Consider the following 287231-nt stretch of genomic DNA (forward strand, 5'->3'; position numbering starts at 1 on the left):
CCGTTACCCTCTGCCGCCACCAGATGGCGACATAACAAGCATCACCGTAGAACAGAGTCTGTGGGGCGCCGAAGAGAGAGGGAGGTATCCCTGAACTTGGAGATACAGACGTAGCACAGGAGCGGTTTTTGTTTCTTTGGTTTTGGACCTTTATCCTTTTATATAAGCAAACTGGCAGAATTTGAAGTGGTGTTAAAAAAAAAAAAAGTGAGGGGTGCCTGGGTGCCTCCGTCAGTTAAGCATCGGACTCTTGGTTTCCGCTCGGGTCATGATCGCAGGGTTTGTGAGTTTGAGCCCCGCACTGGGCTCTGCGCTGACCGTGCGAAGCTTGCTTGGGATTCTCTCTCCCTCTCTCTCTGCCTCTCCCCTGCTCGTACGTGCGCATGCACTCTTTCTTTCAAAATAAGTTAATTAATTTAAAAGAGAGAGAGAGAGAGAGAGAAATACATGGCTAATCTCTCTCCTAAAAGGCCAGGCCGCTTGGTTGACATCTGTGTGCTTGGGGCATCTAGGAAAGAGAGGCCAGGGCTGAGCACTCCACTAACTTTCATTGCTCTTTCTGGCTTTTTCCATGTGCAGGCTCCCTCATCATCGACAAGTGAAACAGGACAAAACAAAATCCTCCCGTAAGACTGTGGGCACATCCTCCAGCCTGCCTCAGTTCCCTCGAAGCTAAGGTGCTCAGCTTCAGATGTGGGTCAGGTGTAGAGACACAGGGGGATGAGGAGGGGGTCGAAGCCCCCTCTCTTCTCCCCACCCTGCCCCACCTGCAGTCTGTTACCACTCAGAAGCGGGACGGGAATTGTGAACACAGGGCCCCGGGCAATAGCGCTGCTGTGTGAATGTGGCAATGTCCCCGAGGTCCAGCGGCTGACATTGGAGCTGGCATCAGAGGCTTCCGCAGACTGCTGAGGCCGTTGGCAGTGAGAGCCTCTGTCCTAGGTTGCCGCGGACCTCACCTCCCGCCAAATCATGCCTCTGGTCTCCAAGACCAAGGCCAGAGTGGAAATGTGCCCGGCAAGAAGCCTGTCCTTTCTGAGGGTCAGATGGGGGCAGGAACAGCAGCGGATAAGGCGCTCAAGGGTGAGAGGTAGACACGTTCCAGGCCAAGGTCAGAGTAGGCGGCTGATGGGCATGTGCAGCCTGTAGATGAAATGGGTGACCAGGAAGAACATTAGGGGTCAAACAACAGAGTCCCCATGCTCAGAATCTAGTCTGGGAAATCTTCCAGGCTGGCCTCGGCCACCAAGGCCACACCCCTCCTGCAGGCCTCGTCTGTCCCTGTCTGAGTTGCTGTGGCAGGGCGCTGACTCAAAGGCCTCCTGGATGCCTACTCTTCAATTTTCCTAATCGTTACAACAGAAACAGCATTGTCTGCGCTCATCCCATGCGTCCAGCAGTCGGCTGACTATTCAACAAACATCATGTCACCATTGAATCATCACCAAGTCCGTGAAGTAAGTTTTATTGTCTCCATCTTCCTCACAGAAGACGAAACCAAGACTAGGCAAGGTGAGGTCTTCGGTCGTCCAAGTTCATGCATGTAAACTAGCACGGGAGACAGAGCCAGGACTCGAGCCCCGGGCCTGACTGACCCCATGCCCTCTGGACTCTGCGGCCCAAACGTGTGTGACAAGTAAAACTTCGTTCCAACGCACCCAAGTGAGAAAAGTCACGTGGCTAATGTGGCCAGCCCTCACTTGCCACGGTCAGCAAGATGGCCAGTACGAGCCATCGAGCCCTCTGCCTTCGCCCATTTTCCCTAAAAAGCAAGAGGCAAAGCTTATGTGCCAAGGCTCTACGGGGAGGGGAGGGTAATCCCAGGGCAGAGACACTGAAAGAAAGGGGACGTGAGGTGGAGAGAAAGCAAAAGCGAACACAAAATGGTCTCTTCTGTGGGGTTGCGGCCCCACGAGTAAGGAAGGATCGTGTGGCCATGCTGGATGTTTCTGGGAACACCACATAAACGCCCGCGCCTGGGAACCATCTTGGGGAGGAGACTCAGGGGTCTCTCTGTTGCTTCCTCTCTGTCTCAGGTCTCTCACTGGTCAAAACCCACCCCGTGGGCACTAACTCCTTCACACGTCTGGGCTGTGAACCCGGGCCCTCTGGGCAGCTCTGGGGCCAGCCCCGGCGCGTCCAGGTCAGGTTGGACGTGGGTGCCGGGGCTGTTTTAGCTCCTCCCATCAGAGTGGGGCACAGTAATGGTCACGCCCAAACTCAGTGCTCACCCCCGAGGTGGCCGAGGCAGCCTGCTGTGTTGGGAGATAGGTGACATTGAGCAGGGCCAGGAGAAGTACGAGGGGGAGGCGGGTGGGCTCCAGCAAATCTGGCTTTCTGTTTCTTTCACACTGAAGTCCAAGTTCCTAAGCACGGCATGGGACACCCTCCCTGGCGAGCAGGGGGAGTCGGGGCTCAGTAGATTTTCCCAGCCTAGCGCACTGCACCCAGGGCCCCCATTAGGTCCTGAAGTCCCCAGAGAAGAGAAAAAAGGTGACCTAAGCGGTTCCAGCCCTGTGGCCTCTGGTTTGGCCGGTGGAACAATCCTTTGGCATAAATTTAGAGAAATAAAACGCTCTGTCTTCGCGGTCACCGCTCACGCCAGAGTGCACAGCTGGATTTCAACGTGTCCCTTGGCCACCCATGCACAGAGGCCTGGCCAACCACACGACATCCCGGATGCGGAAACAGGCCCAGGAAGGTAGAGGCCCTTTGCCCAAAGTCACATAGGCCCGCACCCAGGACTCGGTTTCTGACTTGAATTTAGCGGCTGCCTCCTATTTCACCCCCGGGGCCCCCTTGGGCAGCCTGGAAGCTACTCCTCCCCCATCCCATCCAGAAACGGTTTTTGAACTTTTCCAGGTGTGTCTGGCATTGACCCCATGCACGTCCTGGACGGTTCTAGTGCCCAAGGCTACGGGGAAAGGCCTGCACGCCAGGCCAGCGTTCCCTTCCCCAGCCCCACGCCCTGCAGAGAATCTGCCCCTGGGGCCTTCCTGTTTTTATACTCCTTCCTCCCCTGCTTGTTTTTTCTGCTTTGTTGTTCTTCGGTCATTTTTGGTTCTCCTCCCCTCGCCCACCCTGCAAAACCAAACTTCATTTTTGGTGATTATTTTCCACCCATGTTTAGACAGGAAGGGCGTCACCCTTCCTTTTTTCCACTTGAGGAATTGGACTTGAGTGTTATTTCTCCCCCCCCTTTCTCTCCCTCCGCGTTCCCTGCGGTTTACTTCCTAAATGAGAGGCTTCGGGGAGAAGAAACAGACTCAAAAGCTGTGCCTGCAACTACCCTGTGGATTCCCGAGCCTGGCTGTGCTGGAGATTTCTCTTCCACTGGATGCCCGTGGCGGGTGGAAGGGAAGGAGTCGGCCCGCCTCCCCGGCGTGGGATCCCCAGCTCCCTAAAGCAAAAGATGCGGCTCCCACTTAGAAACCGCAGGGACTCTCCGTTTCCGCTGAGATTGGCTCTAAAATCCTTAGCATGCGAGGAAGAACCTCCAAGACCCTAGCTTTTCAAGGGTGCTTATTCTATCTGACTCTCTGCCTCTCCCTCCCTCCAGCCCTACTTCCTCTCTTCCAGCCAAGCTTCCTAGGCTTCCTGGAAACACCCTGCTCCTTTGTGCCTCCCCCCACCCACCCCCTGCTCTTATACTTGCTTTTCCTCTGCCTTCAGATCCCTTTCCCTTTCTCTGCCTTGGGAGTTCTTACTGGGGAAGGACTCCGTGCTACCTCCTTGGGGATGCCTTCACCAGCTTCTTCTCCGAGTAGAATTTGTTAGTCCTTCGTCTGTGTTCCTTTTGCACTTGGGGGCATTTGAAGGAAAAGGAGCCCGGTAGGGAGTATGGAAATGAATGATTAAAAAGTTAGGGGGTACTCCCTTAGAGTAAATATCATGCACTTGACTGTTAAGAACCTCTTTTACAGGCTCTCTTTGGTGGTATTTGACTCAATTGAGCAAATCTGCCTCCTTTTTTTTTTTTTAATATATGAAATTTATTGTCAGATTGGTTTCCATACAACACCCAGTGCTAATCTGCCTCCTTTTGCATTATTCTAGGCTCCTCCTCTGTCTCGATTGGATCAGTCACTTGTATTTATATCTATCTGCTTCTAAGTGTTCATCTCTGGGATAAATGCTTTCTCTCCTATTTTGCATATGCACAGAATGTGCACGTGTGTCTGTGGTACGATGAACGCTTTGCTAACTGTAGTCCTGAGACGTAATCCCACCACTAGGGCCCGGGAAGCAAGGCCTCCGTGGGAAGGCATGAACCGGGAAGGCTGGCCACTCACAGTGTTGATCTCCCGCAGGGAGCCTGTGGATCATTTAACAGGAAACCGGAACCTGGGGCAGGTGGGGAAAGGATGCTTATGTCTTCAGGGCAGTGCTTATCAATCAAAGTATAGTTTTGGAAACAACCGCATCAGAATCACACCAGGGACCGGGGTGGGGGTGGGGGGTTGGTGTTTAAAAATTTAGGCTCCTGGACCCTGACCCAAGCCTTATGAATCCAAATCTCCGGAGCTAGTCCCAGGAATCTGAATTTTAATAAACTGCCACCAGGAATCTGAATTTTAATAAACTGCCAGGAAAGTCTGCACCAGAATCTGAGAACCACTGATCCAGACGTGTTGGGAGATGGTGTGTATGCCTCTAAAACTGTGCTTCTCGACGTCACTAGCTGTCAAACTGCCTGAATGTCTAATTCAGTGGCTGCTTCTCATACACGTTTGTGTGCTCTCTCTCGGGTGGGATTGAAGTCGCTGGAACATTGCCTCCTTTTTGAAACCTTTGGCTCGCCCTGCTGCTTTGACACCTCCTGTTCTGGTGCGTATCCTAACTTTTAAAAAAAAGTTTTGGGGGTGTTGTGGTTTTATTAACACAAATGCAGTGGGTGCATGAGCTGTCTCTCTATTCGTCTCCTTTGCTGTGCAGCCTGGCATTGGGACTGGTGACTCCGGCAGCCGGCTGGGCTGCTCATGGCTCCTTGGAGGAGACATCGTGAACAATCTGTGCACGGTGAGATTTGTAGCACACCTGCAGCACTTCGAGCTCCTTGACGTTGTGGACTAGAAACTTCCAGAAGCCACCGGCCAGCCCGTGCTTGGTTTTCTTACTGCTCCCGTAACCAGTGTTGGACATCAAGATCGGGCTGGGCCCTCTGATTTGTGCCGTTTGCCCTCAACTTGGACATATTGGTCTGACCGGTGCTGGGTGAGCTTCCCCGTTCTGTTTTTACTGATCTTGGGATTCACCAGAGATCTGAGGGCAGACATGATGCCCAGTAAGACATGGCTGCCACCTCCACGGGCAGCACCAAGGTAGAGAGATAGCCTAACTGTTTAATCATTCATTTCCATACTCAAGGCCCCCTAGTGAGGAGCCTTGGGTCTTCTCCTGGGTCCTGACCTTGTCCCTGTCCTCAACCTGCCATACCAGACCTGTGGCTCCTACCACCACGTGTAGGCGCAGATGGTGTCTCAGTTGATGTTTCTAGCACAGATGCTCTCATTGGCCTCCCGCCATTACACTCCCTGCTGGAGCTCTCCATTGGGACGGTCCCAGGCATGCCAAATGACACATTTCTAGAACTGTTCTGTGGATCTTCCTCCTATAGTTCCTCATCTGAAATCTGGACATAATGATGGTAACTACCTTACTTGGTGTTGAGGATTACGTGAATTTGTGCATATAAAGGGCTCAGAAGAGTCCCTGGCATGGTGAAAGTTCTCAATAAATGCCAGCTATTAATGGTCATAATGATGATACTAATGAATACTTAGTGGTTTACAACCATTTTTATTGCTCTGGTCTCTTCCCTCTTTCTCACTGCCTGCCCACTGGGCAATCACTGTTCATTTTCTCTCCGTAACACTGGTATCTGCCCCTTCTTCCCTATCACTGCTGCTCAGTCTTAGTTACAGTATCCTCCTGTCTTTCCTGGGCTTATCTAGGACGAGTCTTCACCTCAACTCCCATCTCCTTTCTCACCTTGGAGGCTCCTCAAAGGCAGGGTCCATGTTTATTCCTCTTTGTGGCCCCCCAGACCAACTGAGTGCATGTGCTTTATAGAATAAGTAGATGAAATGATGCATGGACGGATGGATGGGTAGATGGGACAAAATCCATGCGTTATGTAGAAATCTTGGAAGGGGAAAGATGCCTTATAAATCAAGGTGATAATGGATAGTCAGGAGCTTGGGCAGGCAAACTCTAAAGAAGGTGGGATCTTCAGATGGTGCTGCTGAACCAAAAAAATGGCAATGGCTTAATCAATTATGTTAATGTGTCCGAAGAAGCATATCTTCCAGAAGGAATGGGGTCTGCAGAGACGTCAGAAGATAAGTCAATGTCTACAACTGGTCAGTGTGCTTCCAATTATTCTCAAGGGAGAGAGACACTGGACCTGAGGTTCATGGTTTCCCACTGCTACAGAGAGGGTACTCTCGTCAGACAGAGATATTTTATCCGCCTTTACTGACTCGTGTGAAATATTCCCTCCGAACCTTCCCACTTCCTTTCTTCTCATTCCATCTTCTTTGTGGGACGGAGCTTTTCTGATGACTAACTGAGTCTGGCGAGCCAATAAGGTTGTTGTGTCTTTGGAAAGTCCTTGCATTTTATTTTGCTGACGGAATCGCATGAAGGTGATTCTTGTAGGGCTGTTCCCAAGAGCCCGACCACCTCTGGATGCACCAAAAACACCGAGTTTCTGTACCTATGAAGCTGATGACCAGATCTGTGGGCAGAGTAAAGCCACTTGGACACTGCCCCCTAGCAAACCTGGGAAATCAACCAGAGCTCCAAATTGTGGGTTTCTGCAGTCATGGAATTGTGTTCTCCAGTGACATAAATAACGTCTGCTTGAGTTCACTCAAGGAGTTCTACCTTCATAATCACTGTCCCTGGGAGCTGTGCCCTAACTCAGTGGAAAATCTCCTTACCAAATGGCCCACTCAGCATTTCACTTTGATAATTCTTTCCTTGTTCGCTGGCCCCTGATTGATAAAAGGGAACAAAGATGGCAAAAATAAGGCAGGCATATTGCCACTATTCCCATCCGCGTTCTTTGCACCCATTACTAATGAATCATGGCTTTCTCTTCTAGTAACTGGGACTTCAAGTTCCCCTCCACATGGCCCTCCAGGAAGACAGTACCAATCCATTAAATGTGTTAGATGAGATGTTACATATTTGTCATTTCCAGTCTAAAGGTATCTATCCATGCACTTTTTAAAAAAAAGTGCCGTCTCAATTGTCTTTGTATGACACGCCAACCCAAAATTCACGGGCTTAAAACTACAATATATTTTCTCATGATTTTATGGGTCAGCACTTGAACTGAGCTCAACTGGGCCGTTCTGCTGATTTTGTCTGGTTGCAGTCATCTGGCAGCTTGATGGGGACTGGAGGGTCTAAAACAGCCTTACTCACATGGCTAGCAGTAGTGAAGCTGGCTGTTGACTTGGCCACGTGTCCCCTGCAGGCTGGCCCAGGCTTCTTCACAAGTGTGATGTTCCAATGTGCCGTTCACGTGCCTGTTTGTATTGCATTTACTAAAATCTCTCCAGGCAAGCAAATTAAGCCCAGAGTCAGTGTGGAGAGGGCTCCACATGGATTCAGAGACTTGTGGTTCATTGGAGGCCGTGTCGGTAAGAGTATACTCCAGATCACGCGGTATGTCATTGATCAGAAACTTACTGAGTGCCTACTATGAGCCAGGAACTGTGCTGGGCACTGAGTATAAAATGACAAAGGATTGAGAAGAACTTTGAAGACTGGAAAGGTTCTAACCCGATTGAAAGGGGCAAGAATTAAAACCACACTCTGAATCAATGTGGGTGAAATAATCCATGTGTGTGTGTGTGTGTGTGTGTGTGTGTGTGTGCGCGCGCGCGTGTGTGTGTGCACCTGCATGCTAGACTGAAGATGGGATTGAATTATTTAGCTAATTTCTTCCATTCTCCATTTCACGTGGATTTGTTCCCGCGAAGTTGAATGAGTAACTCTACTGTTGTCCATTGCGATGGGTTCCTTAAAGCTTTTTTTCAGAGTCTGAAATACTTAAAAACAATCACATAAGTGTATTCTTCATGACCACAAAGAGCTACTTGAGATTTTTTTTCCCCTCTAGAAGCCAGGCCAACTCTGAGACTGAGGCCCATGCTGGCTGACTCTGATATTTTCTCCCTCCCTGCATTCCTGCCACCCACAGCTGCTCCAGTCTGAGCAAAGCTCAGAGGTCAAATACTTACGGCCCGAACAGCCTCTCCAGTGGCAATGGCAAAGAGACAACTCCACTTGTGAAAACAAACAGTCACCCCTTCCATTTACACAGCTCTTGAGCCTTCTTTTCAAAGCCCGTTCACATCCTTTCTCTCATCCCCTCTTCCCCCAAACCCTTTGAGGTGGGCAGGGAGGGAAACCGAGGCCCAGAGAGGGGGAAGTGACTTTCCCCGTGAGGGACAAGGCTGGAGGCGGAGCTCCGGTTTCCCATTCCAGATCTCAGCTTGTCCAGAAGGTCACACCGTCATGAATAGAGCTGTATGCTCTCCTCAGCTCTAGGAAGCCTGTTTTAAAAACCCTTCTGGGGTTTTCCACTTGATACCTTACTTACTCATCGCCACTGTAAACTCGCTGTACTTTGCGTCCACGAAGAAAGAATGAGGGGAAAACATCAAACATGTCCTCCAGGTCCTGGCTCCTACATCTTCTGTTGCCGGGAGAAGATGGTGAATTCTTTTTGAAGTTCCAACTCCCAGCCCATAGAGAATCCAGCCAGCGTCCTCCTGCTGGAAAACAGAGGCCCAGAGCCAATTTCACTGTGACTGCCCCCCTCCCCACCTCCTCAAAACAAAATGTGATTCAAGAGAAATTCAAAATGAACGTCGAAGAAGGCTTGGAGGAGGAGCCATTGGAAGCCATTGGAGGAATGGTAGAGGTAGGAGACGACGTGCTGCTAGAAGGCTTGGGATGAGATATTGCTTGGACAACACATGTCACCTCCTCTCCAAGCTCATCTTCCTTGAGAGAGCGGCTTTTCTTTACCACGAACCCTGGAGCATAGGAACCTTTTGGAAAGCTGGGACTGGAGAAGTATCCACATTCTCATGGTGTATGTAGGTCAGGGAGAGTGAGAAATGGTGACGTCACAGCCTGCCCCCATTCCTCTGTGTGGCAGACATGGCGGTCTTTCTGGTTGACGATGGAAGGTTAGAGTCCTGTGTAGTAAAACCCTTGAGGAAGGCACTACCGCTTGATCAGGCTGGCGTGACAGACTCTACCAACTCTGGTGACCCAAAAGCTTTGTAGGAAGGAGGCAGAAAGAAAGCATTGAGGTACATGTGAGGTGGACATTCTAGCTCCCGGAGCCCTTGTGCTAGGCTTCGAATACAAAGGGTGTGGTCAATTATTAAAAAAGATCTTGCTGCTATGGGAAGGATACCTCCAGGGCTTTGACACTGGCGTTAGAACACCACTGGCATTAGACTTTTTTCCACGGCATCAGCATAGGATCAATGACTGGTGATTCATCTATAAGATTCAGAAAACACAAAAAGACTGTCAAAAGTCGCAAAAAGGAATGCTCTGAAGTATGCTGCTGAACCAATGCCCCAAAGGAGTGAGGAAAACGGCAGAGCAGCTAAAGCAGAAAGGAACAGTAAGGCTGAACTGGTCTGGTGCCCTGGTTAACTGATGAATAAACGAGACCAGGGTAGAAAGCAACTTCCTTGAAGCCACACAGCACATGGGAAGCACTGGATCCCAGTAGCCTCACTCAAAGGCCAATGTTCTTTTGACTTCACTGCATAACCTCTCCTTTCCTCTACACCCCCATTTGCAGTCCTCTAGGAAGCTGTTGCCCGCCCCAGGACCTCTTCTCCACCCAGCCATCTTCTTCCTTGGAGGAAGATTGCTACTTTACAGATTCAGCCGCTGGGTGGTTCAGTTTATGTTGTATTACTAATGTGTGGTGGGGGAGCCATGGGTGGCAGGAACTTTGCCCTACTTTCTAATAAACAGGACGATCTGTGTTTCTGTTCTGAGGCCTTAGGATTGTTCTCCAAATACTGTCAGGCCAGAGATGTTAAGTGAGAAGTAGATATCGCATAATAATGGGCCAGGAAATTCCTGTAGAATTGAAAGACACATGTCCCAATTCACCTGTGGCCAGCTGGAAAGAAAGAAGGTAGAGAGTGGAGTGTCAAAGCTGAAGGTAGGTAAATACTGCCAAGGTCTGATGCACACCACACACATGTCAAGAGTAGCCGGACCTGAGGCTCTAGAAAGTGAGTGACTCCCATAAGTGACTTTGAATTAAGAGCCCCTGGTTTTACAAGACATCGTATCACCATTGTGGCCTCCATTCTCCCAGCTGATGTTGCCAACTGTCTGAGGAATCTGGAGAGTTCCTTCCTCATCTTGTATAGCGCAAAGAGTGCTGCATCTGGAACCAGCAGGCCTGGGCTCTGGTTCGTGGGCCGTCCATTCCCCTGTCCTACCGCCTTTTATTATTCTTCTAGTTCCTTAGGCCAATCTCTGGGTTTCATTTTCCTAGCCTATGAAAATCGAGAAGCTGTGAGCAATTTGATGTCTGGGAATGTATTCACCCCCCCACCAAAAAAAGCATTGAGGATTAATGCAAATATTTAGCGGCATGAATGTTCATTACAGCACTGCTATTAATAGAGAAAAAGTTGGAATAACCTAAGTGTCCAGCAGCAGGGGACTGGTTAAATAAGGTTAGTAGTTTAGGTAGTAGGATTATACAAAGGCATTAAAATGATGTTAAGAAACATATCTACAGAGCAGAAAATATTAGGTAAAAGGGGAAAATATCACCAAAAAATGGTTTATATAGGATGAATTCATTTCTATTTAAAAAAGGTACATCTGTATGTGTATATGAAATATATATTACATATAACTTATCATACATAGTATAACATTTGTTATACATCTTATATGAAGCATATATTCTATTCTGCATTATACTATATATAATAACACCAATATATATTTTTACCTAGGAGGGTCTTCTAATGATCTAATATGGTGCTAATAGTGTAAAGTATTATCCAGATTGTAGAATCCAAATTTGACTTCTGGGAATGTTTCCAGAAAAAGCCTTAAGAATTTATGCGCTTTACCTAGAGGGCTATTTTAATGATCTATCATGCTTTTGCCAGTGGTTGTTTAAAGTAAGTGAGATTACGGGTATTTGGCCATACTGTTTTCCTCTTGCTTGTCTGTATTGTCTAATTTTCTATAATGAGCAAAGGTGCTTTTTAGAAAGACAAAGCAATGAAAGAAACTTTTTTTTTTTTTTTGGCAAAGAGAGGGGCTTGACTGTGATTACTGAGGTTCAGCCCCACCCCCAGAATTCTGTAGGACGAGGAACAGCAGTGGGATGGGGAGGGAGCAGAGGCCACGCCCTGGGTCCAGAGCTGGAGAGCATCTCGAAGCCGCTCTGGCCTGTGTGCTCCTCGTAAATATCCTCTCCACCCAGCTCAGGCTCCGGCCTGGAGTTACTCATCCCTAGCTTTCGGCCTTGTTTTGACTCACTCTTCAGACATCATTTCAAAGGAATTTCTGTTTAACCACAGAGCCCACAGGAAGAATCCTACTAAAACTTCATTTTAACTAAGTTTCAGCAGACAGATGACTTAAATTAGCTGCACCGGCCTCGCAGGAAGCCCCCTAATCCCCAACTGCCGGGGCAGTTGCTGCTGGTGGGCCTGATCTGCTGGCGGGCAAGCTCCATTTTACACACGCATGCACACACGCACACACACACACGGGCACGCCAGCCCCTGCATCCACAAAGCCCATCCAGGCATTAAGCCAACTACATGTGCCCTCCTCTGCTTGAATTCCCAGTGTGGCCCAGTCACTGCAGCTGGCTCTTCATGTGGCCCGACCTCTACTTTAGTGGTTGAAAGGGAACCACTACGGTACCACAGACTGTGTGGGTTTGGAGGACATGGAGAGATTCAGTATGACTGAGAGGTCTCAATGAACGGTCCCATCCTGCAGGCCACTCAGACGTTCTTGCCACATTTGGGGGTGGCCTCTCCTCTCTCCTCCTCTCCTCTGAATGCTGCTTTTCCTTTCTGTTTATCTTTCCCCTCAGGCCCCCTCAAGGGAAGCTCTCCCACCCCACTCTACCCTTGGAGAAGTCTGCGTGGGCTTCGGCATCTCTTGGCTGGCCCCTTGGGAACGCCTTGATGTGCTGTTATTTTTCCTTTAATGGTTAAGGTCCCCTGGGGCCCCCTGCATCTTTGTGGGCCAGTTATACTTGGCTTAAGCCTCGACCCCGCAGTGTGTGACCAGAGGCAGTATAGTAGGGTAGGGGTGGTGGGAAACGGGGGTGGGGGGCTTTTCCACATTTTTACGGATAATATAAGAACATCATGGTTGAGACTAAGATGGAGCAATGCTAAAGGAAATCGAGATTGTGAGACCGATGGAGAAAAGCAGTTCCCACCGCCCCACCAACCCAAACCCGCCACCGCGCATGCTCCCTGCCAGTCGAGCTCTTGACCACCTCTCTGCCTGAGCCAACAAAACTCTCCCTGCGAATTCTTGAGTCCTGGGCTTCTTCCCCAGAGATGCCCTCTGCTCCCTGCACCTAAGATCCCTCTCGCGGCATGTCTCTGTTTAATCCTATGACAGCTCCGAGGCCAACCTCAGCCCTGTCTTGATTTACAAGCAACATCTGTGCACCGTGAGCTCCGAAACTCCCATACTGGCCTCCTGGGCAGGTGCTCCAGCCCCTCTTCCCCCTGTCGCACACACTCTCCTGCCCGCATTTAGTGACTCCTGTCTGTCTCTGCCCCTGCGTCTCTTTACTCTGTCCCCAGAGCAGACAGATCCTCCCTTTCTCAGAAGGAGCAGCTCCCCCAGTCCTCTGCAGAGGGACCCCCATTCCTCTCCCTTTAGCTCTCATGCGATCATCAGGCTAGCTGTTACTCCTGTAGCATCAGTGCATAGGTGAAGACTTGCCTCATCCATCCCGACAGCCTCCCCAACCCCAGACCTGGGGCCCCCAGGGAGCCCTGGATTCAGGCTTCCCCTTTACACGTAGCATGTTGAGCCACAGTTAGCTCCCTCGCCCCTGGTTGAACCAGGAGCTTTGGTGAGGATGAGGACTAGGTCTTTTCTATGTTTCCAGCTCCACTTCGTCCCTATTTCTTTAACAAGTGTTTGAACAGATCCTGGATGAAACTGAGCTGGCGACACTGGAGACGAGACTGAGTGATCCCTAACTGTGGACCGGATTGTCAATTTGGGCCTGCCCACCAAGAGGAAAGCCAGAAAAGTGCCTACACGGGCAGAAGGGAATTCACCTGTCATAGGTGGGGTATGGGTGTAGTAAGGCAGGCAACACCATACTATATGTCTCTTTCCAAAGGGGAGAAGCCCCGGGGCCCCTGGGTGGCTCAGTTGGTTGGGCATCCGACTTCAACTCAGGTCATGATCTCTCAGTTCATGAGTTCGAGCCTCATGTCGGGCTCTGTGCTGATGGCTCAGAGGCTGCTTCGGATTCTGTGTCTCCTTCTGTCTCTGTCCCTCCACTGCTCGCTCTCTCTCTCTCTCTCTCTCTCTCTCAGAAATAAAAATTAAAAATACAAACAAAGGGGAGAAGACCCTGTGACCCTTCCCCGGGCCTGCTTGGCGAGGCCGACCCTATCTTACTCCTTGTCATTCAGTCAATACCTTTTACCAAGCATCGACTATATACCAGGTCCTATGCTCAAAGCTAATGGGGAAACTGAGGCACAGATCAAGCAAGCTTGTCCACGGTCCCCCAGCCAGTTGGTGGAAGAGCTGGAAGACAAATGGAGCTCAATCCACAGCCCTCACTCTTCACCTCGATGCCAGATGTTTGAACTGGAGGGAAGAACTCATAGGTGTTCCCCGAGGTATTGTCCAGCCTGGAATCTACTGGAATCTGACCTCCCAGCAGGTAGAGTCAGCCAGCTTTTGGAGCAGCCCAGGGAAGTGTCAGAGACGTTCCTAAGTCTCTAGTGGGGTCACCTGTCCAGTTGTCGCCTTCTCTCGACTGATTTTTGCTGGTGATGCTTGTGGGGACAAGTGAGCCCGCCTGCACACCTCAGGATGAAGTGTGGCAGTGACTGGCTGTGATGTTTGAACGTGGTGTTTCCACTCACCAGCGCAACCCGGATTTAGGTTCCTGAGAATTGCTAACCAGCCACCCCCTTGGATCTTTATCCTTCCTCCTGTGTCCTTCCTGCCACCTGTAGTCTAAATTTAGTGACGAGCAGGGGACAGCACTTTCCACCCCCGGGCTCAGGCCACTGAGCTGCTAATGAGCGTGGGGCCACCGTGGGGGTGGTGAGTTGGTGTGGGAGCCCCACCGTAGTCTTCCTGCTGGGGTCTCCTGCACTGTGGGCTTTCTTAAGTTTCTTTTTTCCTTAGCTTATAGAAGTAATATGTAATTTAGAAAATACAGAAAAATATGAAAAAGAAAATAAATAACATTTCTATTTCCATCACTAAGCGGTTTCCTTGTTAATATTTTGTCCAGTCTTGTTTCTTGATGTTTCAGTCATTTTTTTTATTCTGATAAGCATACAAGTTTTTCAGTATTTTTCAATTCTTTTTTTTTTTTTTTTTTTGGTCTACAGAGTTGAAATCCTATGACGCCATCGGTTTCGTGCCTCATTTCTTCACCTTCCATTCTGCAAAATAAGCAGTCTTCAGGTTTTTGCGTCAAACTTTTAAAGACCATTTGCCAACACAGGATTTTATGGTTTCAAGGAACTATGGCTTACTTCACTATTCCCCTATTCGGAGGTTGCTTCTGATTTTTTGCAATTGTGAATTATACAACTTGATGATGGACATCGCTATGCCTGAATCTTTAATGACATTTAGAACTGCTTCCTTAAGATCAATTTCTAGAAGTGGGATTATAAGATAAAAAGCTCCGAATATTTTTAAGCCTTGTGATCTTTCATGCCAAAATACTTTCCAAAAGAGCTGGGTCATCTTACATGATCTCCCAGCAGTGCGGAGGGGTGAAGAGGCAGCACTTCGAAGTGAGCGAACCAAGTTCAAAGAGAGAAATCAGATTCACTGGCAAATTTTAGCCTAAAGGGAAAGGTCGGGAAGGGAAAGAATGAAGTGTCACCTCTTGCAGAGAAACAACTTTTACAAAACGACTATAGGAAGGAGAACCAATGGGGACTTTTTCCAGATTAACTTGGGAACCCACCATCTGCTTTTCCTCTGCTCATCTCCCTGGGCGACTCCCTTGTCCATCTCTCCTAGAACGGAGGGCTGAGTAGTGGCAGCAGCCAGCTTCCCTGGAGACAGGTGGCTGTGCCCTGCCCACCATAACCTCTATCTAAAAGGCTGAAACATGCCCGAAAGGAAGAGATCTTAAAGATTCTCCGGTCTTTCACTGTATTTCTCCGATTCACTCTACTTCAGCACAATCCTTGTTTACATGATTCCTTGTATACGTATGCTTTCCTCCTAAGTTTTGGGGGTGGCTGATGTTGCACAGTTGTCTACAGTGCTTAGAAGGTGCACTTTAAAAAATTCTAATAATGTAAGTTTCAGGCTTTTCTGACTGGTATTCATTATGAGGGTGAATGGTTTCTCAGGTCTTTGCTAATTTTCTGGATGCTCTTAAAGTAAGTTAACTAATGGGAGGTGTGGATCTACCTGTGTTCCAGTTCATCTGTGCACCTGCTCTTGAAGAATAATGCCCTATCGCGGGGAGAATTAAAGCATGTAGGTATGAGTCTTGTGGCCTTTCCCTTTCCACATACATTGATATCTAAGACTTAACCTTAGATATGATCTTGCTGTTATTAACTTAATCATCATTGGGGCCCCTGGGTGGCTCCGTTGGTTAAGCGTCGAACTTCGGTTCAGGTCATGATCTCTCAGTCTGTTCTGTGAGTTTGAGCCCTGCGACGGGTTCTGTGCTGACAGCTCAGAGCCTGGAACTTGCTTCAGATTCTGTGTCTCCTTCTCTCTCTGCCACCCCTCCCTCATGCTCTGTCTCTCTCAAAAATAAATAAACATTAAAAAATTAAAAAAAAAACACCCTTAATCATTATTCAAGGCTAGATTCAAATCCCATCTCTTTCAGGGAAAAAAAAAAATCTTTTGACACCCCCTCTCCCTGCCTCCAACCACCACGCTAAAGAATTCAGGTTGTCTTCTAAATTTTGGCTGTCTATGCCAGTGGTTTAAACAATCCTATTTGGGTATGACAATCTCTCCTTTTTAATTTCAAAAAATGTTTACACACTCACATGACAATAAGTGTTCTTTGAGCACCTATTTTAAAAATTCATGAAGACCAAAGGACAGACAGCATGAAATTGTTTTTAAGTGGCTATGCATTTGGTAGTCACAATATATATTTATAAAATAAGTATATGTACCTTCTGAGTTGTGTCTGAGTCATCTTACAGATATAAGGATTTGTGATGCTTAATATAACCCATAGATTACAAGGGAACCAAGGTCCACAGTTTGGGAGCCGTTGGCCTATTTCATTTATATACAAAGAATCACACGCCAAGGGACACTGCTTGCCTGGTCACTCAACTCTTCAGGCTGGACTATATCCCACAGTTAGACTGAATCCTTCCCGAGGACAAGAACTTCCCCTTACATGCTTTTGTACATCCACAGTGCTAATAGACCCGTCAATTAAAGATCATCAACTGAGCACTAACCACACGCAGGACACTGAACTTGACTCTGGGAGATACAAAGTATAAGATCCACTTCTTAGTCTTGAGATCTGACAGTACAGTTATAAAGACATGGCAAATGTCTCCACGAATGCATTAATGAATTAGTGAATTAAGGCTGTGAGAGCAAGTGACTCTTTAATGGCTGAACTCCACAGGTTATAGGATTAATCATGCAGTGAGTTTCAGTGCGAACTGAAAGATGATTAGGACCTGGCTGCCTCCTTCAGCCCTGGAAGGTGCTCAGAGAAGAACTGAATGAATTAATGCATACAAAAAGTACTTTGGGTTATTTCTTCCTAGACAGGTACAAAGTGAAACTCATTTTTCAAAAGAATAACTCTTCCTCGGAAACACACAGGAGTCAATTTCTTGCAAGGAGCAGTGGATGAAGAGGAGAGGCATTTTCCTATTTCCTTCCAGGAACCCCTGAATCCTATAATCTCTTAGAATCTCTTAGAATGTTATTGCTGGGATCCAGAAATCATGTAGGTGAGACTTCACTTCCATGGGTGAGACTATTAAGGCTCCAATGGAAAAGTGACTTGCCCAGGTTCATAAAACCAATTCCTAGCATAGCTGGGACTTGACCTCTAGGAGCTGGACTTCAAAGCTAGTGTTCTTTCCACTTTATCTTCCTACCTTGAAAATCCCTTTCCTTTCACTGAACTTATCAGAACTACTTGTCTAAAACAAGTCTGCCTGAGGCTAACCCACCCGCCTTCTTATTCTAATCACAATGCTAGACTGGCCTTTCTTCTCTTGCTATCTAAACATGCCCTAATTAGAAATCAGAAGCAACTCCTGGGCCCAGGCCAATGCTTCAAAGAGTCTGTGTATTGGCACCCACAATGCCAAAACCATCCTTGGAAAAGACAGACTGTTAATTACAGAACCCAAACCATTGCTTTGTGGATTGTGGGGATTTCGTGAGCACGGGTGGGAGATGGGGGAAGTTCTGGAGGGGCTTTCTTCACTGTCATTAGTTTTCACCCACAACAGAGAGCTGTCTTCCCTAGGATACCACAAAGCAATTAGGTTGGGACCCGGCCAGGGAAGCTCCCACCATCTGGTGAATATTTAGGCGTCCTGGGTGATCTGGAAAGTCAGTGGGTGGGCACTGAGATACACAGATAGGCCTTCTGGCCAAGGATGTTTGAGGCTCGGGAATCTGGAGGGGCAAATGCCCTCAAGAAATCACCCCAAATTCCCTGACCATCTGTGGACTGAAGTCAAGCTATTGGTCAAGTTTCCCTAACAAAGCATTGCTCTGGGAGCCTTAATCCATTAATCCATTCACTCAACGCCCATCTATTGTGCCAGGTTAGTCTGGTGAAGTCACGACTTACATTGACCATCATGTGACCTCCACCTCTGATGCTACTGCTCCCTAGCTGTGTGACTTGGGCGAGGCGTTTATTTTTCTGGTCCACCTCCTTGTACTTCTGGCTCAATCTCATCACCTATAAAGTGAAGGGGTTGTACAAAATGATTCCCTTTCCTTCTACCGTGTGATTTGGGATCCAGTTAGGAGACAGAAACCACACAGTACTTGGAACAGGGGAAGTTCAATACATGGAATCATTCACTAATAACAGAGAACTAGTTACTGGGGGGTGAAGTGAACTCTGCAGAGTATTAGAATAGCACCTAGAGGGCGCGGCCTCAGGCTTGCCCTCGGGCTGAGACAGAGTATCCAAGGAAGGAACAAGTTGGAGAGTCCCTATCCCCAAGGCTGATGTGAGGACCGTGTAGCTGTAATCCAGTGAATGGCACAGAAATTCTTTGAGGTGTTACCGGGCTGGGCAGGCAGGCAAGGAGTCACCCACTGAGGCACTAGAGAAATGTGTTGAGAAACTGCCCTTGGGAGTGCTGTGGGTCTTGCTGGGAAGCCCACTAAGGAGCTTGTGGAAGCCCACAGAAGCTGCCATTGAGGGTTGCACGGAAACTTGCTTGAGGTGCATGTGCCCCATCCCCTGGCCCCCTGCCGCAGGAAAGGCACACGAGAAAGAAGCAAGCATGTCAGAACCAGGAAGAGAAGTCCCTTTCTACCGCTCTCCTGCGGTGTCCTTCCAGAACCCTCTACTGACAAAGCGTAACATCATGCCATCATCGGGTAAAGAGAAATATTTTCAGGCTCCCACCCCAGTACCACATGCTGGGCAATGAAGGGTAGATTTGCAGATGAGATGTGACAAATCGATGACTGGCACATTATCATTCTATAATACATGATTCTTTGATTCAGTCCTTTTTTTTAACGTTCAAATGTATGAAAGAAGTAAATCATTTGTATGGTACCTAGCCTAGACATGGTCTTAGCCTATTCTATGATCTCCTCACCTCTATTCCTCAATAATTAATGAATTGCTTCAGAAACAACACAACACAACACAACACAACACAACACAAAACAAAACAGTCCTGGGTAGGAAGACCTTTGACTTTAAAACTCTGAGCATGCCATAATTATGCTTATATATGATTATAAATATCTCTGTTTTAATTACAATTATGTAAGTAGTGACAAGTTATTAGTAACAACTATGCCAAGGATGTAGGTACATCTGAGCTTCCAGGGGAATGAATAAAAGTTGTCAAGGCCTTTGCTAGCCTTCCAAATGACAACAAATAACTCAGAGAAGTAAGATCAAGAATAAAGGGAATCTCAAATCAAATGCTATGAAGAACCAGGTGAATGACAAAATGTGATAGAAGGTTGTAGGAAGGAGAAACATCCACAGACTGAAATGGTCAAGGAAAGATGTGTGTTGGAATCCCAATTTGAGAAAAATGTTGAACAATGGGCAAATATTGAGGGAATAGGCCAAGATGTGGCCACAAGTCCCGTGACCCCAAATTTGCTAGCCTAATGTCCGAACTCAGTCAGTTGCCAACACATGTGCAATGCACACAGACTGTTGATAGGGAGATCAGCACACAGGACCTCTGAGTCACTGGATCCTGGGCAGCCTCATTTGGAGGAAATGTCATTATATAGACCTTCCGCCATCATTTAGGCAAACCCGTGGTTCTCGTATCAATGGGTTGACCATTTGCTAGTGTGGAGGATTCGCTGTTGTAATAATCACTTGTGCTCTGCACGTTAACTGAAACTTTGAAATACCAAAAAAGAAGAACAAATAAATGTCCCAAATAATTGCGATCAACGGTGCAAACACAGCCTTGCTGTGTCGGGTGCGTCGGGTTTATTTGCTCTCTCATGAGTGAAAATTGGGCAGAGGTGTGGCTCAGAAGTGTTCTGAGTGTTTCGACAAGCTGTGCCCTGTGTGGGGATGACAGAAGGCAAGTGGCTATTGACCTTGGTCAATATTGCTTGTATTTAATATTTACTGATATTTGGCCTCTGTGACCCGAGAGTTTGCTGACTTTCCTTCTACCTCTCTTGGTTGGCCTCTGTTTCTCCACGCATCCTCTAAAAGCTGTATTTCCTGGCCCTTCCTATCCATTCCTGTGGCTCAGATTACCATTTATATCTGCTGACAACATCTGTCTGAGTTTTTATCTTCAGCTCCAAGCTGGAATAGGCAATTCTAGCTCAACGTGTCCTGAGCTGAACGAACTTTCTTACCCCACAAAGCTGCTTCCACTCCTGCTTGCCCTCTTAGCATAAGACAACATTCTTTCACCCAGGGGTGCAAGTTAAAAACCAGGAAGTCATTCTTATGCTTCCATTCTCACCAGCGCCCCCCCCCCCAACACTCATATCAGTCCTCAAGGCTACTGAGATCCTCTAAAATCTTTCAATCCACCTCCTAGTTTCCACCCCACTTCCACCCATGTGCCAGAACCTCTAACCTGGACTCCCACAACTCAACTAGTTTTTAACCAGGCAACTACTTTACTCATGAAAAAAAACTGTATTGAGAAGAATCATATCCAACCTAGGTTGAGGTTGTGTCCCTCCGAGTTGGTTTTACTTTGCTTTAGTTTGCTTCTGCCATGAGTGTAGAGTAGATTAAAAATATTTTTTTTAAATATTTTTTAATGTTTGTTTGTGAGAGAGAGACACAGAGGGCAAGCAGGGGAGGCGCAGAGAGAGAGGGAGACGCAGAATCCGCAGCAGGCTGCAGGCTCCGAGCTGTCAGCACAGAGCCCGACGCGGGTGCCAACCCAAGAACCGTGAGATCATGACCCGAGCCGAAGTCAGACGCCCAACCGACTGAACCACGCAGGCACCCTTAAAAACAATTTCAATGCCAGTTTCTTGGCTTCAAGGTGCCTGGTCATGCAATTAAGTTAATATAGTTTGAAAACCCCAGATGGTGTGGGGCCAAGCATGAAGTTAAAGATCCTTTTTGGAGACTACCTGTTTCCCACTTGACGCCTGTGCCCAGGCATCTCTTTGCCAGTGGGTGGATATTTTCCAGTGCATGCTTCCACAGAAGACCTAGGAATAGAATTCGGTGATGCATCACTTCCGTATAACACCCAGTGCTCATCCCGACAAGCGCCCTCCTTAACGCCCATCGCCCATTTAGTCCATCCCCTCCATGCAACGCCTAGCTTTACGATGCTTTTCTAGTTGCGGCTCCCAGACGTTCATTTTCTTCCCCAATGATATTTGCTAGGTGGCATGCTACTTACTAGTCATCACAGGACAGAAAAGGTGAGCAGAATTGGAAAATCTTTAATTTTGTAAAATAAAGTAGAACCTCCTCTTTCGATTGCATTTTAGAGTAATTCCGTGGTCGTGCTTTATCTCAGTACCAAGCATTGTAAAGATTCTGCCGTATAAACATGTTGTTTTTATAAAAGTGGTCACCTGGATGTTATCCTGACTCACGTAAATTGCAATATGCAGGGATACACTGAACTCACACAAGACGCAGGGGTCCTTCCATCAACCCCTTCTTTACTTGGGAGTGTCTGCTATTCCCTCTGCTATGCCCCCAGGACTCATAGGGCAGGACATGGGACGCTGACAAATAGAACATGGGGGAAATCACCAGTATCGGTAACCCAGTAAACATTAAGAAGGCCTATTGCCTTTTAAAAAAATAAATTAAATAGAATTTTAATATTTTCTTCTCTTTCCTCAAAGGATTATCTTGTGCATTCTGAGGGGGTCTCTGTAGACCGTGGTTTTCGAGGAAGATGTTCTAAGTTGAACTGCATCCCCACTGTAGGATGCAGTAGATCCTACTCCTGAACCAGGGGGTTCACATGCTTGTGAACGTGACCGTGTTTGGAAATAAGGTCACTGCAAATATAGTTAGTTTAATTAAGATGCGGTCAAGCTGGAGCAGGTGGGCCCTTTATCTGATATGACTGGTCTCCTGACAAGAGGAGGAGACGCTCAGAAAAAAAGACAAGGTAGAGGCCCACAGGGAGATAGCCGTGTGATAAGGAAAGCAGAGATCCGAGTGACGTAGCCATGAGCCAAGGACTGCCAACAAACACCAGAAGCTGGAAGAGACAAGGAAGGAGTCCCCCTTACAGGTTTCAGAAGGAGCATGGCTCTGCGGACCCCTTGCTTTTGAACTTCTAGCCTCCAGAACCGTGAGACCGTACGTCTCCGTTGTGTTCAGCCACAAAGCTTGTGGTACTTGTTACAGCAATCCTGGGAAACTAATACGAACGTGGATCCAGAGAATGACTGAAGGAAGTTCAGAGAAGTAGCAGGAATACCAGTCGGGCGAGGGGAGCCCGGAAACCTGGGTAGGTGACAGCCCAGGCAGGAGGGTGTGCTCCATGGTTTCCGATGCATCCCGGGAAGCAGGAGGATGTGAGCAGAGGAATGTGCTCGCTCGCCGAGGGGTGGGGGTGCGGAGAGGACCTGCATCTGCTCCAAGGGGTGGAGATACTTAGGGGGCAGAGGAAGATGCACCTGGTTGAGGGTGGCGATGGGTTGTGAAGAGCCCTCAGTGCCCATTCTTTCGGCTCCCTTGGCCTTCCCTCTCCTTGCATCCAGGTTTCTTTGGCTGCCTTCTGGTTGTTGCAGCCTTCTCTATGTTAACATTCTTTAAGATCTGCCTGCGACCCACATCTGGGCTTCTGGCTGCACCCTGTCCCCACCCCCCACTCCGGTTCTTTCTGTGTCCTTTCCACACAGGACGGGTCACATTCTCTCTGCCTCCGATGCCTGAAATCCTACCACATTCGAGTTACCACCTTAGCGCCCTATTTATAAAGGTGTCCTAAGTTCTTGCATTTCTGTTTAATAATGGCATCCTAAGCAGCTGTTGGAAAGATTGCCCTCATCAAAATGAAAAAGCAAGGTGTAGAAAAGTCTGTCTTGGGACACTTCCATCTTATGTAGAGAAGTTGTCTATGCCGAGCTAGACCACGCATAGCCTGTTAGATCAGACGTAAGAGAGGACAAGGAAGGTAAAAACCTGTTCCTAAAGAAGGAGCCCTATTTCTCTTGAAAGGTTCAGACATTATCTGCTAAACTCAGAGAAGAGATTTCCCCTCTAGCAGCTGATGGGAAAGAATAGGTTTGCTCACTTACTCATTCATTCGACAAATATTAATTAAGCACCTATTTCTTGACCTGTGTTAAGTGTTGGGAATACAGTAAAGAACGAAGGTGTAATATATCCACTCTTGGAGGGAGTGCAGTCTTTTAAGGAATTTAGGCCTTTGATGCAGTGTGATAAATGTCAAAAGGAAAACTGTAGAAGCTTTGTATTCCAAATGCCTGCTTATCTATGTGTCAGTCACTTGGTATGATAGGCAGAGTAATGACCTCCAGGGATGGCCCTGTCTTAATCCTCAGAGGCCTGTGAATATGCTATCTTACGAAGCAAAAGGGTCTTTGCAGACGTGATTCAATTCAGAACCTTGAGATGGAGATGTTACCCTGGATAATTGGGGGGTGGAGAAATGTAATTATATGCGGCCTTAAAGTCAGAGAGTGTCTCCTAGTTGATTTCAGAGTGAGAGGGAGATGTGGCTTTGAAGATGGAGGAAGGGGCCACCAACCATGGAATAAGGGCAGCTTCTAGAAGCTGGAAAAAACAGAAATGAACATTCCATGGACACCTTGATTTTAGCCCAGTGAGACCTGTGTCTGGCCTCTAATTTACAGAACTGTGACTTTTTTTTAAGTTTATTTATTTATTTTGGGAGAGAGAGACAGACAGACAGACAGAGACAGAGAGCATGTGATTGGGGTAGGAAGATAGAGATAGAGAGAGGGAGAGAGAGAGAGAACCCCAAGCAGGCCCCGTACTGACAGTGCGGAGCCTGATGAGGGACTCAAACCCACGAACCGTGGGTTGAGAACCCATGACCTGAGCTGAGATCAAGAGTTGGACACTTAATCAACTGAGGTGCCCCAGAGCTGCGTTGTTTTAAGCCACTAAATTTGTGGTCATAAATTTGTGGTCAGCACTAGTAAACTGATACATTGGATTAGGCTAAGGCATACAAAGTTGAATAAGACAAAGTCCCTATCTTCAAGAAACTCACAAAATTGTTTCTTGAACAAGAAACATGTGGAGAGAAACATGTGAACAGCATAATAAATGTGCCAAGTTTGGAGTGTGTGCATGGAGCTGTGTACATCAAAATTTATTTGGAAACTTCCTGTTAGTCTCTCCAGTTTTCAGATTACCCAGTGGTAATTTTCAGTCTCTAATGGTGCAACTGGTTAACGACATTGACACAGCTGATCATGCCCTCCTCCTAGACACACTTCCTTCTTTTGGTTTGCAGGACCCCACACTCTTTTGGTTTTTCTCCTTCTTCACCGGATGTCACTTTTCCATATCTATCTCCTTTGTTCCTTATCTTCTCCCAACCCGTTCATATTGGAATGTCCTAGAGTGTCCTTGGCCCTCTTTTCTGTAGCTGTATTTCTTCCTTTGGTGACCTCATATAGTCTCATGCCAACTATATGCTGACCACAGCCAAGTTTATCTCTCCATCCCAGACCTCTGTCCTGGGCTCCAGATTTATACATCCAGCCTCCCACTTGCCATCTCCACTTGGATATGTAATGGACATCTCATAGGGAACATGTCTAACACCGAACCCCTGGTCTGCCCTATCCCACCCTGCCTCCGACAACCTACTCCGTCCACAGCCTTCCCCATCTCAGTAGACAACTTCCAAGTGCTCAGATTCATAACTGACTGCGTTTCATATCAATCTATCAGGAATTTTAATTGGCTCAACCTTCAAATATATCCAGAATCTGACCACTTCTCTACTGCTACTACCCTGGTCTGCTCACCATTGCCTCTTGCCTGGATTACTGCAAAACCATGATATGGTTTCCCATGTCCCTCCCAGAAAAGCCTTAAGCCCTCACAATATCCTACCAGGCACTACAGGATCTGGATCCCCGCCCCACCTTCCATCCCTCAGACTATCTCTATCTGTTGCCTTTTTTTCCATTCTGTTGCAGCTACCCTAGTGCTTTTCACATCTGGATCTTTGTTCTTTAGGAAGAACGATCAGTCTCAGGGAGTCTGAACTATGCCTGGCACTTAAGAAGCACCCAGTAAATATTCAACGAGTGAACAAATGAATGTTCTTAATCACTAGCTCTCCTGTTGCTTGATTCTCCTTTTTTTTTTTTTTAATTTTTTTTTTAACGTTTATTTATTTTTGAGACAGAGAGAGACAGAACATGAACGGGGGAGGGTCAGAGAGAGGGAGACACAGAATCTGAACCAGGCTCCAGGCTCTGAGCTGTCAGCACAGAGCCCAACGCGGGGCTTGAACTCACGGACTGCGAGATCATGACCTGAGCCGAAGTCGGCCGCTTAACCGACTGAGCCACCCAGGCGCCCCTGATTCTCCTTGTTTTTAATGATGCTGTTTACACCACTAGCTGCTTGAGATATTTATCTAGAATCTCAGTTTTGGACAGCATTGACTGGGCTCTTGAATGTTTTGATTTTTTATTTAGAATGCAGTGCTTTTATGATGTCAGGAGCATTAATATTAAAAACAAAGAGCAAACAATTGAAAAAACAACCCTTAGGGAACATGTCTGAAAGCTTGAGTCTACCTCAGAGTGGTTTTTCAACCTGGCACTCTCCACCAAACTTGTTCCGACTTGACTCAGAGATGAAACTGCAAATACGTAATTCTGAAAGTTCACACGACAATCGCCCATGACTTTATAAACGCACCGATTTTGTGAGTATTCATATTCTTTTTTAAAAAAATCTTTTAACGTTTATTCATTTTTGAGAGGCAGAGAGAGACAGCATGAATGGGGAAGGGGCAGAGAGAGAGGGAGACACAGAATCTGAAGCAGGCTCTGAGCTGTCAGCACAGAGCCCGATGCGGGGCGTGAGCCCATGAACTGTGAGATCGTGACCTGAGCAGAAGTCGGAAGCTCAACCGATTGAGCCACCCAGGTGCCCCATGAGTATTCATATTCTTAAACCTGAAACCAGAAGGTCAACGAATCCTTTGTTTAAAATGGCATTAAGCTAAATCTGTGTCTGAATTGTTTTCATTCAGAAAACTCAGTCACTTACATTATCCAATAAATCAACACTGACTTCCTGGGCACTTGCTGGAAGAAGCCATGACTCCTGCTTGAGGACATAGACCCGGAGTTACCCAGGAAATGACTACTCTGAATCTCTAGATGTGATTATATCTTCTTCACTTCATCTTTTCCATATTTTGGAAAAAAGAGGAAGTACCAGCAAAATGCAAAGACTAAAGCAAGCTGGTCTGTTATACTTTTCCTAACCCTAGTATCAAAAATACATTAGACTCAGCATAATTCGGGGCTGGAGTTCTCTTTTTATTTCATTGACTTGGCTCCTGGGGTGGGGGGGCTATAATCTCGGACAGCTGACAGTCTGAGATCTTGCTAGACCTGCCTGAGGGAACATGAGTTCTGGTGGTTCCAGAAGGATTCATTCTAACTGCCTCCCGTGGTGTGCTGGGGTGACCTCACAAGAGCCGACTGGTAAATTTCAAAGGAGTTGTTTTTTTTGAGCCGGTTGATGTCACATTGCTGTCTCTCCATGGTGAGAGTTGGAAGTTGACAGTTACTACAAACCTCCCCCCACCCCCACCAGCTGACCACCACCAAAAAAGTCAGCTATCAGACATTTTACCAGTATAGCAGGGGTTGAATTTCTTTTTCAACAGCCCTAGTTTTGTCAACAGGGATTTCTAAATTCCCATTTTCCAGTTTTGGTCTTTTTCTCTGAAGTATTTTAATTTTCTATAGCAAATCACTTACAGGTCATTTTATTTAAGTTTTGACTTTATCATTTGTTGTGTGTTTTTTGTCTTGTTGTTTTTGTTTTTTCTCTATGAGCAAATTCTTTACAAGTGGGAATCCCTGATTAGGCTTCGGTTTTACGTTTGTTTACACAACTCCATTTATAACTACATAGCATGATTAATAATTGCTGACTCTCTGTCCCGCCCCTTCTCTAATATTGATGTAATTTAGCCTATGTCAGCTTCCGCATCATCATTCTTAAAACTGGAGTAATGGTACATACTGCTCATTTACTTGCGGGGAGTATTAAAAAAATAACATGTAAAGGACTCGGCACGGTGCTGGGCACATGGCAATATCTCACAAACTTTTACTTATTGTGTAGTAATAGTGGCAGGTTTTGAGCCGTAAGAAGCGCACACACAAAAGGGTGAGATGGAATGCTTTGGTGAACAAATACTTTGACCTTTGTACCTTTATAGCTTAGGAACACGAATAAACCAATGTTTGCCGCCTGGTAGTTGAGATATTGGGTGTCCCTATCTAAGCGGATTGCTTTGCAGGTAGAAAGAGATCAGTGGAGAAATTATCTTTATACACTCAGAGTAACAAGGCGGATTTCGTAGATCAGTCAGATCAGGTTGATATTTCAGAGTTGTAGGACTGAGAAATGTTGGCTACTTCGTACCTTCTTGTTCTCCTGAAACATCCAAACGCCCTGTGTCCTCATTGCCCATCTTCCTTTTAACTGATGGTCATGATTCGCAGGAAAACAGAAGCAATGACAACAGTAAAGACCTTCTTCTTTTCCTTCCACAAATATAGCGACCTTTGTGCGTCTATACCTGTATTTTTTGTCTTCACTCGTGTTATTGCAGATGGCATGTCCAAGCTCCTATCTAAAGGATCACACCCCCCCTTTTCTGTTTTACCTTCTCTAGAGCTTAACTCCCATCTGTGTCCCCCTTCTTCAGTCCTTCTTCAGTCTTTCTCCTTGACTGGTTCATTCTCCCAGCCTACAAAAAAGTTTTAGTAGTTCTTAAAAAAACAAAGCCTTCTGTGGTTCCCTTGCCACTTTCCAGCTACTATCCCCTTCTCTGCTCTCCTTCACACCGCACTGGTCATAGCCTCTACCTCATTACCTTCCATTCTCTCTTGAACCCAGTTTACTCAGGCTTCTCTTTCCCGCCGGGAGCTGTTTTGTCATTAGCGGCATCCATAATGCCAAACCCAATGGTCACTCAACTGTCTTCATGCTCGTCCATCTCTCTGCAGTATTCTGCCTTTGAAAAACCACCCTCCCTTGATTGCTGGAGCACCACACTCTGGTTTTTTGACTGCCCTCTGGCCATCCCTGTCTGTCTCCTATGCGGGACCTTCTCCTCTTGGCCCTTGGCCTTTTTCTCCCATGATAGATCTCATCTGGTCCCATGGCCTTAAGCTCTATGCATTTGCCCAGGTTTCCCAAGGCTGTGTCTCTAGCCCCCTCCCCAAGGAGTTTCACTCTAGCTATTTAAGCCGCCTACTTAATATCTCCACCCTTGGCTCCCCAGTGGGCAGCTCCGACCAGCATGACCAAAATAGAACCCCTGGCTTTCCCTTCAAAACATAGTTCCCAATGTCATCCCCACTCAGTAAGTGGTATCTCCATCCACCTCGTTGCCTCAGGTTTCCCTCTCCAGATCCAGTCTACTAGGAAGTCACTTCTATTTCTAGACTGTATCCCAATCCTGTTCATGCCCTCCTGCTTTCCCTCCTAGTCACTTATGATCAATTCTTTCCCTAGAAGCAGGAAGACTTTTTTCAGGATATAAATAAGACCCCATCATCCCCTGCTTAATTAGCTTCCTATCAGGAAATCTTCATTAGCTTTCCATTAGAAAACCATCCCAAATCCTCACTTTGGCCTACAATCCCTACTTGTGTTGGCCCCAGGCTGCCTCTCCAAACTCATCTGGCTCATATTTTTCTCCCATTGTGCTTCAGCCACACTGGCCTTCCATATGCTCCTGCAACATTGCCAAGCTGGACCGCCCCTTTGTACTTTGGCATTTGCTCTTTCCTCTGCCTGGAGTGTTCTACTTTCACATCTAAACGTGGCAGCCTCCTTTCTGTCATTCAGACCTTAGTTCAGTCACTTCTCCCCAAAGCACTTCCCTGAGCACCCAATCTACGGGAGCTTATTCTCCAGCATGTTACTTTTTGTATTTTCCTCATATCTACCGTCTGCATTTATCTTGTCCACTCATCTGTTTTGTCTCCTTCCCACCAGCCTTGCTAGAATCCAGCTCATGAGACCCAGTGGATCCTTTCACTATTTTGGCCCCTGCTGTTTCCCTAGCGTTGCCTCACACATCACCTGTGACTAACCAACAACTGCTGTGTGAATGAATGAACGTTCTGGACGCCCAACAAAGGTATTTCTAAATGCAATAGTTGGTATCGTTGAGGAGACCGGCTGCTATACTGTTCCCTGCCCCACATAGAAAGCCACACCCACACGAGAAATTTCTTTTGGAAGGCAGCATCAGGAAAACTTTACCTCCATTGAGAACTTGCTTCACCTTTTCCTTTTCCACTATTAAAGCTGTCACTGATTGTTCCCGGTTTTGTTTTGCCCTGGCTCTTAGGAAGCTGAAAACCACATTTCAGACTCAAGGACAGCAGTAATCTTTGTTCCAACAGCGAACACAAATTCTCCCTTCCTCAGGCTCATTTCCTACTTTTGTTATGGGAAGCATGGCAATGACATTTGTGGTAAGTCACTTCAGCTCCTTTCTGGAGAGAAGTGTCCTTTAGACAAAAGCATGCAAACGTGTTGACATTCTGCCATAGGCTGGATAGTGTTGCCTTGGATAGTGTGCTCGCTCGTGAACGGGGGCTTTCTGGCTATATGTGTTCGTGTCGGAGTGGGAGCAACCTTTATTGTTGTTGGGTGATTTGCTGTGATTCATATTTGGGAATTCCCCAAGGTTACTCAGTTAGGGTTTACTTGCTTCGTGGGAGCCCAGCCCTCTGGGTGGTAAGGTTTTCAGGCTTATTGGCATTTGTTGACTTGATGAGTGTCACTTCAGAGTTAGGAGCTAAGACGTTGGATCGTGAGAGTTTATTATTCTTTCAGAGCTCTGCGTCTCAGTAGTGGAAGAAACATGCCTTTTAGCTTAGCTTTAAAATGCTGTGCCTTGATCTTCGGGAGATTCACGGGCCACGCCCCTCGAAGGTTCAAAGGAGCTGTTCTTAATTGTTGTTTGGGTTAGGGACGGTTTTGAAGTTTACAGAGCATAATACATACATGCTTCTACTTAGCATGGCAAAATTAAAACGTAACTCTTTTGAAGTCCAGGATGTATTGGTATTTTAATTTATTAGTTATTTCGAATATTTGCTTGTGGCAACAGTATTCATAAAATAGCCATAGGAAAAGTATACACTGATCAATTATTATTGAATATCTCTTGATGCTTGTACCAAACTGATACAGATGATATAAAGAATATATATGTGGCTTATCTATGAGGGTGGAATAGTGGACAAATGTCTCTGAATAATGTATGCTTTTAAAACAGCCCTAATGGCTTATATGCAAAGTGGAATAAAGTTGCAGTATTTAAGAATCATATTTTAATTAAAAAATTTCTCTCAAATCAGCATTGTAATTAAATATCACCAATTTGGTATAAATTATATTTTAATTTTTATGCTAATTTAAACATTGATGCAAGTCGTTTTGAAGAAGGGGCATGCAGGAAAAATTTTTAATCAACTATTCTTTTCCAAAAAGCAGAAGTCTGAGACTTTTGGTAACCAAATTCATCCATCCATCCATCTATCCATCTATAAATCCTGTATAATATTGTGCAAGGAACTCATTTTTAAAAGTTCTATTTATTTATTTAAGAGAGAGAGAGAGCCAGCAGGAACAGGGGAGGGGCAGAAAGAGAGGGAGAGAGAGAATCCCAAGCAGGCTCTTTGCTGTCAGCCCAGAGCCTGACTAGGGGCTCAATCTCGGCAACTGTGAGATCATGACCTCAGCCTAAACCATGAGTCAGATGCTAAACTGCCTGGGCCACCCAGGTGCCCTAGGAACTCATTTTTAAGATTAAATTTTTAAAAATACATGTTTTATCTACACTTATATCGATATAATTTTTATATAAAAATCAGGACTTACATAAAGATATATGAAATTGTAAAGATATTTTATGAAAATTCCAAATAGTACATTAAAAATATATAAAATAGGGGCACCTGGGTGGCTCAGTTGGTTAAGCCTTCGACTTCAGCTCAGGTCATGATCTCACGGTTTGTGGGTTCGAGCCCCACATCGGGCTTTGTGCTGACCGCTTGCTCAGAGCCTGGAGCCTGCTTCGGATTCTGTGTCTCCTTCTCTCTCTGCCCCTCCCCCGCTCAGGCTTTGTCTCACTCTGTTCCTCAAAAATAAATAAATGTAAAAAAAAAAACAAAAAAAAATAATATGCAATCTTATGTAATATGAAATATAATATATGTAATAAGCTGTGTTTACATACAGCTTTGTTAGAACATCTACCTATCCAGTATGGTGCCTATAGCCTTTCTTTTGGGATAATTTAAATCACTATAGTCCTTTTTTTTTTTCTTTTTTTTTTTTTTGAGAGAGAGAACGAGAGGGCACATAGGACACAAGTGGGGGAGGGGCAGAGGGAGAGATAGCCTCTTAAGCAGGCTCCCCACAACCCTGGGATCATGACCTAAGCCGAAGTCAAGGGTTCAATGCTCAACCAACTAACCACCCAGGTGCCTCAGGTCAATAGTAATTTTAATTTAAGTAATTGTAAGATCATTGTTAAACATGCATCATAAAGCTTGGGCCACTTACCAAGTGCATTTGAATATGAGATTTACCTTGAGTTATTTTATCTGCAATGTTTTTTCATTAGCAAAGATTGGCATGGAGTGTACCAGTCACATAATTTATCAGTAATTTAGTTATTCAATCCAGAGTATTTACTGATACCTTGCCAGAATTTAAAAATTCCCCTGAAGATCCGGAAGGCAAAAATTATAAGGAGAAAAAGTAAAAATTTCATTTAAATTCTATGGAGATAGTCTTTATCGGCCATATTTTCAACTCAAAAGCAAGAAGCTTTCTTTATCTACTTATTCAGGAGTGCTGGAATCTTGGGAGTCTTTGGCTCACTGTTTGTGCATATCCTGGTATCCTAGCCAAGATAAGAAAACCCCAAGGTCCAGGAAAGTTTACTGTGGAGTCAGACAGTTACTGATCCCTGAACCAAATGCTTTATGTTTATCTGGGCTCCAGGACAAGTAAGACTGTTTTTAAGAGAGGCAATCAAGAGCTTCTGCCTTTGAACCATGTGTACCTAGGGCCATTGATCTCATTAAAGCGAAGCATTGGTATTTCTAGAGCTTTGTATAATCAAGACTTGATAACAGAGGTTATTTTTCACCAAATGAAACGTGTTGTTCTTTCTTTCTTTCTTCCTTCCTTCCTTCCTTCCTTTCTCTCTCTCTCTCTCTCTCTCTTTCTTTCTTTCTTTCTTTCTTTCTTTCTTTCTTTCTTTCTTTCTTTCTTTCTTTCTTTCTACATTAAACCTGGATTCAAAGAAATAACTGAGTATCTCAACTGCTTTTTTTAGGTGTAAGCTCAATTATGCCAAGGAAGTTGCTGACCATGCCCCTCCCTGCTCTTTTGCTCCCTTTTTCAATATTGAAACCCATGGCACATTTGGTGTGTTGTAGGTGAAAGGCAGTCTGTAAATGCCATGGAGGACAGAGAGATAGATGGAAAGCAGGCCTCTTTGGGAGATAGCTAGCAGACTTAACGATCGCTATAGCAGAGTGATAATTTCTCCATGGGAGAAATTAGAGAAGGTTCTGTAAGAGGGAACTGACATCCCTACGAGTTTTTGAGCTGAGTAACTAAGAAAACTCACACAAGTGCCTATGGTTCTAGGGAGCAGAAGCCACCCTTTCTTCCCACTTTTCTTCTTCTTACTCTAGATTTTCCAGAATGGGGTCATCGGAGAGCTTACTAGAGATGCAGATGGTTTTTGAATCAGTGCCAAAGATGACCTATTATTTATTTTTTAAAAGCTCTCTCATGCAACGTGTTTTAGTTTTGAATGTGGCAAGAGAAGAGGGTGTGAGAACTGCCTCAGGTCTCACATTCCTGGGGCTGCTGTAGGAGTCGTGGCTGGGGGTGCCCTTCTTCATGACCTCGTGGCCACACGTGGCTCTGGCAGCTATGCCCTGGCATCTGAGCCGGGAGACCATGGTTCCCTCCAAGGAATTTTGACGGGGCTTTGTTGGCTGGGTTCCCTGGGCTACCCGGAGTGGCAGGAAGCTCTAAAAGTGAGGAGGGAAGTCATTGGACACGAAGTTCATAACCAGAGTTTGTCTGGAAGATTTTCCTGTTTCAAAAGGGATCTTTTTATGTGTACACTTGATTTTGTGTGTCAGTTCTTTATGTTCCTAAGGAATGGTCTTCGTCGGCTTGTTGCCACTGTCATCAGATTGTTATCAGTAGGCATCTCCCAACTGTGCTCTCTGTACCTGCTCTGGCTGGTCCCCTCGGCATCCTCTTCCTCCCTGGTGTTCCTTGTCACCTGTGGGCACTCACTGAAGCTCCGTCCACTCTTGGATACCATCCCTTCATCCACACTTATCTCCTGCTTTTTGCCTTCCCTGAATACCACCCACATCCACGATCCTACTCTGCAGTTCAGTGAGTAGTCGTTTGCCAGCTGAGCTATACATGTTAGCTTTGTTCCCCGGTCTAGAACACAAGCTCCTTGACAACAGGGGTCAAGCGATAGAGGTGGTAAGGAGACTAACTTTGCCCGTTGGTATTATTTGAGAGCCTTTACATTAAAATGCTTTTCTAAACATCATTTCCCTTCCTGGCTTCATAAATTGTAACACATAAGCAAAACAAAAGCTTTCATACAGGTTCGGTATGGTAACAAATAAAAATCCATCCACGTTTGATAAGTGCCTTTTGCTCTGAAGGGAAGATAAAAATAAACCATAGTGATGATAGTGAACAAAACCAAACCTGTCTGGCCGAGTGCTAATAATAGTGACTTTACTTCATGTAGGGGGCTTCCAGATCAATATAAAAAGCCTCACTCCATATTCAAGCCACTGCTATTTACTTAGCTGTTCTCAAATGGGAATAAGCAGACATCAGCTATCAAGTTTCTAGCCTGGAAAAATCCATAAAGGCCACTGGACACAGACACCGTGGGGACATCATACAGACAGTTCATAAAAATAACTTGCCCAACATTTTTGGAAACTGATGCAGGCTGGGCTTGTGGCTCTGTCTGTTTCCTTTGGTTTATCCAGTAACAACAGAGAAGAAGCCAGTTACCAGGGCTATGAGAACTTGGATGCTACAGGAGATAGCCACTACTCCTACTCATAAACAGGGGGTTGCCAATCCTGTCCATGAATACTTGGAACAAACAACCGTTATGCACTCTAAAAGAGTGCATCAATCCATTCAGAGATATTTATTGAGCACTTACCACTACGTGCTAAGTATCAAAAGAGACTCAAACATATATCAGTTATCCCCTAGTTTTAAGGAATTTGGAGTCTAGTAGCGAAATGCTTGTTCAGAACATATCTGTTAGTATCCTAGGAGACCCAATTTAACCCGTTGGAGGATGGAGAGATCACTTTCAGTGGAGTGATCAGAGAAGGCTCTAGGATAGAGGAGGGCACTTAGAACAGATGTATGATTTAAAAAACCTTTTTATTAAAGTATAGCACACACACTTAAAAGCGTACATCTCGTAAAGACTACAGCCTAACTGAATTTTCACAAATGGAACACACTAGTTACATAACCAGCGCTCTGCTTAGGTAACCAGATGGAATAGTACAGTACTCCAGAAGACACCTCGTGCCTTTTTCCAATCATTCCTGGAGGAGTATGATTTTGTTAGCTGAATGTAGATAGCAAATGACTGGAGGAGGGAATAGCCTCATAAAGATGTGGAAATGGAAAGGCATGACCCATGTTTGAGGAATGAACTGAAGAGTAATTTGCTTGGAGCGTCAGATGGAGAACAGGGTTGAGCTCATGTTGTAGAGCTTTAAATGCCAAGTAAAGGAGTTAGATTTCCTTCATTAGCTGCTGAAGGTTTTCGAGCAAGGGAGGAATATTTTGTTAAGACTTTTGAGGATGGCTGGTAATTTACTGGTGATGGGAAAGGTGAGACTGGAGGTTGGATGACTGGTTGGGAAACTTCTAGAATATCCCGATATGGGAGAATTTTGGCTTTGTAGTGGCAGGTGAAGACAGAGACACAACTGTCCACAGGCACCCTTATTAAGAGCCACCAGGGGCGCCTGGGTGGCTCAGTTGGTTAAGTGTCTGACTTCAGCTCAGGTCACGATCTCACGGTCTGTGAGTTCGAGCCCCGCATCGGGCTCTGGGCTGATGATGGCCCAGAGCCTGGAGCCTGCTTCCGATTCTGTGTCTCCCTCTCTCTCTGACCCTCCCCCGTTCATGCTCTGTCTCTCTCTGTCTCAAAAATAAATAAACGTTAAAAAAAATTAAAAAAAAAAAAAAGAGCCACCAAAAATTGTATGGTTGTGGATCTGAGGAAAGAGGAAGAGTCAAAGAAATTTCCTTTCATAGAACTAATCAAGACAAAATTCACTGTTAATTACTTTTTTGTTAAGGGCTAACGCAATCTTTGGATGCTGCCTCTCCAAGAGAGCTCTAAAAAAAAATTTTTTTTAACAGTATTTAAATAAAACCTTGAGTTACTTCTAAGGAAATTCTAAAGGAAGCCACTGACCTTTCAGACAAAAAGAATCCATTGTTAGTCAGAAACATGGACTGTTTGTCTTTTCAAATGGGTGCCTGCTAGAATAAATATTTTGCTGGGAAAAATGGACCCTAATGATGATTGAAGATGTCATATTAAAAGCAAATTACTGGGTGTTGCTCACCTGCCTTTCTTCATCTTTCCTTTAAAAAATTTTCTTCCTTTAAAAAAGTGTTTATTTATTTGAGAGAGAGAGAGAGCAAGCGAGCAGGGGAGGGGCAAAGAGAGAGGGAGACACAGAACCCAAAGCAGGCGCCAGGCTTTGAGTGGTCAGCACAGAGCCTCATATGGGGGGCTTCAACTCATGAACCGTGAGATCGTGACCTGAGCCGAAGTCAGATGCTTAACCGACTGAGCCACCCAGGCGCCCCTCTTCGTCCTTCCTTTAAATGATTCTCATTAATCCGAATTTCTGGACAGGATGAATTAATTCATTAGCTTTAGTGTATTTTTGCAGAAAATGAAAAATATTTTGAAGAAAAGGCCATGATATGTTCTCCTTTGGCAACTTCTTGTATCACTTTGGCTATGTGGGTCATTTTTTTTTTTTTTTTTAAATAAGTTAAAGTATCAAATCAGGCTTTGCTTCTTCCATCAGATCTTCCTTGAACTTAGACTGTAGAACTGGGCTATCTATGTTGTCTCCTAGCAGCTGAGGCAAACTCTACATACTTTAGTGAGATTACCTGTTTTATTGTCTTACTCACTAGATTGATTGTAAACTTCCTGGATGCAAAGCAACATACCATGTTTATTATTTTCCCTCTGGTAACTAGCTGTGTATAGTACTCCTTAAACATATGTGTGGGTTGAATGAATAAATGAATGGATTGGATTCAGAGAATTGTGATGTCTTAACAAAATCTGTGCAGACTGATCTAATAGATATTAGTTAAATACTTTTTGTTGCGGGGGGGAGGAGGAAGGAGGACAATTACAGCTGAGAACCAAGAAATATGTTACTATCCATATTAATTTATAAGTTTTTACCTGAAATAGTATTACTGAAAGCCTGGATTCTCATTGGAAGATCCAGGCTTTTTTCGTTTTCTTTTTTGGAGGAGTACAAGCTAATTCAGTAGGCTAAGTAGGGAATACTAGGGCAGAGAGGGAAGATGAAGTGAGAAAGCAAAAAGTGTAGCAAAATGTGACTATATGGAAAGCACTAGACCTTGTTTCCTCTTTTTTCCTTGGCACAGCACAAAGGGTTAGAGGTATACTTATTTCTTTTTCTCAAAAATTTCGTCTCTCCTTTTTTCACCACTGTCTTTACCACTATGTTTTATTGATGCTCTCCCACTCTCTCCCCCGCCATTCCATCTTTCTCTCTAAAGCAGCAGGTTCTTCCCCAACAAATAATCACTGACCATCTAACATTTACTGTAACGTCTTTCAAAGTCTGTTCTTAACTGTATGTTTTTCTGTAGCGCCCGCACCTTATTCCTTAGAGGCTGTGGTATGTTTCCGGAGTTTAGATGCGTGTGGTTGTTTCCAGGCACTGGGATTTGTGTAGTAAAACACCGGCCGACGGCAGGGAAGTTGAAAGCTGTGTGTTCTTCCTGGGACCAGACGAAAGAAAGGGAACTTAACTTGGGAAAAAGCACATGGGTAGGAGATGGGGGGGGGGGGGGGGGATCCGGCCAATACGCGAGCTGGCTTAGGTTGGACCCTCTGCTCTCTTTAGACTTGAGACCACTAAAATAGGCAGGCACCGGTGGCCTGGAGACTGGTTCCCACGTCCTTCCAAGTAGCCACCGCTCACCTACGCCAGTCCCGCGGCTGAAGTTCTAAACTTTTCTTCCAGCAGGGAGAGGAAGGGTGTTAAGAAGTTTGGAAGGGAAGTCCCGCCCCCTTCCCGGATTCCGATTGGCCGGATCCGGCCCCACCCCCGCCAGGGCCGCAGGAGGATTGGCTGCGGAAGGGGAGCCCCACCGCAGGCCCGGAGCCGGGGGCAGCCGGGGGGCCCCCCAGGTGGCAGGTGGGGCCGGGACCGCCGGCGCCGCCTCCGTCGCCTCGCCGCGCGCTCGCAACCCGCACACTTGAAGGTTCGCGCGCGGCTCGGGCGCGCCGCGCCGCCAGGAGCCGGACTGCGAAGACTTGGCCATGAAGAGTCTCAAGTCCCGCCTGAGGAGGCAGGAGGCGTCCGGCCCCGCGTCGTCTGGCGCCGCCGTCGCCACCGCCAGCGCGGTGAGTCCCATGGCCCGTGCGTGTCCTGGGCTGCCAGGGCTGCCGGCGCTGCCCTCCCGCGAGCCGCGGGGTCCTTTGCTCGGAAGCGCGCGCCGCCCTGCTCAGCCTCCTCTCAGCTCGTCCCTCTCCGTCGTCCCGGGGACTCCTCCTCCCTTGGGCCGGGGCTCGGCGTCGGCGCGGAGACCCTGGAGACCCTCCCCGTCGCCGCCACGGCACAGCCCCCGCCGCTCACCCCCAGGTCCCCGAAACTCCTGGATGAAACCCCGGCGCTCCGGGATTCAATTGGCCCCACTCCTCCCTCCATCCCGGGTTTCTGGCCCCCCTCTTCCCCGGCGACCCCGGCCCCTCCCCTCGCCCGGGGCTGGCCCGGTTCCCCACGCGCGTCCTGTCGGGCCGGGCCCGCGGGGGGCCGGGACGGGGGGGACTAGCGCCCCACGATCCGGGTGGGCAGGGCAGCGGCCCGGGTGCCGGCCCGTCGCACTCCGCACCCTCCTCGGGTCCGAGACTCCGAGGCCCAGGGGACGTCGGGTGCTGGCCGCCGTCGCTGTATCACTGGGGAAGCTGGATTTCTGAGTGAGGCGGACGGACTAGGGCGCAGATGCAGACAAAGCATCGTAGGGAGCGGTCCTGGAAGTGGTGGTGACGCTGGGAAGGTGGTGGTCCTGCGGGGCCGAGCTTCACCTGTGGGACAGACGTGCGGGGGGACAGGCGGGCGGCGCTCGGCAGCCCGGCCTCAGCGTGCACGCTCACGAGTACTCAGGGCCTCTCTCTAGTTGGCAGCAGATCAGAAATCTTGAGAAACAGCCTGACTGCAGATGTTGGGATTTGGATAATTTGGCAAGTCCGAAGAATGGCAGTGTCATCAAAATTCTGCGTTATTAAATGAAAGGTTGCTTTAAAAAGTCGCGAAGAGTCAGAAACGTACACGAGATGGGATGCCCAAACTGCCCAGTTTGCCCACTTGGAGTTACTAAAAGGGGCCTTTATAATGTGGCACAAATTGTACTAAATGATTCTATGTGCTTTTTATGAGAATACTATTTAATCTGCTTCTGGTTAGGAGTTAATTCAGAATTGTGGCTTTCTCTTCACCTACTTCTGCGATGTTTTTACTCGGTCTTAACAGGACATTGTGGCAAAACTAGGCTCTTTAATTTCCAGTTAAAAAAAAAAAAAAGGAAAGTTATAGATGGCACGATACTTGATGATTTGAAGTTTAATAAAGCATGGACTTGTTTTATAAGCACATAAGAGATTTCTTTGCTTCACGTTGTTTTTTAAAATAATAATTGACAAATATTTAGTGATATCAGAGGTCACCATAGTTAAAGATTAAACTTTTTTGTAGTGCAGGTTGCCTTTCAGCTTTGTAAAAGATAAGCTTTTCTATATTTATTTGCTATATTTTCCCATTTTGTTTGGCTACAGATCCACATCCCACTGGGAGGTTTCTATACCTTAATTTTATCCTGTTTTCTCCTCTAGAAATGCAGAGTATTTAATTGTTATTGCTGTTAGCCTGCCAGTTTGCATTTTATACATTTGGAACATGAAGTGCATCTCTCCAACCTTAAATCTTTAGTATTTACTAAACTGAGCATTCTTTTTCTTAAAATAGCATAAAGATAAAGAGAAATACATAGTATAAAAAAGACAGAATCTGCCTGCTTAGAAAACATGAACATTTTGGGGCGCCTAGGTGGCTCAGTCGGTTAAGCATGCAGCTCTTGGTTTCAACTCAGGTCCCGATATCATGGTTCGTGAGTTTGAGCCCTGCTTCATGCTCCATGCTGACAGCGCAGAGCCTGCTTGGGATTCTCTCCCTTTCTTTGCCCCTTCCCTGCTTATGCGCACGCGCTCTCTCTCTCTCTCTCTCTCACTCTCTCTTAAAATAAATAAATAATAAAAAAGAAAAAGTGAGCATTTCTGTTTAAGTTAGACATTAGAATAAATTTTGTAAAATATTTAAATGAAAATAAATGAGTGTGATGATGAATAACACCAAACCAAGATAGAATGAAATGAATGTACAGGAGAAATAGATTCCTTTTGCTTTCAATCTATACCATAATCCCAAATGTCAGGCAGATTTGGTCACACGTGTATATATTGTTGGTGTTACCAGTTAATTGCATATTCCTTCAGAGTGTAGCATATACAAACAAATATGAATATAAATATTCACCCTTTATGGGAATGATAGCATACTGTACTTATTCTATATCATTTTTAAATTGTAAATAATTAGGCCCAATCAGAGCTTCTTCATTCAGATCCTTGCTGTGATATGCAATGATGAATAAACCTGTGTATATTTCAAGTTTATGTGTGTATGTATGTGTGTGTGTGTGTGTGCATGTGCGTGTAGGATCAGTTTCTAAAAGAATTGCTGGGTTAAAGGATATGCGCATTTGTAATAGTGAAGAATGTTAAATTTCCTTCCATACATCATGTACCCAATGTGTGAGAAATTATTTCTTCCATGCTTTTAAGAGCCTGCTGCATGTTTTCTTTCTTTCTTTCCTTCTTTCTTTCTCTTTCTTTCTTTCTTTCTTTCTTAAATCACAAAATTTTATTGAAAATCACTAAAGACCTAAATAAGGAGATAAATAACCATGTTTTGGATTGGAACACTCATTATCTTAAAAACATCAACTTTCAATTGGCCCATACATTCAATGCTGTTCCAATCCAACTCCCAATAGATCTTTTCTCTTTTTCATGAACAGTTTATCCTTTGCATTTTTCTATTGGGTTGTTGATTTTTTAAATTCATTTGTACATACTTTATGTCATGGAAATTAGCCATTTTAGTAGGAGTAATATTTTTTCTTAGTTGGTTATTCATCTTAGGACTTTGTTTATGGTGGCTTTTGCTATGCAGAAAGTGGTTATTTTTATGCAATTCAGTTTATCAACCTTTTGTGACTTTTAGGTTTACATTATATTTTCATCTTTTTACTCTGTAATATTAAGCAAAGAAAAAAATCTACCTAATTTCTTTTAGTTTTTTAATTTGCTTCATGTTTAACATATAAGTGTTTGATCCATATAGAATAATCTGGTGTAAGGCATATCTATATCTATATCTATATCTATATCTATATCTATATCTATATACATGTATATATATATGTATATATATGTGTGTGTGTGTATATATATATATGTATATGTGTACATATATATATATATGTATATGTATCTTGCTTCCCCTCCTGCCTTTTACCCCCATGATTACCTAATTTGAATCTTAAAGCAGTCATTTAATTATCATGGTAATCATCATAATGTTCTCTGCACAACTTTGATTTGAGGAAGAAAAATCTTAACATGTGTATTTCATAAATCTTTTTCTTCTTGTATTTATTTAAGGTTATTTATTTGAAAGAGATGCATTAACAATAGACTGAGGTATGTAAATATTTTATAGTATGTGAAATACAGATTATTAGCTTAACATGCTAAGTTATATGTAGAAAAAGTCATTTAAAATATTTTGAATAGTACCATGGTTATAAATATGCCAATGAGTTTAGAGTTCACTCAACAGTGGTTATGTTTATATATATATATAAATGTAGTTCATAATTATAACTTGTGGGTAAAATACATTTGAGAGTTTGTCCTATACTAGATGAATCTGGAGATAGCTGCATCTTTTAATCATAAAATAAAACTATTTTTGTTGTTGACATTTATCTTAATCACTAAATTGGAGCTTCAGATTTCTGAAAGGGATAATTGAATGACTGTAAATGCTATTTCAAATCTAGTCAATTACATATGCAATTATATGTACAATTATGTATACAATTATGTGTACAGTGAGAATAGACTATTCCGTTTTCACCTAGTTCAGACTAGGAAAATTGAGTAATTAAAATTAAGAGACTGTATTTCCAGAACAGTCACAGTAACAAATACTGTTAACAGACATTTTGGAAGGGGGTTCCACTTAAACTGTACTTATACTTATCATTTGTAGTGGAGTAAATGCTGATTGTTAGTTATCTCTGAGATGGGAGGTTCTGCAGTTAGTTTTCTGCTGTTTCTCTAGGCTACTCTGATTTGGGGGCAATGAATTTTATGAATGAGCAACCAAATACGTTCTAAAGCATCTTGTTAATATCTCAGTAACCTGAAAAAATATTGGTGTTTCTAAACACATTTAGAGTTACAGATACAGCAACTGAAAAATATCTTCAAAAAAATTCCTTTGATTCCCACTAAGAACACAAGTATGAGATGTTTAGAAAGTATAAAAGATTAAATTTTGTCTCAGTTATGATTTTGAGAAGCGTTTTCTGTTTTGGAGTACATTTGAAAAGATGTTAACATTATTATTATAACAATGATTTTTGGGTAATGTGAATAGTAAGAATTAAGATCACAAATTGTTACATTTAAACTCATGATACTTAATTGAGCATTGTTTACTCAATTTCATTTAGGATACCAACCTTTATTTTTGTTGTTTTCTTTTAAAGATTTTATTTTATTTTTTTAAGTAATCTCCACACCCAACTGGGGATCAAACTCACGACCCTGAGATCAAGAGTCGCATGCTTCATGACTGAGCCAGTCAGGCGCCCCCAGGATGCCAACCTTTAATTAAAAACGCTTAACTTAATTAAAGTTTTGTTCAGACAATTTCCTAGAGTTATCCCTGCATTGCATTTCTTGTGGTTCTTGAAGGAAGATCACAATAAAGAAGCCCTGTTTTTATACTTTTGATTTTAACTCCAGGTGATCATGCTTATTTGAATTGCTGAATTTTATTATAATACTAAAGCAGACAGTTGAATTGGTACACAGGGAATTCAAGAACTTAAATGATGAGTAGTTAAGGATTTCTTTTTTAAGTTTATTTATTTATTTTGAGACAGAGAGAGGACAAGTGGGGGAGGATAAGAGAGGGAGAGAGAGAATCCCAAGCAGGCTCTGCACTGTCCTTGCTGAGCCCAATGTGGGGCTCGAACTCACAAACTGTGAGCTCATGACCTGAGCCAGAATCAAGAGTCAGATGCCTAACTGATTGAGCCACTCAGGGACCTGAGTAGTTAAGGATTTTAATTACTTCTTTTTTTTAAAGTTTATTTATTTGTTTTGCAAGAGGGTGGGGAGGGGCAGAAAGCAAGGGAGAGAGAGAGAATCCCAAGTAGGCTCTGCACTGTCAGCTCAGAGCCTGATGGGGTGGGGGTCAGGGGGGCAGGGGTTGATCCCATGAACTGTGAGATCATGACCTGAGCGGAAACTAAGAGGCGCTTAACTGAGCCACTCAGGCGCCCCTTAATTGCTTATTAATAAGAGTGAAATAATGATTGTAAATCTTTGTTTATTGTGCACGATCCACATTTTTCAAATTTAAAATTATTAGTTCAGGAATTGGACCCTATTTAGTTTGGAAAACGTTGATGGAACACATAAGTTAGGCTCAAGAGTGAATTATAATTAAGTCCTCTGTGAAGAAATAGGTAATTCCAAGTTGGAAGTAGAAAATGCGTAAGTGGAGCTTGGAATCCTCTGTCACACTAGCAAGCAAGGGGGCTATCAAAGGTTCGGACTCAGGAGCCAACTTGAAGAGGTTCCCACGTGGCCAGTGCTGGGACAGTTCCATCATCAATAAGGATAATGTGGCAGTGTACTAGTCTTTAAATCTGTGCATTCATAATAATGATTACAAAACAAAGAGAAACTTGTCACTTTTGGAGGATGTTAGGGAGCCGATGTAGTCTTTTAAGAACCAGAAAATAAAGACAAAGAATGAAGTATGATACTTTTCCTTAAGCCAACCAAGTATTTGATGAGGGAGGTTTCTTTTTTATACAAGGTGTTTTCATCCCAGCTGATAGATGAAGTTGGGATGATGGAATTGGTATATGTCACAGTTTCCCAGCTCCTATTGAATTGATGGATCTAGAGCACAGACAGTGATTATCAGTGGCTACTAAGGTCTCAAAGGGAAAGACAACCAGATGGGTTGTTGTCTATTTCTCCCGATAGAAATATTCATTACTACCTATGGATAGTCTTGCCCAAAGAGCCTCCATTTAACAGAAAATACAGGTATAGAGCAACATGGGGATGCAGTGAATGTAATTGTGATCATGGGAAACTCTTAGAACAAATGGCTTAGTTTCTTCAAAAGTAAATTATAATAAGAAAAAAAATGGAGAAATCTGGAGATTAAAAGAGATTTAGGAGACATATTAACCAATTGCAATGATAGACTTCACTTGGACCCTGATTAATCATAAAAATAAAATGAGGCAATGTAAACACCACCGGGATAAGTGATGGCATTGTGGAACCATTACCTAAAAAGATTTAAATGTGATCATGGTAGCGATGTGGTTATGTTTGCAAAGAGTTTTTATCTTTCAGAGAAACATTTAGAAGTATATTGTTTACAGATGAAGCGATGTGAAGTCTGGGATTTGTTTCCAAATAATCTGTGAGTGGGCGGATGGGAGAAGTGAGTAGTAGGGGGTAGAGTTGAAACAGGGTTGGTCATGAATTCATTGTTGTAGTTGGCTGGTTCATGATACTGTTGTATTTACTTTTGTGATACTATTGTATTTTGTGTATGTCCTAAAAATTCCGTAATGAGAAAGATCTAGCCACAGCCTTCAAAAGTTTTAAGAGCCAGACATATAATACAGTATGTTAAAAGCCAGGGAGTGATAGAGGTGTATATAAATTGCTGTGGGTGCACAGATGTGTAGGGTGGAGGAGGAGGAGGTGAAAAGGTGAAGCTTGAGCCTGGGCCAGATAGACAGTTTGAAGGTTGTCCAGGCCAAAGAACAGCAAACGCAGTGGTGTAGAGCTTTGAAATTCCATAGTGCGTTGAGGGAGCATCAGATGTGGAAAGGAACCTTGGTGTTACCATAGAGGGTGGCACAGATGAGGTGCGGATGAAAATTTCAGAGTGAGGAGCTGGAGGGTGGCAGCCAGAGGGGAATAAAGGAAAGCTTTTCTTTTTTGTTAACTTGAATTAAGAATTTGAATTCCTGGGCGCCTGGGTGGCTCAATCCGTTGAGAGTCTGACTTCGGCTCCGGCCCTGGTCTCACAGCTTGTGAGTTCGAGCCCTGCGTCGGGCTCTGTGTTGACAGCTCAGAGCCTGGAGCTTGCTTTGGATTCTGTGTTCCTCTCTTGCTCTGCTCCTCCCCTGCTCATGCTGTCTGTCTGTCTCTCTCTCTCTCTCTCTTTCTCTCTCTCTCTCTCTCAAGAATAAAGAATTTGAGTTCCTTGACAAGTTTAAGTCCTTGTCCAGACAGATTTCTCAATTGGTAAAATTTCATGTGAAGAAATTATTGTATGGGTAGGAGTTAACAAGTTTATCCTTCTTTTCTTTCCTGCTTAGAATGAGCTAATAGCCAGCAACATACTTGGTAAAGAAATCTACATCCAAGAATATTAAACTTAAACATTACAACTCCTGTGTTTTGTCTCTATCCTATTAGAAGACTTAAGCGTCCTGTTAGCAATCATGCAAACATTTGCCTTGACACCTAAGGCATATAATAAATTGTCGAACATTTCCACCTGCTTGAGCATAGTTATATAAGAGCGATCAAATTGATTTCTGTAGGAAATTTGCCAAAAAATGATGGTTGAAATGCACTTCCTGAAATTATAAACAGAATGGCAGGATAATATACACTTGATGCCTCCTTATTCTGAATCGTAAAATAATTAAAAGCTTTATATAGCTTTTCTCTTCTAGGCTTAAATATATAACACAAAAAGACAAGAAAAGAATTACCCTTTTGTGGTCACAAAAACGGTTTTGTCTGTTGGATTTTTGTTAGCCTCGGAAGTCTTGACTATTAACGAACATTGATGAATTTATTTCAGAATGGTATAGTCTCCAAAGTGATGTGCAAAAGATGAGCCATGACAGTTACTAAAGCTGTGGTGAAGGATGAGATGGGATGAACTGTATAATTGAATCAGACCTGGCAAGTGCCCTGGAGGGAGAACAAGTGTATGACTGAAGCAGTCAAGATAAGTGACTGCCTATTGTTTTAAAAACCTTCCCCTCCCCGTGCCCTAAGAGTCATACATGTTCAGTATAGAAAACAAAATACAGTTGAAGATAAAGAATAAAATAAGTCACCCGCATGCTTTTTACTATGCCATAAGCCACTGGTCATGCTCTTTTTAAAGATTGCATATTGCCTCTTTATTATTCAATCACAATTTAATTATCTTGATAACAGTGATGATACATGTATCATTTTTTGGATCATCTTTGATTCTGATAAGCTTTGTACTTAAAATTATAAGTAATTTGAAATGATTTGAGCAGATACAAATGTCCCACCAGGAATACTTAGCAAATACTAGTCAATTACGTAAAAAGAAATTATTGGTAAGAAATCCAAGTGCCAATAGGCAATATGTACTGAGCGTGTATGTCCGGCATCATTTAAAGTGTTTTGCATTAGCTTACTTAATCCTGACAGCAACCCTAAGGAGTGGGTACTATTGCTATCATTTTACAGACAAAATTAAGTAATTTGTGTGCCTAAGGTGTCATAGCTAATAAGTGGACATCAGGTAACCTGACTCTGGAACTCACGTTTTTTTTTTTTTTTTTCCCAACGTTTTTTTTTTTTTTATTTATTTTTGGGACAGAGAGAGACAGAGCATGAACGGGGGGAGGGGCAGAGAGAGAGGGAGACACAGAATTGGAAACAGGCTCCAGGCTCCGAGCCATCAGCCCAGAGCCTGACGCGGTGCTCGAACTCACGGACCGCGAGATCGTGACCTGGCTGAAGTCGGACCCTTAACCGACTGCGCCACCCAGGCGCCCCAAGGAACTCACGTTTTTAACCATGTGAACTGATAGAATTTCCAAGTGATGGCATTTGAATCTTAAACCATGTATGTACCGAAGAAAATGAGAGAGAGGAAGGTTTAGAGGGAAGGAAGGCCTTTTATGCTAAGTCTCAAAACCAATTTGTGTTCCTTCCAGCAGTGTAGAAAGTGTTGCATTCACTACACCCTTCCAAAATGGGCACTATCATTTAAACCCATTTGTCGACCTGATCGGAAAAAAATTACAGCTTTAATCTGGGTTTTTGATTGCTAGGGAGTGTGAACATATTTCTAGGCTTATTGCCACTTTTAGTTTTTGTACTTAATTTTGTGATAATTGATACATTAAGAATCTTGGATTTTTTACATTCACTGTAGAATGTAACTAGTGGTATAAAAGTCTTTAATTTGTCCTATTCAACTTTTGTCTTGAATTCTGCTTTGTCATATTTTGTGATATTATCCCTTTTTGCTTTTGTGTGTGTGTGTGTGTGTGTGTGTGTGTCTTTGCCCAACATATTATCCTAGCATTCTTGGTTTTAAATATTTTAGAGAACAAATTGGTGAAGCAAGATCTGAGAATCCAGTAGAACTAAAAATTGTGGGTTTACTAGCTGGAGGTGTGTGCACACAAGTGTGTACCATAGGGTATATAGTTTCTTGGCAGGGGAGGATGATACATTTTTAATACTGACCTTATTGATATGTTGTCAAGGTTTGACAAATTAACATTTTATATTTAAAAAAGCACTTTATGAAATATCGACATTCATGGCAATGGCTAAGTAGATACATGTGGAAAAGGGAGTGTTTTCTTAGCTTCAGAAAAGCCAAATTGTCGGCCAAAGAATGTCCACTCATACCTCTTGAAACCTTGTCTGAGGCAGTATGGAGGCAGGGCAGTGTGTCTGCCCACTTGGGTTTGAATCTTGCTGCCCCTTTGTGACCTTGGACAAGTTACTTAAATATATTTGTTTCCTCATTTGGAAAGTGGGATTATTAATTAAAGTTAAGAACTCAATAAATGTTAGTTCTTATTATTACGAACTGAAAAATCTCACCAAAGTTCTTTCCATTTTTACCCTTATAACCAGCTGAACGGCAGTCTTTCCTGATCTTTTCCTTTCCAATTAATACATGCCCTTGTGGCCTTTTAGATCTGGATCTTCAAAGGACCATCTGCTCCAGTCTCTTGTCCCTAAGGATATAAGTGGTGTCTCTATGTTTTACTTATTAAAAAACCAAACAAACAATGTTTCTGAGGGATGAGAAGATGAGGAAGATAGGAGGCTGGAAGTCGGGTGGGGGAATTCTTTAAACACATGCTACAAAGTACTAACTGCTGTGACAGGGGAATGGGTCTCTGCGGTCTCCGTGTGGATCCCGTCTGGGGCTGAGGAGTCGGTGCAGGTGTTTTCCAGCAGGATGAGCCTGCTGCTGCTGCTTTTTGAAACTTGGAGGTGAGAGTCACACAACACAAAGTTAATCAGTCACAAAGTGAACAACTCGGTGTCATATAGGGTGTTCCCAGTGTTGTGTAACTGCCATCTCTGTCTAGTTCCAGAACGTTTTCGTCACCCCAGAAGGAAACCCTGTACCCATTAAGCAGTTGCTTATGTGATCCAGGAAAGGAAGAAACTGCTGTCCGAGGCAACAGCAAGAGAGCAAAGGCACGGGGCAGAAAAGTGTCAAGAGTGGGGGAAGAGGGCAGTTGGTTTGTCAGTTTAGCTTTGGTGGCTCCTAGAATGAGTAATAAATAGGTGGGGGGATTGAGTAGGAGATAGGCAGGAGGGGAAGTTGGGACTAAATCTTGGAATGGCTTAAAATACGCCATATTTTAAGAGTGTTGGACTTTGTCCCGTGTATTCAGAATTTGGGACTCACACGATCAACTGTGCTTCGGATGGATTACTTGATAGGCCTGTTTAGGAGGGATTGTAGGGGCTCAAGCTTGGCGGGCGGGTGGATGGTTCATGAGGCTACCGCCGTAGTGTAGGCAGGAATCCCCGAGGGCCCAAATCCTTACAGTGCTGTGAGGGAGAGAGAGGAGGGCACTGTTAGAGACATGCTATCTGAGACCCAGAGAAGTTGTGACTTGTTAAAGTCACAGTCAACAGACAAGAGCCCTTGCTTGCTGGCCCTCAGCGAGCCCCAGTGAGTCACCCAGGGCATGATGCAGTGTGTGGGAGGTATAGTCCCTGACCAGAGGTAATTGTGTGCTAGAACACCGCCTGTGTCTTCTTGAAGGCCGGCAAGTTGGCATTGTTTTAAAGTGAGCTTGATTTATAACCAGTTTGGATGAATAGCTCAATATTCTGATGATGCTATTTGCAAAATACTTTTGAAAGTTTAATTTGCTATTCTAATAATCTTTATAAGCACAGATTTTGAGCACATATCTAATTTGTGCTCATAAAAGTTTTCTCCAACTTTTATTGTGAAAATTTGAAATATAAAATAGTACAGTGGATTAGGACCTACTTGCTCACTACTTAGATTCAAGAGTCAAAATTCTGCTGTATTTGCTCTATCTATATGTAATATATACACACATTTTTCATTAAGTCTCTTGAGAGTTGCAGACATTATATTTTACCTTTAAATACTGTAGCATCCATCACTTAAGGATAAGATATCTTCTTATCTATGATATAATACTGATATTTATTTATTTAAAAAATTTTTTTTCAACGTTTTATTTATTTTTTTTGGGACAGAGAGAAACAGAGCATGAACAGGGGAGGGGCAGAGAGAGAGGGAGACACAGAATCGGAAGCAGGCTCCAGGCTCTGAGCCATCAGCCCAGAGCCCGACGTGGGGCTCGAACTCACGGACCGCGAGATCGTGACCTGGCTGAAGTCGGACACTTAACCGACTGCGCCACCCAGGCGCCCCTAATACTGATATTTTAAAGGAGTTTGTGACCACTAAACCAGCCTTGCAAGAAATATTAAGGGGGACTCTCTGAGGGGGCAAAAGATGAAAAATATATATATATATATATAAATAAATACCAAAAGCAACAAAAGATTAGAAAGGACCAGAGAACACCACCAGAAACTCCAACTCTACAAGCATCATAATGGCGATAAGTTCATCTTTCAGTACTCACTCTAAACTTCAATGGACTCAATGCTCCAGTCAAAAGACGTAGGGTAACAGAATGGATAAGAAAACAAGACCCATCTATATGCTGTTTACAAGAGACCCACTTTAGACCTAAAGACACCTACAGATTAAAAATAAGGGGATGGAGAACCACCTATCATGCTAATGTTCAACAAAAGAAAGCCGGAATAGCCATACTTATATCAGACAATCTAGACTTTAAAGACTGTATCAAGAGATGCAGAAGGGCATTATATCTTTTTTTTTTTTTATTTCTTGTATTGTTGCTTTTGGTTTCTTATATTGGTCTATTTCATAAGAATTTTTATCAAAATCAATGCTTTTGTTTGACATAAATTATTCTATGATTTTCCTTTTCCTTGTGTAAATAGAAGGAAAATGTGATGCAGTTTTAGAAGCATCTTTCATTTTAGTGTCATACCATATAAGTAGAGATATTCTATAGGCAAAAGATCAGGATTAAGAAGATGCCCGAAAATCTTGGTTTGAGTCCAGGCGCTGCGATTGAAAAGCTCTGTGACCTTGGGCAAGTTACTTTGGAAGTTCCAATTCTTTCTCTTGTAAGGTGGGGATAATTTTACTTGCCTTTCTACCCTATCAGAGATTATAGGTAACTAAAAAGAATGCCAACATTTTGGAAGCTGTACAACAATGTAAATAGAAATTTCAGCAGTGGTTGTTATCTGTCAGTTAAAACAATTACATTAGTTTTTGTTAGGTGTACCTAAAATTGTATTGATCCTATTCTGAAAATATAGAAAGCATTGCTCACATCTTGATGGGGTGAAGAGTAAAATTTATTGTTTATATGTGGAATGAAAAGACCTTCTGAATTCTAATTTGAATTGCTTTTTTCTAATGTTTGCATGAATAGAGAGTAAGACTAAGAAAAGTACTTTTGTTTTTGTACAAGGGGATTTTGAGTTGGTTAGCTGAATTTAAAAATACACTTGCAAGGGAGAAGTCTTTGGCAGGTTACAAAATGCATATTTTTCCCCACTGAACTTTCCTGGGGTAACACAATGAATGACTACTTTGCAGGCTGTGGAGAAAAGGGCAGAGTTGAAACTATGGCTAGTATTTTGTATTTCTGACCGTCACAGGCTTCTCATTCCAGGGGTATCTCTCACAGCTATCAACATGTTCTTTCTGCTGTTAGTACCAATAGGCAGGATCCTGGCTCTTTTTTTTTTTTTTTTTTTTTCTGGAGACAAGACTTTGGAATTCTATTGAGGGACACGCTACTTATATATTTGCCACTGTATAGGTTATAATTACTTTGAGACTAAAAATTTCAGCACAGTTCAGTTCCTCCACTATTTAACAGATTTGGTCTTCACAGTTTTATTGCCTGCCCTCAATTTTTTTGTGTCACTTCTAGGAGCTGTTATCCAGCTCCCTTGCAGACTGCCCCAGAATTTTTAGCTCAAGAGTAGCTGAGATTTAGAAAGACTTTCTTCTCTGCCTAGGGGGAAGAATTTCCTGAAGGCCACAAACGTATTTATGATCTGTTACATTGTATTTTCATTCAACAAATATTTATTTAGTACTGACTATATGTCAGGTTCTTTTCCTCCCTCCCTTCCTCCCTTCCTTCCTCCCCTCTTCTTTTCTCCTTTCTTTTTCTCCTCTCTTTCCCCTTGCCCGCCTTCTTTTTCCTCCTCTTCCTTCCCTTCCTCCTTTCTCTTTCCTCTTCCTCCTTTTTTCTTTCTTCCTCCTCTTTCTCTTTCCTCCTCCCTCTTCCTCCTTTCTCTTTCCTCCTCCTCCTTTCTCTTTCCTCCTCCCTCTTCCTCCTTTCTCTTTCCTCCTCCTCTTTTCTCTTTCTTCCTCCTCCTCCTCCACCTGATTTGTGTGGTGCTGATGGGAACTATCTTAAACCAAAGTCAGTCAGCTGAATCCTTCCTGAGAGGCCCTGCCAGCCTGATCCCAGGGTCATATCCTTAGTCCTAGTTTTTCTTAATGAACTTTGGATGGAATAATCTATATATGAGCTAGTTTTTTATTTGGCCTATTTACCTCTCCTCCAATCTGCATATTCAGAATCAAACTGGAGTTTTGTGTTATGGAACTTGTCACTGGTTTCAGAGTTCTTTGCTTCTATTTTCCCCAGGCATTATGATTTAGCACTAAAGTGGCACTAACCTTTATTTCCACTTTAATGGTTCATTATTTCCTAAATGTTCAACCTTTTGTTGTGACTAGAACACTGGCCCCCAAAGAGGTGACAATTTTGCAAAAACATGTTTCTTTTTTTGAACTTCAGCTCACTTTTTTATTTAACTAATTTTAGAATTCATGTAATTTTCCCCTGAGTTTTAAAATAACTTTACACTTTATTTCTTTAATACATTTAAATATTTGATTTTTAGAGTTAGAAAGGACCTTTCAGGTTTTCTGATCCAGTGGCAAGATAACCTTCAAGCTTTTCAGCCACAACCCACAGTTAAGTGTACATTTTCTATTGTGACGCAGAGGTGTGGTAGACAGAATTCTAAAAACGATCCTCCATGATCTCCCCCATCCCCAGGACTGAATATGATGAGAAAATATGCCCACCATTATGTTGCTATGTGGCAGATGAGATTTTGCAGATGTAATTTAAGGTTGTAATCACTTGACATTGGGTCGGCCAAAAAGGAGATTATCCAGGTGGACCTGTTCTAATCACTTGAACTTTTGAAAACCAGATTTTTGTCTGGCTCACAGCAGAACTGGAAGTCAGAGAGTTTTGAAGGACAAGAGAGACTGGTCATGTTGTTGCTGGCCTTGAGGGGGTACGGGGTTGTGGGAGAAGGAATGCCAGTGGCCTTCAAGAGCTGTGGGAGAGAGGCTCTGACGGCCAGCAAGGAGACAGGTGCCACAGAACTACAGCTGGAGGGAACTGAGTTCTGCCAACAACCTGAACGAGCCTGGAAGCATTTGTCCCCAGGTAAGAGCCAAGCCTGGCTGGTGACTTTGGCTTTGGGAGACCCTAAGCAAAGAAGCCAGTTGGTCCCACCTGGGCTTCTAACCTACACAACTGTGAAGTAATAAGTAAGTGTGTTTTCAAGCCTCTAAGTTTGTAGGGATTTTTTACACAGCAGTAGAAAACTAATACGCAAGACTATTTTGCAACCATATGAAGAAGTTCTGTGGAAGAGATAGAGTTCTTACAAGTGAAAAAGTCAGAATAAAAAACAGAGGTGCAACCTGATAGTAGTCATATAAAACATTCACTCGGGAAGAGATCAGCAGGGAATATACAAAGATGATCATCATTACGAATTATGAGATTTTTATTTTCTGTTTTTTTTTTGTCATGATGTGACTTGGTGTAACTAAAATAGACTTATATTTTTTTAACGTTTGTTTATTTTTGAGAGAACAGAGCATGAGCGGAGTAGGGGCAGAGACGGACGGAGACACAGAATCCGAAGCAGGTCCAGGCTCTGAGCTGTCAGCACAGACCCACGAACCGTGAGATCATGACCTGAGCCGAAGTCGGACGCTTAGCCAACTGAGCCACCCAGGCGCCCCTAAAATAGACTTATATTAATAGCATTTATAATGAACTGATTTATATAAAACTAGGAACCTAATTTGGGAATTTATTACTGGGAACATACAAATCATTGGCCTTGAAAGATTCTTGCTGGCAAGTGTCACGTGTGAAAAACTTCTGAACATTCCTCCTAATATTGTTTAACTACTGAATATATCATGAAGCTCATGGGTAGCAAGAACCTGTGGGTAATTAGGTAAAAGCCCTGTATTTCCTAACATTTGCCACCTCATTCATTTGCTGGGGAAACAGCTCTTGCTGGCCCATGTTATATTGACAGGGAGAACGCACAGGCCTGCATGTTGTTTTTGAAAAAGAGAGTCCACAGAGAGGTCTGAGAGTGGCTTGGAAAGATAGACTTAAAGTCGCTTGTGTGTGGCCTTTAAAATAAAGATGTGCAAGGACTTCTTATTGCTTGCCTTCAAGCCACTTTGAGTCCTTCATCCCTCTTAGAGTGAAGGCATTATTTACTGTAAGGGCCCTGTACGTTCAGCTTTTATTAGTCAGAGCGTTTTCTGTACACACAACTGAGGAAGTAGAATACCAGTTTTCCTAATTGCTTAGATCTAATTACATTCCTGCTGCTGAACTGATGGTGTGGGAAAGGATGCGTCACAGAGGAGGAAGGCACTACACTTAGGGTCCATTAGAGAGGCTTTTGGGTGTGGTGGGTTGGGCTGTACCCCTAAGACAAAGGAAGTGTCTCATTTAACGCAATGAGCCTGTCTTGTTGGGTTTTTGTTGTTATTGTTGGTTCTGACCTGTAAGATCAACTTTCCTGTGTCTGCTCCTGACTGCACAGCGTGGTAGATACTCCTCAAAGATGGCTGGAGAAGGAATGTTGTTGTCGTGGAGATGAGACCGTATCCTCCGAGTTATCCTGGAGTCGGACTGATTTATTAAAACCAACATTGCCAGCCATCTAGGGTACTATTGCTTGTCATCGTCCCTGGGTGATAACACTGATTCAGTTAAATAGCAGTAATTGGAAATAAATGCCTAAAATGGCAACATTTCCATTTCAAGTGTGAACGCATGTGCTTGAATATTACAAACCACTTTTAAACACTAGGCCAACTTTATAAAGGACAGTTTCGGGAGCTTCCTGGAATGCCTGACTTCTCCTCCTTCACAATTTCAAAACTTTTAAGTGTTCTGAGTGTGTGCTTATAGGTGACTCTCTCTGCTGAGTTCCCCTGTCCCTGTTTGGTACCATCCCTCCTAACAGGCTAAGCAGACCCTGTGGTTCTTTGAGGGGACGCAGATGATGAGTGGGGTGGCAAGTGCCATCATGGCTTAGAACAGGACAGACCTTGGGCATGTGGGAATCAGTGTGCTGTTTTCTGCTTGGTGCAATTCCTGCTGAGTGGGAGGTGAGATTAAAACAACAGGCTCTTGCCTCCTATTTTGGCTCATTTCCTGATCCTGAATGAGTCCCTCCTTAAATTTGGTACCCTAAGCAAATCTCTCCCTTAATCCTGGTCCTGGCTTTGCTCATTGGTGCCTTATTTGATTCGCAAGTTACCCCATCTTCTTTTCTCTGAAGGAGAAACTATTCTTTTTTTGCCCAGAGAATCTACAGCGAGGGTCTTTAAATTGGTTCTTGTGTATATGACTTGACTTGGCCACTGCGATCACAGATTTATACATGAATGTAAGAATATTCAGTTTATAAAGATTCATAAAGTTTCTTAGGCAGTTGAAGTAGTTTGATTTGTGTATAGCATCTTAGTAATGTAAGTATTGTGAAAATAGTTTAGATCAGCAAATATCACATGACTGTGATTGCTACCTTTTCTAAAGTGTTATCTGTTTTTTTTTTTTTTAATTGTCCAGGGAATATTCTGATTCTGATTGGTTGTGCTTACTTTTTTTTTTAACATCACCCTTATCTATTTTTTTAAAATGTTTATTGGTTTATTTTGAGAAAGCGAAAGAGAGTTCATGAAAGGGCGAGGCAGAGGGAGGGAGAGAATCCCTGGGGCTTAGATACACATCTCAAACCGAATTCTAGAGCCAATAGTATCAATTTAGTTGAACTTCTAACACAGTTATCTTTCCTATTGATTTCAAAAATATGGCAGAATTTTTGGTTAAATTATATAAATTAGCAGGACTCTATCATCAGTGGAATTTTGAAGTTTTTTTGTTTTATTGTTTTTTGAATTTTGAGTTTTTTTTTAATTTTTTTTTTCAACGTTTATTTATTTTTGGGACAGAGAGAGACAGAGCATGAACGGGGGAGGGGCAGAGAGAGAGGGAGACACAGAATGCGAAACAGGCTCCAGGCTCCGAGCCATCAGCCCAGAGCCCGACGCGGGGCTCAAACTCCCGGACCGCGAGATCGTGACCTGGCTGAAGTCGGACGCTTAACCGACTGCGCCACCCAGGCGCCCCTGAATTTTGAGTTTTTAATATGTAGCCACTTGAGAATTTGGTATATATCTTACACATCTATAAAGTTTGCATTTTAGAATCATTTGAACAAACTTTTAAAGCAACATTAGTTTATATTGCAAATGATAAGACCAAATTATTTTTGCTTTAATTCATCTCTTTATGGCAGCGATTCTCAGCTTGCAGGCACCTTTGTTCCCGTGGGGACATTTGGCAATGTCTGGAGACATTTTTGGTTGTCACAACTTGGGGGGTACTATGATGTCTAGTGGGAAGACTCCAGGGATGCTGCTAACCCTCTTATAATGCATAGGACAGTCCCTCTGCAACAAAAACTTAACATGGTTCAAAATGTCAATAATGCCAAGGTTGAGAAACCCTGCCTTATATGTCATCATAGCAAAGTATAGTTTCTGTAGTCCTTTGCATTTTCCATTTTTCCACCACTTAGGTGAACCAGAATTTTTAAAAAAGTGCTTTTGTCACAATAGTTAGTAGATTGATTACAAAAATGGCCCTATTCTGTACCTTTCCTTGTATCCACAGGCTGCAATGTGACTATCTGTTTTCCTGCTTCTTGAGTCTAGGTTGTGCTTTGGACAATAGAAGGTGTTGGAAATGATGTTGAGTCTGGGTATCAAAGATTTTTCATGCTTCTGTTCTCTCTTACGAGCGAGCCCATGCCACACTGCTAGTTAGCAGTTGCTGCTTTTGCCCTGTCAGCAAGCCACTCACCAGACATGGGAAAGAGACCATCCTAGACCAGCCAGGCCCCAACCCCCTTGGGCAGGTGGTAGTAGAGGCCTGTGTGGGCCTGAGATTACTCAGTCTGGCCCGGCACAGCAGAACTGCCCAGTTGACCTGCAGACTTGTGAGCAATAGTAAATGGTCGCTGTTTTAAATCACTGTTTGGTTTTGCAGCAATAGAAAACTGATACGTGATGAAATAATAACACTTTTGTGGGAGAATGGACATTTTTGCCTTTTCCTCTGATTATTAATAATGCCAGGCAGAGGGCTTGTTAAAAAAGCCTTGATATGGGATTGCATTTGTTGTCTTCATGTTTTACAGACAGGAAAGCCATAAAGATTTTTTTTTTATATGAGATTTATTGTCAAACTGATTTCCATACAATACCCAGTGCTCATCCCAACAGGTGCCCTCCTCAATGCCCATCACCCACCCTCCCCTCCCTCCCACCTCCCATCAACCCTCAGTGTATTCTCACTTTTTAAGAATCTCTTATGGTTTGGCTCCCTCCCTAACTTTTTTTTTCTTTCCCCTCCCCCACGGTCTTCTGTTAAGTTTCTCAGGATCCACGTAAGAGTGAAAACATATGCTATCTGTCTTTCTCTGTATGACTTATTTCACTTAGCATAACACTCTCCAGTTCCATCCACGTTGCTACCAAAGGCCATATTTCAATCTTTCTCATTGCCAAGTAGTATTCCATTGTGTACATAAACCACAATTTCTTTATCCATTCATCAGTTGATGGACATTTAGGCTCTTTCCGTAATTTGGTTATTGTTGAAATAAAGATTGAAGTCAAGTGAACAAAGGGGAGAAGGTGGAAGGAGATTAAATCCGTGATCTCTTGGGGTCTGGATCATGTTTGGGTAATGGTTTTGGATTGTATTTGGATCCCAGGCTAAAGAGTTTAGCAGATCAGTTTTTTGTTTTGTTTTGTTTTGTTTTGTTTTGTTTTGTTTTGTTTTGTTTTTGTTTATAGAACATCCCATGTATTGGGTTTGTTTGATTGCTTCCTGATTATTACTTCTAGGTTCAATATTTGTGGCAAGAATACAACTACTAGAGGGTTTTAAGGAAAGGAGTGACATAATCTGACTTGTTTTAAAACATATTCTGACTGCTGTGTGGAGAATAACTGTAGGGAGTGGGGGACAAGGGTGGAAGCAAGGAGACCATTAGTAGGTTATCATAATCCAGACGAGGATGCTGAAACCAGAAAAAAATGTAAAATATAATAAATCTTATTGCTATTGAGTAAATTCGTTTATGCTAGGCTATTTTTAAAACTTTCTTTTGTATTTTCCATATGCTCTCACTTGAGAAGTAATGAAACTTTAAAAATTGGCTTATAGAATCCTAGGTCTATTTTTTAAAATTTATTTGGATTTTATTTTATTTATTTTTTATTTTAGAGAGAGAGAGCATGAGTAAGGGTGAGGGGCAGAGGGAGAGAGAGAGAAAATCTTAAGCAGGTTCCATGCTCAGTGTGGAGCTCGATCCCATGACCCTGGGATCATGACCCAAGCCGAAATCAAGAGTTGGACGTTCAACAGACTAAGCCACCCAGGTACACCCAAATTTTATTTTTAAGTAATCTCTGCACCTAGCGTGGGGCTCGAATTCACAACCTCGAGATCAAGAGTTGCATGTTCCACTGACTGAGCCAGCCAGGCACTCTTGTACTCCTAAGCCTATTTAAAAACTCATCTTGGGGCATCTGGGTGGCTCAGTCAGTTAAGTGTCTGACCCTTGATTTTGGCTCAGGTCGTGATCTCATGTTTTGTGAGACTGAGCCCCAGGTGGAGCAGCGTGGAGCCTGCTTGGGCTTCTCTCTCTCTGCCTCTCTCTCTCTCTCTCAAAATAAAGAAATAAACATTAAAAACACAAACAAACTCATCTTTCCCTAACACATTAATGATAAGTTCAGGAAGAGTTGCGAGAAGAGAAAAACACATTACATGTGTGAGGCTGTGGTATATCTGTGTTATTGGAAAAGCCCAAGCAAATTGCATATTTGTAGGAATTGGCCTCTGGGTGTGGCTTGGTTCTGTTTACGGACTGTGGCCAATTTTTTTTTTTTTAAGTACACGGCTGTGATTGAGGTATAAAAGATGTTCCTTTAAAAAACCCAAATATCCTGTATATAACAAAGTATATTTTATAAACACATCTAAGCAAATAGACTAACAAATGTTTTTAAATATGGGAAAAATACTGTGCAAATTAAAAACTGAATTAGACGGAGTCTAATATAAAATTTGATATTTTGACCTCAAGAAAAATGCCATTTTTTTCCTTTAAAGGTAGATGTTTATAAGACTCCATATGAAAACCTCACTCTTCTTAATCTGTTCACAATATAGGCGTGGTTCTCAAGTAGGGTACTGCCACACTCAAAAGAGACAATCTTCAAGACAATCTGCCTCAGACACTTAGCCCTGAGAGCCACCCATTCAAATTCGTCTCCCAGCTCTGACCGGGAATGATTTCAAAGCACCGCAACTCTTCTGGATCTCAGAGCTGCCCACTGTAAAACATTTTCCGCATCCTTGAAAGCCAGAGAAACAGTATAATGTCTATACCCCTCACAATACTTAAGGGGTCACTCATCAGTGACCGGGGGAGAGCCTGGGAGCTGAGACTCATGTGATGCACAGCTCCCAGCCCTGCCTTTAGCAAAGGTCGTGCCTCGTGTCACCGTCAGCCAAAAAGTTACCAGCGTCAGCGTTTATTAAGTAGGATTAGGATAATCACCTCAATATAAATAAAAAGTACAGTCCTTTGTTCAGATGATAATAAAGATACTGGACTTGAAGCTCCATTTCTCAAGTAGAGAAAGTATTATTCAAAAAGCCTGTTGACTATGTCAGCATCCATTAAAATCAGTACAAAATGTTTTAATTCCATTTGCATAATAAAATACAACATTTAGAATAGTTTATGATAAATAAGAATTTGACTGTAAAAGCAAAATACTTAAAGCATCCTAATTAATATGGAAACTACTTATTATTCCATGCCAAATTTAAATTAGTCTTTGTCTGCAGCTATTTGACTGATATAAAATAGAATGTGAAACATTCAAAATTGCTTTTAATAGTTATTAAATATTTCTAAAACATGAAAACATTTAGAAATTTGGCAATTTCTTCCAAACCCCAAACCAGAGGTGTTTCCCATTAAGGTATCTGCCGGTACAAATTTAATGTCATAATCTGGCCAACATTAAATTCTAAAATCAATGTAGGGTACCTGAAATAACAAAAACAGAAAAACTAAAGCATTTGTTTTTTACTCCTTTTAAGAAGTCTTCGTTTTCTCTGATCGTAGACAATTGTAAATCTTTAGAAATTATCATTTAGAATGTGAAAATTCTCCATACTTACGTATATGTGATTGTCAAGATGTTCAAGACGTGTTTATTATGTGAAACAAGCAAGTTGGAGGACAGTCCATTAGTATAATCCTTGTTTGATTAGTGGAGACTTTTTTAATTGGAGAAATACACACCAAATTCTTCACCAAACTCTTAAAAATAGATTCCTGTGTTTAAGGAATTCAGGAATATGACATGAGGTTCTCAACCATTCCTGGATCACACTTTAAGAGATGAACTTGGGGGCGCCTGGGGGGCTCAGTCGGTTAAGCGTCCGACTTCGGCTCAGGTCATGATCTCACAGTTCGTGGGTTCGAGCCCCGCGTCGGGCTCTGTGCTGACAGCTCAGAGCCTGGAGCCTGTTTCGGATTCTGTGTCTCCCTCTCTCTCTGCACCTCTCCTACTTGTGCTCTGTCTCTCTCTCTCTGAAAAATAAATAAATATTAAAAGAAAAAAAAAGAGGTGAATTTGGAAGGTTTAGTTAAGAGTGGTGACTATCGACGTTTTGAATAAACACACACATTTGATGTAGACTGTTTGCCTGCTATACTCGGAGCTGCCCTATGAAGGATCTTAGGTGGTGCAGGGACAAAGGAAGAAATACAGGCTGTAAAGGGACCCTATCTTCAAACAGATCAATTCTGTTTTGTTCATTTCAGAGCTTCCTTGAAGAACATTTCTGAAATGAAAAAGGCTTGAAAACTACATCTGAGATAACTGCCCGTATCGAGTAGAAGTTCTAGGACAATTTGAGGATATTCAATAATTTTAAAATCTTAAAATCTTAAACATCACTACCTAATGTTTATTTGATGTTTTTAGTTTTTGAGGAGACTTTGAACAATTATTTTTATTTTAGCCAATTAAACCTGAGTGGAACAGATGGAAAGTACAATGGGACTTGAAATATTCCTACAGTGATGAAGTATCTCAAATAATTTATAAATAGGTTGTCAATGGAAGTTTATCTGCTCTGTGGACAGTAGAGTTCAGAAAAGTATTTGAAATAGAAGCAATTAGTTTTAGAGTGCTTTATATTATTTCTATGTGATATGTTATAAAATAATATTGAAGTAACCTATTTGTTTTGCTTATGTGCTCTTTCTAGTTGTTCTACCATACCTGTTTCTATAGTAAAATGAGAACACACTTTATACTGTGCTTTGTTAAATAATATTTTTGTGATATTTAGAAACATAAATGTAAAATTTCTTTTATAGATTACAATGCCCCCCACCCCCCCAAAATGCCAGGGACCAGGAAGGAGACTTTAACTGGGTAAAGACTTTACATGGGTAAAGACTGGGTCTAAAAATATACCCAGTTCTATCTCTTCTATTGGATCTTCCTAAAAGCCATGTGTATGTATAATTCTTCCTCTAAAATCCACTTGCTTAATCCTTAAGCAAAAGTTGCCTGTTTCCCTAACCTTCTTGTACGTCAACCACAGCCTACACATACAGTGAAAGAAATTTGGAGTTTCGGAGCTTAAGATGGAAGCAAAGAAAGAATGTCCCTGGCTGAGGGTGAGCTTGTTAAGATCACCCAGATCCGCGCTGGGCCGTGTCAGCCGCAGAGCTTTGGAGGTGGCTCTGGGTACTCTCTTCAGGAGGTTCCTAGGACTCAGGTGACCCCGGGGGCCTCCCTCTAGCTCCAGACCTGGGGACCCGTTCAATTGTTGTTCCCATCATTTGTTTTCTGTGCGATTTTCCCTTGTGGCTCTTTATGTGTGTCTTTATGGTAAATCTTGTTATTGCTTAAGGCAACTGAATGGGTCTTTCTTATATAAAGGCTGAACGGAATAATACTCATTATAGAATTTAGAAAATACAGGAAATATTAAAAAAAATCTTCTCTAATTCCACTTTCCATCGCTGTTAACTCTGGTTATTTCCTTTTTTTTTTTTTTTGAGTGTTTATTTCTTAAAATTGTGATTTTACAAACTTAATTAACGTTTGTATGCCTTTTCAATATTCTGAGCTCTGTGATCTTATTTGTAGTTCACAAGAAAATTAAAGCAAAGCTGAATGAAATGAGAATAGTTGGAAGAAACTATGTAGGGAATATGTATTTTTGAAACCTGGAGTTTAGGGGCACCTGGGAGGCTCAGGCAGTTAGGCATCCGACTTCAGCTCTGGTCACGATCTTGCCGTTTGTGAATTCAAGCCCTGCATCGGGCTGTCTGCTGTCAGGACGGAGCCCGCTTAAGATCCTCTGTCCCCCTTCTCTACCTCTGCCCCCACTCGCAAAAATAGATAAACATTAAAAAAAAACCTAAATTTTAGAGACATTTAGTTTCGTTACCGAAAGAACGGCAAAGAAGCTTCTAAACTATTGAGAAAGTAAATATCGTTTATAGTTTTTACAATTTCCTCTGTGCTGCTAATATATTCCGTGTCTTGTAAAAGTTTGAATTAGAAGTTTTGTTAGGGGAGACTCAGTTTCCCATTGCAAGGTGAAGGCCTTTTGTCACCCTGATAAATTCACCTTAGCCTTGTTTAAGCAGAAACTCAATCTTGATTGGATTAGAAGCTGCAGAGTTAAACCAAAAGTTCACTGTGATGTTAAGTAATGTATAAGGAGAACGAAATAGCTGGCCAGTGGGCTGGTTCCTTCCATCCAGTCTCTCCATCAACGGGAAGCAAGTTTAGCAGAAGCTTGCTTGTTGAAAGTAGAAGAACAATGGAATAAATGAAGGGATGCGAATGTTGAAAGCCATGGTGCTTTGATGACTAGATGTCTTCATCCTTTTGTATCGTTCGTGCACAGTCAGTGCCAGAATTCCTGGAAACCTTCGGTATCAGCGTACCTCTGCTCTCATTCAGGCACGTTCATAGCTACTTCAGCTGTGTCCCTGCTCGCTGTTCCTATTTCTTGGTTAAATGATAACGAAGGAAATATATTGTTGAGTCCATTCACAGTCTGTCCACCTCCATCGGGACTGTGGAGAATTAAGAGCTGTATCTTTTTTTTTTTTTTAATTTTTTTTTCAACGTTTATTTATTTTTGGGACAGAGACAGAGCATGAACGGGGGAGGGGCAGAGAGAGAGGGAGACACAGAATCAGAAACAGGCTCCAGGCTCCAAGCCATCAGCCCAGAGCCCGACGCGGGGCTGGAACTCACGGACCGCGAGATCGTGACCTGGCTGAAGTCGGACGCTTAACCGACTGCGCCACCCAGGCGCCCCTAAGAGCTGTATCTTGAGAGGTCCTCCTTAAGGTGGGGAAGGAAGGACACTGTGAAAGCTGAAAAGATTTCCTTTTCTTTTTTTTTTTCCCCCGTTTATTTATTTTTGGGACAGAGAGAGACAGAGCATGAACGGGAGAGGGGCAGAGAGAGAGGGAGACACAGAATCTGAAACAGGCTCCAGGCTCCGAGCCATCAGCCCAGAGCCCGACGCGGGGCTTGAACTCACGGACCGCGAGATCGTGACCTGGCCAAAGTCGGACGCTTAACCGACTGTGCCACCCAGGCGCCCCAAAGATTTCCTTTTCAAACAGGAAGGAGGGTTTACCTGAAGCAGCGGTCTGCCTCCTCTCACAACCATTAGCAGCAAATGTTCCCCGTGACAATTAAAATGACTGCTTTTCTTACGTTACCGACCACTGCTTTGTCCTCAGGGACCAGGGAGGCCTGTGGACATTCTGGTCAAAAGGAAGGAGCGCTAAGATGGAGTTATCCGTATTCGCCATGGGAGTGAGTGGTCACATATACGCCAGATTTTTACCATTCCTGGACTTGATGATTCTTCGAAGTCTTGATTCTTTTATAAATCTGAGATCTGTTTTAAAATGTAACTTCCTTTAACATAACAAGGAAAGACATTGAGTTTTAGATTTTCCATACATACTGCAGCTTGTGGGAGAGAAAATAACTATTGCTGTCTTGGAGTTACAGGATGTGTGAACAATCTATCATAATGTTAACCTTAAAAATAAAACTGCCGGTTGTTTTACCAGCAAAAATGAGTTTGAGAATAACAGAGAATTGCAATTCAGCCCAAGCAAACTACTGCAAAACCATAGGCAAGTCCTGAGAACAAAGGAGAGGACTGCTCTTTTATAGAGGAAAGGGGTGGGGACAGCTGGAAGGGCTGTTAATAAACAAAAAGTCTGGGGCGCCTGGGTGGCTCAGTCGGTTGAGCGTCCCGACTTCGGCTCAGGTCATGATCTCGCGGTCCGTGAGTTCAAGCCCCGTGTTGGGCTCTGTGCTGACAGCTCAGAGCCTGGAGCCTGTTTCAGATTCTGTGTCTCCCTCTCTCTCTGACCCTCCCCCATTCATGCTCTGTCTCTCTCTGTCTCAGAAATAAATAAATGTTAAAAAAAAATTTAAAAAAAATAAACAAAAAGTCCATCGGAGGTTAAAGTGGAGTTTGAAGTATAGTGGCTTGTCATTGGCTAGGTTGTGACAGTCTCTCATTGGCTGGGCTGTTGCTGGGGCCAGAGGAAAGCCTTTCTTCCTCCTGTTGGGGTAATAAAGTAGTAGCTAATAGTACCAAGTGCACGACGTGTCTTTTCCTGTTGGGTCTGCAACTGAGGACCCCTCGAGCCCGACAGCTCCCCTTCTGGCTGGCTTCCTGACTGCATTTTAGTGAGGTTTCCTTTTACTAATTGTCACTAAATAAATCTATCAAATATTCTATCAAATAGAGATTTTAATCTAAAAGATGTATTGCAAACCTTGCTGCTTTCTTTGGTTGGGCTTTCCAGATCTTATTTTCTGGCTTGGTGTAAATGAATAGAGGAAAAAGCCATTCTGGGCCAAAATTTAGCATATATACTTGGGAATGCTTACCATATAATGAAAGAATTTAATCTATAAAAAGGTCACACTCTCTAAGGCAATTGTAGGGACGCCTTGGCTTAAAATAGCTCAGTATACACACTTCCCAAAGAAACCATGAGGCACCTTTTAGCTGGTTATTATTAGCTTTACTAATTCATTTACCACAGGTTTCCTTCAAAAGTGAAACTCCCTAGTACAGTCAGTTTCAGAAAACTTTTCAGTAGAGTATTTGTTATAAAAGCAAACCAGCCACATTCAAATTTTTAAAAATTTTAAATCAGAAGTGTTGGGGCGCCTGGGTGGCGCAGTCGGTTGAGCCTCCGACTTCAGCCAGGTCACAATCTCGCGGTCCGTGAGTTCGAGCCCCGCGTCGGGCTCTGGGCTGATGGCTCAGAGCCTGGAGCCTGTTTCCGATTCTGTGTCTCCCTCTCTCTCTGCCCCTCCCCTGTTCATGCTCTGTCTCTCTCTGTCCCAAAAATAAATAAACGTTGAAAAAAAAATTAAAAAAAAAAAAAAGAAGTGTTAAAGGATTGTTGGGCGCCTGCACAGAGTCAGTTGTGCATCTGATTTCATCTCGGTCACGAACTCATGGTTCGTTAGTTGGAGTCTCACATCCGGTGAGCTCGAGCACCGCTTTGGGTGAACATGAGCCCTGCTTCGGGTAAAACGTGAGTCCTGCCTTGGGTGAGACCTGCTTCTCTGTCTCTCCCCACCTTTCCCCCCCACTCTCTCTGCCCCACACTCACTTGTGCTTACTCTCTCTCTCTCTCTAAAGAAAAAAAAGTGTCAAAGGATTGTCATGTAGGTTTCTGTGTTCTTAAAGATTCTTCTCTTTGAAGGGCACAACTTTTTCTGAGTATATGTGTTAAAAACATTTCTATGTATTATTTTCTATCAGACTTTATGAATACCAGCTAGCCTGAGATGCAATACAAAGCCAAATATTTGTAAATGTTACTTGTGTGATCACTTTCAATCTGAAGTGATCAGGTGTAGAATGAATTCTTTAATTTCGATATTTGTTAATTTCAGTTTCTTTAGTCCCTGTGCAGATACTTAATTCCCTATTCCATGTAGTCAAGTGGCTAGGTTGGTAAGGATGCAGCTTACTCCTTGCTCTTGAGGAACTTGTAGACAGACGAATGGGGGAGACCTTATTACAGCGCTAACACATTTAAATAGAAAGCTACAGCTCTATGTATAAGCTCTGTGAAGGAGAGGTATTCCAGAATATATGACAGGGAAGGCTTGACTTGGCCTGGGAAGTCAGAGGAAGTTTCTCTGAAAAAGCTGAGCTGCTGCGATAAAAAAACCCAGGTTACGTAGCATAGAGGAAAGGAAGGGTGTTCTCAGGTACCCTGTGAGGGCACTCGGTGCTTCTAAAGAACTTTCCTATGAAAAGAGATTGGAGGGCAGGAGAGAGAATATCCAACTATAGAGACCAGTAGGGGCCAGACCACGAAGAATCTTTGAGATCATGTTAAGGATTTTGATCTTGAGGGCAATAGGAAGTTTTTAAAAAAGTGTAAGTATGCTAAGTTTCTATTGTAAAAATAGATCTATTTGAATAACTTAGTAGCGATGCTCTCTAATCACATTTTAGCACCTTGGCGGTAGCAGTAGTTAGTAGTAGCAGTAATAATACTTAACTGCCATTTATTTTGCACTTACTCTGTGTCAGTCCTTTGGAGCATACCCAAGGTATAAATATATTAACTCTCATTCTTATTACTAGTGAGGCGGTTGATATTTTACAGATAAGCAAACTGACGTGCAGAAGGTGTAAGTAATTTGACCAAGCTCATTAGCAAATGAGTGATTGAGCTGGAAACTCAGCCCAGGGTTTTCTGATGCTAAATCCCTGTGGGATAATAGGACTTCACCCAAAAATTGTCCAGTGTGCACTTTCTGACCAAACTGTACCTTCAGACAGGCTATTAAGGATGTTTTTAATAATGATAAATTAATGCTTTTTTGAGTTTGATTTTTCAAACTTCATTGAATAAAAAAAAGAGCTTCTCTTTGTTGCCAGCAGAGGGAGCCAGAAAGATTGATATTGTAATAAGTTTTGGAATTCTCCAAGTTAGGAGTATTCATGAGCAATTCTATTGAACTCATATTAAGAATAATTGTTTAGATTAAATATGTATATGGTGTGGTCTCATTTTGATTTAAAGGTAAATGTGTATCTAGGTATTGAAAAGAAGTCCGGAAAGACATAAAATATAACATTATTGTTACCTCTCAGCAGTGGTTTTTCTAGGTTTTTTTCTTTTCCACCTTTTTTTTGGGAACATATTAGTCTTATAGAATTTTTCTGCCATGAACATGTATTATGCAGTAAAACGTAACTCTTATTTGTAGTTTATGTGAACAGGGCTATCAATGGTTTATAAAGCATTTAAAATGTTTTTTGAGACTAAAATGCATCACCCATCATTTTAATGCATTATTAGTTTACTTGGGGTATCTTTTTTATATTGACAAGGTAAATTTAGGCCAACACCTATCTGAATCTTCAAAATTCTGAACTACTACAGCCTAAATTTAAGAAAGTGTATCAAGTAGAAATAAAAAAAGGTTTTAGATTCTTGGTTGTCCCATTAATAAGAATATTGTAGAATATAAAAGAAAAAATTCATTATGAATAATATATTTAATAGGATTCAGACTCAGAACTGACTTCATGGTATTCATGGTATCAGCTTTCTCCTCCATCTATCTTATAGAATTGGTAAATAATATAAAATCAAGTTATCACTTCAGTGAAATGATTTTTAATAACCTGTACCTTTAACTGAAGTTTAGAATTAGATAGTCTAGGAATTTGACTTTAATTTTTAATATTTTAAAAGGTTTATTTATTGTGTGTGTGTGAGGGGGGGTCGTTAGTACATGCACACATGTGAGCAGGGGAGGGTGGGGAGAGAGAGAGAATCCCAAGCAGGCTCTATGCTACCATCACGGAACCCAGTGCGGGGCCTGATCCCGTGAACCATGAGATGATGATCTGAGCCAAAACCAAGAGTCGGACACTTAACCGACTGAGCCACCCAGGGTCCCCTGGAATTTGACTTTTAACTCTGCCACTTAGTAGTTATCACATGTTGGCAAGTTACTGAACCTCTCTAAGTTTCTTTTGCTTTATATGGGGAACGAAGATGGTAATAAGTCTTCTTTGGTCATAGTTGAGGACTATCAGAAGCATTTGCAAAGTGTTTATTATTACAGTAAATGTTAATTTATTAGGTTTGCAACCTTAGTTTTGTTTTTGCCACAAGCTCGCTTCCAACAACTGAACTGATTTGTCCTTTATCGAATCCGTATTTGCCCATACCAATAGCCGCTATAGGCACACAGATCCATCATGAACTATACTTACCTACAATCATAGGCATCTCACATTATATTTAGCTACCAAAATATAGCTATGCATCACACAATTCTTTCCCCTTTAACCCTTTGTTTCGTTCATGTTCTGTATTAAGCAACTTTGCGGCAGAAACAACCCACAAGTCTTGGTGGTTTCTAACAACATGACATTACATGTGGCCTTTGAGCTGCCTGTGGAGAGTGGTTCTGCTCCACATGCTTTCATTCTAAGACCCAGACCGAAGGAGCAGCCTCTCTCTGGACCTGCCATTTGCTGCGTGGTAGCCAGAACTCAGAGGGCTGGCTGAAACTTGTGATACCCCTTAAAGCTTCTGCTCTGCTGTGCCGTGTGTCATGACCGCCACAGCGTGCCGCATGGCTGCGCTCCGAGTAGTGAGGCACAGGGACAGATACTCTTCATGCTGTAGGTATAGGCGAGTTATAAACCGGGCAGGGATGTGTAAGCCTCTTCCAAGGATGGGGATGATAAATGGTGAACAGTGATGTAATCTACCACAATTTGTCCTCTTCATCACAAATGCCAACTGTGTTCCCTTCTGCTTACAAAATACATTTATCCCTTCATCAAGGAAAATACCTCAAGAACTTCTTTCAATTGCATTAGGTTTATAGTCTAGAACCTCTTAGAATTTGTACGTCTTTTATGTGTGTAGATTTTCTTGATCCGGAGACCAGTTCTCTTCAACCCTCCACCCCCTCCCCACCCCCCACCCCCCACCATACAGTGATGGAACAGGGATAGGATATCCACAGCGAACATTCCTGTTAAGACGTAGGAATAGTGGAGGCACCCAGCAGTCTCTGGTCCCTGGCAGTTAATTGTATTGTATTGTATCAATTGGATTTTTGGGTGAATGTAACGAGGGCTCCTTTTCTTGGCACTGGAGGATGTTCCTTGATTTGGCCCTGGTTATGTTTCTGTGGGTAGCTCCCTAGTCCATTGTTTTCCATGGCTCTGGGTTGTGCCCTTTGTGAGGTGTTTCTTTTAATATATCATCTGTGCCCATATTTGAACAGAGTATTGGAGGGGATGCCCTTGTTGGCGAGGGAATGAGGTAAGGGTTAAACAGCTTTACTGGTCTGCCTGTAGAAACCTGGGGCCCATTAAATATGATCTAGGAGTCACAGACCCTAAACCCAGGCTGGGGGCTGTTTTGGAAGTTGTTTTTTTGTCTTTTTATCTATTTGAGTCAGATCCAGGTGCCGACAATCGTATCCTCGATCCTTTGGCAGACGCATTTTTCTCTAAACTTCAGTTCAGTTACCTTGAGCTTATTCGGCTTCAATGGGACCACATCCTTAGGCTCTTCCTGTGGGGAGTCCCCCTCCGAGCCATTTTGTTTCATTGAAAGGATTTGCTGGGTGAAAGGAAAACACTTGTTTCCTTTACTCACTGTCCGCTGAATGCTTCTTTTGTACTCCCAAGTGCGTGTGTGTGTGTGTGTGTGTGTGTGTGCGCGCGTGTGTGTTTCCATACCAGGCTGTTCCCTGATTCTCTGTGAGAACCAACCGGGTGTCCTACGGTTTAACTTAATCCTGACGCTGACTACCTAGACTTAGCTCAGACCCCACAGGTTAAGGGCTCAGTCCCACTAGACTGTCCCCCCTCTCACTTTGGACATCAGTAGCAAGTCCAGTCCTTTCAACCAAGTTATCTCATTTTTCACATGTCAACAATTTTATTTACTGCTACATTATGTGGTTGGCTGTCTTTCCGACCTCCACTAACCATTTCCTGGCTCTCCATCACCCAGCTTTAAAGCCTACATCACATACTTTTATTATTGTTTGTGACAGTGGTTGTTAAGGTGTAGCACCTGCCTCTGGTACCAGTTTCTGCAGTGTTCAGCTTTATGGTAGTAATTACCTTCAAATTGCAGTGACTTCTCAAAATAACAAACTTATATTTCCTAACCTATGTTATAGACTATGGGTCAGCTCTGTCGAAACAGCCTGTGGCTCCCCTCCAGACCCAAGGCTAAAGGAAAAGCCCTTATATGAGATGTGATAGTCTCTTGACTGAAGCCAAGACTGGCGCAAACTTGGACGGCTGCTTCAAGGTTTTACTTAGATGTGATGTATATTCCGTCTGTTCATGTTCTGTTGGCCAAATCATATCTCATGGGTGATCCCCAAATCAGTGACCTAGGGATGGCTATTCTTTCCCTATGAGATGATACACAGGTCACACATCTACATACAGAGAGATACCTAAACATACGTGTGTGTGTATAATAATCTTGCAAGGAAGCAGGGGAATGGATAGTCTCAAATAATACAGTCTACCATAACTTTCCCATGTAGTTTTGGATGATGCATGAAAAATCAGAATTGTGTGTGTGTGTGTGTGTGTATTTTAAACTTAATGGTATATTACCTTACTGTACTATACTGTATGGACTCTCCAGAGAACTAGAGCTAATAGGAAATATATAGATATCTATAACTATGAGAGAGATAAATTAATTTACTTTAAGGAATTGGCTTATATAACTGTGGGGGCTAGAAAATCTGAAATTTATAAGGCAGGCTCACAGGCTAGGAGCTCAGGCAGGATTTCTGTGTTATAGTCATGAGACAGAATTGCTTCTTGTCAGGGAATCTTCAGTTTTTGCTGTTAGGGTCTTAAAATGATTAGATGAGGCCTATCCACAATATTAAGGGTAATCTCTTTACCTCAAGTCAACATATTTTAAATGTCAGTCACATCTACAAAGTCCTTCCTGGTAACATCTGGATTCATGTTTGTCAAAACAACTGGGCACCATAGCTGAGCCAAGGTGATAAAGAATTGCCCTTCATATACACATAGTGCTATTTTGCAGATAGGAGAATATGAACACAGAGAGTATTCTCTCATAGGTCTCATGGTAGAGCACCAACAAATTAGCTTGATCATAGCTAATAAACGCCGTATATTTTGGCCGAAGATAACTGAGCACCTAAAACGGGGTTTGGCAAACTGTGGCCTACTGCCTGTTTTTATAAATAAAGTTTTATTGGAACATGGCCATGGTTATTCTTTATATATTGTCTATGGCTATTTTCATTCCATAAGGGCAAAGTTGAATAGTTACAACAGAGAATGCATGGCCTGCAAATCCTAAAGTGTTTACCGTCTGGTTTACACAGAAAATGTTTGCCAACCAACCCTTAAAGAATACGTGGAAAAGAAGCTTGTGATTTTTGCTTTGTCATGGTTCACTCCTACTGCAGTGTCTTCATCTGAGGATGAATGTATGCTCATTAAACACTACAGCAGCAATATTATTAAAGTATTATTTAAATTTTATTAGATTTATAAAAATTAACGGCTTATTAATTTTTATTGCATAGCCATTCAGATTTTCTTTTAGATCGCTTAATAGAGTTCAGGTTTTGCTGATAAAATGCATATGATTGCTGGTTGTTTAAAATGAATACTTGTGCATCTTTGGGAATAGAAAGTACTTCTTCCACAAAATTTTATCATTTTCATACTATTATAATTACAGATTTCAGTGTACCTATTTTCTTTTAAGATGGTAAAAAGGTAGTATTAGTGTGCCTAACTCATCCCCTTTTTTATTTTCAACTAATCATAAAGCTATTGGCACTCTTTACCTTCTATTCGGTGCCTGAGCCGGTATGGTAGGGACTGCCCTCTGTCTCCTAATCCGAGCCGAGCTTGGCCAACCTGGTACATTATTTGGAGATGACCAGATTTATAATGTGGTTGTCACTGCCCATGCCTTTGTAAATAATTCTCTTTATGGTGATACCCATTATGATTGGAGGATACGGAAACTGATTGGTACCATTAATAATTGGGGCACCCGACATGGCATTCCCTCGGATAAATAATATAAATTTCTGACTTCTGCCTCCATCCTTCCTACTTTTACTCACTTCCTCTATGGTAGAAGCTGGGGCGGGGACTGGATGGACCATATACCCCCCTCTAGCTGGTAATTTAGCCCACGCGGGAGCATCCGTAGATCTAACTATCTTTTCCCTACATCTTGTAGGTGTCTCTTCAATCTTGGGCGCCGTTAATTTCATCACCAGTATTATTAATATAAAACCTCCTGCCCTATCTCAATATCAAACACCCCTATTTGTCTGATCAGTTCTAATTACTGTTGTCCTACTGCTCCTATCACTACCAGTTCTAGCAGCAGGGATTACTATGCTACTGACAGATCAAAATCTAAATACTACATTTTTCGATCCTGCCGGAGGAGGAGATCCTCTTTTATATCAACACTTATTCTGATTCTTTGGCCACCCAGAAGTTTATATTCTAATTTTACCGGGATTCGGAATAATCTCACATATCGTCACTTACTATTCGGGTAAAAAGGAGCCCTTTGGCTATATGGGAATAGTCTGGGCAATAATATCTATTGGCTTTCTGGGCTTTATTGTATGAGCCCACCATATGTTTACTGTGGGAAGGGACGTCGACACACGAGCATATTTTACATCAGCCACTATAATTCTCGCCATTCCTACTGGGGTAAAAGTATTTAGTTGACTTGCTACCCTTCATGGAGGAAATATTAAGTGATCCCCTGCCATACTATGAGCCTTGGGCTTTATTTTCTTATTTACCGTAGGGGGTCTAACGGGCATTGTACTAGCAAACTCTTCATTAGACATTGTCCTTCACGATACGTACTACGTGGTAGCCCACTTCCACTATGTCTTGTCAATAGGGGCAGTATTCGCTATTATAGGAGGCTTCGTCCATTGATTCCCCCTATTCTCAGGGCATACTCTCGATAATACTTGGGCAAAAATTCACTTCACAATTATGTTCGTGGGCGTCAACATAACATTTGTCCCTCAGCACGTCCTAGGTTTATCTGGAATGAATGCCTCGACGTTATTCTGATTACCCAGATGCACATACAACTTGAAACACAATTTCCTCAATAGGCTGTTTCATCTCATTAACAGCAGTTATGTTAATGGGCTTCATAGTCTGAGAAGCCTTTGCATCCAAACGAGAAGTAGCTATAGTCGAGTGAACTACAACTAATCTCGAGTGACTACATGAATGCCCTCCTCCATACCATACATTTGAGGAGCCAACTTACGTATCCCTAAAATAAGAGAGGAAGGAATCGAACCCTCTTAAAAACTCGTTTCAAGCCAATACCATAACCACTATGTCTTTCTCAATAAAGAAGTATTAGTAAAAAATTACATAACTTTGTCAAAGTTAAATTATGGGTTTAAACGCTTTATACTTGTATGGCATATCCTTTCCAGCTAGGTTTTCAAGATGCTACGTCTCCTATTATAGAGCAGCTCCTACACTTCCGTGACCGCACACTAATAATTGTATTTCTGATCAGTTCCCTAGTTCTTTACATTATTTCACTAATATTAACAACTAAACTTACACATACAAGCACAATAGATGCCCAAGAGGTAGAGGCCATTTGAACCATTCTGCCAGCTAGTATTTTAATTCTCATTTGATTGCTCTTGTATAATGTCCATAAAATTGAATTCGACTATAAGATGTATTTTTTTTTACAAACCAAAGAACAGATGGCAGCTTTAGTTAGTGAAGAGAGTCTAGACCCTGGGTCCAGACAGTCCTGGGTTTAAATTTAGTGGCTTAAAACAACAGCTATTTTATTTGCTGCTGACTTCATGGGTCAACAGTTTGAGCTGGGCTCTGTTGCATGGTTGTTCCGCTGGTCTTACTCATGTGGCTGCTGTCATCTAGAAGCTCCTCTAGGGGTTGCTTGGTTGAAGATGGCCACACTGATAATGTCTGGCATATTATGCTAGCCAGCACGGCTACCTGGCATGATTGGGCAATCGGGATCTTTCTGTCCCTAGATCTCTGGGGCGCCAGGAGGCCAGCTTGTTCAGTCTGCCCGCAGTATGGCAGGACCAGGTCTCTTGAGACCTAGATTCAGAAGTCTCACAAGCCACATTCTGTTTGTCAAAATAAGTTACAAGTCCAGCTCAGATTCAAGGGATGAAGAAATAAATGCCATCTCTTGATGGGAAGCGTGGCAAAGTCACATGGCAAATGGATGGGCTTATAGGAATGAAAGAAATTAATAGTGACTGCACAATCCACCACGACTATAAATTGCTTAGTTTCTGTATGCCCCATTTGGAAAGTAGAAATAGCAATATTGACCTGAAGAGTTCCTTAAAGTTTAACCTATATAGAGAGCACTTGGAAGATTTTCTGAAACAGTTTTGAAATTGAATCTTTAGGGGCGCCTGGGTGGCTCAGTCGGTTAAGCGGCCGACTTCGGCTCAGGTCATGATCTCGCGGTCTGTGAGTTTGAGCCCCGCGTCGGGCTCTGTGCTGACAACTCAGAGCCTGGGGCCTGTTTCCGATTCTGTGTCTCCCTCTCTCTGACCCTCCCCCGTTCATGCTCTGTCTCTCTCTGTCTTAAAAATAAATAAACGTTAAAAAAATTTTTTTAAATTAAAAAAAAAAAGAAATTGAATCTTTATGTTAAATGTTGTGCTTTTTATTATAGACCTAAATATCATGAGAGTATTTATTCTTTCTCATTATTACTTTGGCTGTGTATTTTTTTTTTTTAATTTGGGAGACATATATTAAGACTCGAAGGATATCCTATGTAAAATACCAGCATAGGAAGAGTTATACTTTTGTGTAGAACTATGGGATTCATTCAATAAATAAAAAGAAAAGCAATTACCTTCTGATGTGTTTACAAAAACATACGTATTCCTGTAACCCTCTGTGTGTTTATATTTCCTATTTAAAATTTAAACAATACTGGCCAGTAGTATAAGGTTTGTATCAGTTTAATTCTAGAAAAGTCTTTTGCGCTCTAGCAAACATATTTTTGTTTGGCTGATGTTTCCTTGCAAAGCCAAGAAAAAATAGAAAGCCAAAGGAACAAAAATATCTTATTTTTCATTGTGGTCAAACCCCATCAGAGGCTTTTCTGTAAGTATATCTGTTTTGCTCTTTACTTTGTTAGGAATAAACATAGAATGCTTCCTAAATCTGTCCCATTTTGAGATATAAATATATATCAGACTGGCAAAAATGTTTGTTAAAACTTATCAGAAGTACTTCTGTGGTCATTGGTGTGTGTAGGGTGGGGTAGGAGGCATATAGACAGACCTTCCTCAGTTTTTAACCTTCATATTTAAACAATTTCACTCGTGGCTTGTAGGCATTCAAAGAACTCATTTGAATACATTTTTCTATAAAATTTTCTAGGGACAAAGTTTATTCTTCCCGAATAACCAGTTGCTTACTATCTTAAATCTTCCTTCTATAGCCTGGGAGCTCTATTCTTGTATTATAAACATTGTAATATCATAATGTAATGTTTATAGTTACATTTAACTATAAATGTGTTAAAGATCCATTTATGTAGTTACTTTGGAATTTAAAGCTTCTTCTAGTGAGGAAAGGTGAAATAAGTGATACTACAAAACAAATAATGCCTATTAAAATTGGAGAGGTGATTTCCTATCTGCATTTTTCATAAACTCTTTTGGGTGCCTAGCCAGTTTTAATAAAGGAACATTTGTTACAGGAACTAGTTATAGGAATTTGTTAAGGAACACCTGTGATAGGGAGGGGTATTTATACAACTGACTACAATAGACTCAAAGCAGGTAGTTAGGAAATCTTATCTGCAAAGCAGTGCTTTCAGAGTCTTTCTGACTCCACTTCTTTCATTCTTTTTCTTTTTCTTTTTCTTTTTCTTTTTCTTTTTCAGATTTCATAGCCACTGTCAGTCCTGAAGATGCTAGATTTCTTATTTAAATAGTAATAATAATAATTATTCTTGTTATCTTTTTTGTCCATGTGTTTTTTATGGAGTGAAATTCCATTAAAGAAGGATTTAGCTTGTTATTGTCTTGGTCAGGCAAATAATCGATGGCATATAACTTTCCCTTTCCTCTATTTGTTTCATTGAGCCATAACTACATACTTTCAGATCGTACAGTGGAAGGGTCGAGAGGTAAAGGGAAGTGGATGGGGCATAATTAAATAAGGGTAAGGCAAAATGAAAAAGGGAAGAGAGTCAGGGGTCAGGGAGAAAGAAACAGGATGTACAGCTCTTGTTTTTCTGGTTTATTTTAGCATTCTTCTTTGCCTTTTCGATTATGTAAGCTCTAATTTGCTGTTATGTAAGAGGGGGGAATAAATAACCTTTGACTACATGGAACGGGGGAAATATTTCTAATTATCATCAATCCAATGAACTGTAGAACAGTTCTTAATTGTGCAGCCTAATCTGCAAGGAATGTTTATGCTCCATGAGCCTTGCTTTCTGCCACTCGCTCAGTTTTCAGTTGTGTTGGAGCTTGTCTTGGATTTAGTTATTGGGGAATGTGGGCAACTGTAGAGTCTTATCAGTACCTGTGCTTCGTTTCAGTCAGACATTCAGGGCGTTTTGCCCAAATGTACATGTTGTTTAGTTTTTATTTAGGATTTTCACCCCCTTGGAGAAGGCTTTATTTAGTTGCCTCTGTGTTCTTTTTATTTGAAGAGTCTTATCTTATGAATATGATTATGAAATCCTATTTTGGGGGGTGCTGTCTTTCTTCTGTGGTGGATTTTTTTTAGTGTAGTTCATTGTAAAGGTTGTTCAGGTTTCTAGGTCTGATGTGGGTGGGGTAGATTATAATATCTATTATATTAATATAATTGGCGAATCTTACATTTCAAGGCAAGTTGAGATTCAGCTGGTTATTTTAAAGATGAATTCTTGAAGTGAAAAAAATAGTACGTTAGGATGATTTATTTAATTTATGTTTTTAGACTTGATCCTAAGGTGGCCAAAAGAACCCTATGAAAAAGAGTTGCTGTAGTCTTTGACGAAATCACTTTCGAAAGATGTTTATGACACAGCTGGGGAATCCCACGTTTGACAACTGGTGGTACCTGCCTTCCCCTGTACTCTCATCTCATTCTGTGATCCTTCTTACTCATCGTATGTCAACTATACTTCTTTCAAACATGCTAAGCTCCTTTCAGTAGTTGCCCCCTCCATCTGAAACAGAAATTCTCACAGGCTGGCTGTTCCTTTTCATCCAGACCCATCATCAGTATCACCTTCCTAGAACTTTGAGGTTACCCAGTCTATCTCCTTGAATCTATCCCCAGCATTCCGTCAACATCTCCTTTCCCATTCTTACCTGACACTTTCTTGTTTTCCTTCATTGTTTATCTTATCCCATTAGAACATTAAATTCCATTAGAAGCACTCTGATAGTTTATGGCCTTGATGGTGGTGATGGTTTAATGGGTGTATACTTTCCTCAAACTCATTGAGTTTATGCATTAAATATATACAGCTTTTTATATGTCAGTCATACTTCAGTAAAGTGGTTTTTTAAAAAAAGAGAGACTTCAAGTAGTTTATTCACTGCTGTGTCCCCGGTGCCATGCATGACCTGTGGTTGGTGCTTTGTAAAAGCTAGGTATCCAAATGTGGAAGCTTTCATCCTTTTTTACTATAAAGGATATCTAAGCTTATATTTAAATTTTAAAAGCACACTTACATATTTTTACATCAAAGATTTATTTTCAGATGATTAGAGAAATGGAAATAGCTTAATTAGTGGAAAGCTCCGGACAAGAAGTCATAATGATAGGATTCTCTGATCATTCTGCAACTAATTATAGTGGACAAAATTCCGTAATCTCCTAGTAACTCAATATCTGCATATATAACATGAGAAACAGTGTTAATGTTTCATGTGATGAAGCTGAGTAGGTTGTAGGGGTAACACCGTTCAGGGATTTGTCGATTCCATTAAGGAATTTTCTCTTTATCCTACGAGAATAGAAAGGTACCGAAGGATTTTAAGTGGGCGGGACAGGGTATACGGAAGGGAGCGATAGTGGTGGTGGTATGACGAAGTTTACATTTTGGGAAAACCACTCTGGCTACAGTGTGGAGAACACAGGGAAGGGTTGGAATGAATATGGCCGGACTGTTCATTGCTCAATGCGGTCATCCTGGTGAGGGATGCTGCTAACTTAAAGTAGGGTAACGTTGATGGACACGGAGATGAGCAGTGGGATTTGAGCAATAATGGGGGGAGAGAAATTCACCAGGACTTGGTGATGGAGGACCAAAGAGAGGAAGGTGTCAAGACTGATTTCTAGGTTTCTCTTTTGTACAGCTAGATAGATCAACTAGACACATCATTTGTTGTGTACGTATAACTTGGAATGGGGTCAGGTTTCAGGAGGAAGAACATGTTTTTAGTTTGGGACATGGAGGTGCTTTTAAGAAACTGAAGAAGAGCTGTTAGGAAGATATTTAAATACGTGGGCCTGGAGCTTAGGGAAACTTGGGTCACAGGTGTGTATGTAAGTCATGGTGGATGGATTCCAATTGACAATCATGACTATGAAGTACCATACTTTGTAAACTATGAGGCTCCAAGTTGTGTTGATATTTTCCTAATTTGTGGTGCTGTTTTAATTTTTATTTTTTTTAATAAACATGTTTTATTATTTTTGAGAGGGAGAGAGAATGAGCATGAGCAGGGGAGGGGCAGAGAGAGAGAGAGACAGACAGAGAGAGAGAGAGAGAATCCCAGCAGGTCTTGCGCTGTTGGTGCAGAGCCTGACAGGGGGCCCGAACCCACAAACTGCGAGATCATGACCTGAGTGGAAGTAAAAGTTGGCCGCTTAGCTGACTGAGCCACCCAGGTGCCCCTATGGTGCTGTTTTCATCCTAGTGACTTTCGACTCATCCTTCAGTAGATGGTTTCGTTATTATTTTCTATAAAACTTTTCTGATTTTTCTCTTTTGAACTACCGCTGTACCTCACACACAACTATTACGGTATTAGCACAGTGTATTATGATTACATGCATGTTTACATACAAATCTGTCTTTTTATAGTGTGAGATCAAGAAGAAAGCGACTACTGGATTTTATTCTCTGAATTGCCTGAGACCAGGCCTCCTGTCTGTTTTTCTCCCCATGGTCTACCTGACACCCAGCGTGTAGCATGATACATAAATGATCATACATATTTGAGAGTTGAGTGAAGTATTTGTATCCCTTTATACCTAGACGCTCAGTAAATTTTTATTGAACAACTACATTATCCAGTCGTCTGGCAGTTTTTCAGTACTTGTTTTATGAACCTTGCATAAAAAACAAAATTCTCCGGCTGCTTCTCTTTATCCATGTTAAGCATTTTTTTTTATTTTGGGGTTCATGGACTCCATATTTGTAGGGAGATCGGTGAAGTCTCTGAAAACAAATGTAAATTTTTCTGAATATGTGCTGGTGTATAATTTTTAAAGCAGGATCCATTGCTTTCACCCGATTCTTAAAGGGGTCCATGGCACCAAAATTATTAAGATCTGTTAGATATTTTTATTAAATAGTTAAATATTTTAACTCCTTTGTTTTAAGCAGTTTCCCATGAACGTTTTGCTGTCATCCTGTATATTTCTCTTTAGAATAATAAACAAAAAATTGCCTGTAGGTTAAAACTTGTCATCAGTCATTTTAGCTGTATTCTGTTGAGTCTACCTCTTAAATGTAAGTATTTTATGTGGATTTGCATATATTTTAAAGTCTCCTTATTTATTTGCATCTATACATTTCTTCTCAGGAGACTTTCTATCCTAAATATTGAGTAAATGAAGCAACCGTTGGACTCATGTAGGTTTGAAAACAATCTTGATTTGGGGTGTCTGGGTGGCTCAGTCGGTTAAGCGTCTGACTTGGGCTCAAGTCACGATCACACGATTGGTGGGTTCGAGCCCCGTGTTGGGCTCTGTGCTGACAGCTCAGAGCCTGGAGCCTGCTTCAGATTCTGTGCCTCCCTCTCTCTCTGCCCCTCCTCTGCTCGCACTCTGTCTCTCTCTGTCTCTCAAAAATAAATTTTAAAAATTAAAAAAAAAAAAAAAAAGAAAACAATCTTGATTAGATCTTTTAACAGAAAAGAGATTAGAGGTTTGTATACAACATTTTTGATAATGGTCTTTCTTCATGGTAGAATTATACCTTTTTTTTTTTTTCCAACTTTTTAAATTTATTTTTGGGACAGAGAGAGACAGAGCATGAACGGGGGAGGGGCAGAGAGAGAGGGAGACACAGAATCGGAAACAGGCTCCAGGCTCTGAGCCATCAGCCCAGAGCCCGACGTGGGGCTCGAACTCACGGACCGCGAGATCGTGACCTGGCCGAAGTCGGACGCTTAACCGACTGCGCCACCCAGGCGCCCCTATTTTAACATACAAACTGAAACGTATTATAACTTTGCTACACTGCATATGCATTACTTTCATAAAATTTTTAAACATTTCATAATTTCCAAAAAAGATATGAATTTGCAATTGATGTTAATATGAGGGAGTCACTGTCAAAAAACTTTCAAGTGACTTCCTTTATGCTGATTTAGAGTTTAACATTATCATCCTGTTAGGTCTAGAAAGCGAAATAACTACTTGTATTAGAATGATCTATTTGTTCTCTAGAAACAGTTGTATTTTAACATTTACCATACAAAGTTGGGCTTGCTGCATTCTGAGTTTGATGAATATCTTTATTTCAAATGAATGCAGTCCCTGACTTTAGAAGGGTGTTTGTTTTGATATACAATAAACATTAGTGCTCCTTAAGAAACTTAAAGGTTTCTTTTGAGAATGCTTTTGTTTGAGCATTGGGACACCTGGGTGGCTCAGTCTGTTAAGCGTCTGACTTTGGCTCAGGTCATGATCTCATGGTTTGTGAGTTTGAGCCCCCCATTGGGTTCTGTGTTGCAGCTCAGAGCCTGGAGCCTCCTTCGGATACTGTGTCCCCCTCTGTCTTTGCCCCTCCCCCACTCATGCTGTCTCTGTCTCTCATAATTAAATAAAATTTGGAAAATTAAAAAATGTTTTAGAATGCTTTTGTTTGATATCACAGGGCTTATCTTGATAGCATAGGACTATGGACTCACCAAAATATGTTGAAATGTTAACAGCTTGATTTTAATCTGGGGAGGATTGAGTAGAAAGGATATGCTTCGTTTCCTGCCATATTAGTGAGCCTGTGAAGGGCCTTGGTGATAAGCATGTAAAATAGTTTACAAATTTATACGCCAACCAGACTTCTTGGACCAAGTATCAAAAGTGTGTGAAATACACAGAAGCTGAGAGGATAGTTTAGTATGGTGAATCCTCATGAACCTGTAACTTGGCTTGAACAATTATTAGCCTATAGTTAATCTTGTCTCATCTGTATCCTCACCGTCTTGTTTTTTTTAAATTATTAATCACAATGAAACTGTGAGAGATTGCATTTATTCCATTTATTTTATTTTTAATTGTGGTAAAAAACACATACAATTTACGGTCTTAACCACTTTTAAGCGTATAGTTCACTCGTTAAGTATAGTCGCGTTGTTGTGCAGCTGGTCACCAGCATGTTTTCATCTTGCAAATCTGAAAAGCTATACCCGTTAAACAATAACTCCCCACTTCCCTCTTCCTCCAGCCCTGGTAACCACCATTTTACTTTCTGTTTCTGTGATCCGACTGTTCCAGATACCTCGTGTAAGTGGAAGCATACAGCGTTTGTTTGGGGACTGGTCTACGTCACGGAGCAGAATGTCCTCCAGATTCATCCATGTTGTAGCATGTGACAGAATTTCCTTCTGTTTTATGGTTGAATAATATTCTGTTGCACGTATACACCACATTTTGTTCATTCATCCATCCACGGACATTTGTGTTACTTCCACATCTTGGCTGTTGTGAATACTTGCTGTGAACAGGGTGTACAGATACCTCTTTGAGACCCTGCTTTCAATTCTTTCTCATAGATGCCCTGAATAGGGACTGTTGAATCATATAGTGGCTGTGTTTTTAATTTTTTGAGGAAACGCTATCCTGTTTTCCATGGCGGCTATACCATTTTTCATTCCCATCAACAGCACATAAAGGTTCCATTTTCTCCACATCCTTGCTAACACTTACTGTTTCCTGTTTTTTTTTTATTCTAGTCATTCTAATGAATGTGAAGTGATACCTTATGATGATTTTGATTTGCATTTCTCTAATGATTAATCATGTTGAGCATCATTTTAATGTGCTTGTTGGTCATGTGTGTATTATCCTTGGAGAAAGGTCTGTTCAAGTCATTTGCCCATTTTAAGTTGGGTTATTTGTTTGTTACTGAGTTGTAGGAGTTCTTCATATATTGTGCATATTAGCCCTGTATCTAATATGTAAATATAAAAATCTAATATGTAATTGGCAAAAATCTTCTCCCATTCCATAGGTTGCCCTTGCACTCTATTGATTGCGTCCTTTGATGTACAGAAGTTTTTAAGTTTAATGTAATCGCATTTGTCTGTTTTTGCTTTTGTTGCCTGTGCTGTTGGTTTCATATCTAAGAAATCATTGTCAAATCCAGTGTCCTGAATCTCCCTCCCTGTAGTTTCTTTTTTTCTTTTCTTTTTTTTTTTTAAGTTTATCTGTTTTGAGAGAGAGAGAGTGCACGTGTGTGTGTGTGGGGGGGGGGGTGCTGGGACAGAGAGAGAGGGAGAAAGAATCCCAAGGAGGCTCTGTGCTGTCAGCGTGGAGCCTGACATGGGGCTTGATCTCACAACCTTGAGATCACGACCTGAGCTGAAATCAAGAGTCAGACACTCAACCGACTGAGCCATTTAGGTGCCTTCTTATAATTTCTTTTAAGAGCTTTGTAGTCAGGGGTCACCTGGGTGGCTCAGTCAGTTGAGCATCCAACTTCGACTCAGGTTATGATCTTGCTGTTCATGGGTTTGAGCCCCATGTCAGGCTCTGTGCTGACAGCTTAGAGCCTGAAGCCAGCTTCAGATTCTGTGGCTCCCTCTCTCTCTCTGCCCCTCCCCTGCTTGTGCTCTGTCTCTGTCTCAAAAATAAGTAAATAAATAAATAAGTAAATAATAAATTTTGTTTTAAAAAAAAAGAGCTTTTTTTTTAAAAAAAATGTTTATTTTTGAGACAGAGCACGAGTGGGGGAGGGGCAGAAAGAGAGGGAGACACAGAATCCAAAGCAGGCTCCAGGCTCTGAGCTGTCAGCTCAGAGCCTGACGCGGGGCTGGAACTCACAAGCGGTAAGATCATGACTTGAGCTGAAGATGGATGCTTAACCGCTTAACTGACTGAGCCACCCAGGTGCCCCTAAAAAAAAGAGCTTTGTGGTCGGGTCTTAAATGTAAGGTCTTAGTCATTTAAAATTCATTTTTGTATATGGTGTGATACAAAGATCCAACTTCAGTCTTTTGCATGTGTATATCCAGTTTCCCTAGCACCATTTGTTGAAGAGACTCTCCTTTCCCCTTTGAGTAGCCTTAGAACCCTTGTTGAAAATCGTTTGACCACGTATGTGAAGGTTCTTATTTCATTGGTCTGTATGTCTGTCTTTATGCCAGTGCCACGCTGTTTTGATTACTGTAGTTTCATAAAATGTTTTCAAATCATTAAGTGTGAGACCTCCAACTCTGGTTTTCTTTTTCAAGATTATTTGGCTGTTTGATCTTTTTTGAGGCTGTTTGGCTGTTGGGGTGCCTTTGAGATCCAATATGAATTTTAGGATGGAGTTTTCTATTTCTGCCAAGAAAAAAAAAATGCCATTGGAATTTTGATAGGGATTGTTTGAATCTGTAGATCACTCTGGGAAGTATTGCTGTCTTAACAGTGTTAAGTCTTCCAAGCCACAAACACTGCCTTTTCCATTTATATGTGTTTCTCCTCTAGTTTCTTTCAACAATGTTTTATAGTTTTCAGGGTACAGGTTTTACACCTCCTTGATTAGGTTTATTCTTAATTATTGTATTCTTTTGGATGCTATTGTAAGTGGAAATATTTTCTTTCTTTTTTAATTTTTTTAATGTTTATTTTTGAGAGAGAATGCACACGCGTGCAAAGTGGGAGAGGGGCAGAGAGAGAGGAGGACAGAAAATCCAAAGCAGGCTCTGGGCTGTCAGCACAGAGCCGATATGGGGCTCAAACTCACTGACCGAGAGATCATGACGTGAGCTGAAGTCGGACACTTAACCGACTGAGCCAGCCAGGCACCCCAGCTGTGTGCTTTTCATATATGACCCTTCTTAGGTAGTTTCCTTCTGTTTCCAGTTTGTTGAAGTTTTTATCATGAAAGATGTTTGAATCTTGCCTGATGTTTTTTCTGTATCTGTTGAGATGCTCATGTGATTTTCATCCTTAATTCTACTGATGTGGTATATTACACTGATCAGTTTTCATATGTTGAACCATCCTTGCATTTCAGCAATAGACACCATATGGTCATGATCCTTATAATGTGCTGTTGAATTCAGCCTGCCCCCGGATTATTTTGATTCTTTTTAAAGCAAAAACAGACGTAGGCAGTAAGCTAACAAATAAACATATGATATAGTGGCAGATACTGATGGGTATTTATTACGAAGAAAAGTAAAACAGGGCAGGTCAAGAATGGTAGGAGTAAGGGCGCATGGCTGGCTCGGTCGGTAGAGCATGCGGCTCTTGATCTCAAGGTCGTGAGTTCAAGCGCCATGTTGGGTGTAGAACTTACTTTAAAAAAAAGTAGTGGCGGGAGTAGAGTGAAGCTGGGGTTGTTTAGATTGGAGATTTGAAAAGCCCTCTGAGGAAGTGCCATTGGAGAAAGTGAGGGAAGAACCTGCAGGCACGGGGGACAAGCAGTGGTGGGACTTAGAGTTTCTGAGAAATAGCTGGGAAAGAGGGTGTGAGAGTGGGAACAGGAGATTGTGACAGAGGGTGGAGAGGCTCAGGATGTCCACAGTGGAGGAGAGCACATAAATCCCATCTCCTGAGCCTTAGTGTGAACAGCTCCTTATATGGCTTTTATTACTCATTACAGATTTCCTCCTTTTTATTTCCTTTCCCTTGGCTGTCTATTTCTAGAAAGAATGTGCTTGCTTTGTTAACCAAAGAACAGGGCCTGAATTTTATCCCAGATTTCCTCTGAAGAAGGGTGAAATAGAGTGGGTGGAGTCTCAGGGTCGAGCCAAGAATGCATTGTGATGTCTGATGCGATTTGGGGAAAAAAATAATTGTTTCAAAAATAATATATTATGGAGTGTGACCTTATGTATTTTATAATTAGAATATGCGCCTAATATTTTAAATTTAGTAGGAAATGGATTGCTTAAGTTCAGAACAATTTTTTTTAATGTTTTTCAATTTATTTTTGAGAGAGAGAGAGCACAAGCAGGGGAAGGGCAGAGAGAGAGAGAGAGAGAGAGAGAGAGAGAGAGAGAGAGACATAGAATCTGAAGCAGGCTCCAGGCTCTGAGCTGTCAGTACAGCCTGACGTGGGGCTCGAACCCACGAACTGCGAGATCATGACCTGCGCCAAAGTCGGATGCTCAACCGACTGAGCCACCCAGGCACCCCAAAGTTTGTAACAGCTTTTAACTGGCAGCATGATCTATAGTGTAGCACTTACCTCCTTCTTATAAACACTTGTGTTGGAATGTTTTACGTTCCCATGAAACAGTTTTCCCAAATTGGTCTTTTTGGAGGAAGCGTAAACTGTCACGCTCTTGTGGGAATACACGGTAAACAACACCCTGGAACTTGTGGATGTTTGTTATTTTCCTTGATAAAGTAAGGAACATTGGTACAAGTATGTTAAACGTCATAAAGAATGTAGAGGAGTAGTCTGCTTTGTCTCCAAATAGAGTGTTATTTACCGTCTAGCCCAGTGTTCAATATCTATTTGCCTCGCTAGGTTTTTAATCTATTTTTTAAAAATTCCTGAATCCAGACAATTTGACTTTCCACTGGTAAAATATTTACTTGTTGTATCAGGCAGGGTGCTAAACTTAGACATGAAGAGTACGGAGTTAAATTTAAAATTTGTCGAAAGTATTCATCATGATGCAGTCTATTTAATGTCTTGGCAACGCCTCTTGCTCTTCTCATTTAACATGTTAGGAGACAGACTGGCAGCAGTTGTAAATTGAAACCTGGTTGTATGCAGAGTAAGCCCGGCAGGGGTATGAAGGAAAATGGAGAAAATTTGAAAGCGTCACTCTGTGTTTGTGTATTAAATTAAAGTGTGACACATTTGCTTAAAATAGAATTTTATATCCTGTTTATCAAGGCTGTTATAACTTCACGGTAGATCCGAAGACTGAAACTGGTTTCAAATGTTGTCTTGTGGAATAACCAAATTCATCTCTTAACAGTGTTGTCATGATGTCACGCGATGTATAATAAGCACGTTTTACAATGTGTTTGAGTCATTTGTCCCCAGTAGACCTGAAATTTATTACTCAGAGGAGAAGCATGCATTTACAGTATATTCTTAGCTGCTCTTTTCTATCACTCAGCTGTCAAGGCCTATGGAATCTAAAATAGAACTTGACCAATGGGAGACCGTCTACCCCTTGTTTACAGGAGGATTCGGAGGTGGACAGTTTTATCATGCACTGCAGCGTCTGGGTTGCAGTGTTGAGGCAGGATGTAGAGTGCTGTGCAGGTTTTCCAGCAGAGTCCCTGAAAGGGACAGCTTTGAAAGACAGCGTCTAAACAATAAGAAACAGGAGGAGTTACGGTACCTGACTCCGGCCGCTCGCAATCAAGTGCTGTTCAGCAAGGAAGATAATTTTCAAGCGGTATGAAGGCGGAGAAGGATCCCGAAGACGAAGAAAATATCGTTAGAGATCCAAGCTAAGTGTAGCACAGCATGAAGATTGTAGAGCAGGAAGATTTGTAAAGCGAGGGACGGATTCACTGCTTAGGAGTTTGTCTGAGGGCGTGCTTTGTGAGCTGCAGAGATTTGTAACCTAAGGCGAAGCCGTTTGCTGCTGGCAACAAGAAACTAAATCCTGTCTATGATGAACTGTTGGTTTTCTTGTGCTCCTAAGAACAGAGTAGGTATCCCTGTAGCGCAGTGTAACAAAAGATTCTTGGTTAGGCTTTCCAAACCGTATTCTTTTAAAGTGGACTACTGTTTTATTAATTTTGGTCTCCTTGTTTACTATCTTTCTGTTTGATTAGTAGGCTGGGGTTAATGATAGAAAACAAAAGTTCTTGTTTCTTTTTCTGGATATAAGAAGCTCATAATAGAATCTTCGTAATTGAGCAGTGTTTCTGTTAACTGACAGTGGACCGAATGGAAACGGCACTTCGTGAAGTGGAACTGAAAAATCACATGAGAATATGAGACTTTGGTCATGTTTAACTATCTCCTAAAAAGCCTTACTTTAGGATTTTACAATTTTTTTCAGTGTTTTCAATAACTCTTTCCCCCAGCAGCAAGTTTAATTGGAAATAAAACAGATTGTTTTAGCTGCAAGCATAAACTAATCAATTTAGAGCCAGTATTTGTGTGTTAAATGTGACTTAATCCCTTAGGCATTTGAAAACACAAAGTCTCTTAAGCCTGCATCTACTACCACTCCCCAGTTGAGAGTCTGTAAACTGTTTTGTTTTAAAGCTAAAGAAGGGGGTGCCTAAAATGTAGTTTAGACCTTGAGCCAATAAACAGCGTGAGTCTCAGAGTTGACAATTTGTGCTTTTGAAGTTAGGAGGAAGTGGGCTCATCTCCAAATTTAACTGATTTAGAGGCAGCAATTCTGAAGTCTGTGTAGGTACTTGAACCGGATTCCATTGAAACATTTCACCTCAGGAGTGGGCTAAAAATTTAATGTATTTATCTTTTTCTCCTATTCAAATTTCATATACAGTTTCACTTTCTTTAAGTATGTAAGGAAGACATTGCTTATTTAGCTAGAAGACTGGTGATTTTGTGTGGCCGTTTGAAGGAGATAGGTGATATTAAGTAATCATAATAATGAAACATTTAGAGGATATGCTTCATATAAGAGATTCATTTTTTCTCCCTCAGGGATTTGTTATGGTATTTGTAGACACAGGAATTGTTTTGTAAGTTTAAGTGAAAAATAGGTACATCTTTCTTTGTTCTGGAAATAATACTGGGCTTAGTACAGAATTTAGCAGTAAGTTTACTGTATAATATTTTAAAAGGCTAAAACCTTACTTGTTTAAATAACGTATGTTTTAGTTCTGGGTTCTACATTTCTGCCTACTAAGAAAAAAATCCAAGTTATTGGCCTTGGAATGTCTTGAATATATTTTCTCCAAAGCTGAAAATAACCTTGATACAATTAAGGTGTATATCATGTGATACATACTCCTATTTAAAAAATTTCCTTTAATCTTCCTCTTAAGTATAGGTACTGAGTTTTGTTAATATAAAAAAATCTTATTTGTATGTTGAATGTAAAAAAGAAGGGAGAAAATGAAAGTCACCTGTAATCCTATTATTTTAGGATTTTAAAGTAGTTAATACTTTAGAGGCTTTTTTTTTAAGTTTGTTCTACGTAGAAGTTTCTTTTTATTCTAATATGTAAGCTTAATGAATTGCTTTCTGTGTTGAGACAGAGACAGTGTACGTGTGTGTGTCTGTGTGTGTGTGTCTAATTTGCATTTATAAATATATTCCCAACAGTATCTTTTAAATAAGGTGGGGGGAGGGAGGTGTTTTAAAATGTGTACAGAATTCCACTGCATCTAAGGTCTTGGGAGATAGGTAACCAGAGCCAAATCTGAAAGTATGAGTTAGAGAGTAGGAGAAGGACACATGATTCTGGAAGTCATGAGAAGTCTTGGTTGGGTTTGGCCCCTTATGTTTTTCAATGTCCCTGGAGCCTTGACTTCTCTCATTTGTGAAATGGGAATGATGATTTTAGTTTATGGGGGTTGTTTGCGTAATTCATGCCTGGCACGGGGTACGTCTTGGGCAATTATTAATTTCCTTTCTTGGCTCTGAAGGCGAAGAAAACAGAACGTGAGAAACATGCCCTTTCTCAAAAGCGTCGTTTGAAATGCTTCTTGAATATCAGGTGTTTGGAGAAGCTCTTCTCGTGAAGTCGGCATAGCAGGGAGAAGGAAATGTGGGATGCGACTCGACATTGAGTGATACATTATGCAGTATTGTCTTCCCTCTTCTTCCTTCCTGCTTTAGAAAGTCTTGCTAATATAGTATATAGAGTAGGCCATGTTTACTTTTTTTTTCTTTTTGTAGCATGCAGCAGATTGGAATAAATATGATGACCGACTGATGAAAGCTGCAGAAAGGGGAGATGTAGAAAAAGTTTCCTCCATCCTTGCTAAAAAGGGCATCAATCCAGGCAAACTAGACGTGGAGGGCAGATCTGCGTAAGTATTACTGATGCTAACTCCCCAAAGGGGATTTGGGTATGCTCTTGGGACACAAGTGAAATTTGTGAATTGTGGCTATCAACTTACTAATTTAAAAAGCCTTGATCAAAAACCATGCTCTACAATCTTTCACACATTGCTTTTCAGACATCATAGACTAATAACTGTCCTCAATTTGAAAGATTTTCAAGCTAGACAGAGAATGCTAAAATACTACCCAGTGGTCTAGTTGTTTCGGCTCTATGGCAAACCGTAGCCTGGGTTGTTTGGTGCATTTCCGTGTATCACCTTTTTCATATTCCTTATCCCGTTTGATCCTTGCAGCGGCCTTCTGAAAGCAGTAGGAGAAAGTCTACAGAGGTTAAATAACTTGGTCTAAACTCGTGAAAAGTCACAGAGCTGGGATGTGAACCCAAGTTTTCTGTGTTGGAAGAGTTTTCTGTAATTACACGGACTTTTCCTCTCAACTCCCGATCTGTTTTTATATTCGGTAATCATTTTAAACAAGAATGTGTAGAACCGAAGAGGCAGAATAACTAGTGTGTCTTAGGGAGGCACAGGGAGTGATCCCACCCTTTGGCTTTGGGGTCCCCGAGAACAACTACTGGCTTGTTGACCTTCTTATCTTTCCTCCCGCCCCTCCCGAATCTTCTTCACTTGCCTTCCTGTTGAGGGTGGGAGCAGTTGGGTTAAAGGTCAGGTGTATGGTCCGGCACCATGCTCTATAATTATAGCAGTTAAAACCTCTGGGAAACCTTCCAAAGTTAGAGGTGAAAAGTCTCATTTCCTAAAATTCCTCCCAGTCTTTCATGAGTTTATTTAGAATATTATAACTGGAAACCAGATACTAAATATAGAAATGAATATTAGGAAGTGGATAGTGAAAGTTTGATATAGATCAATATGTTAGGATGCTTGTATATTTAAGTACAGGAAACATAGCAAAGCACGACTTAAAAATCAAGTTGGTTTTTAATACCAGTAAGGTTTGAAAAGTTCCAAGTTTTTAAATGCTGTCTCAGTTTTATCAAGTAGGCAGTCTGATAGCTATGACAACATTAGTTATTTTGAGTCCTGCTCCTATTTTCGCTAAATTTTAAGCTATTTTTAGGGCTCACAGTATACACAGTAAAAATTTAACATCTAGAAGTGACTTGGTTTTTCGTGTTTCTTTTTTCCCAAATGCCAACATGTTAGAAGATACAGGAAATCTTTGGGATGAAAATCTTCAGTGAAACCTGATTTCTTCAGTTCTGCCTATCCATGCTTTGGATGTTTTGAATGAATGATTGCTTCAGTTTCTGTTAATGTCTTATAAATCTGAGGTTCAGTTTGGAGTGAAATTATTTGTATTGATGGTCAGAGTTATAAAAATCTGGTGTAATTTGATGAACTATGAACTTTAGTTTGTGAAATATGTGAGTAGTTCTAGTCTCTAAGGTTTTCACTGCAGGAAATAGAAGTCTTTTAGGATTCATGGGATAAAATATTTTCCTTTTGCTCCTTGCACACAAACTGTATTCTTCCTAAATTGCATACAAACCGTATGCTTCCAAAAGCATTTTGTGTATAGGACATGTTACAAATATGCTTTCTGTATATTATGTAATTACAAAAGTGAGTTCGTTTTGAATGACTTGGTTTTTTTTGTTTTTAATTTTGAAATTTAAGACCAAAGTAACCCGTGCTTCTTGACCTCAGTCCAGTTTCAGAAATGAAATATTTGAAGCCTAGCCATAGTCACTGCAAGGACTTGTTTTCTTCCTGTTCACCTCTCTCCTAGGGTTCAGCCCATTGCCAAAGCAAAATGGGACAGAGTCACCGGAAATCCCCACTGCCACTTGGAAAGTCAGATACCAATTCCTGTTCCTCTGTCCCCTAAGGCCGTCAGAAGTGACGTTTGTTTGGCTCCCAGCTGTTTTCTCCGGAATCAGTAAATGCTCCTTGGCAAAAAATGGCTTCAGATACCACCCTCGCCTCTCTGGGCCTCTCTCCTTCCCTGCATCCTGGTCTAGATATTTTTCACTATCTTGTTAGCTTACTGATGCCCTCACACAGATGTCGTACGGTTTATGTGGTTTTTCCCATTGTCCCGTATTACCTGGGTTTCCTGTTGTGGAAACACAAATACAGGTCTTGTTTTTAAAAAGACAGCTTCTGGGACACCTGGGTGGCTCAGTTGGTTAAGCCTCCAACTTGGGCTCAGGTCAAGATCTCACGATTTGTGAGTTCGAGCCCCATATCAGGCTCTGTACTGACAGCTCAGAGCCTGGAGCCTACTTTGGATTCTGTGTCTTTGGATTCTGTGTCTTTCTGCCCCTACCCTGCTCTGTCTCTCTGTCTCTCTCAAAAAATAAACACTGAAAAAATAAATAAATAAAAAAAGACAGCTTAAAGTTGATTTTTTAATATTGAAAAAGAGTATTTCTACAAACTAATTTTTCAGATTTCCTTTATGACTCTTTGTATACAAGTTAGTGATCGATATATCTTCTTTCTGAAGTGTGCTGTTTATAGCACATCTGCATTAATAATGCATTGTAGATTTGTTGTGAATTCTGCCCTTTGGTACATCATCAGTGTAACGTTGATCTGTTTTTCCTTTTTTTTTTTTTTTTAAGTTTATTTATTTATTTTGAGAGAGAGAGAGAAAGAGAGAGAGCGAGTAAGCAGGGGAGAGAGAGAGAGGGAGAGAGAGAATCCCAAACAGGCAGAGCCCAACACAGGCCTCGGAAACTCATGAACCATGAGATCATGACCTGAGCCAAGATGAAGTGTTGGACGCTTAACCGACTGAGCCACCCAGGCGCCCCAGTTGATTTATTTTGAAGAAAGAAGTCTTCCAAATTTTTGAGCTAAGAAAGGAAAACAAACAAAAAAAATGTTCCCTCCAAGATTGTTGGGAGACTAAAAATGTTTGCTTGAAGGAAATTACCGTTCCTCAAAAGGTTCTAATGGTGCATTGCACGGTATAATTCCCTACTTTGGTATTGAAAAGAGATTTATAATCTTACAGATTTATAGTGGAATTTAATTCCACTGTAAGGAGAACTTATCTGATTCCTGTGAACACCGTATTCCTTTAATCAGAAATATCTCTGTCTCTCAAATTCAAATTGTACACAAACCTCCTTTATTTTACTTACTAGTGCTTGGTGTCTGGTTTGCATTTACATCCATCATAATAATACTAGTCGAGACACATGATGGAGTGTTGTAATATCTGGAAGTGAATTTGCAACCTATCTCCAGATTTTGTCTCTGAGCATTTATTTATTTTTTTTTAAGTTTGTTTATTTAAGAGAGAGACAGCATGAGTGGGGAAGGGGCAGAGAGCGAGAGTGAGAGCGAGCGAGAGAGAGAGAGACAGAGAGAGAGAGTCCCCAAAGTGCAGAGCCTAATACAGGGCTCAAACTCGTGAACTGTGAGATCATGACCTGAGCTGAAATCAAGAGTTGGTTGCTTAACCAACCGAGCCACCCAAGCGCGACTCCAGGCATTTAATTATTCAAATATTTGAGGGCCTGTCATCTGTCTGGTACTTAAATTGGTCTGGGGAATGTAATAGGAAGCAAAACAGACAAAAATCCCTGCTTTTGTTGAGTTTATACTTGAGTAGGAGGAGAGTGACAGATTATAAAGAAAGACTGTAAAGAAAATAAATCTTGAATTTGTGTATTCGATAATACGTAGTTCTCCATAGAATAAAGGCAGGGATTGGGGAAGTAGGCATACTAAGGCTTCAGGGAATGGGGAATCATAGACATTTTAGATGACGTGGTTATGGAAGACCCCTTTTGAGAGCGTGTTCAGAGTTTGTCTGTATCCAGGCACCTGGCAGAGAGCTTGCACATCCTTATCTCCTGGCATCTTCACAGTGGTTATTGTCCTTATTTAGGGTTCAGTTCTATGTTGACCCGATTTCAACATCCTTTGCTAGCAAGCCCTATTGTGTTTACCTACCAGTTTGGATTTGGTGGAGTATAGTCAATCAGTCGCTGTCTGTTCTTACTGCGGCCCAAAGATTTTTGTACAGGTTGGTTGGTTAATAAAGTGTTAGATGATCAAAGAAACAATGGGATATTTTCCACTGTATCTGGAATACTTGATGATCTAAAGTAAGTTTTTAAAGCAGCCTTTACTTGCCTTATTAGGAAGCTTGTGCCGTTATGCCTGTTTGTGTGAAACTTTGCCCAGTCATACAGGTCTGTGAACAAAAGGAAGAATGGGTGGTAGTTGTTGGTACTTTTGGGGAAGATGACTTTTATGGCTTTCCAAGCGTTGCTTAGTTTGTTGTCCTGAAGGCTTTTCTCTGCAAGGTTTAATTTGATAATTCTAAAGAGAAGGATTAAGTGTTTTGATTGTCTTTGGCCTTAGCATTCTGCGATAACTTGAGTTGTCTTGGCAGTTTCAGTATATTTGAAACTAAGCAAAATAATCTGATAGAAAATTTTCCATGCATCTATCAGACTTCTAGCACCAGTGCCTTCGCTACTGAATAATAAACTGTAGAGTTAGCGGTATTATTGTATACATTTTCTATTATTAAGACTGTTGAACATTGGAATATTCCATTGGTTCCAAGGAGCTATTTCTAGGAGGTTTTGGCTCCTTATGTAAATTTGGGTTAAAATTAGTTTTTCAGTAATAAGTGATAGGTTTCTTTCTCTGACATAAAATATATAGGTGTTTTAATGTAGCCTTTAAAACGTGTGTGTGTGTGTGTGTGTGTGTGTGTGTGTGTGTGTGTTGAATGAAAGGTGACGTTGATGTAACATTTAAGTTGACATTTAGTAGTTTCTGTGCATAACAAATATTTTCTTTTTGTTTAGGTTCCATGTTGTGGCCTCAAAAGGGAATCTTGAATGTTTGAATGCCATCCTTATCCATGGAGTTGATATTACAGCCACTGACACTGCAGGTGGGTTTGCCTCCATAGTCAGTTGTGCAACAAAAAGAGAGGACAAGCCTTGTCCACTGCTGATGCTCTTAATCAGACCCGAACGTGACTTAAAAAGAGAAGTCCTTCATTTTCTCTTTTTAAATAGTTAAGAAAAAGTTTACTTCTGAGGTATCGCCGATGGGAAGAGGTGAAGTACAGGGAAGTGCGGAGACAGGGTTGCTGAACTGAAGTCAAGTGCTGGTCTTGGTAGTGTTCCCGAATCCTAAAATTTCAGGTTTTGAAGGACCTTTAGGGGCCATTTAGATTCTACTCCTGTAGCCTCGAGTATATGAATTCTTGCTGTCATGCGGTTGTTCAGCGTTGGGTTGAACATTTCTCGTGACGGGGAACTAATGGCCTCATGACAACAACAGCGTTACCACTAATGATCATAACAAGGAGAGCTGCCACTCACATCACCTGCTGCTCTGCTGAGCACACGAACACGTGCCAGCTCATTCTGTCCTCACACCATCCCAGGGAGGCTGTGAGGCACTGAGCCATTCACTGACTTGCCCAGGGTCCTTCAATGGATGAGCTGTGACCGGAGTCTGCTTTTCACCATTATGCCGTGCAAGGAAGCCTGTGCTGTATTTGGTTAGCTACATTTAGAAAAAAAATTTTTTTGTAGACAGTTTGAAGTCTGGTTCTTTCTGTGCCTTCTGCTTACATGTAGTCGTACCCATGTCTGTCTTTCAAACTTGTACAGCCTAAGTTTGTCTGCACATCACAGGATAGACCTTTAAGCATGTGAAGATAGCCATTGTCTTTCTTCGATGCGCACGCTGGTTTTCTCAGGATGATCGCTCTCCGTTCTCTCGACAGCTTATTTCTCTGCAGTTCTACTTTGTTATTCAATAAATATAGGAGGTGACCTAGAACAGAGAATTTCCTTAACAACTTTCATATTTTATCCTGTGGTTCCGTAGATAGACAAATAAATACGTTACAGTTAAACCAGCATCGTGTTTAGAAATGGAAGGGAGGCAGAGGGATAGAGAGATCTCAGTGAGTTAGTGAGGAAGATCTTCACCTTAAAGATGTGTCAGCTTCTAGATCGAAGAACAAACTCTATTTATCTGCCACCTCTGAACGAACAGAAGAATATGTTAATTATTTACAAAAGCATTCCATTGGTGTGGAGGAATATTTAGCTTTAGAAATTTCGGACTAACCGTGTGTCTCTTTAGAACTCTTTAGACTTTATTTAGATATTGTGCTGATCTCATTCAAACAAGCATCTTTCTTATGTATTGTCTGTGTTCTTTCCGCTCTGGGTATTTTTGCCTAGTGGCCGATCTAGTGACTTTTGCCCTCCCGCCTTCAGAGAAGATAGGTTCAGATGCTTTCCCAGGCTCAGCAGACATCATCTCATGTGCAGCATTCCAGCCTACTCTGCTTCAACTCTTTGTCTTTTGTTTTTGCTGTTGTCCAGTTATACTTTTATTTACTTTGGTTTAGTATTTTTCTCCATCGAGTTGTCCTGTCCTCAGGGCAAGGACCTTGTCTCATTTGCTGTCACATTGTCAGTTGTAGTCCAGATGTGGATATTGGATAACAATTCAATTAAAAAATGGTATGTATTTTATCTTAACTGCTTGATTTGTTACCAGTACAAACGTAGGTGAAAGATAACCAGATTTCAAGTTAGTGTGGTTTGGGTTTTGAGGTATTTGTGACCCAGGTCTTACCAGGTAGGCATTCATAGTGTCATTCATAGTGTTGGGTGTAATTCATAGTGTTGTGCTTTAGATTTTGATGTTTCCTTAATTTCTTTACTCTGTCCTCTCAAGTGGCTGGATTTGGATTTGGCTAAGGAAATACCTACCTGACATTTTTATCTGGTCAAGTTTCTTTGGCAGTTTGTTGAGTACCAGGGACTGTCACCACTGTGCCTTCCCCCACCGTCCCACTCCATACTCTGTCTTACTTTCCATGTAAATGTGACAGTTTTTCTTGTCAATTTTCACAGTGTAAAAGCTCTAGGAAACTTGTCCATGAACAGTAACAAATTGAAATTTGAAATCATCACATCTGTCTTATTTGTAATTCGAGGATGTTTAGGTATGGATGAGTATGTTGTACCTGTACCCGTTTAAAGACCCGGACTCACTGCTAATTTGTTCTGGATCAGTATTCAGAGTTAATCTTTCAGATGATAATTTCCTTTAAAATTGCACATTTAAAAAAAAAATTTGTGTATCTGAGAGAGAGAAGGAGAGAGAGCAGGAAGGGCAGAGAGAGTGAGAGAGAGAGAATCCCAAGCAGGCTCCACGCTGTTAGCGCAGAGCCCGATGTGGGGTTTGATCTCCCAAACCGCGAGATCATGACCTGAGATCACGAGTCGGACACTTAACCAACTGAGCCACTAGGCACCCCTAAATTTTCACATTTAATACACATTATATTTGAACAAGTTGTCTTATTTTCAGAGACACAGTCCTAATGAACTTTGAATTTTAGTTGAAAATTAGTTTCTTTCATTTAGGTCTCTTAACTTCTTGCACTTTAGTGTCCACACTGCCTGTTTGGAATTATTATGAGAAATCTAGGTATGTTTCTCACTCTCCTGTCCCCATTCTTTTTTTCTCTTTCTCTTCCTCTCCCTCCCTCCCTTCTTTCCTGTGCCGACTGAACTTACTTACTCTGTCTCAGGCACTACTGTGGATATTGGAGATACAGTGATGACTATGGCAAAGTTCTTGCTCTTTATGGATTTATATGTTTAATTTTTCTTACCCCCTTCATTGTGTTGGTGTGTATAGTATCTCTTATTAAAATATCGACCTGAGTGAAAGCGTGCTGATAAGTTAAGTGTCCTGTCAACTAATGTTGGAAAAATGAGTCCCATTTCTTTGGAAAATTCACGCGTGAAGGAAATAACCCTTCGTGGATGTCTTTAATTATTTCTTTTCTAGGAAGAAATGCTCTTCACCTGGCTGCAAAGTATGGGCATGCATTGTGTCTACAAAAACTTCTACAGGTAGTAAAAGTGGTTAATACTTCAGCTTTATTATTTTGACTACAAATAATAGACGTGTTTTCAATGTGTTTTTGGAATTTGAGATCAAAGAAAATAGTGGGCTAATTTTGACTTACGTAATATCTTTCCCATCGTTTGTGAAAGAATGTGAACAATAAAGAGCAGAAACTCTGAGGGAAGTGAATCGCATAACTCGGTGTATTAAAAATAAATAACAAAGGCTTGACCTTCCTGTTGACATTAGCTGGAGACTGGAGTTTTCTGTTGTCTAGGCTGTGACATAAAGTGATACAACGTAGGCCCTATATATTTCTATATAAACATCAGGCACTTGGACTATATGATATGAATGCCATTAGTTAAACTTGTAGTCAAGCAGTCACAGAATTCCTTGAACTAGTGGGAAAGGGTCCCACCATACATTTCCATAAATGTTGTTGCCACGAAGTTTCACAGCAGACCTCCTTTGTTTTTCCTGATTCAGTTCAAATTTTAACTCTTGGTGAGAAAAACACCCAAACAATAACAGTCTCTGCATCCCATGCTATTATAATGCACCATATGTTTTCCTGTTTGGTGAAAAACTCAACTTTACAGTATCATGTTATTTGTTTCATGTCAAAATATTTAGTGGCTTGTCTAGTAGACGTTTAGTTTTTTTTGATAAATGGAATATTTTAAGATTAAATAACAGCTGTTCATTTGAGTCTAGATATTTAACTGTAAAGTAAAACTCTCCCAGATGACTGAGTTTCTGTGTTTTAACAGTACAATTGTCCCACTGAGCATGTAGACCTGCAGGGGAGAACCTCACTTCATGACGCAGGTGAGCGAAGGTTGCGCTTGGACAGAAGCAATTATTTGTTGAAACGGCTAGACATTTAAATTAATTTCAAAGTTTTAACGTATATATTTGTATAATTCGCGGAGAAACGACATTACGAAGTTTTTGTTTATGCAGATTTGAAATTTATTTGATTGTACAGCTTAAAAAGATTCAGCCAGCGTTTCCAGGCTAGTTTGCTAGATATCCAAAGTCCAAAGATAAATAAACCATGATCCTGCTCTCAAGGAGCTCCAGGCACCGTGTGTGTGTGTGTGTGTGTGTGTGTGTGTGTGTGTGTGTGTTATGAGAGGAGCAGGGGAACGGGTAGGAGAAATGGGAAGATGACTTTTCTTTTTCTTAAAAACTGCTTTTACCTAATTAGCATGTCTGAACATCATTTTTCTCATCTGCAAAACGAAGTTAATACTCCTGCAGTAAGTGGTTTTAATTAAATCATAAATAGTGCCTGGCATGTAGTAATTTCTTAATTAATGGTGGTGATATCTGTTGGTTTAGGTCTCAGTGCTGATTTTCATGTTTCTATAATGTGCTGTTTTTTTAAAAAGATTTGTACTAGTAATTTCACAGAGTTTATTATGCATACTTATGGATCTAAGTTTATCTGCATTATTCTTTAGGTGTCTTCAGGGCAAAGGTTAAGTATGAAAGTATTTTTGGAATGTTCAACAGTCTGACCGCTGGCCTGACTCTTAAGTCTGACATTCCTAAATTTTGTTGGAAGGAAGGCCAAAGGAAAGAAAAATAGCTACCTTCTCTCTTCATGTTTATGGAATCTCTGCAGTAGAGGAAAGTGGTCTGAATGAAAAATGCAATAAACTGCAAATTTCCTTCAAACTTTGGTATCTTTATTTTAGTTTTTTAAATAATTTTTTAAACGTTTATTTATTTTGGGAGACAGAGTGTGAGCGGGGGAGGGGAGGGGAGAGAGGGAGACACAGAATCCGAAGCAGGCTCTGGGGCTCCGAGCCTGTCAGTACGGAGCCCTACGTGGGGCCAGAACCCACGAAGCGTGGGATTATGACCTGGGCCCAAGTCAGACGTTCAACCGACTGAGCCACCCAGGTGCCCCTTTTTTACAGTTTTTAACAACATTTTATGTGCTTTAGGATAGTCTAATTTTTTACGCGATGATTTTTTTCTTCTTTTCTTTTTGTATAAGATGGTGGTTACTTGCAAAGCATTTTCACATAGATTGTCAGTTGAGCCTCTCAATGATGCCTATGTGGTTTTTGGTCTTGAGGACAAATGTCTTATCCATTGTTCTCTACAGGCCCTAGCTCCGCCTTCTGGGAGGTTCTTCCTTGTCCATTATTCTCTAGGGTCACAGATAAATTGCACGGCAGAGAGCATGTCCTCTGTAGAGGCAGCTTAAGGGCTAGAATAATCATGAGTGTTAGCAGACTGGGCTTCTGGGACCTTGCGTTGTACGGTTCCTATAAAGCCTTGGTGGACTTTCTGATTTATTCATCACCAGCTACTTCCATACGTCTGTCTTCGAAGTTGTTTTCTGGACACAAAGTTCTTAAGCCTCCTTTATTTCTTGTCCTTATTTGTAGGCTCACGATTCCCTGCCTCATTTAATGGCTGCCACCTTTAAGCCATCTGAAATCATACTCTTGAATGGGATTATAGTATCCTTAAGATGTTGTTTATTCCAAGACTAGATTTTTTTTTTCTTTTCTCCTTATTGGGAAGTCCTTGAGAAAATCTGTGACCAACAATAGTTTCTATCTTGCTGTTTGATATAGAGAAACAGTTGGCTTCCCCACATCTCTGAGGTCCCAGCTATCTAGATGCTCTCTATTCTCTTTTATCTCTGTTCATAAACTGGCTGAGTCTTGCTTGACCTCATCTCTTTCTTGTAATACCTCACCAAAAGTAGTAAGCAGCTGCCAACATGCACCAAAATTTTGGCCCTTTTCTATTGCTTCACTTAGAAGGGCTCCATAGACACACGGTACCCCTTCTGTAGTCACCTGGAAAGGCTCCGTAGCCACATGATACGCTTCTATCATGGATGATAGCTCTTTCAAATGTTTTGCCACAGCATGAGAAAAATCACAAGACCTCTAGCCTGAAATATGTTTATTCGCCACCTGGTATCCAGCCACTAAGCCAGTGCCATGTTGTTTAGGTATTTGTTGTAATAGCACCTAACTCCTGATAGCAGTTTTTGTCTTAGTTAGGGCTAAGACTAGGCTGCTGTGATAAAGGCACCATAACATAACAGTGGCTTAAAAAAACCAACAACCTAGCAATTGCTTTCTCTCGTGTCATAGTCCTGGTGTTCAGATTGGCTTGTGCCTCTGTACCATATGGTCATTCAGGGACCCAGATGTCTTCCACTTTGCAGTTCTGCTGTTGCCTAGGGTGTCGTCCTCATCTATAAGGCTGAAGCTGATAGCAGGCACTTGTGTTTTCCTGCTAACAGGAAGGGGAAAGATCACGGAGGAATGTACAAACCACACTTTTAAGCCCTAGAGCCAGAAAGTAGCACACGTCACTCCTGTCACATTCCGCTGGTGAGATCTAATGCACGTGGCCATGCCCGCATGCAAAGAAGTCTGGGAACTGTGGTCTCCAGGTGAGCTGCCATGCTCCCAGCACAACTTTATCACCATGGAAGAAAGGGTGACCACAGTTTGATGAACAGCTGCCACTCTCCACCATAGCACCTTTAGTACTGACTTCCCTGGTTCACCATATTGTAATTCTGGCCTTTGCTATGCTTTACACTTTTTCATTCTTACTTTTATTTATTTTATTTTATTTTATTTAAAAAAAAATTTTTTTTTTAACGTTTATTTTTGGGACAGAGAGAGACAGAGCATGAACGGGGGAGGGGCAGAGAGAGAGGGAGACACAGAATCGGAAGCAGGCTCCAGGCTCTGAGCCGTCAGCCCAGAGCCTGACGCGGGGCTCGAACTCATGGACCGCGAGATCGTGACCTGAGCTGCAGTCGGACGCTTAACCGACTGAGCCACCCAGGCACCCCTCATTCTTACTTTTAATTGGGCCCGAATGGTTGTTAATTTTATAATTCCTGAATTAATGTATTCAGCTTCAATTTATCTCTTTTTTTTTAAGACTGATTTTGTATTTTATATAAAAGGCTTGCTGGATTAAAGACAGCAGAAATGAAATGTACTTGATTTTCTTATATTTGGTTTTATTCTGTTTAATTTAACACACACACACACACACACACACACACACAAGAATGCTGACTTTGTACTTTTTGTGGGTAATAGTCTAGTCTTGACTCCTAATAAATACTCATGGGGAGTATTTGTTAATAATAATATAAAAACTTTTAATAAAAACTCACGGGGAGTTGAAACACAATCCTATTTTTATGAAGTTAACAATAATTCTTTTTCTAATACAAATAATGAACTCCAGTGTTGGTCAGAGGAGAAGCAGTGTGTGGTTTTGTAATAGAATTTTTAAGAAAGTGACTCTGCTTTGCATCATTAAGGGCAGACATTGCAGTCTCTGCTTTTAAAAGGAAATATGAATTATATGAGTCAAACCTTATTTACTGTGACTCTTCTATAAACAACTGAATATGATTCATTGAAAAAATAATTGAGCTAACCCTTCAAGGATTAAGCCACATTTAAGAATACATTCTAAGTAGAAAATGTATTTTTATTTTCCATGTTTACCTGTAAGGTAGCAGCATGTTGTCTTCTTCAAGGGTGGCAATATTCCTTAGTCCCAATACATTATACAACATTTATGAAATGATCTTGTCTAATCCATTTTCAGAGAGAAAATGGGTACTTGTACTAAACTGAGAGCAGCTGACGTGAAGCTCAGTAGTTTAGAAATGGAAGAACTTACGCCTTTTATGGACGTAGCAAAGCACCATGTGTCTTACCACCAGATGTTCACCATTTATCATTTTCCTCTGTTCCTCAAAGCCATGGCCGACTGTCCCTCTAGCATTCAGCTGCTTTGTGACCACGGGGCCTCAGTGAATGCCAAAGATGTAGTAAGTCAGTTTATATTCTCATTTCAATCCAAGTATTCTGCCTTTTATGCTTTGGGAGATTTGTTGTCTTGATGCTGTTTTATTTTTCTTGTTGCTTAGGATGGGCGGACACCACTGGTTCTGGCCACTCAGATGTGTAGGCCAACAATTTGTCAAATGCTGATAGATAAAGGGGCGGATATTAATTCCAGAGACAAACAAAACAGGTAACCCTTTTATCACAGCTCTGCAGACTCCAGCTGGATTTGCAGCGACTCTGAAACTCTGCTGCTGTGCCTTGGCCTTTCCGTTCCCCTTTAGATCTCCCCTTCCTTGGAATTAGCACCCACTTCTTTTTTTTTCCCCCCCTTTTTTCCCCAGAGTCTAATGAAGGAAGGAGAGGGAAATAGGGGAAGATGACAGGGTAAATGTGGAATACAAGCAGTGATTGGAGCCTGTGTTCAGGTCAGAAAACTGAAGAAAGAGGAATCATGTCCCACTTATTTATTTTATTTTTACTTTATTTTTTTTAAGAATTTTTATTTATTTATTATTTATTTATTTATTTTGAGAGAGAGAGAGAGAGGGCGGGGTGGGGTAGAGAGAGAGAGGGAGAGAAAGAGAATCCCAAGCAGGCTCTGCACTGTCAGCACGGAGCCTGATGAGGGGCTCGATACCACAAACTGCAAGATCGTGACCTGAGCCGAAATCAAGAGTCAGTTGCTTAACTGACTGAGCCACCAAGCACCGCCCCTATTTTAAAGTCTTCTTAAGTTTCTCAAGTTCTATATATGGCTGAAAACAGATCTTTCTCTGACTTATTTCACTTAGCATCATACCCTCCGGTTCCATCCACGTTGCTGCAAATGGCAGGACTTCATTCTTTCTCATTGCCAAGTAGTATTCCACTGTATATATAAACCACATCTTCTGTATCCATCTGTCGGTGGATGGACATTTAGGCTCTTTCCATAATTTGACTATTGTTGAAAGCGCTGCTGTAAACATTGGGGTACATGTGCCCCTATGCATCAGCACTCCTGTATCCTTTGGATAAATTCCCAGTAGTGCTATTGCTGGGTTGTAGGGTAGTTCCGTTTTTAATTTTTTGAGGAACCACCACACTGTTTTCCAGAGGGGCTGCTGTTAGCCAACTTGACAATGAATTATGTTTAAAATAAATAAACAAACAAACATTAAAAAAAATTAATGATGCACCATCAAAAAAAAAAATAAAGGATTAATATGTAAGACCGAACCAAAAAAAAAAAAAGTTTTAAAACAATTTTCAATGAGAAATGTGCTCAAATAAGATATGGGGGACAGGAATAAAAACTTACATCTACAGTCTGCTTCTTCGTTAGTGAATCTTTTGAGAGTAAAGGTTCTTGGGTGTCCTGGAGCTTGCCGTTTTTCTCTATAGACTCCCCCAACGTGCTCCCTCTCCTTACCCCGCCTGGGCATAGTGCTGTCTCCTTCTCTGAAACCGAGTTCCTTTCTGCACCCCGAGGTTCCCTGCATTTATTTTTGCTTCTGTGTCCGATGTCATTTTATTTGGTGTGCACTAGCCCTTTCTGTCCGTAATTCTCCGTTTCCCCTCCTGTAGGTCTAGTGTATTGTGGCGCTGCATTAATTCTCATGTTCATGGTCACGCTTCTGACAACGAAGTATCTGAAATGCATCCCATCCCCTAGTTGAAGCATTACAATAATTTATAACAAATTTTTGGCGTTTTGTAAATGATGACTGGTAAAATTTTTCCTTTCGTTTGACTTAGTTTTATTCCTCTAAACATGTATCCTGTTTTTTGTATTTCACTAGAGGCAGATAAGTATAATAAAATAGTCTTTAGATGTCAGATTTTATAGTTCTACTTGTTTGTATTGTTCAGACCTCTCAAAGGAGGAAATTCTTAAGCAATTAAATCATTAATGTGATTATTAAGGAAGTGGCTTTTTTGCATTACTTTGTTTCTGCAGATACTATAATCTGGTTCTAAGAATGCCTAAGAACATTTGGTTTAAAAATAAAGTTTAGGATCAGAGAGGGATGATCTGGTTGATCCATGTTATTATTATTTTTTAATCTTATATTTTCCCAAGCACTTGAATGTCTCTCTCTCTCTCTCTGTCTCTCTGTCTCTCTCTCTCTCTCTCTCTCTCTCTCTCTCACACACACACACACACACACACACACACACACACACACACACACAGAGTAAGGTAGGGCAATGTGTATTAAATAGGCTAGGTAGCAGATGGCTTTAAAAATAAATTAAAATCTTAGTTTCTGACACTCTCTATTTCTTTATTTTCCTGTCTTATCTATAACATTTTTTCCCTAATTAAAAAAAAAAAACTTTGTTGGTACCTGGTGGATATAAAATTGTATTCCAACAACTACTGGGGAGTGAGAAGAGAAACAGAGTATACACAGAATAAGGCAAGAGTCCATTTCCTTACAAAATCCAACGTTCACAGTCAAAGACAGTGTTAGACATAGGATAAGTCACTCCATTTCGTTATGTTTTAGTTTCCTCAGCAGTAAAACTAGGAATGGGACAAAATAATTTCCAGCGTCCTTCCACATCTCCATGATGATTCAGTTGTGTAATTACATTATTACTATTTGCAAAGGGTTTCAGTGCTAATGATCCTATTACGGTGGTCCATGATAATGGGGATAGTTGAGGAAGGTTTATAGAGGAGGCAGGTTTTGAAATTAAGTGTGAGGATGCGAAGGTCCCCGGTTAGGAGAAGGCAAGCTCTTCCAAGGAGAGAAATCAGAACGGGAATCTGATTCTTGTTTTGGAGTAGAAGGGACGCTGTGAAGAGGTTTGCATGATACAAGGTTCAGTTCATGAAGGGACTCGCATAGTGTGGGTTTATAGCTATGGGTTTTGAATGGATGGGTGACAGTATCCGTTTTGGAAGATTTTGCGGTGAGTTCGGCAGCGGCAGCAACAAATGTATGTAAGGTGATGTGAGGTTTTCAGTTCTGCAAACTAAGACACACAGCAAATGTTTTTGTAAATGTGATGAAGTTAAAATAGAAGCTAAATCTATGAAGTAAAATCAGTATGTATAACAAGTATGACTTTTTAAAGTAATACCTATTCTTTTTTTTTTTTTTAAGTTCCTTTATTTTTTTGAGAGGCGGGGTGGGGGGAGTGGGAGAGAGAGAGAGAGGGAGAGAGAGAATCCCAAGCAGGCTCTGCACTGTCATTGCAGAGCCTGATGCGGGACTCAAACTCATGAACCGTGAGCTATAACCTGAGCCGAAACCAAGAGTCGGACGCTTAACCGACTGAACCACCCAAACGCCCCTAATAAGTAATACTTCTTCTTTAAGAAGGGAGCCCCTGGAAGGTTTCTGAAATATCTTCTTGGATCTTTCTCAAGGTCTTTTGTGCCTCTTGTCTTCTCTTTTAGAACTGCTCTCATGCTAGGTTGTGAGTATGGTTGTAAAGATGCTGTAGAAGTCTTAATCAAAAATGGTGCTGATGTAAGCTTGCTGGATGCCCTGGGCCATGACAGCTCTTACTATGCAAGAATTGGTGACAATCTGGACATCCTAAGTTTACTGAAGACTGCATCGGAAAATACCAACAAAGGTAGGTAGCAAAGTAACTAGAAATGTCTAGCTTAATAAAGAGCAGCCTTGAAAGATTTAGATGGTGGAACCATGGTTTGTAAGAAGCAAAACCTTACTTCATGATGCACGTCATTGGTCTGTCTCCCTCTGTTCCGCAGCTTTGCAAATTTGATTTTAGCAGTCACTTGTTTGGAGCAGTGTGTTTGGTGCATATATTGGCCAGTTGATTGAGTAAACCCCGTTCTGTGGAGTAAGTTCAATGAAGACAAAGAGCCAAATCAAGTGCGTTTTACTAGTATATACGTATTTTTTTGATGAGGAGGGCTGTAGCGCTGACCTTTTCTACTTAAAAAGTTTTAAAGAAAGAATCCTTGTTTAAACATGTATATAAAATATTCAACCAATATTTATCAGATACCTGTACCAAGTATTTCTCTATCTTTATGAAAGAGAAATTGGGAAATACAGAAAAGCACAACAAGTAGAATTAGTTACTCATCCTACCATTGAAGACTCCTTATTACTATTTTGAGGAATAGCCTTTCAGTCTTTTGCCTATGCGTAAAATTAAGGTCACTTACAGTGAGCTGCAGGTTATTTTTTGTGTAATAAATGTTGAAGAGTTTTCCCTCCTAGATAAACATTTTGTCTATATTGTGATTTTTATTAATGCATAAAATTCCACATATGTTCTTTAATATTTATTTTTTTTGAGAGAGACAGACAGAGCATGAGTGAGGAAGGGGCAAAGAGAGAGAGGGAGACACAGAATCCAAAGCAGGCTCCAGGCTCTGAGCTGTCAGCACAGAGCCCGACGCAGGGCTTGAACTCATGAACCATGAGATCATGACCTGAGCCCAAGTCGGATGCCTAACTGACTGAGCCACCCAGGTGCCCCTAAAATTCCATATATTTAAGTTTAATTTAATTAAGCAATTTTCTGTATGTGTCATTTAAGTTTATAGTTTTTACTAATATGCGTAACAATTCAGTGACTGTCATTATGCATAAATGTTTTAGCATATTTTTATAAGTCTTAGGATCAGTTCCTAGAAATTGAATCATGGGTCTCAGGATATACACATTTCTCTAAGCTTTTGATATATATTGACAAATTACCTTCCAATTTAAGAGTGTTTAAAATTTCACATTTTGCAATTGCCTCCACTTCCTAGCATTGAATATTATCTACCTGGACATAGTCCTAGCAAAAAAAAAAAAGAAAAGAAGAAAATGCAGGTAAAAAATAGGTCCCTGTCACTTTACCTGTGAAGTAGCAAGCTTTAGAGGAAACTTAAAACTGATTTCTTTAATGACTCAGTTGTGTGTTAAGGAATCCATAGTCTGTAATCTATCCAAGTTAACCTGCCATTTTACTATTCCTTTCTCCTCTCTCTCTCTTTAAATCTTCAGGAAGAGAACTTTGGAAGAAAGGACCATCTTTACAACAGGTAGGTCTTCATTTTATTTTTTAAAAATTATATATATTGTTCAATTTCAGTAAAGTGTTTACAGGTTAGTGATTATACATAACTGTTTTGAGTTTAAGTGCATGCTATTCTCTGTCCTCAGTTAATCATGCCCCTGTAGAACCCAGATATTTAGATCCTGAGGCTTTGATACAATCACTCAGCTTGAGACAGTGAATCTCAATTACAGTGATACAGTCATACAGTGAATATATCCAGTGGGAAATAAATCACCTCCTGATTGCCAGCCTTGAGCCTCCAGCCCTTTCAAATATGAGATATTGTACCTTGTGGAGATTCTTAAATGATGAGTTTTAGCCTGGTAGGGCATTAGCAGTTTCCTCTACTCTCCCTTAATAAGAGAGCGAAATGTTTACTGTTACGGGAAATTCTTCTAATGCAGTAAGAAATGAAGAAAACAGAATTCAAAACTAATTATATATTGTGATTTCAATACCACTGTTACTATTCTGCTTTTTTGCGCTTTTTGTTTTCGCCTTACCGGTATTTAACGAGGACTTTGAAATACAATGCATGAGATAATTCATACTTTGTACTAACTTGTTATCAAAACACCGTGTCACCCTGGTTTTGTGTCCCCGTCTCAGTAGATGTCTTCCTGTTTTCCCCTGATCTCTTTAGGTTAGAGTAAGGGGGCTGGCGTATTGCGCGGTCACCGACGTGCTCAAAGCTAGCGTAGGCAGCTGTCCTTTTCTGTTGGCTGTTCCCTTCCAGGCTTTCAGCTTTTCTCTAGTGAGAGGAGCCTGAGCACTTGCGAACCCCGGAGAGAGGCCTCAGGTACCCTCTGAGAAGTCCTGATCATCATTCTCTCTGAACATCATTTCTCTTCCTCTTACCAGAATCCGAAAGCTACATTAACGCATGTTCTCCTTTTCCACCCATCAGAATTAAGTCATACTTCATGCATGGGTCACGTCTTACGTCACTTTACCTTTCCATCTGGAGCAGCCATTTCACCCTTCTCTTCCATTCCTCACGCAACCTAAGTGGGAGTGGAGTGAAAAAACAAACTGTACCCTGTTATGTCTGTATCAGCCATCCTACATGGGATCAGACCAAAGTGATTTCTGAATTACAGAGATAGTTAAGATAAAGAATTGTCAAATATTAATGTGGGAATGGTATTCTGTTTAGTGCTCTAGGAGTTATCTAAGTGAATGCATGGAGTTAATATTCTGCTAGGAACAGTAAAACTCACTTATTCCCGTTATTTATTGAATACATTTAAAAATATCTGCTGTAAACAGGATTTGTTCCTGAACTAAGGGACAGCTAATCCCTGTTATCAAGAAGACCACAGTATAGTTTTCAAAATAAGACTTCTTCAGTTGTTTGCTTAACAGACATCTGTGAGGCACCTACTATATGCCAATTACTGTCCTAAGTGCCATGGAATAATAGTGCTGTGCGAAGTCCCTGCCTCGCGTCGCTCCCCGCCTAGGGAGAGAAATGAAAACCAAGCAAATACTAGTAGTTAGCATCCTGGCATACACTTTGAAGGAAAGTGGAACGGGATTAGGGGATGAAGAAGGAGAGGGCAGGAAGCTATTTTAGATGGCGTGGCCAGCAAAGGCCTCTCTCAGGAAGTGACATTTGATCAGAGGTCTGAAGGAAGCGAGAAGGGAGCCACAAGGGCTCTGTAGGAGAAGCCTCACGGGCAGAGGGAAGGGCAGGTGCCAGCCCCCTGATACAGGAACATGTTGAACATGTCCACGGGGCAGTAGCAGGTCAGAGTGGAGGAGCGATAATGCACTTGACCGAAGAGGAGAAGAGGCGGGCGAGGTAAGCAGATGTCAGATGATGAAGGGCCCTCTGAAGGGAAGGCGGGGGTGAAGGTAGAGTGAGGAAGCAGGTCAGATCTCACATGAGGAACAGTCCTTTGCTGGAAGGAATGAGGCTAGAAATGTAGTTTGGACCAAATCGTGGGTATGAAATATCTGTCTAATGGGACCTTGCCCCTCTCATTAGAATGGTAGTTAAAACATCTGGTGAAACAAAACTCGACAAATAATACAAAATATAAAAAAAAAACCTTGGAGAATTAAAGTATTAGTTGTTTTTTTTTAAAGCTCTCAAAAAGGAAGACCATAGCTTTCTAAACTATTATGTAGATTAAAAGGTCAGTTGGGGCCAAAAAAAAAAGGTTTTACGCTGTCTTTTTAATGTTTTTATGAAAGCACCATCTGGAATAAGGTTTCGAAGCGGTAAGTGTACAAAATGACATGTCCTGAACCAAGTCATTTTAGAGATCTTCTGTATAGCTCTGATCAGAGGATTGTCTCTCTCTTTCTTCCCACACCCTTTGTTTTGTAGTTTATCAGTGCTTAGAAAAGTAAATAATTTCCGTATTTCATTTTAACATTAATGTAAGTCCCCCTCCTTCTTCATTTTCAATACTAGATTTTTTCCTTTGGGAATAGTTGATGATGCCTTCTAACGCAATGTTAGTTTTGGGTCTAGCGTGAATCCTACCTTTTAAATCTTGGTGACTTTAGTTAAAATAAACCCTTCACAATTCAGATTTTAAATTTTGTTATGTCTTCGTATTTCAAAATACATCATACTTGATTTATTTAAAACTTAAGAGTTGCCGTCCATTTGGAGTTTTAAGTGGAAACACTGCCACCTTGTGTTTTGTACAGCAAAATTTAGCGTTGGATAAGCTTCAGAGCGCTGATCATTGCCTACTGAGGAAAATGTCCTTCTCTGTATTTTCCTACTTGCTAACCTGTGTTTTCTTATGTTTCACCAAAGCGAAATTTGCCATACATGCTAGATGAAGTAAATATGAAGTCAGGTCAGAGGGAGCATCCAAACATTCAGGTAAAAAGAAAAAAGTGGTGTCTTCCTTTGCAGCGAATGGCAGTGTTGTTTGTAGTGGGGTCGGGTGAGGAGAAGGAACAAGAAACGAGAGAAAATGAGTGGGAGAAAGGAGGGCAGCGTGTTATGTTTTGTGATTCTGTCTTCTTGCCATATCTTCTAAAAGAATTGACGTTTGAAACAAATGGTTGGGTTGTATTATCTTACAGAAAGTATCGTTTTCATATGTATTAGGAGCAAATAATTTAACAACTTTATGTAACTTTTTGTTGATTTAAATATATCTGTTTTGGGCCATAAATTCTAAATTTGTATTTATTTTTAAAAATGAATACAAGTTTAAATATTGTGATTAAAAATGATGGTTATTAATGTAAATAAATATTTACTTTTGTCTAATGCAAGTATTTTTTATTTTGATCAAAAAATCATTTGTTAAGCACACAATATTTTATGTTCATCAGTGTTCAAAAAATAATTATTATGTGGATTAATGTCAGAGGAAGATTCCATAATTAAACGGCTTATTTTATGACTGAAACACCGTTAAAATATACATTGTATAGCTGTTTTCCATATGATAAAACAAAAGCATTTTATTTGGGCTTTTTTAGTTTACTATGTGGTATTAAGAAAGTGAACTATAGCCCTAAATTGGAGCCTTAAACATGTCATCAGAGCACTGAAATAATAATTAGTTTAGCAAAAGCAGTAGAACACTCTCATGAACTTGAGAGATGTTAAACAGAAGTTAAAGTGGCATATTCTTCTATTTTCTATTTCCAGGTGATTCTTTTATTTTGTACTTACTAGAATCATGGTGGTTTGCTGTGTTGTATATGCTTGTATTAACTAGACAGCATGGGACCGTCGTCTGTAGGCATACCTCAGAGAGACTGCAGTTCAGTTCCAGATCATCGCAATAAAGTGAATATTGCAGCAAAGCAAATATTGCAATAAAGCAAGTCAAATGAACTTTTTAGTTTCCCAGTAGATATAAAAGTTATTTTTGCATTTTACTGTAGCCTGTTAAGTGTGACGCAGCGTTGTATCTAAAAAAACCCCCAATGTATATATCATAATTTAAAAATAGTTTATTGCTGGGGCACCCGGCTGGCTTGGTCGGTTAAGTGTCTGGCTCTTGATTTCAGCTCAGGTCATGATCTCACAGTTGGTGAGCTCGAGCCTCTCATCAGGCTCTGTGCTGACAATGTGGAGCCTGCTTGGGATTCTCTGTCTCCTTTTCTCACTGTCTCTCTGTCTCTCAAAAATAAGTATAAATAAACATTAAAAAAATACTTTATTGCTGAACCTGGCTGGCTCAGTCAGAAGGGCGTGCGACTCTTGATCTTGGGGTCATGAGTTCGAGCCCCATGATGGGTGTACAGATTGCTTAAATAAATATTTTTTTTAAAGAAAAAAGAGAAAAAAATAAAAGTACTTTATTGCTGAAAAATGCTAGACATCATTGGAGTTTTCAGTGAGCTGTCATCTTTTTATTGGTGAGAGTCTTGCCTTGGTGTTGATGGCTGCTGACTGATAAGGGTGGTGAGTTGTTGAAGGTGGAAGTGAGTGTGGCAGTTTCTTAAAATAAGATCACAATGAAGTTTGCCACATCGATGAACTCTTCCTTTAGCAAAGGTTTTCTTGGTAGTATGCTGTTTGGTAGCATTTTCCCCACAGTAGAACTCCTTTCAGAATTGAAGCTGATCCAAGACGCCTGGGTGGCTCAGTCATTTAAGCGTCCTACTCTTGATTTCGGCTCAGGTCACAGTCTCAAGGTTCATGGGTTCCAGGCCCATGTCTGGCTCCATGCTGACAGCGTGGAGCCTGCTTGAGATTCTCTTTCTGCTCCTCCCCTGCTTTCTCTCTCTCTTTCTCTCTCTCCCTCTCTCTCAAAAATAAAGAGATAAACATTAAAAAAAAATTGGAGCTGATCCTTTCAAACCCTGCTGCTGCTGTATCAACTAAGTTTATGTCATATTCTAAGTCCTTTGTTGTCATTTCAGTAATCTTTCCAGGATCTTCACCAGAAGTAGATTCCATCTCAAGAAACCACTTTCTTTGCTCATCCATAAAAAGCAACTCCTCAAGTCATCAGTTTTATCACGGAATTCAATCCCGTCTTCGGGCTCCACTTCTAACTCAAATTTTCTTGCTGTTTGCTGCACATCTGCAGGTACTTCCTGCAATGAAGCCTTGAACCCTTCAGAGTCCTCCATGAGGGTTGGAATCCACTTCTTCCAAACTCCTGTTAATGTTGATATGTTCTTAATGGCATCTAGAAAGGTGAATCCTTTCCAGAAGGTTTTCAATTTACTTTGCCCAGATCCATCAGAAGAATCTCTATCTAAGGCAGCCATACAATACATACAAAATGTACTTATTTTTTTTTTATTTAAAATTTTTTAAAATTTATTTTTGAGAGAATGAGAGAAAGCCAGGAAGCAGAGGAGCGGCAGAGAGGGAGAGGGACAGAAGATCTGAAGTGGTCTCTATGTGGACAACAGAGAGCCCCATATAGGGCTCGAACTCACAAACCGTGAGATCACGACCTTAGCCGAAGGCAGATGCTTAACCAACTGAACCACCCAGGCACCCCCAAAATGTATTTTTTTAACTAATGAGCCTTGAAAGTTGAAATTACTCCTTGATCCATGAACTGTAGCATGGATGATATGTTAGCAGCCTTCATAGAATTGAAGAGAGTTAGGGCCTTACTCTGGATTTGGCTTATGGGAATGTTGTGGATGGTTCTGGTTTGATCTTCTATCCAGACCACTAAAACTTTCTCCATATCAGCAGTCAGTCTGTTTTGCTTTCTTATCATTCATTCGTTCACTGGAGTAGCCCTTTTTCCTTCGAGAACTTTTCCTTTGCATTCACAACTTGGCTAACTGGTACAGGAGAGCCAACTTTGGGCCTTTCTCAGCTTCTGACATGCCTTCCTCAAGCATAATCATTTTTCGCTTTTGATTTAAGGTGAGAGACGTGTGATTCTTCCTTTCACTTGAACAGTTAGAGGCTACTGTAGGGTTGTTAATTGGCCTAATTTCAGTATTGTTGTGTCTCAGAGACTAGGGAGGCCCGAGGAGAGGGAGAGGGGTAGAGGAAGGATCAGTGGGTAGAGCAGTCAGAACATACACACTATTCGTTGGTTAAGTTTATAATCTGAGATCGGCACAGGTCATGGTGCCCCGAGACAGTTACAGTAGTATCCTCAAGGATCACTGAGCACAGGTCACCATAACAAATACAATTAAAAAGTTTCAAACATCGAGAGAGTTACCAAAATGTGACACAGAGACAAAGTAAGCAAATGCTGTTAGAAAAATGACACCCATAGACTTGCTCAGTGCAGGGTTGCCACAAACTTCCAATCTGTAAAAAACACCGTGTCTGCAAAGCACAGTAAAGCAAAGCACGATAAAATGAGTATGCCTGTGTGTGATTTCTGATCTACAAATTTTAGGTCATTGAAATGTCATCGAAACTATTGTGTATTTGGGCTTAAAGCCATGTTAGAGATGTATACATCCATACATGATAGCAAACTACTTTTAAAATTTTCTTCCATAAGAATTGCTCTTTTAAGGCCAGTCTAGCACCTGTTATCTTTACTATTTAAGGATCTGGAGATTGAAAATGAAGATTTGAAAGAGAGGTTGAGAAAAATTCAGCAAGAACAGAGGATATTACTGGATAAAGTCAACGGTTTACAACTACAGCTGAATGAGGTAAAGAATCTACCTCATCTAAAAAGTTTTTTAAATGTTTTACTACCGGTAATCGTCCTTGACAACAAATCGTTAATGATCGCCTGTCACATTAAGTCACCGTGCTAGATGCTAAAGGAGGTACAGCCAGGTCCTTGCCCTTGAGGAAAGTTATATCTTACTGGGATCTTTACAGGAAACTTTCAGTGTCACATGTAAGAACAGAGAAATACTGTTGGTCGATGGTGATAGCAAAGCTCTGAACTCTAGTGGGGGCCCCGGGATTGGAGAGGAAGGAGCAGACAAAAGACGTGAGGAAGAGGAGTAAGTAGGAGTTGATAAGTGATGGGTTCTCAGGAGAATCAGTGCATCTGAGCCTGGTTAGTGGGAAAAACAAATGAAAGCTCAGACCACAGAATTGGTCACCTAGAGACGTGTGCTTCTTATGTCCTTGTTCCCAATCCTAAAGACACACGCTAGTCTTTTAAAATGATACTCGCCAAGTTCATGCCTTTTAATAACGAAAGTACATTTCTTCTTTTTAAATTTAGGAAGTAATGGTTGCTGATGATCTGGAAAGTGAGGTAGGATGATAGGTTTTACTTTAAAGATATAAAATCTTACGTAAATGGAAAATGGTACTGCTGGAGAGGTTTGAATCTTGAACTGAGTTGGGGATGAGGATTCTGTTTCTGGGTATTGCTTAAAGGGGAAAACAAAACGTACACGTGACTGTGAAAATGCACGTTAAGTACAGTAGCATGGGTTATCATAAACATTTTGTTGTCACTGCCTCTGAATGCCTGATTTTCTGTGAAACTTCTTATGAAAAGATGTAAAGTTCTAAACGCTACAAACAAAATGTCTGAAAATGGTAAGATCTAAAACAAACAACGGACCTTTGAATTTTTCATAGTATTGTTGGTATGTGTTCTATATTAGTATACTTGTAGAAATTTTCAACTCTACTAATAGTTAAAAATACTAAAAAAAATTAAAGTAATTTTAATTCACATTTTCTGAAACCCATTTTTAACCCAGTTGCAAGCACAGAATGATTTTGCTCTGTATTTATTCCTTTCCATTTCAGAAAGAAAAGCTGAAGTCCCTTTTGGCAGCTAAAGAAAAGCAACATGAAGAAAGCCTGAGAACTATCGAGGCTCTGAAAAATAGATTTAAATATTATGAGGTACAGAAAGCTTAAATAAATTATTTCATATAGCACAAAATGGGCAGTGATAAGGAGCTTGGAGTCAGACTTAAATTTGAATGATCACGTTTTTCTTTATTGTGCAACCTCGGGCAATTCATTTAAAGTCTCTGAGCTTGCTACCGCTTTCGCAAAATCGGGGGGATTGTCCCCCTCTCCACAGAGCTGTTGTAAAGGTTAAACGAGACGCCTGAAATTGACCAACGTGTGCCTGGCGTTCTCTTCCGTCCCAGTATCTCTTCCCTAGCTTGCCTCTTTGTCCGTCTTTACCTTTACAAAACTTCATACTTTTACCTGCAAATCTGCAATGATTAGGATAGTGATAATAACAAAGTGTCATAAATGAATAGTATCTTTCCAGGCTTATCTCAGGAGTCTGTGTATATATGCCTTAAGTAGACCACTTTGGTGAGAGTAGTGTCTTAATAAGTCTTAGATTGTATACTCAACTTTGGTTGGATCAGTTAGTTTTCCAAAGTCATGGTTTTTAAAAATTTTTTTTTGTTGACATACAGTATACATTATAGAGTACACTTGTTAAAGTGTATATATGTTGAAGAACTTTCATAAGTCAAACACACTGAGATCAAGAAGCAGAACATCTCCAATACCTAAAAGCCTCCTCATTCTTACTTCCTGTCACTACCCACACTTCTTGCACCAACAGTGACCACTCTCCTGATTTTTAACTGCACAGGTTTGTTCTGAAAGGCCGTAATATATATTTTATAAATGTTCATCACTGGGGTCACTGAAGAAGGTGGCTGATTCAGTGTGAATCTTTTATCTTCATTGGGGAATAGAACTCCAAAGGACATAACAAAAGTAATTTTTTTCTTTGTAAATGAAAAAAATGCATGTAGCTATGAAAAAAGTAAAGACATGGATGAATCTCACAGACATAATGTTGTGTGAAAGAAATCAGACACAAAGAGTGCATACTTCATGATTCCATTTTTATGAAATTCGGAATCAGACAAAACAAATCTGTAGTGAACGAGGTCAGAGTAGAGGCCACCTTTTGGTGACGGGTTACTGACTAGAGGTATGAAGAAGCTTCTGAGGGTGCAGGGAATGTTCTAGATCCGGGTTGTGATTACACAGGGTGCGCATATGCAGAGAATGTATTGCACTGTGCACTTAATATTCATGTATTTTATGCCTCGATACATTGAAAAAAATAAAAGCATGTTTGCATTTATATGACTGAATCCTGAAGATTATTCAGAGATACAGGTTTATAGGCTAATTTAGAACTAGTATAGTGGCTTCTGTCTTTCACATTTGAACATGTTTGTTTTTAAGGCTAATAGTGAAACTTGTAACAGTTAACAGCTCATAGCACCAACCATGTGCCAGGAACTGCTCTGTGCGCTTTGCATGCATTTCATAAACACATCGACTCTGTGTGGTAGATTTTACTTTAACTCTGCTTTGTAAGTGAGGAGACTGAGGCATGAAGGGGCTCTATAAATAGTAAGTGGCAGGGCCAGAACTTGAACCCAGGCAGTCTGACTAGTTTTATCCTCAGTATGGCTTGAATGAGAAAATACAGTTGTGAATATAGGATTTTTGAAGTATTGATCAAAGTTGGATACCTATAATTGAGTACTATTTTTGTATTTTCTTCTACGAGCGGACACTCACATCTTAAGACTAACATGTTTTTCTGGAGCTGTAGACAAACTTGGAGTCAAGTCTATAATTTTCAGTAAGATTATAATATATTATAGAAAAATAACACATTTTTTCTCATAAAAACAATACATAATTTATTTTAGAAAATTTAGAAAATATTATTAGACTAAAAACAGAAGATAAACACACCTATGATCCCAGCACTCTTCGTACCTGACTGATCTCCTTTCAGAACTTGCTTTGTGCATAACTTGTGTTACATGCACATTCAGCCAGAGGTGGGAATATCGTTTTGTAACTTTTGCACGTATTATAGTGGGGACATTTTCTCTAGTCAATAAATAATTCATTTTGATGAATTTTTACATTAGAAATAAGTTTTTACTTTCAAAAAGAAAATTAGAGGGTCCACTTTACATGTGATCCAGTATTTGTGACAGCAGCCATTAAAAACGAAGAATGCTTTATTTATAAATATTGAATATTTACAACTGTGTCCTCTCACATGCTAAAAGTTCCTCCTAAACTGCCAACAGAAATGCTACATTATTTGTATATACAATATGTAGGCAGTTCCCTTATGTTTGTAGAAAAACGTGGAAAAATACGGGTATTTTAGAATGAGACTAATTTTATGAGACAACTCATCAATCCATTTTTATGTGAGTAGTCAAGTAAAGGTAATAAACCCAAACTAAGTTTTTTGAACTCCTTATATGCGGATAGGCCTCTCCCAACCCATACATGTATAAGCCCATTTAGCAACTATTGCAAACTCTAATATTTATTATTACATCTAACAAAGAGCTTAACTAAGCCTGCAGACATCTTTCCATACCCTGGGGGCACTAAGGATTAGTGGAAGTGGCATTAATTTATAGAACTATGGACCATTTTTATTGTGGTCACCTATATCACCTTGACACATAGCTATTAGTACTAATGCAGATACACAAACACAAACTATGTCTGCACATCCTTTATTAAATTGAAAATAGTTGACCCACAGTTAGTTTCAGGTGTACAACTTAGTGATTCGACAACTCTGTGTGTTATGCTGTGGTCACCACAAGCGTAGTTCCCATCTGTCACCATACAACACTGTTACGATGCTGTTCCCTGTACTGTACCTTTTATCCCCATGACTTACTCCTTCCATAACTAGAAACCTATATCTTCCACTCTTCTTCATCTGTTTTGCCCATTCCCCTAGCTTCTCCCTTCTGGCAACCATAACACTGTTCTCTATATTTATGTGTCTGTTTCTGCTTTTTGTTTGTTCATTTGTTTTGTTTTGGGGATTTCACATATAAGTGCATTTGTCTTTCTCTGTCTCATTTATTTCACTTAGCATAATACCCTCGAAGTCCATCCATGGTTTGCAAGTGCCAAATAGTTCTTGGTGTGTGTGTGTGTGTGTGTGTGTGTGTGTGTGTACATATGCCATATCTTTTTTATCCATTCATCTATGGGTGGACACATGGGTTGCTCCCACACCTTGGCTATTGTACCTAGTGCATATATCTTTTCAAATTAGTGTTTTTGTTTTCTTTGGGTAAATTATCCGGTAGTGGAGTTACTGGATCATATGGTGTATTTCTATTTGTAATTTTTTGAGGAAACTCCATACTGTTTTTCATAGTGGATGCACCAATTTACATTCCTACCAACAGTACACAGGGTTCTTTTTTTCTCCACATCCTTGCCAACACTTCTTATTTCTTGTCTTTCTGATACTAGCCATTATGATAGGTGTGAGGTGATATCTCATTGTGATTTCAATTGCATTTCCATGATGGTTAGTGGTACTGAGCATCTTTTCATGTATCTGTTGGCCATCTGCATATCTTCTTTGGAAAACTGTCTTTTGAGGCCCTCTGCCCATTTTTTAAATTGGATTATTTGGGGGAGGGTTGGCTTGTATAAGTTCTTCCTGTATTTTGGATATTAGTTCCTTATCAGATATATGATATATCATTTACAAATATCTTCTCCCATTCACTAGGTGGCTTTTTTATCTTTTTGATAGTTTCCTTCACTGTGCAAAGGCTTTTTATTTTTATGTGGCCCCAGTAATTTATTTTTGCTTTGTTTCCTTTGCCAGAGGAGGCATCTAGAAAAATGTTGTTGTGGCTGACGTCAGCGAGATTGTCGTCTGTGTTTTCTTCCATGAGCTTTATGATTTCACATCTCACATTTAGGTCTTTAATCCATTCTGAGTTTATTTTTTGTGTATGGTATGAGAAAGTGGTGCAGTTTCATTCTTTTGCGTGTAGCTGTCCAGTCTTCCCAGCACCATTTGTTGAAGACACTGTCTTTTCTCCATTGTATATACTTGCCGCCTTTGTCATAGATTAATTGACTGTATGAGCGTTGGTTTATTTCTGGGCTCTCTGTCCTGTTATGTTGATCTAGGTGTCTGTTTTTGTGCCATTACCAGACTGTTTTTTTATTTTTTTATTTTTTTTTAACGTTTATTTATTTTTGAGACAGAGAGAGACAGAGCATGAACAGGGGAGGGGCAGAGAGAGAGGGAGACACAGAATCTGAAACAGGCTCCAGGCTCTGAGCTGTCAGCACAGAGCCTGACGCGGGGCTCGAACTCACGGACCGTGAGATCATGACCTGAGCTGAAGTCGGACGCTTAACCGACCAAGGCACCCAGGCGCCCCACAGACTGTTTTGATTAGTACAGCTTTGTAATTTATCTTGAAATGTGGGATTGTGATACTTCCAGCTTTGTTCTTCTTTCTCAAGATTGCTTGGGCCATTTGGGGTCTTTGTGGTTCCATTCAAATTTTACTATTATTTGTTCTAGTTCTGTGAAAAATGCTGTTGATATTTTAATAGAGATTGCGTTGAATCTCTAGACTGCGTTGGGTAGTATGGACACTTTTTAAAAATTAGTTTATTCGTTTATTTTGAGAGAGAGTGCATGTGCACACAGGCTGGGGAGGGGACAGAGAGAGAGAGAGGGAGAGAGAGAATCCCAAGCAGGCTCTGCGCTGATAGTAAGGCTCGATCCTATGAACCATGGGATCGTGACTGAGCCGAAATCAAGAGTTGACGCTTAACCGGCTAAGCTGCCGAGGAGCCCCAAGGTAGTATGGACATTTTAACAGTATTAATTCTTCAAGTCTATGAGTGCGGAATATCTTTCCATTTGTTTGTGTCATCTTCAATTTCTTTCACCAAGGTTCTTAGTTTTCAGAGTATAGGCCTTTCACTTCCTTGGTTAAATTTCACCTCTGTGTATCTTTACTCTTGAAGGTATATGTTTCAGTTTGTTTGTTAGATTCTGACTTGAAAAAAAAAAGGAGCAATTGAAACACACTTCAATTCAGAGTACCTAAAATTTCTCTCTTATTCTCCTTTTCCTAACCGACACATTGACGGATTTATTACTAACTGTGTGTAGTGTGCCTCAGTTTCCTTTTCTGCTCTCTGTCTCCCTTTGCCTTCCAAAGTTTTCTGTATTTTAAATTCTGAAAAAAGAGGTTACACTAATATTTCACAGGCAGTGAGGTAGGGTTCCCGCTCCCAACAGGGGTAAAGTCAGTATTGGAGGCACAGGTGGCAGCTTCTTCCTTTTGAGGTAAAACAGCAACAAAGAGCATGCGCTGAAAGTTGTTGTAGTTCATTTGGGGCTCGGTTGTTTTTTTTTTTTCTTTTGAGCAATAAAATTTTTCCTTGGAACACTTGGCTGCCTTTATTAAAATGCCTAGTGAAGTAGTTTATTCCCAACTGATCTCTCTAATTGTTGCTAGTGCTGTGACTTTTTTGTGGTTTTAAAGTAGAGTAATACTCGGGAGAAACAAGGAATGTTGAAAATGTGGTTTTAATGGTTGGATCATTTAGAACTGAAATAGATACAGAATGTAACAAAATGAAGCAATATTCACCCAAATGTTTTAATTTATGCTTCTGATTTCAGAGTGATCATTTAGGATCAGGAAGTCATTTCAGTAACCGTAAGTATGGAAGCATAGATTATCATTACTGTTCACCCAGTTCGGACAAGGGAGAATGTTTACGTCTGTTTGTTTTGTCTAACTGTATATGCCCTTCTTGCTGCTAAATGTCAAATACTTGTGTGTTAAACCTCAACACATCGAAGCAGGAAGAGGTTAAGATGACTGCTGTAGCCTCGAACAGAAAATCTGGCAATCCTGAGGCTCCGATTTTCCCTAGCCACTTGCATTTTTAAGTTGGATATTGTGTGCATGGCCAAACTTACCTTGTTGATTAGTAGATATTTGTCTTGTGATATTTGGAGCTTGTTTTTTATGAAAAGAAACATGACATAGTTTTCTCATTTGGAGAAATCTTTGGATATAGTCTCAATGCAGGGAAGCATTTTAAAATGAGAAGTTACATAAATAATTATTTCTTACTTAAGAGTATATGTAATTAGTATTAACTTCGGTTTTTTGTTTGCTAGTTCTAAAGAATTTCTCTACAAAATCCATTTTTTGCTTCCTAGTAAATATTAAATTATCCCTTAAGTACAATAGTAATGTTTATCCCGTAAGTTGTAAAGAACACCATTTTTATTTTGACTGATTATAAGATATGTATTTTATAATAATCATGTAGCTTATTTAGTCTAACAGTCTTATATATTTCTAAAAACCAACTTAGTTTCTACTCAGAACAACATAGATACTTCCCTTATGTGTCTAGAAAAAATGAAGAAAACCAGGGGTATTTTAGAACAAGGATAACTTTATGTTTTAACTCATGCTTTTCTTTAGTTTGAATAAGAGGAGAGATAATAACACCAAATTAAATCTTAGCCTATTTGGTATGAGTATTTCAGTTAAGATCTCATTTATTTGGATTTATGTAGGAAAAGAAGATATGCTTCTCAAACAGGGTCAAATGTACATGACAGATTCACAGGTAATTGTTTTTTAATTAAAAATATTTGTACCTTTTTAAAAAGAGGAAAACCGTTTTGTGTATTAATTGAATACAAAAATGAAATACAGAAATTCAATATACATTGAATAAGGCCTTCATTTTCAAAGAAAAGTTGTTCTTGGTGTTCTGAGTTTAATAAAAGCCTATAGTACTGTTTCTGGTGCCCTCTAGAGTGTTTTGATGACAGTAGCTTAAATAAGAGATTTGAATTACAAGTTCATTGTCTTTGATAGTAAGCCTATCAAACAAGTCTTTGTTCGGTTAACTCTTCATATTTACCCATATAAAGGGGAAGCCAACTACGAGTAATTCAGAAGTCATTTTTTTGGACTTTGAAATGTATTTTTCCTTGCATTCCAATATATATCCTGTGTGTTGGAAATTCACCTCAGAATAAGGAAAGCTTCCAAGAGGTAGTGTTGTCTGATTTTCTAACCTGTTTATACTGCTTCCGGTAGATACAGGTTTGCATTGCATGGGAAGGTCAGCACTTCCCATGGCCTGAACTGATAAATATTTGGGCTTTGAAAGGCCCTTTTACATACCATCATTTATAGGCAGAGTGAGTTAGCCTTTGTGATGTCTAAGATCACTTGAAGCTGGAAAATTCTAAGATTCTAAGTTGAGAAAATGAGTGTCACCTGAGAAGTATTTAAGATTAGATAAATATTGGATTGTAATAAAGCAAGTATGGAAATTGTAAAGCTGTGTAAGTAATTGCTAAATTATAGTAGTCTTAGTCTAAAGATCATTGGTGAATTGAAAGGTAATTTAAAAGCAGACTAAAGGCTGCGAAATTATTCCATGTTGTTGCTTTTCTTCTTGATCCAGGGCAAGACGGTGTAGATTTAACTGAACAACAGTAAAACCTGCCTGTTAAAATGGTGGAATGTATTCACAGCACATAGCTTTTATCCATGAGTTCGTACTTGTAAGGAGCCCTTGCTGTAATAGGCTGTGTGGGAAAAAGTAAGATAATTGAATTTAGTCTTTCATGGTTACATGTTCTATTTAGGCACTCCTTCACGAGAAGTTTAATTAGACTTCTTTTTGTGTCAACTCTTAGTGGAGGAATAAGATGTCAATAAAATGTTGTACTAAGGTCACATGTTAAGTTTTAGTTTATCCTACTCGAGAGGAGAAAAGTGCTTTCTTTTTTTGTGAGTTAACTAATATCCTCTCAACAACTCATGCTAGCTGTGTTTATTTTGGTGCTGTTTTTATAATTCAAAGAACATTACATTGGGGTTAACAAGGATATTCAGAAATTATATAGCTTCTTAGAAGTTAAATAATATATCCTTCTGTGAAATTATTTGCAGATATAAAATTGCCACACTTGTTTTTATTCAACGGTTTTGACGACTTTCTTCAGAATTGGAAGTCCTAAGCACACTACGTGCCATAAAGCACAGAAGTAATAAATGTGTTTTGATAAAGTTGATGTCACTTGTGGGTAGTTATTGTGAATGGAGAAGGGAAGAGGAAATGGTCCCCAGAGGCCACAACTCTTTTCCTTCTTTGTTCTGCCAGAAATACACTTACAGTGAGCAGACTTTCAAAGTATCCCTGCTTGAGAGCATTTTAAGGGAATCATACCCAGAATTGCTTTTCTTAACCTCAAAAATCAGTACTGTATTTTTCCAATACGCTAGTCGGAAAACCCCTTGACTACTGATGATGTGGGAATCTAGAAGTTTGGCAAATAAGTAAATGTCTTCTTTAGGCTTTTGTGATCAGTATCTCTTTTTTTGTTTGTTTCCCCTTTCAGTGTACGTCCCCAGGGGTGCCGGCCCACATGCAAAGCAGGTCTATGTTAAGACCACTGGAGCTGTCCTTACCCCATCAAACCTCATATTCTGAAAATGACATTTTAAAGAAAGAGTTAGAAGCAATGAGAACGTTCTGCGAGTCAGCAAAACAAGACCGACTCAAGCTCCAGAACGAGCTGGCTCACAAGGTGGCCGAATGTAAAGCTTTAGCATTAGAATGTGAACGGATCAAGGAGGACTCAGATGAGCAGGTAAAGCAGTTAGAAGACGCATTGAAAGATGTGCAGAAGAGAATGTACGAGTCAGAAGGTAAAGTAAAACAAATGCAGACACATTTTCTTGCCCTTAAAGAGCACCTAACGAGTGAAGCAGCTGCGGGGAATCACAGACTAACCGAGGAACTGAAGGACCAGTTGAAAGACATGAAAGCAAAGTACGAGGGCGCGTCAGCAGAAGTGGGGAAGTTACGAAACCAGATCGGACAGAGCGAGATGCTAGTAGAAGAGTTGAAGCGGGATGCAGGCAAGCTGGTGGAAGAGAACAAGCGACTGCAGAGGGACTTCAGTATGTGTGAGACGGAGCGAGACAAGAAAGGCAGGAGGGTCACGGAGGCGGAAGGCCAGGTCAAAGAACTGTTGGCCAAGTTGGCCCTTTCCGTTCCGACGGAAAACTTCGAGAGCATGAAGAGCTTGTTGTCAAGTGAAGTCACTGAGAAGGCCAAGAGAATAGGAGAGATGGAAAGGGAGCATGAAAAGTCACTTAGCGAAATCAGACAGTTGAAGAGAGAAGTTGAGAATTGTAAGGCCAAGCTTGCTCAGCACGTCAGACCGGAGGAGCACGAGCAGCTCAAGAGCAGGCTGGAGCAGAGGGCGGGAGAACTTACGAAGAAGATCACCGAACTCACGTCGAAAAATCAGACGTTACAAAAGGACGTCGACAGGGTGTATCTGGATAACAAGCTCCTCAGCCAGCAAGTCCGTAACTTAACAAGTGAAATGAAGAGTCATTACGTTCCTTTACAAGTGAGCGAAGAAATGAAAAAGTCGCATGACGTCATGGTCGGTGAGCTGAATCAACAGCTTGTAGATGTCACGCGGAAGTACACGGAGCAGAAGATGGCCATGGAGAAGCTGCTGGTGGAGAATGGCCGTTTGAGTGAGAACGTCAGCCACCTCGAGACCGCGTTCGTGCCTCCTGAGAAACACGAGAAGGAGGTCACGGCTTTGAACTCCAGCCTTGCTGACCTCAGGCAACAGCTCTCTGAGCTTCACAAAAAACGTGCCGGAGACCAAGAGAAAATACATGCACTCCTGTCCGAAAACACCGCGTTGAAAAAGAGCCTGAGTACTCAGTACGTGCCAGCTCCAGCCCACGAGGAGATTAAAGCCGCACTGAGTGGCACCCTAGATAAGACGAACAGAGAATTACTAGATGCGAAGAAAAACATCGAGGATCTCAGTCGGGAACTTGTAAAAACAAAAGAGGAGAATGAGCTACTCAAAAGAAACCTGGAGGACACTCAGAACCAAATGAAGGCCGAGTACATCAGCCTCCGAGAGCACGAGGAGAAGATGGGTGCCGTGAGTCAGAGCATGAAGAGGGTACAGGATGACAGTGCGGAAATCCTGGCCAACTACAAGAAGGGCCAAGAGGAGATCGTGACGCTGCACGCAGAGATCGAAGCCCAGAAGAAGGAGCTCGACACGATTCAAGAATGCATCAAGCTCAAATATGCTCCAATCGTCAGCTTCGAAGAGTGTGAAAGAAAATTTAAAGCGACAGAGAAAGAACTAAAAGAACAGTTATCCGAGCAGACACAAAAATATCACGTCAGGGAAGAAGAGGCCAAGAAGTGCAAGCAAGAGAATGACAAGTTGAAGAAGGAGATTTTCACTCTCCAGAAGGATTTGCAAGATAAGAATGTTCTCCTTGAGAGTGCTCATGAAATGGAAAGAGCGCTAAGCAGAAAAGCAGAAGAGCTAAACAAACAGTTCAAAGACCTGCTGCAAAAATACACGGAGGTAAAGACCGAGAAAGAGAAGCTGGTCGACGAAAATGCCAGACAGGCTTCGGAGATTCTCGCAGCCCAGACCCTTCTGCAGAAGCAGCATGTTCCGTTGGAACAGGTTGAGGCCCTCAAAAAGTCTCTGAACGGCACAATCGAGAGTCTCAAGGAAGAACTGAAGAAGAAGCAAAGATGTTACGAGAAAGAGCAGCAGACAGTGGCCACCCTGCATCAGATGTTGGAGAACCAGAAGAACTCGTCGGTGCCCCTGGCAGAGCATTTGCAGGTTAAGGAGGCATTTGAGAAGGAAGTGGGGATCATCAAGGCTAGCTTGAGGGAGAAGGAAGAAGAAAACCAAACCAAAACCCAAGAGGTCTCCAAACTCCAATCCGAGGTGCAGAACACTAAACGAGCATTAAAAAAATTAGAGACGAGAGAGGTGGTTGATTTGTCTAAATATAAAGCAACAAAAAGTGATTTGGAGACCCAGATTTCCAACTTGAATGAAAAATTGGCCAATCTGAATAGAAAGTACGAAGAAGCCTGTGAGGAGGTTTTGCACGCCCAAAGGAAGCAGCTGTCTGCAAAGGATGAGAAGGAATTGCTCCATTTCAGCATTGAGCAAGAAATCAAGGACCAGCAGGAACGGTGTGATAAGTCCTTAACAACCATCACAGAGTTACAGAAAAGAATACAGGAATCTGCCAAACAAATTGAAGCGAAAGATAATAAGGTAGGCACCGAGCAGGCGGCACGGCTTTGCGTCAGGACCCCCGAGCGGAACTGCCCGAGTGGAATAGGGCCCCTTTACCGCAGCATCCCACAAGACAGGTTTCCAGAAGCATTAGCTGCGGGACCACTAAATGCCACCTTTCCGGTTAGTCTACTGGTGTGCAAAAAAATTCAGAATTGAGAAAATAGTTAAAGTCACACAAGCAAAAGCATTTCTCCTCTGGTTTCCTCAACTGGCATAGCCAAGAATTGAGGAAAGATGAGGAGACTCCAGGTTCACTTGCCTCAAAAGTGGTCAGAGTCCAGTGGGTTTTAGGGTTACCTGAAGGGTGATTGAGGGAGAGGAGGAAGAAAGCTGTGTTTCCAGGCTACAAGAAACAAAGGACACTGGGAAGCACCCCAGACTTGATCTTGGCATTCACCCACACCAGTGACCGAGCCCTCCAGTTCCGTGTACATTTTGTCCTCATAACTTCCCACAGACTGGTCTCCGCACCCAGAATGTCCTGCCTCTCCTTTCTACCGAGTTAAGTCCTACGCGTTCCTTAACGCCCACTTCAACACTTACCCTCCTTCCTGAAGCCTTCGCTATGCACTCTAGCCTCCCGAGAACTGTTCCTCTTCTGAAATGTTAGCGTTGCCACTATTCAAAACGTAAATATTACTGTGTCAGAGTTAGGTGCTCGATCTTCTCAACCAGCTATTAAGATCAGACTGTTTGCAACTTAACCTTTTCTTCTCATTCATTCCCATGGTACAGTTTACACAGTAGATGCTTTCAATATTTTCGAAACTGGTGGTTGACATAATAAAGTGTGTACTGTGAGGATGAGAAATCAGGGAGATTGGGTGCATTTTTATCAGTTTAGTGAGTGATGATTAAATGTCTTCTCTATGCCAAGTTCTGGGGATACAGTGGCAAATACACATCCCTGGCCCTCCTCAGTGGAGAAGTACAAGTACTAGCCTTCTGATCCATCTGTTCGTGTGACCCAGAACTTAAATGCTCGCACCTTGTTCAGAAGGTAGTTAGGAATATAACAGTGTATAATTATAATAGCAAGTTATTAATAACTACTTACAATTATTGTCATTTATTGAGGATATACTACGTACCAGCAGATATTTATGATCGTGTTTGAGTTTTTGAAGTGTTTGTTTATTTATTTTGAGAGAGAGAGCATGAGTGTGAGCAGGGGAGGGGCAGAGAGAGCGGGAGAGGATCCAAAGCAGGTTCCACACTGTTGGCACAGAGCCCGACACGGGGCTCGAACTCACGAACTGTGAGATCATGATTCAAGCCGAAATGAAGAGTCAGTCGCTCAACCGACTGGGCCCCCTAGCCACCCTGCATTTGATTTTCTTAACTGTTAAAGAACTTCTTTCTTTCACTGATAAGGGAACTAAAGCTCATAAAAATAAAGGAAAGTAGCCAAGCTCACACAGCTAATAAATACCAGATCAGTCTGACTTGAAATAAAAAGGTTTTGCTCTCTCTGCTAAACGGCCTCCTGATTTTTTTTTCCCTCTTTAAGATAAAGTAGTCTAAAATCCTACCTTCTTGAAATGAACAAGGCACATAAGTTCATGCTAGGCTTGTATGAGCCGCACTTTCTTTTCAAACTTTGTTGGAGGGAATGCCCCACAAGTTCCTGTGTTTCAGAGAGCCTACCTAGAAGGTGATCTGTAGACTTTCATAGGTACTTAAATATTAAGAATAAGAAGACTGAGGTCACACTCAGACCTTAGGATATATATTTATTCTCAACTTGGTAATGCTTTTGCAAGGAATTTACTGAGAGGAATTTAAAGCAATTAAATTATGTATTGTATTTACTGTTGATAACAATCTCGACAGTATTCATTCCTCAATTTTCTGGTGTACGAAGATAAATTTGGTTCCTCGCGGAGTGATTTTGGTGTAAAGATGTTCATTAGAATCGCATAAGTGAATAATATATGTTTCTCCCATACCTTTTCTCTTTGTTTACAAGATAACCGAACTGCTTAATGACGTGGAAAGACTGAAGCAGGCGCTCAGTGGCCTTTCACAGCTCACCTACCCGAGTGGGAGCCCCGGCAGGAGACAGAGCCAGCTGATTGACAGCCTACAGAGCCAAGTAAAGGCCCTGCAGCAGCAGCTGGCTGTGAGTACCCTGGCCTGGGAGGGCTTCGTGCTGTACGCGCGGGGTCGTGCTCGTTTGCTTGTGAAAGTTTATGTAGAGCCGGGATTGATTCGTGGCTGTGCTGAGATCCAGGAACTGAATCATTTTTGCCAGAAGTTACTTACACCAGTGGCAGCGGTATATTTGGTGCCTACTATATGCCAGGCACTACACTAAACATTTTACGTACTTTAGCCTTTATCTTCATCACGGCCCTGTAAGGTTTTATTCCCCCCACGCCCCCCCCCCCCATTTGATTCTTAAGGAAACAAAGAAGAAAATACTTGATGCTTGGGGACATACAGCTAGGATTCGATCCTGAGACTGGCTAACTCCAGCTCTGGTGGTGTCTTCCCAGCTGCAGCACACTCTTTAAAATATCGGTCCGCTAAACTAGGGGAAGTTTTTAAAATATTTTCTACTTATGAATAAAGGTAGGCATCCCTCTGGTTTTATACCTTATATCCTTATATAGTAAAAGAAAACACCTGGAAATATATATATCCACATACGTATCCTATATGCATATATGTATTTCCTTTCTGTATTAAAGAAAGCAACTGGGGTGCCTGGGTGGCTCAGTGGGTTGAGTGTCCTACTTCAGCCCAGCTCATGATCTTGCAGTTTGTGAGTTCAAGCCCCACCTTGGGCTCTCTGCTGTCAGCCTGTCAGAACAGAGCCTGCTTCAGATCCTCTGTCCCCTTCTCTCTGCCCCTCCCCCGCTTGTGCTTTCCCCCAAATAAATAAATATTTAAAAAAAAAAAAAAGGAAAGCAACTGGATTGAGAAACTGAACACGGGAGCTCAGTTCTAAACACTGCTGCTTAAAAACCAGGTGACGTGGAACATTCCCCCTAATCCTTGGCTACCTTATCCATACAGTGCAATAGTAAGAACTGATTACTTATTTGTTTGCTTTTTTAATCAAACGAGGTAATATGACATACACGGAGATGCTAAGTAAAACAGCCCAGTCAAATGTAAATTGTTACTAAAAATTTCCTATTTTATAGGAATTGGTTATGAGTTGTTTTTGAATAGAAGAAAGCTCTTTTTGTAAGTGTTTGTTTATTAATACTACTGGCCTACAGATTAATGATGACAGATTATTGATTTGGATCTTATCAAAAGGATCTGGTAGTCCCTTCAATAATTGGAAATATTTGTTTCTCATTTATTATATTCATGACACTGTGCTAAAACACTGTCAGGGATAAAGAGAGTACACAGGTTTTGTCCCAAGGAGTTTTAGGTAATTAGAGAAGCAAAATTTAGATCCATGAAAAGTGAATTAACAAGACAAAAAATGTCATATACAGAGTTGAGAATAAGGTCCCTGGCTATAAGTGATATGAATTCATAGGAGGGAAAGATCACTGGTGCGATAGGAGCTAGGCCGAGAGGAAGGGAATAGCTGGCTGGAACTTGTAAGATAGTTGGCGTTTTGGTAGGTGAATGGAAAATAGAGAATCTTCCAGGCAAGGGAAGTAGTTTGAAGAAGGGCGTGGGGGTCGAATGTGAACGGTGTACCCCAGGGGCGGTAAAAGCTGATCAGCCTGGCTGGGAGTGGAAACTGTATTTGTGGCTAGATTGTCCAGGCTGTGGAGAAGTTTGAGGAGTTTAGATTCTCTTTTATATGTAATGAGGTTTCTCCCAAGGTCTTTGAACCAGAAGTGATTCCAGAAAAGAGCTGCCTTCATCCTGGAAGCATGATCGGGAATAAAATCTAGAGACAGGGAGACAAGATTGGAAGCTTTTGCAATAATCCCAAGGATAAACTGTTAAGTATCTGGATAATTTCGTGGCATTAGATGTGAACTAAGGCAGTAATTTCATGTTACCTAGGACAAGCGGCATTGTTTTCGCTATGAATGTTTCCACACATTGATTAGGAAAGTTTAAACGATTGTTAATGCTGTGAAGTTTTGCATCCGGTGGGTCCCAGGTGGTTTGTTACAAGACGTGGCAGGAGCACTTTAATAATATTGCCGTTTTGTAGTGTCAGGCCTGAAGATGGCATTGTCACAAGCCTCCGTGTATTTGAAAACGTGAATGCTGATACTCTGATCTGTCCATCTTTCCACATTTCTAGGATGCCGACAGACAGCACCAAGAGGTAATTGCAATTTATCGGACACATCTCCTTAGTGCTGCGCAGGTAAAAAACGATTTCTCCTCTGGCAGAGATACCATTTTATTTTTTAATTTTCTTTATAAAAATGCTTCTATTTTTTTGATTCCAATATCGTCAACATACAGTGTTATGTTAGTTTCAGCTGTACAATACAGCGATTCACCAATTTCATGTATCACCCAGTGCTCAACACAACACGTGCACTCCTTCATCCCCGTTTCAGAGAAGATCATTTTTTTATTTTCAAGTAAATTTATGTGAAAGTCATTGCTGTGTAAAGTAGTTGTGTCCCATATGCTTATTTTAAAATCATTGTGTTTTTTTAAATCATGGCTTGTGTATCTCCCAGAGAAATTTACAAAGCTATATGGTAACACAACATCTTAAATGTAGTGTTCTCTCCATCTGCTTGTCACTCATTTTATAGACAGTTTGGCAACATATGATGGCAGCACATGTTAATGGTATTTCTAGCTGGAGATAATGCCTTGACATCCATACCTGGCTGTCAGCTAAAGAGAGTGCAGAGGACTTCACTGTTTCTTGGTAGCTCAGGAGTATTTCTTTGAAACGTAGAGAATGCTATAAAAGCGCAAAGATGACAAGGTGTGCACAAAATTGTAATAATGTAAGAAAATAAACTGGTTCTGTTTGGAGATTATCAATAGTATTTATTTAATGTGGCTTAAATTCAGTGAAACATCAGATTAAGAATTCCCTTTTTGGGGGGTGTAATGAAAAGGCTCCTCTTTTAGAAGAATATATCACACTGAGAAACTGTTCAGCATGTGAAGAATACCATACTTAATGCCCTGTAGAAACCCTGTGATCAGCGATCTCTAAAATTCTCAGAGTAGATTTTTCAGGAAGATGTCCTAAAAGAGGCAACGTTAGAATGGCAGGTGAGATACATTAGGAATTGTTCAGGATTTGAAGTATCAGGCGACACTGTTTACCAAAAAAGGCGGGGTGGGGGGGGCGGGGAGTTGTTGCGAGAAAGCTTCCAAGAAGATCGTTTTTTAATAAGAAGAACTAGGTAAAATAATAAAAAGAAGAAACATCAAATTCGTAAAACCAAAAAGCCTTCCTTTTCTATAGGAGATGAGGGGAAGCAAATGTAAAAGCATGAATGGTATGATAAGAGGAAGTTTGGCTACTTTCTTTTGAGAAGCTAGAAGATAAGCTGGGATTTGAAAGTACAGCTGACCCTTGAACAGTGGGACGTAGGGGCGCTGACCCTGCAGTCAAAAATCTGTGTGTAACTTTCGATTCCCCCAAAACTTGACTACTCATGTAGGCTATCTATTGTGAGGAAGCCTCACCAGTAATATAAAGAGTCAATTCACATGTATTTGGGATGTTATATTTACTAAATACTGTAGTGTTACAATAAGAAGCTCGAGGAAAGACAGTGTTACTAAGAAAATCAAGGAAAGAGAAAATACATTTATAGTACTGTACGGTATTAATCCAAATAAAAGATCTTTGTGTAAGTGGACCCCCACGGTTCAAACTCGTGTTGTTCAAGGGTAGCTGTATATTGAAATTGTTCGAGAAGACCATTGAGGGACAGCAGAGTGGGAACTTTAGGAGGGAAATGGTAGACAAGTGTGCAAGATGTGGATAAAGAACTCATTCAGATCTGATCTCAGCCAGGAGAGAAAGAGCATGAAAGACACCACAAACTGTCAAGCCTTTCAACTCTGTATAATGTATGCTTCCAAAAGTTGAAATCCTACTGACTCCTAATGAAACATAACAAAAACAACTGACATCAGAAATTGTCTTGCCTTCCGGCATCATAAAGTTAACCAAGAAATTCAGTGTAGTCAGCCATGGCTAATGTTTGAAATTTCAACATCCCATTCTTACAGAAACAGGTTTTGGAAGCACAACTTTTTATATGAATGGGAAGTGTTAAGCTGAATTCTATTCAAATGTCCAAGCAAAGAGAAGGGGGCCGAGGGTGTCATAAGCCCACCATACTGACTCGCATTTAATCTGCCCCTTGCCATCTTTTTAAGTTCAAAATGTTTCTTCCTAAATATAGATGACTAACATTCACGTAAAAGGATCTTCACCTCATTGGTAATGGGGGAAATCCAAATAAACAGGGAGGGACCATTTTTTCACCTATGGGATTGGCAAATATTAAACAAGATGAGCATCTGCAGCATTGGCCAAGGTGTTGTGGGAAATTGGCATTTATACCCTGTTGGTGGGAGTGTAACTTGTTACAATGCCCGTAGAGGGAAGTTTTGTAGTGCTTTGCAAAATTAGCAATGGAGCCTTGCTTTTTGACCCAGCAGTTTCTTCTCTAGGAATCTGCCCATGAAGATGGGAAACACCTTAAACGCCCGTCGTTTGGGGGAACGAGTAAAGAAAGTACGATTCATCTGTACGGTGCGATGGTATCCAGTAACTTAAAACAATTAGGGAAATAGCTTAGGAAAGACATCCGTGACATTAGGTGAAATGGCAAGTTGCAAAATGATGTGATCTTCCCTAGGATAAAAATATAAGTATGGGGGCTTTTCCATTAATTTTTCTAATTACAAAAACGTTTCTCAGCAGGAGCAGAAGGAAAACTTAACGTGTAGCTGACTTCGCTCACTTATGACTTACGCCGCCCCTATTATCTGAGCCATTATTAAAAAAGAGAGAAGGAGAAAAGTTTGTCCATCTGTCTTCTGATAATAAGTGTTAAGAGCAGCTGGTTTGCACTGCTTTTAGATTGACTTTTTAAATTTCCGTCGCAGAGCTCTGCTGTCTTTTCCAATAAATCCTTTAGAATATCTCTGCAATGATGAGGCTTTAGCATTTGGTGAATCACAGCCATTTAGGCCTAATAGAATTCTTGTGTCATTGAAGAGGACGTAAAATATTTCTCCCTTTCTTCTTTCTCTCAAGGGTCACATGGACGAAGATGTGCAGGCGGCCTTACTCCAAATCATACAAATGCGGCAGGGGCTTGTGTGCTAACTAAGCAGCCTGTGCTTCATCTGCTGGTGCCGAGCCTTCCGTGTGCAAACCCACAGCCTTTCTGGGCCCTTTTGTGCTAGTATCATTGAAATAAAATATATTTTGTTTCATCAGCAAGTTTTTTTTTTTTAATTAGATGGGGATGTTACTGAGTTTTTCAATAGCAATTCAGATCTTATAATCTATATATGTTAATTTTATGGTGAGGCAAACAATGTAACACTTTGCCTCGGGTTGGCTACGTATTTTTAAGCCGTTGAGTCCCTAATAATAAAACATAAGCCATCTGTGTAGGTCCATACGAAGAGGCGTTAGGCTGAAATAACTGTTTAAAGGTTTCTTTCAGAGAAATTAATTTGGTTAAGTGGATCAAAAGATCTTTCAGGCCTTCAGCTGAGCCACGAGAGCCTAACGTGATTTTAAGGAATATGCACCATAACTTGGCTGGCCGAGTTGCATTTTTTATTGAAGTAACCTAATGAGTGCCTTTGACTTCTTTTGGAGGCACAGATTTTTTTCTTCTAACTTTTATGCCTCTTTCAATACATTTCTTTCCATAAATGGTGTACTGTACTAAATTACATTTAGATTAAAAGCAGACCAGCATAGAACATATCAGGAATTTCTAATACGATGGCCTCATAATATCCACAACAGTATCTTAATTTTTTACTTGTGGTGATTTTTTTCTTGCCACAGTATTTAGAGAGCTATGATAGCTGGTATCCTAGATTTTTCAAAGTATCAAAATTCTTAGGCTTTTTTTTTTTTTTAGCAATTACTTTGACATTTGCTACTATAGTAACCAAACACTCATTATACATGCATCCTCCAAATGTTTTGCACTTATTTATAGGAAAATTGCACTAATGAAATTAATAATGTGAAATGCAGTTTTCTTGCAAAATTAGAGAACTAATTTTAGAAAACAGATTTTTAAGGTTTCAGATGAAAGTGCAATAATATAGTAAACTGTGAGAATATAGATCACAAGGAAAAAATAAAATTGGCCACGTTTTAGTGAACACTTTATTGTAACCAACCATTTTTATTAACCACATCTCATTAAGGAAAGTTTATATGTTTTGTTGTTTTTATTAGTATTTTGTTTTCCATCCAGATTGAAGATTACTAATTTGACTGTTAGCAAATAAACTGAACAAATGAATCCTTTCAGCCAGATTTTCTTTCAATCGCAAAGTGTGCCTTAGCAGTAATCTTTGAGCATCCTGAAAGATTTGAAAGATTTCTTATTTTTTGGAATTTTTTTTTTTTAAGTAATCTCTGTGCCCAACGTGGGGCTTGAACTCATGACCCCAAGGTCAAGAGTTGTGTACTCCACCGACTGAACCAGTAAGGTGCTCCCTGAGCCAGACTTTTTAGCCCAATTCTGTAAATAATAACAAGGACAAAGAGCCATCCGAATAGCTTCTCCCACCAGAAGCCATCAGATTTCTTCAGTGTAGAAACCACAGTGAAAAGTCAGAATTGGATTTCTTTTTAATTCTTTAGTTATACACAGTTTACACGAGCAGTACTCAAATTCCTTGGTTTTATGCTTAATGTTGTCCTTCTGCATGAAGTCTGTTCCATGAGTTTTATGTAGGTCTCCTTTGAAGCTGTAGAGGAGAGAAAGTCCTTACTGAATACTCACATTTTCGTCTTGTATTTTCCTTATTAGAAGTGGGAGGGGAAACTTGTGTGTACTTTATTTTGCCTTCAATCACAAATAAAATGTTTTCTGTGGACTACTGTTTTTGAACATCCTCGTAAAAGATCTACGAGGCCAATTACTCCATGTGCCGCTTTGGGGAATTTGGTGTAGAGAACGATGGGGTCCAAGTACAGACAGGTGTTACCCATTTTCAGTCCTCCGTGGAGGGCGGAGTAGTAGGTCGCCTCCCTGAATTAATCCCGTTGTCTCCTTCACCCACTTTTTGATATCAAAGGCAGAGACTGCATTTACAACACTGAAGGTTAAAGCTTTTTAGAGAGTAAACAAATGGAATATATATAGTGGGCAATGCCAGCCTCTCTGCCGGTCTGTGTTCAGAAAAACGATAACATCTGAACTTAAGAAGCGAGAGGGAGAAAGATCGGTTGTGTCCAAGATGGGCGTGCTTTCTGGGAGACTCACCAAATCCCTGTCGGGGTATGTTCCTTTGTTGAAAGCTTTATTACTCTTCCCCTGTTCAGTTTTATTCTTATCATTCCTGCTTCCTCAGGAAAGCTCATTCTTTTGGCCAGAAGGTCAGTGTTATAAACAACTACTAAAATTGAATATTCATTCAACGAACCTCTTAAAATTTAATATTGCAGTGACTGTATTCACTAGCCATATCTGCGCTGTTCTAAAACCCGGATGAATGTAGCTTAATCTTTCTGAAGGCTTACTGATTTAGACTGCTCTCGACCCTAACCGAACGTTACATGGTGTAAAAGTCTCCCTTATGCATTGGATCATTGCTGCTTTGAAAATGTTGCAGCTTCGGAACCCACCGGAATGGTTCATGTTCTTGGTTTGCTTGTTTTGGAGTAGAAAAGGGAAGAGTTTCAAGTAAATTTTTGGTGTCTGTGATGACTAGGTGTATCGGTGCCTGCTCGCACGGGCAACCTTAGCATTGGTTACGAGTGTCCCAACACCTGCTTCCCCAGAGGGGAAGAAAACTTCTTACTACCTCTTGACCTGCCTCATCACCGGACTCTGCAACCTCGTGTGATCTTTTCTCGCAAGTTCTGTGCATCAGAGCAATGGCTGTACCTCTGGCACCAAGATAAGGATTGAAAGAGAATTGCCTGTGATGAACATGCAGAAATATGGTCGCACATACCTGCCAGAGAAACAAGAGCCTGGGCCTGCCTCCTGACTGCTCAATGCTGTGTGAGAGAGGTGCGGCAATGACTACGTTTCAGAAGGGGGGAAGAAAAGGCACCATAAAATGTATCACGTACGAAACACGGAACGGAAAATGGGCATCTCAGCGCCCATCGCCTTCAGTGATACCCCCGGCTAAACTGCATCTGAGACTTTGTTGTTGGAAATTCTCTCTCACGTCCGGGGCTTGGCTACTTGAACCAAGACTGCCTGGCCCGGACCTCTCTGGGGAAATCCTAACCTGCTTCTTAGCACGGCCTGATTCTTACCTCCACGTAGGGGCCTTTGCCTCATAAGAGTCTTGACTTAGAGATTAAAAACAAAAAATGCAACAGAGGTGGCGTTCCCGGGAAGATCCCTGGGCACTGAGAGCACTCGTGGTTAGCATAGTTGGCCATGTGGCATCACTTATGCATCAGAGGGCATTTTCATTATTTATGCCTGTGTGAACAAACATCGATGATGAATGAATTCAACCAAAAAGGGAAGGTTACAAAAATGTCATATGTAAATGAAAAAGAGCCAAGGCTTGTGAGGGTCGCTCCCCCAGGTGTGTGTGTGTGTGTGTGTGTGTGTGTGTGTGTACTCTGTGAAATACTAGAAGAGACAGCCATAAAAATAATGCCCATTATAATTGGTATTTGGCATCAAATTGTTACACTGAATGGGCCTGATTTTTATATTTTAAACAGCTTTGCAATTTATTTCTCAAGATAGCAGTCCTGGGAATATTCTGAATTCAGGAAAGAGTTTAGAGAGGTTATTGCCTTCTTAATAATTTAGAGCTTCTATTGCTCTGCCAAGTCAGAAGATTAACATTTAATAGAAAAAAAATTATATATCTATAATTCAGTCACGGCTATTAGATCAGATGGATTTTACATTAAGTGAAAAAGATGTCGAGCATTTAAGGACCATTAAACTACAGGACTCGTCTATTGGGTTTTGAGGCCTCTGAGTCCAGATCCTGCTGCGAAGAGTATTTATTTCGTATATACAGAACGCATCAAGGATGGGAAAAGGGCCTACGTTTTAAAAGAAAAGAAGCCATGAAAAAAGTGTGATTTTCCACCTTGCAAACAGCTACTATACAGATACGGTCTGGTGTTAGAATAATTAGCTCTGTTCATCACTAAGTAGCTTACAGGCTACAAGAATATAGTGAAGGCCACTCTAAAGGTGGTCCCTGCAGGAAATCCAAGTGGCCAGGGACCCTCTGTTGATATGCCACTTCCAGAAACTACATTTCTAATGGTTTCCTGGTCATTCAGTATCATAAAGAATTTAAGTTTGAAGATGCCTTTTCCAGGGGTCCTTATTAAGGACCAGGAAAGAAAAAAAAAAAAAAGACCTAGAGAGGAGAAGTTAGTTCTAATAAGTATTTACTTTTTTTTTTTTTTTAGTGATGCCCAAATTATCAAAGAAGGAATCAATTCTTAAGAAGACTCACTCACCTATGGGGGGAACGTCTGTGCCACCCTTTTTCTCAAAGCTCGTCACACACTTCACATCATTGCAGTTAAAACGTGACAAGCAATATCTTAAATATTAAAAACTTTTCTTACTATTCGCACCATGCCTCCTGTCCCATCCCCACCTCTGAAAACCAGGAAGGGTCTTCTGTCGGGTCACAAAAGCAAACAGGTGGGCGGGGGGATGAAGGAATGGAGTTAATAGAATTTGTAACTTTCTCCCCCTGCAATGTCCAAACAAACTGTGTGATTTTCTTTCTTGCTATTCTAGGCTTTTTTTAATTGCCTCAAGACTAAAGTGGCACCTTCTGGGCTGCTTCAGAAATTGTCTTCAGGATTTAAAAATGAAGCCGATTCATATTCAGCGTCTTCCTGCTCAAATCTGTTAAGCCAAAATAAAAATGACTGCTACTTAAATTTTGTTTTCCTCGTCGCCGCTACAAACATTGTCTCACAGGATTTGCAAGTTCCCGTGGATGCACAATTAAAAACTCTTCTTTAGACAAACGGAGAGAGCTGAACCGACACGGTAGGGGCTGGGCTGCCAACACCAGTCTTAAGGACTGAAGTCTGTGCGCCTCAATTGAATAAAGGGGAAGCTGCTCTCTTGAGCTTGGAGGCTTTTTTTTTTTTTTAAGTGAATTGTTCCAGTTGGCCTTAATCCCCAAACAATATGGCTCCTCGAAAACCATCTTTATTCATTCACACCAACTGACACTTGAAGAAATTCCTCCAGCTACTGTTCATCTAAGTCTAAATATATCTGTTAGAGTTGAATGCGTTTAAGAGGATTTGCAATCTGTGATTATCCAAAATACTATTCATTGTCAATATTTTTGGTGTGCCATAGCCAATCTTGTTATTATAATGTACATAACTACTTAACGGCAGCAAAGCCCAAATACATCCCAGCAATTGCGATAACCTGAAGGAGGGCCTCTCTCCAACTCCACGCTACCCTGCTGGCGCAGCTTGTTGTGTGGTTCTCGACATCAGAATTCCTTAATAAGCTCTTGCTACACCCTTCCAGACCCTTTTGGGTAATTTCGCCCTCATGTTCTAAGTAGAGAGCAGTTACCAGGACGACAGAGAATTTGAGGAAGATTTAATTGTGATCTGATGTCTAACCAGAATAAAGAGCTGGTGCCTTGAATTTACATTCTGGGTTCCCAAGCAAATGTCAGTATGCATATTTATTATTTCTGCCCTGCTGCGTTACAAAAAGGAAATTAAGGTGGCTTGCAATGTTTTCCTTAATGTGGGAGAGGACAAGGGGGATGGTAAATACTGAAAGGGTAGGAAAAAGAAGCAGCAGCTTGGGATCCAGAAAACATTTCATAAACACCATAATCCACGGCTTGCTTTTCTGGAGCTGGCCTCGACAGGACTCAGCTTCCTAGCAGCCGGTGCAAGGACCGAGCATCCCATCCGTGAGGCACGGCACCCGTCACAGACAGCACAGGTATTCCTGGTTCTGAAGCCAGCCAGCCTTCCCCCCATGGGTCCAGCACATCTGGTGGTGCACAACTCAAACCAGGGTGTGCACTCCCCTGGGGGCGTGCACGGTGGAATGAATGGTGCATCTTCTGAAGCGCTTCCGCCGGACTTGACGGTAAGAAACTGAAGCTGGTTTGGGATAACCTTTCTATTTTGCAATGACTTGTAGCCCACGAGATGGCTGGATCGGTAATGACTGCCCACGTGTGGGGGCCATTTGAGCCCATGAGGACGAAGAATTTTTTCACCCCTCTCCTCTTGATCCACAGATGTTTCAAGCCAAATTATTCTCGAGTAGAGGTTTGTCTCTAGGATTTTGCACCTTCCTTTCTGCTCTCCTGCATTCGTTACCTGTGTCCCTTCAGGCGCCTATGCTCTCACCAGACCCTAAACCCCCCTTTGGCACCCCCTAATCCGGGCCAGCCACGTGCTTCTGTTTCCCTTGATCTTCCTCCCCTCCATTCCAAAGTAGGAAACGGGGCCGCGCTTTGGGGCAGGTATCAAAAGCCAGTACGACCAAATTAGCTCACACCCGTTGTACCTTGTTGATAATGTGGTAACTATTATAAATGAATTTTTACTTAAAAAGACATGCTGAACTCCCAATAATGTATTAATCCGAGAACTTTTTTTTGGGGGGGGGATAGTAAACTTAAGGGGAAATCACATTTTAAAGGGAGAGGAAAATAATTTGCAGCAAGCGGAGGAGACATCAGCCTTGCTTGAATTATGTTAGCCCTGTCATCACAACTCCCTCTAAACTATTACTGCTTTTCACAGATTCCTCCCTCCCTCGAGATTTTTGATGAAAATCTCTTCTGTAAAGTGTATTACGCGGTGGACAGCCACTGTCCTCCTGATCACCCATCACATGAACCATCTTTCTGTGTTTAGGTGATTGTCTGTCTTTTGCGCCTTAATGAGATAAAGAGACTAAAAATGTCAGATATTTGCTTTTACCTGACATCTTGGGATGGAGGTACATGACCCGGGCCAGGTCATTTTGCCAACTGTGTCCTCGACTTTGACTGGGGCACTAGGAGACCATTAGAGGCAGAGGTGATACTGATCACTTTCTAGTAGCAGGGACAGATTGGTTTGCACCAAGATCAAGTTCCTGGTGCAGAGATGGAGGTGGCCCAGAGATTAGCATCCATTGGTGAGACAGCTGCTGTTTTCTCCCAGACAGACTTTGGAGCATGATTTGGAAGCTTTTTCTGTCTGCTTGGGCCCAAGCCTGGTCTCCCGCCTTCTCTATAATTCAGTGAGCTACCTAGTACATTCGTAATAAATAATAAATCCCCTATTTGCTGAAAACAGCCAAGATTGGTTTCTGTTTCTTGCCATTAAGAACCTAGGCTGATATAAAAAGTTCCCCCTATTTCCAAAGCAAACTGTATTCAATTTAGAAACTTAGAAAAAGGAAAACATAATTTACCCCAAGCCCAGATAACCCAAATATTGTTAATGCTTTGGTAAAGCATTTTTCCCCTAATACTATTGTATGCATCCATTTCAAGGAAGACTATGCTTTAGAAAAATAATGGTTCAGGATTTGGGGGGCCACTGTCTTCTTTGTCCAGGGAATCCAATAAATAGGCTTCCTACCCCTGTTTTAAGAGCCTGGGGTTAAGAGGGCTTAATTGCACTGGACTGTGTGGGCAGGAGTTACTTCTAACCCCTGGAGCTATTGAAAGCATCACCTACAAAAGGCTGTTGACTTCTTTGCTGTGTAGGTTGCAATTTTTTCCTTCTAATTTTGTCAACGGTGCTTCAAGTTTGTTTTTTGTTTTTTTTTCTCTCATTTAGAAGTTGAAATTTCGTATACAGTCAAATTTGGCTGTCTTTTGTGGTTTGTAGCATTAGTGTCATACCTTAAACATCCTTGTCCAACATGCGGGACTACATTTTATCTAGTACTTTTATGGTATTACGGTTTACATTAAACAAATAATCCACTTGGAGTTTGTTTTCTGGTGTCGCGTGAGGTACAGATTCTGTTTAATTATTGTTTATATTGCTCTCCAGTTTGATTAATTCAATTATCGTTTATCTTCAATTCAGTAATTTGTGTTTTCTCTGGTTGATTTCTAATGGCACCGTGGGAAGGTGCCAAATTCCTATCTGGGGCTGGTTTTTGACTCTTCGTTCTATTTCGTTCGTCTACCTATCTCTTCCCTCCACTTCAATATCTATAGGTTCTGTCAAGTTCCAAATCTCTCTGTAGTTGCTCTTGGGTAAACAAAACCAACCAACCAACCAACCAAACAAACAAACAAACTAAAACCATCCTGGGTAAATAGGCAAGGATTTGGGGGTACCTATCAATTGGGGATTGCCATTATGGAAAACACTGTTCTTTCATGTGGACGGGGAATGGGATGTTCTGGTTAATGCAGGATTCTTGTCAATAAGCAATTGGATTGAAGTCATTTGATTTTGACTTTGAGAACTCACAAGGCTTGTCAAGACCTTATAGTATCTCAGGATCATCACCAACACCACAAACACTAATTATCATTATGCTGTAGATACACTAATGTGCTCATTAACAGAGTCTGAGCAGAATACTGGATAAACTAGAATTGACTATATTTTCTTTTCAGATGCTGGCAGTGAAGTGAGTATAGGTCCTTGGAGACAGATGACAAGTTTACCAATTTGCTATGTGAATTACCACATCCACACTAAGCTGATGAATGGACTCTGTGAGTTAGTGCTATTACAGAATGCTAAGTAAACAATCCCAAACAGTTAGTCAGTAATTTACATAGCCATTTCCCAGGGGAGGGAAAAGTTTCTTTCTATCCTACTAGGTTCTAAATAGCTTCCTTGCAGCTATCAAGAGGACCCACTTGAATTTCTATGGCACACCACGGAATACCACTGCTTATGCTCAGGTCTTTAATCCGTGAATGTTCCCCACATCGGTAGAATTGACTGTATTGGAGGAAAACCAATGAAAACCCACACAGGGGCTGATAAATGAGGGAGTCAGGGCATCTGCACCCTTGGATCCCAGGCAAACTGGGCCAAGGTCATTGCTCTCATAGTCCTAGGCTTGCCTGCCTCCTTGCTCTGTGCATTTTATCCCACCGCTGGAAATAATCTACTCCATTTCTTCCTATTATAGCCCACCTAACTCTTCAAGGAACAACCCAAATCCTACTTCCATGAAGGCTTCCAGGAATTTCCTTTTGGAAGAGTCTTTCCTTTTATTCGGAACTCAAAGACATTCATAAAACATTTCCTGAGTACTTGTCATGTACAGAAAGGCACAAGGCTAGTGGATGAAGACTATATCAGTTAACTATGGCTGCTATAAGAAATTACTATAAACACAGTGGCATAAAACAACAGAAATGTATTCTTTCAAAGCTATGGAAGGCAGAAGTCCCAAATCAGTTTTACTGGTTTTTTTATCTCCTAAACCAAATTATCAACTACTGGGCAACTTAGAAACCTTTGCATCTCTCCAGCAGTGGCTATCCCAGCCCAGAATCTTCCACTTGAATAAGTGAACATATGAACAAAATAGCCAATGAAAATGACTTAGAGAAAAAGAGATGAGTGAACAAATAAATATACTTCAAAAATATATTTACTTTCACACACTGCATGAACCCGTTTATGTAACATTTGCAGAATGACGAAGTTACAGCGATGGAGAGCAGATTAGCGGTTACCAGAGGGGGTTAGTCGTGGGGAGGGTGGCTATAAAGGAATAAATAGCACAAAGGAGGTCTCTGTGGCGATGGAATGTTCTGAGTCTTGACTGCATTGGGAGTTGCATAGTTACACGGATCTACACACACGATAACATGACCAGGAACTATATACACACATTGTACCAACATCAAGTTCCTGGTTTTGATACTTTACTGTATTTCTGTAAAGTGTAACCACCAGAGGAAACTAGGTAAATGGTGAGCAGAACCTCTCTGTAATATCTTTAAAACTTTTGGTGACTCTCAAATGATTTTACAATGTAAAGATTGTAAAAATAATTTTGTTCTTGAGAAAAATAAGCAATGACTTACAGAAACATATATGACAAAGTAGAAGTAATTATGTTAGGAAGCTGAGGGTTAAGATAAAGCTCATAACCCACGAAATCAGCTCTGAGCTCTCTAAAGGCCAAAGAAAAATTAGTCTGTTAGGGTTTTCTGTCCCCTCCCCTACACTCCCCCCCCCCCCCCCGCCCGAGCTACATCTCTAATCCAGAAGACAGTGCCTGTAGGACCCAGGTGAATCAAAGGGACTTTCTGTCATTTTGTGTTACATTGAAAACACTGATCCAAATCAGTCCTTTCTCTTCTGCGTCGGGATCTGGGTGTATTCAAGAGCTTGGCTGGCCCAATTTATGCCGTGGCCATGATGGTCAGCAGGAAAAGCCAGAGCCCGTGTTGGAAAAACTAGCACTGTAAAATCTCCAAAGTGCGAAGCTTGCTGTGATCCTTCCAAAATGGCACTGGGTAGGAGAAGAGGTTCACCTCTCGGGGAGAGAAGTTAACTGTAGATCAAGTGAGGGGTATCTTTTAAAGATGAGTGGGTTCAGTTGGAAGTTGGACTTGCTTTTCTGTAGAAAGGCTCTTCGTCTTACTGGACACTATGTCTATGGTGATATGATCACATTAAATAGTATCTATGGGCCCTCCCGGAACATACTTCATGATGAAAACGTATACTGTTTTGTGAAATGTACAGGTGTAAGCAAGATTTGGTTCTGGCTCCTGGTACACTCCTGATTATTGGTGTGACCTCGGATAAATAACTCCAGTATCTAGACCTGAATGGAAAAAGAGATGCTTTGATGATTACAAAAGTACTTCTCAGCATAAAAGTTTTATGAGGGTCTATTCCTGGAGTGATTGCTGGTTTGTCTTGGCATTTGGGCCAATTATGCTCTTACTGTTTTCTCTGAATTATGGATTTCAGGTTGCTTTTTCTTTTCTTTTTTCTTTTCTTCTCTTCTCTTCTCTCTCTTCTCTTCCCTTCCCTTCCCTTCCCTTCCCTTCCCTTCCCTTCCCTTCTCTTCTCTTCTCTCTTTTTCTCTTAGAGACTTTAAGTAATCTCCATACCCGGCAAGGGGCTTGAACTCACAACCTTGAGATCAAGAGCTTGTGTGCATTAATCAGGAGAGGAAAAATACAGGGCACAATCAAGCTGCTACGAAGAGAAGAGCTTCTCTCCTGCCTCTACAAAAGTGGCTCGAAGACAAGCCACATGAAAGGAGGAGAGATTAAAGCTGGAAAGTTCATAGTACTCACCAAGGAAGTAGCAATTTGATGCTGGAAGCAGACTCATTCAAAGAAGTCTCCATAGTAGCTCAAAGTGGCTCATCATTTTATTTCAACCACTGTGTGCCCAGAACTCTGTTGCAGGGGGGTGGCCCTACAACCTGGGTCACTCGTCCAACAGTTAAAATGAGATTCTGCTACTTCCCCTTAGAAATTATGTATATAGTAACAACCAGGGATTTCAGTTACAGGAACAGTTGTCTGGTTTAAGAATAAACATAATTTACTGAGAAAAAAATATATAAGGAAGCTCATAGAACCACTGGAAAGAAGGAAAGACAAAGTGTGAAGTCTACACAGCCAAGCCATGTTGTAGAATTGGTTCCGTGCGGATGCCAGCACCATTACCACTCAGTGTCTGGTGCCGGGGCGGAGGGGGGGGGCAGGGATGGGTTGCGACCTAGCTGCTCCTGACTGTGCTAAGTGTGCGGGAGACTGGGAGAGTGGGCATGGGGCACCATCAGCACCACCTCCTACTGTAAGACTCTTAGGGCGGGAATGTCCCAATTGTGGAAATGGGCTCCAATTCTGGGAAGCCCAAAATCCAACAAAGAAAACACAAGTATCCACCATTAACTTCCCTTTGGTGTCCAATACCATAGCACCCAGTTGTAATACTATCAGTAAGTTCCAAGAATATCTAAGCCTTGTAAGATGAGAGATGCATGATCGTGAAACAAATCATATGTGGGCATGACGGCAGTTAGCCGGATGGCAGTTCTGAGAGCCCCATCACATGACGCACTTGGGTCCAGGTCCTGGCTGCCCTCTGGTGTCATTTGGGGGCAGGTGTCACCTCCAGCTTCAATATCAAGAGCACGATTCTGGATTCTGCAGCAAGAAGGGATTCTAGAACAGCTGCAGTGATTCTAAAACTCCCCCAGTTGGTTCCCATTTCATTGCCTTGATCTGGAGCGAATACCAATGATGGAAGATACTCTCTCTCTCTCTCCTTTACTGTACAAGGTAGCCTGCTGTTTCTCTGCTCGGCTTCATTCTCCTTCCTCAGTCCTGCTGCAGAAGCAGAAGATAAGTTATGCCTGCCCCCATTAGAGAACAGGGGTTGGGCAGGAGACAGAATGATTACTAATCGTGCTGTGTCCAAGTCTGCATCGTGAGGTTGTGTACGATTGCATGTCAGTATATTCCTTCTTCCCACATTTTTGCTTCAAAAACAAAATATGACCAAGCAAAACTTCCCCAGTGGTAACCCTCATATGATCAAACAAACAAAGAAACAAACAAACAAAAACCCGCATCCATCCATTTGACAAAGGGAGACAAACCAGCGTCTCATAAAGACTGAAAACGGTTCCAAGTCTATGTCCTGGGTCTCTGGGGACATCCTCCTCTTCCAGTCCCATCACATTCTTCCCACAATTCCGTGGCCTGACCTAGACACTAACTTGTAAACTTGACTCCCTGAGTGGGGACAATGGAGCAAAGACGAGGAAAATGAGTTACAACCCAGAAATGCGTACACGGACTGGGAGAAAATATGGGTGGCTGCTCTAGTCAGTTTTTGCAAACGGACCCAAGGCCAGATTCGGTGTTTATGACTTTTTTCCTCCACAAAAACATAAGACTCCCTTTGCCTTCAGCCAGAATCTCAATTGGATTTTTTAACCAGGAAGGGTTTCCTGGAAGGAAGGAACTCTTCCAGAAAGGAAGAGTTTCCTTTCTGAGGGATCTAAGGATCTAAAATGATCCTTTTTCTAGGGACCTGCTTATCAGTGGCGTGCTGGCTTTACCTTCTCCCGCCTTGGGAGAGGAGACTTTTGGCGATGGAGGGAGTCGTTTGTTAAAAACAGCCATCATTAATGATCAAATGATATAAATCCGCAACTAAATAAAGCAAATTAAAAACAATGTAATAAACACCCCCGAACTCGTCACTTCCTAATTGTTTTACTACTATCTGTCCTTTCGAGAGCATTTGTGTCTCTTAACCTACATGGGAGAAATGCCAGAGAATGCGTGCTCTTTCATTTTTTTCCCCCTTCCATGTTCTTAGTGCAGTAATGGCATATCGATAGCTCGAAATTAGCCAGCGGGGGAGACTTGACCCTAAGGAAACTGGCCAACAGTGCAGCACCACCCCTGACCATTGCAGGGTCAAGGGGAGTCCCCTGGGATCTTGCGTGCTCTGTCTTCACTTTTCTCCTCTTGCGTCATGCAGTAGTGCGGTGAGGCCGCCACGGTAGCCTGAGGAGGTGACATGGCCGAGCATTTGAAGCCACCCTTTGGCCTCCTGGTGGACACGTTCTTCTCTCAAGACTGAAAGCTGGAAGCCAAAAGAGCTCCGAGGCAGAGGGATGGGAAGGAAGCAAACGCTAGGTGTGATACTGACAAGCCAGCGCCGGTTCCACGTCCGCTGCTTGGTTCCAGGCCCCAGGGACCGGTTGCTGGTTCAAGACGGGTACTGTGCACTATATATATACTATATAGTATATACTATATATATATACTATATATATCAGCACCCTCACCTCGAAGGTGCCGTTTCTCCAACGGCGCTGTAACCGGAGGTTTCAATAGAAAAACGCTTCTGGAAGGCCCACTGCGTCTGGGTGGTTTGGTACGTGGTAAAAACTCACGAACAAAGACCATCATGCAGTCTTCTAATTTTGCAGAAGAAACAAGGTTTTCCTTGCTTAGTCTTATTTTTTTTAATTTTTTTTAAATGTTTATTTATTTGGAGAGAGAAAGAGCACAAGCAGGGGAGGGGCAGAGAGAGAGGGAGAGAGAGAGAATCTCAAGCAGGCTCCATGCTGTCAGCACAGAGCCTGACGTGGGGCTCGAACTCATGGACCACGAGATCATGACCTGAGCTGAAATCAGGAGCCGGACGATTAATCAACTGAGCCACCCAGGCATCCTAGCCTTTTTTTTTTTTTTTTTGATAGCCACATTCCATTATTGATTCTTACCGGGCTTATTATCAAGTAAAACCTTTAGGACCATTTTCAGATGCAATGAAATCAGGCCTCTCATGGTGTGAATATGCAGATAACTGAGAACAAAGTTAAGTATGGGACTTCACAATTAGACATGTTGGTTTAAAAAAAAATTTTTTTTTAACGTTTATTTGTTATTGAGAGACAAAGAGAGACAGAGCACAAGCATGGGAGGGGCAGAGAGAGGAGGAGACACAAAATCCGAAACAGGCTCCAGGCTCTGAGCCGTCAGCACAGAGCCCATTGTGGGACTCGAACTCACGAACCGCGAGATCATGACCTGAGCTGACGTCGGACACCCAACTGACTGAGCCACGCAGGTGCCCCACACAATTAAACATGTTAAATGTCGTCATGGTGGCTCAGGTCTGTCCTGTCCTAGCTCGTTCCAGCACCAGGAGAGTTAAGCTGGTGCCAGACATGTTGCAACTGGGCAGGAGATGGCAGGAGAGAGCCAGGAACCACCAGCATGGCCTCCAGGACTGTGAAGGTGTGCAGTTCTGGAAACCAGCTGGCGGGGAGAAGACAGGAACCCAGCGAGATGGCCCCTGTGGTGGGGAGCAGGGTGAGGGTGAGGCCTCTCATAGACTCTGGGCAAGGTAACCGGAAGAGGAGAGTTTTCAGGTACTGAGAGCAGGCAGTTAAAGAGGAGAGAACCACGTGGCCAGAGCAGGGCTCCTGAGCCCCACGTGGGGAGCACAGGCTCAGGGACCACCGAAGCCCATCCCCGGACCCAGAAACAACCCACAGGGACAGTGAGACGGGAATGCGCAAGTCAATCACGTAACCTACATGTGACGGAACATGCTGCCCTGATTATAAAGGTATTTCCAAAGAGTTTTACATAAAAATGTTTTTAATTACTTTTTTTTAAACTTTTTATTTATTTTTGAGAGATAGAGACAGAGCATGAATGGGGGAGAAGCAGAGAGAGAGGGAGACACAGAATCCGCAGCAGGCTCCGGGCTCCGAGCCATCAGCACGGAGCCCGCCGCGGGGCTCAAACCCACAAACCGTGAGATCATGACCTGAGCTGAAGTCAGAAGTCTAACCGACTGAGCCACCCTGGTGCCCCAGGAAAACGTTTTTAAGTGGAAACAGAAAATCCTGCTGTTGACCCAATTACGTAGTGAAGATCCGTGGCGTACGTGTGTGGATACGTGTATGAACAGATGACTACTCTCAACATACGTTCTATATTGAGAGAGAAAGAAATTAATCAAAAAGGTAGCATTGCTTATAGTTTCTAAATCTGCCTTGGAGATCACGTGCTACTTCTATAATTAAACATTACAGTAAATGTTACCAGAAGTCCCAGTTTCCAAGAATTAGGGCACGATGAACAGATTCGAGGGATGGGATCCCTGCTTGCTACTTGGAGGTCGGAACTGCCCCCTTTCAAGGCAGGCGTCCTTCACGCAGGGGGCTCGTGCACTCACGTGTCCATCGCCGTCGATCGAACTCTTAGCACGGGCCAGGCACTCCGCTGGCATGGATGGAGACAAAGATGAGGCCGTCACTCTTGTCCTGCTGTTGCTACCATGATGGCCACCTGTTGTGTCCCAGGGCTGGGGACAAATTCCAGCACACCGCTCAGTCAGCGATAAGGAACAGACTTTACTGGGAGAAACACACAGTAAAGATCAGGAAGAAGACGGATGAGGTCTCCGTCTTTCCAACATCCCATGGAGTGGCACGCCAGGCTTGTCAGGTGGAGGGACACTAGAGGAGTGGTCCAGGAAAGCCGTCACCTTACACTCGGGGGCCTTGGGGACCTGTGGGAGTTTCAGGCAGGCGCAGACTATCTTGCTAGAGCAAAGGGGCTCCTGGTCCCCTAGGAAGCTGACAAAAGAAGGTTCCATCAACCCAGAGCAAGCTACTGGGGCCATTTTCCCATGATCCTCCTTGTACCACTGTAGACACTGTCCTTGTTCTCACAAGGACTCACTCACTGCCCTTGTTGTGGGTGCGGCAGCCCAGGAGGACTGACGAGGGTCCCGAAAACCACAGTCCCCTGGCATTTTTAGGTCCTAAGAGCTGCCCAGATTCTGCCATCGCTCATCATCTGAGCCTGCCAAGAATTTTCTTCAATTCTGACATCCCCATTTGCTGTCCCCCACGGCTCTGTGTCATCAGCAGGGTTGACAGACATGTTTTCAGTGTCTTCATCCCAAAGCTAAGGAAGTAGTCTCTCAGCAGGCCCCCAGAGGGTCCTTAGGGCCACATGGACCTGTGGATACCCCACCTCATCAGCCAGCCCCGAATCTGCCTGCCACCCCTTCCTTAGCCCCCAGGCTTCTCCCCTTCCCCACACAGCCCTGTGTAAGTGAACTGCCTCCAGGGCCTGTGTCCCGCCCCCCGCCCCCGCCTCGTCCCTCCCTCTCTCCGGCCCCGCTGCCACTCTGCCCGCTCAGACCTTCTTTGTCTACAGCCTGAACAACCACCGTGGTCTCCTAGTACGTCCCCGGGCTTCCCTCCTCCCGCCCATCTTTCATTCAGTTAGCATCGTCTTTTAAGTAGACATCTGACCCGAGTATCATTCAGCGATAAAAAGGAACAGACTGCTGAGTCATACTCCCACATGATGAACCTCAGAACACAGTGCTGAGTGAACGAAGCTGGAGGTAAAAGACCACATATTGTAAGATGGCCATTATAGGAAATGTCTAGAAGCAGCGAATAAATAGCAACAGAGATCAGATTAGTGGTTACCTGAGGCTGGGGGGTTGGCCACAAATGTTCTAAAACCGGATTACAGTAAGGCTGCCTGGGTGGCTCAGTCAGTTAAGCATCCAGCTTGATTTTGGCTCAGGTCTCGCAGTTTGTGGGTTCGAACCCCGTGTCAGGCTCTGTGCGGACAGTGTGGAGCCTGTTTGGGATTCTCTCTCTCTCCCTCTCTCTCTGCCCCTTCCCCCACTTGCACGCACACACACACACACACTCTCTCTCCCTCTCTCTCTCTCTCAAAAACAAACTTAAAAAAAATCTTACAAAACTGGATTATGGTAATGTTATACAATCCTGTAAATTTACTAAAAATTAGTGAATTGCACACTTAAATCTGGCACATACACAGGGCAAAGGGAGGGGTTGATGGGATGGTTGGGGTAATGTTTTGGTGTGCTCTAGAAGATTCCAATATATTCCCCTGTGTTTTGGTCATCATGCTGGATTTATAAATAAGATTAAGGTTACACTCATTCTTTACAGGAAGGAAGAAGTTTTGTTTTTGGTTTTGTTTTTAACCAAACAGGCAATACATACGTTCTTATTTTAAAGAGATCAATCTGGGGCACCTGGGTGCCTCAGTTGGTTAAGCATCCGACTCTCGATTTCCGCTCAGGTCATGATCTCACGGCTCGTGAGATCGAGCCCTGCGTCGGGCTCTGTGCTGACGGTGCGGAGCCTGCTTGGGCTTCTCTCTCCCTTTCCCTCTGCCCCTCCCCTGCTTGCACTCTCTCTATCTGAAAATAAATAAATACACATTTAAGAAAGAGAGAGCCCAATCTGATCATGACGTCATCTGATTACCACCTTTCCTGAACCCTATGCCTGCATGACTCCGTCCAGGAGCCTGACCATGGCATTTGGAGCCCCCCACCCTGCCTCCAGTTGTTCCTCCTTGAGAGTCCCGCACTCCAGCTCCTGCTGTCCCCAGCACGGAGGTGTGTTTAATGCCTCTGCTCAACCTTTGTCTCTGCCTTGTGTCCTGGACAAGCTTCCACCCATCCTTCATGGCCCAGCTCACATGACGCCTTTGCTTGGCGGGGCTGGCGTTTCTTTTATGTCTGTTCTCACTCCCCCCCATTAGAGCACATTTCACACGGTAAGGCGGCCACCTGCCTCTGTCTCCTGTACTGGAGGATGAGCTCTGGAGGGGAGGGGACAGCCTGTGTTTTATGCATCTGTGCAGTCCCACGGCACATAGTGGGTGCTCAACTGCTCCCTCATTCATTCAACAGTCACCCACTTAGAGCTGGGTTTCTCGGTCTTGGCCCTACTGACCGATGTGTTGGAACAGAGAATTCTCTGTTGTAAGGGACTGTCCTGTGCATTGTGGGGCGGTAAGGCTCCCTGGCCTCTGCCCACTAGATGCCAATGCCCATCCCCCCGCCCAGCTGTGACCACCATACATGGTCTCCAGACCTTGTATGTAAGCAGTCTCTCAATGCTGCTTTAGAGCCTTTGGAGAGGCAAACGCCGTGCTTGGAATCTTCCTGATGCTTCTGGGAAAGCATGCTGGGAGGAAGGACAGAGCCTAGCAGCCCACTCCTAGGGAGTCTCGGCACTGACATTGCCGGTCGGTCGGCCGCGGAACCCAGCCCAGCCTCACCACGGCGTCTACCAGTCTAGGGACCCTGTGAAGCCCCAACGCCTGCCAGGACTTCAGTTGAGTGTTAATTTCTCTTAACTCTGTCTTCACCTTTTATGTTCGAAAACGTTTGCCTTGATAGGAAAGGCAGTTCTGCTTTCTCCCTGTTACTCACGAACACTCCGCCACAAGCACAGGCTTGTCCCTCCATGCTCCTTCAGCTCATTCGGGACATACTTGAACAAAACCCTCTCTATCGTCCTTGGGATATTAGTGAGCTGCAGTGCATTCTGGGCCTTGGCCCTCCAATGCCAGCCTTCGGGGCTGGGGGTGGGCTCTTTTGCTCTCTGCCTGGCTGTGGTTACTCCTGCTCTTTGCTGTTTAAAAAAAAATTTTTTTTTAAGTTTATCTCTGAGAGAGGGAGAGAGAGAGAGCAAGCGGAAGAGGGTCAGAGAGAGGGAGACACAGAATCCAAAGCAGGCTCCAGGCTCTGAGCTCCGAGCTGTCAGCACAGAGCCCGACACGGGGCTCGAACTCACGGACCGTGAGATCATGACCTGAGCTGAAGTCGGATGCTCAAACAACTGAGCCACCCAGGCTCCCCTCTTGGTCATTTTAAACACCTGCCCCTTCCCTCCCCAGAGCATCCTGGGGAGCCACAGTATATCTGGAGCTGCCTCTGAGGAATGGATTATTTGTGTTTTTCTCAGAATCTGTAAAAGCCTCCCATACTTGAGCTACCTTCCCGTTCCCAGGGTTTCCAGCTCTGCCTGTTCTGAAATCTACTTCCTAAAGTCTGTAAATAGCACTCATTTCAATATTAAATGTTTATATACTCGTAGAGGCAAATTCAAACACAGACTGCCTGACTCCAAAGCCTGTAAGATTACCCAGCCTGCTCCCAGGCCTCCAGGTTTCCAGATTTGCTTTCTTGGTTATCACGTTACCTGAGTTGGAGCCCTTCCACACAGAGACCCTGAAGGAAGGATGTGAGTGAAAGTCTTTTTTTTTTTTTTTTTTTTTTGGAGCGTGATCTGGGAGACAAGGGCAGGGGAGTGGGGAGGTGGGGCAAGAGGGAAAGAAGCTCCGGGGTGTCTGAGCTCCCGTGCGAGTGTGCACTGTGAGTGTCCACTTGGGCAACGAAAGCTCAGTCCCCGTGGGGAGCCCTGGGAGGCCCCCGGAGATCACAACCCAAGCTGCCCCACAGAAGGAGAGGGAGCGGGGCCTTTAAGGCACTGCATCCCGGTCCTCCGTGGCTGTGGCTTGCTTTGTTGACCAGAACCAAGTCCGCGGAGGCACCTTCTCGTTCCTGCACTTTCTGAGAGATTACACTGTCAGCCAGGATGGGACCCCACACTTAGCGGGGTGGAGAATGGCGCTCCCTCCCGTGGCGGGAGACTCTCGGTGCCCCTGCACCTGCTTCTGTGCAAATGTGGCGAGGCTCACCATCTCTGTCCTCTGGGCTGCGCCAAGGTGCGGAGGGGGTGTCTAGTAAGCGAGGGGGCCCTGCTGCCCCCTGCTCAGCACGTCAGAGGGAGCACAGAGGCATTTGGGGCTCCCGAGCCCCATGTGGGGGAGGACACTGCAGGGAGCACATCCCTCTGGATGGGCAGCATGGAACCACATGCACTCACCCCTGCCCCCCAGAGGAAGTTCCACCGTGCCCCCCCCCCCCCCCCCCCCCCCCGCTCCCAGAAAGGGCTCCGCCTCTGTGACCAGCACCTGGTGTCCCAGCCTGGGAGTGATTGTGAGTCCCTCCGCGGACCCCTGCTGTTTTTCCTGGCCAACCCCCCCCCCCCCCCCCCGTGCTGTTTTCCTTTCATCTTGGAAGAAGGAAGCATTCTTGTGTCCCCCATTCCTTGTGTCCCCAGGAGGGAGGCAAAGCCCAGCTCCACCCATCCCAAACTGGGAATGCCCACGTTTGCTAAGCGCTAACTGGAGATGCCCACGATGGATGAATCTGGCCGCCAGCCTCTCCCCACTTCTCGTCCCTTTATTTTTTCCTCACTTTTAAAAACAGAGCCATGACCGTGGGCGCTCGCTTGTGGAGCGAGCTGTGATCTGAAAGTCCATCGCTGCAGCGGGGGCCAGGAAACCAGGGAGGAGGCACTGTTAGGAGCACTTAAAAGCAACAGACCAGATGTTCACTGGAGAAGCATGGACGGAACTTAAAACCTCAGCCCTCGGGGCCCATGAAATAAAATTAAATACGAACGGAGGTAGTTCAATAAGATAGTCTGCAAGTTCCCTTTCAGCCCTGTGTTTGTAGAAGGCAGCGTGAATCACGGAAGTCAGAAATAGGAGCTTGGTGTTCTAGTTCCAGAGCCCCCAGCCTCCTTTGGTTTGGGCTGCTTTCCGAGGCATGAGCTCTGACTTTTCCAGGTTGCCCTGCGGGGACTCACGCAAAGTCCCCGGGGGTCCACACGAGTCAGGACCGGATTTCAAATCCCCGATTTGCCATACACCAACACTTTGGACAAGCCGCTTGAGTTCTCTGAGCCTCAGTTAGCTAACCTGGAACACGAGGACAATAATCTTCATGAAGCTGGCCAGAGAGGTGTGGCTCATAGTGAGAGCTCAGGAAATGATGGGCAATTCTCTCGCATTGCGGGGTGGCAGCGTTGTTCTGGGTGGGAGGAAGACAGACAGAAACGCGGAGGACTCTGCCAGTGTGGAAAAGCCCAGGAGGGAGTAGAGATCTGGATGCTGTCCTGAGGCAGGGTGCTTCTGTGGGGTGTCCCCTGGGCTCCCCTCGCCTGGCTCAGCCTTGCATCTGAGGAGGGGCACGCTGTCCACCCACCCCAAACCAGGGCGGTCATCTGACGGGGCTCAGCCTATCAGAATTCCGGGGCCCCAGGGATCAATCGTGTGTGAACACCCAAGCAAGGTCACTCCAAGTTCTCTGAATGGACAGGCAGAAACTAGGAGAGAGAGAAATGCCTTTTCCCCTGGGCTTGCTAAGAGCCAACTAGAGATGCCCGTGACGGATGAATGTGACTGCCAGCCTCTCCCCACTGTGGCTGGACACAGTCTGTAGGCCAGGCCCATTTTCCAGAACAGCTGTCTTTTCTCCCTGGAGGACGTTTGTCTTCTGAGGCTTGTCTAACTCAGGACCTCGGGGCAGCCCTCTTTTCTCTTCCTCTTGCTGCCCCATCCACAGTCCGGAGAACATGTGACTGAGCCGCTGTGCCGTGCTGCGCCTGCCCCGTGGGGTGCAGAGAACACAGGTGTTTCCCCGAGGAGCTCACCGTCTAGAGGGAGAGGACGGACAAGGTCAGCAGGTGCACCTGTACCTGTGTGCAGTGAGCTGGTGCAGGGGAGCGGAGGGGCCACAGGAAGGGGAGGAAGGCCGCCTGTCCACACGAGGTGGGCTTGGGGCTCAGGGAGGCTGCCGGGGTGAGGGGTCAGCTGAAGACTGAACAGAGGGAGATGGGAAAGGTGGGGAAGAAAGGTACACAGGACAGATGGAACAGCTTGTGCAGCAGCCCAGAGGTGAGAGCGTGCACGAAGCTCCCCAGGGCCAGGGAGAAAGTGAAGGGAGGGATGGGAAGCGGGGAAGGGAGAGTCATGGGGGCAAAGCTAGTTGTGAAAGGGGTAGGGCAGAAGGGAGGAAACCCGGTCAGGAAGCTGTCCTGGGGCGGGGCAGGAGGGAAAGCCTGGGCTGGTGGGGAGGGGGGCATTGAGGAGGCAAACCAGGAGAGGGAGGTGTCAGGGCATTTTGCTTTGTCTTGGGGAGGGGTGGTGCAAGGAGATGGGAGCTTGGGAGGAAAATACAATTTGTTTAAAGATTTAAAAATTTTTAAATTTATTATTATTAATTTTGAGAGAGAGAGAGAGAGAGAGAGCGTGTGCAAGCAGGGAAGGGGCAGGGGGAGAGGGGGAGAGAGAGAGAGAATCCCAAGCAGGCTCCACACTGTCAGCACAGAGCCCCATGCAGGGCTCGATCTCACGAACCGTGAGATCATGACCTGGGCCGAGATCAAGGGTTGGACACTTGACCGACTGAGCCGCTCAGGTGCCCCGGAGAAAAATAGATTCTTGGGGCAGGCAAGCATGGCAGAATATTGGCTTGGCTTCCCAGATCCCCCCTCCCCGCAGGGTCTGCTCCCAGCTGCCAGGAACCCCGGGCAGGCAGCCTTCAGGGTCAGCCCCTTCAGGAACTGCCTCGCCCAAGGTCAGGCCCCTCCCTGTGGTGCCCACTACCTGTGACGTGAGCGTATGAAATCTTGGCATCTTGGATCACCTTAGGATAGCTGTGACGGGCCATTCTAGCTTCGCTGCTCCTGTGGCGTAGGCTCAGGCGTCCTGTGGACCTGACTGCAGGGTCTCCCTCTCCCCGCTTTTGCTTCCTTCCCGTCCCTGCCACTGGTGTTCATCCCACGGGCACCCCTGGATCCCTATCCTGCTCACTCATTAAACTGCGTCTCAGAGGCGCCTCCCGGTGGCCCCCAGTGAATCGTGCCCCTGGGTCCCCCCCTCCTTTGCAGCGACTTTGCCGCTCCTCTCATGCCATCTGCTTCCACCCCAGAATCTGAGGTGGCTCCATGTATCGTCTTGCTTTGATCAACTGACCTTCTGGGACTTCGGGGCCCAAGCCTCCGCGGACTTACCGTTTCACTGTTGTTCCTGGAACCCAGCTGCCGCGTAAACGAGTCCGGGCTGCGCTGCCAGAGGGGGGCCGTGTGGAGGGAACCTGAGGCACCCCGCCGACCGCCAGCACCACGCTCCGGGACGCGTGAGCGAGGCCACGGTGGATCCTCCAGCCCCAGTCGGGCCACCCCAGCCAACGCGACGTGGAACAGAAACCTGGCCCGTGGAATGGTAAGGTGCAGAACAACTTGGTGTGAAGCCTCGAGTTTGGGGATGGTTTGTGATCCAGCAATAGGTGAGGAAAGTAGCACGGGCGCACCGTGGCTCGTCACCAGGTAGGGTGGCCACCTCTGCGTGGGAAAACCTTCCGCGGAAGGTGGCTGGCCCGCCTGACAGCCGGCTCAGGGTCAGAGGCGGCCTTCTGTCCCCAGAACGAGCCCACCAGCGCTCATCTCCTCCCCGCTCCTGGAACACAGAGCTGCCAGCACTATTAAATCCGAAGCCTCTCTGCCGTCCGTGGAGAGGAACAATCGGCTGCCAACGGAGCAAACGAGGGCCAGCCTTCTGCGGAAACATCCATCGTCCTGTGCTGCTCGAGGCGGAAATCCCGGCGTAGGATTCCCTTCTGTGGGAGCTGGCTCAGACGGCATCCGTCTTCACAGGCTCATTATTCATCTGATTATTTCCATGCTGTCCCAGCGGGGAAGAAAAGCCGTCAACAAATCACACCGCCGCCGCGGATCACACGAAATGACCTGGGCAGGGAGCTGGCTGTGCCCGTGGCCGGGGCCACCGGGGCATGGCACGCCACCGGGGCCAGAGAACGCGCGGCCTGCTCTCACCCTAGACACACATCCACCTCCCCACTGCCCTCGGTACCTTGAGTGCGATGAAAGGCCTCCAGCACAGGAGCCCTGGACGTAGCAGGAGGCCCAAGCTCAACCTCTGGATTAGCCGTGTGATGTTGAGCTGACTGCTTGGACTATCTGAAGCGCTGGGCTCTTCATGGGTGAAAAGCCCAGAAATCCCTGTCGTGAGAGCTAGGGGAGACGCCCCACGGGAGGTGTGCGTGCTGAAAAGGGCCCTACGTGTGCGCACGCAGGCGACGTCGTTATGGTCATTATTCTAGAATCACCGTGATGCTGAGAAAGCACCGTGGGAGAAATGCACCAGACTGGACACCGAAGGGCCATGAGCGATCGTATCTAATTTCTTACCAGTAGTTTCCTCGTGCTTCACGTGGACCGGGTGGTATTTGCCCCATCAGGTCCCCTAGAGCGAGCGAGTGTGAGGCCCAAATCATATTGCATTTAGGGGAGCCCTTCGGCAAAGCGTGAAGTTGTACAGATAGAAAAAGCTTTACCGAGTCATTCTGTCTCTAAACTCTGTTGTTCTGTTTTGCCTGTTGGTTTTTGTCAATCGCGCCATTTCTCTGGTTTTCGGGATCATCCGGAAGTTCCCCCGAGACTTCCTAAGGCGATCAAGAAAACCCAGGCCAGCTGGTGTTTTCAGAAGAGAAAAGAAACTACCATCGTCGAGGATTCACTACCTTTCAGGCGTTCCGAAGTTACCTCATTGAACAGCCTTCTGGGATGGGCATTTGTCTCTGTTTTCACAGCAGAGGGGACTGGGGACTCAGAGAGGCCAAGTATCTGCTCAAAGTCACAGAGCAGGGATGTGAACTCAGTTCTGGCCTCTCCTGCCACACGAGGACTCAAGACCACTGTTCGTCTTTCATTAGAGACGCTCTCAACTTACTTACCTTTCCACTGCCCCCTTCCTCATGTTTGACCTTTCTTGTAACAAATAAGACTCCTTTCGTCAAAATACTTTTCTGGATTCATATGAAGTTGTTAATAGTCCAAATGATCAATGGTGACCAAAAAAAAAAAAAAATATATGATGAGCTGATTCACGAGGAGGGCATACTTTCTCATGGATGCATTATATCATCGGGCAGCTCTGAGCCAAGGAACAAATTGAGAAGAGCTACAGTCTCTCTGGAATGTTTGAGAACATAAGAATTTTTAAAAAACTTTTTTAATATTTATTTTTGAGAGAAATAGAGAGAAAGAGAAAGAAAGCATGAATGGGGTACGGGTAGAGAGAGAGGGAGACACAGAATCCGAAGCAGGCTCCCAGCTCCGAGCTGTCAGCACGGAGTCCGGCACGGGGCTCGAACTCACGAACTGTGAGACCGTGACTTGAGCCGAAGTCGGATGCTTAACCAACTGAGCCACTCAGGCGCCCCGAGAATGTTTTCCTTTTAAACAAAGGATGGATGGTTCACTTCAGGAAGAGAATTGGTTGGCGTACCTACTGGGTTCGAGAGAACCTCGTAAGTAGCACCCTCTTACCCTACCCTGGTTTCTGAATGTCCTGAGAAAATAGACGAGAGAATAAGGCAGAGAAACACCAAAAATTGCTCCTTTATTAATGGTGAACTTGATATCTGGGCTTTCTAACCCTGAACCTCAGATGGTGATGGATGTACCCACCCAGAACTATTGGCTTGCAAAATTTTGCACACCTAAGAAGGTATGCTTCTTAGAGCAGCCTGTTCCTAAGGGAAAGGACAGAGGGGCCTGGACTGCACATGCCCAGTTTGTTTTCTCCCTCACCAGTCTGGGTGAGGCCAAAGTGTTACATCCTCCATGTGGAATGACACATGAGCCGGGTTAATTAAGCTTTCCCACCTCACAATAACACTTGGGTTTGAAGAAAACTCTAAGACTGGCTAGAGAATTGTAGAATTTTCCAGAAAATATTGTACTTGATGGTTGAAGAGGAAGGCAGTCCAAAACGAGTCTTTCAGGTCGATAAAACAGGGGTCAAGGAATAAAGAGGAAGAAATGGAATCTCTCTTTCCTCAGACATTACTACGTAATAATTGTTGAAGACAATCTTGATAAACTGAGTGGGCAATGAAGCTTGAGACAGAGGACCCCAGTCTGGAGCACCTCTTGGAAGTTCTTGTAGAGAGAATGCCTCGGCTTGATTCTGAAGGTCGTCCTAAGAGAGGGAGAAAATACCTTTGGCCGGACTTCATTTGACTCCTGTTTCAAGACGTGACCCAGGGTATCCCCACGCAGGAAAAATTCCCCCAACAGCATTTATGGCCTAGCTTTTATGCTAAATGATCGATTCTGTCTGAATGATACCTGTTTGTAAAAGCAGCTATAGTGACCTCTGGTAAGAGAGGGCTAGGTCATTTGGATGAACCCTCCCACTTGGCATAGTAAGAAAAACCAGGAAATATGATTTTAAAAAATCTGCTGGAAGCTCATAGTTAGCTGACGAGACTGTAAAGAGTCTTGGGGGAGAACAGGAGCTCAGGAGGATACGTTCAGAATTCGGGACTTCTGGAGTATGTTGTCTGACCAAAACTGAACTAAGTGAGAAATCAATAGCGAGAAGACATGTAGGAAAAACTCATGTATTGGAAATTAAACACTACAGTTCTCTAGAACTCATGGTCAAAAGAACAAAAAAAAACAAAAAAAAAAACCAAAAAAAAAAAAAAAAACCCGAAAACCAAAACCAAAACCAAAACCCAAGGAAATTTAGAACTCTTTCAGACTGCCTGAGAGTGACGTATAACATTCAAACCTGTGGACTTAGCTAAACCAGTGTAATATATACTATATAAATAAACCAGGGAAACATACAGCTCTAAATGCTTATAATAAAAAAAAGGTGAAAGGTTCAAATGACATGCCCAAGGGTATCCTTCTAAAAGCTAGGGGAAAACAGAAAAAGAACAAAGTAAACCCAAAGTAAGTAGAAGGAAACAAGATAAAGATACGAACACAAGTCAGGGTAGAAAAGATCAAGTAATACAAAAAAAATTAACAAGTTCAAAAGTTGTTTCCTTGAAAAAGATGAACAGAATTGCTAAGTTCCTCATGATGAACACATAGAAGACAAATGACCAACACCAAGAAGAAGTGACAGGTTATCACTACAGACACTATAGACAGTTAAAAGCTTAGTAAGGGAGGGGCACCTGGGTGCCTCAGTCAGTTGAGCATCCGACTTTGGCTCAGGTCATGAGCTCACAGTTCCTGAGTTGGAGCCCCACATGGGGTTCTTTACTGTCAGTGCAGAGCCCTCTTCAGATCCTTCACCCCCCGTCTCTACCTTTCCCCTGCTCGCGCTCTCTCAAAAATAAATAAAACAGTTTTAAAAAGCTTAGTAAGGGAATGTTATGAATAGCTTTATACCAACAAAGTCAATACTATAGATTAAATGGATATGTGACTTTAAAAATAATATTTATAAGAACAGTTGCAAAATGAAACAGAAACTCACTATAGCACTCTATTATACTCATCAGATACATTTAGTTTGTTTGTTGTTAAAAAAAACAAAACAAAACAAAACACTTCTCATAAAAAAATCTCCAGCCTGGATATTTCCTAAAAGATATTTCCAGTGTAGTTAATATCAGTTTCAAATATATTTGTTGATAAATTCTATAAAAACTTTAAGAGTGAAATAAAACAGTACAAATCTTACATTAAATCCCTTAGAAAATAAGGTGGGGCCACTATCACACTAATTTCCTGAAGTTGGCATAAACCCTAATATCAAAATCTGTGCAAGGTGTTCCAGAAATAATATAAATTACAGACCAATATCTCTCATGAACCTTTGACACAGAAGTTCTTGACAAGACGTTAGCTAATTGAATCAAGCGATACACACAAAGGATAGCATGCTGTGACCAGGTGGGTTTAGCCTAGATATATGCAAAGTTGGTGCAACATTTCAGCATGAATGTAATTCATCGTATTAATGGAAAAAAGAACAGCGCAGTCATTTCAAAAGATGTAGCAACTGCATTTGAAAAATTTAATATCCATTCCTCGTAAAATCTCTTCGCAACTAGGAAAGAAGGAAACGTCTTCAAACTCCTTTAGGGCGTGTATGAACGAATTGCAACCCATCCCTCCTGGTGAAATTGTGAATGCTTTACTCCTAAGACTGGGAGCATAAGGATGCAGTTCTCACTGCTGCCATTCAACATTATACTGGAAGTCGTAGCCATTGTAATAAGGCAAGGAAAAGAAATAAAAGGTTTACGGGTTGAAAAGTAAGAAAAATAAACTGCCCCTATTTGCGAGTGCCTTGAGTGTTTACACAGGAAATTCCAAGGACTCTGCAAAAAAGCTACTACAACGAGAAAGTGCATTTAGCAGCTGCGGGACATGGTGTAAAACACAAAAATTCTTTGTAATTTATATATTTGCAGTGAACTATTGGAAAATAAAATGAGAAGATTCGTTGAATACCATGTCAAAAGCATGAAATACTGAGGATTAAATATAACGAAAGACTTGTACACTGAAATGGAAGAACGCTGTGGAGAGAAATTAAAGATCTAAATAAATAGACAAATAATACCATATTCACGGACCATAAGACTCAGCATCATTAAGATGTCAATTCTCTCCCAATTGGAATATTGAATCTATTAATCAATACAAATCCAAGCAGGCTTTTTTTTTTTTAGTTTATTTATTTATTTTTGAGAGAGAGAGGGAGAGAGAGAGAGAGAAAGGGAAAGAAAGGGGCAGAGAGAGAGAGAGAGAGAAAGAGAATCCCAACCAGGTTCCATGCTTAGTGTGGTGCCCGACTCAGGGCTCAGTCCCAGGACTGTGAGATCATGACCTGAGAGACCATATCAAGAGTCTGATGCTTAACTGACTGAGCCACCCACGCTCCCCCAAAGCAGCCTTAAAAAAAATGTTTTTTTTTCTTACTGTTTATTTGTGAGAGAGGAATAAGGCATGAGCAGGGAAGGCGCAGAGAGAGAGGGAGACACAGAATCTGAAGCAGGCTCCAGGCTCTGAGCTGTCAGCCCAGAGCCCAACGTGGGGCGTGAACCCATGAACTGTGAGATCGTGACCTGAGCCGAAGTCAGCCGCTCAACCGACTGAGCCATTCAGGCGTCCCCCAAGCAAGTTTTTTAAAACCAGAGATTGATAAACTGATTTTTAAATTTTGAAATTGTAAAGGACCATGAAAAGCAAATACAATTTTGAACGAGAAGGAAAATGTTGGAGGATTTAAACTATGTGACTTTAAGACTTGCTGTAAATAAGACAGTGCATAGAGATATATGTGGAGAGTGGAGCCCAGATATGGACCATCCACAGAGAACAGACTGATTTTTGACAAAGCTGCCCAGATCATTCCACAGAAAGAGCAGTCTTTTCCTTATGTGGTGTATATAAATGTCAACACTCCCCAAACTAAATGGGTTTCTTTTTTTCTAAAGTTTATTTATTTACTTTGAGAGAGACAGAAAGCGAGCAAGTGTGGGTGGAGGGAGGGCAGAGAGAGAGAGAGAGAGAGAGAGAGAGAATCCCAAGTAGGCTCCACGCAGAGCCTGATGTGGGGCTTAAACTCATCAACCATGAGTTCATGACCTGAGCCATCAAGAGTCAGATGCTTAAATGACTGAGCCACCAGGCGTCCCTAAAATGGGTTCTTATATTCAGAATATATACAGCTTTTACGAATCAATGAGAAAAAAATAAACACAGCAAGCAAACACCTAATGCAAAATTGAGCAGAAGACTAGAACAGACGCTTAAAAAAATGGCTAATGAAGATATGCAGATGTGCTCAACGCCATTATCAGGGAAATGCAATTTAAAACCCAAATGAGCTTCCCCTATGAGCTCCCAGAAGGGCTAAAAGGAAGAGACTGATAAAACTAATTGTGATTTTGGTGAGAATGTGCACCGGTAAAATCACTTTGAGAAACAGTTAGATTTTATTGACTAAACTTGAAGTCACACACACTCGGGGACTCAGCCGCTCTGCCCCCAAATATGCATTCAACCAACATACAGACACACGTGTGCAAAGGCTACACGCACGATTGCTTAAAGTAGCATCATATATAATAGTCCAAATAAACAACCCACAGGCTCACCACCAGTAGGATGAGTAAATGAAGTGTAAGCTATTCGTGCAAAGAAATTCTCACAGCAAAGAAAATGAATCGGCGACAGCCTCACACAACAGCGCGGATGAATCTTGCAGACGTATGTTGAGTCGGCGAAGCTGGCCGTCGAGTAAAACATTGAAGGATTGCACTCACAGATTGTTAACCAAGCAAAGAGGCAAGACTCAAGTCCAACGTTTAGGGATGCACGCTGGTTGGTGACACTTTGAAGAAAACCAAGAAGGTGGTTACCGCGGAGGCCTATGTATCAGTTGGCTTTCCAGCCGGGAAGCGGGACACTGTGAAATCTCGTGGCGTGCAGGACGCGCTAGAGGAACCAGACCTCATGCAGTTGTGGGAAAGGCTAGGGGAGTTGAGGCTCAGAAAGGGGAGTCGAAGGAGTGAGAAATCTGCTCACCAACCCCCCCGAAGCGCTGTTTGACATGGGGTGCGCTTTCGGACTTGGCGCAAAAGCCGGCAACCAGGCATGTGCAGCTGCTAGACCGGGGCCGGTGGGGGAAGAAGTCTGTAGAAGTCCGGGGCCTCCGCAGGGCCGCCACGTCTGACAGTCTGCGGCTGGATGTCCAGCTGTGGCGTGGGGCGCTGCGGGTTCAGCAGGTGGGAAAAGCGAGGGCGGGCTCCCCCAGGCATACGAGTGGGAGCTGTTTCCTCCAGCTACGCGTTTGTATGACGTCGTGTCCTTCTCCTGATTTTTCAATCCCCAGATGCCTGTCCCTTTGTTGTCAACTCCCTGTCATTAATCCTCTTGCTGCCTGCTAATGGGTATGGGTTTTCGAAGTTGGGGGGCGGGGGGCGGTGGTGGTAAAAATGTCCCGGGATTAGACTGTGGTGATGATTGCACAACCTTGTGACTATGCTGAAAATCACCGCATTGCATGCTTTAAAAGGATGAATTTTATGATATGTGAATTATACCTCATTAAAAATATAATCCCCTATGGGGAATGCATTACCTGACTGGATCCTAAAGGGGATCGCACTAATCAAGGAGAATGTGGTGGTTAATCTTATGCGTCCGCTTGGCTGGTTCACAGTGCCCAGATAGTTGATCAACCATTATTCTGAGTGTTTATGGAAGGGTGATTTGGATGAGATTAACATTTAAATCAGTGGACTTTGAGTAAAGCAGATTGCCCTCTACAATGTGGGTGGGCCTTGTCCGATCAGTTGAAGACCTGATTAGAATAAAAAGGCCAGTTTCCCTCAAGCAAGAGAGAATTCGCCAACAGACTGTCCTTGAACTTCATCTGTGACATCTCTTTCTGGTTCTACATCAGACTGCCCTCAGATTTGAACCAGAGCATCTGTTGTCCTGAGTCCCCAGGCTGGGAGCCCACCCTGCCGATATTGGATCGGCCAGCCTCCATAATCGTGTGAGCCAATTCCTTACAATAAAGCTCTTTCTCTATCTCTATACATCCTATTGGTTCTGTTTCTTCCAGAGACCGCTGACCAGTCTAGAGAGGTAGCTGTTGGTGATCCCAGGGAGCGGACAATGAATGTTGATGAGATCTACTAATTGGTGGGGGCTGAGACTGCAGGGCACCTGGGCCTGGTTTTCCTGGTGGACCTTGGGGAGGCAGCAGGATCCCAGAGGACTGATGGTTGCAAGGAGCCTCTCGGCAGATGAGGGTCTCCCGGCCTTTGTCAATCCCCTTTATGTAGCTCTGGGATGACGTGCAGGAGCCTAAGGGGGAATAGGAGTAGAGAGAGATCTTTGGGGACCATCAGCTGAACACTGGATGGGGCAAGGGACATCTACTGACGTCTGTCTGTCTCAGGGATATCGAGGGCTTAATAGATCTCCCCTCCCCTTGAAGACTTGGTTCTCTGTAAGTCCTTTGGAACTCAAATACCACCCCAGAGGAAATGGGAAGTGTCCTCAAGAGGAATGAAATTAAGTTTCTGCTGCAGTGGAATAGAAGCTCCAAAAGGCAATTCATTTCCGTCTTGAGAAATCGGAAACAGTGCTTTTTTTTTTTTTCTTGTATTTATGACGTTGCGACACTGGAATTCACACCCGTTCACAGTTGCTTTTATTGGTTTATTGTCAGGCTAAATTTTGGCTTTTTTTTTTTTTTTTTTTTTTTTGTGGTAGGATATGGAAGTAACTCTGCTACTTAGTGTCATGACAGCTCTGTATTAAGGTTATTACTGTGGTCGGCTACCGGCAAGATTGTTTGAGGCACAGAAAAAAATATGGTCAAAAATTGATACAGTAGAATAACTAAGTCTCCAAATAGCTGTCCAGGTTGAAACTTGAGAGCAAAAAGAGAGAACTTGATTTATCAAAAATATCTGAAAACATGTTGAAGGGGTTCAATGCAGCCACAATCCCCACCCCCCACCCCCCCACCCCCCCGCCGAATATGTCCCGTTGGCATATGGATTAGCTTGAGCTAAAGGCACTTGAGACCTTGCAGGCTCAAGAGAAACCTCTGTCCCTCCTTTAGCCACATAGAAGAATCTACACTGGGGGTCTTTCCCAGAAAAAGGGTTATTAATAGAAAAAAATTTTACCTGAGTGACCCATCTGTACGGAGGGGCAAACATCTAATTACCAAGCATCTGCTCTCATCACCTTGTGAAGTGCACCCCTGATCCCCTTCTCCTTAGTTCCGAATGACATACATACCTCACTTCACCTGCCTTTGGAATTTCCACGTCTGTGTGCATTCTCCATACAGACACTATTCAATTGGATTTTCTCCTATTAATCGGTCTCACGTCAATTTGATTCTTAGTCCAGCGAGAGAGACCTTCGAGGTTGCTCACCACCCACGTGGCAAGGAATTTCCACGTCTGTGTGCAGTCTCCATACAAACACTATTCAATTTGATTTTCTCCTATTAATTGGTCTCACGTCCAGCGAGAGGGACCTTCGAGGTTGCTCACGACCCACGTGGCAAAACCACTGGTGGCCCCTGACCAGGAATGAACAAATAGATACATGGAAAGAAGAGAGAGCCTGAGAACAGATCGTTGGCGGGAACAGGATGTAGCACAGACAACCACAAACAACTTGGGAGACAACAGACTGTTTAATAAATAGCATTGGAAAACCCTGCCCACTCTGTGAAAAGAACGTTGACCCCCTACTTCTTACCCTACAAAAAGGTGAACCCCTCTGAGATTTTAGAGCTCAATTTGAAAGGTGAAGCTATAAAGCTAGCAGGAGAAATTGTTCCAAGGTAACTTTGCAACGTGGGGATAGCCCAAAACCTCTTAAATGAGACTCTCAAAACCATTCTCCTAAGGGAGGAAAAATTAACACATTTGATGATATCAAAAGGGAGAGATTTTGTGAAATGGTCTTCATAGATGACATTAATAAATAATTGATAGATTGGGAGGTATTTTTTACAATGTCCAAGTGGATGAGGATAATGGGAAGCATTGAATATGAACCCTACAGTAGACATGAGTGTTAAATAAACATGAAATTTGTTGAGTGGAGGACTTGTGTTACGGGTTTACACAACAGAATGTCCTTATTCTTAGATATACATTGAAATATTTAGCAGTGAAGGGTCTGAGTGTCACCAACTCACTTTCAAATGTTTCATCTAAATATATATTTATATATCTATATGTATAACCTATATCATAGAAAGAAAAAGAAAGAAAGAAAGAAAGAAAGAAAGAAAGAAAGAAAGAAAGCAAACGTGTGACACAGTATGTATAATTGGTAAATCTGTTATGACATTCATGTGACTTTATTGTTCGTTTGAGATTTTTCAAAATGAGAAGATAGAGGAAATAGCAATAAAGCAACATTCAAAATATACATGGAGCTCTTGAAAATCAACAGTAAAAAAAAATCAAGAACAATTTAGGGGGTGCCTGGGTGGCTCAGCCGGTTAGGTGGCCGACTTTGGCTCAGGTCATGATCTCACGGCTCGAAGGCTCATGAGTCGGAGCCCCGAGTCAGGCTCTGTGCTGACAGCTCAGAGCCTGGAGCCTGCTCCCGATTCTGTGTCTCCCTCTCTCTCTGCCCCTCCCCTGCTCACACTCTGTCGGTCTCTCTCTTTCTCAAAAACAAATAAACATTAAAAAAAAAAATTAAGAACAGTTTAGAAAAATGGGCGAAGGTCAGGAACAGGCAGCTCACAGAAAAGGGAACGTGACTGTGATAAGTACCTGAAGCAATGCTGAACATTGCTGGTAACCGCAGAGATGCAAAACTAAGGCAGAAGTAGGATCCACATTATACCCATCTGGTGACAAAAATTGGAAAACCAGAGAATGACCAATGTCAGGAAGGCCAAGGGGAACCAGAGCCACTGCCACGTACATCCAGTGGTCTTAGAGAGCAATCTGGCAGTGCAGAGTGAAACTGGGCATGCTAAGTGACATGCTAAGTGTGACACCCACAGTTAGCTATCTGTTCTCAGATGCCAGAGAGCCTCGCTGGCCCTGGTACTGAGAGATGTTCATCGTGGTATTGCTCATCTTCGGGAGGATGTGAATCCTATCCCCTAAGGATAGGATCAGGCAAATGAGGGAGACACCTACCAGGTGGGGTCTACTTCTCAGCCAAACCCTCCCAGAGTGAGCTGCTAGAACTTCAGCAAGACTCCCGAGAGAGGGGGGGCAGGAAGCTGGAGAATCGGGGGGGGGGCCCTCTGGAAGGATTCAAGACGCAGAGGTCTGGAATTAGTTTGATGAGGAAAAGAACTCCAATTATAGTTATTTGTAACTATATTTGTATTTGTGTGTAGAGATGAATTCCTGCTACACTGTCATTAGCAGCTATTCTGTTCCTTAACTCCCTGGGACCCAAAGGATTGGATCCATAGTAGAGGAATTTTAGGCAGAGGATAGTCAAATGGGGGAATATTCTTGGACTGGGTGAAGGAGGGTGCTGGGGAAACTCATGGTGTGGCACATAGGAGATTTTATGCATGGTCTAAAAAAGATTTTCAAAGATCCTGAAACTTCTTCTCTTTCTTTTTTAATTTATTTATTTTTTTAATGTTTATTTATTTTAGAGAGAGACAGAGTGCAAGCAGGGGAGGAGCAGAGAGAGAGAGAGAGAGAGAGAGAGAGAGAGAGGGAGACATAGAATCTGAACCAGGCTCCAGACTCCGAGCTGTCAGCACAGAGCCCGATGCGGGGCTCGAACCCAAGAACCACGAGATCATGACCTGAGCCCCAGCCAGACACTTGACCGACTGAGCCACCCAGGCGCTCCCTGAAACTTTTTCTTAAAAGAAAAGTATTAATGTGTCTTAGAAATAAACGCCCCGTTTGGCTGGATGCTAACAACGTCTCAGCAGCCTGAGTGGAGGTCTTTTCAGGGAAGAAAATACACGTGCTCATTTCCAATGTAGAAAAAAAATCCCTCATTGAAACTATTAACATATGGGTTCTTTTTGCAGGTGTTGACTGTTATCTTTCAGTCCTCAAAGGGACTTAAATTTCAATGCCTTTGTCTCTCTTGATGTGAAGTAAGCAGCTGATATTGAACTTGCTAACCACACAGGTGAGGACACAGAGTTTTCTCTGTTGAGCATCAAAAAAGTCTTTGTTGAACTTATACACGGACAAAACCTTGGCAAAACTACTCTTCTGAGTCTTCTGGTCAGTGAGTGTCCTCTGAGAAGACTCCCTCCACAGTCCTAGGAAGAGGGCCAGGGAGGGAGAGAGGGAGTGAGGAACGAACTTGGGTTGACCAGTTACCACACGTCAGGGCTGGGCGAGGCATCCTCTACTGTCTGTTCTGTATTTTGCACCCTTCTCCTGATGAAGCCGGCATCACCTCCACCCGGCTAACGGCTGAGAACACTGAGCTCCAGAGCGATTCAACCAAGGCCACCCCGCTAGTTCATGGGCATGCTAGGATTCCAACCCCAGGTGGCATTTCTAGCTCACTGGGCTGTCACACTCGAAGAAAAATGGAAAAATATTTTGAAGCTTTATCCCAGGTCTCAATATGGCTCCGGCTAGTTTGTCTGAGCTCATCTGAGAGGTGTCCCCCACCCTTCTTAAGACGTTTTGGTGCCCAGACGGCATCCGCAGAAAATGGCTACAGGAACCATCGCTGTTCCAAGTGGAGTCTGTACATTTCAGGTGATTCAGAGTCCTATTCCGGATGCAGACTTGATTGATATGCCAGTTTCAGGTTCAAAACGTCATGTTCACTGAAAACGGGGGGGGGGGGGGGGGAGGGGGAAGTCCCCAGAAGCCACCGGGGCCCTCACGGAGCAAGGCTCAGCTACCACTGGATACACACACCATTTGCCCAAAGAGGTGAAGCGGGAGGAGGTGTGGTCTGCCTGCCAAGCCCTGAAACGTCTGTGATTTTGAGGCTGCTTCTAACCTTTCAAAATTCCTGCTCTGCAGGGAAGAAGAGGCATCAACTGGAGATCAAGGCTGATGGAGAGTTGAATATTCAAGCTGACATTCTCTAAGAATGATGAGGGTGGGGAGCTTTAATAGCATAACAAATGATTCTCCTGAAGGAAAGTGTCAGGCAGGCTTTTTTTTTTTTTTGTTCTGGACTCTCTTTCCCCCACCCACACCCACCCCCTCTTTTCTTCTCCCCCCACTCCCTGCCCATTACATCTTGGCTTATTTAAACTTCCTGCCAATCAGGCAGGAAGAAGTAAAATTAGGACCGTTCCAAAGCCTCGGTGTTCAGACACTACTAGATTAGGTGAATGAGAAGGTGTTGGTGAAAACCCTCAACGGGGGATCCTGGCAGGGAATCTTTTGGGTGTGTGCATTCTGAGTTCTGGCATGCGTTGGGATGGAGGGGTGAGATCCGGTCCTGATGTGGGTTCAGTATAATTAGGTCCAACAGACTTGTTCTGCTTCCAGATGAATGTGCGTTTCAAACGGATCAGCTTTGCAAGGATGTTGCTGAAAACCCCCGCTGTCCTATTAAGAGATAACAAGCATGTATATGCAGTTAGTCTGTGGCTCGTTTGGTTTTGCCCGGTGTTGGGTTTTGTGCGGTTATGGGCTTTGGTTCTCCAAAAAGGAAAATGATTCATGCCCAATGGCCCTGTTACTTACAGGAGGGTGGTAAGGTCTTACAAAGTGGGTTTTAAATTTTAGTACCCCAAACTGAGACTGTAATTTTTTTGTAGCTAATTCTGTTTATCTGCCTGTTTTCTACTTATGTCCATTCTTTCCATTATCTATCTATCTATCTATCTATCTATCTATCTATCATCAATCATCACCTATCTCTAAATGTTTGTATCCACCACCCCCTCCCATAGTCATATGTTGAAATCCTAACCTGAAAGGTGATGATATTAGGAGGTGGGGCCTCTGAGAGATGACTAGGTCATGGAGGTGACGCCCTCAGGAATGGGATTAGTGCCTTTATGAAACAGGCTCCAGAGAGACCCCCAGCCCCTTTCGCCAGGTGAGGACACAGTAGAAATGTGTCAGTTATGAACCAGGAAGAGGGCCCTCGTCCTCTGAGGCTGGCACCTTGATCTTGGATTTCCCAGCCTCCCAGAACTGTAGGAAATAAAGGTCTGTTGTTTATCAGCTGTCCAGTCTGTGATATTTTGTCATAGCGGCCTGAATGGACTAAGGCGCTCTTTCTTCTTCTTTTCCTTCTTTTCCACCCCCACCCCACCTGTCTGTCGGTCTATCTATTTAAGCATTGGACAAAGCAGGGAAAGCTCATGGGAAAACCCAAGACAAGCTTTCTCTGCAGGCCCCAGGGGCCAACACTTGAATCACCTCCAAGAGCTTTCTAAAACTGGATCCCAGGCCCCTCTTCCAGGAATTCTGGTTCAGTAGCTGCTATTCAGTAAACGCTCACTGTATATGAGGCGAGTACGTAATCTCATCTCATCTTTACAACATCCATTCCAAAGGGACAATTATTCCTCCCCCTTTACAGAGGAGGCTCAGAAAAGTTGAAGATTTTCTCCCAAGTGTCACCTCTGTGAATTGGCAGGATTCTAACTTGGATCTGTCTGAATCCAAAGCCAGTGCTCTATCTATCATACTGCTCTTTCTTTAGTCCAAAACCCTGCCCCAGTGCTGACACCAGCCCAACCATGGACACTGTACTAAGTAACGGTTTTCCTTCCTGTGGACCTGATTGGGGTCTCCCTCAGATATTTGCTCTTGTGTAATCCTCTTGGCTGGGACTATTTGTCCCCCAAAACCGGCGTCTGCGGGAGGAGGTCTACACTCTGGTTTCTCTTCAGATAGGATACATCTTTCGCCTTTTACAGGAGGAGGTCTAAATTCCTTGGGCTGGCTCAAAACTCTATACAATTTGGCTTCCTCTCACTTTATCCCTCACGGATCCCAACGCATGCCCTGGGACCCAGCTGGTCTGCCCTCTCTGGGTTTTTGTGTTTTAGTATTTATTTATTTTCAGACAGAGACAGCATGCTTGCAAGCAGGAAAGGGGCAGAGAGAGAGAGAGAAAGAGAGAACCCCAAGCAGGCTCCATGCTGTCAACGCAGAGCCCGACGTGGGGCTCGATCCCACAAACCGTGAAATCATGACCTGAACTGAAATAAAGAGTGGGACACTTAACCGACTCAGCCACCCAGGCACCCCTGCTCTGTACTGTCTGCATGCCAAGAGGTTGTTGTCACGGAGGAAGTTCCTTTCATCCTTTGGAAGGCCAGCGGTTTCATCCGTTCTGGATCCCATGTTTGCCAGGAGGCACAGCGGATGCAGGCTTACGCCCTGTCACCCACGTCTTGAGTTGGTGCACCTGATTGGAGAAAGTCAGGCCATGTGCAGACCCGAGATGGAGAGGAGCACGAGGAAGATATTCTTTAGCTTCCCAGTGTCGAGCAGGCAGGAAGGCTGACCGCCAGGAAGTGCGAATGGAACTGAGTGAGCCACACAGCTTCTCTGATACCACCTTCTTGGGTTTCATCCTTTTTGCTCAACCGACCTCTAAGTATCCAAGGGCACCAGAGCTTGCCCCTGGATCCTCTACAATTCCTCTGTCCCCTCCCAAGTAATCTTTCCCAGTTCCACGGCTTTTAAATTTCTTTGAATGTTTGTTTAGTTTTGAGAGAGAGGCAGAGCGGGAGTGGGGAGGGGCAAGAGAGAGAGACAGGATCCAAAGCCGGCTCCAGGCTCTGAGCTTCCGGCACAGAGCCTGACGCGGCGCTCGAACTCACGGTCCGCGAGATCATGACCTGAGCCGAAGCCGGACGCCCAACCGACTGAGCCATCCAGGTGCCCCCGCCATGTCTTTTCATCTCCATTTCAGTGGGTCCCATGTTTGTGTCTCCAGGCCTGATACTCTCTTGAGCTCTCCACTGCAGGTTCCATTGCTTCCCTGAATGAAGCATATCAGACACAGCATGCCCCAAACAGAACCCACGACTTCACCACAAATCTTCCCCATCTCACAGAAGGCAGGATCATCATCCAACTGCTTCAACGAACAACCCAGGAGACCTCCTGATTCCCTGTTTTCTGTTCCTCTCCGTGGCTGACCGCAAGCAAGAGCTGTCATTGCACCCTTCAGAAAAGCCGCCGCACCAGACAGGCTTTGCTGGCCTCCCTGTCTAAAGAAGTTTCCTTCCCTTTCCAAGTTTCTCTGTCATACTAACCTCCTCAAATTCTCTTGTTAATTTATATGCTAATATGCTGTCTCCCCTCCTAGAACTCCATGGAGGCAGGGACATCACTTATCTCGTTCCCCGTCGTCTCCCCAATGCTTAGAGCAGAGCCTGGCGCATAATTGTTGCTCAATATGTATTTGTCAGGTGAACAAATGAAAGAATGAATGGATGACTATGTGGTCACCAAGGTCCCTTCCAGTAGGAAATTCTCAGCCTGCTCAGACTTACCCAAATCCTACCCATTCAGCAGTGCTCAGGCCAAGGCCCCATCACCTTCAAGAAGTCAAAGACGGGGGGTGCCTTGGTGGCTCAGTCGGTTAAGCGTCCGATCTCATGATCTCATGGTCTCATGATCGTCATGATCTCATGGTCTGTGAGTTCGAGCCCCGCATCGGGCTCTGTGCTGACAGCTCAGAACCTGGAGCCTACTTCGGATCCTGTCTCCCTCTCTCTCTCTCTGCCCCTCCCCTGTTCACGCACTCTCTCTCTGTCTCACTCTCTCAAAAATAAATAAACATTAAAAAAATTTTTTAAAAAGAAGTCAAAGGTGGGATGCTCTTTCCCTCCTCTGCATCAATCACGGGACACATGTCACATATTCGGGTGTCAGAATTCTAACCATTTTGCCCCTGTCTTATCTTTTCAGCTAGACCGCACTCTTTGAAAGCAGGGCAGTCGCCATGACCTGGTAATGCGGCCAGCATTTATAGGGCTCTATCAGGCGACAGGAGCTGGACATTCTCCTGAACTCTCCTAACAATGTCAGCAGCCTGAGCTAGTTGCTCTCAGATCCCACTCAGCAAAGGAGGTTCGGGAAGTTAAATGATTCCACTCAGGGTCCCGCAGTAACAGGCAGCTCTGGGCTTCGAACTCTGAGCCCATTATCCTGCCTCCTCTTAGGATCTTGGGTCCTCCAAGTTGGGTACCCAACAGGTGATCGACAAAGCCGTGTGGGGCGGCAGAAAGAACACTGGACTAGAAGGCAGAAGACCCACTCTGGGCAGCACTGGGCAGGCCGTGCCGCTCTCTGGGTCTCAGGGCCCTTTGGCAGAGGGGGCTGTTTGGTGTTCGGCTGGATGATTCTTTTCAACGTTTATTTATTTTTGGGACAGAGAGAGACAGAGCATGAACGGGGGAGGGGCAGAGAGAGAGGGAGACACAGAATCGGAAACAGGCTCCAGGCTCTGAGCCATCAGCCCAGAGCCCGACACGGGGCTCGAACTCACGGACCATGAGATCGTGACCTGGCTGAAGTCGGACGCTTAACCGACTGCGCCACCCAGGCGCCCCACGGCTGGATGATTCTTAAAGAATCACACTCTGGGACTCCAAGCAGCAGTTCCTTGAGAAAAGAGCCTCTTCTTTCTCAGCCATCTCCCCAGTGCTTGTAACAGTACTAGGTAGACAGTAGGTGCTCAATAAGTATCGACTAAACAAAGGAATGACTCAGCCCTCTCTGCATCTCGGTAGGCTGGATGCGATGGAGTGAGAATTCAGACTTCTCCAAGTTGCAATGAAAGCAAAAACTGACCTGAGGGATAGGGTTGTGAGTTTGAGGTTGAATGTGCTGGGTTCCAAGCAGTGGCTCGAGATCCAGGAGGCAGCTGGGGCCTTGGTAAGTGGGGTGGTGACCAGCCAGACCACCCTTCCCTACCTGAACGAGCTGTTAACCAAAGGCAAACAAGAGAGGGGCTTTGCCGTCTTCACGTCCCCATTTCTGGTCACGACAGAAAACACCCCTTTCTGGGTTGATGGCCATCGGCTCTGGCTCACCCTGTGGGGCCATCTACTCGAAATGACCAGGCAGAAACAGCTTGGCAGGGCATCTGGCTTTCATTCTGAGACCGAGTCCAGAAGCTTCAAATATATGCGACCCTGAGATTATAAAAAGGGACCAAGGATTTCCTGGCGGGCAGGGCTGAAGGCCGCCTTCTAAAGTCCCTGCATCTGAGTGACTGCGAAGGGAGACGGAGGTGGGAGCAGACTTCTAATAGAGCCTGCAGCCTTCGTCCACCGCCCCCCCCCCCCACCACGGTTTTACTCTGGGATTCAGATGCCTCCCTTGGGAACCTAGCAGCCGTTAGGGCACCCGGAGGTCCAGCCCTCTGGGAAGCCAGCGGACCATCCCTATGGCTTGTCTCCCTGCTGAGGAACACGGCTGGGCAAAGCTTCTAGGGCTCCTTCCCATTGCAAACACCAAAGTGGGAGCTTACCCACCAGAGCTCCCTCTGGGTCTGGTGGATCCTCTGGAAAGCCCTAGAAAACCCACCACGAAGCTCCTGCCCCTGGCCCTCTCCTACCTCCCCTTTCCCTTCCTCCCACCTCCCCATCCTTCTCTTCTTTGGCCTTTGACTGCGATTTTCTTTGAAGGAAGAAATTATTTTGCCCCAGGAAACTCATTTATAGCAAAATAAGTGAAAGGTCTGGGCATCTGGCCCCGCTTGGGGCTCGTTGTTGGGTTATTGCTTTAGAGTGCCTTCATCTGGCCCGCCGGAGCTTGGCACCTCTCCCCGCCGACATCACACCTGGTTTCAGCTGGAAGAGAAAGGACTTCGGCTTTTCATCTTCTGGGCCTCTTTGTTATTATTGGAGCCAAGGTTTGGCCTGGGATCAGACAGGGGGGCGGGGGGCTGGGAGCTGGATCTGGAAACCGTCCCAGAGGCCGGGGGAGAAGGGCTTCCCGCAGCCTTTGAGTGGCTGCCCTCCTGAACTGCAGCCAGACCAGCCCCGTGCAGGATGAGGGTCGTGGCTGGTTTTAGATCCACGAGAAAGGGCCTTCTTAGGCCCCTTGGGATAAGGGATTTGACTTAAGCGCGAGATGGGTAAGGATGCGAGGAAGGAAAAGGGTTAAGCTTGGCGAACCATATGCTGGGTTTCCTGAGGGGGGAGATTGCTTCTTGGGATAGTTTATAGGTTAGTGGTTAAGATTTCTTTAAAAGCTGGCTTATTTCTATCCTGTATTTATTATTTTTTTTAATGTAGCTTTGAGAAAAACCAAATTGGCCTCCAGCACGCCTGGGAGGATTTCGTCTCTCGTATGTTTCAGAATCTTTACCGGGCGCATATCTAGCGAAAACCATTTCCCGTCCAAACACCAAGGGAGGGCATTTCGATGGGATTTTAAGCTTATGTGAAATTAATTGCAGATTCATTTCACTGCACATTCATCGAGGGTTTTTCTTTTTTCATTATTAACACGAAGAAATGGCGAGGGCTTTGCCAAAAGTCTGAGAGGAGAAAGCGGCTGCTGTAAAAGCTTCCTCAAGGCAGCTGACATCTGCCCAAGGTATGCGTTCCCGGGCTAAGTAGGCTCCGGCCTGTGTCTGATTAAATGCAGCCCTTGGCCTGGACCGAGAGGGGGACTGGCAGGGCCTCCAGCTTGCTTCCTGCCCCCCCTCCCATCCCCCACCCCGCACAGGCACAAAGGGCATCACAGAGAGGACACAAATGGCACGTTTGAGGATATGTTGAGGGTACGAAGAATGAAAAGGTACAAAGAATGAAAAGGCGCCTGGGTGGCTCCGTGGGTTAAGCAACTGACTTCGGCTCAGGTCACGATCTCACAGTTCGTGAGTTTGAGCCCCGTGTCGGGCTGTGGGCTGACAGCTCAGAGCCTGGAGCCCGCCTCGGATTCTGTGTCTCCCTCTCTCTCTGCCCTTCCCCTTCCTCGTGCTCAGTCTCTCTCATCTCCCAAAAATACATAAACGTTCAAAAAAAAAAAAAATTAAAAGTCAAATAAAAAAAAAAAAAAGAATGAAAAGGCAGCTGAAGGCCGAGAAGAGCCGTGTGCCCGGGGGTGGCGTGGGGTACTCTGTTCAGGGATTGTCCCAAGGCCAGAGTCCTGTTGGGCCCCTCAGCACGCGTTGAGTGTACCTGGGAACATGGAAGGCCACGTGCCAGCCGAAACAAGGTCATTTGTGTTAGATAAACACAGTCACTCTGAAGGTCTTTGGGCAGAGACCATTATAACGAGGTTTAGTTTCTTCGAAATGCTGAGGTTCCAGAGAGGCAGTCCCTGGGAGTTGCTCCCGGTAAGTCCGTGGGTCCTGGAGATAAAAGAGGCCTTGGGGGGTATCCAGTCCCTCCCCCCCCATTTAGTTCACCCTGGGAACATGGATGGGGTGAGGAACTTTCCCGACGTCACATAGCCGGCTGGGGGAGAACGAAGACAGGGCTCCGGCTCCTGATTCCTAGTCAAGTGTGCGCCCCTCCACCGCCAGGGGGTGACAGAACCACCTCTTAGATGGGAGAGCGGGTTGTAGTGCCTGCCCAGACTGGGAGACACTGGGAAAGCCCAGGAGGCTCGGCCCCTTCTCATGGGGAACTTGGGGTATGGGGGTGGCGTCCAACACTGGGTGGGTGAGCCCATTGCGTTTCTGATATTTTATAAAATGTTTTCATTTTAATTGTCTCCGGCTCTTCAAGGATTGGTTTAGGGACTTTCTTACCGTGAAGCTATAAACTAAATGGCATTTATCACCGGCTGGGAGGATTATGTGGTCTTTTTTTCACGCGCACACCATTTCGTTCTTTCAGTTCAGAGGTCGACGGTGTCACGGGCACCGCTTTGCAGAGAGACCCAGGGCGCCATCCCAAAGCGTCCCCTCCCACTCCCGACCTGTGGTTCCCCGCCCTCTGCAAGTCCCCACTCTGCCTGGCGGACCACAGTGGCATTTCAACTCCCCTGGCATCAGGGTCAGCTCAGCCTCCTGTCCAGCGCTTCTTGAAAAGTCTGGGTGTTTTCCTCTCCCGGTGTGCAGTTACCATGGCAACTGGCTGCGGGACTCTGGGAAGGGATCGGGAAAGGGTTTATCATACATATGCTCGTGGTGGCATTACAGGGGCCCTTCTGGAGACCTGGCCTCCTCTGCAATCCACGGGCCCCACGTCTGCGAACGGACTTAGCTCTGGGACCATCACACAGAACCCCTGCGTTCTAGCGTGGCGGCTTGTGGCGGCTGACGGCAGCTTCTGCTTGCTAGCTCTGGGAGGTTTTCGTGTTTTGTTTTTCTTTGGTTACACAAGTAACAAGTCGGCTGTCAATCTGCCACGCCCCTCACAACAGCAGGATCAATTAGCAACCCACGATCCCTGCAGCTCGGGGCAGTGTGACGGCACCCCAGCCTTGCTATTATAGTAGCTCTGTCCACTTTGGTGCCCCTGGTTAACCGCTCTCCTGAGCGTCAGCCTTTCTGGAATCCCGCCATCCCCCCTAGGATGCTGACAGCATCCCCCCTAGGATGCTGGATCCATGGCAGCCCCTGCTACCTTCCACCGTGTCCTGCAGAGAACAGCCACCACCACTGCTGGGCTTCTCGAAGAGGCTGGCGGCCCCCTTCCCAGTGCGGCTTTACTGCCTCATACGTGGGGTGGGCACTGGCTGATTTGAGGAAGCAGAGTGAGGTCTGAGCTTTCACGTGCTACATCCAAACACCCCCACCTTCCTGAGAATTCTCCCACACGCTCCAGCATCTCCGCCTCCTGGGCCGCAGGCCATCACTGAACCCAGCCTCGAAGAAGGTGTCAGCAGCGTCTGAGGCCGAGTCCAAAGGTCTTGCCGGGACCCTGGCGCCCGAGTGACGACGCGCGCCCACGTCCGTGAATATAAAAGACATTCCACCTTCTCTTTCACCAACTGTAGTGAGCCCAGACTCTGAAGATCTGCTTCCACAAATAATCCCGTGGTTCTTAGCAGGTGCTCACCAGCCACACGCTGACACTCCTTTGAGGTGGAAGCCGTCCTGTCCCAGAGCAGGGGCAGTGTTTCCACGCTTGGGCCCTGCTGAACCCCGACCCTGGTTATCGGCCTCGGGGCAGCAAACAATGGTGCCGAAAGACCTCGAGAAGGTCAAGAATCATTTTGGGAGGTGCCTGTCTCAGGTGACGTGTATGCACGCTCTCCAGGCCTGGGGAGACCCCTTGTCTCTAGCAAAAAAGGAGGGAGCTTCTTCTAGCCCCGAGGACTCAGGGCATCAGGAGGTTCCAAAACCCTCAGGCTTGTCCACTCAATGTCCCTGTCCCATATCTCAGAGTCCTCTTCCTATGAAGTTGTTGACTTTGATGCGGAAGATGTGTCCCCCCGGTAACACTGATACCTTTACAGTTCGATCTGGGGCCCGGGTTTTTGCCCAAGAGTCCCTGTGGGTAACATTGATGAGTCTCCACAAAGGCCCTGTGGTTTTCACAGTGAACCCCGAGTTGGTCGCTACCTGGTCTGGGCCTGTTAGTTTTTTCCCTTTCTGTTCCTTTTTAAAGTAGATTTTAATTTTTAGAGCCAAATTGGGTGGAAAGTACCCAAGAGTTCTCAGATACCCTTTTACATACCTCGAGCCCTAAAAATTCTCCGTGTTCTACCTATTCGTTCTGCCATTATGCCCGACTCCTGGTAACCATTGGTTTGTTCACCGTTTCCATAGTTTTGCCTTTTCCAGAAGGTCACAGGGTTGCAATCATACCTTTGTAGCCTTTTCAGATTGGGCTCCTTCACTTAGTGACACGCATTTAAGGTTACTTCAGGTCTTTTCATGGTTTGATAGCTCGTTTCTTTTTAGCACCTAATAATATTCCATCGCCTGGACGGACCACAGTTTATTTATCCATTCACCTGCCGAAGGACATCTTGGTTGCCTCCAAGCCTTGGCAATTATGAATAAAGCTGCCACAAATGTCCGCGCACAGGTTTTTGTGCAGATAGAAGTTTCCCAGTCCTTTAGGGAAATACGACGATTAATAGATTGTACGGTAAACGTATGTTTAGCTTTATATGAAGCCATCAGCCTGTCTTCCAACGTGGATGCGCCCTTTCGCATCCCCGCCAACAATGAATGAGAGTTCCTGTTGCTCCACACCCCTCACCAGCCTCTGGTGTCGTCAAGCGTTCCAGAGACTGGACATTCCAACAGGTGCGTGGTGGTATCTTGCTTTTTAAATTTTTTTTAATGTTTATTTTTTGTTGACAGAGATAGAGAGAGACAGAGCATGCGTGAGGGAGGGGCAGAGAGAGAGGGAGACACAGAATCGGAAGCAGGCTCCAGGCTCCGAGCTGTCGGCACAGAGCCCGACGCGGGGCTCGAGCTCACGGACAGGGGGATCATGCCCGGAGCTGAAGTCAGACGCTCAACCCACGGAGCCACCCAGGCGCCCCTGGTATCTTGTTGTTTTGATTTGCATTCCCCTGATGACACGTGATGTGGTGCACCTTTTCATATGCTATTTGCCACCCGCATATATTTTCTGGTGAGGTGTCTGTTAAGGTCTCTGGCCTGTTGTCTAATTAGGTAGTTCATTTCCTTTTTGTTGAATTGTGAGAGTTCTTTGTATACTTTGGAAAGCAGTTCTTTGTCAGATATGTCTTGGGAACATATTTTCTCCAAGTCTAAGCCTTGTCTTCTCTTTTTCTTGATAGCATCTTTTGCAGAACAAAATTTTTTATTTTGCCGAATTCCAGTGTAACGATTCTTTCATGGATTGTGCTTTCGGTGTCGTATCTAAAAAGTCATCACCGTACCCAGGTCATCTAGCTTTCTCCTCTGTTATCTTCTAGAAGTTTTATAATGGTTCATTTTGCATTTTAGGCCCATCATCCATTGTAAATTAATCTTTGTGAAAGGTGTAAGGTCTGCATCTAGACTCAGTTCTTTACATGCGGATGTCCAGGTGTTCCGGCACCGTTTGTTGAAAATCCTGTCTTTGCTCTGCCGTAGTGTCTTTGCCAAAGATCAATTGACGATAGTTACACGGATCTGTTTCTGGGCTCTCGATTCTGTTGCGTCGATCTATTTGTTCTCTCACCAATACCCCAGTATTTTCATTATGGCAGCTTTACATTATGTTTTAAATTCAGATAATGTTAGTCTTCCACATTTTTTTTAATTGAGAGAGAGGACACAAGTGAGTGAGGGCAGGGAGAGAGAGAGAGAGAGAGAGAGAGAGAGAGAGAGAGAGAATCCCATGAGGGGCGGGGGGGGGAGAGCGAGAAGTGGGGGTCACCCGAAGCAGGGCTTGTGTTCACCAGAAGTGGGGCTCGTGTTCATCTGAAGCAGGGCTCGAGCTCCCCCGAAGTGCGGCTCGAGCTCACCCACCCAAAGTGGAGCTCGTTCACCCGATGTGGGACGCAGACTCACAAACTGTGAGATCCCACCTGAGCCCAAGTCAGATGCTGAATGACTGAGCCACCCAGGCGCCCACTCCACCCTTGTTTTTATCCTTCCAGATTGAGCTGGCTATTCTGGACCTTTTGCCTCTCCATATAAACTGTAGAACCAGTTTGTCCACATCAATAAAATAAGTTGACGGGGTTTTGACTAGGGTTGAATGAATCTTTGGATTCAGTTGGGAAGAGCTGACATCGTGACAAGATCGAGTCTTCTATCCAGGAAAATGGAACACCTCTCCCTTTACTTAGCTTTTCTTTGATATCTTTCACTAGAGTTTTGTAGATCATTGTCTTTTAAAGCTTCCAGAGCAGTTAACAGAAGCCATATGACTCGCATAATCTTTAGAACTACCCTTGTCCCCATACTATTCAAGAGCCAGAGCTACTGTATAACCCAGCACTTTACTGTCCACCATGGGGAGTCTTGGAAATTGTAATGTAGTTGCCTTTGAGGGGCTGTCAACACCCCCACTTACCCCAGAACTGGGTCCCTATTGCTATAGGACTGTCTGGGGATCCAGCTCCCCAGTCCCTTTCTGGGGGTCTGAGTCATCTCAGTGCCAAGGATAGCAGGGCCGAGCGGGTCAGGAGCAGGCCAAGCGGTCTCTGCCAAAGTATTTCACTTTCCCCCATCAATCCGTGCTCTGGGGGCCTTGGCCGACCTTCTCTGATTCTGTCGCCTGGTCTCTCTGGCTCTCTTCTCCCACACAACTTCAGTAGCAGTGCCTCCCTCCACTGCCTTACCATCTTCAGTGTTATGTGGATGACAGACCGTGGCTTTGAAGTGACATAGTTCTGAGTTTGCACCCCCCGGTCCAGGTCAGGGGAAGTCATTTAACTTCTCAGAGCTTCAGTTGCTTCATCTTCAGAATGTGACGAGAATATCCATTTTACAAGGTCAATGGGGAAGCACCTGGCTAGGGTCTGGCACATAACAGATGCCACACACACGATAGTTTTCTTTCCTTCCCTCACTATCAGCCATTGTATGCTACCATTCCTTGAAGTAAAGGTTAAAGACACAGTGCCTTCACCTAAAGGGATGAATCTCTGGTTTTAAGGCTTCTGAAGGCTGAAAGTGCTCTGGGATGCTTTGGGGCCCCTTCAGCCACCTCCTTGCCTGTAGCGTTTTCATGCTCTCTGTGGCTGTTAGTCATCATGGCCAAAGAGCATACTCATGCAGTACAGCACAGTGCTTAAGAACTCTGGTTCTGAATTAGACACAACCTGGGGGTCAGACTCCAGTCCTGCCTGGCTGATGAACTTGGGTGATTTACTTAACCACTCAGACTTCAGATTCTTCATATTTAAAAAAAAATTTTTTTTAACATTTATTTATTTTTGACAGAGAGAGACAGAGCACAGGCAGGGGTGGGGCGGAGAGAGAGGGGGACACAGAATCCGAAGCAGGCTCCAGGCTCTGAGCTGTCAGCACAGAGCCCGATGCGGGGCTCGAACTCACAGACGGTGAGATCATGACCTGAGCCAAAGTCGGACGCTCAAGCGACTGAGCCACCCAGGCGCCCCCAGCTTCTTCATATTTTAAATGGATATGATAATTACTGCGTTACTTCATAGGGCTGTTGTGTGGATGAGACGGGAGAATGCACAAAACGCACTTAGCATAACGACTGGCATGTAGTGAGTGCTCATTAGGAGTTAGTAGTCATTATTATCTCTATTAGAAGATGACGTGAAGAACTTTCCATCACTCCTGAAAGTTTAGTACCATTCTGGGCTCCAAATAGTGCAGATAAAAGTCACTTGTCATCATCCACAGGGTCTGGTGTTGGTAAAGGTGAGGGGGGCATGAAAGCAAGACAGTGAAATCACTACAGTACTTGTGGGGCTCTGGTGGTGAAGACAATATGAATCACAGATCCACTTAGGGACAACTGTCACAATCCAAATTGTTTTTAGACTTTGTTTCACAAAGTTTGGTGGACTGGACATCCTAAATGAGATTCTAGAGAAAACTAAAACCAAAACCAAACTAAACCAAAACAAAACCTCTATAGATTATTTTGAAAAAAAAAGTTTTAAATGAAGAGCTGAGCTGACCAAAAAACAAAGAATATTCAAAAACAAAAACAAAAACAAAAAAAGAAAGGAGGAAGAGGAAGAGGAATAACAAGAGTAACAGGGAAGCCAGGTAGGTAAGCTAGCACAGAAGCCAGTTCACCTTGAAGGTTTCCACCAAGAACTGATGATCCTGAGCTTTAGTTTTTGACAGCTAGATATGGTGTGGGGAGATAATGTCTTGGGCTCACCCAGGTTGGTAAATATAATAGAGACCCTCATAGAGAGCTTGGACTCAAAAGGGCTGTATCCCTAGTGTAGAGGTGGGGAATAAGTCCACCAGGCAGGTGGAAGGACAACAAGCAAACCTGCCTTTGTTTGACAAGACTGGGCACTGAGTGGAAAGGAAGAAGATCCTTTGAGAAATCATAATTGCTGGCTGGCCCTAATATAGTCTAAATTCATTCTACTTATATAATCCCCAAAAGCTTTAAATAGAGAATTTAAAGTAGTCTTAGGTTTGTAGTACCCCGGACACTGGCAGAAATAAATGTAAATTATCTGGAGAAACACAACTTCATCCCAAAATGCAAAGAACTCTCACAGATAAAATTCTAAGGAAGTTGTGCTCACAGTCAAAAATGAAAAAAACAGGGGCGCCTGGGTGGCGCAGTCGGTTAAGCGTCCGACTTCAGCCAGGTCATGATCTTGTGGTCCGTGGGTTCGAGCCCCGCGTCAGGCTCTGGGCTGATGGCTCAGAGCCTGGAGCCTGTTTCCGATTCTGTGTCTCCCTTTCTCTGCCCCTCCCCCGTTCATGCTCTGTCTCTCTCTGTCCCAAAAATAAATAAACGTTGAAAAAAAATTAAAAAAAAAATTAAAAAAACAGACATGAAAAAGGCACAATGGGTAACAATCAGCAGACAAAAGAATTAAGAATACAGACTATTAATTATGTTAATGCATTTACAGAAAGTAAAAATATACTTGAAAATAAAGAGATACTCTGAAAATAAAAAAAGAAAAACAGAGTATTAAAAAGACCAAGAAGAACTGTAAAAGAACCAAACAAAACTCCTAGTAACAATAAATATAGCAACTGAAATGGAAAATCTCAGTAGATGGGAGATATAGAGATTAGAAGCAGCTAAAGAGAGATTCATAAACTAAAAGATAAATGTGAAGTAATTAGAATGTAGACCATAGGGAAAAAGCAATGGAAAATATGAGAGAAAAGTTAAGCAACATGGAGGATAGAGCAGTCTCAAATCGGAGTTTCAGGATGAGAAGAAAGGGAGATTGCACCTGAGAATCTTCCATGTTGAAAGATGCAAAACATCAGAATGAGGATGCTCTGAATTTTAAGCAGGATAAGAAATCCACTCCTAGACATATCATAGTGAAAATGTGGAACACCAAAGGCAGAGAACACATTACAAGAGCATCCAGAAAGTATATTACCCACAAAGTAATTATACTATGAGCAGAACAGAAGCCAGGAGGCAACAGAAAAATATGTAGAGAGAAAATACTGTTAGTTGAAAATTATACACTTAGCAAAAGTGTCTTATAATGGAAGAGCAAAGTAAAATCTTTTTTAGACAAAAAAATGAGAAGTTAAAACTAACAAATCTTTGTTAAAGGAAATTCTAAAATCACGTCTTCCCACACAAGGAATGTAATCTCAGATGTGATTCCAAATCCCAGCTATGACACACAAAAAGGAATTAAAAGACAAGGAAGTGGTAAACATGTGTGTATATATAAATGTTGACTGTATAAAATAAGAATAATGCCCATTTTTGATTAAAGAAAAAAAAAGGGTAAAATGTAGACCCTCAAGAACTTGCAAGTATGGAGAAGTGAGCAGAGATAAATATTTTATAGTCTATGGATTGTTCAGAAAAAGGGTAAGGATACTGATTAACTTTAGACTTTGTTAAAAATGCACTTAAATTTTCCAGAGTAATGATTAAAGTAATAGAGGTAAAAAACTGAATGAGAAAAAAAATTAACTCCCTCCCGTAAATGACAAGAAAAACTAAATAAGAGAAAGAGAAAAAGTGGGACAGATGTACAATACAAAGTAAGAGAGCAAAAAATAAAAACATGCCAATAATCACAATAAATATAAAGTAACTAAAATCTCTTGGTAGAATACAAAGATTTTCAGAGTTGATTATTCTTAAATAAGCAAAATTCAGTTTGTATGTGGTTTACAAGAGAAATAAAGATACATAAAAGCTGAATGTAAAAGCATGGAAAAATACACGCCAGGCAAATTCTAAGCCAAGGAAAAGAAATGGTGTGGGGATATTAATATAGGACAAAATACTATTCAAAGAAGAAAGCATAATTACAAAAGCAGAGTACGACTGCATAATGATAGAACAATTTTTATCAGAAAGATGTAACAAGTCTAAGTGACATGAATCTAAAATAATAGCCTTAACATATATAAAGCAAAAATTGATAGAATTATAAGGAGAAATTAACAAATTCATGTTCAAAGTAGATTTTTCTGAGAACGAGAGAAAGTGCATACCCATGAGTGGGGGAGGGGCATAGAGAGAGGTAGAGAGAGAATCCCAAGCCGACTCCATGCCCAGTGCAGAGCCCAACACAGCATTCCATCTCATGACTGTGAGATCATGACCTGAGCTGAAATCAAGAGTCGGATGCTTAGGGGCACCTGGGTGGCTTACAGTTAAGTGTCCAACTTCGGCTCAAGTAATGATCTCACGGTTCGCAAGTTCAAGCCCTACATCGGGCTCTGTGCTAACAACTCAGAGCCTGGGGTCTGCTTCAGATTCTGTGTTTCCCTCCCTCTCTGCCCCTCCCCCACTCGTACTCTGTCTCTTTCTCTCTCAAAAATAAATAAAAACAAAAACAAAACAAAACAAAAACCATCGAGAGTTGGATGCTTAAATGACTGAGTCAACCAGGTACCCCTCAAAGTAGATTTTTAACATTCCCTTCTTATTAACTCATTTTTCTAGGAGATACAAAATTAACAAAGATACAAAATATTTGGCGAATACAAAGTTTGACCTAATAGAAACATAAGGACTTTTGCACACAAATACAAAACACACATTCTTTTTAAGAACACATAGAACATTTATGAACACTGATCATGAGAAGGCCATGAAGTAAGCCTCAAACATTTCAAAAGGATTATTGTCATACAGACTACATTATGTAATCACAATGCAATTAAGTTAGAAATTAACAACCATAATTATAAGAAACTACAACCCTCCCCATTATTTTGGAAGGTAAAAAAAGAAACACTTCTCAACAACTCATGGGTTAAGGAAATCATAAGTATAAAACATTTAGAATTGAATCTTAACAGAAATACTACACATCAAAACATCACGATGCAGCCAAAGCTGTACATATTGGAAAGTTTATAGCCTTAAATACTTGTATGAGAAGCGAAGAAAGCCTAAAAATTAAGAAGCCATGCACCAAACTTAAGAAATTAGAGTAAGTGCAGACAGTGAAGGAAACTAATAATAAAGCAAAGAAAAAGAACATGCAGTTGAAGTAATAAAAGACAAAGTAATAAAAATTACTGCTTTGAAGAGTAAACATCTGCCAAGATTGATCAAGAAACATTGGCAGAGTCGAAGGAACACAAAAACATCTCCAAGTAACAAAGGGATCTTATGTCATTCTTAGTGTATTAAAGATGAGATTTAAAGGGGTCCTCCTAATTTCAGTCAAAGTTCTTCATGGGAAACTTGAGCCCAGAGACCAAATGTGACTTGCACACAAAGTCGATGGGCCTATATGACACTTGTCCGGCCTGAGCACCCATCGTTCTTTTTACTTGGACTGACGTGTCTTGCAAGAGACTTATTCCCTTGAATCAGAGGCCATGGCACCTCTTAAAATAGGTGAGTATTGGGGTGTGTGTATCTCAGAGCTCTCTTCCGGGCCCGTCAACTCAACCCACCTTCATTCACGGAGGCCCTACATGGAACATGGGGAAAAATAAATGTAATGAGAGTGAGAAATTGATGACCTTAACCCCTAGTAACAGAATTCCTCTTAGAGAGAAATAACAACTTTAGACGAATAGCTTGGAGAGCCATGGGGACAGAAAGGGAGGGTGCTTCCGGGAGTCCAAGCCAGAGAATTGATGGTTAAGTTGCTGTGAGTGAGGACATGAGAAGAATTCGGGTTTTGCCCCTTCGCGGGCTGGGGAGGCAAGATCAGCAGAGAGGGAAGGAGGAGAGAGGAGGCCAGAGGGTGTGACGCTGGGGACCCCATGGAATGATGTGGTCAGAATCTATTCCCCAGAGGACTGAAGTGACCGACGGGCTAGGAAGAAGGCCACTCTTTCGTCTGAGTAAATGTCTGTGTCTTTACTGTAAAATGTTTTCAGTTAACCTACTTCCCACTGTGAAATTATATAAATGGAAGGGCTGGCGGTTTGTCACTAAAGGCTCCAAGGTGAAAGAGACCAAGGAGCAGGATCTTAATGCCAGTGGTGACCATGAGAATGTGAGCCTACTGGGAATTAGCAGACATCTTGGAGGGGAGGACTTTGAACTCCTGGTAGAGGACGTGATGTTTGTATCAGTTGCGACTGCATTTGGCTACAAGTAAGAGATCTCTGCCTCCCCACTGCCACCCCCACCCCCACCCAAGAGTGGCTTAAACAGCAGGGAGCTGGTGTAGTGTCTCAAGATTGTGACAGGGGACAGAGGTTCCTTCTATCTTGCTGCTCTAACTCAGCGTGTGGTTAACTCTAACTCTACTCTAACTTCTGTGTTCATGATTGCATGATGGATGCTATTCCTGCAGACATCTTGCCCATCAGGAAGGGAAAGGGGGGAGGAAAAAAAGGCCAGATGCATAAATCTGTCCTCTTTAGAAAAAGCTTTCCCAGAAGCCCCATCCAGTGACTTCTGCCAGGTCTCAGTCACATGGTCACACTTAGCTGCAAGAGAGTCTGGGAAGGAGACTATTTTAGCTGGGCATATTGCCGCCCTGAACAAAATCCGGGTTCCGTCATTAAGGAAGACTTGGAAAGAGGCTGTTCGGTAGGCAATTAGCCGTGTCTGCCTGAGATCTCATCTAAACTAGAGCTAAGTGGGCTGGGAGGCCCCAGGAGCCATCTGGGTTGTTTGAAGATGAATAAGACAGCCCTTGAGGGGTTCACAGTTTAGAGGGGAAGACAGACACCTAATTGGAACAAGAACACTGAATTGCGTTTTAATACAATGTGGTTAGGGGAAGCCGGAGAAGTCCGCATAGAGGGTTCTGCGGCCCAGAGGAAGGACAGCCTGGCCAGGGAGGGGACAAGAACGACAGCAGGAGTGAGTCACATGACAGTGTGTCCAGGGAGGGGGCCTCCTCTGCAAAAGGGACCTTGTAAGTAAAATGCAGGGGTGAGCCAGCATGGCCTGTGAAGCAGATTCATATACACAGGGCTCTCAAGTCTAAGGTGGGAAGGGACAGGACATGATGTTGGAAATGTCAGCAGGGGCAGATTGCCAAGGGTTCACTCTGCTAGGGTATGGACCCTGGGCCCGCATCCTAGGGAGCCCCTGGGGAGTGTCAAGCAGGGGAGTGGCCTGGTCAGAACCATGTTTTGGGTGGCCATTCTGGCAGTCGTGTGTGTGTGTGTGTGTGTGTGTGTGTGTGTGCGCGCGCGCGCGCGCGCGCGTCTGCACATGGGATGGGTGGGGGACGCTTTGCTCTAGCAGGAGCAGAAGCAAGAGGCTGCAGAGAAGAGGCTGCCTCCGAAGACCGTCAAATACAGGAGCAGGGTCTATGCTGCCCCCTCCCCAGGTCTGCAGGTGGGCGAGGAGCCTGGGGTGGTGCCCTTTACTAATTCAACCCAGGAGGCGCAGGGAGTGGGAGGGGTCATTATCGGGTGGGGGAAGGCCACACGAGCACTTCTCCTTATATACCGGTTTCGGAAAGAGAACTTGAGTCAAGGAGGACAGATCTAAACAGAGCCTCTCCTTTTTCAAAGTTGAGGAAATTGCCCTGCGAGGGGCAAAGGAATTATCCAAGGTCAAGGTCCTGGGACGGCTGGCTAAGCTGAATGCAGTCCAGTCTCCTGAGGCCCAGATCGGTGCTTGTGCCTTTCTGTCTGTCGTGGTGGAAGGGCGGCTTCGAAGGCTTAGCCCCAACTAGACTGGTTGCACAGGTAAGGGTTGGGGAAGGGTGCTGGGAGAGGAAGAGAGGTGGCCGCCGAGGGGGAGGGAGGCCCACGTGGGCATCCAAGACCCGGGTGGAGAGACTGGGGAGGGGGAGGGGAGGCAAGGCACTGCCAAGGATCTTACCTCCACTGCTTGTGATCCTCACAGCAGCTCAGGAGATTGGGGGTCCTCCACCTGTGGACGGAGTGGCTCTCACAGGTGGCCCGCGTCCACGTTGTCCCGGAGGGCCTCGACCCCAGAACTTCTTCAGGTTGAACCCCGCGCTCTTTGTACCCGCTGCTGTCCGGGTCCTCGCCACACCGGGTTCAGCCTCTCCTGCGGGGCCGAGGGACCGGACCCCTCCCCGGGAAAGGGACGCACGAGCGGTCCGCAGGTGGCGCTGCGCACCCGAGCAAAGGCGGCGCGGCGAGGCCCGCAGGGCAGGGGGTGGGGCTCCCGGTCCGCCGCAGACCCGCTCGCCAGAATTCCTAGGGAAGGCGGCGGAATGAAAGGCCTTCCAGACTTCAAAGGAAATTCCCAGAATTTCCAGAGCGGCGAGGACGGGCAGGCGCGTGCTTTCACAGCCCCGAGCGGAGCCTGGGGCGCCCCGGCAGGAAGTGGGGAGCGGCGGGGGGGGTGGGGGGGGAGGGCTGGCGGTGTTAAGACCCCTCCCCCACACCTGGGTGGGGGAGGTGGGGGCCGCGATCCTGGCTCTCCGCAGGTCTGTGCTGGGGACCTCAGGGCTCCGCGAGGCGCCTGCTCCCTCTCACCCCCCCTCCCCACCGCCCCCCCAAGTCAGCCCACGGTTCACATGGCATCTGCCCAGATGATTCTCATTAAAGGCCAGAGCCGCGAAGGATTCCACTCAGGAAGGAATTGCGAACGGGTTTATTACCATGTTTTACTGAAAAGCAGGACGCAGGGATCCAGGTGGGATTTATTTATTTTTGCAGGGGCAGGAGGGGAGGGTCTAGAGGCTCCTGGTCCCTCGCTGGCTTGCGACTTGGGCGCGTCGCTCCTCGCTTGGGACTCAGTTTCCTCATCTGTTGAGTGAGGGGTTGGGGCGGCGCCTGGACCTTTGAGCTCCGACCTTCTGAAAGTCTGGGAGTGACTTGGCACAACGCTCCCGTCCCCCAAGTCCCCCCCATGGCCACGCTGTTGCGCCGAGGCCAGTTGTTTTGAGCAGGAGATTGGGGCCGCTTCTGAGTTTTTCCGGAGTATTCCAGTCTAATGTAAGGGTTGTAGAGAAGGCTGTCGTTGGGGCCACACAAATTTCAGACATCCTTAGGGTGTGAGGCCTCACGGAGGAGGAGGGGGGATGTGGGTGGCTCCTGGATGCTGGATGGGGACCAACAACATTAAAAACAACCGAAGGATGGGGCGCCTGGGTGGCTCAGTCGTTTAAGTGTCTGACTTCGGCTCAGGTCATGATCTCGTCGTTCATGAGTTCGAGCCCGGAGTTGGGCTCTGTGCTGACAGCTCGGAGCCTGCTTCGGATTCCGTGTCTCCCTCTCCCTCTGTTCCTCCCCCCTTGGCACTCTCTCTCAAAAATAAATAAAGATGAAAAAAAAAATGAAAAACAACCAAAGGAGGGGCCACAAAGGCCCCACCCTCCACCCTCTTGCTTGGCCCACCATCCTGAGTTTTCTCTGGAAGGCCCCAGATGCAAGCCAATGGGCCACCACCAGACCTTCCCCTGCCGTTCCCCTTGTAGCAAATGGTGACCAGGAGCCTGAGGTAGCTTGTCACACTCTCCCTCCGGCTGTTCCCTGCCCAACCGCGGAGGTCCATCGTGGAGATAATTGAGTCATGTCAGCGTGGTCGTGGCAGCACCCTGTGCGCACAATGGCGGGGGACTTTGGGAAGACCGAGAAAGTTGGTGGGTGGAGGCTTGCCTCCAGCGGTCCTCGTACCTCTCAGAAAAGCGGAGTCAAGAACCGGGGATCTCTGGGGGTCAGCTGAGCTTCCGTCTGCCGGAGGCTAAGTCCTTCCTCTCTGAGACACCAGCGGCTTATCCCAGACTGTAATGCTTGCAGTGTTCATTACGCCTAATTATTATTTCAATGGTGGTTATTGGCACCTCCCTTTTACTGGGTGCTTCCTGCAGCGTCTACATCCATCCTTAAAACAATCTGCGAGGTAGGGGCCGTTGGTGTTCCATTTTACTGATAAGAAAACGGAGGGTGAGTGTCGAGTTCTTTCCTGGCTCCCCTGTCCTGTGCCCATCTGGATGGCACACCCCGAGCTCATGGGAACTGCCAATAGCCCTGGAGGCAGGCAGGGCCCTGTTGGGGTCCCACTGATGTGACTGGGAAAGGGTGCTCCTGAGAGGGTGGGTCACCTGCTGGAGACGCCATAAGGAGCAAAGCCAGGACTTGACCTGGAGACCAGCTTGCAGCCCAGACCCAGCGTCTCCTTGGGTCTCTATGGGTCTTCACCCGACCCCTGCGGTAACCCTGGTAATGTCCAGCTCATCTGTGTGGGGTTGGGTGCCGCGTGGCTTACTTCTGCCAGGTGGTGGGATTTCAAGCTGGTGGGCACGGAGGGTAGTTTCATTTTGATGAGGGAGAGGACCTTGAGCAAGCACTGTCATATGGGACGTCAGGCATCACCAGGGGTGACAGTGTGGTGGCCATTCACCCAACCTACAGATAGGGCCGGTCAAGAGCTCCGGCAGCCCCATCTCAGCATCCTCGGCCTTGCTTTGGTTTTTACCCTCTGAGCTGCCATGTCTGATAGAATCTAGCCTGGGGGGAGTCATCCAAACTCAGGTGTCGTCTGAAGGGCCCCAATACAGAAGGCACGGCGATCCAACAAGCCCCCTCTCTCTTTCCAAGAAGGGCGGGATGTATGCTTCTGGGTCAGGAGGCAGGTGGCCCCGGTCAATGAAGACATTTACAGAAGGGATGAATTTCTCTTACTCACCTCCTTCTTTCCGTCTGCAAACATGTTCAAAGGAGCTCGCTCTGCTTGAGCTCAGAAGTCAGGTTGGGCTACAGGGTAGGGTTGGACTTCACCCCAAAGGGAGAGCTAAGAAAAGCTTCCTTTACCGTGTGGGGTAAGGGTTAGGCCAAGTATGAACAAGGCCGGAAGCAGTTTCTCTGCCCAGCTTCTCACTCACTGCAGCTCTTTTCAATCATGCATTTGAACTGTCCCCCGAGTGGGGCCCTCGCTGTTGAGGTTGGAGACTTCCCCCAGCTCCTCCTATAAGCCTCAGGGGCCCTGTAGACGCTACCATTCTGGACCTCATCCTGAGTTTTTGGAAGAGACATCTGTTTTTTTGATCTATACTAACCATCCTTAAAGGGTAAGGTGTTGTGGATTTTCCGCTGATCGTATAAAGTGTTCATGGGGGAATGGCCCCGTTCCCTGAGGTGTAATATGTGTAACTGTGCTACAGTCGGGAAAGGTGAGGCAGAGCCCTGTGGACCCACATGGGCACATCGCTAGACCGGATGCGAATTAAAAAGCAAATTGCAGATGGAGAACACTGGCTATTTGCAGCCACCAACGATAAGCGAGCAAACGAGACTCCCCACAAAACGGTATGATGTGCTTTCTTTGGGCACCTTACCTGCCTGTAAATAAACAGCAAAAGGCTGGGAAGCGTTCTCAGGAATCTGGAGAGTGGGCACCTCCGGGGAGAGGGGAGGAAGGCGCTGGGAACGGAGCTTAGTGGTGCCAAGGGACTTCAGCTTATCTGTGATGCTTTAATGTTTTATGAGAATTAGTTGTCTAATTAAAAATTAATATTTAAGAAAGTTTGCTCCTTCTTGTAGTCGCCCCAGACTCCCTGCTTTAAGCTCCAAGCTGGTGTTCTGTGCCGTGGGGAGCGAGCTTGTACCGCATCAGTGCCGGAAACCCCCAAACACGGTGCTGAGCACCTTACATGCCGGGCGCTTTCCCTGGGTGAGCTCATTTGTCGTCAGCCGGCCTTAGGTGCCTGTGGCGGGACTTGGGAGCCTTTGATCCGGTCCCTCTTGGCTCCTGCCCTTCCAGACTCTGGACCTCATTTCTTTAGCCTCACCACAGATGGCAGCCGCTTGAGCCCGGCACGTTTTGTTTCTTTTCTCTGACTGCCTGGTATTTGTTCCTTCTTTCTCTCTCTCTGTCTGCGCAGGTCGTGGCTGCCGGTGGGGGAAGATGATGCTGGGAGGAAGGCATTTTTTGTTTTGCTCTGAATCAGCTTCCTGAAGATGCCCCTGGGCTGGATGCAAGGGGAATTTGCCAAGAGCCTAAATGGTCCCCCAAACACCGGATGGTTATACCCCATTCACTTACTTGTTCTTCAGCTGTTTCTGGGTCATCTACTGTGTGTTTGGAGGTGTGGTGATCCCAGAGTCTGCGGCCCTGTGGACTTGGAGGCTGTCCCCCTCTTCCAGTTCCTGTTATCACTCCTTAGGCCAGGTCACTGTCACTTCTTCATCCGCCCCTCCCGTCATTTCTTCTCTCTCCAGCCAGAGTGAGCTTTCGAAACCAAATCTGATCATGCCCCTCCTTTGCTGAAAACTCGCAATGGTTTCCCATTGCTCTAGGGTCAAATCAGCCACCTTGACCTACAGGACTGATTGGTGTGACCCCAGCTGACATCTGCAGCATCTGTGCTCCCGTCCCCCACCCCCGTGCTCTGGTCTCTGAGCCTTAATACATGCCCTTCCCGCTGCCTGCAACACTCTCTCCACCACCTCATTAATTTCCAGTCAATTTCAACTTCAGCTTCGGGTCTTAGACGGCACTTCTTCCTGCTAGAAGCATCCCTGAGCCCTAGCCCTCCCCCACCGGCACCCAAATGAGTTCGGTGGTCTATTTCTCAGGTCACTTATCACACCGTATATGTTAAATTTGTCAGTCTCTCCCCCCAGGCCACAGAGTCGCGAATGCAACATCTTGAATAATAATAACGACACCCCCCCCCCCACTGCAGGATGAGCGCTTTGTTACCCTAACACGTGCCAGCCGCTGCGCTAAGCATTTTGTATTCTTTCCTCCTTCTAATTCCCATCTCCCCGTGAGGTGGGAGCCACCACTATCTCCACGTTCCAGATGAAGAACTGAGCCTTACGGAGGTGAAGACGGAAAAAGTCAGGTCGCTGGCGGGTGGTGGATCCCGGATTCAAACCCCAGCGGCCTGACTTGGGAGCCCGCACCTGCTCCCGCTGGGAAGGGCAGAGTTGGTTGTGTCTGCCTGACTCATGATTATATCCATAGCTCCTAACACCGTGCCTGCCATCTAGAAGGAGCTCAGTAACTATTTGTTGGATGAATAAATAAATCAGGAGATGTTCAGTGATGGACAGCAAATGTAATCCCTGCTTGGATTAGTTCCTTTTAAATGCAGTGAGGGGAAACAGCGCTACACTATTGATCCGTAACGGAAGCCACTGGCATACTTAAGTAAGACCATCTGAAGACTCTCTGGGCAGACAGTACCCCTGTGGCTGTTTGCTGGGCTCTGCTGGGCTGCCTGGCCAACGGGACTTGATAAGATGGGGCTGGACACACAGAGAAGGTTCTGGAGTCTGGGGAGGGGCTGGGGTCCCTCAGGACCAGGTCTGGAAAAGTTATCTTGGGAGGTTCAGGTGAACCAGAGACCCAGCAAGACTTGAAAGCTGCACTCAGTGTAGGGAGATTGGTGGGGACAGAAGCAGTCCACAGGATGCGAATTTATTTTATTCTGCCCAAAGCGGGAGTGCTCCCGATGATTTAACTCAGTGGTCCTCAAATAGGATGCTTTTATCCTCAGCGGACATTTGGCAATATCTGGAGACGTTTTTGGTTGTCACAACTGGGGGGGGGGGGGAGGTGCTGCTGGCATCTGGTGGGTAGAGGCCAGGGATGCTGGTGTCTGTCTACAAAGCACAGGACAGCCCCCCTGCCCGCAGCCCCAACACAGCATGATCAAGCCTGAAATGTCCTTAGTGCTGAGTTGAGAAGCCCAACTCAAAACAAGGGAATGAGCGAACCCAGTGAGTAGTGGAGGTTCGTGAAAGGCCTCCTCTGATGGCCTTTGACTTGCTTCAACAGGCCTGTGACAGGGGAGGGACTGTGACAGAAGCCCTCTCTACTCCCTACTCCTTCCCGCACCGGGAAAATGTTACCAGGGACCCAGAGCATCTCTGTGGTCCTCCCACCCCCACCCCATCCCTCACACTTCTGTTACCGCTGCAGGATCAAAAATTTGAAACATTTGGTGCCCATATTGGAGAAAAGTGGAGCGGGTGGGTTTCAGGAGCAGAAGGGGGCGGGGTTAGAATGGGATATAGGAGGCCACTGGGGGCCATCATCAGGATTTGCCCAGGCAAATTAGAAAACCCGTGTTTTCCATGCCCCTGCTCCTGGTGGCCAGACCCCTTCTTTGTGGCTGATGCATATTCACACTACCCACGTGTCTGGAGTACTTCCTAAGCTCCAGAGACGTTATCAAGGACCGTTTGGGTCAGGGGGATGCCTCAGCCTTTAAAAAGCAATACTCTCTTAGGAGATAATAGAATTCTCTATCCCTTACTGTGTTATTTCAGGTCCTACAAAAGCAGAGCCTGAGGTGGAATGAGGCGTGCGCAACAGGTTTTGGGGGGAAATCTGGGAAGGATACAGGGAAGGGGGCGGGCAGGAGTCTGCCGCCTGCCGATGAAGCAACGGGCATCGGACAGGAAGCACTCAGACCACAGTACAGTTCTGGGCAACCATCAGCCAGTTCGAGGGGCCTGCGTCCCCCATGCAGGGTGCTCCACCCCTGGCTCCTCCTGAGCTTGACCTTGGGCACTGCTTCTCCAGGATGCCTCTGCCGGAACCCTGTTCTGAGGCACCTTCTGAGACCACGAGAACACCACCGAAGCCCAAACTCCTGCCTCGCAGCTGTCCTGACCCCCACGTCCAGCGCCATGGCGGCCGTCCCACCGCAGTGCTGTCTTCCCCGCTGGCCCGTCACCCTCATCACCGGATGGGATCGGTTGCCCGCTTAGCCACCTGCCCCCTCGGCCCCACCTTTGTGCATCTGCTCAAGGCCTCCTCCTGCCCAGGGTGCCATCTCTTTTCCTGTGATCAAAACGAGCCTTGCCCAGTGCCTGGCCCATGCCAACTCCCACTTCCTCCAGGATTTCTTCAGCCCCCACTGACGTCCCCGCTCCCGGCATTTCTGGTTTATATAGGAGCATTGCCGTACCGTGGCCCCTGACTGTCCTGCCGTGGTTTCAGCTGTTGTGATTTTGTTTCTTAAACCAGCTTACAAGTTCTTTTCCTCTTCCTCCCTTGCTGCCATTTATCAAGTGTCTGGTGTGCCAGTAGAAACGGATAGGGCTTTCTTCCATACGGACTGGTCGCCTCCAAGGTCCCGGCTGGGTCCCAGGTTGGCAAAATTGTATATGTGCCTGTACTGGTCTCCAGCTGGCCTGATCTTGCCCTTTCTCATCCGTCCCTGGGTCCCAGTGACCTCCAGCACCCCCTTTCCCTGACTCCCCACCCCCAAATTAATCCCTATTTTCAGTGCCTGGATTCATACTAAGGAGCCCATGACTTCAAATAGCCCCAAATGTGACTTCTCCCAAGGGACTTTTTGACCAGGCCCCAGAGTGGAAAGATCAAATTCTAATGAGTTTCATGCATGAGCTAAACCCTTTCCTATCTAATACAGTAGCCATTGGCTACGTGTGGCTATTTAATTAAAATTAGGGGCGCCTGGGTGGTTCAGTCGGTTAAACATCCGACTTCGGCTCAGGTCATGATCTCGTGGTTCGTGGGTTCGAGCCCTGCGTCGGGCTCTGTGCTGACAGCTCAGAGTCTGGAGCCTGCTTCGGATTCTGTGTCTTCCTCTCTCTCTGCTGCTCTCCCCCCTCATGCTCTGTCTCTCTCTCTCTCAAAAAGAACTAAACGTTAAATTAATTAAAATTTAAAACATAGTCCCTCAGTTACCGTAGCCACATCGCAAATGCTCGAGAGCCTTGTGTGGCTAATGGCTACCGTATTGGCCTAGACAGGTCTCCATCATCAGAGATGGGGATGATAAGGAAATGCTGAGATAAGGAAAGGCAGTTTTTAAAAAAGCAGGTCTGAGGTGTATCGGGAACTTCCTTCAGGCCTGAGTCACCCCAGTTAAGAGGTTCTTGCCCTGCCTAAGAAGAGCCAAGTCTTTAACGCCTCCTCATTGAGCCACACTCAGCCACTAAGTGAGCCACCTCGAGCCCGGAGTGAGCACAGGCCTTGAGATCGCGGAAGCAGTGGTCCTGAGGGTATGAATAGCCCCTGGTCATCTCCCAGGCCTGGGTCCCTGCATCCCTCTGGGATGCCGTCTCTGGACGGTCAGAGATGCCCACTTACAGCGTGAAACTGAGCAGGGCTGTTCCCCGCAGCCTTAGGAGGGGGGACCGGTTCGGTACAGCCTGGGCGGAGAGTTCCCGAAGCTCCCGACAATTGACATTCTGCATTCGGCAGCAGTCGGTATCAATTATTAAGCAGAAAGCCCAAGCAGAGGCTGTGGGGCAGTAGAGAGTGTGGGCGGAGAGGGGGAGGGCGAGAGAGCTGGGGAGGCGCGAGGGAGCGGGGTGGTGGGCTTGGGGGTGAGGGGTGAGGAGGGGGGACAGAGGCCCTGGTGCCCCTCCCCTGCAGAGAATATGGCCTGAGGATCAGCAGTGAATGGTCTCTGTCTACTCCTGCGACTGAGTGTTTGGGGGTGACGCTCCCTCCTCCTTTAAGAGGGCTTCTGCCTAACCTGAATGTGTTCGGGAGTTAGGCCCCAGGATGCCGAGGGGACTTGAGACTCAGCCCAGTGGGAAAGACGGCAAGTCCTGAGGTGAGAACGCTCCGAGTGCGTGGGTGGAGGGCGCCACAGTGCTTTGAGAAATCTGAACGGCAGTCACCTGACCCAGGGGTTGGCAGACCTTTCTGGTAAAGGCCTTTGTAGGCCCGGCGGCTCCGCTGGGTAGTAGTCACCGCTACTCGGCCCCACCGTCGCACAGAGGCCGCCGCAGCCTGTATGTGAACAGATGGGCTGGCGGATGGGTTCCAACAAAATGTCGTTTATGAAAACAGGTGGCAGGCCAGACGTGACCCCACTCCCGGCCTAGAGGAACCTCCATCCGCAAAGTGTGTGCCGTGGACCAGGAGCCGCAGCGTTACGGGGGCGTGTGGGTGATGCAGAGCCTCGGGCCCCACCCTAGGTCATTAGTCACGGACCTGAACTTCGGTAGATCCCCTGCGCCTGCCAAGGTTTGGGAAAAAGGGCTTCGCCGTCCGAGGAAGGCTCCACGCGTTATCGGGAGCAACGGGTAGGAAACGGCAGGGAGCGAAACGTCGAGATGAACCTTCTGCCCCAGAGAGCTGTCCTCAAATGCAGCAGGAGGGCTGTCTCTGGAGGCAGTGAGCAGCCCGCCCTGGGATCTCCAAGCTAAGGCTAGACAGCCACTTGCTCTAGACGGCGGGGAAGGCTCCACGGGTTACATCGCATCGTGGCTAAGCTTCCTCGCTGGGAGGCAAGGCGTGTGGGCTTGAATCCTGGTTGGGCAAGAGATGTCTCACTCGTCCTCACTCCGGATTCTCCGGCTGTCAAATAGGGTCGTCCAAGACTTCACAGGGTGGTGCTGAGAACAAAGGCGCTTACAGCAGTGGAGGGGTGATTCCCACCGGCTACGTGCTCGGTGTGAGCGGTTACTATACGCGACATAACCCCATGACAGATATCTATCCTTTTGGCTGGATCGAGGACCTTCGTGACGCTTCCTTCCAACTCTGAGATCCCAGCTCCGGAGGGGAGCGGGAGGATTTGGGGAAGACAGTCACAGCCAGTGTGTTTTGAGTATTCTGTGTGTGCCAGGCATTACGCAAGCATCAGTTAATGGCTCTCAAATTACTTTCAGATACTCGTTGGCGTATAGGAGCGGACGGATTATAATCCGCGTGTTTCAGCTTTAGAAGGTCTCGTCGAGCCAGAGATGATGCGCGTGGCTTTGTCACTGACAGATTTATGCTGTGTTGAGTGAGGGCAGAGAACTCCCTCGAGCGAGTCAGAGAGCTGCATCTCTGGGCCACGTCACTAGCTCGAGCCTCAAGGCGGCGGGGCCAGCATGCTTGACGGCAGGAAAGTAAGTCGCCTGCCGGCTCCCAATGCCGTTCGCGTGGAGGCACCCAAAGATTCCATGCCCCTTCTGTCCTGGTCGCTGTTGTGCTTATAATCCCGGCTGTGGGTTCCAGTGACGGACCTTGGTTCGGATTCTGGCGCTGTCCCTTCACAGCTAGCTGTGTGGTCTGGGGCAAGCCTCTTGGCCTCTCTGAGCCTGGTCGGACGGACTGGTAACGCTGCGTGCTTCGCAGGGCGGTTGGGAGGGTCAAGTGAGAAGGTGTGGACTGCCAAGAGTGGCGCAAAGGAAGGTTGCCATTTTTGGTGAAGCTTGGAAGCCTCTTCGGGGCTCTTCCCCGCGTGCCCCTTCCCCGCAGGGCTTGCAGCCCGCACCCTCCCCGCCAGGCACCCCTGATTCCTGCTCCAGACTTCCATTTCTACATGTGCCGCAGAAGTTCCCATCACCCGGTGCTGGGGCTACCCACCTTTTTTTCCCCTGGTAAAAGCTCTGCCTTGGCTTTGTGGAAGCCAACGTGGAGTCCGTATCTTCCCCGAGAAACCTTTCAGAAAACAACATACTGAATTTTTTATGTTGTCCCTGTGTGTTTTGGTTTCCAGAGGTGGGTGGGAAGGAAAGGAAAGATTGCCCTTTGTACCCAAAGGCAGTATCTGGCAAAGCTCGGGGAGTCCTTTCTTAACGGCTTACAACATTCCCCCCCCCGATCCCTTCCTTGCTTGCTCCCTCCGTCGTATAATTTCTGGTGCTTTGGGTTAATTCATTTCAAGTGACGATAGTCCCTGATGAAACTGTAAATTAGTTTCAAATGGCGCAGTTGGCCCCCCCCCCCCACTACTGGAAGATCACATTGCAGTGACAACATTAAAACTTGAACAACCCTTAACACGGCGGGAGGAGGGAATCCTAAAACCTCAAGGAAAAACACATTTCCAGCGCAATCCTTGCTGCAGCCCTTAAGAAAGTGGAACCAGATGGATGGTGGCTTTGATAATGAGGGAGGCAATCAACTTTAGATTAAAAAAAAAAAAAAAAACACACAACAACCCTCAACCCTACCCCAAAAGGATGAGTCTGACCGTAAAATCCCAGATATACAACGTTCCATTTAAGAGGCTATTGACCTATTAGCCGGGAACAGAGGGGGTTCTGAGAGAGGTCAGTTCTTCTCTCCTGGAGCATTCTGTCCACAGTTCCCTGGCCTCTGAAGCCAGAGTACTCAGCTCCCTAATTGAAAACACGGCAGTATCTTTGGCCGTTAGCAATGGTCAGATTTCCCCTGGAAATCACTAAGTGTTCTCCAGAGGCTTGGCTGCTGCCGGCTGCCAAATTCTGGGGAGGAGAAGACATTTCTGTTTTTAATTTAACTTAATTATTAGTATTTCTTTTTTCTTTCTTTTTTTTTTTTTTTGGTTGGATTGGGACTTGGTGGGGGCAGGGGGATGGGGACAAGATGCCAGGAAGGAAGAGAAGCAGTTCACTATTAAGAGAAAGGAACACATGGAAGTCTTAAGATCCGGGCTCACGCCTCGATCTGGCAACCCACCAGCTGCGTAACTTGGGACAAATTCCGACACTCCTTGTGCCTCCGTTTTCTTGTCTGTCAAGGGGGGGGGGTCGCAAAGCTTACCGTACAGGGTCACCAGGGGACTCGATGATGGATTGTGAACCCACTGGGTAATGCCAAAGGCCGGGCTACGGCTCTCTGGCTGGCTGGTTCTCAGGGATGGAACCGGGCAGAGGGTAGGGGGAAGGTGTTAGGATAGAAACCAGCGTCTTGGGCACTTTCTTCCGGCCCTGCCACTTGCCAGCCCTTGGTGTGGGGGCCAGTTCCTTCTGCAGGCTGACCCTCAGCTCTCCGCCGGTCTGACCAAAGTGTCCCTGTCCGCCGGTCAAGGCCGAGAGGAAGAGCGAGCAAATGGGGTACACTTGCTGGCCTGTCGGCCCTTTGTCCACACCTGGCACATGCCGGGCACTCCATAAATCATTGTCAGGTGAGCGAATGGACGTACGAAGGGGCTTGGGCAGGGAACGGGGTAACGCTTCTGGAAAGTGACGCGACTAAATTGACTTGTCAGTGATGACGGCCCCTTCCTCGGGGGACGGTGTCCGAAGAGGCAGGCCACGTGGCTTCCTGTTGTTCAGCAGGTTGCGTGAGTCTCCTTTTAAAAGTAAAGAGACTCAGAGGGAACGGAATCTTGGTTTGGTCCAGAGAACACTTGCACGTTCGCCAGTTCAATGCTTTTGGAAAATATGGAGACTTGGTTCTGATTCAAGCTTCTGCTCAGGCCTTTTTTTTTTTTTTTTTTTTTTTTGTAAGGCTATTTTTGGTAATATTTAGAAGCATCATGGGGACAAGGCCCGGACCTGTCTCATTCACTGAGTAGTCTGAGCATCTAACAGGTGCCTGACACACAGGAGATGCTCGATAAATTACTAATAAGTAAATGCAGGAAGCTCTGTTTTCTCTCCTTCCCACCCCCAAGCCAGGATGAAGACGGAGGCCTGGCAGTTTCTGTACAAAGGGGGACTCGAGAGCTGTGGCCTTCTCGGATTAGTTGACACATTTGCAGGATTCCCCAGTAGGTGCCAGGGCGACCACAGGCTGAGGGCGGGGACCGAATGCTTGTGCTCTGTTGTTATTCATGCTCTCCCGAGCCATAGCCAAGATCTCTTAAGATGTGCTTCTGGGACTGACCGCCGTCTTTTCTGGGCCCCGCTCCACGCTCCGGGCAGTTCCCGGTTTGAGAGCACATTCTCAATTAGCTGTTTCCCTCAAGATCAGGTCCTGCTTAGTCCACTGACCTCTCCGTGCTCTGCAGTCTCCCAACATGTCAGAAGCCGCTTGCGTTGCTGGTGAGAAAGGTTGCTCCACAGGGTCCTCGAGAAAGGAAGTAGCCGCAAGTGAGAGATGGGGCCGGGCTCCTGGCAAGAGGGTAGCTACGATAATGTCTGCGTGTGCTTGACCCGCGCTCTTGTTTTCTACTCCCCTTCCTCCCCTTTTTCTCCCCTTCCCTCCGTCTCCTCTACCCCATTCTCCTGCCCGCCCCCCCCCCCCCCCCCACTCTGCAAATTGAGGCCACGGGAGGCTTTAGCTGCTGGGAGATCAGGAGGTAGGCTGGAAGGAACTCTTCCATACTTTCTAACAAGGAGCTCTGGTAATAACCCTTTACTCCAGCCACTGGTGGCCAGCCACGAAGGGTGTTGGCCTTTGATGTGTTCCTTGGACACGTAGATCAGCTCAAATCATGGCCCTGGGATGTTTTTGCGACCAACTGGCTATTGTTAGAAACATTTAGAAATGTCTCTTCTTCCCTCCGATTTCCCCCTCTCTGCCAGTCTCAGCTCTAACAGCTGGAAGAAATTTCTCCTTCATCTGCTATATTCAATCTTTCACTAAGCTCCATCAAGTTTGCCTTTGAAATTTCTTTTGTACTGGCCCCTTCTCTCATTCCCGCTGCTAATCCCTGAGGCCTGGCTCTCATCCCCTTTGCACGCCCGAGCTCCCTCAAGAACCTCTTTGGCAGAGCTCCCTGCCTCTGGCCTCTGTGTCTTCCGTCCAGCCTGCCCGGCCAAGCCAGACTCACCTTCCTCAAGCTGTTTGCATCCTAGGGTGCCTCAGCTCAGGATCCCTAGGCTCTCCAAATTACCTGGCATTGCCCAGACAGCTTTTGTAGCTCCCTCTGCCTATAATTTCTTCCCAGAGCGGTGGCTGTATTAATTGCCTGTGGCTGCTGTAACAAATGACACAAACTTGGGGGCTTAAGAACACCAGAGACTTGTTTTCTTACGGTTCTGGAGCCCAGAAATCTGAACTGAGTCTTAGGGGCCCCAATGGAGGTGTCGTCGCAGGACGGGGCTTCCGTGGGAGGCTTCAGGGAGGTCGGTTTTATTGCTTCTTCCGGCTTCCAGGGGCTGCCGGTGTCTCTGCTTGTGGTCAGTCTTTCTGCCTCTGTGGCCCCACATTGCCTCCTCCTGTCCGTATGTCACATCTCCCTCTCACAAGATACTTGGGATTGTGTTTAGGGCACGGCTGGATTATCCAGGATGATCTCTCCATCTCAAGCCCTAACTTCATGAGGTCTGCAAAGTCCCTTTTGCTATGCAAGGTGATGGTCACAGGTTCCAGGGATTAGGACATGGGAGTGTTTGGGGACTGTCATTCAGCCTATCACAGGCTCCTTATCCATTCCTTGCTTCAACAAATATCTGGTGAGTGCCCACTACGTGTCAGGCTCTGTTCTAGGCCACAAGAGTGATTAAGACTAAGAAGCCTTTTCAGATCGTCTCCTGCAAGGTGAACTACCCCTTATCTGGGCTCCTTCCCTCCCGGAGCATGGTATTGTTACATAGCACGATCATCCCGTTCTTCTGTGCTGGTAACTGTTCTATGCCTGTCCGCCTCCACATACGGGAGCCCCTTGAAGGTTGACCTAACTTCTCCATACCTGTATTTAGTGCTAGATGGCACATGTAGTTGGGACTCCATGAACAAGTCGCTTCCGGCTTCCCTTTTTCATTCTTCCCACTATGCATATAATTTCTTTAGAGACTAAGGTGGCTTTAATAATACACTCTGTCTCAGAATTAAACGTTCGGCGTCTGGCCTTCTTGGTGTTCGTCTCCTTGGGCCTGGGTGGCCTAGGGTATAGCTGTAGCGGCCGTCTGCCACCCTGCCTTGCCTGCCCCCAACGGTGTCATACGCATTGACTTATTTAATGTTGTTACATCACCTGTTTCTGTTGCCCCGCGGCACTGAAAGGAGTTCAGGAGACCGGAAGCCATAACCTCAGAGGACTGCCGTCTGCAGTGACTCCTGGGTCACATCTCGTGAGCGTTTTTCCCAGCGTGCCCCCTCTATTTCCCCACTGAGGATATGCCAACACAATCAGTTCAGACCCAGCAAGCTGGTGCTCAGTTTCCATGGGCAGACAGGATGAGTGACTATTCCCAGTAAGGCCTGACACACGGACAAGAAGTGGGACAGACCCTATTACCCCCTGCCTCGTGCTATCGGTTTATCACTTTAAAGTTGACACCTGTCACCCTGCCTCGGGAAAGCACATACAGTCCAGCAACCCAGTGGTGCCAGCTGGGAGCCCCCGGATTTGTACACAGCCCTTGGAAACGCTGGGCTCGGTTTTTTAAAAGGCTGTGCAACTCGAAACATCACACTTGCTCACGGCCCAGGGCCTGCCCGTGTTTCCGCTTACTGGGTGTCCCCGCCGCGGGCACCCACTGTTTCCTCGTCTACGACGGTATGTGCTGCTTTTCCAGGTGGAGACTCACCAAGAATAAAGATCATGTCGCCCCACCGCCCTCCTGCCCCCGCAACTCTGTGGCCTCCCACAGCACGTCACTTGGGTGACCTTGGGTGATAGATAATTTGGAGGTCACGTAGTGTCGTATGGCGCTTTGCCAACTGAGAATTTTCATTCACTTCACGGGTGACTTGGCCACATTCTGTACCCCTTGTGCTACCGTCTGGTTAATACTTGTATTTAACTCGTCTCCAGGTTGAGCTTAGATAAGGAGAAACTTATTTTAAAGGGAAACATTGCGTCTGTGCCATAAATAGAAAACCAGCATCAGGATAGGGTTCAGGGCAGGCTGCCCCAGAATGTTCCATTTTTGGCATGTGGAGTATTTCAGGCTAAAGACGTTCGAGGACCAACAGAGTCAGGGAGAGCTTTTTCCCTCCCCCTACACGGCCTACAGGACTTTAGATGGAGAGCCTGTACGGGGAAGAGAGCATTTTTCTTCTCGTTTTCCTGTAGGTTGTCGCCTCGTTAAAGTCCCAGAGCCCTGCTGCCTCCTGTTTAGCTAAGGATGGTAACTCTCCCTCAGTTACCTGAGCATCTGAGAGCATCTCATGCCCTCGTGGGGCTCCCATACATACAAAATTAAACTCCTTATTCTCCTGCTCATCTGCCTCATGTCAATTCAATCATTAGATTGGCCTAAGGACGCGGAAGAGAAGGAGGGAAAACTTTTTCCTCCCTTATAATCACTCATCATAAATAGAATGTAGCTATGAAAGTAAATATACTGAAAACGAAATAATACTATTCACCTGCGAATAGAAATAACGAAAGGCAGAGTAATAAAACTTGAATTGATTCACAAAACCTAATTGATTCACGAAAATGAGATCCTCCAAGAGAAAAATGGTATACGACCAGACACTGAGGAAAGAATATTAAGCTTGGGGCGCGTGGGTGGCTCAGTCCGTGAAGTGTCCGACTGCGGCTCAGGTTATGATCTCGAAGTTTGTGAGTTCGAGCCCGGCGTTGGGCTCTGTGCTGACAGCTCAGAGCCTGGAGCCTGTTTCAGATTCTCTGTCCCCCTGTCTGTCTGCCCCTCCCCTGCTCACACTCTTTCTCTCTGTCAAAAAAAAATTAATAAAACAAAAAGAATATTAAGCTTGATGTCGTTTGAGTTAAGATGACCATGGGTTTCTATGTCAATTAAATTATAATGTATTTTATTTTTAAATGTTTTTATTTATTTATGTATTTTTTTATATTTGAGAGAAAGAGAGAGAGACAGTGTGCAAGCAGGGGAGGGGCCGAGAGACGGCAACAGAATCGGAAGCAGGCTCCAGGCTCTGAGCTGTCAGCACAGAGCCCGACGCAGGGCTCAAACTCGCGAGCAGTGACATCATGACCTGAGCTGAAGTCAGACGCTTAACCGACTGAGCCCCCCAGGCACCTTGTAGTGTAATGATTTTTAGCTTTGAGGGTACCCAGCACTGATAATCCTTTCCCACATGTGTTCATAGAAAGGGTGCCTGCCTAACCATTGCCCAGATGGTAGGCAAATGTTAAACAATTAAAACATCTTAGTGTGTATATTTTTTGGTCCACATAAAAGAATCTATGTATTCATAGCTTGCATGTGGAGTTATGAACCATAATTATAAAACGAGCCCTTGAACCCACCCCTGTCTTAAGAACGTTGCTAATCAACTACGTGCCCCTCTCCAGAGGAACCTCGAGTCGCTGCCTCCACCGCACCCCCCCGCCCCGCCTCCTCTGGTAAAAATTGTCCCGAATTCCTTTGTATTTAAAAATAGTTTAACCGTCTAGGACATTCCTGAACAGTATACTGTTTAGATTTGCTTGAACATGAGCTTTATAAGAATGCTGTCGTCTGTTAGCCTCTTCTAGGAGACAGGCTAATCAGCTGTGGTGTGTGTGCACAACGGGATGTTACTCCAAGAGAAAATGAACAAACACATTCAGACTGCATGCAAGCACTCAGATTAATCTGCCCAAGGCAGGAAGCTCGTCACTGCCTCCGATTCTGCTCAGGCCGGTCCCCAGCTTTCACCTTAAATGGAATTCAAGGATGGGTGGAATGAAAAGGATTCCCCTTCCTCCATGTTCCCCATCCACTAAGGCTGCTCTCCTTACAAAGTCCTGCTTGCAAGGCTGGTTCTTGCAACTGACATCCAGCAACGTGGATTGGGGGAAGGTCCCCAGCATTCCCTGGTAAGGGTGGCTCACGGCGCCTAAGCTTTCCAAACAATATGATTCATGCTCAACATCTATCTGCTTTCCTCCTGGGAGTCTGGAATTTTGGTATGTGGCAGGCAGAGGGTGCTCTGTGACCAGTACCCCCGCTCAACTTCCCCCAGTAAAAGCCATGGGCACCGAGTCTCTCATGAGCTTCCCTGGGAGACAGCGTTTCACACATGCTGTCACAATTCATTGCTGGGGAATTAAGCTTGTCCTGTGTGACCCCAAAGGGAAAGGAGTGTGGAAGCCTGTGCCTGGTTTCCTCTAGACTTTGCCTCCTGCGCCTTTCTTTTTTCGGAGTTTCTCTGTATCCTTTTGCCATAATAAATCATAGCCATGAATTTGACCGTATGCTGGGTCCTATGAGTCTACCTGGGGGTGGTCTTGGGGGCCCCTGGCATTCCCCCAAAACTTCTGTTTCCGGAACCACATTGAGACTCTGAATAGAGTAGCCTCTGCTCTGAGATTTATACTTTGAAGGGCCCTGAGTATCACACACACACACACACACACACACACACACACACGACTCTCACGCTTGGGACCTGGAGCTCAGGGCTGGCCCAACACAATCTGTCACCTTAAAGACCAGCTCAGTAACAGTCACCATTGAGGCCCCAGGGAAACCCTTCTGCACATCCCTTGCCTTATGTCCTGGAAAGCTGGATCGAATGCCACGAAGGTTGTGTGCCGTATGCTTCTAGAAACATCGGGGGCAGGCAGCGCCTCGGAGAGTGGGGCGGATCGGAGCAGGGGAAATGCTTGGGTAAGAGAAAAGGCAAATTAATTAGCTTGTCAAATCCTTCCTCTCAGCTCGAATGCCATAGATTCTCATAAAACAAATGATTGTGTCGCTTCTCTTCATATTCCAATTCCTGGTTCTGGAGATAAGACTGAGCACAGGGCTCACGGTGCTTGTGTATGGATGTGGAGACATAGTTCAGTATAGCAAACAATTCATGTTACTCTTAAATTTGTGTACGTGTGCAGCTCGAGATGTAATGTGCGTGAAGCACGACATCGGTTCTGCCCATCGGCAACTAGATGGACAGACTCGTAGGGTCGCGAACTGTTTCACTTCTACAAAGATGCTTACATCCAAAGTTTTAAGAAATCGAATTTGAAAGTTTCAGCTCTATTTAAGTAGCTTTGATCCAAATAGTTCATATTCGTTATGCCTCATATTCTGCCTTTTAAATTTTTTTTAGCAACGTTTAAATATTTTAGGAGAGAAATAACTTCCACTGGAATCATATCGACATATAACTTTAGTGTTCCTAATTTGTACATACTTTTAAAGGTATCTTCTTTCCTTTTTTCCTTTTTTATGTTGTTATTATATTTTTTAATGTTTATTTACCTTTGAGAGAGAGAGAAACAGAATGTGAATGGGCGAGGAGCAGAGAGAGAGGGAAACACAGAATCTGAAAGCAGGCTCCGGGCTCTGAGCTGTCAGCAAGGAGCCCGATGCGGGGCTCGAACCCATGAACAGTGAGATTGTGACCTGAGCCAAAGTTGGATGCCCAACTGACTGGACACCCAGGTCCCCCTATTTTATTTCTTAAGATACTTTAAAATTTATTTTTGAGAGAGAGAGAGAGAGAGAGAGGGGCAGAGAGAGAGGAAGTAGAGAATCCCAAGCAGGCTCAGAGCCCGAGCGGGGCTCAAACTCACAAACCGTGAGATCATGGCCTGAGCTGAACTTGGACGCTCAACCGGCTGAGCCCCCCCGGGCGCCCCGGAAGGCTTTTATTTATTTAAAGGCTGCAATCGCTGATCTGTTCGCATTTTGTTGCTACGAAGGTCTTTTTGTCAAGGTGGGAGCGTGGGCCGTTTGTGATGTAACTAACACTGGCTGTGTTAGAACTCGCATGTGCAGACACGTGGCCTGCGGGCCCCATTCGTCTCTCGCCCCGGCCCTGCCAATGTTCGGGCACGTCCGCTGGAGGAGGACGTGGTTTCTGGTGAGGCTGGAGCCCTTGGTGCAGAGTGCTGGCCTGCTGTGTGGACCAGGCTGCCACTGACTGTGTGTGTGTGTCACCAGGGCCAAGGCCACACCAAGGCCGAGGGAGAGAGAAGCCGGAGAAACCTCTTCAGTGGCCTCAGCGGGAGGCCCAGAAATCCTTCCTCCATGCACCCTTGAACTTCTATGCACAGAGCTGGAGACACGGATGCTGGGGCAAGTGTTTACCCCTTGTGCTTGGCCGGAGGGGGGTGGGTTGGGGCTGGGCTCTGCTGCTTTCCAGCAATGCCGCCCTCAACAGATCCCCTTAAACTCTTTGATGTTGTTTCCACATACGCAAAATGGACATACTCCTTCTCCCTTTTCAGTGCCGTCCTGAAAATCGGAGATGTGCGTCTAAAACAACTAGCACATCCCTGGGAGGAGGCTTAATACGTGGGAACCAGTGTTTTGGGACAGGGACACTGAGGAAGGGTGTTAAGCGAGAGGCTAAAGTCACGCTGGTGGCCAGTAGGAGAACGAAGACCTGGGCATTCTGACGCGCGGCCTGAGGTTCCTTCCGTTTTCCGGGCCCCCTGTACCCCGGTTCCTCTGAAGGCCACCTGCTCCCCCTGGCCACACCTGGGTTAGAAAGGACGCTCGCTCTCTGAGCTGTGAGGTATCTCGGTTGAGCACCAGTTCACTTTCCTCGGGATCCAGCTCGGAGGATTTACAGCCGGTTTGAGTGCACACTGGAGGTCCCCTAACCTGTAAGTTATTCCACTGGTAATTAGATTTCTTTCTGTTGTGGGGAGCCAGCACGTGTAAATCCACAGAAACCTGGGACCGGATGATATAAGGGTCACCCGAGCCTCCGCACTGCCTAAAATGCATCTTCCAGGAAAATGATTTCTCTGGGCACATAAGTTACTGTGGTCCCAGGGGAACCATAGCTCAGGCCCTGACCATTCCTGTAATGCTGTGTTCAAGTGATGTAGTGTTCATGGCCCCCTCGGCAGCCTGCCCGCCTTGCCCTGCTCTCTGAGTAGAGGAACCTCACTGACACCTGCTGTTGCTGGATGCGATAAATGTAAAGGGACGGGGCGGGGCAGGGGGTTGGGAGGTCTGCTTCCTTCCCCATCCGGTTTTCTTCCCAGGCTAGGCAGACTCAAGTCTAGAGATTCTTCTCCTGCAGGTGAGCCACTTGGAGGTCAAAGTGAGCACTTTGAACCATGGCACAGATCGCTGTCCGTTTGCAAGAGGGTAAAATCAGATACCTTCCGCATGCCGTGTAGAATAACAAATGCCAGATGGATTAAAGATTTGTGCATTAAATATAAAATATTAAGAAATTAAAAAACGGGGGCGCCTGGGTGGCCCAGTCGGTTAAGTGTCTGACTTCAGCTCAGGTCGTGATCTTCTGGTTCACGGGTTCGAGACCCCTGTGGGGCTCTGTGCTGACAACTTGGAGCCCGGAGCCTGCGCCGGATTCTGCGTCTCCCTCTCTCTCTGCCTCTCTCCTGCTCGCACTCTCTGTGTCTGTCACAAATAAATGAACATTTAAACATTTTTGAAAAAAAAAACAGTATAAGACTACGTATATGTAAGGTTACATGTAAGTCAAGTCTATCTATGTATCTGTCTACATATTTACGTATCTGTGTACATATCTATCCCTCAAGGTCAGGTAGAGGGCGTATGTCATGCCTCTATCTCATCTCTGTCTCTGTATCTTGGAGTGAGGGAGCGTTTTCTAAATCTGGCTCCAAACCCAGTAGCCCAAAGAAAAAAGTTTGGCAAATTGGACCACCTAGAAATTAAAAAGCAAAACACGAAAAAAAAATCCCAAAACTGTACTGTGAAAAGCATCATAAAAAACCAAAATGTAAATGCATAAATGACAGCTGGGGAGAAAGTATTTGCTACACATTTGAGCAGGAAAACTGTGAATATCTGTGCTATAGAACTTGTTCCTCCAGATCAAGCAGAAACAACAAAAATGATTAAATAGGAAATGTGCACACACACACATTCCTCTTTAATGGCCCAGTAAAGAGGGAAAAATGTAACAAGATATTCTATCTCACTAATAACTAAAGAAATTTAAGTGTAAACAACAACGTGACATTTGTTTTTATTTTTGCCTACCTGATTGAAAAGATAGGTAACCAGGGGCGGCTGGGTGGGTGGCTCAGCAGGTTAAGTGTCCAGCTCTTGATTTCAGATCAGGTCATGATCTCAGTTTCCTGGGTTCGAGCCCCTCATTGGGCTCTGCGCTGACAGTGCAAAGCCTTCTGGGGATTCTCCCTCTCTCTCTGCCCCTCCCCTGCTCGAGCTCTCTCTGTCTTTCTCAAAATAAATAAACTGAAAAAAAAAAAAGATCGGTAACCCTCCGAATTGGGAGGAATGAAGAAATGAGCAGACACGGGTAGGAATATAAATCCCAATGACCTTTTTGAGGGTAATTTGTCAAGAGATATATATATACTTGGAATGTGCTTGTTAATAATCCAGCTATGTCTCCTCTGGGAATTTATCCTCCAAAAATCAGAGCATAAATGAGTAAAGATATACGTACAAGGGCATTCTTTGTATGGTGGCTCATGAGAACAAACAGTAGTAGAAGTTAAAATCCTCGTCACAGAGCATGGCATATTTATGGCATGGAATTCTAGCCAACTGTTAAGAAACCAGGTAGATCTGTCTAATAAGGACTAGGGCTTTCCTGACCATTTGCCATGCATTGTAGACACTTTTCTGAGTGCTTTCTTTTCTTTCTTTTCTTAAAAAAACTTTTTTTGTTTTTACATTTATTTATTTTTGAGAGACAGAGAGAGAGCACAAGCAGGGGAGGGGCAGAGAGGGAGGGAGACACAGACTCTGAAGCAGGCTCCGGGCTCTGAGCTGTCAGCACAGAGCCCGACGTGGGGCTCGAACTCACAAACTCTGAGATGGTGACCTGAGCCGAAGTCGGACGCTTAACCGACTGAGCCACCCAGGCACCCCCTGAGTGCTTTCCAAATGTGACCTCACTTAACCTTCCGGACACTTTATAAAGTAGACAGTGTTATCATCATCCGTATGTTGCAGGAGAGGCGCAGAGAGGTTGTTAGCCTTCACAAGATCACACAGCTGTGAGAAGTCAGAGCTGGTATTTGAACCAGGCAGTGAGATTCCTCAGGCACGGACTCGGAAGGGGATCACCGATAAAAGTTGAATGTCATGTGATAAAAAAGCAAGGTGCAGAAAAATACAGCATAATTGCATTTTGGTTAAAATATATGTGTCTACACATGTAATATGCATGTTACTTATATGTATGTTTGCATACTCTAATTATAGAAAGAGTAATTTGGTGGGAGCGACTGAAAGGGCAGTGAGATTAGGTTGATTTGCTTTCTTCCTAAAAAGTGGTGGGATTAAAGAAAATAAAGCTAGCTGCTCAGTTCCTTTCTGTTTTTATTGTTGTTGTTTTTTTTTATTACCCGAGCCCACTTCACTTGAATGAAACAAAAATGACCCCGCCTGGTAACAAAAATACATTCTTGAAAAATAACGCAACCCGTTTGTGCCAGAAATAACCAGCCCAGTTTGGACATAGAGCTTTCGATGGCTACTTCAATAGTAGATCAATTATTTTAAATAAAGCCCTTAAAAAAATGATTGAAAGGCAGCATATCATCATTGCAGAAACTGTGGGATTACAGAGCTGATAGAATTAATGGTCATCGAGTTGCTTCCGGGAAGCTGATGCCTCCTGCGCTGCGGTCGGTGATGTATTTGTTTCTCTGTTTTCTCCCCATATCCTGTTTCCAGGACATCCTGCTCCAACCTCCAAGCCCCAAAGCAAACCTGATCAGGGGCCGGGAATCACCATGCAATTAGAGTGCTCTGATCCAACCGAGTGATGCTACAGGGGGTCTAGTCCAGGACGGAGATCCTGTCCATTTGTTCTTGGCCACAGTCATAGGGTCACAAGTCCTCTGGCTGCTTGACTCGGAAGGGGCTCTGGGCATGGCAGTCACTTGGGCTCTATGGACTGTCCTGTTCCGGTGTAGAACAGAGGTGAGTGCTGAGACCGAAGAAGAGTGGGTGGTCAAGCCATGGTGGGCCCGGTGAGCCACGTTAACCAGCCTGCACAGGTCTAGAGCAGTGGAGCTCAACCGGGGACGGTTTTCCTCCCGAGGGGACATTTGGCAATGTCTGGAGACATACTTGTTACCATGGGGAGTGGGTGTTACTGGCATCTAGTCAGTTGCAGACGAGGGATGCTGTTGAACATCTGACAGTCCATACCGACAGCCAAAGAATTACCCAGCCACAAGTCTCAGTGGTGCTGAAATTTCAAAACCTGCCCGGAGTTAGCTCCCTCTGGTCAGCCTTGCAGCTTTGCAGAGAGGTGGGCGTTCTAAGGACCCCACATCTGGAAGTTCCTTGGCTGGAGTGCTCATATTCCAGAGGAGAAGCAGATTTGTCCAAAGGCCAGGTGGAGAGAACCAGCCCAGCCCTGCCCACCCCCACACCACTGCCCACCGCCCCGCAGAGCTGGGGGAAATTAAGTTATAATAATGATGGATGTTGATACCGTGCTTGACAAGTAATAAAGTGCTTCCTCTGTGCTTGAGGTTCGTGCAGATTGGGGTCCTCTGCACTCCCCGCTGCACTGTTCCGGTCATGGGCTGGCGCGGGGCGGGGTGGGGGTGGGCAGGGAAGTCTACACCTGCTTCTCATTCTCCCATGAAATCAGTTCCTTGTCATAAGACTCTTCACGTTCTCCCTTTGATCACAACCCCAATGACTCAAACCCTGCACATTGTGCCAGGTTCCACTTACAAGAGGGAAGCGTCCCCCCCGCAGATGTCAAGGCAGACATACCCTTTCTCCCGGTGCCGTGGTGCCCCGAGCTCGGTGAGCTCGGCCGGCACGGGGATGCCATGCCATCAGATGGGTTAAGTGCGGGTTTCGTGTACCTGATAACTGTAAGCTCGGAGGGAGGGGAGGCTTGGGGGGCTGGGCGAGCGGGAGATGGACTGACGACCATGTGTCAGGCACTTCGTACCCATTGTTTCGCTGGCGTCTCGTGACAGCCCCTTGAAGTGGGGTTTGTGATTGCGTCTGTTTTCCTGCGAAGGAATGAAAGCTCAGAGAGGTTAAGTACCTTGGCCAAGCCCACGTAACTCAAAAGCGGTGCTTGCGGAAAGGGCTTGGGGGCTTCCTGGGGCAGCACAAATTTGGCCAGGGCAACTGTGAACTGAGGGATAGCAGACTGGCAGGGGCGCCGTGGACCCAGGACGGGACGGTCCTAAGCTAGTGGGTGCCACTGAGCGAGATGGCTTCAGACTGGGAGGAAGGATGGGCTGAGTATGGTTGCCGTCTGGGAGCTGGGGGAGCCAGGGTAAGAGGCTGGGGGTGGGCCGGGGGGAAGGACGCTGTCTGGGTGGGTACTTAGAAGGGCCTGCAGACCGGAACAGGGGTGGACGTAGCTCGGAGGGCCTGAGAGGCATTCTTCCCTGCAACCCACGTGTGCCTGTGACAGGAGACGTCCCAGGATCAAGGGCACGTGACTCCCGGGGGGCATCCCCCTTCTGTTGCTGAGCAGATGGTCCGTGGTCAAACGGAGTAGCAGGTGCCACTGACTCCTCGGGCAAAAGTTGTCTCCCTGGGCGGTGCATAGATCAGAGCACGGGCTCCATTCCTGCCCCCTTGGTGAGGTGTCCGTGCAGGACATGTTGCTGCAGGGGAGGCCCTGGCTACCACAGTGGGCCTGGCAGGGAGCATGTGGCCACAGAAGAGGACTCGAGGAGCCCCGGGCGTTCCTGATCTGGATGTGCGGTCCCTGGCCCCAGGCTGTTGCAGGGTGCTCCCAGGGAGTGTTTGCTGAGGGGCTGAATCCAAGGGATCACCTTCCTTTTGATTCCCTGGGGTGAGTCCTCAACCCTCTTGGGAAGGAGATTTGGGAGGGAGGAAGAGCGTGCGACCCGCCCTGAAGATGGAAACGAGAAAGGGGAGAAGCTTGAGTCCCCAGGTCCACTTCTTCAGCAGATGCTCTAGAGCCCTAAAAAAAGTAATAGCTGAACAGTGCTGAGGCATGGGTTATCCCGAGCCAGCCGCGGTGCTGACCCTGCTGGGGTGGGCAGCTGTGTGGCCCTGCCTCAGCGCTAGCCTCTGGTTACTCAACCTAACACTGATCTGGGTGTTGCTGTGAAGGTAGATGTCATTAAAGTCCCAAAGCAGTGACTTTAAGTAAGGGATTATCCTAGACCACCTGGGTGGGCCTGATGTAATCAGTCGAAGGGCCTTAAGAGCAGAGCCGGGATTTCCTGGAAGGAGAAGAAATTCCACCTGTGGACTGCAGCTTCTGCTTGTGCCCGAGGGTCCAGCCTGCCCTTCTGGATTTCAGACTCGGCCAGCCAGCCCTACAATCACGTGCACCAATTCTTTGCAATAAATCTCTCCATATATATCTCCTGCTGGTGTTCTTTCTACCATTGAACCTGGACCGATGTGCCTTCCTACGGATCAGTTCACTTCATCCTCTCCAGAAACGCTGGTCGAGTCACTAGGATTATTCCCACTTCCCACCAAATCCCAGAGAGGGCAAGCAGTGGGGCCAGGACTCACCCCTGAAGCCTTCTTACTCCAGGGCCCGTGTTCTCAGTGACAGCCCCAGGGAATCACAGGGAGGGAGCCGTGTCGATAGCAGCCAGGCTAGGCTGTGACAGCGGGGCTAGGGGACACATGCATTTCAGCATCACCTCCCAGTAGCGATCTGTCCTTCACGCCTGACTTCCCTGACATTCCGAGTGTAACACAGAGGGTTCCCTGCAACTTGTACTTGCCCCTGTTTTGCTTTAGAGTTATCCCCTGGTGGTTTGTTCTGTCTCAGTGTTTTCTCACAGGGCTGAGCTTATTAAAATTCACTGAGATGTGCACCCTCTGTCCTCGAAAGGGAACGCCTTCCTCTGATTCATTCCTTCAGAGTGACATCTGAGTTATCCTTCCCAACAAAGCGGCACCCCGCTGGCTCGGAAGACGAAAGGTGGTGGCTCAGAAGAAGTTCAGGTGCCTCGGCTGGCAGTGCCATCAGGCTGTGCCTACCCCACCTGGGTGAAAATTACTCCTCAAGACTCATAAGTTAAAGCAAAACCCTTGGGTCCGATGTTTCGGGTGTTAATTTCACACCGTTTAAAGTCATGGAGTAGATTTCTGTGGCTTTCGATTGGTCTCCGTGGAACAGCTCAGACCCCGAAGGCTGCCCACCTCCACCTCCTCCCCCTGCCCCTGCCCAGGGCCCCGTGGCTTCTCCCCTCCCACGCCTGCAGTCTGGGGTGAGGGCGACTGAGCACAAGCCAGGCCACGAGCTGGAGGTTGGACAGCACCAACTCCCAGCGCTGACTTTTGGAAAATGCGGAACGGGACGTGAGCAAAAGCCGTTGTGGGTGGTGTGTGTGTGTGTGTGTGTGTGTGTGTGTGTGCATGTATGTCTGCCTGTGTTGGAAGGAGTATGGGGCAGCGGGCGGAAGGTGGGTGGCAAATAATGAGCAGGGACTGAGTCTTTGTTGCAGGCTGAGGGAGAAGGTTTAAAGCCGTGGGACAAAACTTGGGGTCTGCACTCGGGGGACTTTGAGGGTGCGGCTGGGAGTCTGAAGGCTCCGTCCAGAGGCAGCAGAAGAGGGCCAGAGACCAGTGCCTGTGACTTAATGACTGAATTCCAAGCACTGGAGTATTTTCTATTCTTTGTCTTTCCTTGTCTGTTTCTGTCTGTCAATCTCTGCCTCTCTGTCACAAGTGTGTGTCTGCACACTCTTTTTCTTTTGAAGCAGAAAACCTGTTGGGTGGCTCACAGAATCGCCAGGAAAAGGAACACAGACCTCCCAAAGGCACAGGCAAAATCGCACCCCAGAACCAGGCCTGTGGGGACACCGCCGGTGACGTCCCTCCTGCGCCTGGATGTCCCCCACTGGCACCAGGGCCGTGCAGCTGCCAGACCCTGGCTGCGCCCACACCAGAATCAGGGAAGCTTCTCAAAGACCAGGCACTCCTCTCCTGGGAGCCTTGGAGGTGGCAGGAGTCCCCAGAGAGCCCAGCTGGCTCTCAGTGGGGTCTTGGCATTCCGGTTTATTGTTGGAAATAGAAGGGACGCTTATTATGGTCAGCTCATGTGCTGCTTGGGCCCAGAGTGCAGATGAGGAATTTCAAATTCGAATTTAGCCCTGGAATACCAGCAACCCCCCCCCCGCCCTGCCCCGGGGATTTTAGGGGCATCTCTAACCCCTAGATGGATTAGTGGGACATCTCCTCGATGCTCTGGTTTCACAGGGGCAGAGTCTGCTCGAAAGCGAATCGGCCAAATGGCACTGGAGAGAAGTTAAAGCAAGGACGCAAGATAATGGGGAAAATGGAGATTCTGGAATTTTCTAGCTCTGGATGCCTGGGGTTTTTTGTTTGTTTGTTTGGGGGTGGTGGTGTTTACTTTGGGCCACAGAGTTTTTCTGAAAGTGGAGACTTTGACCTACAGGCACAAGCTGCCAGGGTCCTCACAGAGGGAAAGCAGGGTAGGCGGGGGGGAGCCGTAGTGGTCGTGGAAAGAGGACCCTCACCCCCTCGCTGTAGGTGGGTCGCTGTGGCCAGTTAGAGCCTGCTCCGGGAGGGGAAACTTCCAGAGAGGCCTGGGAAGTGGGTGTCTCGAGGTCAGACGCTAGGAGAACAGGGGAGGGGTGACCCAGTCACCTTCCCAGTCAATTCCTTCAAGATGACAGAGAGGGCCGGCTCTGAGTGTGGCCTCACAGAAACCACAGGCTGTGCAGCCCTTGGAATATGTGGACTTTCTGGGTTCCTTTCTTTGTATCAGAAAACCAGACCTGCCTCGCGGCCAGGCTGAGCATGGCCAAGAGGACCTCGGGAAGCTGAGAGGAGAGACAGCTTGAGGCCCATGGCCTCCTGTGCCCTAGAAGTGGCTCTTGGCTTGTGAGAACTGGGGTGTGTGTGCGCATGCACATGTGTGAACTGTGTGTGTGTGTGTGAATGTGTGTCTGCATGTGAACGCGCATACCTATGTAAATGCGTCTATGTGCATGTGTGTGTGCATATGCACGCATGTGCGAATGTGTGCCTGTGTGAACAGGTGCGCGTGCGTGCATGCGTATACGTGTGCACGCATATATGTGTGCACGTGTGTGTTCATGTGTGTGCATATGCGAATGTGCGTGTGTGCAAGTGTGTGCAAATGTGTGTGTGAACGTGGGCATGTATGTGTGTAAATGCGTGTGTGTGAGTGAGTGTGTATGTGTATGCACGTGTGCATATGTGAACCTGTGCATGTGTGTGGACACGTGTGTGTGTGGGGGGGGTGGTCAGGGGAGAGCAAAGGCTGGCCCTGACCCATGCTGCCTCTTCACCTCCAACAAGGGAGGAGGGCCATGTTTCTAGATGATTCCTGGGAGCTGTGGCATATCGCAGAGGACACATTTGCCCAGAACAAAGCAAAACCCTCAAAGGTTCTTTCCTGTCTCTGATTCCAGAAAATTACCGGCCCTTTCACCTGCCTGTCACATTCACAGCCTGCCGATGTCATAGTCGTTTTTCATCTCCTGGCATTTCAGTTCTCGTCCTTTCTCTTTTGTCCCTCTGTCTGTCCAGGCTGGTTTGCATCTCTTTGTCTTTGCAGGGGCTGCAGCCCCTGCCTCTGTCTGTCCCTCCCTCCGCCTTTGGCCAAGTTCTCTCTCAGTCTGTCACTTTTCCCTCTTCTCCTCCTGGCTCGTGCTGAGCAAAGTGGCTGTCAGGGCCATCTCTCCCTGGAGCCGAATCCCAGAGAAAAACAGTGTTGGAACCGATGCGCGATTTTGGCTCCCTGTCTGATCTTCCTCCGTTTGGTCTTGAACCGCCCCCCCCCTTGGTTCCCTGGGACGTCTGGAAGCCAGCCGGGATGTGCTGGGCTCTGGAGCTCCAGGCCCCAGGCTTCAGCACCGACAGCCCCCACCCCTTCTCCTGACTTGGAGTGATCCCGTCATCTTGTCTTACAAATTGGGATCGCTCCCTGCATGCGGGCTCTGGTGACAGCCACCAGATGGCAGGGACCGGTTTTTATAGTAACTCATTAACCTCTTGCCATCCTACAATTAAGAAAGCATTTAATTGCTTTTTCTCAAGCCATCCTACGAGTGATTCGGGCAGTGTGTGCTCGTCACGTGATCCAATTGGCGGCTCGAGCCTCAGGGAGGGGGAGCAGCGGGGCGTGGCGAGCTCAGACACGGAGAGTACCCGGGGCCACCCGGGACCGCCTCTTGGGACCTTCTGGGAGGCGGGAAGCACCAGCCTCCGAACCTTCTGGTTTCTGAGATTGGTTTCCTTCTGGGTTGACCGAGTCCTGGAGATCAGCTCCGAATGCACTTTAGAGATGACTTGGGTTCTCTCTCTCATGTAACTGTTGTGGACTGAGAGAGAGACACTCAGGTCCAGTGCACAGGAGTGGGACTGGCAGCGTGCGGGGCGGGGGTGGGGGCGGGGAGGAGTGTGGCCCACCAGCCCCCTCGTGCCCTGCAGCACGTGACCTGCCTCCTCGGACCTCCAACCTCTGTGTGGAGCAGGTGGACACCCCCCCGGGGCCCTGTGGGGCTTTGTCCCCATCGCCTTAGTAGCCAGTGCCACGCTTGGGGAGGGGTGTCTCTCCCCCCGCCCACCCGAGGGCAGATGGGGCTCCCGAGCTCCCGGGGACTCTGTCTGTCACATCTTCCAGCAGCCCATCGTCTTTGGCACTGACAGCTGGCCGGGCTGCCTCCGTGGAGGGCAACCGCCCTCCAGCCGGGAGCCAAGTTTCTCTCGGTGACGTCACTCCTTGGGCGGGTTCCTGCAGTTGCAGCCAGGCTGAGTGCTTTGGTGCCTCAGGGTTAACAGGATAAGCCTAGATCACTCCTGTCTGATGCACAGACTCCAGGGCTGGGGTGGGAGACCCGGGAGGCCGGAGGGCCCAGCCGGAGTGTGTGCAGGTGGGTGTGAACACTACAGGAGCTGTGTTTACACATCCTCTCCTTGGAATCGTTCAGGGACAGAGGAGGTATCCTGCCTCCTTTCCTGGTCCTGGAGTTCTCTTCGGCTCGGGGCTGGCCAGACCTGGCCCCCAGGTGCCCCCTAGAATATCTTAGTTAGGGGAATGCATGGCCACTCAGGCCTGGAAGAATCCCGGATGCCCAGAAGCGCAGGTGAAAGGCAGTCTGGTTCAGGAGACGGGCCACGGGCTCCAGAATTGTTCTGCCCACTCCCTGCTCCCTCACGCACTCGCAGTGGCTGTCCTCGCTTCCCTCAGTGCCCGTTGTCCTCCTCTGTGAAACCCAGAGGAGGCTGCTGTCACAGTGAAATTAACACACCACAAAGTGCCCAATGACCTGGGAGTTCAGGAACGCTCGTTTGTAACCGTCGAAGGGCGGGTTCCCAGGGAAACAAACTCTGACACAGAGGCTAGCGCTCAGGATATTGATTAAGGGGTGCTCCTGGGGTCACCTGCCAAGGAGGGAAGGGAGAGGAGAGGCAGAGGGAGAGGGAGAGGAAGCGGCCCGCGTGCAGTGTCACCTGACCCTCACGGAGCTCTGGGGCCCTTTCCACCCTGTGCCGGAGGTCCCGGGTTTGGGGATTCAGCGGGAGGGCTCCCAGGACTCAGCACATAGTCATGTTCGTAGCAATGGGTTGTGGCCCTGCAGGGAGGCAAAGCCAAAGCAGCAGGAAAAGGTATGCAGAAGAAGTCCAGGAAACCAGGCTCAAGCTTCCAGGAACCACGTCGGACAATCTTAATCCCCGCGGCCACAAAACCATGACCACACGTGTGAAGCGTTGCCAGGCAGAGAGAGACTCCGTGCCCCGGGTTTTTGTTGGGAGATGCGGGAGGCCTGACCACCTAGGCACCCTCTGCCTGCCTCGTTAGCAAACTTCCAGACCCCCCCAGGGGGACAGCAGGTGTTCAGCATAAATCATATTGTTTGGACACAGTAGGCAGCGTGAACCATTCTTATCGGGGAATGGTAGGAACCTTCCTCAAATCCCAGTTCCCGGGTGCCAGCCGAGGTCAGCCCTGCAAGCAGGCCTTTGTAAGGAAAGTAGTCTCGGGTGGTTATGGTGATATTTTTGCACACGTTTCTCTAGTCCCATCAGTCGCTGGGTGTGGTGTTCCAGGCGAAGGGATGTAACCTTGGACGTGGCTGCCCTCTGAGCCAAGGCAGTCCCTGAAGGGCCCGACCAGTGACGGCCGTCTGCCACTGCCCTCCCGACAAGACCTTCCTTCAAGGGGCCCCTGTCTCCGCGGGTCCACCGCGGGTACAGGCGCGAGATGAGTAAGGCACACTCCGTGGCCGAAGAGCTCAGCTGCCGGAAATGTGGCACCTCACGACCAGGCGATGTCGCCTCGTGCGGGCCCCGGAGAACTAAGCCGAGAGGGAGCCCCCGACGTTGTTCATCCATGAATCATTTACGGGGTGTGCATAGGTCAGACAGCGGGAGAGGGCGTCATGCCGCGGTGTTCAGGGGGAGTGAGCACTTCGAGGGAGATGGCTTGTCTCTACACGGATAATCAGAGTGGAACATAATAGGCTGACCGTAAAGACGTATTTGCTGAGCTGAATTGATCTCCCTGACCTTCTCCACGCCGGGAGCTATGGATTTAGAGACATAAACGGGCTTCGTTTCTGCCTAGTGAGGAGACTTAACATGCAATCAGAAAGATGGGATAGTTGAGTGGGAAGGGCCTGGGTGACCGCTGTGCCTAGTAGGAATGGAGTGAGGATGGAAGGCCTCCCAGAGGAGGTGTCATTCATGCTGGGCTCTGAAGGATGAGCTGGAGTTAACCGAGCAGACCAAGAGAGAAGAAGGGGATTTCAGGAACGGCCAACATAACAAACGTGGGGTAACTGGAAGCCCCTGGATCCTTGCACTCCTCGGTGTCGAGCACTTTTGCATAGTTTCTTCTAGGTGAGGAAAATTTCCCAGAGACCCAGAATCTCAAGCTGGAGAGAGCCTTAAAAGCTCCCATTGCTGAGTGTGCATCCAGACCAAGTTGTTGGGAACTCCCGGCTCGCATCCCTCTGACGACAGGGGGCTCCCTACCTCCTGAGACCATGTATTCGTGCAGGTGGCTCAGGATGTTAGCAAAGTCTTTCCTCTACTGACCTGGGATCTCTTTCCTTGTTTCTTCCACTCACTGAGAATACTCCATCTAGTCTCAGGGAGAGGCAGTGGCTGAAGCTGTAAGAAGTGAGGTGATAGAGAAGGTGAGACTCTGGAGCCAGACTGCCCGGTCGGAGCCCCAGCTGTGACCTTTTCCTGTGTGACCTCGGCAGCTAACTCAACCTCTCTGTGCCTCGGTTTCTTCACCTGCACGACGGGGATAAGCGTGGTAACCTACGTTAGCAGAGAGCACTCAACGAACTCGCCTCAGCTGCTATGAGAAAGTGGCTCAGGGGCGCCTGGGTGGCTCAATCGGTTAAGCGTCTGACTTCAGCTCAGGTCACGATCTCACGTTCCGTGAGTTCGAGCCCGGCGTCGGGCTCTGGGCTGATGGCTCAGAGCCTGGAGCCTGCTTCTGGTTTTGTGTCTCCCTCTCTCTCTGCCCTCCCCCGTTCATGCTCTGTTTCTCTCTGTCTCAAAAATAAATAAACAATAAAAAAAAAAAATTAAAAAAAAAAGTGGCTCAAATTGTTGCCAGGGCACAAAATGGTGTCCCGGCCCCATTAAATAAAATTCGATGAAAATAGCCAGTGTGGTTTGATGAAGAGAAGCCTCCTTCCGGTGAATGAGAGCCATTGACTTCATGCCTGCGTGTCGGCTCCGCTATTCTCTCTGCCTTTGTTGGCCACCCAGCTGTCCCCAAACTCTCCCACGTCTGAGGTCACCCTTTGTGATTTAACTACCATGGCTGCAGGTGCCCCATGTCACGAGGAGTGGGAAACCCACGGCTGGCCCCTTCTGCCATGGAATCCTTCCAGCAGCCACAACCGTAGGCTGATGCGTGCTCTGCTGTGGAGGGTGGGGGCGTGTGTTCCTTACAGGGAAGTACAGTGAGCTTCGAACTGAATGGCACCCATGGCCGGTCTGAAGGTTCCGGGGCCCCTCCCTCCTGGAGCTGCTCCTGCACCCCGCCTTCTCCCCCAGGCCCCCCATCTGTCCCTGGGTTCCCTGGCTCCTCGCTTTTACGGGACTCTCCTCGAATTTCTCCCCCTCTTTGCTTCCTCTGCCCTTTCACCCCTGTCCCTTTGCCTCCCCCGCCCCCCCCCGCCCTGGAACTTCAGCCCAGAGGAGTGAGCGGTTCTTAGCCTCCACCCACTACTTGGACTGGGACCCGTTTCTGTAAATCAGAAACACGCACAGGAACCGGCAGAGGCTCTGACCTGTCATCTTTACCGTGATGACAGGCTCCCCACCCCCACCGCACTGGGTCAGTAAAAGAATTCAGGCCATGATGTAATCTTTCCCTGATATAAATTATTCTGCGCCGCTGACCCCCTTTCAAGGCAGATGGCGTTACTGTCTTTTACTCTTTAGAGCAATTGAAAATCTTACCTGCTAAGCCTGGAATGTCTTTCTTCCTTCTCCCCCTGGCTCTTCAAATTCTGCCTGCCTGACCTTTTAAGGGGAACGCCTCCTCCACGAAGCTTCCCTGATCCCATGGCTTGCGATCTTGTGACAAGGCCCCCATTCGGCCATTACTCACCCGCTACCTGGAGTTAGATCATCTAAGTCCCAGCCTAGTGTGACTTGTCCCCCCCGCCCCACCGCCCCAGTTATATTTACTCTCCTTTTCCAGAAGCCTCAGGAGACTCTTAAAATTCCCAGGAAGGTGGCGTGGGGACTCGAGGAGCAAGGAGTCGGGCCTGGGTTTCATCCTGACTTCCCCACCTGCTGGCTGTGTGGCCCTCCACCGGCTACTTACCCTCTCTGAACTCAGGGCTCCCATCTGTCAAAGTGGGAAAGATGCTCGTAGCACACAGTTGCCGCGAGAAGTAAACTTAGTCAAGTGTGTCAAATGCCCCCACAGAGAGGGCACATAGGAGAGGTTTTATGAAGTTTATAAATATTATTCCTTCCTCTGGAAGAACCCACGGGATAAGTGAGGGGCAAATAGCCAACTGCACTAAAAACGGAAGGAAAAGTATACTTATGGAAAACTGAGAGGTGGGGAGTGAGAAGGACAAGCTGGACCCGGAACGAACGGCCCCTGATGGACAGACAAAGCCTCTGTCAGGGGCCTGGGTGAGGAGCTGACACATGGCGGGGACAGCAGCAGCTGGCTTCCTTTTCCCTCTGCTGCATAAACAATTCTAAAAGCAGCTCTCGAGCACCTCCCTGTCATGTCCTCCTTCCCAGAGCTGCCCCCAACGTCAGACCCCTTGGAATCTTCTGGAAGGATGGACTGACTGAGGACTGGGGGCCTCACAGAGCCTCAGTGTCCTCAGCTGTACAAAGAGTGCATCGGGTTTTGTGATCTCTGGAGGAGACCCTTCTACTCAGCAAGCTCAGGAGTTTGGCTGTGTGTGTGTGTGTGTGTGTGTGTGTGTGTGTGTCCTTTGAGAGCTCAGCGCACTCAAATGCGGCAAATTCAGACCTTATTGATTCTGAACGTGTGATTTTTTTGACTTGCACTAGGCTGAAGGCTAGTCTTGCATAATTCACACAGCAAAGGGCTTGATTCACTCACGAGTACTGTTGGTGTCACGATGGAAAAGCCATCTCCCTGACCCCAGGCTGTGTCTCCCCAGATTCCACCAGCATTGACTGAACCCGCACTTCCTGTGGGCACCCCGCTCGCCCCCAGTCTGGCTCTGGCCTCTCCCTCTGTGTTCGGGGGCACTTCTTGGATTCCACCACTCAGCTCACTAATCGGATCACCGTGTGTGTTCGTTTATTCAGCCCGTGATTGTGACTTTAATGTTTATGGTCCTAGTTTGAATACGAAATCACCGTTGAATCGTTGCTTGTCACTGCGACTTTTTATTCCGTATGAGTGTGTCATCTTCTCGACTCGTTCTGAGAATATTAACTATTGCTTTAAAATGGTCCTCTGTTTCCCCTACTGATGTTTCCCTCAGGTGTCAGGGGCCCTCTTTCATGTGGTTGGTCTTCCTATGGTTGGTGGTTCTTGGTGGTCTATTCACCCTTGCACCTGAGAATCCCTGTTTCTCGTGGGGCTCCTCATGCTTGGGTTTTTCTCTACGTTTTTTTCTCCATCAACTCCGTCCCTTGCGCTGTGTGTCTTTCAGGGATCCCTCAACATTTCTGGTCTTTTAGCACTGCCCCCCTCCTTCCCTCCCTCCTCTTCTCCCTCTCTCCCTCCCTTCTTTCCAGTTTTTAGTCCTGGTATACACAGACTTCCTCGTCTTCTTCCTCCCCCTCCTCCTGCCTCCCCATCCTTCTCCCCATCCCCTTCCACCTCCTCTCCCTTCTTCCTCTCCTCCTCCTCCTTCTTCAAAACGCACCCCTTCAGTGATCCCAGAGACACTGGCAGGAGGAGAAGGACACGACTGTGCTCAGTCAGGCCTTCCTTTTGGCTGGGTCCCTTTGTGCGTCTCTCTCAAGATCATTGCAACGATCCGCGAGACATTGCAACCATCCCCTCTTTCTGTACGTGAAGAAATGGAAGGATGAGAGGACTTCTTGGAGTTGCACAGAGTAAGGGTCCTCTGACTCCAAGCTCAGTTTCGTTGCTGTCTCACCCTCCTGACACCTAGCCACCTGTTAACGTGCTCCTACTGTTCAGAAATCCTGGCTCCGATCAGTGGTCCATGTGCATTGGGGTTCAAAGGGCAACACGAAACTGTGTGCTTGCCACGACAGCCCCTGGCGCATTGCTGTGCTAGTGGGGAGGGCGAGGATGCCCTCCTGAGCTTCCAATCTGCATTTATTCAAGACGATTCCAGATTACATCATTAAACAGGTCGGAGTGACTTTCTTCCCCCAGTAAACTTAACGCATGATGATTGGACCGCATTAGCTGGCTTATTACATTGTTTGTTGACTTTTTTCAAGGTAGTAGTTGTTAATACAGTCCATTAAGTCGTGTGGTCATTGTGTGGGGTATGATCTGGAAACTACCTTTCAGAAACGCTGGAACCTAAGAGCAGCTATATCTACCCTGGAACCGAGACTTTCAAACAAAAGAGGGAAGTTGCAATATGTCCTGGGGGGGTGGGGGTGGGGGGTGGGAGGAGGTTGGTAGGTTCCCTGAAGGCTGGGACTTGAGCTTTAAGTTGGAGACAGTCAAAGCCCATGGCTCCCCAGTGGGTGCCCAATTTAGTATCGATACTGGCCCGTGAGTGCATTTCTCAAAGGGCCCTTTGAACCACCCTCGAGATCTTGTTCGAAGATCCTAGTGGAAGTGAACTGGGAAGCGAAACATGGACCCTGGAAATAAGCTGTGGTTACTTCTAGAGGGGGCTCAAATCGAGAAAACTCTGTGTTTCTCACTCAGGTCAGCACTGGTCCTTAAGGCTGTTAGGGCCTGGGAATTAGGGGTAGCACAACAGAGGGGAGGTGGGGAGAAGCAGGCGCAGATTTCATTTGTCCCCTCCATTCTCTCCACTGTCCCCTCTGTGCCTCTTGAGACTAGAGCTGGATGGCCATCTCCGTTGCCATCTTTGTGAAACTGATGGCGGCCTGTCACGGCCCCTCCTCTCTCTCTCGAACTTACCAGCCCCTGGAGCCTCTTGCCTGGGATGAGAGTCTTGTGCAGGGTGTGAGTAAGAGGCCCCCCATCCCGCCTTCCAGGGACTGGCTGGCCTCTCCGTGTGCAGATGGATGGCAACTTCATGGGGGTTGGCTAAATCAGGTGCCAGTGCAGTTGGAGACACACAGGCAGAAGGCCCTGTTCTGAGCTGGGTTATATTTTTCAAGGAGATCGTCAATATAAGCCATGCATATAAGAGAAGATTCCAGACAAGGTGCTGCAAGGCAGAAACACACACGCATGGGCACCACTTTCCGGGACTCAAGTCCCTGTTAGAGTGAAGGACGCGGGGATGATACCCCCCCATGAGACCAAGGGCCACGCCCCTCCTCGATCAGAGCACATCTTTATCCTCCCCCTCAGCCTGGAGGGTTCCTGAAGGCAAGCTCCGTCTTCCCCCCTCCCCTCCAACCTGCAGATGGGTTGGCCTTTCCCGAGGGCACAGCCCGTGTCCTCTCCACCAACCAGGAACTTCAGAAGGACATATGTCTTCAACAAACTCAAGAGCTCTCCAAGGGGAGGCTACACTCTCTTTCCCGGGAGTTTTCCCAAAGTAGGGAGGTTGTCTCCCGACCAATGCGGTAGCTTCTTGAGTCCGGGAACCATATTCCGAATTTAGTCTCCTCTCACAGTGCACAGGACTGAGCCCTGCACACACGGATCCTCGGGGCTCACGGCCTCCTGCCTGCCACCACCGTGGCGGGCCCGGGGGTGGCGGGGGCCTAGTGCTGAGTCGGGGGTGGCTCTCACCCTTTTCGTCACCAGAGTCAGGTGGTTTCCTGAGGTCTACCTCCCCAGGCAGCCCTGGCCTTCCATCCCCACGCGTTTTTCCTTGTCCAAATGTTCTCAGGAAAGAGGGCGGTGCTCGCAGATTATCCAAAGCACAGTACACATGGTTTTAACTTACTCTTTCAAGTACAGGTATGAGTTCCGGGAGCTTCCCTCAGCCCTGGGACTTATTGAGCAGCTATCACAGAATTCATTAGTTTGCTAACAACCTTTCAAGAGCTCCCCACCTGTGATGCTGTGACTGATCTATGATAAGTCACCCCAGGGTCTACTTAATTGGTTCCGAGAGGCTGTGTGTGTGCAGGCACGCGTGTGTGGTCTTCAAAATAAAGATACAGCCGGTGGAAAGGAGGCGAGAATCGCTTGCTGACGGTCAGGCAGCTGGATGCCTAAGCCCGTGAATTGTGACTCTGGACGAGTCCCCGGGGCAGGTCTGGGCCCCGGTGAGTTCACCCTTCCCGCTTTGCATCAGGAGCAGCGAAAATGAAAGCAAAAGTAATTGCCTGTCGCACAACTTTGCTTTTGTTTTCGGGAAGGGGGGGGCGGGGGAGTCCCGTTTCTCCTCCTCCGGGTCTCAGCCCTGATTTCCCTTCAACAAAAGGCAAAGGCAAACCTGCTTGAGATGAGGGAGCTGATCCAAGAGTCTGATGCCGGTTATCACGCTGGGGTCGGCAGGCAGGCTGGGTTAAGGTTGGTTGGCCGTTTCACGTGGGCCAGATCATTCAAGGTCAAGGCAGCCGGGCCTGGCTGCTATGAAGGCCTGGTGTTTGACCACAGGTGGCGTCTGAAAGGCTTTGAAATACCAAGTCCCAAGCACAAGACGGAAACACAGCATTCCTACCCGTTTTTATCTTCTCAGTGCCCGAGCTTCCCACGTTAGATGCATCTCTCCCAAGGTCAAGGCCTCAGGGCTCAACAGCCCACCACGTGCCCATCGCTGCCTGGCAGGGACGGCCACAGGCCTCCTGGGTGAGAGGAGGGGCAGACCCGAGTTCAAGTCCCAGCTCTGCTCTCGATGCTTGACCCGTTGCTTGTGACTGGTGCTTCCTGAGCCTCAGCGTCTTCTCCGTCACGAGGTGGCCGGTGGGGACTGAACGGAGACTTTCACTGAAGGAGGGACATGTAGGCTTAACCCCGGCCCCTCGTGCTGGAGGTGGTGCAAGGGGCAGGCCCTGGCGTGGCACAGCTGAGCCTTGACTGGGTCCTGTCCTCTCGTGACAGATGTTACGTGGGCACAATTGGGGACGGTGTGCCGTGTACTCTTAGGAGCGTCTTCTCTTGGTGGATACATTTCACTTGGAAACAAGCCGAGGGTGGCGTAATTGTCTTGGGGCTGAAGCGAATCCTGGGAGAGGAGTCTGAAGCAGCCTAGAAACCAGACCAGGAAGCGCCCCCCAGTGAAGACCGTGGCTTGGGGTTGGGTTTGCACCCCCCGGCTCATGGAGTAGCCACTTCTAGTGACGGCACAACGTTTTCCTCCGGGTTGTACTTCCTTTCTCTTACCCTCAAGCCTTCACTCAAGGAAACTGGCAGGTGAGGAATTAAGAGACACAGTGTCTGTCCCCTCACAGGTGCTAAAGGGAAAATTCACATGCTCGTAGCGCATTTTGGTAAGAACCTGGCCGTAAAGAAATAGCCCCAGCTCCTCAACAGAGCATCTCAGGCCCTCCGGGACCTGGGCCTTCTAGTTCTTTCCTTTCCCACTCTCCTTCCCACCCCTCTGCCTCTCCCCGCCCAACCCATTGCTGGGCACACGGCGGGTGCTCAGGAAACGTCTGTTAATTAAACGGAACTGAGCAGACATCTTGGCCCAGACCTTGGCTTACCCTCTCTCCCCATGCCCACCCGTGTACCAAGGCCAGGCCTTCCAGCCCTTCCACCGTCAAGGCTTTCCATCCCTGTCTTCCTTTGTATTCCCACCGTTAGCCTCAAATGAAGGGTCCTGCCTGGACTATTGCAGTAGCCTCTAAGCTCGTAGGACTATGCTGAGACTCTCCCCGTCTCCTGTTGGCCTCACACATTGTTATCAAGAAATTCTCTGCCAGACACGGCCTGGGGCCATCCCCATTGGTTCCCCATTGGTTCCCCAGACTTCCCAGCCTGGCCTTCCACAATCTGACGTCGGCCTACCTTCCCCACCCGGCCTGGGACTGAAGGTACACCAGCCGGCTCAGACCACTTGCCTTTTTGTTTCCTGCTCCTGCGACTGGAATGGCGGTCAGTGAGACCTTCTGTCTCCTTCAGGAAGCAGCTCCCAGGCCAACTGCTCCCTGTCATCTTCTCTCCTCCTCCCGGCCCCCAGGAGTTCTTGGCTTCCGAACCCCGGGTGTGTCCCAGTCTCTGGGCACTTACCACGCCCTGCTGGGTAGTGCTGCATGCACACCGTCCTGCCCCAAGCACAGAAGCGGGGCCTGGGACTCCTCCAGTGCCCACAGCAGGTGCTTGCCGGGAACAGGAGTCCATAAACGTTTGTTCAGTGACTCATCCCGGGCGGGAAGCGTGCTCGCCTTGCGAACATCTCTTCTCGCCATTGGTCAAAATCAGAATAGGCACTTGGCGGATCGCGGCCAGAGCTGTCACATTGTTAAGACTCGAGGTTGGGAGTGACCCCACAGTTGACCGCCCGTGGCTGTCTAACCCACTGGCAACAGTACCCTCTGCCTGAGAGAACGATGTCTGAGCTTCGAGGCATGCGTTAGCCAGTCCTTTGAGCGTGCTCTCTGGCTTCTCAGGCCCTGAGCCCTGGGCCCATGTCTCTCTCTCCAACTCGGCCCCTCCCCTGGACCACTGGGCTTCGGGTCTTGGCACTTGTCCATGTCCTGCTTCCGTTCTCCTGCTCTTACCTGCTAGGGCACTTTGGACGCCAGCAACAGAGACCCCTCTGGCTGATGTCAGCATCAGGGGGTTTACTGGGACGTTGTGGCAGAACTCACAGAACTGGAGAGAGTGCTGGAGAGCCAGCTCAGGGGGACCGGGGCGGGGACAGCACACGGGTGGGGTGTGGCTCTCAGAAACAGGCACTATGGAGGAAAGAACAGTCCTCAGGGGCTGCGTTACCACTGCCACTGCCGGTGAATATGAGCGCCAACCTCTTTTAGTCTCTTGGCGGCCGTGTTCAGGATTCAAGCTCCAACAGTGTTCAACTGGGCCTGGAACATGCTTCTGCTTCGACGTCCACTGCCCTGTCTCCTGGCTGTTTTCTGGCTACCAGAACCACCCATCCCTCCGGACGCACGCAGCTCCACTAGGGGGTTCCCGAACTGCCTTCCCCTGAGGTGCCAGGCTGTTGCCTGATCCAGGTGACCCGGCCCTCTGGGCCGTGACACCAGCAACAGCAGGACAATTAGCCATGAAGGGAACTGCCCTCCTGTTGACCCCTCATCTTAGAAAGTAGACCATTTCCTTACTTAGCCAAGATCACGGGTCATGAGTGGCCGATACCATAATGCAAACTTGGATGCAATGAGTCACTTTAAATTTCACAAGCCTTATAATTTCTCGTGGCCCAAAAGGCGTAGGCCAGCTCTGAGCACTCACGAGTGATTTGTTCTTGCGGGCTGAGTACCAACGTAAGGGCGATTTCTAATCGGCTAATTGTTCCGGCTTCCTTGCCCTCAGCCAAGGGATCTTTAGGCACCACAGACACGTTCAAATTGTTGATCCCGGGTTGTTACAATACCAGCATAAGCTTCCCGGGAAACAGGTCTGAGCAGAAGTCGTAAACACGGCGTTCTTAATTTCCACCCATCGGACTTGGCGGGTTTGCCTAATGCTAGCTTTCTCCCTAATGAAAGGCGAGGGAAATATCAGCTAGAAATGTCATAATCAGAGTGTTTGCCTAGTTTGCTATTTTTAAGCGCCGCAGGCTTTGCTGGAAATGAAGGATGTGCATCAGCCCAGGAAATGCTTCGGGTGGATGTAGACCAAGGCTCCGGTCTGCAAAGGTGCAATTGGGAGAGGACAAAGAGTGGGCATAAATAATGGATCGAGAGCGGCTCCGATGAGAGCCCATTCGTCCAGCAGCCTCAAAATGAAAACACGCCGCCGATGACTCATTGAATAATAGTAAATATGACGGGCTCATAAAACCGCTGGTTCCCACGGGGGCCGTTCAGCAGCCTTTGTCTGGTCTTGAGCTTGTTATGTTCGGAAGCTACCAATTTAAGCCTCCCTTCCCCCAGCAAAGACGTGGCTCTTGGCTGGAGAGTTATCTGGGTGATTTGCAAAGCCTGGATGGCACCGGGCGAGGTGGCCTGCCCGCCCCCCGCCCCCAGGCCAGGGGTGCTTCACTGCTCCCCCCATGTGTGCTGGGCCGGGTGCCAGTTCAGTGCTGGGCCCCATGGAGACCTGGATGCTATATGGACTTCATTAAGGGGAAGGCAGAGACCTTGACCCCGGGGAGCCCGAAACTGAGAGGAGACATGGCCTTGACATAAAGTAAGGGTTCTGCCACCAACCTGGGAGATGAATAAAGAACATAAACTTGTCTTCCCTCTGCCACCCCGAGCACAGCAAGCTGGAGTACCGCTGATGATAACGGAAAGAACGTGCATCCTGCAGGCACATGCTCGCAATGGAAGGGGCTGTCTTCAAACTGAGGGGGGCCGTGCGGGCGGAAGAACTGGGCCGGTTCTCCGAGGTCTCAGGGGCTCCCTGAGGACCACAAGCAGCATGGGATGGGGGAAAATTTCCTCAACGCTGGCGCCCTCTGCAAACGGAACAGTGGCTAAAGCGTGGAAGGATATACTCATTCCTTCACTGATCCTTCTTCTTGGCGCCCGGGGCACGGGATAGGCGTCCGTTCGTGAGACGAAAACAGGGGGCTACGTGCTGGCTTCTCTTCACAGGTTGGCTTGATAGCCTCAGAGGCAGGTTCCTAACTCAAACTCTTCACGGGTGGCTCAGTCGGCTAAGCGTTTCGGCTCGGATCACCATCTCCCGGTTCGTGAGTTTGAGCCCCACACCGGGCTCTGTGCTGACAGGGCGGAGCCTGCTGGGGATTTTCCCCCTCTTCCTCTCTCTCTGTTCCTCCCCCACTTGTGTTCTCTCTCTCTCTCTCAAAAGAAATCAATACATAAAGAAGGAGAAGGAGAAGAAGAAACTAGTCCCAGCTCTGTTGCCAATCTACACATGCAAAGCTGTGGAGGGGGGGACATTAGAACACGTCGCGTTTATGCTGTCTTCCAAGCATCAGGCTAGGTACTTTGCATAACGTCTCTGGACTAGAAGCTAGGGCTTCAGCGGCTGCGTGACCCTGGACAAGTCACTTACCCTCTCTGGCCTCCGGAACCGAAGGGAAATAGCACCTCCCCTGACACATCCACGGGGCTAGGCAACATGGATGAATCAATCAGTTAACTAAGTAATTCATGTACCCATCCAACAAACACTCTCCCGTGGTGCCTTGATTCCCGGCACCGTGTTAAGCGTTAGGGGAAAGAGACCGTTGGGACCAGGCTTGCCCTTGAGTGGCTCGCGGCCTCCTCTGGAGGGCCAGTGTGCAAATATGATGGCGTTAGTGTGTGATGTCCATCCAAGTGGAGTGAGGAAGAACCAGGAGATGCAAGAGCAGAGAGTCTGGGCAGGAGAATAGGAGGTGCACCAGGGCCTTCCGTGGCTGGGGGCAGTAAGAGAGAAGCATCAACCCACACATATTATTGCTGCCATAAGCACAGACTAGCAGAATGCCACAGACCCTGTCCACGGGAGGAGTACATCCAGAGATCTGTGCAAAGCCACCGAGCCACAAACATCCGGGCTTTTTTCCTTCCAAAAGGAAGCAAAGTCTCCATCCCTTTCTAATAGCCTTTGCACCTGCTGAGAAGACCGCAGGGAACGGGAGCTGAGAGGGGCCCCAAGCCAGACTCTTGCTCATGCCCGCTTGCTGGCCTCCTTCCCCCACCGCAGGGTCACAGAGCCTGGGATGTCGGTGGGTGACTCAGCGAAGCCGCCGCCGATTACAGACCTCGGGATTCAGGGTTGCCAGCCGACAGCTAAAATCCAAAAGAGCAAATCTGCAAATGACCAGGGTCAGTGATCGGTTTTTTTTTTTTTTTTAAATTTATTTATTTTGAGAGAGAGAGAGAGCCGGGGAGACCGAAAGAGAGGGAGAGAGAGGGAAAATTCCCAAGCAGGTTCAGCGCTGTCAGCGCGGAGCCCCATGCGGGGCTCGATCTCATGAACCTGAGTCGAAGCCGAGAGCCGGACGCTCAACCGAATGTGCCACCCAGGCGCCCCACGGGGGTCAGTTCTCTTAAGGATGCGCCTGCCTGTGGGACGCAGAGCGTCTGTGCTGTAAGTGACTCGGGGGCGGGAAGGAGAGGAGAATCTTCTTTTCATCTGGCGCTTGCCCTTAGAATCTTACACGTCGCGAATACTTGGGAGCTACTGACGACGTCGCATTGAGCAATTGCTTGCTTTTGCTTTGCACACACTTAACGGGATAACTTGGATGACACTATGGGACCCCAGAGGGAACCGCAGTCTCTTCAGTCCTCGGTGCGCTCACCTGTAGGACGAATGTAACATCGAGGCAAATCTCGCGGGTAAGGAATGAATGGAGACGCAACTAGGAAGGGCTCAGTGAATGGTCACGGTGGCGACAGCTGACTACTGTCTCCATCTTCCCCTTTACCGCCACCATCACCGCCACCGTGATTCCTGACTCCCGCAGGCCGGGGCTAGCGGGAAGGGGGTCTGGGGCCTCATCGGCTCCTGGACTCGCCCCAGCATAGGGACGGGGGGGGGGGGGGTTGTGGTTACCACTGTGCTTTTCTCCAGCTCTGTGCTTGGCAAGCTGGAGTGTGGAGCAGAACCGATAAGAGTCCGTGTGAAATCCCCGCCGATCGCTGGCCCCACCCACAGAGTCTCAGGTGCAGCAGGTCCAGGGATGGGGCCTGGGAATCGGCATTGCTGGTGAGTCCTCAGGATTCCCCTTTGAGAACCAGGCCCCTCCCCCCCAGGGCCCTGTCCAGGCGTGTTCAAGAATCAGCACTCTGATTCTTTCAAAGGCGGCTGTTCTTACGGATACGCCCAGGCCACTCACCGCCGTGGATTCAGTCACTTCTGAAATGTTTCTTCTTTTCTGTGTAAGATCACTCACCTAAATGCCTGAGCCTCCCCCGAGCTTTCCTGAAACAAAGCAAGGGGAGCCCAGGTTTCTCGGGTTGTAAGCCCCATGCGGGCGGGCACCGGTGTCCTCTGTTCCCCGTTGTCTTTCTGGGGCTTAGGACGTTTTCTCAAGTGAAATGGATAAATCCAGAGAGGCGGGTGCCCCCGCCAGAAGAGTTTGCTCATTTGCCCCCATCTCTGATGCCAGAGGAGGTCTAATAAAGGCACTGGGTCGTGAGTTACTCCTCCTCCCTTACTTGGTCCCCACCGGACAGCCCAGGACTTGAAAGCTGTCCTTAACGTGTAACAAACTGGAAATATCAGCAGCTAGTTAGACCGGCAGCCTGGGTGTCCAGGCTCCCACAGCGGGCCCCACCATGACCGTCACCCAGCATCGCCTCCCTTGGGGAGCCTTCCCTGAATGCCCCCTCCCCTGTTGAGGTTGGTGCTTTTTCTCAGTGATGTAGCAAGAGCCCGTGCATTTCACTTATCCATGGTTTTATAAATGTTATCCTTCCCCGTTTCAGAGTCTCCTCCCCACACCTCGACCGAGAGGTTTTCAGGATATGAACTGTGCTTTCTTGGCATTTGATGATCGTTGGTTGAGCGAAAGTGGGACCATCTGCGGTTACCTGCCCAGTAAGCCTGTACTGAGCAAATTCTGCTAAGGGTCTCATTATAGGTCCCTGCCTACATCACTCCCGTCCCTCCTGGGTCCCTGCAGGTGGCTCCTGCACGCGAGGGCAGAAGAGGGCACTCCTTCTGTAACTCAAGACCCTCCCGATTCCTCCAACCCCACAGGGAAGCTTTGCCCCACTTGCTGACTCTGGCTCCCGCCCCAGAACCCCACCTGTCCCTGGCTGGAAGCGGGGAGATCTTGAAGGAACCCTCCATGGTAACTGGGGCCTGCCCTGACCCATGTCTGGGACTTACCGTGATGGAAAGCGACGGCCCAGAATGTACCTCAGCTCCTCACTGGTACCGTGTCTCTCTGAGCCTTAGCTTCTCTTCTGTAAAATGGGAATAATAGTGCCAGCTTCATAGGATCGATGTTAGGATTAAATGAGATATTTGTAAAGTGTTGGGAATACGGCCCGGCACATGAGGCGTGCTCAATGAGCATTAGCTACTATGATGGCAATGGTGATGGTGAATAAAATGCAGATCATGAAGACCAGGACTTTGTGTCACTCCCTCGTGCCTCGCCAACCTGTCTGGTTTCTACGTTCCTCTGAAGCAGACCCGCCTGGCTCCTGGGACCCTCCCGGCATGGACTGGCATTCTGCCCGGGGCCCCGCCACCTGCTGAGTTTATTTGTCTTGGGATGAACTGTGTCCTTACCGGCCCTTACCTCTTCCAAGAGACCGTCACGCAGAACCCTGACCACCAGCCATGCTGGAAGGCCGACTGCCCGATTCTTGTTTATTACGTAATATTGATGTTCAGAATAGACACCGGGCGACAGATCCAACCTCAGGACTTTCTGGGTCCATCTGGGCTCCCTTTTCTTTCCACTGTGTCAGGAGAACCGGAGTACCCAGCAGAAAGGCAAACCCTCGATCTTGCTTTTACACACCTCACCCCGCAGCCCCTACCGCGTTGGTTCAAGGACCGCTTGGGGGCAGCCAAATATATCATATATTATGAGGCTCAGTTTGGGGAGCCGAGAAATAAATTGTTACTATTATGGATGAGGCAATTACCGCCAATCTATTTTTAATCTCCTCTTCCTTTGCAAATAATCGAGGCTGTCTTTTCAGAAGAGGAAACATCCAGGCTTTGAAACGAGGGAAGGTGCAAACAGTTCTTCTGGCTGAAAATGCGAACTGAGCAACCGCTAATTTTTTTTTAAGCTTCATTAACGGCATTAACCTGCATTAAGACCTTTGAAGCCTCTTTAAGACTGTTCAATTCGCTTTCTTTTATCTCTTCTTTTCCGGGAGTGTGGAGTCACTTTGACCCTTGTCTTCATCTCTCCTTTGATGACAACTTTGGGCTGAATTTGTGTTTGGGAATTGAAATGCCAATTTGCAGTGATGCACCTACCCCCCCCCCCCCCCCGCCCGGCGTGACGAGCCGCGGCTCTGTTGGGGTGGCCGGAACCAGACTACTACCGAGGCCGCCCATCACCGCCCACGGCACCCTCTCAGCCCCTCCTAAGTCCCAGGGTGGTTGGGGAAACACGGTTTTCTTGGCTTCTGTTGGTTCCGGGCCCTGGAGAAAGCTTTACAAGGCGCTCAACATCGTGCCTGTCCATGGTAAACCTTCAGCACGTCGTAGACAAGGTCGTTTTTGAAAATTTCGCGAGGGGTTTCTTTCTGGTCTCTGAACACTGTTCTCCTCTGTCCTTTGCCACAGTGCCTTGATGTTGGGGAGAAGGCTGTGGACATTTTCAGGGAAAGAAAGACATAAAAGGATATCGTTTCCTCATAAGTTACACATAGAATTACTGTATGACTCAGCAATTCCACTCCTGGCATATGTCCTGAAGAATTGAAAGCAAGCGTCCAGACTAAACCTGTACGTGAGTTTCGGAGCAGCGTTAGTCATAATAGCCTAAAGGTGGAAACGATCCAAACGTCCATCAGCAGATGAGCGGATAAATGGACTGCGGTATGTCCATACAATGGAATATTATTCAGCCAGGAAAAGGAATAAAGTAGTGACTGCAAGTCACTAAAGTATGCTACAACAGGGATAGATCTCCAAGACGTTATTCTCAGTGAAAGAAGCCAGGCACGGAAGGCCCCGTATTGTACGATTCCATTTATTTGAAATGTCCAGAGTCAGCAAATCCCTAGAGACTGAGAGTAGATTAGTGATTGCCAGGTTGGGGTGGGAGAAGGGGGAAACGGGAAGTAACAGCTTAACGGGTACAGGATTTCCTTTTGGGGTGATGGAAATGTTCTGCGCAGCTGGCTAGATAGCGGTGATGGTCGCTCGACATTGGAAAGTGCTAGATGTTAATAATGATCCACTTGGTTGTGTACATTTTGCCCCAAAAGTAATAATGAAGAGAAAAGCTCTGTTGGCTTCTCTAAAGGGAAATAAGTTTGACCCGGGGATAATATCGACACCAGGCCTAGAGCGATGGGCGGTGGGGCGATTACACGGAAGGGTGGAAAGGTAGGAAAAGAATGGCCTCTGCGGTCGGACAGACCAGGGTGAGCTGGTCAGCTCTGCTCCTTCCGAGCCGGGTGCACTGGGCATGCTAGGCCTGGCCTCGGGAGCCTGGCCTCAGTTTCCGTATCTGTAAGATAGGAACACGAATGCCTCCCTCCACGTGGTTCTGGGGAATATGCAAGAGATGCCAGCATTAATTTTCCTAGCACACACAGGTGCCCAGTGGGAAAATTGCCCACCTTCCTTTCCGTATCAACGGAGGGTATCTGCATCGCAAACAACAGAAACCAGTCTTGGCGGACTTAAGCAAAATAAGAAATTTCCTTGGTGAACTTCCGCCTTGGGGAGGGCAGGAGCCAGGCTGCTCCTGGGCTCTGCAGTCTCCCCCTGGCAGGCCTTGGCTCTGCCCGACCATCCCCTGACCGCCCTGTGTCTCCCAGGTTCCTTTTCTTTTTTTTTTTTTTTTAATTTTTTTTTTCAATGTTTTTTATGTATTTTTGGGACAGAGAGAGACAGAGCATGAATGGGGGAGGGGCAGAGAGAGAGGGAGATGCAGAATCGGAAGCAGGCTCCAGGCTCCGGGCCATCAGCCCAGAGCCTGACGCGGGGCTCGAACTCACGGACCGCGAGATCGTGACCTCCCAGGTTCCTTTTCAATCTACCAGGGGAGAGAGTCTGATCGGCCAAGCTCAGGGGCTTGGAGGTGTCGTCCTTGCCCGGGCAGGGTCTTGAAAGATCCTCACGACCCTGGGATCCCGCTTTTACATCCATCAAGGGCTGATGCTTGAGAATGGGCGTCCTGAAAAGCTGTCACCCCACCGGTGCCCACTGTATACTCCCTTGGTGGCCAGCGTGGGGCAGGGGATAAGAAGAAACATGCAGAGAAGGGGGCAGCAGGCCTACACACAGCCTGGCCTCCCCGTGGCTGGCCTCACCTCCCGGTCCTGTCTTCTAACTGCAAGGTGCAGCCTCAAGCCTCTTTACCGCTCTGCCCCTCTGCTTACCAGGATCTCCTTTCACTTTTTGCTACACTGCGAGGATGACAGAACTCATGCCCAGTTCTTTGTAATTTTTTTTACTTATTTTTTAATTTACATCCAAGTGAGCATACAGTGCCGCAATGATTTCAGGAGTAGATTCCTTAGTGCCCTTCCCCATTTAGCCCATCCCCCCTCCCCCCACCCCTCCAGCAACCCTCTGTTTGTTCTCCATATTTAAGAGTCTCATGTTTTGTCCCCTTCCCTGTTTTTATATTGTTTTGGTTTCCCTTCCCTTATGTTCATCTGTTTTGTCTCCTAAAGTCCTCATAGGAGTGAAGTCATCTGATTTTTGTCTTTCTCTGACTAATGTCACTTGGCATAATACCCTCCAGTTCCATCCACGTAGTTGCAAATGGCAAGATTTCATTCTTTTTGATAGCTGAGTCATACTCCATTGTGTATATATACCACATCTTCTTTATCCATTCATCCATCGACGGACATTTGGGCTCTTTCCATACTTTGGCTATTGTTGATAGTGCTGCGATAAACATTGGGGTGCACGTGTCCCTTCGAAACAGCACACCTGTGTCCCTTGGATAAATACCTAATAGTGCAATTGCTGGGTCATAGGGTAGTTCTATTTTTAGTTTTTTGAGGAACCTCCATACTGTTTCCCAGAGTGGCTGCACCAGGTTGCATTCCCACCAGCAGTGCAAAAGAGATCCTCTTTCTCCGCATCCTCGCCAACATCTGTTGTTGCCGGAGTTGTTGATGTTAGCCATTCTGACAGGTGTGAGGGGGTATCACATTGTGGTTTTGATTTGTATTTTCCTGATGATGAGTGATGTGGAGCATTTTTCCACGTGTCGGTTGGCTACCTGGATGTCTTCTTTGGAGAAGTGTCTATTCAACTCATGCTCAATTCTGATTTCACCTCTTCCTTGAAGCCTTCCCTGATTAGCCCCAACCCAACTAAGTGTTCTCTTTCTCCCCTGTTTCTTTCCCTGTGTCATGCACATGACTCTGAGCACAGAATGCCAACTGATACCCCTAGTGTCGCTCAATTTCTCAAAGTGTGTGTGTGTGTGTGTGTGTGTGTGTGTGTGTGTTCTCTGCAGCCAGGCTGTGTGGGCTCCTCCTTCAGGTGCATCTCTGCAGGGCCAGTATAGCACTCAGTGGTATAAAGGAGAGATTAGGGGTCCAGGGTGACTGCAGGGGACAGAGGAACCCCCTCAGGGCACAGGAACGCGCTTCCTGAATGGAAAAGGATCCTGTTGTCCAGTGGGACCCCATCCATCTTGGGAAGGGTCACAGAAAGAGGGCAGTCCTGCAGAGCTGAGGCCCCAGGCCCTTACAGGTGTATTTGCAGGAAGACTGAAAAAGCCTCAGGGCAAAGATGTCACCCTAAGGGAAAGAGGAGGGAAGTACACAGGCGTGACCCTGCTCAGAAGAGGGACGAATCTGAGTGTACCTCACGCTGTCCACTGCTCAGACTCACAGAAGGAAAAGCCACGCCTCCGGCCCACGGGCTTGAGGGTCCCCATCGCGGAGCTAAGACTTCCGTGAAGCAACTCAAGTGCATTTGAATCCTGCCGTGCCCCTTACTGACTGCATGCCTGACAGCAAGCCCCTTAACCTCAGTTTTTTACTCAGCAAAATGGGCGTAAAAAAACCCCCCCTATTTTGCCGGGCTGTTGAGAAGATTAAAGGTGACGAATTCGGAGCAGCTCACACCCTGTGGCCTATCGTTGCTCAGTAAATAGAAGCGATTTTAAGACCTAAGAACTGGGGGGTGTGGTTCTGGAGGTTGGAGGGGTTGGGAGGGGACCGTGAGTGACTAAGGAGACCTTGGGGAGTCCTGTGTCTGGGCCCCAGGCACCCTGCCTGGCAGCGAGTTTTGGCTGGCTCCCCTGGGCACGGTGAACACATCTCCGGAGACAGGGCCACACTATGAAAACCGCCCAGTCTGAGGGATGGTGTGGAGATGCATTTAGAAAAAGCGGCCTCCCCCTGCCTGTGGCCTGGCCGGTGTGCCCAGGCAGTGCACTGAGGCAGGTGAGCCAGGAAAGGCGAACCTTCCGGGCAAGAGGCCCGCTCCTGTTCACGCCCATTTTCACTACGAACCGTTTGTTTTCTCCTTTCTGAACCGAGGAAGGGTAACGACCCGTGGTCTCTGGGATGGCTGTGGAGGGGAAATCTTCTTTTCACCCACCCACCAAAGGCAGAGTGCCAGGGAAGCAAACCCACGGGAGAAGCATAGCCTCTCTTCCTGGAAGGCCAATTTTCCTGGACGATTTTAATATTAAATCAAACGTGTCAGAAAGCAAAAATTCCCATACGTTTTTAAAATGAAAATCTGGAGGCCTCTCACCATCAGAAGGGGCCCTTGTGTTACCCGGAGGCCCATTTGAGACTTGCTTTGGCAGGAAAAGTCTGGGTGACTCTGGGTTAGATGTGGGGCCACTGGGATAGAAACCCCAAGTAGAGACTTCATTGCAGCTGGAGGCCACCCTCGGGGCAGAGCTGTGCCATCGGTGGGCCTGGAGGGCCCTGATGTCCCCCTGGAATAGTGAGAAGTAGGGCACACAGGCGTGGCCTGTGACCGTGGCTCCCTGGCGACGCTGACTCACGTGACACAGGAAGTGGCGAGAGACGCCGCTCTCACCGCTCAGGGCGGAAGTTGAAGCCATTTCCGGCATGGTCAGCCTACACGTTCTTTTGCTTCCATAAAAGCCTGGGCTGCCTTCAAGGGCTTGGTGGCCAGCCTAGGCTTTGCCTATTGGCTGGTGGCTTTGAGTAAATCCTTTAACTGTTTTAGGTCTTAGCGTTCTCATCTTTAAGATGGGACTCATTAATAATACTCTCCTTAAAATACTGTTTGGAGTATTTGGTGAGGCGGTTAAGTATCAGAGCGCTTAGTGTGGTGCCTAGAAGGTGACAAACGCTCGATAAATGTTGATTATTATTAACAAAACGAACACAGCTACCAAAACTGTTAAGAGGCAGCCGGGGGACTGCAGACTGAATCTTAGAAATGCCCTCCTGCAATACTTAAGAAAATGAATTTAAAAACTGTAAACTCCAATAAGCAAGCGATCAACCACAGCAACCCCGTGAGGAAAGGCGTGCCCAGTCCTGTAAGTGTGAACACTGATGGCCAAGAAAAGAAGTAGAAGGCTCTGGAATGGAGTGATGTACCCAGTGAGGATTCTTTTAAGTAGATAAAAAGTCTGGAGGTTTTTTTTCTTTTTTTTTTTTTTTTTCTCCAGAAGACTCCTAAGTCTGTAGAAATGCAAAATGACTTGATTCCCCTCCCTCTTTCCTCTTCTGTCTCTGGAGAGTGGGAAGGCTGTAAGGGAGGTGTGAAATGGGAGACAGTGGACAGTAAGGCCACCCGCTCTAACACCAAGTAAGGCTTCAGAGCTTCACTCCCAGTTAGGGGGAAGATGCTTCCCTCAGGATATTCCCCACGGTGATAAAGTACATCCTCAAAGCAGGTGGGGTGAACCCTGGCACAGGCCATTTGACAAGCTTTCAACGAGAAAGTAGAGTCAGTCCAGTTACTCTTTTTTTTGTTTTTAAATTTTTAAAAATGTTTATTTCTTTTTGTCGGAGAGAGAGATAGAGTGTGAGCGGGGGAGGGGCAGAGAGAGAGGGAGACACAGAATCTGAAACGGGCTTAAGGCTCTGACCTATCAGCACAGAGCCCGATGTGGGGCTCGAACTCACAAACCACGAGATCATGACCTGAGCCGAAGTCAGATGCTTAACCGACTGAGCCAGCCAGGTGCCCCCGGCCCAGTCACTCTAACCAAGAGCGCCTAATGCCTTAGCCGAGCGCCTCCACACCCCGTACCCTTCCCAATCCCTCAGGCTGAAGGAAAGTGGACAGAAACGCTTTACCCAGGCCTCAGTCGGGAGTTCAGAGGTCAAACTGGTCTTAGGTGTGCAAAAGAGTCGAGAAACACCCTCGCTGCATGTGTGCAAACAGGAAGTCCGGAACTATTTCAACGAAAGGAAAATAAACAGAAACCACAGGGCAACTACACCAACGTGCTACAGCCGAAAGAAGAAAGGACCCAACCTGGAAGAAAAGACACTCACAGAGCAGAAGGAGATTGATTCTTCGCTACCGCCTCATGTAAGAACAATCTCATATGTGCATAAATCCTAAGTCTAAAGTTCCAAGGGAAGTTACAAGAGCTAAAAAAGTAAACCAAGGGCCCGAAAGCTTCACACACGCTAAATAAATTAGAAAGAGCCAAGAAGGAATTGATAGCATTGAACGTAGATGACATCGACATTACTGACACGGAGGAAAGTCAAAGGATTATGGCGATTAGACAGGAGGGACAAGATATCCGGATGAGACACAGATGCTCCAACACCTGAGCATAACAGGTGTTGCCCGAACTCAAGAGCCCAACAAAGGATATAGAAGATGTACTCAAAGAGGTGCCAGACAGGTTCCTTGAAACGAGGAAAGAAATAATCCTGCTGATCCAAAGGGCATACCATGTTCCAGGAAAATGTGATCAGAACTACTCTTTGCTGAACATAGGTAGGCTATTGAACTTCCAGGATAAAACAAAAACCAGAAAGTCTCCAAATCCCCCAATATCTTTGGATATCAAGAAAGCAAAAGCAAATCGCCAACGAGGGTTGGAGGGGGGGGTTGCAAATCAGGCTTTCTCCATTGCAATCATCAATTCCCAAAGGTTGTAAAATCATGTCTCCAAAGCTCTGGGGTGATCTTAGAGTGTTGCCTAAAAATATTGCACGCAGGCTATCATTTGAGTATAAAGACTAGGTAGGGGCGCCTGGGGAGCTCAGTCAGTCGGGTGTCCGACTTCTGCTCAGGTCACGATCTCACATTTTGTGGGTTCGAGCCCCGCATCGGGCTCTATGCTGACAGCTTGGAGTCCTGGAGCCTGCTTTGGATTCTGTGTCTCCCCCTCTCTCTCTGCTCCTCCCCGGCTTGTGCTCTGTCTCTCAAAAAAATAAATAAACATTAAAAAAAAAGACTAAGCAGACGTATGTTTCCAAATGTAAAAGAACTTGTGAGCACATCATCCATGAGCCCGTGAGGGGGGCTGTACTTAGTAAGGACAGCCAGCCAGCTAAGTTATGAGTTAAAGAGTTCAGGAATTAAGAAAAACCAATGGGGATCACAGAATCCACTTAAAAATAGAGTTTCCAACAACTGTGAGAGTTATAGCTATCAAATATGAATATTATAAATCTTATTAAAAGAATAATGTAACTAATAGAAATGGAAAAATAAAACCTGTCTTTAGAGAGAGTGGGGGAAATCAGTTGGTACTGGGTTTTTTTTTAATTTTTTTTTAACGTTTATTTATTTTTGAGACAGAGAGAGACAGAGCATGAACAGGGGAGGGTTAGAGAGAGAGGGAGACACAGAATCTGAAACAGGCTCCAGGCTCTGAGCAGTCAGCACAGAGCTCGACGCGGGGCTCGAACCCATGGACCGTGAGATCATGACCTGAGCTGAAGTCGGACGCTTAACCGACTGAGCCACCCAGGCGCCCCTCAGTTGGTACTGTTTATAATGCAACACGTAGTTTAAGAAAATAACGATCACAAAATATAATGCTTCTCATCATCATTTGTGTGTGTGTGTGTGTGTGTGTGTGTGTGTGTGTGCATGGTAAAAAAAAAAACATTTGAAGTTCAACGATTCCTTCTGTTTCATGTCGATTTCTTTCTCTTTGGATAAATTCATGCAAAATTAAATTGAATACTTTTTATTAAGCTAGCATATACGATATTATCCCATTTTTAATAAAGTATTTCTGACTTTTTCTCTACGCATGTACCCAATTATTTGACTTGCTTTTCATATAAATGCAGAGACAGTTATCCACAGTGATGTTTACCTAATGTGAATAATGGTCATTTCTGGGTGATAGTTAATGTTAATTTTGTACTTTTCTGCTTTGCCTAAGTTCTTTATAATGAACATATATTTATATATTTTTAATTTTTTTTAATGTTTATTTTTGAGAGAGAGACACAGAGTGCGAGCGGGGCAGGAGCAGAGAGAGAGGGAGACACAGAATCGGAAGCAGGCTCCAGGCTCTGAGCTGTCAGCACAGAGCCCCATGCGGGGCTCGAACTCACCAACCATGAGATCATGACCTGAGCTGAAGTCAGATGCTGAACCGACGGAGCCACCCAGGTGCCCCGAACATATGCATTTTTTGAAACAAAAATTATCCAGTGTTTTTTTCCCCCGTTAGTTGTGGTAAAGTAGAAAACCCTGAAAATAATTATGCCAAGGAGTTAACAGTGCTTTTAATTCTGCGTGTTGGGAATAGATGCTTTTCTTTTCCAGCTAGTATTTTTCTCGGTATTTTTCAAATGTTTAAAAACAAAAGGTTCTAAATTTAATAAAGTGATTCCGATAAAGAAGCCGACTCGGGTATTTTGCAGAAGGCGTGCTTTGAAGGAAAGTAAATCACCCCAGTTCTGGGTGTGGACGGAGTCTGTGGAAGTGACAGGGACGGAACTGGCTAGCATCATGGGAACCACTGGAGGAGACTCAGAATTGAAAGTCTAACCTGTGAGCGACTGGATTCTTTGACGTAAAACATGACTATTTCAGCAAAGATTGGCATGGATAATGGGTGGGTAGATAGATTAGATGATAGATAGATAGATAGATGATAGATAGACAGACAGACTGAGGGAAGGAGCCAGATGATGACGGACAAAAGAATCTTGATTGGAACACTTCCTTCCTCCCTACACTGGACAAAGGGCTTCTCAATTCTGCATGTATGTAATCAGGTATCTGTTAGGGACTGGATTTTCAAACAAAGTTGGAGATGAAAATCTGCCCCTGGGGGCCTGGACACGTTTGAGACAGTCTAGGAAGGAGATTGGAATTCACCTTTGGGGAGCTCTGGGAGTCAATCCTTTGTTGAGGCCTTTGGTCGGGGCAGCAAGAACCTGCCCGTGTTTCCCGAGGAATCTCTGACACACGAGTGAAGGGCACCCAGAGCTGAGGCTGCAGCCTGAGAGGTTCAGTGTCTCGTTTCGAATGTCCCTGGTAGGTCAGGAGAGCCCGGTCCCGTGGAGCCTAGGGGGGTACTTGCACCCTGCTTCTTCAGCCAACACTTGGATCTACAAAACTCTTGTGCTGGGTCCTTGGTGTCCTCTTGTCTCTTGACATGCCCAGAGTTGAGAGCGAACCGGGCCAGGTGAGGTGCGCAAGCTGCGTGCCCTTCGCCTCAGATGGGGGTGACCGAGCACGGGACCGGGCCCGGGCGGGAGCTGAGCCCAAGAGCCCTTGGGCTGAGCTGTTAGCACAGACCCCACCATGGGGGTGAGGCCAGGCTTTGGACTATGAACTTGAAGACCAGCAACTTTTAAGGGCACCTGGGTGGCTCAGTCGGTTAAGGATCTGACTTCGGCTCAGGTCAAGATCTCACGGCTCGTGAGTTCTTCGGGTTCCGTGTCTCCCTCTCTCTGCCTCTCTGCGCTCTGTCTCCCTCTCCTTCAAAAATAAATAAACGTTAAAAAAAAAAAAAGAAAAGACTAGCAACTTCCAGCCGCAGCTGTAAATTAATCTCTGTGTTGCACAAACATGATTCCTAAACCTTCAATAAAATTGTGTTGAAATACCAGCTCGCTCTTCGCTGAGTTTGAGGCTAGAGACACTGGCTGGCATCCAGGGCTGAGATGGAACACTCATGGAGATGTTGGGCGCAGTGGCCTGGAGAAGCAGATTATGGGAAGGTGGGCAGGCGTCCCCACGTCGAATGGCTGCGGAGCTGAGTCATAGGAAATAACCAGTGTCCTATGGACAAGCTCAGAAATCCTCGGAGGGGAATCCCAGGAAACACCAGCTCCCCCCTGCACTTGGGATGGGTGCTGGGGCTGCTGTTCTTGGGTTCTCAAAGGAAAGGTGACCCTTGCAACCCAGAGGGCTGGAGTCATGAGGGTTACATGTGAGGGTGCTCGGGCCGACTGTCTGTCCTCGTTCCCCAGGGGAGGCTCAGTCATCCTCTCCTGGTCACTTGGGGGTTGCTCTGAAACCCTGAATTTGAAGGCGCTCTGCCATGGCCAAAGGGAGGGCTGTAAGCCAGTTGCAGCCGACTACAGGGGTGACCCCAGGAGCAGGGGGTGGTGTGGGTGCCTTTCTTTCTTTCCTTTTTTTTTTTTTTAATGTGCATTTATCTTTGAGAGATAGACAGACAGAGCAGGGGAGGGACAGAGAGAGAGGGAGACACAGAATCCAAAGCAGGCTCCAGGTTCCGAGCTGTCAGCACAGAGCCTGACGCGGGGCTTGAACTCACGAACTGTGAGATCATGACCTGAGCTGAAGGTGGGCGCTTAACAGACTGAGCCACTCAGGCGCCCCGAGAAGGTGCCTTTCCGCCTGGGATCCCACCTGCTCACAGAAGAGCCTGCAGGCTGTGGCCGCCCCATGGTTTGCGATCCCCCGTGCTGACTGGACAACCTTATTTTTCAGGCAGAGTATACAGGAGGGGATCTGGGAACAGTAATTTCCTGTTCCCCACTTTCCTTCACCCCTGCAACGAAGCTGGCGGAAAACGGACTTTTTTCTCTTTCGCACCCCAACACCTCCAATCACGTTTTGTGGTTGTTTTAAAATCAATTTTTATCTTGTTTCTGTCTTTTTTTTTTTTTTTTCTAACATAACCAATATACGCTCGCTGGAGAAACTCGATCCCTTTTAATTTGGGAGAGTGTGAGCTTGCAGAAGCCTATTAGGTATTACTCGGGAGCTGCTTTGCCTTCACGTGGTCCCGACGAGGGGCCCCCTGCTCCTGCGTCCAGGAAAGTCTTCACAGGCTGTGGGGACCCTGCGGTGGCCGACTTTCCCCTGGTGCCAGGAGAACGAAAGTGCGGCCACAGGGGGCGCTCGAGTCTCCGGGTGGCACTAGCAGGGGTGGTGGCCAGGCTTGGCAGGAAGAGGGCGCCGTGGAGCCAAGCGCCAAGCCCTTGAAACTCTGGGCAAATCAGCCCTGCCCCTCCGGCCAGCCCCAGTTTGAAGGATGCACCTTGCACGACCCACCCGGTTGATTGCAAATCCTCTGCTTGGTCCAAGGCTGCCCCGCCAGCAAATTCCACCATACCCTTCAGGCACCTGGGGAAGGGCACCTTAAAAACTTGATCGCACGTAATCATCCTCATAGCCCTATGAGAAAGCTGGTAGAATTCCTCTTTTGCAGGAGGGCGGAAACCGAGACTTAGAAAGGATAAGGAAGTCGTCCGAGGTCAAGATCGTGCTGAGACTCCCCGCTCAGACCACTAACCCCCAAGCCCACGCCGGGAGCCGCTTCTCTGTGTTGCCCCAGAGCTGGGCTGAGAAGGCGCCTCACGTCTCATGAGGAGATGGGGAAGGTCTTGTCACAGCAGGAGGAGGTGTCAGCGGCTCGGGGACCGGCTGTTTCACGGGTGTCGCTCTGGTCTCTGCACAGGGCCATCGGGCCTGAGCAGGATGCAGAGGCTTAACCTCAGGTTGCATCTGACGGGGATGCTGGGGTGCAGTTCAACGTGGGGCCCGGGGGTTATGGCTGCTCGCCCTGGGGGTTCCCGGGTCTGAGCTGGGGACACCGGGGCTGTCGGCCCGCTGTTTGGAAATGGGGATGTGGGGTAGAGACGGGGGTGCCCTCCGGGGAATGGGAAAGCCAGGGCAGGTCAATCTAAGCTCCCCGTGATGCCCCATGGCCAGCGGAGCCAACGTCTTAGAAGTCCAGGCCGAAGGAACCAGGAACTTGTAGATGACTTTACCTGATATCTACCTGTCTTATGGATTAGGAAACTGAGGCTGTGGCTCATCTGAGGTGGCAAAACCAGGGAGGGGGTCGAGCTGAACTGGCTCCTGGCCCCTCCCCATACCCGTGGGCCCCACAAGGCCTTCCCTGCAACGACTCTGGGTTTTTTTTTCCCTGTCTTATTACAGACTAAATCCATCACCCTCCCCTCCACTCCTTCTAGGCCAAACCAGACGTTCCCTTTTGCTCATTCCTACTGCCAGGACTTTGCCAACACTGTCCCTTTCCCTGGCCCCGTGGTGGCTGCTCGTCTGTCCCGCTGGCTTGCCTATAGAAATCCTCCTCATCCTTTATAATGTGAGTCAAAAATCACCTCCTCCAGGAAGCCTCCCCTGGTCTCCCCACTGGAGACTCCCCAGCCGTCTCCCTTCCTCCTCTTTACCCTCCAACCCCTTGTTTGGGCTTTTCTCTAGGACCGCTTATCTGCTTTCTCTCTTTTTAATCACAAAGGGCACGTCTTCCTTGGGACACCCGGGATGAGAAGCGTGAATACCGTAAGCCGCCCCCCCCCCCACCATTTAGATTTAAGAAATCTAAGGCTCAAGGATGTTAGATGAAGAAGGAGTGGGGAAGCAGACCCAGGCCTTGGATTCCCACACCATGTGGACAGGAGCCAGCCTGCTTCCTCTGCAGAACCACCTCTGCTGTCTCCAGGGATGGATCCTCTGGAGTTGTGCAGTGCACAGCCTGTGCCACTGTATTCTTTGGCCTTGCCTTTGTGCCTGGCCCAGGGCCCCGAGTGAGGCAGATGCTCAATAAACGTGGGTGGACTCAGCAGAACCACAACTCAGAGGTAGCTTTCTTTTCTTTTCCTTCCCTCCCTGCTTCCTTCCTGAACCTGTTTTTTTCCCCCCTTTTACTCTCTGCGTTTTCCACTGAATTTTTCATTGGGAAGAAGCACATTTAGAAATGTGAAGCACACACTTTGCAGGGCCTCCGCTTTGATGAATCTTTGATGCTGACGCTGGGGAGGCAGCTGCTGCCTCTGACTTGGAGAGAGGAGGGAGGGGGCGGGGAGGGGCCTCTAAAGGCATGATTCTCCCTCCCCTAACCCTCCCAGGGGGAGTTCAGACCTGCCATGTGCCTGGTGGGCCTGGCTGTGCTCTGTACTATGAACTCGTGTGTGCGCGTGTTGGGGGATGGGCGGGAGGAGACATGAGTGTGTGTACCTGTGAGTGGGAGTGGCCAGAATGACACTAGGGGCGGGGCGGCCGGTAGCGTGCTACCTTCGAAACCACCTGCTCTAACTTCAGCCCCTCCCCTGCCCCCCCCCGCCCCCCCCCTTCCCTTGGCTTCTCTGAAGGCTTGGAAGTCCTACAGATTTCTAGCTGTGTGGCTTTGGAGGGTCATTTAACCTTTTTGAATCTAAGATCTTCAATAGTACATTGGAGAGGCTATATCCCTACCTCCCAAGGCCGTTGTGAGTAAATGAGGCACGGCTCACACTACATGCTCAATAAATATCAACCCCCCTCCCCCTCTGCATGGACCCGCCTCCTGGAGCCTGGCCAGGCAGGTCTCTTCCATGTGAGTGCCATGCCGTGGGTCGGCTCTGCCTGGTGGGATGGCTACCTGGCTTTGGGCCGTCTGCACGAACAGTAGAGGACAACCTACGTCCAGAGTGCTGTCCTCGCATCTGAAGGCCTGAGTTTGAGTTCTGACCTGACGCAGGGTGGTGCACGCGGCCCCTACATCCTCTTCTGGGGGAAATACCCTGCCTAAGTCACAGCTGGGTGCCCCGAGATGCCCGCCACAGGAGCCTGGCCGGAAGACGGAAGGGATTGTGACAGAGGACGTTTGGGCAGAGGACATCTGGGAACACCGAACCTTTACCCCTGACCTGCCTCTTTGCGTGGCCTCTGTTAGTCCTAGGACCATTACCAGGTGGGCAGAGCAGGGGCACTTGCTCTGGGGCCCTTCCCCTAGAGTTGGGCTCACACCATCTCCTGAGTCACCGTTTACTCAATCACACAGGCACGGACCCCGCCATTGGGTACCGGTGCGCGCGCCTCTGGCTGAGCCCTGTCTCTGCTATACTTCCTTTTCCCTGTTGCTTCTCTGTTGGCGGAGGTAGAGACCTGCTTGCTTCCCAAGGCCAGGTTGGGCAGGCCAGTCCCTCCGTGCTCTCTGGAGTTTCTCCGGGGCCTCTTTGGACATTTCCAGTAGGAGACCTTTGGATGACGCTCTGGGCTCTGGCCATCAGCGTTACTCTGCTCCCCAGAATTTTCTCAGCAGGTGACTGCACCGTGCGAATGCCCCTGTGCGAGTTCGTCTGCCTTCATTTGCATACCACTCGGGGCCAGCTGGCCTGCAAGGTCCTTCGGACTCTGCTGGGACTGTGATTCTATGATTAATCTCCTGAATGCGTAATGGACCGTGGAGGCCCTTTTCCCAGGCAGGGATGTCAGGGAACTCCCTGACAAACCCCCCCCCCCCCCCCGGCTCTTCTCTTTAACTGCCGTTGGGTCTGGTTTCATGGGCTGGGCAGCTGTCTGAGATTTCTCCCTCTGTTTGGGGTTGGCAAGACACCCGAGAAGTAATCCCCACCACCTCTCCCCACTCCCCTCGATAGTGCTATTAGTCAGCCACACCTGAGTGTGAATTAGTTTAATCAGATTGCTTTCCCCATTAACATCCCCAAGGGAAGGGGCTTTTGATGGAAGTACAGCGGGTGGCCTGAATTACTCAGGCAGCCTGGGCAGGCTCTGCCTTTCAGAATTTCCCAGCTTTGAATCTGTCCGCACAAGCGGCCCAGTATAATGGGTGAGAAGAGAGCTGCCATTGGCAAGCAGAAGGCCTTGTTTGCGCAGACGAAAGGGAGGGCAACTCTGGGGAGGGCAGGTCTGGGCAACTCCAGGAGGGCCCCGGAAGGCTGGGGACTAAGGGTTCTCCCTCTGGGCCTTTGCTATCTGGGCGAGGCATAGATGGTCATTCCGTTCCTTCTGGTCTGTGCCTACTGCCCAGCCTGCTCTCCAAGCTGCCTTAAGACATCAGGGTCAGAGCCTGGCGATGCAAACACCTGGCCACCAGCAGGGGTCACTGTTTCGGCATTCAAGGCCAAACTAGAGGGTCGCTTTTGGGTTTTAGGGGGAGGCTAGCAGCTAGAAAGTGAAGGGGCTGACCCTTTGTTAGGGTTGGAGGCGTTTGCCTCTGGCCAAGAACTCTTTGGCAGCCAAGCCTGCATTTAGCTTCCAAATCTGAGCCTTCCTAACAGAGGCGAGGGATCCCCTGAGCTCCCCTAGGGTGGAGGGTGCCTGGCCAAGCTCTGCAGCTCCCCAGATGCCCCCCGTGCTACAGGCAGAGGAACCCAGGGGTGCTGCTCACCTCTGCCACCGTCACATCCCGCAGCACGATGGCCCAGCCGGTCAGCACCTTGAGAAGGCAGCATGAGTGCAGTCAGAAGGGGGGGGGGGGGCCTGGGGCTGACTCACTGGGTAACACTGGGCAGCTCCTGGCCCTTCTTGAGGTCCTGTCTGTGCAGTGAGGGGTGGATAAGAGGTGCCCTGAGGAATGGCCTAACATCTTAGCTCCGCCTCTCCTTCCCCAAAGCACAGCCCCACCCAGCTTCCAGGAGTGGCATTTGGGGAGAAGCTTCCAGGGGTCCCAAGGGATGTTTGGGCCCAGGGAGCAGGTTGAATGGGCATCTGCTTGTCCTGCCAGGTTCCTTCATTCCTGGCCGGAATCTTGCCCGGGAGAGAGCCTGTATTTGGCTTTCAGAGGACCCCTCTCCTCCTGGAAAGAAAGAATACTTAAGTTGCCATCATTAGCACTAGGATTGCTTAAAAGGAAGGACCCCAGGACACACACGGGACATTATGGGAGCCAGAGGGGGCCGGGGAGGGAAGGAAGGACAGCTAGAAGACAAATCTCTCCATCCTAATGTCTTTGCAGGTAGCACTTCATGGATATACAGTTTCTTACACAAACCGGATTCTACTGGAGCTCCCAGCAACTTCGTGGTGGGGGACTAGGGAGGGGTTCAAAGCCCCTCTGTGGTGTCACAGATGGGAACCCCGAAGCTCACAGTGACTTGTCCCGATGCACGGAGCCAAGATTTGGCAGATTCAGGCCTCGTGGCTATAAGACACAGCGGGGCCCAGCGGCCCCAAGTGGACCTGGGGCGAGGTAGGAGAAGTCACACACACACACACACACACACACACTTCTGCGGTCGCCTGGCGGGCGTCAGGGTCAGCCCCGCCCTGCCAGGGCTTCAGGGCTCTGGGGCCTGGGGCTTTTGGTCAACCCCACTCCCTAGCAAGTCAGGGCCCCTAGCAAGGTCACCAGCAAGTTGGGACCATGGTGGAAACTGACCCTGGTCTCCTGACTGTTCTTTCCATGTGACCCTGGGTTCATCTCTCTCCAGAAAGCTCTGCTAAAGATAACAGCTGCTGCTTTTCTGCTTTCCCCCACCCACACACGCGGAAACTTTCTTTTATACTCCCTCTCGGGCCTGTGCTTGCACTCCCCTCTCTCTGTTCTCTGACTTCCCACTTAACTGCTTGCTTCACCACGTGGACAGGCGTCTGTCCACCCATCCATCCATCTGGGCACTCCTTCACAGGACAAGCGTTTGCGGGCCTCTCCAAGCACCAGGCTCCGTCCAGGACCAGGCACGCCCGGTCCCCACCCTGTAGAAAAGGGACAGGGGCTTCAGATGGGTAATTCCGCCCACATATGATGAGGGTTAGGATCCGTACCATGAGGGCAAAGCACAGGGCACCAGGAGAGAGTAGAGCGAAGTCATAGTCCGGGCTGGGCAAATCAGGGAATCTTCCTGCAGGAGGCGACCCCCTCCTTAAGGCTACCAGCAACTCAAGGTCAGGAACCTCAAGATCTACCCCCTCCCCTGCCCCAGTGTCCTCTTAGCACAGAGCCCAGCAGAGTCCCCAGGGGTGCTCTGTGAATCCCCGGGAGGCTGAGCGGGGTTGTGGAATGAGCACATCTGTTAGCCGCTGCCGGGGCCGCTGCAACGGACTTGAAACTTACTCTCCTGAGCCTCAGCCTCCTCATCTGTAAACTGACGATGTAAACAGCCCGCCCCAAAGGGTAGAAAGTGGTGACAACTAAACGACGCTGAGAATCGGTATCCCAAGCCTTCCAGCTTTTTCCTTGCTCTGGCTTCTTTCTTTCTCACCGTGTGAGCACCGCGTGTAGACAGACACTGACACGACATGCCCGGTAGGAGGGGGCCGTTGCTGCCGGAAGGAGCCCTGGTTTGGGCCTCAGAAGACCAGGGCTCCAGCAGCTGCGTGGACGTGGACCAATTGCTTGCTTTGGACTTTATTTTCCTCATCTGTAACATGGGCCTGCCTCGCTCCCACATGGTGGAGGTGCCAGGTGCCAGCGCCTGTCCTGACTGAGCATTGAGACCTCTCCTCTGGTTCTTCTGCCCAGAGAAGAGCGCTGGGCGGCCTCGGTAGGAGGCTGAGGGTCCGGCAGGTGCGCGGGCGGGACGAAGGCCGGGCCAGCCCTCTGTAGGCATCCGGCCTGGCCCCCCAGCCCCGGCAGTTGGCCGCGTGAGGCCCGAGGCTCCCGTGGTGCGGGCTTCAATTGGAATCAGCAAGCAGCGCTTGGATGGAGGGGGTGCTGCCGAGGAGGGAGGGCCCAGCTGGTTTCCAGATGCAGGCATGACTGCCGCACGGGGGGACCCAGGGGGGCTCATTACTGGCTCTGCCTCCGCCGCTCCCTGCTCCCGACCCGGGAAGCGCTATCCTTCCTGCGGGGCCATCAAATATTCAGAGCAGAAGATGGGGCACCTGCCAGGCAAGGGGAAGCGGCCCCTCCTGGCCTCCCGGTGAGCCAGCCCTTCAGGAGGCCGATGTGCGTGCCAGCGGGCGGGGGGCCCCGGAAACCTATACCCGCCGCCTTTTATCCTGCCCCTGCCCCTCGCTTACCGGGTTCTCTTCTTTTCCCTTCCCATCTCCGTGGCTCTCTCTTTCCCTTCCTTCACTCAGCAGCTTAACTGACCGCCTCCCCCTTACTCCGCCTGGGGTTTAAGGCGCACGCCCAGGGTGGTAGGTCGCGAGAGCCGGTTCTGCTCAAGTGACAATACCCCTGGGGCCCCGGCGTAGAAAACAAACCAGAGAGAGCTGCACCATTGTGGCCTTGCCCTCCCGGGCCCGTGGATGGGTGTGGACGGGCCCCCGGACCGTGCGGTTTGAAATCCACAGCTCTGGCCCCTGCCCCTTGTGTCATACAAAGGAGAACCAGGCCCAGAGTGCAGAGGGGTTCGCCCAAGGTGACTCAGTGGGCTGATGGCAGGGTGGGGACTGGATGTCCAAGCTCTTCTCTTCCTGGATGACTTGAGTCCCTTCCAGGGTGGCCGTAACCTCTCATGGAGAGCCCCCCCCCCCACCCCCCGGGATTCCGCACAGAGGCCGGAGTCTTTCCCCTCCACAAGCTACGCTTGTGCTGGGGCATCTCGTGTGCTCTCCGAAGGTGAGGCGAGGCCAAGGGATGACAGAGGGTGCAGGTGGCATCCAGGTGAAGTGGCTACTGGGGACAGAGCAGCTGTGACCGGGGAGAAGTCCCCGGAAGGTACGCTGACAGCAACCAGGGATCTTAGGGGAGGAAGGGGAGGGGCAGGCCAACCTCTTCTCCTTGACCAGAAGGGTTAACAATCGCTTCTCCACCTTTTGGCTAAGATCAAGTGCGGAAGGGCTAACACAAACAATAAGAGATCCCACACGGTGATTTCAAACAATATCTCGGGCACACTCATTATTATCCACTCCATCCCACCACAACTAAGGAGGTAGTTTTATTGTCCTTATTTGCCTGAAAAGGAAACTGAGGTTCGGAGAGGTTAAGTGACGTGCTCGAGGTCATACAGCCAGTGGCAGAGCTGGGATCTAAAACCAGTCTGGCTCCAGAGGCAGGCCCAACTTACCCCCCCCCCCCCCCCGTGGTGACACGGGGCTGTGTGAGATGCCGGAGCAGATGATGTCCCCTCCCCCTGCCCACACCCCCAACCCTAGACATGCGGAGTCCTCATCCTGGTGACTCCAACTGGCCAGTCCAGGGGAGGGGAGGGGATCTTGGCAAAGGGGGTCTGCCTGACATGTAGCACCTGGGCATGCTTTCCGCTGAAGCCATCATTGCCCCCCTTCATCTGCTCTCCCCACCCCACCCCCCAAAACAAGGAATCATTTCTCACAAGTTCCTGCAAAAAGCTGTTTGTTCGGACCTCAGAAGCCACCTCTGCACAGGCAGAGTGTGTGAAATCCCAGACTCTGACGCACCTTGTCAAGACGTGCGGCCTGATGACTGGTCACAAGGGTGTTTAAAGCGGGCTGTGGGTGCCTCCGACGTGCGGGGGATCTCCAAGCATTTATACACACGCTCCTGGCTTCTCTTTCTCGTACTGGGGGCTGGTACCTCCCTGTCTCCTGACAGAATTGCCCTCTGTGTTTCACTTTTCAAATCCTGGATGTTGCTGGAGCCCAGAGGTACGTTCTGGTGTGAGCCCGAGTGCAAGAGAATTCAAGATATTTTCACCTCTTACTCCTGGCATTGGGGAGGGAAAAGGAGCCCTCTTCTCCCACAGGCCCAGAAGGGGTGGGCACCGGGTTTTTCCCGCCTGCGTGCCCACCAGAGAGGAGCAGCGAGTCATTTCCTCCAGCCTGGGTTCATTAACCCCAGGAACCTCGCGGTGGGAGAGAGAATTTCCTCATTTCATAAAAACTTAAACGAAGGTGCACAGGCATCCGGGTCCTACCTAGTTGGTTCCTCTCTCCTGCCCAGAGATAGTTAGTTATCTCTTTTCCTGGCAAGAGATAAGGCGCTGGAAGAAACCAGAAGCAGCTGATGTAGGAGGGGGAGCTGATTCGTCCTGTTGAGGGACGTGTTACCTTACGGGGACCTCATGTGATTAACCAGCGTTGACTGAACACTGCCCATGTGCCATGGGCTGCATATGGTCCCCTAGAGATGCTGAACAGAGGACACCCTCCTCCCGAGGCCCATTGGGTGGGTCCATCACTGGGAAGGTGACCGGGCTACAGAGGTGTCACTGAGCCCAGTGCAAGCCTAGGACCTCAGGACCTCTCGGGGTCGGGGGGGGGGGGTGTCACAACTCAGAAAAGGCATGTTTCAGCCTTGAGGAAATTATGAGTCACCTAAGCACTGTGGACAGCAAAATCTCTGCTCTCTCCGGGGCCCGGCAGTGGCAGATGGGCCTAACCGAGGAAGATGCTGCTGGGAGGGGACATTCAGGCCTGCGGATGGCCAGTATTGGGAAGCTCTCAGGGCGAGAGGTGGGACACAGTCATGGAGGGGAAGGGAAGGAGACGTCGCGGGCCTTCTGCTGTATCACTGATTTCTCCCCACAGCCTCGTGAGGCACAGCTGCCGTTACTTCCGTCTTACAGGTGGGAGAAATAAAGCCCAGAGAGGCACGCTGTGCATCCAAAGTCACACAGCCAGTAACAAGACCCGACGCTTGTTGCTGGGCATGGCTGGTCGTACTGGATGTGCTTGCTAATGAAGCCACCAGTTAGCATCATCTCTTAGGGATCAGCATGGGAGAGCCGAGTCACGAGGCAACAATCTCTGGGTGGGCGAAAGCAGCCCCCACTTGGAGCTCCTAGGGAGAAGACCGTGCTGCCGACTTCCGGAGGTCCCTTAAGGCCTTGGCAGTTCAGAATGTCTGAGGCAGAATTTGGGGCTGCATTTCAGACCATAGCACGTCTGTGCTCACATCCAACTGTCCCACCTGAGGGGCCCTGCCAGCCTTCCCCCTCCGCGCCCTTGGGGGAGCTGGTGCCCGGTGCTTCCCCACCTCTGCTCTGGCCCCAACCCGGACCCGCACGCCCCTGGAGCCCGGATAGATAGACGGCCCCCCATGCCTTCAAGCCAGCCTGTACTGGGCCGGTTAAAATGTTTCCTTTTAAATCCACAAAAATGTACGATGAGCTAGACAGAGTATATCAGTTCGTAAGAGGCTTCTCCCCTCATGGAGCTCACAGTCTAGGGTGAGGGTGAGACAAATAACCAGGCAATCACAGTGGAACGAATTGATGGATGGCAAAGTGAGGGTGCATTGATCCCAGCCTGAGGAATCGGAGAGGGCCTCCCCAGGGAAGAGGTATTTAAATTGAGTCCGAAGGAGGAACAGCCAGAATTAGGACCCCCAGTGCCCTGTGGGCAGCAGGGGAACCAGGGCACCCAATGACACTGAGCCACCAGAAGAGCCTGGGGATTTCTACAGCCATTGATGGCTTTGTATCAGAAATGTCACATTAAAGCTGGGCAATCCAGAGCTCCGCCCTGGTCTTCTGGAATTGGAGCCTGGAGGGTTGGGGGAGCCTAGGAAGCTGTGTTTTAAAGCAGTGGCTTGTTAGAGGCATCTGGGTGGCTCAGTCGGTTGTGTCTAGCTTCAGCTCAGGTCGTGATCTCGCGGTTCGTGGGTTCGAGCCCCGCATCGGGCTCTGTGCTGACAGCTCAGAGCCTGGAGCCTGCTGCTTCAGATTCTGTGTCTCCCTCTCTTCTCTGCCCCTCCCCCGCTCATGCTCTGTCTCTCACAAATGAATAAATGTTAACAAAGATGTTTAAAGCAGTGGATTGTCCACAGCGCCCACTTTGATAACACTGGGTTAGAAGGGGGACATGTTCCCCCTGGACCCAGCCCATGCCTGATACAATGGAAGCACTCAGTCGATAAGAGGCAAAGGAAGGAAAAAATAAAATCAAATAATAAAATAAAATAAATAATAGAATTTAATTAAAACAGAAAATGTATACTTTGCCTTCTTTCACTGTGAGTTTACCACCTCTCTGGAAAGATGAACCCCTCACCCAGCCTGGGAGGCCACAGGGGCTCTGTCCCCACGAGGCCCTGTTAAACACGGACTGCCCGGATCAGACAGGCAGGGCTGGGGGAAGTCCTGGGAGGAGGACTGGGACAGAAGTGAGGCAGGGGGACAGGACAAGCGAGCTCTCCATCACCCCATCAACCCCAGTTCAGCTACCATTTATCGAGTGCCTCCTGCATGCCAGGCCGTGGGCTAGCTGCTGAGGACAGGAGAGAGAAATGGCCGTGGCCACCTGGGAAGCAACTTCTCCGGAGGGAAGACAGAGACGTTCATAAGGGCCTCCCTCTTGGTGTGTTACCGCGAGAGCAGGCATCAGGATGGAGACGTGGAATTAGACAAGCCGGCCTCCGATCTCGGTTCCGTCACGGCCCAGCTGGGGGACCTGGGGTAAGTAGCTACCATCGCTCAGTGTTGGGTCCTCATCTGTCAAACGGGATCATCTTAGAACATGATGTAGAGTGTCTAAGGAGGTGGGGAGATGATGCATGTAATGCACTTGGCCCCGGGTCTGGGAATCCCTCCGCAACACTACTGTATTGATTCTAACGAGCGGAAGAGAAAGTGAGGAACCGGTCAAGGCAGGGATCTGGGGCAGCGCTGCGTAGACGAGTGTCGGGGGATGAAAATGAGTTCACCAGGCGGGTGAGGCTGGAGGGGCTTTGGAGACAGTGGGAACACGATGAGGTAGGAAGGCTGCCTGAAGTCCAGGCTAGAGCATCGTCTTCCGGAATGTGGTCAGAGAACCTTGACCGCAGGGGCCGTGGCTCCAGGTGAGCAGAATGGGAAGGGAGTGGGAGATGAAGCCCTGGTGTGTGTGTGTGGGGGGGGGGGGTGGGTGGGTAATGTGATATGATGGAGCTAACGGGAATGGCTCCGGGTGCCGATCATACTTCCACCGCCGATGCTGCCCCTGCTGCAGACATGGCTAATCGATCACAGAACTCTTCCTTGCTGAGCCAGGCTGTGACTCTGGCATCATCAGTGAATGTTCCGGGCAGCCACTACCAGCCTATTGGCTCTCACCTGTAAGTTCAAGGCTATTTGCCATCCCTGAGAGAGGACTAGATCCCGGCTGGACCAGAACCCGCTCGCACATCCCTGCCCCTGGCTGGGAGCCTTATGAAGCCTTTCCTGTCTCTGCCACACTGTGGTTTGGGCTGCAGCGGACTGGGAAGCCGTGGCCTTCCCTTCTCTCAGGCCAGTCTCTTCTGGTGCCAGGTCCTGACCGCAGGTCTGGGAGGCAGCTGGGACAGCCCTGCCATTCGAGGTTTGGCTGGCCCCGGCTGTATGCACCCCACCCTCCCCACAGCGAGGGCCGTAGCACCCCTGGCCAGCGTTTGACTGCGTGGGTGGGCAGGTCTCTGTGCTGGACCCCGCTTGCTCTCCACCCGTATGCGGCAGCAGATGAAGCCCAGGGCCGCCACCCTGGGCCCAGCGACAACGTTCAAAGCTTGCCCGAGATGCCTCCAGTTTGCAGAGCCCCACGATGCGTGTGTGAGTGAGGGATGCGGGCAGGGCGGGACTCGGTCCGAGAGGGGCCGCCGTAGCAGGGGCCAGGAATAGCCCAGACGACACCACAGGGTACAGGCGTGCTTCATTTACGAAGCCCTGCGTTTGGAGAGGCAGGAGCGAGGAGCACAGGCTTGGTGGCCGGTTGGCCTGGAGTCAAAGCCTGGTTCCGCTGCTTACCAGCTCTACCACGTATCGTCTCTGTGGCTCTGTTTTCTCATCTGTAAAGTGGGGATAATAGAACTTCTTCATGGGTTGTAAGCATGGACCGAATGACTCGAAGGAGAGCGCCGGCCCTTAGTAACCACGATGTAAAGATTACATAGGGTATATTATGTATTTATAATACATGTGTGTGTGTATATATATATGTATTATAAATTATCAATATATGTATTATATATATATATATATATACACACACACACGTATATATAATCCATTATAAGGAAAGAAGGACAGAATGGGTACACAAAGGGCATGTGAATAAGATGGAATGAATCTGGACATACCTTTGCAGGACGGAGAAGCGACAGAAAGGAGTCACGACCATAGTGAAAATGAGTGCCTCCCTCCCAGCTATCAGGGGCTGGGACCCTCCTGCCCGTCGTGCCCCGCCACATTACCCCTGGACAATCCTTGCTTCTCCTCCACTGAAACGGGCCCCCCGGGCACCCCAAAAGCATGGAACCCCTGTGAATTCCCTCCAGGCTACTCCCTCCAGCCCAGTGAGATGGGAAATTAATCTCCCATAATCCTATATTTAATGTACAGGATTCCACTCCCTGGTGAGACAGTGAAATTAATCTGCCACTGATTTTTTGTTTGCCAACCTGGATTTCAGCATTTTTTTTAATGTTTATTTATTTTTGAGAGAGAGAGAGAGAGAGAGCGAGCATGAGTGGGGGAGGGCAGAGAGAGAGAGAGAGAGAGGGAGACACAGAACCCGAAGCAGGCTCCAGGCTCTGAGCTGTCAGCACAGAGCCCGACACAGGGCTTGAACTCACAAGTTGTGAGATCGATCGCCCAACTGACTGAGCCACCCAGGCGCCCCGAGTTTCAGCATTTTCGACCCTGTTTTTCCGGTCATCTCCAGTCGAGGGAAACAAAGACCTAATCTCTTCTCCCGCTTTGTTGACTCTTTATCTTCCAAAAAATGAATCACACTGGAATTGCTCTACAGGTTCAGGAAGGAGGGCGAGAAGGAGGTTCCCTGTCTCTCCCAGAGGGCATGAGTTCCAGGCCGGACACCCCAGCCTCTCCCCAGCTTTCTGGGTGTGAGGGGATTAGGGGCCCCAGTGTCTGCTCGCTCAGGGGCTATACATCAGTCACACACAGGATGGCTAACAGCGCCACTCGGGGAGAGGGAGGCCCTGAAGCTCGAGCGCCAGGTTCTGATGTGACATGAAAACCTGGGTCTGCTCTGCAGGGGGTGTGTGTGCCCTTGGGTGGGGGATCAGGACTGGGCCCTGCCTGCCTGTCAGCCTCTATTCCCAGAGCCTAAGGCTCCAGCCACTCAACCACTGCCCCTCCCTGAGCTTGGCGGGTTCTGATCTGCTCTCTCGGCGTGGCCTCTGTTGCCCCTGCCTTGAGCTCTCTGTGCCTCCGTGAAAAAGAAATAACACGAACCCCTACCACATGGATGGGAATCGAGAGGTAAATGAGACCCTCACCAGAAGGTGAAAAGTACGTGACATTCGCAAGTGCCCAATGTATATGGCAGCTAGTATTGTCGGCGACGGACTCAATTGGCCTTGCCTCTTGGACACCTTTCCAAACCCCCCACAGATAACGGCCCTGTCCTCTGGGCCCCCTTGGCACTTTGTTCACACCTCTGCTCTCCGGGGACCGGGGGGCTAGCCTGAGCCTGAATGCTGACCCTCGCTGCTCGCCGCAGAGCCGGGGACTATAGTCTTTCTACGTTTCGCTTTAACTACGGAGTCAAAATAATGGGGGTGATGATCTCATTGGGGTTGTTGGGGATTAAATGAAATGATGCTCATTAAGGGCTCAACACAGGCATGGCCTGGGGCGAGCCATGAGTAAATGTCATGATGTGCTGTTATTATTAGTATCGTTATTGATCACGTGCTGTGAAGTCTGTCCTTCCCTAGCAAAAGCTGCCTAAAGGCGGAGACAGTCCTCGGTTTTTCTTAGGACCTGTGGTGCCCGTTCACTGGGCCTGACTCCAGAGAGGGGCCGGGGAGGCCCGGTGGAGGGAGGTGCTGGGTGCTTGCTTGTCTGGAGCACTGGCCCATCTCCCCACCTAGCGCTTGTGCCTCTGGGAGCTGCCTCTGGCGCCCTATCTGAGCGAGCACGCCTCTCCAGCCCTGCCCGTGTCATGGTCACAGATAGACTACCCATCGCCCTGCTGATGGTGATAACCACATCCCGTTCACCTCTGCCCTCCCCAGTGTCACTGTCCTATCAGCCCCAAGCCCCTGTCCTGGAGCGTCAAGAGCTAGGGGAGACCTTGGAAACCATCTAGTCCCCACACTTCTGCATGAGGAAACCGAGGACCAGAGAGGTTGTCCCTCCGGCCTGAGGCCACACAGCAAGTCAGATGCAGTGCTGGGATTGGATCCAGTCTCTTGACTCCCACTGGAGGCAAGACCCAGCCCTGTGCTACCTGTCGTCACCTCACCAGAGCCACTGGCATCACGCTGTGGAAGAACAGGGACACTAGTGTTTGCTAAGTATCAACTGTGTGCCAGGCCCTGTGTAGCCTTTGCGTGTATGGGTTCAGTTGCTTCCCCCATCCCATCTGGAAGAGAGGCAACGTGCTCCCCATTTTACAGGTGGAGAGACCGAGGCTAAGAAAGGTGAAGTCACCGAGATCAAGTCCCAGTAGGGTGAGGACAAAGTCAGAATTCAAACTCAGACCTGCCTGACTCCAAAGCCCGGGGTCTTTCCGTCCTTCCTGCCGCCTCGCGCGGAGAGACGGATGTAGTTGCGCCCCGGCCCCGGGGGGGGGGGGGTGGGCAGGGGACTGCCACCCCAGCCTCTCCGTCCCTCCCTCTGCTGTGGGCAGACACGGAGGACATCAGGACCTTCTAGTTACAGTGACTGAGGGTTCATGAACAGCCGGGGCTAGGCCGAGCTCGGGGTGGGGGGGGTGGGGCTTCCGCGACCTCGGTGCCCCGGCTGGTGGCCCCTGCACCTGGACGGGCAGACTCCTGCCCCTGCCTGCGGGCGGGAGGGTGGGTCTGCAGTGGGCTGGGGGTGGGCCGGGACCGGTGGGGCAGCAGAGACCAGGGCTGTGCAGCTGCCAGGAGCCTCGGGCTGGTGGTGCCAGAAAAGGGCAGGAAGTGGTTTGTGGGGAGTGGAGACGAGGCCGAGGCTGTGCGATGTGGCTGTGCCTGAGGTTTCTTCTCTGGAAACCTGACTCATGTGGACGAGGACCAGGCTCCCCCTTCCCCAGGGGCCAGTTAGAGCAATTACAGGCCCTGGCCCGCCAGGGAAGAGAGGATATGCTCCGGGGGGGGGGGGGGGGGCCAAATTGGGCCTCAGGAACCCGACGCGTCCCCAGGGGTGAGTGGTTGCACCGCCGGCCGGAGGGCGGAGGGCTTGTGGGAGGATGAGTCCACGCAGGCCAGGGCCAGGCTGAGTAGGGAGAGGAAACCACGCTGTGGGCTCCGCCTTCGGGGAGGGCTCCCCCGGGGTCTGCAGTCCTGGGTCGGAGCCCAGCTCGGTTCTGACTCACCGCGCACACTTGGGCAAGGCCTTCTCTCTCTCCGGGCCTCACTTTCTTTCTTTATCTCTAAGATGAGGTTTCCAGGGCTCTAAGAATTATGACTCTCCCCTGCCCCCACCCAATCAAAGGAGCATACAAACCGCAAGGGAACAAAATAACAACACGGAAAACCACAGCTGGCAAGTCCTAACTGCTGGGGAGTAACTGCTGGGCCCTGCTCTGGGCCCTTCGCATGGTTTCCACAGTCCTTCCAACAGCCCTGATGTGCCCACTTCGCAGATTGGGAGACACACGAAAATATCCGTGGGGATCCGTGGGGGGGCACCCTAGCTCACATCCTGCAGGAAAGGGGTAACGCGGCTGCGAACCAAGGGTGCTACTGGGCCCCATCTGCCCCTCTGTATCCTCCCTGGTGCCCTGGGAGCACTCCTGCCTGCACCGTCACCTCCTTAGCTGTAAGAGTCATGTTAAATGGGCAAGAAATTTCCTACCCTGGTTATTCTGGGGAAAAAGGAACGCTGGACCCTTCTGCGCAGATATCCTTGTTTTCTTGAGCGGTCTCTTACCACCACGCCCTCTCCCGCCCCCACCATCGAATCCCAGGGTGACAGACCCAAAGGGGGCCTCACAGACCAGAGTGAAGCTTGGGGGAGGGGGAGGGCTGTGTGTGCCCAGCTCTGAGAGTGTGGCTGTTGCTTCTGTCAGGTTCACGATCATCTGTGTGTTCTGCACGCAGCTTTATTTTTTTTTTTAATTAAATTTTTTAATGTTTGTTTATCTTTGAGTGAGAGAGACAGAGCGTGCGTGAGCAAGGGAGGGGCAGAGAGGGAGGGAGACACAGAATCCGAAGCAGGCTCCAGGCTCTGAGCTGTCAGCCCAGAGCCCGACTCAGGGGCTGGAACTCACGGACCTTGAGATCACGACCTGAGCCGAAGTCAGACCTTCAACCGACAGAGCCACCCAGGCGCTGCCCACATGCAGCTTTATGTGAAGAAAGCGTGGGGACGCCTGGGCGGTTCCGTCGGTTAAGCGTCTGACTCTTGACTTCGGCTCAGGTCGTGATCTCACGGTTTGTGAGTTCGAGCCCCGCGTCGGGCTCTGGGATGACAGTGTGGATCCAGCCTGCTCCCAAGAGGCCTTCTCTCCCTCTCCCTCTCACTCTGCCCCTCCCTTGCTTGCTCACTCTCTCTTTCTCTCTCTCAAAATAAATAAAATTAAGGAAAAGAAAGCATTGTCCGGCACGAAATAAATTCAAGTATCCTTGAGAGACTTCAACCCTCCCATTTAATGAACAGTGACACTGAGGGAAATGACTTGCCTCGCAGATGATGGCAGAGCTGGGACGAGAACTCAGGCAGCCTAACTCTTGGCTCTGTGCTCGGCACCTTCCAGAGTCGTGGCCAGGCCTGGCCCCGGAGTTGGACCAGGAATTGCCTGCCTTGGGCAAGGATTGAAGCTCCTTGGCTGTCCGACAGAAATTCCAAGCAAGGCCTTTTGGATTTTGTGAGGCGGGGCATGGCTAAGAAAATCCGGTGAAGCCCCGCCTGTGTTCCACGCACAGCTTTATCGACATATAACATTGTGTAAGTTTAAGATGCAGAACGTGATGATTTGATACATGTATGTATTGCGAAATGTTTCCCAGAATCAGGTTAGCGAACACATCCTTCACCTCCCCTGATTACCATTTTGAGAGAGAGAGAGAGAGAGAGAGAGAGAGAGACAGCACATGAGCAAGGGAGGGGCAGAGAGAAGGGGAGACACAGAACCCGAAGCAGGCTCCAGGCTCCGAGCTGTCAGCACAGAGCCCGACGCGGGGCTCGAACTCACGAACCGCGAGATCGTGACCTGAGCCGAAGTCGGACGCCCAACCGACGGAGCCACCCAGAGCCCCTGGTGACCGTCAGTCTGCTCCCTGTTTCTATGGGTTTGATGTTTCCAGATTCCACGTGTAAGGGAGATCACGTGGTGTTTGCCCTTCTCTGTCTGACTCATTTCACTTTGCATAATGCCCTCGAGGTCCGTCCAAGTTGTTGCCGGATTTCCTTCTTTTTTATGGCCAAGTAATACTCCATTATGTACCTAGACCACGTTTTCTTTATCCACCCAGCCACTGATGGACACCAGCTTGCATTTTCCTCTTGGAGAATATTGAGCGATTCTGGCCAGAAATGGCAGAGCTCAGCGATGAGAAAATGCCAGCCAAAGATTTAGCAAGAGTGTCTGCATAACGTAGGTGCTCACAACTGCTAACGAGGCCTGAAATGGCTGTTTGCCTGCTCCGAGTCACCTACCCATTATCTGACTCATGGAGAAGAATCCGAGGAGGAAGACGTGTCTCAGTCAGGAGGGAAGGCCAGCATTTCCATCTGGGGGTGGGAACCAGGGTGTTCGTCCCTTTCCTCTGACCTCTCACAGCACGGACCTGACTATCGTGGGGGGCGCTGGTTTAGGGTGCAAAGACCCCTGATTCCAGACCAGTGGTCCGGGGTCCTAGCTTTCATGTGTCACCAGCCTCCCTCAGGCCTCAGTTTCCTCCTCTGTGAAAGGGAGAGGTGGGACCAGAGGGTACCCCTCACTTGGGCAGCTTTCAAGCAATCCTGAGGCCCAGGCGTGACCCAGGTCGGCTGAACTTCTGTGGGTGCCATTTGGGCCTCTGTGGTTTTGGTCGTGATGCCGAGTGAAGGGTGGGAGCCACCGGATGGCTCTGGGGTCCCCAGTGGACGGAACGTAGCAGAGCTGTATGGGGGAGGGGGGGGCCAATCAACTGCCGTGAGCGCGCTTTGCATATCCTCTTAGCATGCGTGTGGGTGAGTAACAGCCCTGACTGAGCATCTGTCTCAGCCGGGAGCTGTCTCCCAGCATGGGGGGCTGTTCCTCACCTACCATTAACAGGTGACAGGCGGCGGGCTCCTGGATGCTTGCAGAGAGGAGGCTACGCGGGCCGAGAACCCCGGAAACCTCATTCTTTTCTCCACGGGGAAGCTGGGCCACACTGATTTGAACGCTGCTGGCAGGGAGCTCCCAGCTCTTGAGGCAAACTCTTCCCTTTGGGTGCGAGCCGGGCCATCCAAAGACTTGGGGACTCCTCTCTGGACGGGGATCCCAGCGAGCAGTTTGGGCTGGGGATACAGTAGTTGCCCATCGAGGGAGGGCCGGCATCCAAGGTCAGACTCCCAGGATCCACTTTGGGTTGTGCTACCTCAGGGCCTCAGCGATCCCATCTGTAAAATGGGCCGCGAAGCCACAGCCAATGTGGTGCTAGGGAGCTGCTGTGGGGATTGATAAAGAGACCTTTGGAGAGAGGGCCAGTCGGCACCAGGATTTAAAGCTTCGGGGAGGGGCGCCTGGGTGGCGCAGTCGGTTAAGCGTCCGACTTCAGCCAGGTCACGATCTCGCGGTCCGTGAGTTCGAGCCCCGCGTCGGGCTCTGGGCTGATGGCTCAGAGCCTGGAGCCTGTTTCCGATTCTGTGTCTCCCTCTCTCTCTGCCCCTCCCCCGTTCATGCTCTGTCTCTCTCTGTCCCAAAAAAAATAAATAAACTTTGAAAAAAAAAAATTTAAAGCTTCGGGGAGAAAGACAGTAGGGGACTAAAAGCTGAGGGGGCAAGGGTCCGGTGATGGTGATGTGGAGTAGGAAAGGCTGAACTCAGGGAGCCTTCCTACAAGAGAACAAAGCATCACCACACAGACTCACCCATGGGGTTCAGATGTATATAGGTGAATATTTTTCAGCAGGGAATCCCTTCTTAAAAAACAAGAATTTCACAAGGAGCTCTGTTTACAGAATAAGGATAATGGAATCTGTGGCGGACATGAGGGACAGGTTCCTGGAGTTGCCCCCTGGAAAGGTGCCCCCCTCGCCACCCTCACAGTGACCTGATTTGGGGGTAAGTTTGAAAACCACTGACCTGGGAAGACTGGCTTTCCCCGTCTCCCTCTGAGATTCAGCTCAGGGGAAATTAGTATAGAATTCCCCCGGGAGAACAGGGTTGGGGGTGGGGCTGTTGGACATCAGGAAGCATTTGCCGGCAGCAGGGGGGTGGTAGGGCTGTGTCTTGGGGGGCTGGTATCTTCAGCCTTCGGCCCGAGGGGTGAACAAGGGCCCAGAAGCCTCCTGCTTCTAGGGGACGGCCAGCGGGAGGCCTTTCCTGTTCTGGTTCTCAGGCCCATGTGGAAGGGGGAGGCTTTTCTCAGGAAGGCTGGCCACTGGCCACTTGGCTGGGTACCCCCCCTCCCCCCGCCGCCTCCCGGGTGGGGAGGACTGGGGAGGTTGAGGTGGGAAAGAAGAAACAGCAAAGTGGCTTCCTTCCTCTTCCCTTTGTTAATCTGACTGCTGCAGATGAGCAGGGACAAGGCAGGCGGAAGACAGGGGGGTGAGGAAAACAGGCAGAGGGAGGAGGAAAGGAACAGAAGTCCGAGGTAGGGGTGGAAACCCAGGTGTGAGTGTCTGAGGAGGCAGAACTGGGAGGAACATAGTTAGAATACAGCCAGAGAGGGGCTCCTGGGTGGCTCAGTCGGTTGAGCGTCCGACTTTGGCTCAGGTCATGATCTCACGGTTCGTGGGTTCGAGCCCCGCATCGGGCTCTGTGCTGATGGCTCAGAACCTGGAGCCTGCTTCAGATTCTATGTCTCTTTCTCTCTCTCTCTGCTCCTCTGCCACTCATACTCTGATACTCTCTCTCTCTCTCGAAAATAAATACACATTAAAAAAAAAATTTAGAATTCGGCCAGAGACCACCGCTACCCCCTACCCCCCGCCCTGCTTGCAACCCGCATGCAAATCATATAGTGTGCATCCCTGCTGGCCCTCCCTACTTAGCAGCTTCCCCTTCAGCCTATTCCCCCACATGCTTGTCAAAATAATCCCCGAGGAAAGAAACACACCAGCACCTCGCTCCCCTGCTCAGCGCCTGCAGGGGCTCCCCTCTCCTTGCCTGGGTCTCCTGCTTCATGCCTCCCAGGTGCCGGGCTGGTCCCGGAGCCCCCTAAACCAGCTGCCATCCTCTCCCATCCCAGAGTGGCAGCTAGTCTAGGATTGCCAGATAAAATACCGGGCACCCAGTTAAATTTGAATTTCAGACCAACAGTGAAGGCTTTTTTAGTGTAAGTGTGTCCCAAATAGTGCACTCATTGTTTTTTTTTTTTAATTTTTTTTTTAATGCTTATTTATTTTTGAGACAGAGAGAGACAGAGCATGTAGTATTATTAAAAAAAGTTTTTAATGGGTATTTATTTTTAAGAGGGGGGGGACATGAGCAGGGGATGGGGAGATAGAGAGGGGGAGAGAGAATCCAAAGCAGCCTCCAGGCTCCGAGCTGTCAGCACAGAACCTGATGTGGGGCTTGAACTCACGAGCTGTGAGATCATGACCTGAGCCAAAGTCGGACACTTAACCGACGGAGCCACTCAGGCACCCCAACGCATTTATTTTACTATGCTTATGTTATTTTAAATAAATCCACTTTTTAAGTGGGGTGTCCTAGAGGCTAGGTTTTCCTATTGCTTTCTCGCCTTTAGTGACCTGGAGAGTGGAGATGTTAGGAAAATTAGAGAGGACAGCCTCTTAAGTCAGAAAATCTGGGTTCAGGTATAAGGTCTGCCATTGATTCCCTAACTGACTGGACTCGGGAATTTCTTTCACTGCTCTGGCCTCAGTTTATTTATCTGTAGAAAGGGCTAAAACTCTATTTGCCTGTCAGGTGGCCTGGGATATACGATTCATGAGCACACCCCAAGAGCTAGCCGCATGAGGTTCCAAAGCCACTTGGCCTGGAAGGCTGAGAGGTACGGCCCAACCCTTAAGCTCGGTGCAGGTGAGAACTTGGCCTGGTCTATGGCACCGCAGTCAGTGTCAAACCTCTTGACCTCTTCCGCCCCCTTGGCTGGCCATGCAGTTCAAGGTTATGGTCACCAGGGGTCAGGCTTGCACGTTGATGGCTAAGTTCTGCCTTATGTGCTGCTCCGGGGTGCCTCCAGCGTGGGAGCTAGAGGGCCACATGTTTCATGTGGCTCCTGGGCTGGGGGGTCTGTGACCTGTAGATCTGGAAGATGAACTGCTGTCTTCTCCTGTATTTACGTTCTGCTTGGTACCTCCTGGAGGGCTCCTCACATCTTTGGCCCTCACCGGGAGACCCCATGGAGGAAGCTAGTTCATGGGGCTGGAGTCTGGAGAGAATTCTGGGCAGGGAATTTGGAGAGCGTTTGGGTCCTTGTTCTAAGTCTGCCTCTTATTAGCGTCCTTGTGGATTATATAGCCTCCTGAGCCCCGGGTTTCTTCAGTAGAATGAGGTAACAATGCCTCTCTTGCAGCGATGTGTCAAGATCTGCAGAGCTGAGGTGTGGCTATGGGGCAGGGGTGGTGTCTCTAGGCCAGCGCAGCCCGTGTCTGGAATGGCTTATGTTGAAGGTGGAGACATAATAGAAAGACAGGAAAAGAATCCAGTACAAGGACCGTCAGGAGGTGCCACCGGACCCTTTGCCAAGTCCTGGAAGCAAGCGCCGAGCTCCGAGGAGGGAGGGGGTGCTGTAAACCCACAAGAGGGCAGTTCACTGGCTTGATCCTTCACAGCCGGGGGAACAAACTCAGGTCTCATCGGGCAGGTGGCTCAGCTGGACTTTGCGGCCTTTGGAAACGAGCACTAGGTCAGGCACCCAGTGCAGGTGCACGGAGATGAGCCAGGCCACAGCCTGCGGGCTGTTGGGCCTCTGGGATTTCAGGTTCCATTCAGTAGTATTTCCTGAGCACCTGCTCTGGCTGCGGGAGCTTATGCTCTAGAAGTAGACGCAGATGCTTCCCGCGTGGCAAGATGGTTCCCATCTTTGGTCCAGGCACCAGCCCCAGCCCCCAGAGAAGGCTTTCCCGCTCATGATCGCCCAGCCTCCTCCAAGAACCCCCACACCCACCTTTATATTGCAGAGGGCGGAAGATGCATGGCCTGGGGGTCCCTGGCAGAGTTGGCGTCCTTGAACGGCACCCACCCTTGCCTATGAATAGTCTAGCCCTCCTCCTGGCCCCAGCCCTGCTACATCTCAGCAGGTGGCCAGCCATGCGCCCCGGGGCTGTTCTCTGGCCCCGGTTCTCTGGTGCGGCTGGTGGTTCCCGAAAGCCTAAAGCCCGAGTCCTCTCCCTCGTGCCTGTTCTCAGGGCGGGTCCCCATGGCCCTGATGGATTGCCCTCTCACCCCCATTGGGTTGCTGCGGTTTCCTCATCAGCAGAAATGACTCCTCACCTACAGTTGTGTCAGTCTTTCCACAGATGGAGTGAGTCACGTTGCAAGATGTGGTCACAGGCGGCGCCCTGTGCTCCAGTTAGGGGCCAGCTGGGCCAGGCCGGGCTGGGGTTTGGGGCTGACCGTGCTCTGACTTGGACTTGGGCGAGGGAAGCAGAGGCCACCGGGGTAGCGCCAGCGGTGGGGGAGGACCGGTGAGAGAGGTCACGGGGCTTGTCCACACAGGCAGCCCAGGGGACTGAAGCAAGGGTCCGGTGACTGTGGCCGCGACCACACTGGGGAACCATACGGCTTACTCACCCCTGGCCCGACCACAACACCCAGAGGAAGAGGGATGAAGGGACCGAGCAGGTGCCCCCTCTAACGCGCTGCAGTGGCATGGGGGGAGCCAGGGACATGAGCCTGTTTGCTTCTTCCCCTTCCTCTAGTTGGAACTCCCTGGCCTGCTTCCCCTTCAGCTGACACGCAGTGGCCATGGGCTCAGGGCTCCCAGCCTCAAGACTGATTTCTTCTTGTCTCCGCTTCACCGGCCCGGCCTATAACTGCCCTCAGGTCGGGACTGTCTCCAGGAAGAGGTGAAGACTCCAGCTAGCTGGGTTTTTATTCTTCTTCTCAGAGGCAGGAAGGGGCAACCTTTCCCCCTCCCCGGGCAGCAAGAGCCATTCTGCCCATTTCTCAGGTGGAGAGGGTGAGGTCCCAAGGGAACGTGGCCAACACCTTGCGTCCCTCCTGCCTTTCTGAATCCCACGGCACAGCTTGGCGCACTGCGTCGGAGTCCCAGGCTCTGTTGGCATCTGCCAGCCGGGCGAGGGCAGGAGTGAGGGGCAGTGTCTTCTCTGCAGGGGGGAGGGTAAATGCAGCGGCTCCGAGGTGGCCCGGCGAGGGCCCTGGCATAGGACTGGGGTTTCAACCCCACCAGTGACAAGAAGAGAAACGGGCCATGGTGTTTGGAGGTGGCCCCGGAACAGAGCAGCCCCAAACCTGGGGCCGACACAGACAAGACCATTCCTGGAGTGTCCCTAGATGCGTGTGGCTTTGCCTGAGTGACGAACTTGTGCAATCCCCTGAAATCTGGGGGGGAGGGGCGGTTGTTACTGCAGCATGATCCTACCTGTCCTGACTATACCAATGCCAAGTGGAGGAGATTGGCCTTGATCCTACAGGCCTGGGAAATGAATAGAGTCTTAGAGGGGCAGCTCCCGCATCCAGCGCAGAGGTTAAGGAGGCGATCTGTCTTGCCTCTGGCTTGTCTTTTTTTTCACCATTGAGTACACCCGGGGCCTAGAACAGTGCCTGGTACGTGGTCAGGGCTCATTAACAAGTTGTCTTCTCCCCGTCTGCCTCCGGTTTCCCTCCTTTCCAGTGTATTCTTCCTGCAAACTCCCTCCGCCGTGCCTTCATTTTGTTCTGAATCCCAGACACTGTGCTTTGCACGCGTTGTCCCGCTTTTCTGTTCGCCTTAACAGAGAGGCACTAATCCCATTTTACAGAGGAAGAGTGTGAGCCCTAGAATCTTTCCCCTTTCCGCCCCCGGGTACCCTTCCTTTATTTTATTCATCTGCATTGAGTACCCACTGGGGGCCAGTGGGCAGTGCTGGAGAGAAAGGTGGGAAGCTTCTAAATATAAAGAGTCATGGTTCCTGCCTGGTGGGGGTCACTTATCAGACGAGTGGATAGATGCCATTCACCGTGGTTCTTCACCAGAAATAGGCACAGGAACATAAAATGAGTAAGGAAGGGGCGAGCCCCGCGTCGGGCTCTGTGCTGACAGCTCGGAGCCTGGAGCCCCCTTCGGATTCTGTGTCTCCCTCTCTCTCCCTGCCCCTCCCCCGCTCATGCTCTGTCTCTCTCTCTCTCAAAAATAAAAGCAAGAAAAACCTTTAAAAACATGAAGAAAAATAAATAAAACCAGTAAGAAAGACTGCTGAGAGGCCAGGCAGGAAGAACAGGGGGGCCTAACCTGTGACATTGCAAAACACTTAGAAGGCTGCAGACAGCAAGGACGTTTTATCTTCAAAGCCAACTGTGCTGAATTGGTGGCGGCCGCTTGGAGCACTTGTGCTAAGAAGGATGTTGAGGCTGCATCTGGTTTTCTAGCAAAGAATGCTGTGAGCCGTGGGTGACGTCTTCCCTAGATCTGGGACCCGGAGGTGACAGCCAGCACGGCCTGTATCTTCCAGCTTCGCTTCGGAACCAAGGAACAATGGGAAGATTTGGAGGACAGTGGCCCGGAGAGCACATTAGACAGAGATTATCCATACCTCGCCGGACGTCATAGAACAAATACACGGAAGACGTGTGATATGAACTCAGGTCTTTCTGACAACAAAGCCCGCGTTCCTAAAACGTCCCCACCTTCTGACAGGACGATTGCTTTGCAAGCCCACGTCGATGCGGAAGCTCCCTGTTAGTTTCTGTCAATGCTCTTGCTTCTCACTGCCTCTTGTTTTCACCTCTTCCTCACCCTTGTTGCCTCCTCCTACCTTGTGCACATCCTCACTATCTCATGCCTAGACCGTCTCCCCTGTGACCTGCCCGAGCAGGGACTCCCAGCCCGAGGGCTGTGGCTCGCCGGTGTGCCAGGAACCCTTGTCAGCTGGGACGTCAAGCCTCAATCAGTGAGAAAAGCTTCTTCGTTAATTCATTTTTTTTTTTTTTTGGAGGCTGCCACTAACAGGAGGGTGTCTGCAGACAGGACACTGAGTGGAGTGAGGGACACTGTGGCCGAACATTGGGAGAATACCAAAGAAAGATGGCAGGGAGGCTCAGTTCCTCATGATGACTCCGGGCTCAGGCTGAGAGGGCGGCCACCCCCTCGAGCCTGGCCAGTCCCACACCAGAAGGAAAACGAGCTGTGGTGTATCTCGCACCTGTCCGGGCTAGAAGTGACTTCCGCTGGTTCTGCTCACAGTGCATTGGCTGGAATTAGTCACACGGCCTCGCCAACCAGCAGGCGTCTGGCAGAAAGGCGGGGGAGCTAGAACAACGTGCGGAGCGGCCCCCCTGAGGTCCCCAGTATACCTCCCACCTGGCAGAGAGCCTAGACGGGAACACATTTTTGATGAAATAGTTTCCAGCCCAACCAGTGTCCCCAGAGTAGCGCTTGCCAAGGCACCGATGACCTTTGTATCACTACCAGCGGTGGACACTTTTCAGTCCTTGTCTCCCTTGACCTTGCAGGTAACACCTCGCTTTCCTTCTTAATACAGGTCTCTTGGCTTCAGGACGCAAGGCTGGTCTGATTTTCTTCCTACCCCTTGGGTCACCGCTTCCCTCCTCCTTTGCAACTTTCTCCACCTTCCTCCACCTGGCCTTCCATTTTGGAGTTTCCCAGGGCACGGACCTCCCTTCTCCTCACTCAACTTTGTTCTCAGCAGCCCTCGTCCACCCCCTGGGCTTGGATGTCTCCTTAGCTTTCACTGGATTCATCTTCCTTCTGAGCTCCATGAGCATATGTCCCACTGTCTACTTGGCGTCTTCTTGAGAATCTTCAACGTTACCTGAAATTTAATATGCTGAAGACCAAAGGGTCTTCCTCCCTCCACCCCTGGTCCCTAAGGCTGGCCCTCCCCCCAGGGCTCCTCAGCTCACTAGATGGCAATGCCGTCCACCTGCTTACACAAGCCAGTGTCATCCTTGGCCCTTCCCTCTCTCTCCCACCATTTCATGTTAACCCCCTCACTCAGCCCTGCCAATTTTACTTCTTCGGCATCTCTCCACTCCATCCACCCTCTCCCTCCTGCTCCATCACTAGTCCGTGTGGCCTCGGTGTCCCATCTGGTTGCTGTGAGGTCCCTCGGTGACCTCTGTGCCCATCGAACCCCACCCAGATGTTCTTCATGCTGCAATCGGAGGGATCCTTTCAAGATGCAAATTTGATCACACATTCCCTCTCCCCATTCAATAGCCCCGCCATCGCTCTTGGGAAAAGGATGAAATCCTGGTCTCTGCTTGCTTCTCATCCCATCTCACTCCTGGCACAGCGCCTAGCACATAGTAGGCACTTGGTAAGTATTTTTTTGATTGGTATAAGAGAAATTGGCTATCGGTTCTGTGGTGTTAGTTAGATCATTTTTACTATTAAGAGGCAGCCGAGGTAGCCCGGTATGGCTTTCCCTGACTACTGAGGCTGGTTCAGGATCCTTTGGAAGGACCAACGGGCACTCATAGGGGGCCACTGTTGAATTCCGGGCAGTTGGTGCCGGGGCCTGGGGGGTGATGGGGTGATCCTCTCATGTAGCCTCTGTCCAGGATCGGAACCCAGGCACTCTGAGCTGAGAACCAAGCTCCTCGTGTTTACGCTGTTCTGCCCACTCCCTGCACTTGGCACAGAGGAGGTGACAACATGGTGGCCTGTGGATGGAACCCAGCAGAAGCAGGGGGGAAGGCTGCTAGCTGGGGGGTGAGTCAGCCCTCTCCCTGTGGTCTGAGGCTGTCATCAGGAACCGCGACAGTCATTTCTTTCTTTGTGGCTTTGAGGTCTGGGGGCAGAGGGTGTGGGCTCCTGAGACCCCTCAGGCTGCCATGGAGAGCTCAGTGTGTTGGGACCCAGGGGATACAGGAGGGACTCTGGGGAGTCCCTGGAGGAGCTGTCCCCCCCTCCCCACTGGCTGTGGACCTCTAGGACAGTGAGGGCTCCAAGTGTGCAGAGGGTCGAATTTCATCTTAACTCCCAAGGAGGCTCCTGCCCCCATTCTCCAGTTTACAGATTAGGAAACTGAAGCATGGAGAATTTAAGGGACCGGCCCAAGTCCCCGTGGATGTTCAGTGACACCGCCGGACTTGGTGCCAGGCCTGCCTGGTCCCCAAAGCCGCCCTCTCTCCCCTGTCCCGTGCCAGCCCCTCTGGGGGCAGCTCTGCCTCTCCTCTGAGGGGCCAAGAGGAAGAGAAAGTGAGGGGCGGAGCGGGGAGCTGGGTCCTGGCAGGAAGGGGATTTGCCCCAAGGGTTCAGATGAGGGAACTGAGGACAGAGGTTTCTCTCGGAGGGGTGAGGGGTTGTGCAGGACGGAGGGACCCGTGAGATGGGCTGAAGCACCCCAAGACTAGCTGCGGTGGGAGCTGGGCTGGAGGGGTGGGGGGGGCAGTGTTGTGAGGACCTGCTGAGAACCGGACCCTGGAGGAGACGCTGTGGTCATGGAGGATGTGGGGACCGCTGGCGGCACACCCCTGCCCGTCTCCACCGCCGGCTCCTCTCCTGCGGGCCTCCCCTGGACTGAGCCCCAGCGGGACAAGCAGGCAAAGGAGGCTGGGGAGGATGCTGTCCTAGGGGCCAGTCCCCTGGGGATGCAGACTAGCTACCGTGGGGACCCAGGGGAGGGCTGTGGGGCTGCAGGGGTGAAGACGCAGGGCCCAGAGGCTGGGGGGTGGTGAGTCAATGTGCACAGTGTCTCCCTTTGTCCCCGCCCACCCCAAAGGCAGGGAACAGTCAGCCGGCCTGCCTTCTCCCCCAAACATGGCAGTGCTTGCCCCCAGGGCCTCCTACTGGCCCTTCCCATGTCTGTTTCTTGTCAGGGGCGGGGGGGCTTTCCCAAGACTGGGGTAAAAATCCGGCATCACCCTGGGGGTGACTGTCCCCCGGGGATCGACTGTCCCCGGCTGAGGCTGGCTCCTTAGCTCCTTTCTCAATCTCTCTCTCTCTCTCTCTCCCTCCTTCCCTCCATCTCCACTCCTACGTGAGGTTGACAGCCGGTAGGTAGGCCCCCCTGGGGTCTCTCTGGCTGGGGGTCCTCCTCCCACTTGACTGGGGCTGTCTACAGGGCCCGCAGGGCTGAGCGACTGACTAGCCAGGCCTGGAAGCCATCTTGACTGCAGCCTCCCCAAGGCAGACACTCCCCGGGGCTCAGGGAGGGCCATCCTTGGGCAGCAGCTCCCGGAAGTGAAACCACCTGCTCAGCACTTGGGGGAAAGGGGCTGGAGGGCTGGGCCTGGCCGGCTGAGCAGCCCGGAGTAGGGAGAGGCCTTCTGGCCCCCCGGGGAGAGCCTGGCCTCCTCTGTCCCAGAGGCAGTTAACCGCCTCTTGGGACACTCCCTCCGCCTCCCCCCAGGGCTGCTCCTCTGTGAGGGCATTAAATATTTATGAATCAGCGCATTTCCGATGTTTTCTGAGCAATACGTTTGCGTGATGTGGGTGTTGGTGAGCGAGGCCCCCGCCAGGACCGGCTGGCCTGTGAATCCCACTTGTCACCCCCCCTTCCCACACCACGAGCCATAACCTGGGGGTGGAGAGAGTCCCAGTCTGAGTGGTGATAAAGTGCTGGGGTGGGAGGCACCCCAGGAGGGTGGGCAGGGCCCTCACGGGGCTGGGGAGGGGGCCCGGAAAGACTTCAACAGCCCCAACCAAGGAGCCTCGGGGTAAGCGAATCCTAGCCCCGAATCAGCTTCTCAAGCGGATGCTTCCGCGGGTACCGAGGGCGCTCTGGGGGACCTCGGTGACTGGCCCCCAGCCTGGGCAGAGAGGCCCGTAGCTGCGTGCCAGACCTCGCCTGGGCTGCTGTGCTGAGGTCCTGGGGGTGTCACCACGGGCTGGCTGAGGGGGACAGGGTCCTGGAGGTTTCCTCCTGCCTCCCTCCTCATGATGGAGGAAGCAATATAAAGAGCAGGCCTGGCTTCTTCCTCTGCTCATTTCCACTCAGCAGAAAGTGAGCGACGGCCCCTGAAACCCCCACTTCCTCATTCGCAGAATGGAGGTCGGACACGGTGGCAGAGATTCTCATGCTCTGAGGTGGTGTTGGGTCGAGCGCCCCAGGGATCCCCGGACGCTGCCCTTCCTTCCCCATGAGTTCCCCGAGGGCTTTTTGTGGCAAAAGAGCAGACGTTACAGAGCTGGAAGCATGGTGCCCGCCCACACTGCGGGGCTTGGGACACCCCTGCCCCTTACCCTACACTGGGGCCCGGATCTCAGTCCTGCTGTGTCCCGTAAGGGGGTGGGAACAGTTGAGGGAGGGCCAGATGGGGGTGGGGGGAGGGCGCCTGTCCCCAGACTTAGTGCCCAGGCCAGCCAGAGGCCTTCTGGGCCAGGACAGAGGGTCTGGCCCAGCTGATGCTGGAAGGGGTTGGAGGGAGAGAAGTCCCACCCCCATGCAGCTGGCACCGCTGAGCATCTCCCTTGGCCCTGGGCTCTTCCAGGCTTGGGGGGAGGGGTAAGGAAGGAGGTGGGGGTGGGGTGAGAAGGGATCAGGCACCTGGAGCTCCACTTGACCGCCAATCACCAGATGGCCAAGGCAGGACCAGGAGAGGCCCTCTTGGTGGAGGAGACGCCATCTTGGCGGAGGAAACCTCCAGGGCAAAGGCAGGGAAGCAGAAACACTGGCATCTTCTTCAATACTGGTATAATCTGGTCAAGTGGATTTCAAAGCCACCTTGAAGGGAACACAAGGGACTGCTCAGAAGAGTGACTCACAGCGATGTGAAGAGGGGGAGGAGGGAAAGAGGGTGCCGCTTTTGCAGTCGGCACAGGCTGCCCTCAGCTCTGGCCCGGCTCTTCCCAGACCCGCAGAGGGGCCGAGAGGGGACCGCGCACAGCACTGAGAGCCACAGGACCCGAGGCCATGCATTTGCTGGGCATTCTGCGACAGGGCATTCTGCCCTTTTAGGGTTACTTCCACGTCTATAAACTTTGTCCATCCTTAATTAGCCGATAGGTCCTTAGGAACATCACTGCGATGAGGTGACGTGCTTGGTTCAGCTTGACCCTCGAGCAGGAGCCACCACTGTCCCCCACCTGCCCACCCCTGCCCCTCTGATCTATCATTCAGAAAACAACCAAGGGACCCTTTAAAAAAACAGAGCTGATTATGCGGCTGGTTAAAACCCATCAAGGGCTGCCCATAGGATAACGACCCCCCAACTATTTCTTGGTTGGCCTTCAAGGCCCCTGGGACAAGTTCTTTACCCTCGTGACCCCTCCCTCTGTGTCCTGAAGGTCCCGGAAGGTCAGTCCCCTGCGTTGCCGGTCTCAGGGTCTCTGTGCCTGCCATTCCTTGGGCCAGCAACGCTTTGCCCACTTAATTCCTACCCGTCCCTCAGGCCTCTCCGGCCAAGCCAGGCCCTCTGCCTTGTGCTGAGACCACCCTGTGCTTCCTGAGCATTCGACCACAATCGCAGTGAGCCGGTCACTCGTCTGGTTCACCTTGCCTCTCTGGCTCCCCAGCCTGACCGGCAGCCTGGAGGGAGGGGGTCGGGGGTGGGGGCGAGGGCCTTATGGGTGTCGATCACCCTGTAGGCCCACATACCTCACTTGGTGGACCCAAAATGTTAGATATCATGGGATGGTGAGCCTGGGAACCCGCAGAGTCTTGCAGTCAGGCAAATCCGGGTTCAGCCCCTACCTCTTCCACTCCCTACACGGGACCCTTGAATCCGAATTACAGACTGAGAAGCCTTTATTTCCTCAACTGTAAATGGAGGCCATGGCTGTTTTCCCAATAAAGCCATGGAGAGGACGAAGCAGGCCAGCCTCGGGGTTGGGGGGGGGGGGGGGCGGTTCCCGGCCACGGTCAGTGGTCACCTTGCACTTGGCCCCCTCCCCCTCGGGGCCTCGCTCAGAGCAGGGCACTGGGGGTACCCGGTTCCAGCCTGCCTGATGGAACCGTGAACCTGCTGAGGGGCCGTGTCGCCCGGGGCGCCTTCCCTTCTGCACGGGGACCCCCTCTGGCTAACCCCCTGGGAGCAGCGCAGCTGGAGGGGGGAGGTGTGCGGTTTCATTCTCGGGGTTTGCAACCAAGAAGGCAAAAAGAGGAAAAATGAAACCACCCGGAAAGCGGCAGGGGCCCGTTTTGTCGGCAGCCCGGCGTTGTTTTGCTCGCTGGGCCCGGTCGGCCTCGACTGCCTATTTAGTTTTAAAGTGACGAACTCGTGAGTCAGCTGGTTGGGTCGGTGGCAGGACGCAACCCACTGTCAAGGAAATAGCCGATGAGCGACCCACCGTGGGTGCCGTGCCAGCGTCCCACTCACGACTCCTGAAAATCTCTTGTTTTCTCGGCCAGCGCGAGCCAACTGGAGCCGCGGTCCCCCGCGCGGCTCTCCAGGACCCAGTGCCAAGAGCATCTGAGAGCCGGCAACGATTGCCTCACGGTCGCTGCGCACGGCCAGTACGTGTTTGCTGTAATTATACAGTGTCTGAAGGAGAAGCACAAAAGACTTGTTGATTTTGGCCGGGGTCCGGCCCGCGAGGCGGAGGCTGACCTGGGCCCCTGGCAGAGGGTGGGAGGGGCCGGCCGGCCGCCCTGGTGAGGACGTGACCGGCTGGAGCAAGCCTTGAACCCGGGCCATCGCGGCCACAGCCGCCGCCTCTGCCTGGCGCTCCCGCCAGCTGACTTGAGCCGCTCTCTTTGGAGAATAACCCGAGGAGAACAAAACGAGGAACGGCAGTTCCTATAAAAAGCAGCTCGCTCCTTCCTCCAGCCAAGTCCCCGAACGATAATCATCTCTGAAGTTGGCTGCCCCTCCCTCCCGCGTCACTGAACGTGCTCATTGTCTCCCGCGTGTCTCTGCAGGGAAGCGTCTTGGCTTTGGACGGGGCCCCTCTGCGGTGGCCAGGGAGCTGTTGCCATCAGAGCCCCACTTCCTGCCTCCCCCCAGACTGGCCGAGCTGGACCGTCAAGAGGTCGGCCGGAACCTGCTGGAAAGGGGACCCCGGCCGCGGTTCGGGTGCTGCCGCTGACGTTTTCCAGGATGTGGACAAACTCCTTACCCTTTGGGGGGGGGGGGCTTCAGTTTCTTCATCTGTTGTTTGAGGGGTGGGCTAAGCCGTGGTTTCCATACTCACCCCTTTTTAATTTTTTAAAATTTGGGGCAACACTTCTTTCCAAGGAAATTTTACTTGGAACCTCAATACGGAAAGCAGAACGGCTTGGTGGGGGCGGGGTGGGGGGGTGGGGAGGCTCACATTCCGCAGCCCCAGCCCCTCCGCATTCCCAACCCAACCCCCTCCTGGAGATCCCCTGGAGCCCCCCGGGGGAACCCTGGGGTACCGTGGAGCACAGTTTGAAAACCACGGGCTTTGCTCTCAAAGGCCTCTTCCAGCCTTTGGGCTCGGAGAGGAATCCATCTATTTGTTGAGGTGAAAATCCCCGGAGTTGCCTTTGGCTGTCTCAGGCGAACCTGACTCAGTCTTGGGATGAGGGATAAATTCAGCAAGAACACGACAGCCCATAGTAACAACAACAACAACAACAAAAACGATTTTGCTCCCACTGAAGTTTCTTGAGCAACTGGCAGGCCGCCACCAATGTACTTAGGCGGAAAATCACCAGAAAAAAATGATATAATCTGACAGATTTTTCACAGGCTTAAATATTCATGAATTAAAGGAATTGGCAGAATTTTCTACATTATTAGCTTTCATCATGGCTGCAGGAGCAGTTGGATACTGGCTGCTCTTCAAGATCCATTAATCTCGTCCATCATAAGAGCAGCCATTTTAAAATTAGCTATTTTTACTGAGTGATGGTGTACCGGGGAGATGGGGAGATTGAAATGCTATTCCAGTGGAAAGGTCCATCCCTCCTCACTTTCAAATCAGCAGGGGAAGCCGGACAGAATCTCCACAGGCAGGGGTCAGGGAGAGGATCGCGCAGGGGCCCTTCTGGAAGGTTCCTTCACACGGGGCAGCGAGCGTTCTGCCTGCCGAGCCCCAAACTCTGGGAGGTTAAGACAACTTGCTGTGAGGCCGAGACCAAGAGACCCAAATAGGGGCTTCTGAGTAGGGAAGACGTTTAGACCTAATAGCACAGTCTTTCTAGCAGATGGCACTGGGGGTGCAGGACAGCATAAGAGCCAAGTAATAACATTCATTATTTATGGAGTGCCTGCCCTGAGCTGGGCACTATGTTATGCATGTGTCTTCTTATTCTAGCATCAAAGACACTGGAAGGTAGGTATGTGTGTGTGTGTGTGTGTGTGCGTGTATAATAGTTGAGGAAATGAGGTCAGAGGGGTTAAGTCAGTTGTCCAAGGTCTCACCGCCAGTAAAGAGCAGGGCCATGATTCAGATCCAGGTCTGTCCCCGAAGGCCCTGAGAACACGCTGTGTTCATCGCTGGCCTATGACACTTTGAAGAAACATTCTCTCCAGCATATCCAGAATCTTCTAGGAGGAAGCTGGTTCTTCCAAGCATAGAGCAAAGTTGCGGGTCAGGTCTTCCCTCCAGTAACTTGAGACCCAGTTTCATTTCAACTTCCCTTGCTCCCTTGCCTCCTTGCCTCCCTCCCTCCACCCTTGTTTCCATCTTCTCCTCCTTACCCCCCCCCCACCTCCTTCCACCCCTCTCTGTTTTATAATGCAAGTTTTATTATTATTCAGGTACAGCGAGGCCATCAGATGAGGAGAGGATTGCCAGTGAAGACAGAGCTTATTACTTCCAGTCCCAAGGACTGGTGTTCATTGCACGTCATGCCGGGCCCCCTGGGGAAGTCCTGGGGTCAGTCTGGAGGCAGAGGGAGTGAGAGGAAAGCAGGGCAAGTGTCTTTATAGTGGTTTCCTTGGGAGGGGACAGGTGGGGCAGGGCGAGCAGGTTCAGGATTAGCTAGTCTAAATAATTTCAGTAGGCTCTGGGGCATAGGGACTGTCCCTGGTTGTCTTGTACCTGTCCCAGGGATGATTAGGGAAAGTGGGTAGTGGCCTGGATTAGGAGAGTCTGATAAAGGAGGTAGTTGGGAGGGGCCCGGGTTTTGGATTGGTTGGTTTGCATCTGAAAGGTATACTCACAGGCAAGTTGTTTACTATCTCTACGAATTGACTGCCTTTGGGAGGGGCAGTGTCTCCTTGGTCAGCAAAGTCCCAGATATCAGAAATAGCAAAAATAAAAAGGTATGATTAATATACTCACTTCCATCCATCTATGCATATATGCATGTATGCATCCTTGCATCTATGCACTCATCCATCCACCCATCCATCCGTCCATCCAGCCTTCCATCCATTCATCCACCCATCCACCCATCCATCCGCCATCCATCCACCCATCCATCCACCCATCCATCCACCCACCCATCCATCCACCCACCCATCCACCCACCCACCCATCCACCCACCCATCCACCCACCCACCCATCCACCCACCCATCCACCCACCCACCCATCCACCCACCCATCCATCCACCCACCCACCCACCCACCCATCCACCCACCCACCCATCCACCCACCCATCCATCCACCCATCCATCCACCCACCCATCCATCCACCCATCCATCCATCCACCCATCCATCCACCCATCCATCCACCCATCCATTCATCTGTCCATGCATCTATCCATCCATGTATTTATTGGGCTCCTCCTATGCTGGGGCTGAGCTAGGTCCCGGGTTCCTCGGGAGACCTTCCTCTGGTTCATTTCAGGATGGCGGTGAAAGTCACATGCTCACCACGGCCTCCTCCTTACCTATCTGCTCTCATCCTAAAGACAGAGTTCTTGGGAGCTGGACCAGGATTTCTGCAGGTCACACCCTACACTCATGTCTCCCTCTTGCCTACAAGCCGGCACTCAAGGAATTGCCAAGGGGTGTTCTCATTCAGGCGATCTCTAAAATATGTAACAACCCAGAGACGGAAGAGCCGAGCAGGCAGAGGCAGACTGAGCAGCCTGACTGGCCAGATGGGATGCGTTTGGGTGAATGTCACCTGCCTGGGTGAGACCAGCCCATCAGTGCTGCCCAGAGTGTTGGGGGGAGGACAGTGCGCCTTGCGTGCCAACTTGGGACCAGCAATCTTTCTGGGTCCCAGAATGTTCTCCGTGGTTGAGGAGGGATAACCATCTGCAGACAGACTGAGTGGGGGAGCTGGTGTTTGGGTAGCAGTTCTCACGTTTATCATCAACAATAATGATGATTAGTCATCATAATAATTAATAACTATTTAGACTTGCATGGTGCTTATTTGTAGAGTATTTATTCCATGCCAAGTGCTTTATAACAGCTTATAATTGTAGCCAAAGTTTACTTAGCTCTGCTGGGGGCCCATCACTGCTGAGCTTGGGACTGTCTGGGCATCACCTTGTTTCGTCCACACATCATGCCTATAAGGGAAGGCTATAATCTCCCTTTTACAGGTGAGGGACGAGGTTCAGGCTCAGAGAGGTTAAGTAACCTGCCCAGGGCCACACAGTGAGGAAGTGGAAGAGGCAAGTCTCAAAATTCTGTGTCTGGCTCCCGCCCTGGCTTCTCCGATGCCCAGCCTGACCCTCAGGCCTACGGATCCCAGGTCCCAGGGGATCAGAGAGCGAGGTCAGGGCCTGGGGTGATAGGCGCTCAGGCAGTGGAGGGTTCTCTGACCAGCTCCTGGGCCCTGGGTGGGGAGCAGAGCCAATGTCTTGAGCCTGACCCTGCCCGTGTCTGTGTCCCAGGCCAGGCGGAAGCGGGGAAGCACTGAAGGGACAAGATTCCTCACTGCAAGCTCCTGGGAAATTCTGCTTCAAGTTCTAGAGCATATAGCTTGACGTGAGTCCACAGCCCCGGCACTAACACCGTAGCCCCAACAAAGCCACCACGACGAACAGCCATCTCCCTAAGCTTGGCTCTGGCATATTTGGACCTCCCAACTGGGTCCAGAGCTAGCATCAAGATTCCTCAGCCAAACCCCTCTACCCCCACTGCTTTCATGGCTGGTGCTTATGTCATCCCGTGTAGATGACACACGCAAAAACGCACACAGGAAACCCTGGGGTGAGCTGTGTGAACACGGGGAAAACCCACAGGGCCGGTGTTTACTGAATACTCAGCACTGCTGGGGAATCAGCTGGTGACCCAAGCGATAGGGACGCCAGCGGTTTTCCTGCAGCCCCAGAATGTTCGATTCCACAGGGAGGCTTCCCTAGAAGTCTCTCCTTGCGACGTGATTTCCTGCCTCCGTTAAACCAGGAAGGGGGGCAGGTGGTGCGGGCCAGTGGCCAAGGGAGTGGGGACTGGGTCCTCCCTTGGGCAGCAAACCTCAGGAAGAGATTAGGACAGAGGAGCTGAGGGAGGGTGGCCATGCAGGAAGGAGCCCTCTGCCCAGTAGGGGCTTGCCAAGCACCTGTCCTTGGACACACCCCTGGGCCTGTGCTATGGGAAAGTGTTACCCCCTCTGCCCTTGAATACCCTCTGCATCTGCCTGTGGCCTCCGGGGTTGAGCCCAGACTCCGTGAGGGGGGTGTGGAGGGGACCAGAGACTGGCCTTGTCTGTATGACTGGGTCTAGGAGAACCCCAGCCCCATGTGTATCTTACAGTCTAGCCCCACCCCATCACCCGTGTCCCCCGCCCTCTGTGCTGCAACATACACTGGGCCTCTGCCAGGAGTGCTTTTCCTCTGTCTGTCTGTCTGTCCTCCAGGGCCCAATCCTACTCCTGACGGGCCTGGTGAGTAGGCGCCTCTCCCGTCCTCCCCGGCCCTGTCTACACGCCTCTGCGTTCACGTGTGTCACGTGAATTCCTGTACATGTGTTCGTCCCCCTGCTGTGAAGGCAGGACCATCCCTGAGTCGTTTGTGACAAGGTCAGACAGGGACCACACGGGACCAAATTTGATGCAGAGAAGGGCCTGATCTCCCCCCGCCCCACTGGCCCGATAACCCCCGAGTCCTGCTCCCAGAGCAGACGAGACTTGCAGGGTGAGTGGGTTTGGCGGGGGATGCTGAGCAGCAGGCCCCTGAGAGCTGGGGCCTTCTAGAACCAAATGGACTTTGGGGAAGAGGTGTTCACGGGGAACGACCACCCAGAGATGGAGAGATACAGATGCCTTGGCTCCCCTGTCTTATTGGGTTGGAGCTCCCTACGGGGGGGGGCGGGGGGGGGGGCGTGGGGAAGGCAGGTGGAGAAGGTTCCTGTGCCCATCACCCTCCTGTGGCCTAGGACCTTCATCCCGTGCCTCACTTCCAAGAACCAGCACCCACGGGCCTTCATGAGGCACCAACCGGCCGGTGACCCTGAGCCAGAGGCTTCTCCTTCTGAGTGATGCTCACTTTGGACTGGTGCCGAGAGGGGCTGGGCAGAGCTTACGGAAGAGTCCAGGCGCCCCCACCCCTCGGTGCTGCAGGGAGGACTCGAGGAGAGACTGCAGACGGCATGTGCATGGGTGTGCGTGGGACGGCGGGGTCAGTCCCCGGGACCGGGTGGCCCGTGTGGGCCCTACTCCAGCTGGAGGCTGGCTCACTGGGGCTCGCCCAGGCCAGCCCGGCCTGCTGGGGTCCCTGGTTGTCTCTTTTCCCCCCTCACTCTCTCTCTGCCTCGGTTGCTCTCTCTCTCTGTGTGTTTCTCTCTCCATCTCTGTCTCTGACTTTTTTTTTTATCAACCGGGAGCCATTCCCCACTCCTGTCTAAAGCGGTTCTTTGCCTCCTATTCTGGGATATTTCCCAGCTGAATTCTGTGTCTCTGTAACCACCAACTCCAACGCTCTGGGGACGCAGGAAGATACCGCAGTCAACTGGACGAGCTCTTGGGCTCTCAATTCATCAACAGAGGCTAAGGGCCTGCTGCTGCCGGGGAGGGCCCCACTTCAGGAAGGCAGCAGAGGCAGGCCCAGTGGCAGCTTTTCTTCTGGAAGAACACGCGGTTCTTTTTGCTCCCCAATGCCACCGCCCTCGTGACAGCTCTGTGACGTGGGGGAGGAAGACAGTGGTGCTGCTGGCCGTGGGGAGTGGGGAGCAACGCGTCTCATGCTTGGTTTCCTCATCTGTAAGATGGGGGTAATAATACCTGAGTAGCGGTGTTTTGGTGAGGTTTAAACAAGTCAATATGCTGTGCAGGGCACAGCATGCATTTCATGAATGTCAAGTACTAACATCGTATTGGTATGATTGTTATCTCTGGGGTCATTGTTTTACCTTCCAGCAGGGGGTGGGGCATGAGTTCACCTCCCTGAGCCCGTTTTCTCCTTTGTAAAACACGACTCTAATACCCGCCATCCCCGGGGGCTGGGGGGAAATTCTGTGTAAAGCACTTTGCCCGGTGCCCACCCCTCCGTTGCTGCAAAGTTAGCCACCCTTCTCTTCCCCCTCCCCCCCCCTTCCTCCTTCCTCCTTCCATGTAAAACTGAGGCCCCGGGGAGGTGGCTATGGAGGCTGGCATAGCAACCCAGTGGCAAGTCTAGAAATAAAACCAGAGGTGGGGACTTGCCTTTTCTCTCGGTCCCTTGGCAGACAACACCCGGCGTTGCAGCTCCTTCGGCATCGTGGACGCAGGTTCTAAACCTGTTTGTCCCCAGAGGTTGGGCCCTCTCTTCATCTGTCACCCGTCTGTGCGGATTGTCCCCATTACGTGGAGAACAGTGCATCCTAGGTCTAAAGCACGGGGACGCTTGTGGCTTTGTGGACTTCTTCCGGCTAGATTAGGGTGCTGTCGCTGGAGACTTTAGTGAGCTGCAAAAGAAAGGGAGGGGACAGAAACGGGAAATATTCTTTCTGAGCTCAATTAATTCCTGTCTTCAGGCAGGACTGTACCAGGGGACTGACTCATCCCAGATGGTTGGGTGTCTCTTGGAGCTCATCTCAATGCCTCCCGCACACTTTCCTTCAGAGCCCCTGCTCCTTTTATTCCCCCCGGTGGGGTCTGGATCATCATCGAACAATAACCCAGATGCAGAACTTCTCAGGTCTGAAACTTGCAGCCCTCTGCCTTCTCTTAGCCGCCGCGGGAGAGGACAGCAGGCCTGGGTCCCCGGGGCCACCCTTCTGCCCCAGATCCTGTTAGCTCTGCGTCTTTGCACACGAGGCCTGTAGGTGGCAGCACCTCCCGAACCCAGGAGGGCGAGCAGAGCCGGAGAGAGGAGGTTGAGGAGGGGGAGGCCTGACTCTGAAGCACCTGGGGGTTAAAGGT

At 46.9% G+C, this 287231-nt stretch overlaps 1 protein-coding gene, 4 long non-coding RNA genes and 1 pseudogene across 13 annotated transcripts; 3 read left to right on the forward strand and 3 right to left on the reverse strand.

Moving 5' to 3' along the window:
* Positions 1–6559: 6559 nt before the first annotated feature.
* LOC106974198 (uncharacterized) lies at positions 6560–37634 on the reverse strand. Of its 5 annotated transcripts, none has more exons than XR_008299062.1 (7): positions 37522–37634; positions 37196–37318; positions 27846–27929; positions 21073–21153; positions 9446–9534; positions 8618–8792; positions 6560–8063 (listed from the first exon to the last, which is right to left on the reverse strand). It is a non-coding gene; the product is annotated as an uncharacterized LOC106974198 (long non-coding RNA). The 5 variants fall into 5 exon arrangements; XR_008299061.1 differs by having other exon boundaries at positions 8256–8792; XR_008299060.1 differs by having other exon boundaries at positions 6560–6998; positions 7435–8792.
* Positions 37635–37692: 58 nt separating this feature from the next.
* Positions 37693–133364, forward strand: UACA (uveal autoantigen with coiled-coil domains and ankyrin repeats). Of its 4 annotated transcripts, none has more exons than XM_027067663.2 (19): positions 37693–37946; positions 89187–89320; positions 94156–94244; positions 97184–97248; positions 98017–98074; positions 102022–102092; positions 102192–102298; positions 105503–105684; positions 107079–107116; positions 109910–109978; positions 113605–113712; positions 114243–114275; positions 114782–114880; positions 120474–120510; positions 121389–121441; positions 123234–125972; positions 127966–128118; positions 130228–130293; positions 133180–133364. In XM_027067663.2, exons 1-19 carry the CDS (start codon positions 37863–37865, stop codon positions 133249–133251), a joined length of 4257 nt encoding a protein of 1418 aa, XP_026923464.1. In that variant the 5' UTR covers positions 37693–37862; the 3' UTR covers positions 133252–133364. The 4 variants fall into 4 exon arrangements, with proteins under 4 accessions (XP_026923464.1, XP_014926880.1, XP_026923465.1 ...); XM_015071394.3 differs by lacking the exon at positions 37693–37946 and adding an exon at positions 85998–87009; XM_027067664.2 differs by lacking the exon at positions 37693–37946 and adding an exon at positions 87101–87787.
* LOC128315906 (cytochrome c oxidase subunit 1-like) lies at positions 72557–73262 on the forward strand (annotated as a pseudogene).
* A 20277-nt stretch (positions 133365–153641) lies between the features above and the next one.
* Positions 153642–157387, reverse strand: LOC113601871 (uncharacterized). 2 transcript variants are annotated; one of them, XR_008299063.1, is made up of 3 exons: positions 157134–157354; positions 156275–156944; positions 153642–154915 (listed from the first exon to the last, which is right to left on the reverse strand). It is a non-coding gene; the product is annotated as an uncharacterized LOC113601871 (long non-coding RNA). The 2 variants fall into 2 exon arrangements; XR_003423186.2 differs by having other exon boundaries at positions 156275–157387.
* Positions 157388–233244: 75857 nt separating this feature from the next.
* On the reverse strand, positions 233245–240974 carry LOC128316195 (uncharacterized). The gene is made up of 3 exons (XR_008299786.1): positions 240741–240974; positions 235197–235273; positions 233245–234284 (listed from the first exon to the last, which is right to left on the reverse strand). It is a non-coding gene; the product is annotated as an uncharacterized LOC128316195 (long non-coding RNA).
* A 32904-nt stretch (positions 240975–273878) lies between these two features.
* On the forward strand, positions 273879–276680 carry LOC113602035 (uncharacterized). The gene is made up of 3 exons (XR_008299787.1): positions 273879–274450; positions 274695–274845; positions 276200–276680. It is a non-coding gene; the product is annotated as an uncharacterized LOC113602035 (long non-coding RNA).
* The last annotated feature ends 10551 nt before the right edge of the window (positions 276681–287231 follow it).

The sequence above is a fragment of the Acinonyx jubatus genome, chromosome B3, assembly GCF_027475565.1.
Source record: "Acinonyx jubatus isolate Ajub_Pintada_27869175 chromosome B3, VMU_Ajub_asm_v1.0, whole genome shotgun sequence".
NCBI lineage: Eukaryota > Metazoa > Chordata > Mammalia > Carnivora > Felidae > Acinonyx > Acinonyx jubatus.

Excerpts from the sequence above, each read along its gene's own strand:
- UACA (XM_027067663.2), top strand. The coding sequence starts at position 37,863 with ATGAAGAGTCTCAAGTCCCGCCTGAGGAGGCAGGAGGCGTCCGGCCCC. Across the intron at positions 102,299-105,502 it reads TCCAGAGACAAACAAAACAG|AACTGCTCTCATGCTAGGTT; the intron begins GTAACCCTTTTA and ends CTTCTCTTTTAG. Across the intron at positions 114,881-120,473 it reads ATAGATTTAAATATTATGAG|AGTGATCATTTAGGATCAGG; the intron begins GTACAGAAAGCT and ends TTCTGATTTCAG.